At 38.4% G+C, this 243,793-nt stretch overlaps 2 protein-coding genes and 1 long non-coding RNA gene across 7 annotated transcripts; 1 reads left to right on the top strand and 2 right to left on the bottom strand.

Moving 5' to 3' along the window:
• Positions 1 to 333: 333 nt before the first annotated feature.
• On the bottom strand, positions 334 to 41,675 carry C5H4orf19 (chromosome 5 C4orf19 homolog). Of its 4 annotated transcripts, XM_032109124.1 has the most exons (6): positions 41,390 to 41,675; positions 24,492 to 24,559; positions 19,543 to 19,629; positions 16,682 to 16,818; positions 3,845 to 3,892; positions 334 to 2,764 (listed from the first exon to the last, which is right to left on the bottom strand). In XM_032109124.1, the coding sequence occupies exons 4-6, from the start codon at positions 16,771 to 16,773 to the stop codon at positions 1,822 to 1,824; spliced, it is 1,083 nt and encodes a 360-aa protein (XP_031965015.1). In that variant the 5' UTR covers positions 16,774 to 16,818; positions 19,543 to 19,629; positions 24,492 to 24,559; positions 41,390 to 41,675; the 3' UTR covers positions 334 to 1,821. The 4 variants fall into 4 exon arrangements, with proteins under 4 accessions (XP_031965015.1, XP_031965014.1, XP_031965016.1 ...); XM_032109123.1 differs by lacking the exon at positions 24,492 to 24,559; XM_032109125.1 differs by lacking the exon at positions 24,492 to 24,559 and having other exon boundaries at positions 16,682 to 16,736; positions 41,390 to 41,674.
• A 4,991-nt stretch (positions 41,676 to 46,666) lies between these two features.
• NWD2 (NACHT and WD repeat domain containing 2) lies at positions 46,667 to 100,875 on the bottom strand. 2 transcript variants are annotated; one of them, XM_032108901.1, is made up of 7 exons: positions 100,710 to 100,875; positions 79,727 to 79,815; positions 74,844 to 74,960; positions 56,508 to 56,708; positions 54,790 to 54,934; positions 53,893 to 54,482; positions 46,667 to 52,317 (listed from the first exon to the last, which is right to left on the bottom strand). In XM_032108901.1, exons 1-7 carry the CDS (start codon positions 100,858 to 100,860, stop codon positions 48,382 to 48,384), a joined length of 5,229 nt encoding a protein of 1,742 aa, XP_031964792.1. In that variant the 5' UTR covers positions 100,861 to 100,875; the 3' UTR covers positions 46,667 to 48,381. The 2 variants fall into 2 exon arrangements, with proteins under 2 accessions (XP_031964792.1, XP_031964793.1); XM_032108902.1 differs by lacking the exons at positions 79,727 to 79,815; positions 100,710 to 100,875 and having other exon boundaries at positions 74,858 to 74,939.
• Positions 100,876 to 101,767: 892 nt separating this feature from the next.
• On the top strand, positions 101,768 to 125,557 carry LOC116443954. Its single transcript, XR_004240127.1, has 4 exons — positions 101,768 to 111,681; positions 123,697 to 123,877; positions 124,529 to 124,646; positions 125,119 to 125,557. It is a non-coding gene; the product is annotated as an uncharacterized LOC116443954 (long non-coding RNA).
• Positions 125,558 to 243,793: the final 118,236 nt, after the last annotated feature.

Raw genomic sequence — 243,793 nt, 5'->3', positions numbered from 1 at the left:
CCGAGAGCACCAGGACAGCCCCAGCACAAGTATCTCCAGTGGGGCCATGGCCAGGCTGGCAGGGTCTGGCCCCCCTGGAGGTAAATGGGATCCGGGGCCCCAGGCAGGGCAGGGGGAGCCCTGGGGTGGTGGGCAGGGTCAGTCAGGACTGGTGACACTCTCAGCATAACTCGTTATCGGCACTGTGCTGACACTCTTTCACTGACTTTCAGTATTGTAGTAATCTTTGAAAGACAAATGAGTAGGTAAAACTTGTATGCACTTATGAAAAGGCTTAGAAGGACCTATTAAAATAGGAAAGTGGTAGAGAAATCAACAGTACTACAATACTTCAAAGTCATATAAAGCTTTTTTATTTTACAGATACAATGTTGTGACTCCTGCCTGTAGCTGAATATAGTTCTCTAGAAGCTGAGACTTTAGGTTGTTTTAATTGCTCCTAGGAGTATCATTATTGTTTTGAGAAATTGAAATCAGCATATACTGTAGGTAAATACATTTTTGGTGCTTCTCATGTGTCTAATGAGGGGTCTATCTTACTGAACTTCTTTAATGTAACTTTTATATTCAGAAAATGCATAAAGTACAAAAGCCAACAGATAATTTTTAATATGGTTAAAAAATTTATTAGGAGTTTATAACAAAAACTTGGAAACCACAAAATTTCAGTATAAAATGTCAAGCACTTTCAATTTTAACCATCCTTTTGCTGAATTGGCAGCACCAAATTGGTCTCTACCTCCTTTTTTTTCTTCCATTAGAAATGCAGTCCCTCCAGGAAAGCAACTATTTTCAGGTTTTATGCTTAATCCAACTTGGAAGCTCAATCCCTTTCCTGCTTTATATTTAGGGACTACAGCAGAGCCAGGGAGGGGTCTCCATTGACTCTTGCTGTTTTTGTATAAACAAAACACATCTTACTGGGGATATTTGAGACATAACTTGTTTGAAAACTGTATTGTTAAGACAAGTGACGTGTGCCTGGAAAATTAAGTGGAGTTCAGAGGTTTCAGGCTGTAGTTTTACAACAGTTTTAATCCATCCAGACTGGTAGGGGCTGAGTTTTGGTATCTCTCTGGCCTCTCTGATAGTGTGTGTGCAATTCTTATGTGAGCAACTTCAGCACATTAAACCAACAGAGAGTTATCCACTCTCTTGGGTTTGGCTGGGCTTCTGCTGTTTTAAGGAACTGAAACAGCGACACTTGGGGTATCAAACACAGTTGAGGCAAGGTGTGAGGGAAGAAATGATGTTATTCTAATGCCAGGTATATGTGCACAGATTCAGGCTTAATCCATAATGGAACCATTAGCCATGGTAAAGTTCAATCCAAGCTACCTTCCCTGTTTCATGCTTCAGTAGATCATAGAATTTTGGCTCATTTATGTATCTTTTTTTCTGCTAATGATGAAAATCTGTGCTTTCTAACTCCATGGCTTCAATAGACCTGTTTTAAGTAATGGAAGTTTTGTGAACCTGGAACATGCAATGTGCGCAGACCCTCATGAGGAAACAAAGGAAACACTTGGATGAGTCCAGATGAGATGGGTGTACAACTGAATACTCTGTGTGGAAGAAATGATGCTTTTCCCTCCTGTTTGGGCCCACAGAGAAGAGTATTACCATTAGCCAAGGGACCACTTCTGTACCTCAGGCAGTAGAAATTAAAAGGCTCTATAAAACAGCTGAAGGGACAGAGGTTTAGTCCCAACTCCTTTTATATATGCTGTTCGTAACAGCTCTCCACGTGTGCTGTGTATCTGTTCATATAGATCCAGAAATGACATCTGGATCTTACCCAGTGTATTAGAAAGAAACCATCTAGTACTCGTCATCATCTTCCAGGTCTTCTCCTGCTGTTGCTGCTTCCAGTGCAGCCAGAGCTGCTGCAACTTCTGCATCTTCCTCCTCAATTCCTCCATTGAAATCTTTATGGTTGGTGTGTGTGGGTGCCTGTGTGACTTTGGTAACAGCCACTGCAGTGATACCACCAGTAAGCATCTCGCTCGGACTTTCAGAGTCAGTTTTAAAAGGTTCAGTACTGCTCTCTTTCACAGACAAAGGTGGGGTTATACAAAGGCCCTGGTCCTGTATTGCTGAAGCACCATTGTTTTGGTCTGAATGTGCACAATTGACTGAAAAGCTATCTTTTTCAACATAGTTCCCAGTTTGATTGCCATTTAGGGGATAATCAATATCTGGCAGTCTTATGGCATTGTTTTCTGTCTCCAATATTGAGTTTCCTTTGAGAAAGATGCTGTCTTCTGCAGACTTGGAGTCTGGAATGCTGTTAGGCACATTGCTGGCTGCCTTAATATGACTGCCTGTCTCTAGGTCAATTTCTTGTCCAGACCTGTTTGATTTGGTGTAAAAGTCTCTGTTGCTGGCTGAAGAAGCCTCTGACTGGCTGGAGATTCCCTTTTCACTGGTTTCTTTTGCTGAGTTTGTGTTGGGGTTGAGCATGGAGTGCTCAGCACAGGAGTTGCCACCATTGACTGCAACATCAAACTTTGCAGCACACTTCACAAGGCCATCCTCTTGAGAATCGTTGCCTCTGTGATTCCAGAGAGTTTCTGTTGCACTGTTTACTGGATTTTTATTTTCTGTTTTGTTTACCTCATCCTTCTGGAGTTCATTTTTGGGTTCTTCATTTTCACTATTCTCTTTAAATTTGGATTTATTGCTGCCTTGTTCAGTATGTTTGTAGCTGTTTACTTCATGGATACATCCAGATGATTGTACTTCTTCTGGATCAAAAATATAGCTGAGTAAGGAAAATTTGTAAAGGAAATGTTACTTATGATGTTAGTCAATATAATTACAAAAAAAGATTAAGCTTCATTTTTAAGCTGAAGGTCTTGAGGAACGAGTGTTACTGAACTTTACCTTGGGTCCTGAGAATGAGTTAAACCGGATGGAAATGCTGAACTATGCTGTTGGCTGCTGTTTCCCAGGACTGATCATAACTAACCCCTGTAGTGAGAGTCACCAGGAGGATGTTGGAGAACTGTGTGCTGGTTGTTGCTTGTTTCCAGCCTTATGTTTTGTTTTCTCTGGGGATCTGATTAGCCAATGAGTAGTCATCGCATGGATTGTTAATTAATATCATTAATTAATATAATGTAGTTGCTAAAATATCTCCCATTTTTCCTGATGTTCTTCCTTCAAGTCTTTTGCTCTTTTCTCTTTTTTTTTCTTTTCCCTCCTGTTTGTTTTCTTTCTCTTGCTCTATTGTTTCCTAGACTTATCTCTTCCAGGGCTTCTTTCTTTTGTTTATCTTCCTTTTTTCTCTCACATTTTCTCCCCACTTCCTTACCTGTTCTACAGAAGTGGCCAAGGGAAGGAGTAACCCTCAAGTGAGGCTGAAATGTGATCTTTATAAAACTAGGCAGCCCTCCTCTCTAGGGAGACTTTTAATATGGGAATTCTTCCCCCAACTAACTACATTTAAAAGCTATGATGGAAGCAAGGAACTGTAGTTCATTTTCACTGCTTGGGAGAGAGGGAGGATCTGACAAAGTGTTCTTTGTTTCAGCGGCTCCGAGTTCTGCTGAATTGAGGGAAGCTCATGCTACCTGAATGAGAAAAAACTTTACTAAAGAAGAGTTTTCAATGCAACACAATTCCTTTTGTGAGGTAGGAGTTATAGAAATGGACCTTAATTACAGTAAATCGAAAGGACATTCATAGGAAATCACTATGCCTATGCTTAAAGATGCTGTAAACTTTGAGAAAACTCCAACCTTTGACAGTGTCTAATTAAAGCAACAGGTGTAGGGGAGCACAGACACATGGTTTAATACTTTTGTTTTATTCCGTCTAAGCAACTCTTGTTCTATTGTACCTTTGTATCATTTTGCAGCACCTGCACCCCATCTGGATTTTCTTTAATCTGAAAAGAGAGAAAGGGAAGGCAAGGGAGAGACAGTGAGTGAAAGCATTATGAAATTAATATATGAGTAATTACATTGAAAATGATGCTCATGTTTAGAAGGGTTTTGTTAGCTAAAAAGAAAGATATCTACACAGGAATGGATGGAGTACTGTTCAAGGTCTTTGTAGGTTGTTGTCTTGCATTGGCAATGGTCTTTAAATGGGGAAAAATCTGGGGAAGAATTTCACAATTCTTAGATAGTGGTGTTCTCCCAGAATAGTTTCGTAAGCAATTTTATGATTTGGAGAATTCTAAGTCAGTGTTTTGGGTGTGGGTTGTTGGTTTGTTGTTTGGTTAGGCATTTTTTTTCCATATTTTTTTCCACTTGGCACCTATTGGTGAAGTTCTGTACCATGGATTTGCCCAGCTGTTTTTTGAAACAGTGAACTGCTAGCATCTACCACATCCTTTATTCAGTACTTCCACAGACCAGCCTTGCCTGTGTGAAGAATCACCTGCTTTTGTTTGACTTGAGCCTGTTTTTACTAGTAGTATTTGGTGCCTTGTAGTTCTTGTATTAGAAGAGGTAGTGACCATCACGTCCAGTTGTCACTATAGCAGAGGTCCTGTACTGTCCCTTCAGTGCTCATCCATTTCAGTGTTGCCCATACTGCCATTGTTTCATGCCTATGAACTGTCCTTGTGGTATTGTCTGAGTCTTTTTGCATTTTAACATCCTATCCAAATAAAGTGTGGGAACTACAATTGCAGAGTTCTCAAGGTGTTTGAAACCTGAAAGAAGCAGGTTTATTCTTTCCTAATATCTTCTTGTTTCTATTCACTTGACCCTGTGACAGCTACTGAGCACTGAGGTGACATTTTTGTCGAGCTATCTCTTAGTGAGACACAAACAAGTTCCTGGGATGGGCATTTTATTATAAGCAGGATGTTGTACCTCCATTTCACGACAGTAAAATTCCAGAGTTTGACTAGAACTAGCAGACTGTGTTTTGCTACACCATTGCCTGACCCAGTGAGATGCTAAGAACTATCTATTATATGGTTCTTATACTGAAGTCTTTTATTATGAGAAGAAATGGTTTGCTAATTTGGACCCTTGAGAACTTTCCTGTTCTGAACCTAAACTGAAGTCCCAGATCTGAACATCCAAAATCCTTAAAACCCCCAATATTCTTTATGGGTGGTGGCTATCTTATTTCAAGTTAATAAGTCAGAGCAGGTTATTTAATATGTTCTGTCCATTGTTATTCAGGCCCTTTCTTTTTCTCTGAGATACTCTACAACCTTGCATACTTTTGTCAATGCCTAAGGACAGTGGCTCACTTCCCATAAAACAGAAATTGATGAAGCAAGGTTGGGGTATTTTCTGGAGTAATTTATTTACAAAACATCCAAGGAAAGTCGTATTGATTTATTCTTCTCAGGTATGATCTGAACTGCAAAGTGGCAATTACGGTAGTAGAAATGTAAATCAAAACATTTCCCCTCTAAAATCTGACTACAGCTGGTGTTAGCATGGAACTAAATACCTGATGTCAGACCTCTCATTCTTGGAGCCTCTAGGGGCCTACAGTCATTCAGCAGCTGGTTTTAGCCTAGGGTATAGCTGCTCATACCTATGCTCTGTGTCTTTGTGTACACATGAGCTGTTCTGGAGCAGAAATTACTATCAGGAGTAGCCAACTTGATGTAGTTCAGTGCTTGTTGGGATGGCTTTTCAGCCAGCTGCTTTGCTTCCTTTCTCTTGGTGCTGCTTCTCTCCCTGAAAATGCAGTCTCCCTTCCACGTCTCTGCTGATCTTGTACTGTGTGTTCTCACCCCATATACTATAGCAACATCATAGCAGGAATTCTGGTACAGGGCTTTTCATCTGAAAAGGATTGCCCACTGAAATGCCCACACAGCCTTTGGCTTGGCTTTAAAATTTATAGATTTGGTGAACCCAGTTCTAATTTGTATGTAGACCAGCTCTGACAATAGATGTTACTTCTATCTAAGAGTAGGCACTTCAAGTCAAGGTGCTTCTGCTTAGAGTTTTATCTGACAGATTTCCTACTCAGTGATTTTATTTACAAGTTTTGTGATTTTTCAAAAGCATAAAATATTGCTCATAGGTTTTAAGCATTGGAAAGTCCTAATTGCTGGCCTTTATTCTGTTGTAAAAACATTTATGATCATCATAGAAGGCAATTATAAATTGAAATTACTGTTGTTGTTTGCAAAGAAAACACTTTCCCTTTTTTGGGGGGTTGTTTTTTTTTTTTGTTTGGTTGGTTTTATTTTTTTTTGTTGTTTTTGTTTTGTTTTATTTTGTTTTTTTTATTTTGCCTTTTTTTTAATTTTTTTTTTAATTACAGCTGCTGTTGGAATTATCTCTGCAGCTACTGCATTGAGCTTTCCCACTGATGAGTTAAAACTGAATCTGTCCTCTGGCATGAATAAACTACTACATATGGAAAACAGTGTTATGCTGTGTTATCTTATGAATTATTTCACATCCCTGAAACAGGAATATAGTTTTACAATGTCACTGTCTGAACACTGGCTTTTTTTTTTCCTTGCCCTTTCCTTTCATTTATAATAATCTTTCAAGTCAGGCTGCAAAATAATTCTGGGGAACAAATTGCTTTTATAGCATGAAAAGGCATGCTTTAATCCTACTTATCTTGTTTTAGGTACCTAGCTCTAAAGACTTGTGTATTGTGTGATGTTCATAGTTGCATTAATGGATAAATAGTACTAAAAAGCTGCTGTCTGGAGCAGTTTGAATCAAGTAAGTTCTACAGACTTGAAACAAAAGAGCAATAGAAATTTCAAACAGTGGATGATAATATGTTAACTGATACTGAATTTAGAAACATTGCATCCTTATGAAGTGTTTACTCTGTCAGATATGCCATGCTGCTAAATTGATTCGGTAAGTTCAGATAAACATGACATGATGTGGAATGCTTTCTTTTAGAACACTTTGGGGGCTATTTTCCCCACGAGAAATGGCTACCTGTCCAAAGTAGCAGTAAAATCCTTGGCCTTAACATTCAGATTCTCAGAATTCAGATTAAACTGCCATAAATCCTAGATAGTATTCTTTCTCGACCGTGAAATTTCTGAAGGCCTGTAAATGTCTGTCACTAGTTATTATGCGGTTACTTAATCCTGACCACTAATGCATCAACTGGCATTAAACCTCTGCAAAATGTGAAATAGAGATTTTTTTAAAAGTTTTTTTAGGTGTGGACTGGGACACTTGGAGCATTTTCAGGAATGAAGTGGAGCTGTTGAGGTGAAAGGAATAAGGAAGCCTAGAACTAAATTTTTTTACTCTCCCTAATTTTGAACTTGAATTTTTCAGCTTTTAGTAGCTGCTGCATCTCCTAAAGTGTGTCTCTGTAGAGGAGCTTGTACTGGTTTCTACAAAATAATCAGATTCTTGCAACATGACAGTGTAGAATAGCCTCTGCATATTCAGTATCAGTGCTTGTTTCATTTAAAGTTATGACACTTTTCTTCAGTGAAAGAGATGGAAGAGGCCCAGCTTTGTTTGTTTGCTCCAGCCAACCCAGCAGACATCCATGTGACCATGTAAAAGATAGTCTAGATATAATACCCCTGCCATATATTAAGTGTTCACAGAGACACCAGGAAGACTTCATGTTATGAAAGACTGACTTTCTTCCTTTAAAGCAATATGATACAGAAGAGCAAGTTTAAAAAGAAAAAGTTGGAAAAAAACTGCACAATGGAAGGCGGTAGTAATTAGTCTTAGTTCGAGGAGAGCAGGACACAAATCCCATCAGTAAAACAAATGCTGAGAAAGGAGCGGTTGTTAAATACATTTATGGTGGTATCTGCTAAGAGAATGAGATGGGACTTTCCCTGAAAGTGTGAGACCCTGGTGAAGATAACAAGAATAATGTCTGACTCCAAACCCACAATCTTGTGTTTCAAGCCACAGCATGCTTTAAGAGAAGTCTGCTTTTCTTTGTTGGATTTGAGAAACACAAGGTTAAATTACATATTATTTAAATTACATAATAACATAGCTCTTATTGTATATTAAAACTGTGGCTGTGTTATGAGTAAACAAAAGATAAACAAGAGATAATGTCATGGAAAGGGAAGAAGAAATATTTTTGAGTCATAAAAATGGTTTGGCACCTTTCTCAATATTCTTGGAAGTTTACATGGAAACAGAAAAAGGTCAGTCTTATTTTTGTTCATGGTGTATTTTTTCTTCTGTCCTTATTTTTATTTTAAATTATTTTTAGACACCTCCAGGAGGAGAGGCAGAAAGCTGAAGGAGACCATATTAAAATAGTTTCTGTAGTAGATTTCAAACAGACAAACTCTGACAACTCTGATTTTGGATCATTAATTTTAATCCAGTTTTTTTTTTTTTTTTTTTTTTTTTGGTGGGGTTTTTTTTGTTTTGTTTTGGTTTGGTTTTTTTAAGTTTGTTTGGAGTTTTCATCCCACATACCCTGATGCTTCTGTTGTTTGGCTTTTCACTCTCCTCCATTCTTTCCCACTCTAGATTACCTTAGCAAGTAAGGAGCTTTTTCCTACAGGGGTATAATCTGGGCTGATGAGCCTGAATGATGTATCTCCCAGGGGCCTGAGGTACCTCTTTCTGATGACTTTTTCCAGTAGAGGCACCTTTCAGATCCTGCCAGTGTCTTCCCCATCAGTTTGCTGTGTTTTGCACTCCTTCATGAAACCTGTCCATTCTGAGGATACTCCCCTGAGCTACCAGTCTCTTTGCAATGGACAGAAATCCTTGTTCATCAAAATTAAGCCTGTCTGCCTCACTAGTAACACAAACACAATTTACTTTTTTGGTGTTTTTTTGCTAACAAGGTCTTACATAGATGCCAAATGCTAACCAGCTAGGAGACATATGCACAGAAGCAAGTGTGGGAAGAGAAAGTGCTTGCATAGAAAGATGTGCAGAGGAAATATGGAGAATGTGGGGTGGGAATAATCTTAGCTCTAGTACCTGAAAAGCTTCTCCTAACAGGAGGTGCAGTTTGCCTTCTGTGCTCAGTAGGTATTCACCCCTCTCAGAAGATTTCAGAGACTGTCCTCAGCATGTGCTAAGTCTGAGAAAGGGTCAGATGTGCCTAGGCTGGAGGAAAGGAGTGCAATGTCCATGCTCATTGCAGGGCGGGTGGACAAGACGGCCTTTGAACTCCCTTTGAATCCAAACCATTCTACGAGTCTATGTGTTACTGAGGCGTGGAGGCAGAGGAATAACTGATCTGGATGACAGATAATATAAAAGAAGCACAGGAAAACTGTAGGAGGGTGTTAGAGTTGAGAAGAACTATATTTAGAAATTTAGAAAACTAGTAAACATACAGTAGAAAAAATTACCAGCCCATGCTAGAGGGGGAGAGAGAATAACAGGGAAAATCTTGTAAAGGAAAAAAGACGAGGAACATAACTTAGCCACACACTGTGTAGGCCAATCACTACTGTTGCACGAATATTATCTGTAAGAACAGATGTAAAATACAGAGAACGCTTCAAATCCTGTGGGTTTTTTCCTGACCTTAGTCACTGTTTTGAGGCCAGAGGGCCTCAGAACAGGTATAGGCTTGGGGAGCAGGGGAACCCAAAACATTCTGGGCCCAGAATTATCTGAACAACGTGATCTACTTGAAGATGTCCATGCTCATTGCAGGGGGCATGGGCTAGGTGACCTTTAAGGATCTCTTCCAACCCAAACTATTCTATTATTCTATCATGATCTGTGGAGAGCACAGTCTGTGCTCAAAGCTTCACTGAGACCAATACTTAGAGCTGGACCGAAATCTAATTTTATTTTTCCTGACTGAATCTTAATCTGGAAATTTATTTTAAGTGTGCTTCAGGGAATAACTCAATTGACATATTTAATTTAAAACAAATGAACTACACTGAGGAAATACTGTAATATGATCCCTTATAGGAAGCAGATCCCACCTCATAGGCTATTTTAGTCTGTTTTTTGCTAGCTGAATTGACTTCAGTCTTTTTGTTCACACTTTCTTAAAATGCAGCACTGAGGTGTTGTTCGTGTGCTTCAGTTGTCTTGCAGACCAGCCCTGGTGAGATACCTGGCTGTGCCATCCTGCTGACAGAGTATGACCTGCAGATTGACTTTGAGTCACCCTGCAGTCCTTGCTATCTGTGCTGCTCTGCAAGAAAAGAAAACTGTGCAAGTGCTTTTTCTGCTGCAGTTTACTCTCCTGTTTTGAGGGAGACAGGCTCTATATTTGGGAATAAGGAGTGTCAGTGTCTGCCAGAAAGAGCCTTATGCTATCCTGCCAGCCCAAAGTTATTGCCAAGGTTATTGTTGCTTGTCCTATTTTTCTTTATTTCACAGAGCTGAGCAGCTGTACAGGTCTACCAGCCACTTTTATTTTCTACTGAGAATATTATTTGCCCACTGAACAGCTTGCATGCATTTCTAGTACAGCTAACTGTGAAGACAGGAGAAGTCGACACAGAGAGATTCATCAAAAACTCATGTAAAACTTCTTGAGCCACAGCCTGACTACAGTGGTGACTTACAGCTGTCAGTTTTGGATGTGTGACTCCATTGCCACTCTCTGCTTGTTTCTTTTCAAACGGAACCCCCTGTTTTTAACAGATAAATATGATCATTGCTTCAATGCAAATAATTCTTACCCTGTCATCAGTTGTTAAGACTGAGAATATATTTTTCTAAAGTGATTTGTTTCCTTTCTCCCTGGCCAGGCTGAATCAAGCCCATGGACTGTACATTGTTCAAGGTGGCCTGATTCTTTGCATTTTCATGACTAAAGTGTCAGACTTCTGGGTGATATTGCACATGGACACTGTGTACAGACAATGGCTATTTATTTCAGTGAGGGAAGAATTTGATGTGTTTTGTGTACTATTCAAGACATGAAAGTTGATGTTGGTTTTGTGTGTGGGATTTAGTGATATAATTTAGGCTTCTTCCCAGTAAAGCCATGAAACTGATTTAGACTTGTAGTTTTTTCAAGGGAGAAAAGTGGCTTTAATCAGTCCAGTTGTCAAAATCTGGAGGGTCTCATTGGTCAGAAGCATGTGTTGCTTGTTATCTGGAAACTTAAAGAACTCTCATAGTTATGGTCTCATAAATTTGGATGCTTTGTGTTCTGACATAGAGTAGTTTTTTCATTACCGAGGAAGTTGGTCTGATGTCACAAAATGGTTTTGCTTCATCACAGTAGTATATAGCAGGATAACTAAATCCTTAAATGACAAAGCTAAGTGAGCAGTCATAGCAAGGGGCAAAGCAAACCAAGTGAAACTTAAACAGAATTGTTTCTAATTAGCAGAACCCCACACTTTTCAGGAGATTAAAGAGCAAAGTGATTTAAAGATTCAGAGGGTTGGAAGACCTCCCCTCTGAAGACATGCTGTGAAAGCTGGAATTGGTCAGCCTGGAGAAGAGAAAGCTCTGGGGAGACCTTGTTGTGGTCTTCCAGTACTTAAAGGGGACTTAGAATGGAGGAGAGCAACTTTTTACACGGGTAGATAGTAATGGAAAAAGGCAGAATGGTTTTTACACTGAAACAGGAGAAATTTAGATGAGATGTTGGGAAGAAATTCTTTACCCAGAGAGTAGTGAGGCACTGGAACAGGTCGCCCAGACAAGATGTGGATGTCCCATTCCTCAAAGTATTCAAGGCCAGGTTGGATGGAGTCCTGCGCAACCTGATCTAGTGGCTGGCATCCCTGCCCTTGGCACAGGGATTGCAACCAGATGGTCTTTAAGGTCCCTTCCAAATCAAGCCTTTCTATGATTATATGAATATCAAATACCCAAATAACAAACACTATACTTGCCTGATGAACCATCAGTATGGCATCAGCTAATCCCCAAAGTATGGCCCACTCACCAAATAACCAGTGGGAGTATGGTGTCATGATTTTGACCTGTATTTGTGTTGTGTCATCTGAAAAGGTATGCATATATTAAGTGTTTATCCAGGAAATTTGCAATAGTAATAGTTGACAAAAATGTGCGGTTACTATGATCTTTGTTCCAGGATCACAACAGTAGCAGTCTACACTAATTGCCATGTACATGAAATAGTACTATAATATAATAAATTGTGTATTACATCTTTGAATTGTTCATAACAGCATCCAAGCTAGAGAGCAGCCTCCTAGCTGAGAGGCGTGTCTGCTGTGCAGGGGTCAGTTATGCCCTCTGATTGTGGGTGCGTGCTGTGACGTTTCTCAGCGTAGGGGAAGAGCATCCTGCCAGTGGGATGTCTGGCTACGAACTGACAAGAAGCTACTTTGGCAGTCAGGATTGTCAGAGTAATGGAAATATCTGCCTACATTTGTTTTCTCAAAATGCAGAAAAAGGTCAGATTTAATCTGCTCTGCTTATACTAGAAAAATACGTGCTAATTATCTTACATATGTGTAGTTGTACTGACAAGAAACTGTGCCAGTACAGTCGGCAATGGCAATACCTGCTAATTGTTGTGTGCCAGTGTAAATGCTTCAGCGGGGATGGGGAGTACCCGGATTGATGCAAATGCAACATTAGAAATTACTCCACTTCTTTACAGCTGCTTTCTTCCCATGCCTCCAGGCATCTAGCTGTGTTTTTATCAGATCCTGATGGGTTTTCTGCTCCCACATTGCCCCTTCACATTTCTGCTTTTTCATGCAGCTGTTTTGCACCAAACTGAGAGGCAGCAGTGGGCAGGTCTCAAGGCAGAGAAGTTTGGGTGTTGCCAGCAGTGCTTGAGCACACCTGCACTTGTTTGTGGGTGTGTTGGCAGAAGGGAAAGGTAATGAAAAGTAGATGCTATCGGTTTTACAAAAGGTGTTCTATTTTGATTTGTAACTGTTGGTCATTGCCTAAGCTGGTAATAATATGCATAGCTATGTTAAGTCCTGCTAGGCTCCTCCTCAAAATGTCCTTCTTTTCAAACCAGTAAGGTCAGCCAGATCTTCCACTTACTCCTGGTGGCTTCCTGACAGTATTAGTCAGCATATGAAGTGCCATGTTTTATTCTCATCATGGATTCCTATTTCTACCTTGACAGTTTCGAGGCTTGTTTGTTTGTGGTGGTGGTGTTGTTTTGGTTTTAGTTAGTTTTTTTTTTCTTTGTTTTGTTTTTAAGAAGTCATTCTTTCACTATTTCATTCACTGACTACTATCTCTGGTAGCTGTTGACTGTTTTTATAAACACTTGAGAGAGTAAGGCCAGCTCACACAGAAGGTGAACCTTTTTGTGAGCCATTATTGCTGCAGCAGAGTGTCCTAGAGGGGACGAGGGCTACAACTTGGAGGTGATCTGAACACATAATTTTTTTCCTGTTATGCTCTTTGCAATTGATTTTAATTATTTATCAGATACTTAAAAAGAAATGCATTCTCTCTGACTAGTTCCTCATCATTCACAGCACTAGGTCACAGAACATTTCCCTACCCCCATTATTTACCATACAAAATGATTGTTTTATTTTTAAAAAGTAAAAGAGTGGGGAAAAGGGTAAAACTCTCACAATCATTAGCCAGTTGGCATAAAGGAAAACCAAATATAGCTGGTAGCATAAAACCATTCATTTCCTTTTCAGCTCAGCTTGTTTTCTACATTTGGTCTTACCAAACTTACATCATTGTCTAGTGTTTAAATTACTGAAGTTTATGTTTCCTGTCTTTTAAAATTGTTAATCCCATAAAATATAATAGTTTATTTAATAGCAGGGCCTAAAACCCTGAGTCCTGTTTAGTCTCATCTTGTATAGAGGCAAACATAGAAATGTGCTCCTTCCCAAGGGATTCATGGTCTAAGTGTGTGACAAGGCAAAAATTGGGAGGCAGATGGTCATGTACATGTGAAAGAAGCAATCAGCAGAGAAACTATATTTGAGTCAGTAATTGTGTTAGGCTAGGCCTGAGTGGGAATCTGTGTCTGGCAACACAAGTGGAGCCTCAAACTAGTTATAGCCAATTTTTATGGAACAAGAGGGACTGTATCTGAAATGTCATTTCTCTTAAGAGGTTAAAGTGTCTCTGTGTGATCTTGTGCAACTGTGCACTTTGAAGGATGGATTCTTGGGTTCCAGCCCTTCATCTGAAAATCCTTGGTAGTATCCGATGTCTTTTAAAAACACTTAACATAGAAACAGCTCTAGAACTTGGTCTTGAGGTAGTGCTGCCATGAGTCTACAATTCAGAAGGTTCCCTTGCTTATGCTTTGCTCCTTTCCCAGTGGCAGGCTTGAGCAGACTGCTTCAAGGCTGAAGAATGCCATCAAGGACATGATTTTGATAGCTGTGACATGTGGCTTAGAGACTGAGGGTCAAACTGAACTGGGGACCCTAATTTATGATGGAATTCTCTAACTCTTTGAATACTGTGTAAAATAATCACTGCCTCCTCTGTGGTTTTGACTGGGAGTTGGTGTGGGTGCTGTCTTCTGGTCTAGAAGTCACTTTTTCTTAGACTTCCATTTACAGAATCAGCTGATGAGTGTAAGCTGGCTTAAATATAGAAGTATTTTCTAGATGTGGATTGTTTCTTAGCTGAATATAACTGTATATATATATAAAGGCTATTTGTTTTAGCTTCCTGGAATAATTCCATTTTATTGTATCAGTTTCACATGCTTTATTTATGAGTTTTACATGCTTTTTAACATGTTTTTGGATGCTGGGATCAATGAGAAATCCTACTTGGGACATTAGAAAAATGAAAAATGTCAGACAGTGAGCATGAAGGCTACAGCATACTGCTGTAGGATTTAGTGAGAAAAACTTGACAAGCCAGAATGCTTCCTAAGAATATTTTGAGTTCATTTATTCTATTCAGCCTGGAGAAGAGGAGACTGAGGAGAGACCTTATTGCAGTCTACAACTTCCTCATGAGGGGAAGAAGAGGGGCAGACACTGATCTTTCCTCTGTGGTGACCAGTGACAGAACCCGAGGAAATGGTCTGAAGTTGTGTCAGGAGAGGTTTAGGTTGGATATTAGGAAAAGGTTCTTCCCCCAGAGGGTGGCTGGGCACTGGAACAGGCTCCCCAGGGAAGTGGTCACAGCACCAAGCCTGACAGAATTCAAGAAGTGTTTGGACAGTGCTCTCAGGCACAGGGTGTGACTCCTGGGGATGGTTCTGTGCCGGGCCAGGAGTTGGACTCAATGATCCTTGTGGGCCCCTTCCAACTCAGCTTATTCTGTGATTCTGTGATTGTGCCATCTACATTGTCACACAGGGCCACTTGCTTGCAGCATAGCAGCACTCTGTACACTATGAAATCAAGCTCTTTGTTTGTCTGTCTGCTGGAAGCTGTTGCCCCTTGTATTTGCCTGTGAGTGCAAAAATAATTCATTGGCTTTCTGCAGAAATTTGGGGCTAAACATAGCAGAACCTTTAAAATATGCTGTTGAAAGACTTTGAATCTTTAGGTGATTTTGGTGAACAGAGGAAGATGGAAAAAGAGAGAGAGATGGAGATCTCATATATTTTAGATATTGTGAAATTCTTGTAAGTTAAAATAAGAAAACACAATTTAGGAAATCAGCAATTAATTCTAAGCAGCTTAACTCCTGTAATTCTGTCATTCTAACTTATTGAAAACTCGTGGATGCATGTCAGTTCTATGGAAAGGCTGAGTGCTTCTTTGATTGTTTGATTGTTTGTTTGTTTGTTTGTTTGTTTTTACCCTGTTGAGTCTTTGGAAGTGGGCATGAAGAGACACTGCAGGAGTTTAGCAGGCCTTTATCCTTTAAGTATGCCATACATTTTTACTTCAGGGAGCAATATTCTGAAAATAGACTGGGATGTCTATGGAGATTGCTTCAAATATAGGTATTGGAGTGTTTTGTGTATATGCCTTTGGGCAGGATTTAGGCCAGGCAGGATATGTGATCTCAGCTCTGGTATTCAACTGTAGCTTAGTGTGCTCAAAAATCATCTTGCCCTGAATATTTCAGATGCTTCTGATTTGTTTATATCATACGAAATATTGCTTGTGGCAGGTATTGTGGTGGTATTATTGTACTGCTCAGAACATCAGCCTCTCTTAATACCAAGAAAATTGGATAAAGCCATAAGCAGTTAGAATGAGTCAATGATTCTCTTTTGTAAATACAAAAGTAAAAAAACCCAACCCAGAAAAAACCATCCCCTTGCCCACCACATAAAAGAAACCAACACCAAAAAACCCCCAAAACAAAAACAACAAAAAACCCCCCAAAAATCCAACACATTGACCAAAGAGATTTCTTCAAATTGTCAGGATATTGTGCTTTTGTGTTTGACCATTTAATGGCATAACCTGCAGCTTTTTGTAAGGAAACTGTTAGAAGTCAGTGTGCTCTCCCTCTCAAACCAAATTAATCCTTATGTTTTCCAATTAGTTGTCTTTTTCCAAATCCCCCCTTTCCCCTGCTTGCCTTCCATTCTTCTTGTTCTTCCCATAGCAAATACCTGCATTTTCACATTTTCTCTTGCTATTTTTTGCCTGGGTTAACTGTCTTAGATTGATTCAATTTTGTATTCCTGTATTTCTTCTGTACAGTATCTTTTTCTAAACTTCAGAGTGGAAACTGGCAAGCTTTTGTTAGCTACATCAGGAATCATGTGTTGGGAAGAAGCACAGTTCTCTTCTGTCACCAGTGCTTGTAGCAGCTGAGTGTCGACACTAGAAAATATTGTGGAGTACTGTAGAGGGAGATGGTTTATGCTGTGGAATGCTGAAGTTACAACAGTGAATGGCCAGTAAGTTTTAAACCTACACAAGGAGAAAAAAAAGTAATCCTACCTTTCCGATTGTACTCCATCGACTTCTTGAAAGATTTGTTTTAAATGTCTTGGTCCTGCAATAGGAAAACGCTTTGCAAGTGGTTTCTTCATGTGCACACATAAGTAAGAAGGATACTCTGAGGCATCAACTGTCTACTGTAAACAATGGGGAAATAGAATAACCTCCTTTTGGTACCATTGTGAATTTTAAATTTAGACAGTGATCAAATAAATCACTTGAGTAGTATGCTCATCCCCTTGAGCTGAACTGGAATGCTAACCTGCTTAAAGTGAGCATAAGCTTTGCTACAGTGGATTAGGACTCATGTGAAGTGTTTAAACAACAACAGTAAAATTAGAAGACTCTCAAATATGCAGTATTATGGGATTATTTTTTCTTTGTATTTTCTTTTTCTTTTTTCCTTTTCTTTCTGGGAGCCAGGATATTTTAGTATCAGTTAAAACTTTACTGTGTGCTTGTCAGAACTTCACCTTTCAGATTGTCACAAACTTTGAAACTTAAGAAATGCCTGACATTGCAATAATACTCTAGATATTGGTAAAGCTGTTGTTCTTTCAGACGTGCTCTAACTAAATGGAAAGCTCAGCAAAATGTTTTTTAAGAAGACTTTCTAAAGAGACAAATTAATGAGATAGTTATAGAATTAGTGTATAACAATAATGCAATGCAGATGTTTTTTCTCCTTTAAAAATACAAATATTTTCAGTATTTCTTGTAGTGAGCAAAATGTGAGCCCATGTGAATTTGTGTGTGCATGCAATAATGCATTAATCACCAAGTCAAGCTCATTTCTGTGAAATGGGCAATGTATTTTGCTGTAGGTTTTAGAAATTGGGCCATGTCCTTTCTTTCATTTTCAGCATCTCTCTGCTTGAGTGATAACTTGAAAAATCTCGGTGTAGCTTACATTACAAACCACAAATCCACACAGAGTTTTGCTTGCACCATTCCTGAAACCTGCAAGGATTTTCTTGTAAGAGAGTGAAGTTTTTATTAGCCTTGAGATCCCTTTCAGCAGAGCACTCCTAGGGTCTAAGCCAGGGTAGTTCATTCCTGAATTCAACATCCATAGGGAATGGGGCTGGGGCGGGACAGTACAAGGCAACAAGGGCGGTACAAGCAACATGGTCATCGCTGCTGTTGCTGCTCTTTTTGCTGCACTCTCTTTGCATACATATTCTTTGCAGTTATAATTTTCAGAATTTATGGGTAAACTCTGACAAGTTCTTACAAAATTTCACTATTTAGCTTCCAGTTTAATGGTTGCTGTTTGCCTACAAATTCAAGAGAGCAGCACTGCATAGTGTCTGATCCATAGGTGATATTTAGAAGACTTTCTATTAAAAGCCTCCTGAAATATGATTGAAAACTAAATGCAAATTTAAGTGGCCTGGATATCTGGTGTGACTCATTGCTAAGGAGAACCTGGGATTCATTCAGCCTCAATTCATTTGCCCTTAGAGCAAGTCACTTAAGTTGTCTTGTATGTCACCATTTCATATCCTTCTAAGAGCTTAATGTTTGTGCTGCACTTAGAAGATTTATAGCCCTATTCAATCTTACTGTACTGTTGCAAAGGGTTAAGAATGGTTTTGTGCATCTGTTAAAGGTGTGATCAGTCCTTTATGTGAAGTGAATAATAAAGCTTATGAAGAATGAGTCATGGTGTGCTCCTGGTTTTATGCAACCTTTTACTGGGGTCATTTTATGCCCTTTTTTGCATTAATTCTATTTTTTAACAATATAGCTACTATTATTAATTACTAAGAAGATTCCTCCTTTTAATTTTTGTTCTGATCTCTAGTAATCTTACTTGCAGTGTAATTCTGTTTTGATGTCCTTATTTATTTTGTGTAAGCCATGGCCTAAACATTTGTGCGTACAGTGAAAGTAAAATGAAAAATAAAATCCATGGTCCAGTTATGAAAGGATGGAGATTTCATTTAACAAATTCAAAAGAGGTAACTTTTAAAACTAAACTTTCAAGTGCATTCTTAAATGCTGTACTTTCCCTTTGTCTGTTTAACAAATTCTGGAGTAGGAGGTTAGCTATAGGGTTTTCCTTTAATTTATTATTGGGTTGTGTTTGTTTATTTTGAATCCTCTGGGAAATTCCTATAATTCTGTAGAAATTTAAAATGAAAATGCCAAAAAGGAGAGTTGCTGGGAGTCACAGCTGTTGGTAAGTTGTCAGCTGACTCCTTATATCATGTCCAATGATAACTGGTTTTATTGTCAGCTTCTGTCTGATGTGTGTAATTGGCTTTTGACCCAAAAGTAGACTGTGCCTTTTCTTTCTTTGAGGAAAAGGGGAGCAAATAAATTAGTGAAACTCTTTGCCTATAATGTTAAAATGAGTGCTAAAAACTCAGTCTCAAGTGAGGTATATTTAACAGAAAAGTAAGTGTAGAAACTGGCCGATAGAAAATTTTCTCATTGTCAGATAGGATTAGGCATAAACCATTCTATATTTGTTCTTAAACTTGAGTTAAAAGTATCCTTTTTTTCACTGTATTTCAACCTTTTTCCTCTTCTGCTTGGTGGTGATAATTTGGAGCATGGCGATTAGTCCTACAAATTGCATACAGACATTTTAATTAAATACTCTTTTTACCATCATCTTTGCTTAGCAACATCCTTTTTGAGATATTCTGGGAAACGTAATACTTGTCTGGTGCGTAAAACAGTGTTCATAAATCAAAGTACGTTGCCATATCCTGCTTGCTTCTTGCTTAGGTTGTTTAATAGTTTTTGTATTACTCTCTGAGACAGAAACATGAAGCCTTATACATCTAGTCACTCCAGCTTACTGCACAACACAATTACCAGTGAGACTCAATCTTTGGAATATGGCTTACCATGGTGGTGTAGATTCTTGAAGTGAATAGTATCTACATGGTTGTCATGGATGCAAGCAGCAAGTAGTTTTCACATTCCAAAATAACCTGGAATTTAAACAAAATCATCAGGCTCTCAGAAGGTCATATTAGCATTTTCCATCTCATTTAGTTGCTGAAAACATGCTATCTTGAAGTCATAAAACCAAAATCAAAATGAAATACTCTAAACTTGCTTTGGCACAGACCATACATAAGCTTCAGAACTTTTTTGACACAGAGAAGTTATTTCCCTAGTTACTTTCTTGTGCTGCTCTTGAATGTCTTTCTAGGCTTTTGGTTTTAAAAGCTGCGTTTGTCCTCCACTGGAAGTGTGCATGGGGTGCTGTGTTCTCTGAGCAGGCTGGACAGTTGTCACTCTGATCCACCTATGGTCCTGCTCCATTAGGAGCTCCCACCCTGAAACTTTCAAATACCACACACAGCCTGTCTTTGTATAATGTGTGAAGTCGATGAGCACTTTTCGTAAGAAAAGTATCCCTCACCCTAAGGATCAAAGAGGAATAACATATTTTACTCAACAGAGGGTTTAACTCCTTCTTTCTGGAAATCATAGCTTGGTCTTCCATGCTGAGCTGAAGATCAGTTGGTTGTAGGCACTACTTGTTTTCCTTTGTTGGTAAAAAGTGTTAGAATTCTGTGCTGCCCCCAAGAGTTTCAGCAAATGTTTAGCTATCAATAGTGGTTTTAATTGCCCATTTAATTTAAATGCCCTGAGGTTTGCATTCCCCTCATAGTTTCCTTCTCTATCAGCCTTGGCCCTTGTGCTTTTGTGGTACCATTCAAATATTTTCTATGCTGCAAAGTCTGTTCAACAGCTTTTTTGGGGGTCGTTTTGATGAGTTCAATTCTTCATTGCAATTTAAGTTTCAGTGGAACAAAACTCTGATTTCCTTGCATTCTTTGTGATTGTGCCCATGTGTTTCACTATAATTGTTTACATATGGTTGTATTAATGTGCTCTCACTGCATTTTGATGGTAAAACTTTGATTAACCTTGCTAGGTGTGGATTCAAAGCCTTTAAGATTCTGTTCTAAGTTCAGGAAAGGGAGCAGTTTTGTGAAATCAGAGCTGAATTTGAAAATCCTGAATTGTTTCTGGGAATGCTTGGAGTGAAGAAATAATTTTCCGGCTGTCAAACTGCACACTTCTCTCTTAGACTCTATAGGAATGAGAAAAAAGAAATGTAGGTAACTGTAGTTGTCTTGGGTCTTGGTTTAGTGAGGGAATTGAGGAGGAAGAGAAATGAATAGTCAGTTTTCTGTACAAAAAGTACATAGGAATTATAGTCATGTTGAGCTTAGTTATTCTATCAAACTTTCTTGAATTTAAGAATTTTTTTGTATATCAGTATGTCAGCTCTTGAATTCTGTTATCACATTACTCCTTATAAATATCAAACTTGTCACCAACAACATGAAGAATGTAAGCAGGTAAGATGCTATGCAACAGGTAATATTTAATGAACATTGTTTAACAATTCTTTGAAATCTGACCAATCTCCCTGATTTGTGAAGCACCTCATCAGTAACTAAAAGGCACAAGTTGTTTCCTGAGTGTATTACCGCAGGCCTGGTTCCTACGGTATATCACCGTGTCCCGCAGCCATAGGGAGGAGGAGGAGGAGAAGATCCAGCAGGCAGGAATTGTGCAGCAAGATTGATTTATTTATTTATTTTACAAACCTTTTATGGACTTTTTTCTTCATAGTCTAATTGGACAAAGGACCAGCCACCCCTTGGGGGTGATTGGCCAAAATCCTAAAACATCCATTATCAAAATATTTTCTACTATACCATGAACAAGACTTTCCAAGGTTGCAGGTGGCTTGGTTGTTTACATTCCCTGCTACCTCTTCTGTGAGAGAGAAAAATCTCTCACGGACTTAGAAAATAACAAGAAGATCCTCACTAACAGCATTTTTGTACCTACACTGAGTGGTAAAGACAAGCTGACAAAAGGAGAGATTTTGATTCACAGCTGAAAATAGGCTGTTTGAAAGAGCTCTGTGGTCTTGCCAGTTGTAGAAGAGTTTTCTGGAGTTACTATCTTTCTATTAGCTAAGGATAGTGTTGTCTCATATGCCCATTCATGTCTAGATAGAGGTTCTTAGTCATAGTCATCTATTAGTGAGGCCACTTTGGGTCACTGGCAGAAAGACTTTTATGTTCTGTTTGCTCCACCACTTTTATAGACCATGCTGGATACTTTTTATTTCTTCCTGGTAACTAGTGATCATGAGCTGTTTTAGATGGTAGTATCCTTGCTCCTGGCAGGCTTTCTGCTGCCTGGCCTATGAATCACAACAAAATAAATTTGCCTTATGTTTTACAAAGTGTGGTACAGAATGATAAAATAATTGATTGAAAGAGAGATTCAGAGTTCTTCTGGCCCAGCCTTTCTCTCTGTCAATATAGGTCGATATAGATCTACAGCATAGTATGAAACATGTAACACCCAGGTTTAGCTCATTAATGCATGGAAAGCTTTGGTCTTTATTGGCCAGGTCTGCAGGAGCATATGGCTCTGCGGGGCAGGTAAAGCAATGTCAATATAATCTGTCTATGTTTATATAGTTCTTTAGCATTAAAAATCTCACAGGAGCCAAGGGTGAAAGTTCAGTACCCAAAATTTTCCACTTCCATCACAGTTTCCTGTTCCTAGCTTGTGTGTTAAATGTCTTCTGATTGCTTGCCTCCAGCTTTCAGCCCCAATTGCTAGCAATCTGTCTCCTGTTTAAAGAACCTAGAAGAAGAAATAAACACATTGGTGTATTGCTCTATGTTTATATTTGCATATATCATTATGTGCTTTGGCAATACAGAGATATTGATATTCCCTGTAGAAGGAAGTGTTTGTGGCAATTTCCCTAGGTCTGTTAATAGAGAAATTTTTTTTGTTGCTGTAGATTACACTGTTCTGCAGGTTCTCATTTTAGAGTTTTTGTTTATAGGACAAGTAAAATAATTACTGGATAAGAAATGTTTTAAGATTGGGACCTCTTACAGCTTTATCCTACAAGTTGCTTGGGCAGGCACAGGGATGTTGAGGTACACAATTTCAGTACACACTGTTCAGCCAGCACTGAGAAACCATGGCAGGCAGTTCTCTGCATGGAACAGGTCTTTTTCTTCCTTTGTAGAAATTCAGGATATGTAGCCTTTTGTATGATCACAATCTGAGAAATTAACCTATCCAGATGCTTCAAAATTAATTAAGGACAGGGAGTGAGCAAAACCAGCTCCTGGTTCCTGCAGCTGTCAGTGCCCATAAATCATCTGTGTTTTTGCTTTTGAAGCAGGACAAGAGCATGAATTTAATTAATGGGTTTGACTTGCTCTGGAAACACACGGTAGAGAAATCGCCCCACCCACACCTTTCACAAACGCTGTAAACATACAGATGTTATTGTGTATTCACTCATGAATGCTTTCCAGCATCATTGTGCTAGATACAGTTGAATGCCTTAGGCAGGTGGCAATCCAATGACTGCAACAAATCCTTGTTCTTTGGACACCCAGATCAGAGGAGTAGCAGGTTAGCTCCTGTTTTCTTGGTTCCAGCCAGCTTCTGCTTAACAAATGCATTAGTAATGACTGCTACAGAAAACTCTAGGGGAAAACAAAAAGAGTGGGTTTGTCTGTTTTCCATGATTGCAAATTTGATTATAATATGAAAAAAAACCCAAGTAGATTTGTTTTGCCACTCTGGTAAAAAAAGGGGAAAATCTAGTTTTTTTTAAAAAATTGTCTCTGCAATGGATCACCAGAAATGTCTCTGCATTGTTTGATTTTTTGTTGTATTTTTAGTTCTACCTTGTTAAGTGCAAAGAGACACAGAAACTGTCAAGCTGGATCAGACCCTAGTTCAGTGCTGTAGTCAGAAGAAATTGTGCAAACACCCCTGGTATTATGGGGAGGTGGAATTAGCTAAAATCCTAAGGCATCACTATGATGCTCATATCCTGACAAGATCCTGACAAGATCCATGATCATGTTTTTTAAAAATTCATGCCAAAAATATTCATGACAAATTTAAGCTAAAAAATGCTTCTTCTTTTCTACTTTTAAATATTTAAACACACTTATAGCTGTACTGGCCAGACGCTGTCACCAGTAATTCTGGGAAATATTCACAAAGAATGCCAGGGACTGAGCGACTGTTCTTTGTGTTTGTTATAAGAGGACATCTTTCCATCTAACTGTAGAATAAATATTTTGCCTTTCTCTTCTATGTATAGCATTGTCAATTGAAGACTTTGATAATTTAAAAAATTATTATTGCAGCTATATCTGACTGCATTTTATAACGTAAAAAAAAAATATCATCCTGATTTCATCGTATACAACTTTGTGTAAAGGCCATTTTGCACACTCTGGGGTCTTATGTAGGGGTGATTGGAAAAGTAAATCATCATCCCATCTGCATTACTGGATAAGACTATTTTCAGTATAGGGAATATAGAAGAATATGCATTTCTTCTACTCCTTTTTACCTGGGTTTGCAGCATGTATTAATATGAACTGAAATTTACTGCTCTTTAGCCATCATTGCTGCATGTTCTACTGTGTCTTCTTCATGGCACTGGGTCTTTCTTCAAAGGGAAGAAACTTGTTTAGTCCTTAAGCTTGGTAAAAGTTAGACGGTGAATCACTTGTATTTGAGTGTTAAACTTGGCTCTGTATTGTGTTATTACTTGATTGCTGAAGCATCTGACAAATTAAAGGCAAGGCCTTATCCACAATCGTACCCTGAGCTTATCTGTTCACAGAATCATGGAATATTCTGGGTTGAAAGGGATCCACAAGGTTCATTAAGTCCAACTTTTAAGTGAATGTCCCATACAGGGATTGAAACCAGAACCCTGGCAGCATTAGCACCATGCTCTGTCCAACTGAACCAATCTCACCTGTCTCGACATTGTGCCGGGAGCTTCATGGGGATGCGCTGGGGAAAGGCTTGTTTTCAGCCTTTGTGCTGTAGGGCAAAACACAGAGGATCAGTGCCTGACTGGAATGCTGTGGTGTCACCAAGCAGTAAGAGGGGACTTCCAGCTGGGCAGAGCCAAGGACGTGCTGTAAGCCTGACCTCATGTTTCCCTGATGCTCTCCTCTCTGTAGACCTGCTGTGAATCTTCTCTTGGCTTGCCCTTACTGGGGAGCTTGTGTTGTCACGTATTTACTGGTGGAAGGGGAGGTGTGTGTGCTGTAGACGTTTCTTTCCGCTACCTTTTTCATTGAAACTGTCTGATGTGGCATGTACTACCTGACCCAAATATATCCATATGATTAGCTAGTCTTGCCAGCTTTTATCTGGGTTGCAAGTATCTTGCTTAGGGCCTGTTTCTGAAACACTATTTCCAGGCACCCAGGCATCTCCCAGTCTCTGACTATTTTCAGGCAATGGTGACAAAGCAATGTCTAATTTAGCTACAAAAACTAGTAAGGTTTCTGAAGAGTATAATTCACTGTCATAAGCACTTTTGTTGGCAAAGAGCCATGGGGAGCCACCTCTAGAAATAGGGTCTCCCTCTCATGTTTTTGAGGATGTGGAAATGGATGACATGAAATCATGGGCTGTAATTTAGACAGTGAGAGGTTTGCAGATTGATTCTGTAAGTAGAAAAATCCCCTGAGGAAACATTATGTCTATAATCCTGTCAGTCAGAAGGTTAGAGTTAGTCAAAAACTAACGTACACAAATGGCTTAATAGTAAAGATTGTGCTAATAGAGGTAAGAAATTTAGCTGAAGTATTTTGCTGAAGGCTATGAAAATTGGATACCTTTGAAAAATACTATTTCTTTTCCAGAAGATATAGTAGAAAATTGTTCTGAGCTATAATTAGTTGAACATGATGCTTCTACTGCAACATTAGGAATATTTGTAATTAAGTAAATTTGTGGTTGAAAGAATCCCAATGTGCTTAGCATTCAGTTATATATTTGGATAACATATGTAGCCTTTAGGGCTCAGATTTCAGAGTGGGACTTGGTCATTATAGTTCATAATTGTGTGAATATTACACTGACACAATTAAAGAATGAGCCAGTGTGACACAGAGGTGCTTCAGATGATACTTTGAATCCTCAGTGCTAGGAAACACAGAATTGGGAGCAGTTTTTCCTCTTCACTTTTTTTATATGCATATATATAGATGTATATAATCCTACTCACTGTAGTTAGATTGTGGAAAGTCCTACACAACCAAATTTAGTCTTCAATAATGTACATTATTAAGCAGTGACTGCTGCTTCTTCCTTCTGCTTTTGGTAGGCTGCATCCTCCTTTTGAGAATATGTTTTTCTTGAGAGAGTGGAACCAGTTTTTGTCTTGCTTCAGAAGTATGGTCCTGATACCGTTTCACTGACAAGGAGTGGAACAAATGGATGGGCCCTTGTTCTGTAGTTGACATACATTTAGGTAGCTCGTCTTACATCAGTAATCAGTGTAATCAAGCCTTGCTAAAAATGACACATATGTTTGGTTTACTATTTGTTATGAAATACTTGCACCCACAGTGTGAACACTCCTGTCACATCTAGGGGATGGGCCTTGCAATCCAGGGGAAGTCGGCTGACAGCTTTCTGGGTTCTGCATTGGAGAAGCAGGAGCACTTAGTCCTGGAGAGCCAGGACTGGAGCAGGTGTCAGTGAGGTGAAGTGCTAATATGAGGCTTATCAATGCTTACAAGTTCCCCAACTTGTGTGTGGAAAGTGTAAAGCTGTACCCAAAGGCCAGAAAACCCCATTGCCATAGTAGTAGATAGCTCTACCCTTTTCTCCTTCTGCTTTCTGTGAATGCAGAGACCAGACTGTGGTGGGGCACCTCCTCTGGGGAGTTTTTTGTTAAAATTTAGTGTTCACATAAGGGCCTGAAAGGCACATAAAATCCTGCTGAAGCTGGCTTTTCCTCATCCATTTGAAAGTTCTAGCTGTAACATTGGCATTATTTTCAACCTCCAGACAAATAAAAGCTCAGGAGGAGGCATCAGCAGTGAGTCCTCTAAGCAAAGCAGGAGTAGCAAAGATGATTTTGAAAGTAATTTCAGCAAAGAAGGCAGTAATGAAGATTTTCAAAATCAAAACAGTTTCCTAATGTGGTCTCTAATGCCTTTTCAAAGTGGGTAGCAAAGGTGTTTTTCAGACAAGCTACTGCAATTCAATTAGACCTACCTAATTTTTATTTCTTTTTCTGCTACAGATTTCCACACTGATACAATTCTGCTTTCTTAAGATCATGCTATGGCTTGGATGGGATTTGGGTACAGCACTGTTAATTGACAGAGTTTAAATAACAGAAATGTTCCCTAAAGCTTGCCTTGTCTGTATGCTCATTTGAGCTAAAAAAACGTAAAAAGAACTTTTTTGATTTGGGCAGATGAACGTTTATAGAAGGAAAGTAAGCATTGTTGCAGCCCAGGGCCAATGCTGCTGAGTATGACTTATGCAATATATATATATGTAGTTTTTCAATTAGGTAGAGGCTATAGGCCCACTCTTCTATATTTATATCATTCTCTTTGTGCTGACTACTCACAGTGACACACTAAGTGGCACAAATTCTCACTAAACACCTATAAACTCAGTTGTGTGCTTCACATCCCACAGTTAGCAGAATTGGTTATGCATTTTAAGCAGCTTTATCTAGAAATAGAAATTCTTACTGGGCTTTCTTCAGCAGCTTCTATTTTCTTTATTTAACCTAATTAAATGCTGATTTAAAATGCATTGATGACACCAACATTTGAATAAGATTATGGAGTGATGGTTCTAGGTTCCAAGCCTTTGAAATAAATAAAAGTTCTTTTCAAAGCATGAAATGACTTTTTCTTGCAACCCATTCCTTCATTTAAAATCGCTAATCCTATAAGACTGACAATCCAAGCAATTATTTAAGCCTGAAGCATACTTTGGCCATAGAAATGGCACTGCTGTGAAACAAAAATAAACTAATAAATAATCCAGTTTTAAATCAGCACTTCATTCTTATGTACAGAATTGCTTCAGTTTAACTGTGCCAGTGCAACACCCTTTTTTTAGAGCTGTGTGTAGTACATATTGGTCTTTCCACGAGGTGCTTTGGCAATGGTTTTGCAGCTGAAGCAATGCTGCTGTGGCATTTAATACAGGCTGGATTGTCACATTTCGAGTGCCAAGAGACCCCTGTCGTGTGCTGGTGTAAGACTGCCTTCCTTGGTAGGCGTTGGTATTTACTTGCAAAATGCATATACAGGATTGAAACCAAAGGGATAGTTTTAAATGGTGAGAGACATTCTCCCTGTTTGCAGTCTTTTATCACTTCATGTATAAAGAAGGTCTGAAATTCAGGTATTTATTTCTCTGTTGTAGTTTTAATTTACTAAATGGTGTGATTTGTATGTATTCCAGGGATTTTAAGCAGACAACACAATGCAAAGGTTATTACTCAGTATTTCTTTTGATTTTACATTCACAAATGCTATATATCACACCTTGAATGAGCTTTATTGAAATTTTGAAGTTGCTGAGGATGGATAAGTCTAGCAAACACTTCCTTTTTCTGCAATGCACTCAGAGATGACTGATACCAGTTCTTCAGTCCCGTGATTTCATTCTTTAAATGGATGGTTCCTCAGCTTTGACAAAACCTATTATTTTAATGTTAAAATCAGTTAAAATCCTGGAGCTTTAATATGCATCCCAAAGCAAATAAGGATGCAGTGCTTTTCTTTTACAAATCACATTTAACTGAGGGCCTAAGTGATTTATGGGAACTAAGAATAAATATTACCTCCAATACGGACTTTTTTTTCCTCTTAGCTGTTTAAACTCTTTCTCAGGTTCTGCTTCCAGGGATGCTTGTGTGGACCAGGGACAGGAGCCTGTAAGAGCCTGTTCTGTCCCTTGCACTGCAGTGTTCTAGGTCTTTTGTTGTGGTGATTTACCATATACACTTCCCAGATTTTGACATCTAGAGGCATTCCTATTTATTGTATATATTTTTTCAAATGGCGTGTGTTAATAAGGATGACTGGGGAAAAGTAAATCTGATTTACGGAAGCCACAAAGATGTAGCTTTGTTCTGGTTGAGAAAACATAATTTTCTTGTGGTTTCTTTTAAAAATTCTTTTTGAAAAGACCATTTCCCCTTTATAGCATGATCCTTGTGATGGTCTTTAACTATTTGAGAGAGCCTTGAGGTTCTTGGCCCCTGGAAAAAATATCAGGGCTTAGTTTTTTTGCTCCTTCCCAGTTTGATATCCAACTGGGCTGCCTGTCCCAGTTTGGATCACAGTTCTGGAAAGATGAGATGGTGAAGTGACAGGAAAGTGGTTGAGTTACTAATGGAGACACAGACAGATGCTAGATTCTCTCAGATGCTGCCTTGTTCATGTCAGAAAGACATTGGAATTCATTTCAGCTGGGATGGACAGGCAAATCTGCATAAAAATTTAGTCAGTGCTCTCCTAACCCTTCTGCTATCTGATCATCTCATTGTGATGAGGTAAGGAAGGGGTCTGAAGGAATAAGATATTTTTGTCCTTTACAGGAAAGAAAGCCTTTTCACACTGTGCTATCTGGCATATTACCTCCTGAAATCCTTTAATTGTATCAAGCTGTATGTTTTTATTTCCTCTGTAGCAAAATGTTCTTGCAAAAGTGACTTATGAGTGACTTGCTGTGTAGTTTCCTGTCACAATTAAATTTCTGTGATGCTGAATTGCTGCCAAGAGTCAGGCCTTTTCTCACCTATTCTTTATGCTGTATGTATTCAACAGGAAAAAGTGAATTTGAATATTCACAATGAACAAAAGTGCTGAAAAAACCACCAGTCTGCTGTGGCTAGAGTTTAACCCGAGTTCATAAGGTGAGAGCCCGTTATCAGAGACACCCACAGAAACCATTGCATTGCCCTAAGACAGCTGGAGCTGAGGGTGTCTCTAAGGTGTCCCCTTGGCTCTGAGTGCAGCACTGAAGTGGCCCCTGACAACAGGGAGGAGTGGTTTTCCCCAGAGGTGAGACAGAGAGACAACTCTGCTGATTTCCTCCTTTCTTCCTGTAACAAAGGTTGTGTTTGTTAGTCAGTTCCTTATTCAGGTGGTGTTTAATAGCCAAAAAACCAACATGGGAGTTGGCAAAACAAGCCTGTGGCTTAATATGTAATGCCTGTACTTGTGACATCGTGTTAAAACACCAGCACTGCTAAAGCCTGAACTGGGAGAGGAGGGTGAAAACTCTTCACTATTGTTGCCTCTGGAAAGGACCACTCTGCATGTGGTACTGTACAAAAGGAACAAAGCTTGGCTAGTTCAAGCTATATTGAAAGATTTGTTGATTTTTTTTTTTTTTTTTCATTTATTACTTTTTTGGAGAACAGAAAGTTTTTCAAATGTGAAAGAAGCGTGGAAACTGGGGAAATGATGTCTCCGTAGGCAAAACCTAAGAAGAAGGAAACAGGTGGCAAACATCAATATGAGGGAAATTACCTGTGTGTTTTGGGTAGAGCAATGACTGGGGAGGACAGCTTTGTGATTAACAGGCCTGACTAACTCCCAGCAGTCTAGTTCCTGCTGGCACTGCCTGCCTGTGCTCTCTGTTGTAGTAGCGGGTGCACCGCGGGAGTGGTCCCTGAGACACAGCTCCGGTCCAGCTCCAGCTGCAGTCGAGAGCTACTCCATGGCAAAAAAATCCACAATTTCCTACCTACCTCGCTGGATATTAGTGTTTTTACACATAAGACTTTGCCTAGAAAAATCTGTTTAGTTGTATTAAGTCCTGTTACTGGGCTTGACAGCAGCAGGCTACTGGTAGATCCCTTCTGTCTGAGCCAGGCAGCTTGACAGCCACATTATCCAAAGCAGCTTAAAGTTCAGAAACCTGGTGTTTCCTTGACTTTGGAGAGTCCCTGCTGCTCTGGGTGAGCTCTGAGCCACCTCATGCCCAGTGCAGACACTGGAACCCACTGCTGCCAAAGCCACATGAGGCAGTGGTCACCACTGGTTGTATAATAATCTCCTGATAACACACATCAATTGGGACTTGAGGTACCTGCAATTATGTGCCTCCTAAACTCAAAGGGATTAAAACCCAGAGCATTTATTTCTCAGGGATAATGTATTCTTTAATAATAAGCAAGATGGGATTGGGTTGTGCCTCCTCATCCTCCCTAAAGTAAGGATGTGCCAGAAGTCTGGATCCAGTCTGGAACAGTCTAGGTAATCTATAAATGTTTAAATATGTTATGTGTTACTAGGTGTCTCTGTGACAGCCAAAGCAGTGAGGCCTTTATCACTTATGGTGCCTGTAGATGCTGCTGTAACAAAACAAGGAAATGCTGCAAATCCGAGACAGGGCACCTATAGCCTCCTTACATGAGGAAGTCCTGCAGGAAGGGAGGGGGGCAAAACCCTGAAGTGTAATGGGAGCTGGGTAATTGTACGCTGTGAGTAACAAACACCTCGGAGTCTTCCAGGTGTCTCACCTGGGTGCTTCAAAAAGGCCATTCATGGAAAGCTTTGCGGTAAGCAATTGCAATCTTGCTCCCATAAGCCTCCTGGAAAGCAAAAGTGCCTGGAAAAAGTAGTAGGGTAGAGCTCAGGCTCTGTTTCAGGCAAGCCTTTCTTACCAGGCCTTTCAAGTAGGTTTATTGACATGAAGGCTGAATCATATTTGTGTTGTGTTTTGCTGGACTAGAGATAGAGTATTTCTCAGAGAGAGAAAAGAGAATTGGCTCCATAAAGAGATTTTCTCAAATCAGGCATTTCTAGCCTTTATTTTCCACATAGGTGTGTTATTTTTCCCACGGGAGGAAAGTACCTAAAGATCTCTCTGTGTGGGAAGGTGGCATGGGAGGAGGGTGAAGCTAGTTCTGCAAACATGCTTATTTCAAATACCACCCTAGAGAGAAGCTGCAGATTTTTGGAGACTGGGTTCCATGTGGTAGGTAGGAGGGGGTTTCTGTGCTATTGATTAATTTCAAATTGTGTGGGATTTTCCTGGCATAAATGCATAGGGTCTTTGCCAATTTAAACTTAATTTTCCTTCTGTCAAAGGAGCTGCAAAAGCTGTGTGAAGAGGAAGTTTTGTGCATGAAGACTCCAGTATCTGCAGGCCTTGATGGAGTTAACCTTTCCATTTTGTTTGGGAGAAGCATGACTTTTCCCAGGCAGTAGTGTATTTAATCATGTAGTTTCTTTTGCAAGAAACTTTCTTTTCCAGAGCCTTACTCAGGAAACTCTGTATGGAGCACAAAAGGCTTTTTTTATAATATCTTTGAATATTATGCTGGGAATGCCATGGAGATGAGGAAAACCAAAACAACCTGAAAAAAGTACAAATCCTGCAGGGTAATAATAGACTTGTACAGGTTAGGAAACAGAAGGCCAAATCTAGGAAACAGGAGGCTCTTGATGGACTCAGTCCTTGGGTTAGAGAATCTGTGCCAGTATCTAGGTAAGCTGTTAGCACTGCACTGCACAGTGAGTTCTGTGGACAGAGCAATATTGCACGTTGTAGGAATGTGAGATAAACTAGAACTGTACAGGCCAGAAAAAAATCTGTTGTACTGAACAAAGAAATCTCAGTCTATGATTAACTTCATGTCAAAAGCAGAACATACAAATCTAGGCTCTTTCATGGCATGATACTGAACAATACAAGCCCTGTAGCACAGAGCATACCACTGCTGGCTTATTTGTCCTAAATGTACTTTAGAGAAATTCAGTCAGGTTTAGGTTATGCTAACAAATACTAATTTAATGCAACAGTTACAGCAGTGCAAACTACAAGTTTGCAATAAGCCATACTCCTGGGGCTCATCTCAAATACTGGTCCTATGAAACAACTTTTTTGCACATTTGCCTTTTTCTCATCAAACTAGAATGATATAGAGAACGGAAAATAATTTCAGAAAATAAGAAGAATCAGTGGTTTACAGACATCATAATTGTTTGACAAAGGCAATTTTAACATGTGTGGCAGCTTAACAGGCTAAAGAATCAATACATTTGGGGGAAAAATATGAAACTTTAGCTCCTTGAAGAGCAAAAAGAGGCCACAGGGAAAAGAGACAATGTTGGTTTCAGTATTTCAAAGAAAATTTAGGTGGATAGAGGAAAAAATGTTGTTTTTCTGTGGCTGGAAGACTGAGAACTCTTTCGGGAAGATTTCAAGGTTATAACTGGATTTTCAAATTGGAATGAAACAGAAAGAAAAGATACTGAAACCTGTTTATAAATAGCTTGAGTTTACAAGAGTTACAGCCTTGGTTTGTTACTGCTAGCCCAAAAGGAGTCCTACACAAAGGAGTAGGTATGACCCACAAAGCACGTGCTATTAATTCATTGTTCAGACAAAACCTGTATTGTCCTGGCAAGACTGAGATAGAAGATGATGAATTAACAACTTGGCCACCTTCCCAAATTCATAGCTATGCATAAGGCACAATGTTTGGGCTAAGGCATTCACAGAAGAATGCATTTTGAGAAGTTAAAAGTAAAACCTGGAGAACAATAGACTTGGTGCAGAAGAGTCATGTTTGAAAGAAAAATTTGATTTTGCTCATTTTAAAAAGCAAACCTCATTCAGTTGTTCTGTATGGAAATGGTGATAAAAATAATTTTATCACTTTCATCATTATTCCTTATCCTTGTTGCTTTTTAATTGGATCATAACATGAAATCCAAATAAGTAATATGGCTTCCATTGCAACACCTGGAGAAGATGCTTTCCTCATCAGAAGAATTTTACATGTTGTGGGAGCAAATTTGATTGATTCTGTCAGCAAAGTAGTGATATTATTAGTTATGTCAGGTAATGTTGGTCCAGAGTTCGCAGAAATGCCTGGCATGTTAGGTGCACCAATTGTTTATTATCAGGTATCTGAGTGAGTGGTAAGGCTGGGGTGTGCCTGGCTTGGGCCATTATTTCTGAGATGATCTTGCAGCCTGTAATCTAGAAGTGCTTAGACCTAGGAAGCTGTGGGGATGTTTGAGAAGGATCAAATATATGCACTAAAATTAGGAATCCTTCTAAAACAGTATAAGCCATATAACTCAGCTTCCTCATCAGATTTTATCTATGTCTTCTCTCAGATCAGACATAGCCTGAAAGTTATTAATACACCTGATGTTGGAGAGGATGAAAGTTTGGTAAGAAAGTTTCACAGGTATGTAGGCTTGGCAGAAAGATCTCTGAATGTAGAAACTGAAGATGAGATAGAAATGAAAGCAAGTTTTGATATAGAGTAAAAGATGTTTTGCTGAAACAGTGATCGATGAGTAACTGAGAAGGCAAAGGCTGGAGATGAGTTGGAGGGAGATTTTTATGATTAGGACAAAGGTATGTGACTACAAACAAAGACATGTTTTTCACCAAGTAAATAAGTCTCAAGAAGAGCATAAGTAAATAGAAAACATGTTTTTACCAAAAAGAGAGATATCGCAGGCAAACGAGAAATGTTGATGTAGCAAGAAGAGAGGTCTGAGAATTTTCCACTGTAAGCTTAAATTGTAACTTACTTACTCTTGTGATTGGATAATAATGACTATAATATGGTGATGGTAGTAGCTATGATAGGCTATAGGCAAATGTAAAGGTATTGTGTATGGTGCTTATTGGTTGTTATGTATTAAGATACTCTGCAAAGAAAAGTATAAAATGCTTTGTAACTTGAACAGAAAGGGGCTTCAGGTATGCCTACAGCTGTGGCTGGCAGCTGTAGGGCTGGCTCTGGATACCCACTCCCTGAAATGCTGTAACTTTGCCTATGCAATAAACAGCTTTCAAGAGAGCCGTCTGAAGTCCAGATGTCCTTCATGAAACTTTCTCCTATACCTGATGCATTTATTTTCCCTTCACCCCTTTTTTGGGGGAGTGGTGGTGGATTAGGGGGTGTCTTTTCCCCCAGTTTCACTGGTCAAGATGTTTCTCCTACACAATGCTGCTTTTCTGTAACAAGTGTGAGAAATATACCAGGATGCTTTTTTTAACCTCATTGTTCCTGAGCATTTCACATAAAGATTGGTCAGCAGAGAGCAGAAAAGCATAGTTACAGAAGACTGTGAAAATGGATAACAAACCTTTTAAAACAGAAAAATACTGAAAGCAATGAGAAATCACACTCAAAAATTTTCAAGCAATTACTCTGATACAATACTTTAATACTTCTATGTGATATGACTTTTTCTCTTACATGAGTTCTTTTTTGATTTGAGGGGTTTTCTTTGGTTTTAAATGCAGCACTTAGATTAAAGTGTAAAGCATAGAGATAATTTAATCTAGAGCTCTTTAGAGTGCAGGTGAACTTTTCCATTTGGTTATTTTAAACCAATTTCCTTCACAGATATTGAGTGATGATGGGTGGCTAAGGGAATGATTAGACACAACAATTTCATGAGAAAGAGCAAGCAGCTTTTCCGTTATAATTACAATAATTATTTCTCAGTACAAGGCAGATCCTAAGTATTGACCATCGCATCAAAAAGGTCCAAATGTTGCTAAAATGTGATAATGGTGAGATAGCAGTGTAATACAGCTGCCTTTCTGTAATATTATTGAATAGCTGATCTTGATTGCCTTTGCAACATTTTTTAGTCTTTCAGTAAAACAATACTTGAAAACTATAGGAAAGGATTCATTGCCTTAAAAGACTTAGTTTGTCTGGCATCAAGATAGCTTAGTAATTTTTTTCTTCTTTTAATCCTGTGCAAAAAATGGGTTATATTCACCAAAATTACCAATGAAGATTGCACTATCAGGTGTAATTTGCTGGACTGTGTTTTGCCTGTGGAGTTGTTCCTGATGTTATAATGCTGTATGCTAACAGCAGGCTGACATTTCCAGCAGAACTCCTTGTTCCAATGACTATAAATGGTGTGTCTCAGGTCACACATAAAACAAATACCTGCTGCTTGTGTTGGAACTTTATTTATTGGTCAATCTGACATATTGCCTTGTGACAAGAAAGTCACTGGGTTGGATTTTTAAAGGGTGTTAGTCTCTAGAGGCAGATTTGGCTCTTAGGGCATTTGGGAGATCGGATTCAAATTCTGCCTCCTACCCAGAGATGGGGGCTGATTTATCTCCTTGCTTCTCAAACCTGGCTTTCCCCCACAGGGAAAATCTGGGTAGCTCTGTGCTCTGGGATAAATAGGTTCTCTCTCACTCTCCAGGAGGAAAGTCCAGCCACAGTCCAGCTTTTCAGTGGTGCCACTGTAAAGCTTTATTGTGGAAGAATGGCAGGGAAATGAAAGAAAGCTGAGGCTGTAGTTTGATGGATACCAGGTGCTGGTACTGGCTGTGAAAGCAGCAAGCTGACCTTTCCCTAGCATCTAGCTTTTTGCCCTTGACTTTCCATTGTTTTCTTAAACTGTCTTTGAGGTTTTTTGATCATCTCTACCCTAGCAAATCCCTGTGTTTTTACTCTATATAAACATAAAGTGAATGGAAATGTTTTTATAGAAGGTAGTTAATCGGATAATTGAACTGAGCATTAGTTTTTAATGTATATTGGTAAATATGAACTAGCCTTTTAGCAATCTGTGTGCATTCATCCACAGCAATGGAAAATACTCCCAAGTGATTTTAACTTAAAAAGAGATGTTAAAGACAAAAATTGGACGTGGTACATGGTGGTAGCTCCTTGGGCCCCTGTTAGCCTTCCATTCAGGGCTGATGGCTGTAGTTTTTGTTTCATTTACATTGAAAGTGAAATCTTACGGTATTCTTGGTGTTTATCCCTTTATCCACATTTGCCCCTGAAATGGTGCCTGGCAGCTGAATCTGTATTATCTTTTCTGTGCAGACATAGCCTATTCATTACTAATGTTCAGTGGAGACATGCACGTACACTGAAAACAAAATTCAGGGCTGATACCAAGCTGTGCAACATCTGCTAAATTCACATGGGGAAAGGGAATATAAAAACAAATACACAAAGGGCACAGCTACTGAGATGGTAAATATTGTTTTTTCCATGCCACACCCAAACCAAAAATAGAGAGAGAGGAGGTCTTAACAAAGCTTGATTCAGGTTCCTGACAGCTGACAGTAACTGCTTGTTTTCCACTGAGCTGTAAGTGAACAAGACTGCCAGCTTACTTTGAAAGACTGAATTAGACTTGGGCTTCTTTTACTGTGAGTAGATCAGAAGTAGATGAGAAGAATAGCTCCATGGAAATGTGTAGTGTTAAAGTCATGTTAATGTGATTGCTATCAAGCTTGCTTGCCATAAGAGAGGAAGAGTGGATAACACATTTTTTGGAGGTAATAAACTTCCTGTACTGCATGTGGGACAGCATGGATTCACTGGCTGGGCAAGTGGAGCAGCTGGCAAGGGAGTCTGGATTTGCTATGGGCTGCAATCCCAGGACTGGGAGGTGCCCTGGCACAGTAGGCCTGGGTCCTGGTGGGGGGATTTCTGCACCAGCTTGGCTGTGGGAAGGAGCACACAGCCCAGAAGGGAGAGGAGGAAATTGCTGGGTGGCTGTGCCAGGGTGTAGGTGGTGCTTTCTGCATCCTAGGCTGTTGCACAAAGCTCAGGTGCTTAATAAAGGTGCTCAGGTAGATAAAACTGGGCACTCCCAAATCTACTGCTGATAAAAAAGGGTTTCAAAGCAGCTGTGGGTTGAAGGGGGAAGTGAGTGTTAAGAAATACAGTCCAGTCAACACATACAGTCATTGCAATAAATTCAGTGGGGAAAGTAGGTAGGTAGGGGAGGAACAGACCTGCAGTCTGCTGGGTCTTCAGGACTGTTGACATGTGGCTCCACATAGCTCATTTGGGTCACTCCCTGTCTCTCCTGCTTGAAAGCTGCTGTCAGATGCTCTGCATCAGAGTGTATCATCAGAGGACATCAATGCTAACCTGCTCTGAGCATGGCAGACTGGGCAGATGTGAAATAATCTGTTTTGTTATGGTCTGGAGAGCTTCTGTCCAGCACAGGCAAACCTGTGCTGCTGCCATGCTGTTTCTGCTGGCAGCACTGTGCTGGGTAGCACTGGCACCGCTTGCATCAGGTTATTTCTTTTCTCCTGTCCTCTGTTGGCAGGGTGAAGGTGTGATACTGTTTGCACTGGAACCAGTGAGAAGAGTTCCCAGGGTCAACTTCATACAGAAAGGGTTTTCAGTCACTGGGTGTGTGTTATTCTTGACATGGGGTACACTTGTGCTTGTTACTCAGCTCTTTCAGAAAAGCAGATTGCCTGCAATAGCAAGGCATTGGACCTCATTTACACAAAATCATGCAACTAGCTGCTCTTTAATAGAAATCTCAACTTCATTAAAAAGTTGGAAGTGATGCAAAGTTGAGCCGGGTCAAGCTGGTAACATTAAAAAGAGTAAGCCCCAAGGAGAAGGCTTACTCCTCCTTGCTATCCTAAATGAAATAGTAACTTGTGTGAATTAAAAATAGAATATTCAATCAGGAATATTTTTCTAACCACAAAGCATCTGTGCCTTTGTAGCAAACATCTGTGACAAAAGTGAAAAAAAAGGGAGTTAAACAAACTTGTATAAAAATGGCAGACAGAAAAAAAAGTCACACTGAAAAAACCCAACTTTGACCTTTTTTCCCCCTGATTCCTGCTGTAAGTGATTAAATGTTTGGTTTCTAAGCAATGTTTTTGGTTCTTAATAAAATTTTAAAGTTCCTCCATATGTCTAAGTGAAAGTGACCCAGAGGAGAGCTCACAGGAAAATTACTGCCTTTTTCTTTCCCTTTTCCAACAATCCCTTTTGACCTTTCTACTGTAACTCATTTATTTTATCCATTTTGATATCAAACTTTCAGTAAGTAAAACTACATTGTGTTTTGTACCTATTCTCCTTAGCAATACATCCTGCTTGCCAGCACTCTTCTGTAGCTCAGCAAAAATCAACGATTTTCATGTATCATTGCTTGGGCATGAAGTTTTGACATTGGTTCTCCAGCATGATCAGGTGCTAAATGAGGTGGTCCTGGTTAAGGAGCAGTGGGATTTGGCCACCTGCTCTGGTTAGCCATGCCCCACCCCCCCCGATTTTTGCGTGGAAGGCATGGGAATACTCTGCTCACAGGTGACCATATATAATCCTCAGAAAGACAGGGTCCGAAGGAGAAATTATAAGTTCCAAACAAATGTTTATTGCCTGAGTACATTTCATCACGTTTCAGTGTGTTGAGTGTTTCCCCCCACGCCCCACCCTGTCCTTTGTAGAAACAGTATCAGCGAAAGCCGTAGACAATGCTGAGGCTATGTTAAACTGGATACAGTGCAAACACAGCAAAAGACCATCCCTTCCCGAAAGGTGTGAAGAAAGACTTTCCTTAGCTTTCATTCAGTAGTCAGATATCAAATACTTTCAGCAAGTTTGTTTCCTTGAGCTCAGGTGCCAACAACAGTGTGGTTAGGGAAGGGCCTCAACACTCACAAATATTTGCCTTGCACAGTGAACCACTTTTAACCGGGCTTTCCAAAGAAGGAAGTCATGATTCCCTTCGCTTGAAGATTTGCTCTATCTTCGCACCTACCTAGAGCTGTGCAAAAATCATCGGGTTGATTTTAAATATTAGCCTTAAATGTGGTACAAATTCCCTGAGATCTGCAAACTGGAAGATCCGGATTAGATTTTGATCAATGCTTGTCTTAACTTTGAGATAATGAGAAAATTTTTCTAAACTTCTGATAGTGTTTTGATTTTTATATTTACTTGGCTTTCCCCGAAAGTCTAGAGAAAAATTCTCCCTTAGGCTTCCAATTATCACATTTTCCAAGAACCTCTCTCTTCTTTTGGTTATGAGCAGGAAGTATTTGATTTGTGTGTCTTCCCTGTGAAACAACACTACATTTGATTCTATAATGATTTGACAAAGCAAGAAAATAGATTGGTTTGTCTCATCAGAAAAAAATAAAGGTAATAATTAGAGCAGTACAAATTCCTGCACTAAGGGTAAAATTGTCAGCATAAAACACATCTGAACTACTAGAGTGCTAGATAGTAAGTGCCTCATTTGTATTCCTTACTCTAGGAAAGGAGTTAAGGCTCCCTGTCATTCAATGGCCACTCTGTCTTTTCGGTCACAGAGTAACTTCAGTGTGCATTGTACCTTCCACCCTACAAAGACATTTTGTGTAATTAATCAACTAATTTAACTACTGAGCTACTGAGAGCTGGTTTACCATGACACATGCAACTTGTATAAACATTTCTTAGAAGAGACTGGCCGCAGCAGGCTGCTTTTGGTGTTTTGGGTGCAATGTGCCTCTCAGTGAAAGCCTGTAGTTGGCTGTGTATTTGGGAGCTGGGGTGTTCTTCTCACTCCCCTGACATATAAATGTAGCTTAGCAAATAAGCCCCTTATCTACAAGAGTTTCTAAATAGATTTTTGTAAATAATATAGGCTCAGGTGTCAGTTACAGTAAATTTGGAGCAGCTCTTTTAAAGCGTAGTGGTTTATTGCTATGCTCCCACTGGCACAGTTGTGAGTGACTCTCTCAGGACGTTGGTACAATGAGTTTGATAAAGAGATACTTCATGGCTCAGGCTGATCTAGGCTGTGCTCGGGTCTTGGCCCTCCTCAACATGAGACCTACTATGTTTCAAGATGGGCACCCTGGAAGTTAATGACAATTTTTTGAAGTGCCACTGGTAAACTTCTTTGGACCCAAATTTATTTTAAATACTGGTAATGACAACCTCCCTTTTTTTTCCCAAAGAAAGTTGAGAGCTTATCTGAAGCAAGTTCCTTCAGGTATTATTGTTCCCCACTTCTTTTAGTATCTCCTAGCAGTATGTGGAAAGAAGAAAAAGAGATGTGTTTTATAGAATGAACTGTGGAAAAATTGCATTGCTGACCATCAACACCCAGCCATTGTAGGAGAAAACAATGAACACCCCTTGCTGCTTTTGTGCAGTGGGAATCCTAAGGATGTGGCAATCCTATGATGCACTAGAAACCTTTTAGTAAATTTAGATTCTGTAACCCTATTGTATGCAGTCTTTAACTAAATTCCCATAAAGGCATTAAAGTACTGACTATTTAGAACACCATCTGAAAACAATTACAGTTTAAAGAAAATTGTGATGAGAAAAAGATCTTTGTAATAAAAATGCAAACGCTGTAGCCTGGAAAACTCCTTCAGTGCAAGTAAAAAAAAATTAGCTCCTGTAATATTGCCAGCAATTGTCAGTGAAACTCTATCACTCCATGTGAAAATTGATATGCTTTAATGCAATTTAAATTCTCAATTTAGAACAAAATGACTTTTAAATTACTTTCCTCTTACTCCCTATTTTGTAATTTTTTCTCCTTTTATGGAGCATTGTAGTACTCCCCACCTGTCTTTCATTTGCTTTTTTAAGATTTTATTTTTAAATGTACCAAATTCTAGGAGGGGAATTTAGAAATCATGTAAGTTCAGTGAGGAAGACAAATCCTTTAAAATACACTTGGATTAGTGTGACTGAAACAATGTGCAGTTCATGGTATAAGGAAGTTAAAAGAGTTCTAAATCCCTTCATTTCAGATATCAAAGACATATTAACTCCTCCTTCACGCCACACACTCCAACTCAACCGTTTCAATAACTAAGAGATCTTTAAAAATATTTGCTTTTTAAATAGATTTGGCTTAAAAATTGTCTTCAAATTTCCACTGAATCAGCTGTATTTCTGAGTGTAAAAACAATCCTAACTCTACAACAGGTGGAACAAGAGAGATCAGATATTTTCAGGATAATGTTCTTACACTATTTTGGAAAGTACAAAAGAAAGAGAGTACAAAATATGCCCTATAAACAGTTTCTCTAGAAAGCACAATGTTACAAGTTTAAAAGAACTTTTCCTACCTGTAGCTTTTGTGTGGATCAGGAAGTGTAGATTTCCTGATTACAATCTTCCATGGCTTAGCTTGGCTTCTGCATTTGAATGTTAAATATGTAAGAATGCCTTGTTTAGCTTGGGAGTTCGCATGACCTCTTAATGAGACACTGTAGTTAGTGTCATTGGGTATTAAGGTATCATGTGACTGTAGATGAAAATAAAATCCTTTAAAGTTTGTATTTAATACTTCCTAGAATCTGTAACCCTTTACCTGCAAGCAGGATAAAAACCTGATAGAACTCACCGTTTTCTGGTCAGGGTTAAAAAAACGAGAAGTGGAAGAACACGTGCCAAATAATTCCTTTCCTCCAGGACGGTCACAACAACCAAAACAAAGTCTGAGCCTGTCAGTGTATTCATGCTGCCATTTGCATATTCTTAAAATTAAATCTCCCCATATCACAAACAGTGCTGGAGGGATTTGGCAGAAAGTTCCTCTGTTACTTGTTGCCTGGCAATGACGTTTATTCCCCACTGTTTTGTGTGATTGTCTATAGAGAAATTCAGCTCTAAGGTGTATTTGCAGGCGTCATGTCACATTTACCTGTGAAAGCTGCCTAGTTTCCTGGAGTCATTTTGATTTGAGTGTGGCGTTTCCTGAAGTGATATGAAAGATGTTCTGTTGCCACAACCAGTTAAGAGAGTTTTCCCTGTGCAGGAGGAGAGATTTAACTTAGGCAAACACCTGGGTCATGTGTGATCTTTAACATATGTCAATGTACCTGGAAACTGTAAAACAAGCTCCTGGAAAGAACTGGCACTAAGATTGCATCATCTAAGTGCCTGTGTCACAGCTGGGGGGTGCAAAGCAGGGCTAACAAAACTTTCTCGAGAGATAAATCTCTTCTCGATAGATAAATCTTGATAGATAAATCTCGATAACTAAATCTCTGTGTTGTGTTCTGGGGTGTTTTTTTTGTGGTGGGTTTTTTTTGTTTTGGTTTTTTTTTTTTTTTTTTTTTTTGGCGTTAAGCCTCATGGAAGCACTTTTATGAGGTTTGGCTGCTGTACTGAGTGAGTGTGCTGTTCTCACTCTAAGTAATACCACATTTACAGTTGCCCCCCTGCATTGCAGGGATTGCATCCTTGCCTTCCCTGTGGAAGGAGGGTGCTGGCTTTTTGCTTACCTTCCTCATGCAAACTATCCTTCTAAAATCACCATGGGCTAGGTTTGCCCTGCTGTACTTCTCCTCGCATCCTCTGCAGTGAGCTGAAGCTGAGACTGTCAAACTCATGTCAGCAGTGGCCTGGGGCAGGCAGGTCCCGTGCCCGGGAGCAGGGACTCAGATGCGCCACCTGGCCCCAGCCTCCTGCTACAGGAGCCCGCACACACGGGGTGAAACGTCCTGTGCCAGCAAAGAAATTAATAAAAGCTGCTTTGGATATTCTTATTTTAAGCAGAGAACTATGTCATAACGTAAAGACCAAGTATCATTTGCAGGCCATGAGCTAGCATGCTGCAAAGCTCTGCAACTGTTCTTTGGCACATTTTAAATATTTTTCTCCTGCAAACGATTAGTGTTAGCTGAAAATGGATTTGAAGAGCCAGGAAGTTTCTTAGTACAAAACAGTCACTAAACTCTCCAAAGGCTCTCTGGTCGGTAAGTAAAGAATTGCCAGTCTAACATATCCCCAGGTTGCTAGAGAAGGTGAGGGAGGCGGCAGATGCAGGCAATTTAGGGCTACCTCTGCAGCATGGATCTGCTGCTGTGTGCACAGCATGTGCTTGGACCGGCTCATGGCCCTGCCCAGCCGGAGCTCACCCCATGGCCAACTCTGCGGTATTTTGCCTGTGGTATCTTGCCATTGTACTCGTGGCTGCTGGGATAATGAGGTGGGCTAACAGGCCAAGAAATGTCCCGGTTGAAAAGCTGCATTTTAAGCCAGGAGGTCACTCAAAGCAAACACAGTGCCTTCCTCCCTCCCCTAATGCTTGGCATCATTTTCAGACCCCTTCCATGGCCACCGTATTCTTTCTTGTTCCACAGACTGTTCATTTTTGAAATTTCTCGCATCAACACTCGGTACTTCTGTCGTAGGAGAGAAGTTCTGCCCCAGCCCCTGCAATCCCAGCCATGCTGTGCTTCTGAAACCTATCATTTTCTGTATGTGCAAACTGCTAGGATCTTTCTGGGTTGATTGCTTAACAGGTTTTCACAGACGTGGACTGCAGGAAATGATCACTTGTCTCACCAACCCATAGTGCTTATTCAAAAACACGGGTGTGACACTTCTTCAAAGGAAAAGTAGTTGAGACATTCAGCCTGCAGAAATCCTCTTTTTCCTCTGATTTCATTCTTGTACCTTAGTCGACTGTTTTGGCTGAGGTTTTCTGGAGAATGTTCCTGCTGAGCTAGAAGGCTGCCTTGAAAAATTGCAGCCTAAAAGGCTAACATTATGACTTCATATGCTATTGTCAATGTGATATTACAGTGGGAAGTGCTGGGCAATTTACTAGCAAGCAATTGGATAATGTAGACAAATGGCAGCAAACAATCCAGTTGCTTTGGAGATGTTGTTTTCATCTGTGCTACAGCATATCTGGATTTTTGCTTCATCTCTCACCTTGCAGTTCTGTGTATTTCACTTTAAACATGCTGACAAGATCTATTTCAGTCTAGAAGCTTTCTCACATGCACTGAAATGCATGTGGAATCAGAGATGTAGTAGGAGAGCTGGCAGATGATTTTATTTATACAGTATTGTGTGGTGAAAGCTCTAACAGTGGGAACATGTGAACATGCCTTAAATCCATTTTTGTGTATTCCCTGCTGAGGCTGGAGAGGAGCCCAGTGAGCTACCAAAAGAGCACGTGCTGCACATGGAGACTGTACCATGGCTGGGAACAGACCAGGGGCTTTGCTGAGTTGGAATGGGAGCATCACTCACTCTGGTAAGCAGGAACAGCATGGATCTGGGATGATAGGACAGCAGAGGCAGGGAGAAGAGCTAGAGGCAGATTTTAACTGTCACTTGGGGAAACGAGTGATTTTAAGAGCATGTTATACTGGACTGGAAATATTCCCTCACACTCTTCTGCTTATTGGCCTCTGTTTTCAAGTGTATTGAGCACTGTATAGCTTGTCCTTGATAGTGAAAGACCCTTTTTCACAGAAGGGTGATGGTGCAAACTGCCCCTTCTGGAGAAACACACAATAAAATGCCTCATCCTGCCTTGGGATGGATCATGATGACTATTCCTGCAGCCTTTGACCTTCCTGTTGAATTGAGATTATGAATTAGACCCACACCGAGAGCATCAGTTCATGTGGTAAAAGTCAGGAGACTACCTCCAAAATGCCAGGAATGGTGTTCTGTAACCAGGCTGGAAAGGTAAACCACAGGAAAAAATGTAGCTCACTGGCCTCCCTGCAGCCATGTGGTGATCTAAGAAGAGATATTGAGTAATGTCCATAACAGGCTACAAGAACTTGAAGTAGGTTATATTTGTAGCATAAATACTTTCTAATGATTCTTAGTAACAAACCCTTGTTAATGAAACCTATCCAGAGGCCCTAGTCCACATTTGGATGATTACATGATCAATTTTATGATTATATTAAAAAATGCCTTAGAAAGTATTTGGCTTTAAAATTAGAATAAATAAAAATAGATTTCAGAAGTCTGTCCTTTTGCAGTCTTAATATTTATATTAAACCAGGTATTTTTAAATCTTTAATCAACAAAATGAAATTATGCACATTGCTGTTAACAGCTTTATGGAAGTGCCCCAGAGGACCCATCTTACGACGTATCATACAGACACACATAGTTTTTGACAAAGAGCAACTCTCAGGATTTTATGCTGAAACAGTCTCCTCTGCACACAAACACCATTTTAGCAATCAATATTTGCTTTAAATTCTCTTTGCAAGATGGCTAAAACTTCTGTTTCCACAGGTAGAGGGCTTGAGTGTGCATCAGGGAGAAATCAGGGCTGGGGAGCCACTGAAACACAGACTTCTGAATGCAAACTTTTCCAGGCTACATGTTAACCCACATTTTGATGTTATCTGATAATAACGTGAAAAAAAGTTGAATGGCCACAGGCTGTTTGAAATGAAGTCACGGGCTGTGCATTCCCCAGCTGTGGTGCAAAGGAAATGACTGATAAAAATATTTTTTCTAGCTGACCTCTGGCTTACCTTTGTCTGCCAAAGAATTTCCGGCTAATTCCCTGTTAAAGCTTTCTTGCAGCTATAGCCTATTCCTAGAATCTTCTGTGTCAGAAAATACAGACCCCATCTGAGCTTGTTTATAGATGCAAGTTATCTAAAGAATAAATGAAAGCTTTGTTCTCCAGATGCAAATAGTGCCTCTTAACAAAAAGTGAATGGCTCTACTCCTATGTAGTGGTAGAACAGCACTTGGTATTTGGAGGGCTCATTACTGGAGAAACTACTCTGTCTCAGTACTGCTGGATACACGTACTTGGGGACAGCTTTGTGAAAGGCTATGGAACACTCACTCTTGCAGTAGCAAGTAGCAGCAGCCTGAAGCCATTCAGAAGCCTGTGTCTGCTGCATAGGCTCAGTGTGAGGAGTCTCACCCCTGAGAAATTGATTCAGAAAGCTGACAAGCTGAATGAGGTAGGTTAGGCACAAGGTGTGATTCGGGGGTGTACTGTGCAAGGCTAAGAGCTGGACTTGATGATCCCTGGGGGTCCCTTCCAATTCAGCATATTTTGTGGTTCTGTGATTACATTATAATCCATTACTACCCAAAATCAGCCACTCTCCTGGAAGACAGAAAATGTATTTTACCCTTTCAAGATAATGAAAGAACTAACTTTCCAGTATTACACAGGTTGTGGACAGGAAGTTCAAGGTCAAAATGTGCAAGTCAAGCATTGTGTTTGAAAGAAGGTGGAAGCTGCCTACCTTTGGGGCAGGATCCTGGGAACTTTGGTGCCCACAGCCTCTTCCCATAGCTTTACAGGTCTGAATGGGAGTGGACTTTCAGGTCCCTTTTTTTGGTGCTTTTTACTGGGTTGGTCACACAAGCCCTCATGTCTGTTGGTTTGCATACTGGCAGTATGCAATCCAGTCATAAATATCATTTAAGAATGGTGTAGGTTTTTTTTGAATGTTTGATTTAGTTAACCGCAGTGGGAAAAATACTGGAATTTTTCCTTATCAATACTGTCCTTAAAAATTATTTATATTCAGGCCAAAGGAAGCTGCAAAGGGCTTGTGTCCCTCTGCCAGAGCAGAATTTCCATGGAATTAAGGAACACACACAGGTCGGCTTCCATAGTTTATTAGTACAAACAATGCATACACAAGACTGTATATTTGTTTGAAGACTGCAGTAGATTTCTAATTTAACAACTCTGTAACAAAATTTAACTAAATTTGACATTTATGAAAATATAAATCTCTGATTGGGTAGGTTTTCCCAACAATACAAAGTTTACATAAAAACATTCAATATGATCTATTAGTTGCAAACAAGTTAGGAAAAAATCATTCAAGTCACTTAATATACTATATTGGCTTGCACATTGAACATTCACACACTACATTAAGTTCTAGCTTAGCATTCATTTCTTGGAAATCTGTGACATGGAATTCTGACTTTAAAAATAAGATTATTCTGTCTAAATAATTTGAAAATATTTCCATGGGTGTGCCATCTTTAAGATATGTAAGTAGGGGAAAAATTTTTTTATCCTTTCAGATGTTGTCCAGTATAGATCTTTTCTTAGGAAAATGTAATTTTTTTTAAACAGCATTTGTCATTATTTCACAATTTCTGCCTTGAAACTGGTAAAACTGTACAAAAGGCTCAGAACAGTTTCTAAAGCAGAAAGTGAAGCTTGTGAAAGTAAGAAAAACCCATTACAAAGTGGACTAGGAAAGGACCTCTGGACAGCCTTTACATTTAGTAGAATATCTGAGCAGATATACAAACAGTCCCAGAGTGCTTGGTCATTTGATCTGAATTTATCATGGGGAAGAACAGAAAAAATACTAAGGCAAATGTTATAAGGACTAATACACGGCGTGTCTGAAAACTACTAAGATTATTTTGGACACATAGGAGATACTTTAGACTTTCTTACAACAAAATGGATAGTAACCTTTTAACATAAAGAAATTAATGTTTTTAAGTGTTTATCAGTGACACCTCTTCTCTTTGAAAAATTTTCATTACAACCTGTACTAATACACACTATGGAGACAAAAAATTTCCCCAAACCAAAAATAAAACCCCAATCCCTATACTTCCTTTAGAACTTAGGACTTTTATAATTTTTATCACAATACAGAAACCTGAAATCCCTGCATGCAATTTAAAAAAAAAAAAAAAAAGCTGTCATTCTGTTCACTAGGGTGAACAAATACTTGTCGCCTCACATGTTGACATGTTAGCAGCTGACTGGCACCTACTCCTTTCAACCCAAAGATTAATCCCAATTAAAAAGAAAAATAAAAGTAGGTATTTTTAAAATGATGATGGAATGTATCAAGTGTTCCAGGTTGGCAGGTGACATCTTGTCATTGCACCATCAAGCAGAAAACACATTTTTGCAAGTGGGTATAAAATTGACTGTTAGCTATAGACCCATTTAGGTGACTTGGAGTGTAAAATAGTGGTCTGACTTCTCACCAATCACTTAGAGCCTTAGTTCTAGTTGAAACAGTCTGTCAGCCACAGATACAATCACCTAACTTCTGTAATAGCATAACAATTTTGATAGTATTGCTAGAAATTTTTAATCAAGGCCCTGGTGAAATTCTGGACTAAACCTTGTATTCCGAAATTAAAAAAAACCCTGCAGCCCATTTGCTTTATGTTTGCTTCCATGTTTACAGAAATGTAAGACAGGAAAAAACAGCTGGTCTGCCCTCTGCTGTTTCTATCTGTCTTCCAGGAAATGCACTGGTTTTCACAAGAAGTCAGAAAACATACCTAAGCAAGTGTACTATTCAGATAAGCTCATCCAGATGGTTATTCAGTTGTCAGAGGCAAAACTGTGTCCTCTGCAATCTATGGCTGAGCACACTTTCTCATAGCAGTAGTTGTGTTTTTTGGTTGGTGTTGCTTCACTCACCTCAGCCTCTGTAACTGTAATGGGGCTATCCCTTGCAAATACTTCCGTTGATTCCCTCCAAATGCAGTCTGCAGTCACCTTGAAACTGTAATTGTGACACTTTGGCCTAATCACTTGTGTTGCGTTGTTGAAAATCTGACGGCTGTTTGAAGTAGCAATTTTGATTTTCAGTGCAGCATCAACTCGATCCACTACAGTGTAAGTACCTATACTTCCATCATCAAATCCAATAATAATGTTTAAATGTCTCTGTGAGAGTGCAAGGAAAGTGGGAGTTTTATAAAGAGAACAGGCACCGATGTTTTTGCCATCTGCTAGTCTCATTACAATTAAACTAGAGACTGCACCATTGTCATCATCTTCTTCCCCACGACAACAAATGTACACCAGATAGCGGCCATCACGAGACAGCCTCTGCCGCCAGATGACACCTGGAGCGTGAACCACACGAAGTTTCCCGCTGTATAAATCAAGCACATTGATGTTCTCATCACCACGGGTGATAATTCCTAGCTTCCCATTTGGAGATATTTCAAAGTCTTCCAATTTTTTTAAGAAATTGGTAGGCAATTGTACTTGTCTGCAGATGACTTCCTCTGTTAGGCTCCAGATGTTCACGGTTTCAGTAGATGTTATAAATACTATAATATCTGGGCAGTCTGGTATCAACTTAATATCCACAATGCTTGCACCATCATCACAGCTAAACTTCTTTGTTATACTGCCTGTCCAGAGACTCACTGCCAACACTTTGTTCTTTGCCATTCCGACTACAAATGTGTTTGCAGTTGTTATAAATGCATTCTGTAAGGCAACTAAAATATTGCAAACCCTATGTCCTGTAGCCAGTCGCCAAACTCTGGATGCATTTTGCTCACAGAGAGAGACTACAAACTGATCATTATGAGTAATCATTAGCTCCGAGATTTTTTGTCCATTAATGCGAAAGATATTTTCACCGCTAACCGTGTGCCATACATACTGGCTGCATTTATCATCTGATGTAACCATTATCTCTCCAGAAGAGGTCAGCACACAGTTTTCAACAATACCTTCATGCTTGAACACAGCTTCAATAAATCCAGTGCTGAAGTTCCACTTATGGACAGAATCTGATCCATCCAATGTGTATATTAATTCACCTCTGGCTGGCAACACCAGTCTTTGGATAGGTTTGCCAGATTTGTCAATATTGGACATAGCAGTTATGATGTCTATATCCCAGATAGAAAGGACACCACTGGTGGATAAGGATAGCAGCATGTTATGATGATTTGATTTAATTAGCCTGACTATAGTTCCTGAGATTTCCTGTAAGCTTGCCATACACTGTCCGGTATCTCTTCTCCAAACAAAAATGGCTGAGGTATTTTCTATGGAAGCGATTATACAGTTGCCATTTTTGGACAACACGGCAGATATAAAGCGCTCATTGTGTTTAGCTCTAAACTTTTCAGCCACCTTCCACACACGAGTGTCAAGAAGTTCAATGCTGAGAGCCTTACAAATTAAAATTGCACTTTGGTCTTCAGAAAGCTCTATGCTGACAACTTCACTGTCTTCTCTTCTGCAGTCAAAGTCATCTGTAAGCTGGGGTTTTGCTATTTCCTCTGTATTCCAAACAGAGAGGCTACCCTCACTGTCCACCATCACCATCTCTTGGGCCGTGTCCAAAATGAGAAGGAATTTCACAAATCCACTTGAAAATTCAGAGGTCACGGTGGTCAGCTTCTCTCCGCTGCCCAAGTGGAAAACGGTCGCGGTATTCAAATACTGCCCGCAGAATGCATAAACTCCATCTGGAGAACACTGCACACACGTCACTTCATACCAGCAGTGGAAGTGATAGAGAGGCCAACCGTAAAGCAGATCTATTACAGTAACATCTTTACTGGCCTCCAGCCAAGCAAGTGCATGGTTGACTGATAATGTAAATCCATTTATGAAACTGGAGCCCCCTGCAATTGCACAATGTTTTGACCCCTTGATTTCCACCTCAGACAGAAGACAGGAATTTATGTTATCATATATCAAAAGAGTGTTGTTTGTTGTAGCCACTACGAGATACTTTTCATCACTACTAAGCTTCATCCCTAAGATAACAGACGGAGATGTTGTAATTTGCCTTAGTAACTGGCGGGTTTCTACATCCCAAGTGCTAATGGAGCCATTTTCTAAAGCAGCAATAATTGTGCTGGGATTAAATGTAGGCAAAATCTCAGTGACATGCATGCAGCTGGATGACAGTGGCAGGCGCTCGGGGCTGTAAGTCACATCCATGGAGGAATGCAAAGGGACGATAGAGCAGTACTTGGGTCCATCCTTGTCACATTCTAAGAGGAGATGTCTGAGTTTGGGCAATGAACTTACTACTGGGAGTAGTCTCTGCTGCAATTCAGCGGAGAGTGAACCTGGGTATTTTACTACTTTGAACTTTATACTGCGGAGGGTGCTGGCCAGAAATTTCAGCTCCTTTTCTTGAGAGTAAGTGTAAGCCAGTTCTATGTCAGAAAGTGCTTTATCAAACTGCCCTATTCTAATCATGGTGTATAGCCAGCTGAAGTTCATGATGACTCCGTACAGAAGATCATCAGTTCTTCCACATCTTGTTAAGTGATGAATAAGCTCTGTCATTTTTCTGTGATTAATAAAAAAGATATCAGGTTCCAATGGGTTACACTGAAAGACCCATGGCTGATCTGGTGCCTGCCTGTCAAAAGCAGCCTGATCCATGCAGTGCTTTTCATCCTCATTCAGACCTCTACTGCCATGGTCAGGACAACCACTCAGATATCGGTCATTGCTGTAAAAAGGTTTTCTTCGTCCACCTGACCAAACACCAAGGAAATACTCTGCCATGACTGTGTGCATTTCACGCAGGTCTTCTTCATTGTGCAGGTACAATTTCTGGGCAATTAAATGCAAGTGCCTATTTGCCCAAAGAAGCAGCGTTACATTTTTCACCTGTCGTTCTATTAAATACCCCTGTAAGCCCTCCTTAAGTCTTGCAATGTATATATATGGAATTCTCAATGGGTTACTCTCTCTGACTCTCTCATTCAGTTCATACATAACACTGTTATCAAGGGCTAAAATATCCTCCAGTTCCATTTCACTCAGGCCAGATTTGGACATAGTGATGTAGCCAAGTGCTCTTGACAATAGTCTTGGTCCACACTTGTTTTCCAGTGACCAAAACAACTGCTCTATGCTTTCATGGACAGTGACGCAGAGGGAGGAATCATCCACATCCTTATGAGATCTCCAGTTCCTGACCTCTCTGAAGGTTAAGTTCACAAACATAGGCAGTGTGCACTTGGAGAATGCCTCATTGACATAGATTTGTTGCCCTGATGTTACTTTCCTTTTAACTCGCAGCAGCTGATGTTTCAGTACTTGACTACACATCTTTCTGTCCCTTGCAGTCAATTCAATATAGTTGCTTTCTTCATGAATAAGGCACCTCAGTTTTTGCAGGATCCCATGCTTGTTTGGCAGTGTTGACAAAATTATCCGTACTGAACGTGGAAGGTGAATGGGAAGCCACCAGAGCTTCCTACCATCATCACTATCCGTTAGCTGTTCTAAAGCATCAAATATTATCACCAGTGGCCTGTGAAATGAAGACTCATTCAAGAGATTTATGAACAAGTCTCGAAGGTCATGAATCTTTTTCGGGTAACTTTGTACGAGGCAACGATAGTTGACTGCTAGCTGTTCACAAATGCTTTGAAGTATATTCTTCAGATCTGTACTTGTTTCAGTAGATCCCAAAAATCTTATAACTACCACAGGGTCAGAATCTGGTCCCATCTCTTCTTGCAACCAGGAATAGGCCTAGAATACAGAGCATAATTCAGTTTATATCTCAGTGAAGCACAGTAACAGAATTTATAAATAGTGATAGTCTATATATAAATAAACATTTTAAAATATTAATGGTTGAATAGAAATTCTTTCACTAGCAGAGTTCAAGGTGGGTGCACTGAATGAAATTCTTATCATATATCATCTTTGTTAGCACAGGTAATAGCTCAAAACACTACGACTGAGCTCCACAAAAATGGTGGACACCAAAGGGGACATGACTAGAAAGTACCCCATAAATCCCAGGGTACTCTTCGCAAAATCTGAGTCTCAGTTCTGAAAGTAAGTAGGTAGAGTCTCTTATAAATAAACTTCCTTAGACACTACACAACGTCATCCTTGGTCAGGCATACCAGCCTACCACCTAAACCTGTTTAGCATTGATTCTGAATGAGTATAAAGGCATGTCTCTAGAGGACATGGATCAGAGTACATGATCTTACAACAGAATAAGGTTGCCCTTAATTAGCTGGTTACCTTAATCCCTGGCCCATAGAACTACACTTTGCTTTGGTGTGCCTATGACTTTTACTCGAAAACACTGCCACAAAAATGAAAAAGTATCTATCTCTTGAAGTTTTTTCGGTTAGAGCACTTCAAGCCAGTGAGGAATGTGACTTCTTTAAATCTTCGCAGTCTGTGCAGGCTAACACACTTGGTTCTACATATCTTCACCTCACTTTATGTTATTAGTATTTTAAAAGAAAAACAGAACTAGACTCTCTAGGCTGACTTATGTACTCAGATATGAAACGAGATCTCGAGTTGCAAATCCCAATTTCATATACAGTTAATGTGACTCCACAGGAAGTAGGTACAGGGGTTTTAAACAGTATTGTTCCCTTCTCCATTTCCTTCTGGCTGCTATGGCTGTTTCCCAGCTCACTATGCTAAATTCTCGGACCACCCTGCTGGGAACCCAATGTTGTGACCCCCAGCTGAAGAATTAGGTCTGGTGGTGCCAGCTTGGTCCTTTCCTGCATCTTGTCCTGCCTTGCACAAAGTGTTTCATTCATTTCCCCCTAGTACTCAGCTCAATGACTTAAACAGCATAGACCAGATAAATAAGTATGGGCATTTTTGCAGCTTATTACGGATAGATTTGTAGCCAGTGTATTAGAATAATTCTGGAATAATTTCTGATGACAACATGAGATGGCATGACTTGGAAAGACATACTGCATTTGTGTTTGACTAAAACCAGTATAAGATGTTTAGATGGTTGTGGATTCATAGGGCCTCAGAGGCACAAGAAGGAAAAAGATAATTCTAAAATACACATAGTTAATTCAAAATATATTGATTCCTATTAGACTTCTAAGAGCTTTGATAAACTATATTTGTTTTGGCTAAGCACATGATACAGACATGTTACTATTGAAAGGTATTTTCCTGCATATGTGTACAATAATATGCCAAATATACATTATTTTTATTTTATATATCGAGGGCTGATAGATCTGTTGAGAAAAGAATTAAACTAAGTTGGCCTTTACATGCAGTAATGCTCTCAACATAACCTTCATATGTAAGGTGTTTATTTACCTTCTTTGCTGCTTCAGCTAATAAAAGAGTCTTTCCTGTGCATGGTCCTCCATATATGATAAGAGGATTAATGTGTCCTATTTTTCTAGGTAAAACATACTTGTGAACTATGTTTAATGCCTCACATCTATACTCATAAAAAGTGGAGTACGTTTTACACAGTGATGAGTGTTGAAGAACTTCATCGTACAGCATGTCTGTCTCTGTGTCAAAATTCTGCTGCACTGTAGCTTGGATTATATCAATCATGTCTTCATAGAACTGTTTACCAAGTCCTTCAATGTAATGGCTCTCCACTTCTTGGGAGTAACCCAGTTTCATGTCACAGTGAGTGACAGATGTGTACACTCTCAGATTGGACGATGCAACAATGGTAGGAATGAATTCATCCCTGAGCTTGATCAGTTTCTCATGGGCTTCAGGATCTCGTAGAAACTTCCCAGCTTTATGTACCACGTCCATGTATTTTCCCATCTCTGGAATTTTAACGAAACGCTCAATGTTGGCAATTTTCCGAATGTAGCAAACACACTTCTTTAGGAAAGCTGGTGTTTGCTTACCCAAGGCAAAATCAAGTTCATCTTCAATAGCTGGAGATGAAAAGAGAATAGAGAGCCTCTGTTAACTTTTCTTTATAAACAGTTCAAGAACATGCCCTACCCGCAACAGGCAGACTCCTGATTGCATCTCTGTAAAAATTAGAAAAAACCAAAGAAACAGAGAATTTGCTGGGTGCTTTTGTATGGGTTTTAGTCTCAAGCAAGCACAACAAACCTTTCCCCCCCCCCCCCTTTAATTATATGAGAAATGCCAACAGAAATATATTTTCATGTTTGTGGAAAGGTTGACAGAAAACACAATAAATTAATACATAGAAATAGTTAGTGTGAACTTTACCAGAGGAAAGATATCTCTTTGCTTGGCTGTGTTTCATTTTTCCTTTCTCATACAGCAATTTCACAGCAGTCTTAAAAATCTTCTTAATCTCTTCTGATATATCTTGCCATTTGTTCTCATTCATAGAATTTGAAGAAGATTCCATCTTTTAAAAATATCCATAGTTAAAAAGTAGGTGTGATGCATACATATACAACTTCAGAAAAGTAGAAGTCTAATATGCAACGCCAAAAATATGGTAACAGAGAAGCACATATACTAACAAAAATAAATAGAAGTAAAATGTTTTATACTGCAGATGATCATAATGTATTCCATTTTAGAATTTTAAGAGTTAGCTCCTTGGAATATTTTCTAAATCCCTCGTGTAGGCACCTAATGCAGTATTTTTCAAGAATAAGGCAAATAACACCTTTGTGGAAAGAGGGTTCTGAGAACCAAGACTGAAATAATGATAATAAAGCCACAGTAATACTGCTAAAATTACCACTCCTTTAATGAGATGTAATAATGATAATAATCTAAACTTGGATCTCAAAACTGAAAATGAGGATCCTGGTACCTGTAATTAAGTGCCTTATATTAGCTACCATATTTTAAAAATAAAGGATTATATGTGACATTACATTCATTCATTCATTGCTATAGTAACACTAACCTTACTGTTATCAGAGAGGAACTGTAATATAAATTCACTAATCCTTTCAGATGGTATCTTGCAAATGCCACACTGGTGCTTTCATTGAAGCAGCTAGGTTTTATTTACTGCTGCTGAAATGTTTCACGGGTCTCCAGTTTTCTTGGAGGGTGGAACCTCTAGGATAAATTCCCTAGCAACTCTTACTTGTCAGGGCTGTGTATCTTTTATTACTTTCTATAAGTTTACGACAAGTAACTCTATGTTACGTATTTAAGTTATGTTATATCTATGTTACATCTTTAAGTTACAGCTTTAAGTTATGAACATCTTTTTACTTAGTCCTGTGTTACCAGTAGCCTCAGGAAAAGTACAAAGATTTAATAACAAAACCCCCCAATTATACAGTATGCACTCAAAAGGAAGTGAAAACTCTTTCAAGGACTTCATTTTTTGTACACTAAAATATGTCCTTGGGTTTATACTGGATGTACAGGAGGGTAGAACTAAGCCCTGAGAAATACATACACTTTTTATTGTCATCAATGAAAGACAAATGCCTGCTGTAAAAATGATAATTAACAGTGTTCAAAAATCTTACGTTAGATTACAGTTAGTAAGTTAAAAGCATGACATCTGACTCAGGACAGTGATAAGCACTTGTTTGACTGTTAGAGTTTTCTTCTATGGGGATAGAAGGGAAAATGTGCATTTCCTCTGCGAGTACTATTCATTGAAATCTAGCAAATGCACAATACCAAGCCGAAGAGCCTGAGTTCTCCATGTTACAACATCAGGGAAGGGAAATCTGTACAACTGTCCCACTAGCCCTAACAGGTTGCAGATGATCCAAGTCCACTTGCTCTAGCTGTTATCAGAGGGCACATCAATGCAGGAGTTGTGTTCCTTAGTGTTTTGCAGCTGCTCCCTTCACCATGTATAGGAAAGGAGCACCACAGCAGCAGCTGTTCAGGTGTGGACTGGGCTGTAGAAGTTAATTCTTAGACAGCAGCAAGTGCCTGGCCTTGCTGCCACTGTAACTGATAGAGAAAAATTTTGTGAGCAGGTGACTGTGACTTACCGTATTCTGGTTCTTCAGCATCTCAGATTTTGGTCTGAGGTAATATGCTGGTGGAACTGCGTTCTCATCCCTGCAATACCACTCTTCTAAAATCCTGGTCTCTAGCTTGGCCTCTATAGCAGCATCCAGGATCATTTCAAATTCTGCTGACTCAACTTCCCCTGGTATTCGGATGTTCCCATACTTCTCTCCCAACAGGCCCTATGTATTTGGAGGAAAGTAGGGATTAAATTTTTCTTTTACATTATGCAAAAAGCATCCTCAGGATCTGAATTTCATAAAACTAAGTCTGGTAGCAGTGTAATGACTTTGAAATTACTAGGAAGGGAAACAGGTAATGTGTGACAGGAATTATTGGTAAGGGTACCGTACTGAGCTGTATTTTACCATGATGACTTAGAAAATTTGAAGTAGATATATTATCTTTCACAGTACTAACTGGTAGTAAAAATACAAAGGCATTCAAAAGAAGTAATTGAAAAATACCCTACATACCTAGCACGGTATTGACTCATGTGTTATTGAACTCCATTAGTCACAGGTTAAGATTATCCTCACATGCAAAAGGAAATTGAAATGGTGGCTTGTACCAGCAACACCAAGGATCAGTGTTGCAGAACCACAAATCGCTTTGCTGTCTTCTATTCCTTTGCTGTATTTGCCCCAGTAGCTGTCCACTGAATGAACAGTGGAGCAAGGAAGCAGCAAATACTGAGTAGAAATGGATCAAACCCCACTTTAGTACCTCTGCATGAAGGTAAAGGTTTGTGGAAGTCAGTTCTTAAACCGTGGCACATGAGACGTTTCACTTCCAAAATCAAGGATTAAAACACTGGTTGTGATGCTCTAAATATACTCTTAAAAAAAAAAAATTCTGTAGTTTACTGTCTGTAAACATTTTATAAAAATATGATTGTAATGCCCTACAATTTCATAGACAACAGTGTTATAGAAAATTACTGCAATCTTTTGACAAATTTTTTCAAATTTGTGATCATCAGATCAATTCTGCATTAAATACTTGGTCCACAGAAGTCACTGAGAATTCTTACTTAATTTAAAATGAAATTTAAAAAAATTCTTTCCTCGTTTTAAATGTATTCAGCAAAGATCTTGAGTTAATGAGGAGTACTTAATGTGGAGAGGAACCAACAGTGTCAGAATCTTGACTTGAATCAGAAAGATCTCCTAGTAAAGTAATGCCAATGCAAATATAGCAGTGCCCTAAAAATGTAAATGACCATGTTTGTAAATAACATCTAAATATTCATTATTTTTAAACCACTTGTCATAATGTGAAGTCGTTTTAAACTATTCCAGCAGAAGAACACCCTGAAAATCAGTAATTGATGATGATGAAGCCTGCTTCACTGATTATAAAAGCACAAAGCAGCAGAACACTTTGTGGAACCCAGCTATGCTGGCACATGGTACTCCAGTGGCTCACCATGCCAGATGCTGCAGCCCCAGAGCAGAGACATCAGAGCAGCGCACGAACACTTCCTAATCCTTTCAGGGAAAACCAGTCAGCTCAGACCCCGCCTGACATTGTGTAAATTAACCTGGCTGATTTTTGCCTGGAGCAGACTAGGCAGAACTCACATGACCACGCTGGCTCTGATGGCAAGTAGCTGGCATCCTCCACAGAGGGGCACTGACAAAGAGCTGGTGAACAGGCAAAGTCGATGTCTGTCCACTGCTTAGGAGAAGCAAAGGAATGTAGGAATTGTGATAGTTCATATGGCCCAGGTTCCAGTTTCTGACAAGTCACACCATCTGGGTCCTTCAAGAAGCTTCTCCAGTAGAGAGGCTTTAGGGGAAAATTGAGTTTGCCTGGCTGCCCATTCAGACCCCACCACAGCTTCATTCAGGGTACACATCAAGGAGTCAGGAGAATGGAATGAATGTGTTCAGTAACTAGAATTATATAATAACAAATTTCATGAAATAAAATGATACAGTATTTCTATAATCTAAATTTATTTTTGATTCGTGATCATTCCAGCTAGTAGCTCCCCTCAGAAAGGGCTGCATTGCTTCACACGATGAGATAGCTGGGGAAAATTTCGAAGCTTTTGCTGTTCTGATCTATTCATAGAGCCCTATAATTTTGGAATTCTGAAGCTGCGGAGGTTAAACAAAATATAGTATTACTTTCCTTCTTCACTCAAGTGAGGTTAATAATTTATATCATGCTGAATTGGAAAGCCTCTTCACATTCAGGTTGCTGTAGAAATCTCATAAATTTCTCTCAGAGGAGCTTTTACTTTGTATAGAAATTATTACTTAGAATTCATTAGACTGCACTTTTTCTGAATGTAAGCCCAGTGGGTTCAATAGACAGTTGCCTGAGTAAAGATCAGTAGCTGGGCCCTTCATTAACAATACTAAAATGTCAACATAATTATGTCTGATTTTAATGTACTGCATTTAATCAACTAAGTTTGTTTTGGAATTATTCTGTGTACTTTTCTGCTTCTCTGGTACAGTTTATACTGTTCTCTCTCCACCATACTATAGTTAAATAATGACTGGGTTTTCCTCTAAAATGAAAAGACAAGACGTTTTTTATACCTCTCATGTGTCATTGCAAAAGATGTTATGCAAATAATCTTGTATTAGGGATTATCCTCCTGACTACTTAAGCAAAACACAATAAGAAAGAACTTTGACATCATCCAGCAAATAAATACAGTGCTGAGCAGGTGTATCATTTAGAGCAGGGCAATGCCAGGCACTGCACTGCAGCTGTGTTCCTGTTAGAGCCCTAACAGGAGTTGCCTGAGGTTCCGGTATTAACACCTGACTCTGTGTAGTCATTTGAAGAATAGGCTGGTAGAAAATTTTATGAGGTAGAAAACTCTTCATGGAGTTGCGCCTGTGCTTTCTGGTAACTTCAGACTAGCCTCAACCTACAGACCAGTTTTACTGGAGGTATTGAAACAAAACTCTTCATTTTTCTGGGGAGTGCAAAAGTGACTAACACTGGTTTTCTGAAGGCCTGTGGTATCACACCCCAGGCTGGGAGCAGGAGGCATGCTGAGTAAGCGCAGCTGTTTTCTACTGAGAAACTAATGCTCAAATGCTGGGTTACGCCACATAAACACACCCTGTTCCTGAGGAACAGTTCTTCACCCAAACTCACCTTCTTCTAGATGCCCTGCATGTTTTCCATTAGCAGTGGCACTAGTAAATAAAAAGAAAGACTAAGGAGTATAAACAGACTCTATGTATTTGCTGGAATTTTAATACACTATTTGTTTCTGAGGCTGCATGACAGCCTTAGGATGGGTGCATTTGCCGGCACAGGCTGTGAAAATGACATCTTCCTGTCTTGCAGGTAAGGCTTGGAAGTACCTCCTTCCCTTTGATGTCATTCTGGTTAAATTCATATCTATCTGTGTAAGTGTAGCCTATCAGGGCACCACAAAACCACTCAAACCTTAGAGGCCTAAATGAGAAGCTGTGAACTGCACTTTTCCTTCAGGAGCTTCAGTGTCTGAACTGTGTCAGAGGCTTGCAGCAGCCTCTTCAAATATCTGCCCCATCTTCATTTCTTTCTACATTCAAGTAAATGCAGATCTCTTCTTAGAAAAATGAAGCAACAGGATTGAAAGTAAATAAAATTTCTCACAATATTTGTTGTTTCATACTTAGTCTGCAAATAAGAATTATCATTATTTCAGATCCTTTTCAAATATATTATAGTCACTCTACAGTAAGAACCTAAAACTTCAATTTGTGATAACAGCATTGTAGCATTTTGATGATTTTTATAGGAAATTATTTTTAAAGGGAACAGTAATGTTTACACTGTGTTCAATATCAAGAGACACTTTTATATGCAGACTCGTGAAGCAAAATCTCCCACCTAATGAGTCATTCTCCTTTAATAGTAAAACAACAAATTAAAGATTCATTAGATTGAAGGTGATTGAACTGTATAAAACTACCAGGATGACAAACATATAAAACCCTCAGCAACCTCAGCAGTAGCCTTGTTAGCTTTCACAGAATCACAGAATGGGTTGGGTTGTATTAGGGAGGTTGTATTAGGTTGTTGGGTCGGGAGGGACGGAGATCATCTACTTCCAAGTCCCCAGCCATGGGGAGGGACACCTTCCAACAGACAAGGCTGCTCTGAGCTCCATCCATTGTGGTCTTGAACACTTCCAGGGATGTTTTGTTGAGCCTGGGGCTAAGAAATCATTATTAAATTAAGGTTAAAAAACTACTGTAGAGAACAAGATGGGAAGTATTTTTCATTCTAATATTCGTGGTGTGGAAAGATATTACAACTATAGGCGCAGACACAATAATGACCAAAAGGAGGACACAAAGTAGATTTAGATTTGATTTTGAGATGAGGGATTCACATGGCATGTCATATGATTAGTTCAGACATCATCACTAAAATATTCATGAATTCTAATGCCATACATTATATTAAACCAGAACAAGCTGAAATTTAAGATATATTTAATTCCATCTAAGACATTTGGTGGTAATTTTAATAAAAAACAGCTATCAAATAACAGCAAATTATATTAATTACTGATTGGTTTAATTAATTTTTTTTAAAGAAATTATATCTGAATGAAGACATTTGAGAAGTCAGATTTGTAATGTTTTATGAAGCAATTTCAGGTACTTGTCAACTTAAGAGCAACAATTTTTTTGCCATTTTGCCAACAGAAGAAAGATCTGAACCAATGATCTTTTGCTGGGCTACTTGGAATCAGTCCTATTTCTTAGTCCTTGTGAAGACATGCGACACTGAAGTGCATACATATGTCCTCTCTGTCTCTTCACAGAGCAGTCCTGGATTGCCAGCTTTTTGAAGAACAAGCATTCAAGAAATCATCTTTGAAGGAATTAAATCTAACCATAAAATATAACCATAAAAAATATTAATTTTTTAACTTAATATACTTCCTTGTGTACAGGACTAAGCACCCCTTAAACAATTTGGTTTTGCAAGATCCATGAGGAATTAGGAAGTATTATTGTCCCCATGTGACACAGGAATTAAATGCAGGGAATTAAGCCTGGGCAGGGACTCAGAGCTGGGACAGGTATGCAATGGTTAAGTCATAACCATGTAGCAGAAGCTGTTTTTCCTAATTCTCAGCTCTGTCCTTCTTACAGAAACTGCTCACTACTGAAGGAGGAAAGCCGTGACCCCTTGTGATGAGGTCCTGAGTGACTCAGATTTCAGCCTGCTAAATTAATATAAGCTTAAACTAAGATCACTTATTCAAAGTAGAACAGCTCCATTAGGAGAATGAGTATCTCACATTATTGAAGATGTGCTGAATGCTTCACACTGTGGGCTGAAAATTGGAGGGATTTAAGTGCTTTTAAAACACCGTGGGGTATTAAGTTCATCTGTTGTCAGGGGTTGGGAAAGGCTGATCTCTCTTATGTCCCAGAGGTGTCCTTCTACCATGCCCAGGAGAGCTGTGGATTGCAGTCTGGTATCATGCCATGCCTCAGCAGGAGGCCTCACATAGAAATCTGGTGAGGAGCAGGCTGTAGCTTGTGGGCTACCATCTAGAGCAAAGCACGTAATAAGGAAGCACATCCATGGAGCAAAGGCCCTGTTTCACAACCTGCCCTGAAATGCAAGAAGGACAAGTGTGTGGACACCACGTATAAACCCCTCTCACCAGGGTTCAGGGCATGAAAGAAGGGGTAACAGTTGCACATCAAAGGCCCTGCTACTGCAGTTCCTTTCTGTGCAAGCAGTCTCATAGCATTGTGTAAGTAACTGAGTATTTATTTACTGCAGCAGAAACAAGAATGTTATCTTTCCACAGTTTGCATGACTGACAAGGGCTACAAAGTCCTCTGGACTGTCTCCTGTGGTCACTTACTATTCATTGCCTTTTGTTCATCCTGTAGTTAGAGACCTAACTCCCTGCTTCCTCAACCTGTGCTTCTAGGCTTCCTTCCTTTTGTAGTAAAATCTTTCTTATCAAATAAAACCTTTTTTACCTCTTTAAAGCCATTCATTTCAGTCAAATAGCCATTTTTTCTCAGACAAATAAGATTTTTTCTCTACTGATTCCTGGGATGTTCATACATGTGTTAGCTGATAAAACCTATGTTACTAAGTTGTGGACCAGACTTCTATAGACAAAAGTGACACATAAAGAAAAAAAGTAAGTGAAAGATTGACATTTATATTTAGCACCAGATTTCATCTAAATATTTTCTAAAAAGAATACTTAGTGTAAGATCAGATTCCAGCACCCATCAATTTCTTTCAATTGCTTTATTTGTATGTATGGAGACAGAATTACTTCAGCGTAACTACAAGAAATTCTCCATTGTTTTCAATCTTACTTTTTACATGCATACTGGCTACATTCATTAAATATGAAAGATGTTGTCTTTCATATTGAATTTGGAGGTGGTAAGACAGCGCATTTGCACGTGCAAACCTGCCTAGGAAGCCATTCAAGTTAAGGAAGGCACACAGAATTGTTAACATATAGGTGTGTTTACCCTCCTTGTCTGCAGAAATGTGGGCTTAATGGATATTACCAAGTATACAGTAAACCACACCTTGAAAATCTGAATCAAATGGTCAGGATACCAATTTTTCAGGGCCTTCTATTTAACATCCCATTCTAAGAAATTTAGTACAACTATAGCTCTTTTTGGTTTCTTGCAAGTATATTGTAACTGTGTTCTAACAGTATCCTGTAGAAATCACTTACGTGATACAAGATGTGCAGGTGCAGCCAGAGATATTTTGGGGGGGAAAAAAAAAAAGAAAATTCAAATAACAGGATTAGCTGGGTCCCTGCCTCTCAGGCCTTGAAACCAAGAATTTACTCCCAAAAAACAAACAGGAAAGAATGTCCTATTTTATTATTTTTTTATATCTTCAGGGAAAAATAGCCAACCCATTTCAAATTCAAAGCAAAAATGCTAATGGATAAACAACAGTGACCCATCGGAACCAAAACCAGAAAAGTATGTTTACTACAATTTACCTCAATGGAATATACATGTTAATTGCTTGTTAGGGCAAACTCCAAGCTATTGTACTGAAAACTGAAACCAAGATGAAGAAAGCTGTGATACTATGTTTAATCTAAGCCAAGTTTTAGGAAGCTGGAGTTCCAGAGTAGCTGGTGCCCAGATGTCCTGAAAATAATTGCCTCTACTCCTTTTTATTGTACTTCTAGCTGCAATGAGGTACAGTGTAAGGACCTCATGATAAAAATACAGGGAGAAGGTTCTCCAAATAAATAAATAAATACATTTGATTGCTTTTCTTGCTTATCAAAGGAGAAAAGTTATGTTGCATTGGTATTAAGTCTCCCAAAAATACTACCATTAGAAATCAAAAATATGAAAAAAGGACAAAAATGTCATAATCTGATTTCTGGGATGTACAGGTCAAAGTGTCTTTTAACAGCATTTTTCTTCTTCTGCCAAGAGTTGTAAGGCAGTGCAGCTGATCAGACAGAACATTAGAGCTGCTGCAGATGTCTTAAATCTTCTTTCCACTTTTACTACATCTCAGTATGGGAACTTCTAACTTCCTGATACTTTTGTCACTGACTCAGACTGCCTATCCATAAAATGAGGCTAATGATAGCTTGCAAAATAAGCATTTTATTTTGAGTATTTCTATTTTGATATGCAAAGGATGTGTATTTATGTATCAGCAGCGATGGAACTGTTATTTTACACTGTTTGTCCTGTTTAGTTTTAAAGGGAAAAATGATACCATAGAACAGTATCAAAAATTTTTCATTTGCTTTTTCTCCATAGGTTGAAGCCTGTGAGTAAAAAGAATTAGTTTTAGAACTTCAGCTAACTGTCGAAAACATAAGAAATACGATTTTTAATTGAAGTTGCTGAAGCAAATAGGAAACTGAAGGCATAATAAAGACATTTCTGTATTGAGAATTGTTTTTCCACCTGCCCAGATATATATTTATGTTCCTTGGCTTGAGAAATATTGCAGTGTGGTGTTTCACAGAACCATGCCCTAATTTCTCTCTTCCCTTTTTCCCTGGAGGAACTGTAGAAGTACCTTGAGGGGGCTATATGAATTTCAGAAACTTGAGACAGGTCTTGATCACAGTTCCATGAAAAACAAAAAGGGCTGTTGAACTACCTACAGTAAGAAAACTGACTGTAACTGGGACTGGAATAATAAGGTGCAAGTGCTGAAGTGTTTTGTTGTGAGTACAGTTCCTGACATAAAAGGTGTAGAAAAGAAGAAAATGATGGTGGAGTTTCTTGACGCTTGACCTGTCCTTTCAGAAAATTAAAGAGAGCAGCCAAATCTGGCTGTAAATGAGCCCATTCCCTCAACTCTGAACTTCACCCACAGTGCAGTATTTTTAAATCTCAAAGCTCTTCCCTAGTGGTAAGGAGATATGAAACAAGGATGAGTAATTTCTCAGGACATAGCGTGTAGGAGCTAACAGTCTATCATACAGAGTGAATGTGCTTCCTCAGAAGAAATTCATGACCTACTTCCCTTATACACTTTGCTTCATCAGAACTCTCCTTTCTCCTGGCTGAGAAAGTATCAGTGATCTTCCTCCACACTCTCCCTGTCTTCTACATGATCATGCAGCACCAATTTAGTTAATTTTGTTGCCTTTTCTTTCATTGCTTATCACTGCTGGGACTTTGATCATAGATAAGCATAGATGCAGGTGAGAAAATGAGTCAAAAAGAATATAACTAGGGAAGAAGTCAGCGAATAAAGATAGCATAGAGGAAGGACTGAAGGAGATTTTGACTACCTCTGCCTAAAGATCTGAGGTGCTCACTCACTCTGATTCTCCTCTAAACAAATGTGTTATTCTCACGTTGCTCTATTTTTGAAATTGCATGGGAGATTTCTTGACAGGCATGTACATTTTTCCCTCCACATAAAGCTAAGGACCTTGCAGGTAATTCCTACTGCAGTCCAGATTTCTGTCAACTCTCTGACAGGTCCTGTAACACTTGACAAGAGTGGAACTGGGTAAAAAAAACAAACCAAAAGGGTTAGGTTTAACAAAAGACAGTAGCACACAGCCCAGACTGAAGTCAGTAACCTTGTCTGTGGAAATGACTACCCTTCCTACAGAGAATGGGAAATGTACTTTTCTTGGAAATAGCAAGGAGATCAATATTGTCCTTTAGAGGAAGGCATGGTGGTGTAATCTCCCCTGCTTTGTAAAATAATCACAACACTCATCCAAACCAGGAAGAATTGTGAAAGGGCTTGAAACACTGTCTTGCATGTCACAGGTGAAGTGTGGCTGATGGGGAAAAGCTTCTCCTACTATTGCTGTTAAATGTGCCTTCCTGAGCAGGAACACAGGTATCGTGGACTCAGAAAGGAAGAAAATAGTCTGAGCCTGTCAATGTAGTCAGCTGGGAGGACAGGGAACTGGCTTCTGGACACCAAACCCTGTTAAAAGGCGGCACTCCTCTGCATTCTTACTGCCCTCTTTGTATGCAAGAAGGGGCCGTATCTTTATTTTCTGTGACATATGCTCCTTCTTGTATTTATCAGAAAGGCAGCTAAGTTTCTAAACTCCCATTTTGGGAAGGTATTAATGTGTTAAACTATGATGCAAAGAGCTTAGATGGAGGTAAATTTGAACAAGGCAAAAAGGGCTGAATAAGACACTTAAGGGATTGACAGAGGCATCTAGTCTGTAGTAAACTCTAAAGTTACATCAGCTGAGAAGGGGTTTCTAGGACTGCAAAACCTATCCAAATCCCACTATACGCACATACACACACTCCTTATTGGAAAAAGACTGATATATTTATGATTTTTTGTAACACAGTTAAGCTGTGTGTTCTCAGTAACATACACAGCCACTATGAAGGTATTAGAAAGTGTTAATTAATGAGTACTATAAGAGGCAGAGACAGCTGATAGTATAACGGAATTTTTAACACCCCTCCTGATTTCAGGAATATCGAAACTAGTTGCAACATGACATGACATTTCACTGCAAATTATTTTTAAATTTTTTTCCCCTTCTTATTAGAACTAAACAGATTGGTAATCACTGAGTCCACAAATGAAAACCTAATTTTGTAATTAAATGCCAAGAAAATTATTTCACAACTTTCATAGAGTAATGCAGTCATTGAGAGCCTGATATGACCCATGACTGTGTAGTGTGGAGTGAAGCACCTAAAACATCGTTAATAAACACATTTTAAGTATAACATAAATGGAGGCCCTCAGAAAAATTTTTAGTATAAGTGACATTAGTTCTAGCAGATCATGATGCACCCATAATTTAGACTTTAGCACAGTATGCAAAACAAGTACCAGAGGATAACATCAGTTCTGCTTTGCAAGTACATGTAGAATGGCCTATATTATTTATTTTGACTAGTTTCTTGATTCTGATAACTTTTATTTATGATTTTTGTATCTTTATGTGCTAATTGTTACAAATAATTCTTTTTTTCCAAGCCAGCTGGCATTGGCTTTTGTTATTTGGGACAATTGGTGGCTGGTACTCTCTGAACAGGTACTTTATCAGTCTAGTCCTTCAAATATGAAATGAAACTATTAGAAAACTCCTTGCACAAGAAAAGTATAATTTTCCTTTGCCAGCAATACTACCAGTATGATGGCCCAGTGAACTTCACTGATGTAGAATTGTTAGTCCCTTTTTAATGTTCCTGGGTGATTTGCATGCATTCCCTGCTTTTAATGTGCTTGGAGGGAGAGAAGCCTTTTTACTGTTCATTAAATTATAAATTCAGAGGAGGACAGAAAGGACAGCAGCACAGCTGCAGGATGAAAAGTACTATTTCCTATGAAAAGAAACTAATGATCTAAACAGTTAAGGAGAGAATGTAAAAATGCAAAAGGTATCTTCAAAGAAGCTGAACTGAAGGAAAAAACTTAGGCAAGCACCAAACCCTTTAGGCACTTGACAAAGGTTATGGAATATCAAACCCAGCACCACTTAAAGTGTTCAGAGTGTCAAAAATCTTTACAGCCAATTCACATCACCAAATATCACAATGAGATTGCTATTCCAAATCATTTAAATTGTATTAAATATAAATCCATCTTTTCATAAAGTTATCTTTACAACTGCCATATTTCAAAACCTGTTCTTCTTCAAAACTACCCAATATTAGTTTTCCATTTATAATACAGATGAAAAAATCAACTTTAAGAATTTTCTTAGCTTTCCCTTGCCATACTTCTTCAAGGATGGGATAAAATGAAATAGTGCCTTTCTACTGGGATATCTTCATAACTTTTCTAACGCTAATGTTTACATAATAGGTTATTTGACTTACAATTAACGGTAAGCATACAAACACTGAATATTAAGTACTGCCTGCAGGTAATAGGTCAAATCATTAGCCAAAAGTTTAAAAATTCTGCAGCAGATTCCTGTAGGAACTCAGAGTGCCTGTTTTGAAGGGTTTTTACCCCCCCGAACAACACTATTTTGACCTTCATCCATGGAAAAAATTGCCAACTATCAGACAAGAACTAGAAAATACAATGGTGATAGACTACTATGTAAGATTGTCACAGCGTGAAAAATTCAGAGGTTTTGGGCTTCTCTTTGTAGTAAATAGATAAGAGCAAAAAACATCAAAATGGAGGATTGTTGTTGCTCTCTAAACCTTCTTCTTCTAGTACTCTATATTCTACAGTAAAAGTAATTTGGGATGACTGGACAAAAAATTCCACAGTTCCTGGCTGCGTTACTGAATAATTGGTAGAAAAGTGAAAATAATATATGTTTTCAGTAACCATTGTTTAAATTATCTTTAAAAGGCTGTGTAAATCTTGATAATTTGGCTTTCTCCTGCATTCTCTGCTCTGTGCTATGTCTGGGTCACGCTAGTGACTCTGTTTCTCTGATAAGACTTAATAAACAACTATCTAGCAGCAGCAAAGGCTGAAAGTCTCCATTTGTCTCTTGAACTAACTCCTGGCAAGGACTTTAAAAACTCTCTCCCATCAGGAGAGGTCTGATTTACGCCACGGGCTGTGGCAGATTCCTATGAAAATGAAAAAAATATAGCAAATATATAAATATATATATATATGTGTGTGTGTGTGTGTGTGTGTGTGTGTGCCAGTTTCCTGAATGAAAACACTGTTTTGCCTGTGCCATGCCATTGTATGACTACGAGGTAGAGTATATGGTCTGCCAAAGCACGTGGCCAGGTGATGAACTGTTTTTCCAGCCATGAGTAGCACTAAAGTATTTAGAATGTACTAAAGCATTTTAAAACGGTTTCAAGCATTAAAGTAATTTCTATACTATGCAAAAGAGCTAACAAGAAAAGAACACGTAATTTACTCATAAAATAATTGCAGTCTCCCTAGTTCTCTAAGCCAATATTCTGTGCTTCATTTTTTCAAGGTGGAATGAAATAAAAAGTTACTCTGTGAGGTTTTCCAGTTACGAAAGAAAGAAGCTTACTACATTGCATATTAACAGGACACTAACTCCAACATAGGACCTTGCACTGAAAGGAAATATTTTAAGAGGAAAAGAGGCAATACCTTATGGGTGCATAACAGAATCACTATGAAGAACACTGATACTTTCTCTTATTTTAGTTCTGCAAATTAGCACCTTTTATTGAAGAAAGAGGGATCCTGTGAAATTATACATGCTGATTATTCAAAAAAACCCCCAACCAACCAACCAACCAACCCCTCCCCCCCAAACAAAAACAAAAAACCCCAAAACAACAAAAACCAAAAAGAAAACAAAAGACCCAGCTACTGCTACCTGGATTTAACAATAATCAGACTGAAAAGTGAACTAGCTATTTTTTGAGTAGGTGCTTCTTTCTGGGTCTGTTTTTGGAGAACCAAAGCATCTCTGAAGTGGATGTCTGTATTTGAAAAAAGGGAAGGTATATATGCTAGGTGCAAGCAGCAGTATTAGTATCTCTATTTGAACTTACCACCTGCCTGCTAAATATTTGAAAGTATGCTGCCTCTTTACACAGAAGTAGCATTGCAAGGTTTAGAATCCCCTCCATCCCACTCATTTCTACAGAATAGCTGATGCTGGATTTTTGATCTACAGTTTCATTTGTAGGACAGATCATTACATCTAACTGATTATAGTACTCAGAAGATGGTTTGGTAATGGTCTTGAGGGTCATGAGAAAATAAATTGCATAAATCTCATGCAGCCTACTTCTTCCTCTACACACTACACAGCATGATGCAAATATGACTTCATGTTAACCTTATTCTCGCTAATATGGTCATTCATATTAAATATAATACTTAACCTTTCTGGAACACAGCACCAAAAATTGTATTTCTGTCAAGAAAAAGAAGTACAGTGACTTAGCCAAAAATATGTGCAGTCTTCTGACTGAAAATGCAAGTTATTTTTAGACTACATAAAAACCCATGCAATTTCTATGTTACATGGAAAAGCTGTCTGATGAATCTTGTACCTGTTTTCAATGGGCAAAGTTTAAAAAATGGGTAAGTATTTTAGATTTAGAGAATCAGAGATGATTCACAGGAAAATACATTCCCATCCCTAAAGCAGATGAAGGAATTTACTTACAATAGCTTAATCATGTAATATCCCCCCATGATTGATTTCACTTCCTGTGTATTCTGCTGTTCAGAGCGAAACTATATGGGAAGGGATAGACATCCTTTGCCTCTTAGTCTGGAGGCCGTGAAAGAAGACCAAAGCTTGCTGGGGGGAAAGTTGCATATTATGTCTTTAAAATTGATCACTTTGTCTGTTTTGAAGGGTTTCAAAATATACAAAGATCTATTTTGATATTTACAGAAGAATCTTTCTTGTTGGCCAAATCCATCTAAAACAGAATTAATGTCTGCAGACATATACTTTACTCCAGATCAATGCCACAAAGTCCTGTGGAGCCATTCCTGATATGACCCCAAAGCCACTTATATTAGAGGGAGTTCTTATTTGGATGGGTTTTAAATCAGATGCAGAGTGAGAAGAAAATTAATAATTTGATATTTCTTTCTTGGAATATACTTTACTGGAAGAGGTGGACTGTTGTGCCATGTCTGGCTCCAGGTATTTCTCTTCATTCACTTTAAAACTATAAATAGAGATGTATCCTTGAGGAAAATTAAATACTGAAATGCCCAAGCACAGATAACTTCTGTTGAATTCCCTAAAAGCACTGGGTACTTAGCATTCCCCCTGAACTGGATGTTTTAGTATAGACACATTTGACTGACTTTTGCCTCCCTAATTTAAAGTGTGTGGTGATTTTCCTATGAAAGCAAAAGAAAGCTATAACTCAGGCATTCCATAACCTGGGTATTTAGTTTTCACATTAAGACTAAACCTTAAAGTAACACCAGAACTGAAACTGGAGTTGAGGAGATCCAGCAGAGCAGGAATAATATAATTTGGAATTTTCTCTGAGCTGGAATGCACTCAACATTAATTATCAACCATTTGTACTATTCAGAGACAGTGCAGCAATATACTTCATGGAACGATTAAAGCATGCATTATACTGAGGAATACAGATAGAAGATACGAACACTAGAAACATTCCACTCCATAATTTATCATATTTCCTCTTCAATTTCAGTGTGATTTAAGGACATGCCAAATGTTGTAAATTGCTAATATTCTTTTAAAATCCTACTGGAATTCCAAATTTATAATGCTAGGTTCTTTAGGTCTATGAAAGTTGAAAGAATTTTATGCTTCCCTAGGGACTGTCCAGGATGGGATGCATCCGTTGCTCCTGAATTCAGGCCTGTCAGTTGCTACCTCCTGTCCTTGCCCTGGACTGGAAGTGGGGAAAAGAGCTTTTCCACATCCCCAGTAGGTCTGTGGAGAGAGGAGCGTCAGAAATACTCTGTGGGGTACCTCAGCAGACCAGTGAAAACACAAGGGATGACGATGTAAGGTTATATTTGTTTAGAGGTGGCAACTCTTGAGGACATGGTGAGACCCAATTCAAAATGTTTGTGTTTCTCATATTTCTAAGTGGCCACCTTCACAGGGTCAGCCCTGTTCTCCATCAGCAAACAAGGAGGGTAACTGTGAATATACCCACAGCACACTTAGCCGGCCAGGCTCATAGTTCAGCGCCTTAGAAAGCCCCGAGCTGCCTAGAGAGACTGCATGGGCGATCTAGCACTTCAGTAGCTCCAAAAGCGGCAAGTGGTAGCTGCAAAGCTAATACCAAGAGCAGAAGCAAAGAGGTAGAAATACAGCCCTCGCTCTATGCTTTAATCGTGCCAGCAGATTTCTCTCGGTCCGAGACAGAGACACACAGAAGCTGCTCGCAGAAGGGGGCAGCAGAGCCAAAGAGGGCGGGTGCACTCCGTGCTCTTTCTTTATTCGGGGGAAGGGAAAGGGGAGGACTGGCGGCGGACCCGGGGTGTCCGGCCAGTCAGACACTGCTCCAGAGTCCGAGTTCCTTTCGGTTTTACCCGCGCTTGGAACAAAGGGGATTCAGAGCACGTGGCAGGTCCCGGGGCGGGGGAAGGGCAGCTCCTTCGAGCAGGCAGCAACAGGTAACTGGTTATGGATACCATTAACAGGTACAAATTAAGAACAAGCTGCCAGTAATTTGAGAGGGCTAATGTAAATTACAATTGCTGTTCAGAGGAGGTAGAGAATGCTTTTACTGTTCGTTGGTTCAGAGGTTTTCAATGATAGGTGGAGATAACCTCTAAGGTTTGTACAATCCCAAGCATTAATTGAGTGAACCTTTACAGGTAACAGACTCACATTTAATTTCCATTTCTCTTTTTCATTTTATGATCTTTCAGGACACAGTCATGTAAGGACAGCAGTTCAGGCAGAGACTGTGTGATGGTATGCAGGTGAAAGAGCACCTATGTGTTATAACTTGCAGGATGTATGTAAATGTAAAGGTTCCAGTGATACACTGAATGCATTTTTTCTTTGGCATTGCTGTGCAATATAGAGTTTAGCAGTTCACAATTATAAATATACTGGATTTCAATCTTCCCAAGTAGATTTCAAAGACAAGATTTCTGCATAAAATTTGTATGAAAAGTATTTTCCCCTCATATATAAGTCTTCATAAATTATTCTGTAGATCAAAAATAGCATGGTACGTATTTACCTACAGTAAAAGCTTTGAGTATTTAAATGACTTAAATGATAGTATAATAGGCACTGATTTTATACAGCAGAAAAAAACACAAACAAAAACCCCAACCTGACCAAAACCCAAACAACTTCCCTCTCCCTTAACTGAATCAAGTATTAATAGAGGTCAGGCAGCAGATAAGAGAAGAACTGCACATTCCCAAAGTCAGTGTTTACAGGAAATTAGTTCCGCATTTTTTTCAGAACTGTCTCCTCCTTGTGCTTATGAATATGTGCTAATTTGGATTTTGCTGTTTCATTTTTGGAGAAAAGCTTGGGACTTCCAGCTAGTTCACTGCACTAATTTAAGGACCGAATTTCATTTTCTCTCCATCCAATATCACAATGCAGGCACAAAGTGCCATAAAGAAACACTTTTAAAAATCAATCCATATCAAGTAGCTACTTCTGAATAGTTCCATTTAATCCCAGATCTGTGTCTTAATTCAAAAAGTGGTAATTGATAAATACAAAAGAAACCCCAACCCACCAGCTGAAAAGAAGTGGCACATTTTACAGAACTTTCTCAAGAAATGGCAAGTTGCCCAAAGCCTGCAGTGCCAAAGTCAATTTTTCATTATGTTACTATAAATTAAAACTAATTATGCTTGTTGGAGTAGAATCATCTTCAATTTTTGTTGTAAATGAAATAAGCCCCATCTCACTATGGTACAGCAGAGCAAAGAACAAATGTGCATAAACAGATTTCTGTGGTTTTGCCAGTCTAGTCATTGGGAGAGCTACTACTTTGGCCCATCCTTGGAAAACCTGAAATAAATATTGAAATCATTGGCTCACTGCAACCTCTTCACTAACTGTTTTGTTCTGTTTAAAAATTCTGATTTGGCTTGATTTCCTTAGTAACAGTATCAGGCAGGCAGTTCTTAAAAGCTTCAAGATTCTGAGCTGCTAAAATATGCAGCAATAGTACGTGACAAGGTTTCTTTCACTGTCAGAGATTTTACAACATCGATGTCTAAGGACACTGGGTGTTGCTACATGAAAGACTCCATGCCTTTCTATTCCAGCTCTAGTTTTTTCATCAAAGGGAAGATAGAAAGTAGAAAAATAAACCCACAAAACTAAATATAGTCACACAAGATGAAAGCTACCCAAACTCTCTAGAGATCTGGGCCAGCGTGTGCTTGTGAAAAACAGTGTCGTGACAGCATCAAACCCAGCCCAGACTCTGTACTCCAAACGCTGGGTTCTTATGGTCAAGTCTCTGTTCTCCAGGGCTCTGAAGCTAAGTAACAAAGGGAGGCAAACAGGTGAATGAATAAGAGCCAGAGGGATGGTTGTAAGGGTGTGACAGAAGTACAGAATGACACATACTACAGGTTGCTCTTTGTCTAATCTTTGGCATGGAGAGATGTTATCTCCAGCTTCCACAGCAGCCAGCGTTTTGCATCCCTTCCATCCCACCGGATTCTGTGGTTTCAGTTCACTAACTATTTACCATTCTTCCCTTAAGAAAATAATCAAGGACTTATAGTTTTTTCTCTGTCTTATTATGACAAGTCTAAGAATTAGACTTGACTTAGTTAGCTATGTTTAGGTACCAAGGAGAAAAACTTTGTACTTTTTATAAATCATTTTCTTGGCAAATATAGAAAAGAAAATTTGGGATAGTGAAGGCATGGTCTTAAGACTGTTTTGCATTGAAGCCTAGCAAGTGACCATGGAGAGAACAATCAGTTGTATATATCATAGACTCAGAGCCTCCTCAGGTTGTCACTCAACTCCAGTCTTTTCATTCTCTAATACCTGGCATCCTAAATTGTCCTGGGTTTATGACACGAAACAGCAAATGCTGGTCAAACCAGAGAGTTCTTCTTTGCTGCCGTTTTTTTTTTAAGTCTTTCTAGGACAGCTGAAAATGCATGTGTGAGAAGTGCCAAGAATTAATTAACTGTGGCCTCCTTAAACAAGTTGTCAATAATTCTGTTGTGATAGTAGTACAATCATACCCATCTTGTTACGAGGACTGATCATAAAAGATCCTTCTTTCCTCTCCACTAATACTGAGTAATCACTGTTAGTCTACAGAGCCGCATAGGGAAATATTTGCATAGCAAATGCACAGCAATGAACATAAAATATGTTAGAAAGAAGAAACCACGCATTTGTTACTGAATCATGCACGTTAGGATAGATAACATTATATTTTTCTTATAAAGTAAAACATTATTTTTATACCCACAACAAAACATGGACCTGCAGAACTTTTCAAGCAATCTTCTAGCAGCTTCATACGAGTCTTTTGCAGCTCAGGACTGTCCCATTCATCTGCTTCAACTCCCCAGTATAAGTCTATGACCTGGAAAACAGCATGCAACATAGTTACCATATGCCCTTTCTACCAATCAAATTAAAAATTAGCTTTGCCAACATCCTGTGCACTAAGCTTTGCTTTTCAGTGTGGTAGAAAGCAATGAGGTCTACATCCAGTCCTTACACAGACTGGCAGGGTTTCCTCATATAAATGAGAATTCCAGCCTCTTACTTTCCCTCCCAGACAGTCCCTCCTGGGACAATCTCTCATTTCATAGTCATAGGGAGATTAGCATGACAAGCTCTTGATTTGATGTAGTCTTTTATTTGCTACTAAATTGCTTATAGGAATAGGTAAGAATAATGACAAAAGTATTGAAAAAATCCTGTTTCCATGAAAATTAATGGGAATCTCACTATGGATCACAGTCAAGACCATGGTTTGACACCCTGTGTGACTAGTATCCACAGGATATAAACTCATCCTGTGCACACGGCTCAAAAGAAAGAATAGGAATGGTTCTCCATTATCATACTTCCTTTGTTAGCTGCTCTTTGTACTGTGGAAGCAGAGATTGTACAGATATGCAGTGGCAGAGAGCTTGCTGTCCAGCCTTTCATATGTAGCTACAGACTCAGTTTTGTGACCCTAATTAGTTGCAAACAAACTCCTGGAAGAAATCATTCATGTTAAACCTATACAAAAAATTAAATGATTAAGTGTGATTTCACCATACATTTTAACTAAAAGGCCCAATTCTTACTGTGGGAAATCGAATTTAAAAAGATAGAGATCATATGCCTGAATTACTTTTGGAACAAAACTCATGGTACAAGCTACTACTCTCACCTTTAAGTTACTACTGATTCTTAACATCTTGTACGTAACTTTAACAAAAAGAAGTTCAAATGGACAGTTAAAAAACCAATCAAAACTGTATTATTACATGAATATATTACCAAATTGTTTATTGTAATGTTGTTTGTACTGTGGAAGCACTCTGCAAGAAACAGAATCATAAAATTAGCTGTTGTCTAAACAGATTATAAAATGAGCCTGAAGACTTAATATAAGAATTAATAATGAGTTGATGTAAAACTAAATTTCAGCAGTTTAGAGCTGGTTAATCTTCTTGGAAAATTTCTCATACCAATACCAAGGTTTAAGACCAAATCCTAGAGCTATTTATGCCTATGTGCAATTTCACTACCAACAGTCTCATTGATTATTTCTGCCTTAAAAGTTTGGGACTCAAACAAAGCAAAATTTTGCTGAAACCTGCATTTTCTGCTGTTCAAAACTGCGTTTCAAATAATCTCTCTATCTCCCTCACTTGCACTGACTTCTTTGCTGTCCTTTCTCTTTTAGTCTCAGGAAAATATTTGTTCCCTTCTTCCTCTCTCTGTTATTTATTAATACAACTTTTTTATTGAACTTCACATTGTATTCATCTGTCTGATTACCTGCATGATGTATGACAAAGCTTAAATATTCTCATTATAAAATCCTTCAAATACAGATCTTAGCATACAGTAAGAAATATTTCAATTACTTGTTGAATGAATTTATTGTGCTGCTCAGGTTCTTCAGAAACATGAAAGCAATTTTTATTTTAATTAACTGTTCAGAAATCACATTAATTCTATAAATGTGAAGAGGAAACCCCCTGGAATACCAGATAATTGTAGGGGCTCAGTGGCTGTTTGTTATTTTATGGGGTAACAGTTTTAGCGCATAGTATCTTAACATGTTATAATTTTGTACTGCAAGAGTAAATATTTTACCCATCAAACCTCTGAAGACACCAAGAATTTCAAAATGTCTCATCAGTTGCTCATTATGCTAACTAAAATAAATAGGATTTACAAAATTAAGAAATGGAACAAGGAGACAACTATATCTGATTTTGAAGCATGTTTTTACTTATACTTGGAAAAATGTGTGACAAACACCCACTCAAACTTCTAGTAAAACTTCCAAGGTCGTATGACAACTAGTGCCCTCTGCAAGAGCTCCTTACACGCAGTGGGCTGTCACTGGTCTAGTTCAGTTCCACACTAGTCACATAAAAAGAGACTTTTCATTCATAATTCAGTGTTTCCTTTTGCTTACTTTAGCTTTTGTCCTACCAATCTTACAGTTTCACAGATTTTTCTTAGGAGATAGAATTATTTTAATCACTTCCAAGAGCTTAAGAAAAGAACTAAAAATTTCATTCATGCAAAATTCCACTTTCTTTTTAGCATATATATCCTGTTGAAAATTATTTTAAATGGTTCATTGTTCTGAAGAAGAAAAGTGTATGCTGCTAATTAATTATGTTTAGTTATCTTCCAAAATTTTCAATTACAACTACTTTCTTTAACCTCTCCATCCTCCCCGGTAAAAGTACTGTATTTCAGGTCAAAACCACCCTATGCTCTGAAAGTCTTTTCCCCAGCTTACCTGCTTTCAGTCTTTGTCAATACATGTCTTTTTCTGAAATATTTTCTGATACAATGAAAAAGATGTCCATCAAGCAAACACATTCATAGTGTGATTGAATATAGTCAGTTCTGCTTCCCCTCATATGGTGATTATGTTCAGTAACAGCTCCCACCAAACTGATGACACCTGACAGATCTCATGCTTTGCAACAACTGAAACAATTTTGAGTGCAGCCAGGTGACTCAGTGAAAGTTGGAGTAATGCATGTACTCAAATGCATTTCATTTGGGTCATGATTTATTAGGTAGAGGGTGTCCTGCATAGTGCATTTGCAGTAGTCACATGCAAAGTAGTTCTTGTTTGGTCAGTAGAAGATTACATATCAGGATGAAAAGTTATGTGTTCTGCTCTGTACACAGAAATATAAATTTATCCCTGTATCTGAAAAGTACACAATACTTTATTCACACCACTGCACTAAAAACTGTAGTCTTGATTTTGCCTACTAACCTAAGAAATTTAGTGTATGGAATAGAAAAAAAAATGTTTTGCTAAAGTCTACCTCAGAGTGTCTTTCAAAAGACTACTTTTCCTTGGTTATTTTTGTACATTTTCCTACTTTGCTTCCACAGAAATGGGATAGCTTTCTAGCAGTTTTCTGAACTGTGTCAGTAGAGCTGTCTCTCAGACCTCATATCACTTGAAGATGCTCCTGGTGTTGAAACTATATAATAAAATAATTTGCTTCCATGGATATCAACTAGAGTAAACTTAATTACTCCTTCCCTGGAGATGCATTACAATCTGTTTGAAAAAAGAAATGTTTCCTCTCACAAAGAATTCAGTGGATTATGATCTACTTGGAAGAGACACTTCCCTCACCAAGATGACTCCTCAAAGATTACAGAAATAAGGGGTTGATATTTTCCATGAATATCACATGGTAGTAATACAAGAAAAATATTATTTAAATATCTTTTGCTATTCCTTTCATGTATCACTGCAGCTGGGACTTCCCAACCAGCTGATGAGCTAGGACCTTCAGATGAAATTCTTTCATAGCCATAATCAAAAATCACTGGAATTTACCACCATGCAGATTCAGCAACTCCACTGTGACTCAGGGAATTAAAACCAAATATCCTAATTTAAGAACTTGTTATTTTGATTAAAAACCAGCTGCATGTGCATCAAGAATAATACACTGGGAGGAACAGGATGTTGCCTAAAAGGCATTAGCTATTTCCAACTAAGCTACATTCTGGAGAGATGAGTTTTTGGGGTCAATAAGTATGTGAGGAAAGCTTGTGGATGCAGAGCCAGAATTTTTGGAAAACTGAACAACATTTTTACAACATCACAAGCTGTATTTGTTTCTCTTAGCAGAGAAACGGTCTCTTCCAGGCCTGCTGACATATAAGGGACCGTGAATTAGGATACACCTGACTTAAAGTACCAGTGACTTTAACAGTGATGCCAAACACATGTTTTAAATCAAATACAACTGTCTTTATTACTAATTGGCTCTTGCCAAAGATGTGCATGGGTCTATGTCTCTCATAAGACAAAGGAAAACATGAACTTACTGAAGCAATAGGAATGCTACAGTTGACATCAAAGGAAGCAAATTCCATAGCGTAGAATCACAATAAATATGTTCCATGTTCAATTCATTTTGGTAATCAGTTTTGGTATTCACCTGGTTAAATTACTTTCCACATTACAGTGGAACCTAAGTATGGTTTCAAGAAGCACAACACAGTATATTAGATGTAACATTATTTCTTCTTATATACTTTGAATATCTAAAATAGAGGTGGTGTTTTTTCATCCATTCAGAATCTACCTCAAATCTGCTTGTAAAATAATTTAAGTACATCAAAGGCTAAGAGATCTAGGCCTGTTTAGCCTGGAGAAGACACAAATGAGAAGGGATTTTATCCAAGCATACAAATAACCTAAAGGTGCGTGTCAGGAGGAAGGAGCCAGGTTCTTCTTGGTGGTGCCAAGCAATAGGACAAGAGGCAATGGGCAGAAACTGATGCACAGCAAGTTACGCCTAAATATGAGGAACTTCTTTACTGTGAGGGTGACAGTGCACTGGAAAAAATTGGCCAGAGAGGGTGTGGAGTCCTCTCTGGAGATATTCAAAACCCATTTGGATGCAATCCTGTGCAACCTGCTCCAGGTGAACCTGCTTTAGCAGGGAATGGACTAGATGACCTCCAGTGGTTCCTTCCAACCTCAACAATTCTGCATGTGATTCTGTGAAACAAAGTTTTTGTAATTTTCTGTTTTACCAATGATATTTAAAAATGTTATCTGTTCTAAATAGAGTTAATTTCAAGATAAAGTAATGCAAGATTCAACACAATGAAACCTACCTGAAATTCCAAGCCATAGTTTTCTCTGCAGAATTCTCTCAGCTTAGGATACACATGTTCTCTTAGGGCCCTCCTTTCTGCTATTGTATCTGCATTGTGGAAAAAGATGCTATTAACAATATTTATATAAACCCTTCTTTTAGTCAGGGATACAGATTTTTCACTAAAAATGAGCCCTTAACACACACAGAGCACTAATGAAAATCAAGTGCTGGGATCTAGTCCCCAAATTGTATGTTGTACAAACACATGGAAGTGTTTGCACGTGTAACAATACATGTAAAATCATGTAAATGTGTTGGTATGTGGCAAAATTGTGCTTCATATGCATCTTAATTTTGCAGCACATTACAATTCAGTGGAGCTGAATTCATTTTGTAATTCACCAGTCAGAATTTCTTTATTGATTTGACTTCTATTTAGTTTCCAAAAAGCTGAATTTTACAAATAAGAAACACCATGGAACAAAGAGATATACCAAAGGTGAAAGAGATCTCAATACTTAGAAATAAATCAACAACATGAACTAATAACATTGTCTCAAATGCTATCACTTTCTTCACCATCTTTAACCTAATAGTATCCTAAAAGTATTATTTATCATTAATAGCATTATTTATCTTTTGCCCAGGTGGTTCCTCCTATAATACTAAATGCTCAGCGCTGATATCATGTTATTCTTACCATGCAAAATGACATGTTTTGATAATGAAGTAGAACATGGCAATGAAACCAAAATTATTATTAAGTTCAGTATGTCCAAGTTAATCTGAACACATTCATATAAAACATACCACTTGCACATATGGTCAAATATGCAGTAAATTCGGTTAGTAGTGAAATCTTTTGTAGATACTAAATTCTATTTCACAAGACTATGATATGTGATGGATTTTGCTATATTGTAACTGAGTTGAAACCACACAGAGGTAGCACTGTTGCTAAGTTATTTTCAAAAATAGAACATAACTGTTGTAAACCACTAGCTCTCAGTGCCATATGATGAAAAATGAAGTGTTAACTCATGAATGGTGGAGAACATCTACTGCAGGGCACACATTATTTGTGTAACTGCACTGAAACAAAACAATAGATTGCAACTGATCTGACGTTTCCCATATTGTTGCAAATAAGAGAAATATATGCAAATCCAACAATGCTTTAGAGCCACAATCAGAGCCACAGCTGATTTATCTGAGTCAGACGTCTGTTCATAGAATCATAGTCACAGATTTATAATGTTTTTATTTAAAAAATTCTAGGAAAGTGTGAAATCTGTAATTTAACTTATTACACCAAACTAATAATATCCTTCTTACTATTTAAGTATATATTTGGAATATTACACAAAAGTGTAGTATAATTACCACTTATTTTCATGAACAGAAAGCAATCCAGAAACATCCAGAGAATTATTTCTCATGAAATAAAAAAGGTAAAAGGTAAAAAAAGTAAGAAAGTCCACACCAAAAGGCTTAAAAGTACAGTCAGGTTTAATCCAATTTATCTGAATTACCACAATTTTTCCTTCACAAACTTTTGATGTGGAAAAAACTCAGAGACATAGTAGCTTTCAGCAAACATCCTCTCTAAGTCCAATAATGTAATAGTATGTATTTATGCTTTAATGTTTTAAAACATACTAACTATGCTTACGTGTTCTGTCAATGGTCCAAGAAGTATTAAAGTCCTTGCTTCATCACAAGCTTTCCCATTTGACTGTCCATGCACCACGCAAGATGAGACCTTAAATCTAAAGTGCAGAGCTTTTATATATCCAATTTGAACACTGACAATAAGAGACCCTGCTCTGGGCACATTTGGAGGAGTGTAGCCTCACTTTCTCTCGCGCAGTTATTACGCTCCTCTCCCCGACACTAAAGAGGCTGCACCAGGACTGCTATGCCCAGCTCTGGAAACCCCAAATCAGGAGGAGAGGGAGGAAACTGGAGAAGCTACTGAGATAGAGGCCAAAAGCACGTGGCCTACACAGAGAGATAGAGGGACCTGGGCATGTTTAGTCCAGCAAAGAGTGTAAGAGGGACCCAACTGCAGCCTACAATTACTTCTAAGGCATTTACAAAGATGATGGAGACAAGCTCTTTGTGCCAGAGAGTACAACAAAGACAACGATAACATACTACAGCTTGGAAGTTCAGGTTGGACACCAGAAGAAGCTCTGCTGTCCTTGGAGCACTTCAAGACTCAACTAGACAAGTTCATGGTCGACCAAGTTTCTGCTGACAGCACTTCAGGAGGGAGGTTAGCCCAAGTGACCTGACCTGAGTACCCCTTGCAACCTGCAGTAATCCTGTCTCTCAGGAGAACTTGCAGGTTTGACTTAGTTATCCAGGCTGCTTGTACACTACCTGGGAGGACAATTGCTCCTGTCTGGGCTAGTGGGAGCAAAGCTGTAGAGTAAAATAGCTGGTGCCAAGGACCCAATGCCCATGCCGTATGTTTTTCAGGGCATTTTACTTTAGATTGAGCTCAACCCTCACAAACATTTGGAATGCATTTGGTGAGCACCTGGAGTTATCTTCCAGTTTTTCATCGAAAAGGAATCCAATTCATGCACACCAAGACCCCACTATGATGTGAGTCAAAGTGTATTAGATAGTGATGATTGAGAGATTTACTTCACTTGCAGATCTCGATGAATATAGACACATCCTACAATTATTTAGGAATTGAGTGAAAAAACCAGCACTCTCAGCTCAGAGCTGCCTGTGTCAGTAAATAAAAGGGATGGATGAGTTTCTCCCTCCTCAGGATCCACAATCATTAATTTCCTCTCATGCTTTAGTGTCTAAGTCATCCTTTTCTTGCAGAATGTAGCACACAGCTAACAAGGCTAATTAGTCAGAGGGTGCCATGGTGCCAACACAGCAATATTTTGGCTCCAAAGCAATGGTGTTGCTGTACCTTGTGATAAAAGCTAACTGTGTAGTTTGCTTTATTTGAAATGCTTCATTTTTTAACTTCACAGTAACTGAGACCCTTAGATCAGTCAGTCATAGAAGACTATATATTCTATTTTCTTTGCCTTAATACAGGTTAATTTTGGCATGGAAGTTTATGAAAATGCAGAGCATCATATCTTCATGATCAAGTAGAATAAGTTCTGTTGAAAACCAACTTACTGCTCAATTACTGAGATAAAACAAAATGATACTTGCCTTTTTAAATGAAAATCAATCATGACTACAGCTTGGTTATTAAGGAAGCAACAATACACAGTTATTGTTTGCAGTTAATTAAGCGTGACAGCAGAGAGAACACTCTTACTAGGGATCTAAAGAAGTCTAAGTTGCAGGAACAACAACAAAAAAAGGAAGTATTGGAAAAAAGCAGAATTTAAAAGTAAACATGATTAAATGACAAATGGGAAATATTTTGTCTGAGGTTTACAACAGATAAAACAGTTCTGCTACTTCGTGTTTATGCCCACAGGATTTGTACCGCAGAACCCCGCTGGCTCTAGTTTTAGAACATGGTGCTGTTCCCTGCAGCGTAACATGTGTAGTCTTGTTCAGAAAATGAAACAACACACTGCAGGAGTAGTTCTACGTTTGTAATATCTTAAAAATGAAATAGATAAAACATTTCTTCAACTAGAACTGTGGTCTGGATAAGACACTCAGCATACCTATTCTGTATTTTTATTCCTACCTCCATATCTAATGGAATGTGTTTATCTAATTGGAATTTGAGTCTGGTGCTTATATTAATTAATTCAAAGAATTCCTGTAAATGAAATAAGTTTTGAAAATTTAAGGAAACAGAAGTGTATATAGTTAAGATGAGCTATGGTAATTAGTATGGATGGCAGATAAGCTGGTTTAATTAAATATAATCTAACTTGATTTAAAGTGACAGCAAATCTGTGAAGCTGGCAGCTCCTAACAACAAAAATGTCACACAGGCAAATTCCGCCTTCCAGGCTGCTGCTGCAGATGAACGGATTAACTAAATTACATTCTTTTAGCAGACAAAATGAGACAGTAGTTGTGAGATGAGCTTTCTACACCTCTTGATGTTAATTCTGAAACTCAGAAATACAAATAATAGTTCACAATAAACTGTGGGAATGAAACTAAATCTCATAAAACATAAAAGAAAACTTAAAAAAAACCCCCCAACCCTAAACTTTTCTCCACTATTTAAATGAACCCAAACCCCAAGTCTTGCACAAGACAGTGACTTGCTGAGTGCACATCTCCCATACAAGAGCCATCTCTTGCAGATGGCTGCCTCCTAAGCCATTCCACAACCACACTGCCCTGCCCACCCCTGCACTTGGAACTGACTAAGAATGTGCAGCCTCCTTCTCCTCATGCTCCCCAGGGTAATCCTGAGGACTGAACTGAATTAGTCACATATCCATCTACATCCTTTCTCCTGTCCAATAAACACAACTGTTTGTGTGCAGTGTGATTTCTGAAGGCTTGTAGCTCAGTCAAACCACTGCCAGTTTTCATTAGAATATGCCAAGGTGCTGCTTCTTAGTGTGAACTACTCCCATGCCAAAGTCTGACCTTCAAACACAAGCTGTTCTGCTATTAAAGTCACTTATTTTAATAGAGCAAGTACATTTTTCATTGTTGTGTTAGTAAACAGATGATGCGGATTTACAAAGATTTGCCAAACATTAATCTCTGGGATAAATCTAAGTCACGGAACACAGCCCTGTTGAAGAAAATTTCAAAATGTCGATGCAAGTGAACAGGAAGAGTTAACATATAAGCCTGATGGAAATTGCCCACTCCCAAGCAGCAGTTATTCAGTCCTAAGACCAAACAGTTTATCTCCTTGCTGGTGGTGTACTGGTCTGAGTACAGTGATGTGAACGGCTGTTTTCATTTATGTGGGCAGCAGTCACACAACGACTCTACTCAGTCAAGGCTCAATGCAGCTGAACAAGGAGATTGCTCAGCCCCATTCGCCTATCCTGTGTTGCAAAGGAGGTGCCAATGTGGGGACAGTGAGCCCTCAACCACTATCAAAGGAGCAGCACATTCAAGTTGACAATCTGTTAATGGAAAAGTAACCTGTGAGTAACCATATCCATGCATGATGCAAGCTAAGGCCCTCAAGCAGAGGAAAATCCTAAGCATGGAGTGTGTTTGCCCTACCACTTTTTGACTGACAGAGGAACGTTGCAATACCCAGCTTGAGAGAGCCAGCAGGAAAATTGCTGACTGACATAACAAGTTGCGGCAGGCAGCTGAACCTGGAAGAACCTACGCAGAAAAAGAAGAAAAAAAAAAAAGGAAAAGCTGCTCTTGCAGCTGTTTAAGGCACCACAGAAATGACTGTCATATGGGGTCACAGAGCTGTCTACAGGTTTCATCTCCAGGCAGTCACCCAAGAAAGAGCAGCTCCTTGTATGTGTGGAAGATACAATTTCTTTATCATCCCCTGCACTCTTGGTGTTCTTGTGCTTTGCAGTGGTCAGGAGAGACACTTGCTGGAAGTCTTCACCTCACGGCTTTCAGCCCACCTCTCTGCTGCCATAGTCCCCTGCACATTTCACACCGTTACATGTATTAACACATGATGTTGGACTCTCTTGTGCAACTGTGGAAGCCCTGGATGAGCAGTGAACTTCTGATCTAGTCCTGAATGCATGTTCACTAAGATATCCAGCTGTTTGCTTTCTCTTAAGTTTTTAAGTGCTTAGATTTGATAGAAGGGTAGGACAGATTGTTGCCACAGGATTTTTTAATGCATTGCAATACTAAAAAAAAAGTGGGTATTTTATAACCATTGTCTAGTAGCTGCAGTGAGAATTTCAGCACTTTAATTATCTAAGGTTAAAAATTACTCAGCAGCAGTGCCAAGTAAGAAGTGGCTGTCAAGCCTCTTAATGCTAGTATGTTCTTGACCCATTTGACTGTTCAACTGAATTATTCCTTTTAAACTACGCTTTTTACTGATAAGGCACAACAGCATTGTGTATTACCCATGCTACTAGAAACTTCGAATACCAGAAGGTAACATGTTCCTAAATATTATGGAAAACTTGTCTCTGAAAATAATACCATAATAATAAGTAATTTGCATTTCTATAGTGCCTTTCATCTCAGAATCAGAGCATTTTGCAAGCAATAATTGAGCTTGAATCACATAGCAGGTAAGAGAGGTAGAAAAAAACCTTGAGTTCCCTAGTACCCTTGCCATCCTAGAAAATGAACTCCATGGACACTTGTCATTTTTTTTCCCTTGGAGTTTCTGTGGGGAGAGATCATTAGAATAGGCATCCAAAGCTTCCCAAGATTAGGTAGACTGGGAATGGGAACAGGCTGCTCTGGGTCAATTCCCAGTGTCCCTTCCCCAAACAAAAATGCCAACCTTCAGATCTCTACTGGCTCTCTGGAAGGCAAATGAGAAATTGGACAGACTGAAGACCATTCATTAATTCAACTAAACCCCACAACTAACTAACCATCCAAAAAAATTCTGATTAGCAAAACACTGCAACATTACTGTGATGTAACACAGCTGCATGTCCTCACTCCATCTGGTGGTTGAAGCTCTCTCACGAGACGTGCACAAAGTCTACGTGACTCAACCTTCTCAGTTTTTAAAAAAACATAACTACAAGATTGGACAAAGCATTTCAGCCCAAAGGAAAGTCTGCTTGTCATGAAAGTCAGAATAAATATTGAAAAATAACATTAAGATGGTAAGTAATTCTGAAATGTGTCTCTCAAAAGTGGGAAGAAATGACAGGATGTGACTACAAATTTGTGATCTACACCAGAACACTTAAACAAACAAATGACCTAACTAGGCAGGATTCATAATGTAGGGTATAATAATAAGCCTAAAACTTATAGTTGCAGCAATTACCTCTTCTTTTTTAGCCCCAAATCAAACAATACCTGATTTTAAAAGAGGCATAGTTTTCTCTGAAATGTTCCATGCTGTCAGTTCAGTAAGATGTCAAATGTAAAAAACCACATAAACAGTAAGTAAACATATGCAACATGTATTTTTTAAAATTATGTTTTAAAAATTATAATGGCCAGACTTCTCAGTGTCATTTTATAGAATGCCCTGCATCTTGACTGCTAATATGCTTAACCAGTGCCACCTATTGGCTTAACAGTAACATCCAAATAATTAAAACCAAAAAGAGTTGACTAATAAAATCAGAGGAGTCAAGAACCATGTTAAAATACAGAATTTAGGGGAAACATCAATATTAAACTGATATAACAGATGGGAAAAGTGGTTCCTATATACAAACGTCAAGATTCAAATTTTCATTATTCACATGATTGTCTTCCCAATTTGAAACAAATATTGGTTTCTGACAGTTCTACTCTGTATGCAGCATGCTTACATGAAACAAATTTTGGAATCAGATCCAAACATTGGTGAAGTTAATGGAAAGATCTGCTAATCTCAGCAGATTTTAAATGAAGTTCTATCATTTGGCACATATTGAAAACCCGTATCTTTTGATACCTTACTGACTTCCACAGTCTGCATGAAATCTCTCAATCCATAAATAAATCAACCAGTAAATAAACAGTACATACTCTTTTGTCAGTCTAGTGGTGATGGTACGGATGAGGACTCTGAAGGAGAATTTTATCTCATATCGTGTCCTAATTAACTAACCTCACATTACCCCTTGGGAACACAGCACCCTTATATGTAGATGTTCTTAAACAAAACAAGAAAAGCTAGGTTGACCTGGAATCCTTTCCCAAGCCTGCAAATGCTCCTAGACTGCTCCTTGGGTGCATAGGTGTCCTTGTGTCCCTTGACTGTGATTTGTGGCAAACACGGAAACGCAGACGTGTCTGCATGCAAATGCCAACAAACAGCAGGAGCTTCAGCGACACCACAGGTTGAAGGCAGAATCTCTACGGGGGAGAGCCTTTTGCACTCTGCAAACTGCACAAGTGGAGGAATTCAAAAATGTCTAATTCTTTCATTTAATAAAGCAAGCAAGTTAGGAAAAGCTCCAGAAAACATGACAATTTGCAAACCATTATTGTCATACAATTAAATGATGTGACAGGAGAAACTGAAGACACAGCACATTTAGAAACACCTAAATTAAGTCTAAAAATTATCTCTGCAGAACACCAAAGGTTATTAAAATAAGCACTGGAAAACAACAAGGCCTGTTAGGGACAAGAATTTGCTACTATAATCAAAATTAATGTGAAAGAAAAACTTCTTGTGAAATCTAAAGGAGGAGTTCTGAATGAGTTGTGGAAATATGAGTAACAGAGAACAGAAGTAAGGGCCAGTGCAGTAACAAAGTTATGGGCAAAAATCCCACTGATTCATTGAGAAGTGTCAACTCACACTTCAAAAAATTATGGAATTTTCCAGAAGGCCCAAAAAAGACTTACAACACTGGAAAATGCTTTTAACCATTAAGTTGTGTGTACTGCAGTAGCTTTGCTACTTCTTTTTCTCACATCACTAAACCAAAGAGAAAACCATCAGGGTGTGTTACTAAGGCACTTAAGGTAATGAGGCTGTGGCAGTCAATAAAGCAAAAGCATGTCACATTCTTCCTCATAACTGCAGGTCCATGTTCTTGAAGAGAATGAAGTAGTATCTTGTAGGCTTTGAGAAAGCATAAAGCAGATCAGAGCCCTAAAAAACCACAAGAAAGCCAGTCTCATAAAAGCACACGCTTATTTCATGGTACAGTCTAGTACAGGACCATTAAATACACCTCATTCTGAAGAAATTCCAGTAAACACTCTTATGTGACTTTGCATCTGGCGGTACTGCAAAACAATTGAAGAGCTCTGCAAGCACTGTTGGCTCCGGAGTGAAGTTGCTCTTCCCTCATCTAAATTTTCTGCTTTAGGGGCACAGGTCACAGAGTTCCAATCCAGCTTGCATTCTTCGTTAAGTTTGGTGCAATACAGCCACAGTTTGGGTCTACAAAACTGGTGAACTCGGCTGGGTCGACTGGAAAAGCATGACTGATAAATGCAGCCTACTGTATGGGCTTCAAGTGAAAGATGCGAAGACTTTTATGCCAGAAGATGAAAAAGTCTCGAACCTGACACTTTTGGGTGTGCAGAAGCACCCACACAAGAATAAGAGTTGCTGGTTGCTGCCAGTGCAGTAAGCTTGCATGAATACATAGTAGGAGTTTTCTTTGCAACAGATTTTTTTTCTCGATGCTAAATGGAGAGGTTTAAATAACATCACTGATCAGTCAGAATAGCTCATGGCTGCTGTAGAAACTGTTACCAAAGATGAAGAAATGAAATGACAACCCCAGCAAAGGAGAGCAGCTGCAAGAGGGCATTAAGTCCAGAACAATGGGACTCCATGAGGGAGGGATGCCAGAAACTCAACTACAGCTTGCCTGAAGAAGAGAATCTCAACTGACTTCTTTAAAGGACTACTTCACATACTGACAGACAATTTCAGCCTTGGTATTAACACCCACTTACAGGACCTGTGGTACAGGAGTTTTTAAAAGTGAGAATTCCAGGTAGGGTCTACACTGCAACTCATTGAACATGGCCAAATAATTTACAAAGTTGGCTCGTTTTGATGGATTATGTAATGTCTGAGAGGCAAACAGTGATTGACATGTAAAGGAAGAGTGATTTATCAGATCTTGTTCTCCTTACCCTCCCAATTCTAATGATTCATCTAAGCATTATTTTTAGTGAAGATTATATAATCCAGTTGAAAAGGCCATTTTTAATAAATTCTATAATGTACCTGTTTTTATTGGTCAAATATTTTTCTGATGCCTTGATTTTCCTAGCTATTGCTTTCTTGCTCTAGGTTTTACTAATTTCTTCTGCTTGCTAACCACATTATGTAAAGGTAACAGTAAATCTGCATTTTAACAATCTTGAGGAGTTAGCAACTGAAAAAGCTCAACACATGTTCTAGTCACTTCATTTGAGACGCAGATGTATTTGAAACAAGTAAGTTTAATTTCTCACAAATACCTTATACAAGTATGATACAGAAAATAGTATTTAAAGAAAACTTCCAGAACAGGCCTACCAACTTAATTAATTGGTGACTGAACTACAGAATATTTCTCAGATTAGCAATTTCAAATTACTTTATCCATCCTCCCCAACTCTTCACTCTTATTTTCCCGATAATATACCCAATGAGTTATAATTACCTTTAAAGGAGGATAAAGACCTTTTATGATGCTATGCTCTCAATGGCAGCGTAGAATCTAGCTGAAAGGGTGGACTTAACTTTATTTCCATTTCTTGCACTGCCAAACACTATCAGTCTTTCTCAGTGCCTACAAAGGTATTTGTCCCTTGGCCACAGAATAGAGAAAGAATAATCTTTTATCTGCCACACCTACACACGGTTAAAGACAACTGAATCCGGAACTGGAGATTTTGTTTGAAACTATTTTGAATTTACATAATGACTGTGAGGAGCTGACTGTGGCATTAAGATTGGAACAATATACCAGCAATGGAATTGCTTAATAGAATTATATAATATTATACATGGTTGATTATAGAAAGTGTAAAAAAGAACATTTTTAATTAAAACAGGCAGGGTATAAAGAGATTATTTGCATTTAAATCTCTGTTTTCTAAAAAAAGAGAGGAATAAATGATGAACTGTGTCTTCTACATGTCTTCTGTTCTCTTTTGAAAAGCATTAACTCATTGACTGACATTAAACAAATCAGACCAACAAATCACCATGTAAATAAGAGAAATCCTGTAAATGAGTCTCCTCCTCCCATTCATAAGTAAACCATCAAAGCAAAAGCTGTAACATGAGCCATAACATTAGAGACATTTCAAAAATGCCTGATTTCTGGAAAAGCTTCACCTGAAACAAGCAGACCACTGCAGGACACATGCATCCATGGTAAAATCATCCTTATGGGACTTTATTTATTTATATTATCTGTCTTTTGTACAGATGCTCAGATCGAGTTCCTGACATGGTAAAAGGATGAGGAGGCAGAAACTGGATTTGAGAAATTTGTGAATAATTACATACAGCAGTTACTGAAAGCTACTGAAACTCATTCTAAACAAGGAAATTTTCAAGAAACTTTTTACTTTTGGTCGTTTTATTGACTAACGAGCTTATTTTGTGTCTGTATGTTGCTTGTAAGCATGACCATAGTGCTATGGAAGACATACCACAGCAGTGTGCTGTACAGTCTGCTTTCCCTTGTATTTTCTTAACTGGTTTGGAGACTGCTCATGAAGAGTGAGATAATCTATCTGGAATGGCACAGGTATGTTTGCTCCTGCTTCAGGCAGGAGGACACATCTGAAGGCCTCAAGAAGTCCCTTGCAGCCTGTAGTCTGTGATTTGCACAACAAAAAATGACAAATGAAATAGCTGTCTAAGGTCCCTTGGACCTCTGTTACACGCACACATACCTGCTTTAGATGCATGTCATGGAACTCAATGGCATTAACTTTGCTCACCACAGATGGCTTAATTTTTTATAATCCTATGTTGGAAATGACTTGCATTTCAAAGAAAATCATGATCCAAATTTTGCTAGTGTTTCGATATACCAAATTAGGGATCACACAAACAGAAATGCTTCAGTAACTTGTTTCAAGAGCACTGCGTAATTCTTCATCACTTTAAAATGTAATAGAATACATATATAGGTAAAACAAGACCATTCTCAAATAATAATATGATTCTGTAATTTTCCTAGTATCTTCTAGCAACCACTCCTAAAAAGATCAATACTTACTGCTCACTGATATCTGAACTATCAAAAATATTATAGGGTGAAAAATAGAAATTTTCTTCAGAACTTACTACTTTGTCTTGCCAGAACAGTACAGGCTATGAATGTAGCCCCCAGGACTATTATCAAGGAAGAAAATATTTTTCTTTTGATCTCCTTTTCTAGAATTTGTGTGGCCTTTATTAAACAGCAGTAGGTATGGAAAAATAAAAATATTAACTCCTTAGTTACAAGAAAATCACTTATAAAGTGGTCATACATTATTTATGATAATTATGACAGTAAAGCAAGATCCTCTAGATGTGTCGTGTTGGCATAGTTAGGGATGGAAAATTCTTGATAATAAAATAATTCTTAGATTAGAGTCCTGCATAACACACTGGACTCCTTTGGATCAGATCTCATATCTTAGGCTCCTTAGATTGTTGAACCCTGTCATTTCCTTATTTATTTCCTAGTATGGCTCCATTTTAATACCTCTACAGGAACAAGGACATTCAGATACCTAGGTCTTCACAATTAACCTCTTTCTATACACAAATAGACAAAAATGGATCATTACAATGATGGTTTTGGATAAAGTTACTCTTTTAGGGAGATCTGCTTTTAGGTATCCTTTCTCCACAGATATTCTCACTTCTGTTTTTTGAGATCTCTTCTTTGGCTGAATATGCATGGTCTTGTTCATAAAAAATTCCCAATAAAATTAGCAGGACTAGGCATTTTACTGGGCAATAATCTATCTCAAGATTTGGAAAGATTGTTACAAGCACCAAGACTATTGACTAATTAGTAAAGCAACTAGACAAATTCATGGAAGCAAAGGGCCTCACAGGTTATTAAGCACAAAGACATAACCTTCATCATTTTGTCCCTGTTGTGATTCGTTATTCTTTCATCATACATCTGAAATTGCCAGGGTCAGAGAGGAGTATTGGGCTCCTTTGGTCTAACTTACTAAGCCTGATCTTACTGCATTTGCTTCTCGTTTATCTTGTATGTAACAGCTGATTTGCATAACTCTGTAAGTATGGATAACTCACCTAAAGGTATTTAACACACATGGTTACTCACTAGTTCTCAATCATTTAAAAGTAATCTTAATCTAATATTTTTAACCTAACTTAAACTCTGAAACTAAAGCTGTCCAGATAGGGCTCTAAGTCATTAATTCTCTTTTCATCTTAATGTTTTGCAGAGCATTACTAGTTAGAGACTAAATAAGAATTTCACAAATAACATTGCTATGTATCATACATATACTATAATAATCTCAACACCTGTTTCAGTCTGGAGATTTATAAAGCCTAGATGAGACTGTAAAGGTACTCAATTGCTAATAGGGTGAAATGGGCTCTATTAATAAATTTTTTCAAGGGTTTAATCATACCACAGATGAGTGTTACTATACTGAAGACTGCAGCTCTTCCACCCCAGGAAATGCTAACAGCAGGCTGAACAAGAGTATCTGACAGGCTCTGACAGTTTGAAATTTGACCTGCTTAGCTATTTGATCAATCCCAAGGATTGATACGTACAACAGCATGACTCTGGATTAAGATCAGCGTGGAAGTCCTGCCATTTGCTAGTCTTCCCAGTTTCTGGCAGGAAGTGTATTTTGAATACTCTGATAAATCTAGTCTCTAAAGGTGACTTTTTCCTCTAGATCCAGATTCTGCACAAGAATGACTGTAGCTGCTCTGTCCAGCACAGTGCCCTGTCTCCAACAGTGGGCAATAACAGGTGGTGATAGAGGAAGTTTAAGACAAGGCCAAAGACAGAGGGAGCCATTTAATTATGATGGTGAAGAGGTGGCTTACAAGACCTGCATTTGGTACGTGTCCTCCTTGCCCAGCACAGCAGCATGCACATGGTACTCTGCACTGACTCGGGCCTTCTTACTACTTACTTTGCTACACTGCTTGCTTTCAGCTACCTGTGATTTAGCTCTACTCCCCTTTTGACTATAGATTTTGTAAGTAAAAACTTCTCTCTGATACAAACCCTATATTAATAAGAGTAGTGTCAAGCCAGTGGAGTTATTTTGGAGGAGCACTGACACAATCACGATTAAATTGTGTTCTCTATCTATTATTATCCTTCTTCAATTAAAATTCCAGTAAAGGGATAAAGCAGTTGTCTTGAACAGCACTGCCTATAATAAAACCTGTCAGATTTCTTTGTATTCCATACACATGATGATTTATGATATTATATTTATATCTACCACCCTCAATATATTAAAACCTTAAATTACTGTAGGTAGATATTAGTAACATATTATTACTGCAGCCTGAAAGGATATCTCATCACCAAATACTCTTTCAGATGCTAAATTCAAAGGAATTTCAAAGACTTGTTTTAGATGAAAATAATTACCACTTGGGCACTGCCCTCATATCTTGAATTAGAAGTTTAGTAACTCCTTGAAGTTTTGCTTATGTGATATACATTTTAAAAGTTTCCAAACAAAACTCAAAGTCTAATGTAGTATTTTCTCTTGTGTGTTCACAAACCTGAGGACACATGCCCACACAGTCATGTAGGTAAGTTTCTTAAGAGGAATTATTTTTCTGCATAAGCTTAGAGATAGGATGCCAAGTTATGTAGTTATGTACCTCTTGTACTACACTGCTCTTATGTGATTACACAAATCCCACCACAGAATACACGTGGCCTCCTTGAAACACAGCCTTGGAAATCCTCTTCAGCTTGCTGCACAGCAGACTGCTGCTCAGCTGAGAGGTCTTCCCACTGCCCTTGAGCAGGCAGAAAACAAACACCCCTCTCTTGATGAGGGAAGGCACTGGGATGCTGCCTGCTTGGTAATGCCTCTCATTTCAAAGGTCTCACACCTTGCTGAGGGAGCAATTCACAATAAGGACCCAATTCAATACCCCTGCTGTCCGTCATCTAGTATATTATTTGAGATATTAATATCGCATGGAATTTGCACACTTGTTTCATTGTCCCTCACTGTACATAGAAACCGTGTGAAGGGTCCAGAAGTTCCTCTTCATCACTGAAAGAAAGCCACTGCCCCCAAGAACGAGGCACAGCCTAGCATGCAAATACATCTGAAGAAATAAAGCAATATTTGCCAAGTTAGAAAGAAAAAAAAAAAAGAAATTGTAAGTTCTGCTGTGTTTTAATATTATTTCTTCAACACTTTGAAAAGCAGTCATAGAACCCAATCTGCAGGTGCATATAACTCTGTTTACAAGTTTACTTGTGGATAAAATCTAAACTCCTCTGTAAAGCTTTTACTTTTACAATAGCATGCAACAAAATCCAGGCAGTTCTTCATCATTGCTAGAAATACAACCTTGAGTGATACCCTTTGAACATATTCAGGTCTCATAGGAGACTGAGCACTACCAGCAAGTTTGAATACAGTCTATGACAGTGTGGCTTGAGTGTCACACATCCACTTATACCACTCTACAGGGTTTATAATATTTTATATAATTTATGTATATGTGTGCATATGTGTCTACAGACACCTATAGATACAGAAAAAATACAAAAAATTTTAATATTTTAAATATTATAAAAGAATGGATATGTGGTCAAAAATTTTAAGTAGATAGTGTAAATACCTAATCCATTTGAAGCTGGTAACTCCAGGTGTTGCTTAGCAGGAAGGCGACTGACTTTCAGATAATTTTGCATATTTCTACACATCAAGAAGAAACCACAAACCCAACAAATTACATTGCTTGCTCTTTTACTAAAAAAACCCCACCCAATACCTCTTGATCATAGTATTGTTGTCAAATGCACGTCCTACCTTTTGTGGAAAATTAAACAAAAGTTCTCGATGTTGCCATTTGTGTATTTGGTACGTTTAGAGCAAATCCGTAGCCCAGTCCACAGGCTGCATAAGCAGATAACCCACACGAAGAACAGGAGGCCACAAAGAGCAGTTCTTTTCATACAGACTATCAGATTATTATAGTTTTTGGAGTTTATCTGCGTGACAGAATAACAGGCTTGAGGATCTCCTTAGCAAAAAATCATCTTGTACTGGTTCTGCTTGAGATCTGCTAGGATACTCTACCTTGCAGAAAAAATTAAAGCCTACATAAGACTTGGTCATACAGTCTCAAGGAGAGTCAGATCTTGCTTTTTGCTCAACCACAAAAACAATGGAGCTGTTCCATAGCACAAGAGAAAAAAGAGAAAATTACACATAGAAGAAGTACTGAAAATGGCAGGTTTCTTTCCAACTTAATAAATGCTTGGTATCTAACCTCTGGACTTCCTGAAATAAGACACATTTCAAATCAAGGTTCACACCAAACCTGGGTACATGAATGATTTTTCTCCCCCAAACGCTGAGATACTTAATCTCTAAAACTACTGAACTCCCCTTTTTTTTTTTCCCCAAGTGGTACCTTGGTTTTTGACTCTTAAACACTACAGTGATGTGCGTCACACAAGACCATAAATAGGTACAAAATTAGGTAACCAGAACTAACACTTAGCACAAAAAAAGTCCTGGAGTTATTTGTCTCCACATCTCCGCAACACCTCCTTTGCAATTTCATGCACTCGAACATCTGTGGTTTTCTTTAGCTAAGGAATAAATTCCACTCAGATTATATAAAATTGTCTTTATAAAAAGATCTTCATGTAACGTATCCAAGCAGGGACACCATATGGTATTTTGTGACTGGTCAGAACGGACCATCATTAAGCATTCTTCTGGCTTTTGAATAACTTTCCACTTCAACAATTATATTTTCCTTAAGGAAAACAATATTTCAGGTAAAAATAATTAACAGACCTGGAACATGCTAAGAATGCAAGATTATGCCTTTCTCTTATCACATATGGCAATAACTTCGTAATTAAAGCAATCATAATTCTTCATGTGTTTTGAGTTACCTACCATCATGTTCCAAACTACAAAATCACATGACTTTATTTTCTTTCACTTGTTCACCCACATGGATAAAAACACATGTAATTCCTGCAAAGAAGCCTACAACAATAGGTCCAAATGAAAACATTGCTAAGACCTGCTTCTGCAGTCATTATTTAATCTTTCTCTAGTCAGCAAAACTAACTGCTGGTCAGAATTTTGCTTTATGTATCACAAGAAAATATGTAAATTTGGCAATTGAACACTTGTACTTTACTAGAATTGAGTGTTTTTCAAATTAATACAATATTCTGGATGATGCATGTCAATGGAAATAAACTAAGGTGAAAAACTGAATAATAAATCAAGAAAACTCGAAGTCATTCAATAGCATAAGACGAGGCAATCTCACTCCGGCAATTCATGGGGAAGCCAGTGAAGTTCCAGCTTTACAGGTTAGTTTTATACTGTGCTTGTGCAATGGAATCATTAAAGTGGTGGTAATATCAGTAGTATCGTCTAATAGAATAAGATCTTCTTTTCTTTTATATTTCTACATGTATACACAGGACTTCATAGTTAAGATTGTTAATCATGTCAAAACTAGTAGTTGGTTTAATAGTTTTAAAAAATGGGTACTGGAGGCACAGAAACCATGAGGAGTTAAACAGGGCTGTTAAAGCTTGTTCATGATCTCATCAAAGTTGTTTCTGTTTGTGTAACAGAAGGGTATTAATAGGCTAAAAATGGCTAAAAACTATTAACTGTCAAAATCCAGTAACAGCAATCCAGTGTTGGAACTTAGGAAGCATGCAAGGGTGTTGCACAGAGGAGAGTGTAGTATGTAGCTGAAATGGTGGCTGGGAAAGGTATAATCCATACCATGTGAAGCGCTAGGTGCAATCCTGTTTACACTTTGAGATAAGGCTGGCTAACACCACCTGTGTCAGGACACACACAGATTCTATATAAAGGTATTATCATCCTGTCTGCAGTGGAACCACCTGTGTGTAGGATTTGGCTTTATACACATCCCTCGTCAGTGCATTCATCTGTTTCTACTAGTTACTAAGGCATCTTCACAACTAAAACTCCAAGAGCTCAGAGTAAAAAATTATCCATGTCTTAGCTAATCAAAGAAATTACAAGACTTTAAGTCAAACTAGCAAAGGGCTGATTTCCCCACTTTGAGAAGAACCAACAGGATTTAAAATGTTCAGAGTTTTGACTGCTTGTTCCAATTCACTGGATTTCATTTTCAGGACAAATTCCTAACTCCAGTTCAGGCACCAGTTTCAACCAGAGCTCGTAATATTTCCTTACATCACCACATAACTTCTTGAAACAGCAAACTTTGAAACTCAAATAATCTATTTGAAGTAGTGACAAGAATCACTGGAATGTTCTGAACCTATATAGGGCTGATACCACAGTTCCATGTAATGGAACCATATGGGAGTTTACACCTGTTGTTTTTCACATGAACTGCATGTAAATGGCAGGCATCTACATAGGCACTACTGAGTAGCAGAGAAAGTAGACTTGCTGTTACAGTTCACAGATCTCTATATGGAACAGTTATTACAATCAGGCAAATGACTTACTTTTCTTATCACTTTGAAATATGAAAATATCCCGAGAAAACCAAAAACCAATAAAAATCTTCAACCTCTCTTAGCCAAAATGCCTATTTAAATGCATATTTGAAATATTGCTGATGGCTTATATCTACTGAAATATGAAAATAGATTTATTTGTATTCAAATAATAAAGCAACTTCCATGTTTCTAAAGATCCAGTCATTTTCAGTGATATGAAGATGGATTAATTGGTATCAACAACTTGAGCAAGACAATACTGCTAACTACTAGGAGAAAATACAGTTTCATTTATCCACAAAATTTCCTCTAGAAAACAAGACTGCAAAATGAAGCAATCTCCTATTACCCATGCTTACTGTCTCCACTTGTTCTTTTTAGGGGCTTCTGGTTAAGAAAATTTTCAAATAACCAGTTTCCTAGTTGCATAATAAAAACATAATGTATTTCAGTCATACTAAAGTATGTTTGTAAAGAACAGACCAAAAACTGATTACCAGAGTTCTCCCCTACACACTTACTAAATATAATTCAAGAAAACTTCTTTTAGGTTTGTACACTTTCAGCGGTAGATAAATTTTTCTTGTGACTGCTAGCAGGATTAATCCCTATGCTTCTCTGACACCACAGTTCAAGTCTACCTCTGTGAGTTTAGGGGCTCACTGCCCTTTTCAGGAATGCTCTGCATCGAGAATGGGTACAAACTGTAGTGATATGCTGAAAATTAACAAGAGAGGCCTTAGTCATGTAAATATACATTGTAGTCAGGAGCTTGAATTGTGCCAAAAGGTTTACTTAGTAGGAATACTTCAACATTTTCATCCAGAATTTTTGCACTGTGAATTTTTTCAAGTGTTTTACCAACAACAGTTCTATTTCAAAGTACTTTATTAGATGACATCTAAACCCCATTATAGGCTAATTTCTTGTTTATCCACATACAGCTTTTTTAAAGTCACATTCAGTCAGTAATACTTCAACAACTATCAAGTTGTTGAAGTGCTATCACCAATAAATAGTAATGGTTGTTTCTTGTCATTGAGAGTCCTTAAATGTTCATAAACAAAACCTGTAACCACTCCAAAATTTTGGTCCCCCACTATCATTTTTAAAAGCAGGAGCAATGTCACAGATAAAATATTTGACATGAAGAGTGTTAATCATTGTGACCATGTGTAAAGAAAGATAATGTAAACAATCCTAAAATGTTTGCACTGTTTTCTTTCAGTGTTGGGGTTTTTTTTTAAAGCTGATCTTTTCAAATCAAAATTCCAGGGTGAAATCCTGCAAATGGATATAAATGGCTTTAAATCACAACTTTTAGAATAAGTTTAAGGTTTTCTATTTTAGCAAATATCTAGCTAACCTACCCAGCTACCCTAAATGCCATTCACATCAAATGCAGAGGCATCAGTAGCTTCCCAGTCAAGGCAATGCTGGCAGAAATCCATTTCTAATGAGTAACGTATCTTCTAAAAATCCACAGTAATTTTCTTTCAGAGCCAAACAGACTTTTTTTTTTCAATTATCACTATTTTTATATCTCCTTGCTTAGACTGCAGCAATAAACTGCAAACATCTTCATGCCCTCCTTAAAGAATGTCATCTTTTTAAACAAACAGGGATGTTGAATATGAGAGCTGAGAGTTTCCTTGCGTCGAAAGCAAGTAAGAAGTGCTGGAGGTGTGGGAATTCTTCAAAGCAGCACTATGCCCAGTTTTTTTCACTTGTGAGCACTATTTCTCATACTCCCATAAGTATTTGTGCCAAGACAATTTTCAATTCAAAGTTCAAACTATTTTGTCGTTTCAGGCGTGATTTTCAGATCTCTGATGTTTGCATAAAAGGTGACAGTATTGTTGAATTACAAGTGTTGGGGGGGGAAGGTGGTGGGTGGTGGTGTGAAAGTTAATTGTGAATACAGCGGGCTCATTTTTTACAGACAAGAAACGTCATAAGTGTGAATGCTTAATTTATTATTTCCGTGCTTCAAGTGGGAATATGCTTCAGCAACTCCTATCTTACAAGTGGGAATGACACCTCCTGAATGTATGCAAATTCCTCGAATCAAAGGGTAATTTTAAAAATAGGCTTTAAACAGCAGGATGCCTAATTAATTCAGATACCCCGACTTTATGACCCCGACTTTATTAAGCTAAAACTGCAGGTTTCAAGGCATACTTCCTTGGAAGCGGAGTATAGCCAGGATCAAAGGATCACCTTAGCTGCAGCCTCTGCGGGCTAACACCTGCTTTCATTGTGCTATGAAATCAATCGGAAACTCTTATTAACCAGACCCCCCAGGAGAGCTCTTCAAAACATCTCCCCCTAAAAAGCCTCCCCTTCGCTGGAAGGCAGCCCGTTCTCGTGTCCCCAGCCCCCGTGGGCCCTGCAGCTCCGACAGCGCAGAAATGAGAGGATGCCCCGCGCCCCGGTGCCTTTCAGGCGAGTCATTTACGGACATAAAACTTAAGGAGCGGAGTACACCAGTGCCTCCAGGCCCCTCTCGGAGGTCGTACACCCGCACCCGGTAAAGCCCGGCCCACACCCCCGCGGCCGCCGCGACCCACACCGCCCGCCCGCCCCTGGCCCGGCCCGGCCGTGCGCCCCACACCGTGCCAGGCGACGGGATGGAGGGGCCCTGGCGGCCCGAGGCGGAGAGGGGCAGGAGCCGGTCTCGGCCACGCCGCGGCCCCTGAGTGGGGGTGCCCGGGAGCAGCGGCGGCGGCCGGGGCCGGGGAGCAGCGCGGGCGCTGCGGGCGGCAGGGGGAGCTGCGGGGCGGGCGCGGCAGCCGCGGTTACCTTCGGGGTTGGCGCTGATGAAGACGCGGACGCTCCTGCCGCTCGGCACCAGGTGGGACGGCAGCGCAGAGAGGTTGCCGGAGAACGCCGCCCGCCGCAGCGCCGCGTCCCGCGGGCAGGGCAGCCTGCCGCCCGCCCCGGCCGGCCACATCCCGCCGCGCCGCAGGGCGAGCCGCCGGCTCACAGCAGCCCCCGGAGCGCCGCGGCGGCGCCAGCGGCTCTCGCCACCGGCTGAAGGGCAGCGGCCATACGGACCCTCGGGCTGCCCTGGGCCGCCGCCTGCCTCCGCGGCGGCGATGCGGCTGGGGCTGTGGCCGCCGCCCGGCGTCGGAGCGCGGGGGCAGCGAGGAGACGAGGCGCCGACCGCCCCCCGCGCCGCTCCCTTGCGGCGGCCGGCGGCGAGGAGGGCGCGGGCAGAAAAGTTTGCGGCGGAGCGGTGCCGGGCGCGGCGGAGGCTGCGACGGGACGGCGGCCCCGCGGCGGCAGCCGGACCCCCAGCGCCGCCCGGCCGGCCACGGCCGCCGCGGAGAGCGGAGAGCGGCGGGAGGCTGCGCGCCGGGAGCGCGGTCTGGCCGGCGAGTCCCTCCTGTTCCTCCTCCGCCAGCGAGGGTCTGCGGTGTCCAAAGCGGGGACGCCTCCGGTGAGGCTGACGGCGCCTTCGCTCCTTCGAGTGTGTCACAGCCCCGGGATCGGATTTTTATAGGAAAACTGCTGCCAGCTCATCCTTTGGGCTCGGAAGAGTTCAGAGTCCTTCTTGTGTTCCGTAATCTCCTGCACAGGAGTCCCACCTGCTCAGATACAAAAGAGAGATGCTCTTGCTTCTTTTTTCTTTCCTTTGTTTTTAATCAGTTATTTATTTATCGGAATAAATGAAAAGCTGCGGTTTTGAAGAATGAAAGAGACAGGAAGCAGCGAGACGCGCCGCCGGCGGGATGCGGTCCCTTTGCAGCAGTCAGCGGCGGGGCATCCCGTTGGGCAGCGCCGATGAAATATTCAGGAGGGCGGCGGGGTCGGGCCGCGGCTCCGCGGAGCGCGGGGGTGGGCGGGGGCGGCGGCGCGGAGCGGAGCGGTGCAGCGGCCCCAGCCCCAGCGGGCGGCGGGCCCTGGGCGAGCCGCGGAGTTTAGAAACCTCCCCGGGAGGGGCGGGCAGGCAGGGACATGGCAGCACGGCGGAGAGGAGGGGCTGGGGGAGCAGGGGAGGGGTGGGCACACGGCCGCAGACAGCTTGATGGGTCTGTTGGCCGTGGGAATCCCTTCTTGGTAGGAGGATGGCGACTTCGGCAGAGGGATCTGCAGGTGTTTGTCCCTGCTTGAAAGGCTGGAGACAAAAGTCTTTAACGCGGGTGGTATTTATATATTTTATGTGCTGTAACTGATACAAAGCTGATTTGTGTATTTCCACGTATATAATACAGTATGTCCAATGTATGCGAAACAATCTTGCTGTGTTTTTCAACACAGTATTTAAGAACTGTACTCGTTTGCGTTACCCCCTGCGCTGCCGTGGTCCCAGCCGGACGAGTTGCCCGCTGTGGCAGCAGTAGGGGAGTCTGAGCTGACTTTCGCGGAGGCAATGCTACTAAAGTAGGAGAAAGCAAACTGCTCGGCTCCGTTTTAGAAACAAAGGTGACAGCCAGATGGGTTCCTTGAGTACTGATGAGCAGATTTGTTAAAAAAAAAAAACCCTCCTGATTCCTTAAAGAAATATGGCATATGCAGAATTGCATCCTGTATTTGCATGTGAGTATAAGGGAGTAAATTTGCTGCTGTTTGCTTGCTGTTGCTTTGTTAGTTCTGCGCCCCATAAATTTTGAGCTGATTTCAAACAAATGAAACAGAGGGTTAAAGCTTGAGATATTAATTCTCAAAGAAAGAACATTCCTCTAAGTTCTGTGAACATAGCTGGGTGGGGGAGAATGTACTTATGTGCAAAAAGGAAAAACATGCATCATATATTTCAACCATTAATATTGGAATATCAGCATTGGGCAGAAGGGTTGTGGGACTGTTGGGAACTGAGTGTCCAGGAACTGGAAAAATCCCACTTTTAATCCAAATGTGTATTCCTATAGGATTCAGCAGTGTCCAGTAAGGAGCTGATCTCACTTGAAGCCTGTCATGGTAGACACGTATATTTATCTTCTCTTTGGATTCTCTGATGCTCTGTTTAAGACTAGCCTGAAGCTTTGGTATAATTCGGTTAAAAAATCTGACAGTCATGAGATGCAATTCCCTAGGAAATGAGGCTTCATATATGTCATTGCCTACAAAACTGTTGGTCTTATCTGCACTTCCCTTTGCCTTTGTGTAGCCAATATGCTTAGGCGTGCCTTTTTCTGGCTGGTGTCATGAACAGGTAATTTCTGTAATACAGAGATGAAAAGCAGCTCCTTGAGACTGCAGACAGTTAATGAGTGCATGAAGGAAATGATTTATAGTGTGGGCTGAGTTACGTCTTACGTACTTTGCTGAGACTAACTCTCAGCTGGGCTATCTCCTTTGCTTCTCTTGCATAAACTACTAGGCAGTTCGTAAGTAGGAATTTGCTTGTGGAAGCAGCTCCTGGTAAGGATGCAGAGACTATCATTTCATATTGCTGCTGCCTTAGTGTTACCATTTTCTCAGACAGCTTCTTTGGAAGATTGATCATTGATCTCCCCCTTCCCCATGCCAGTCATAATGCAGTGGTTTTTTAAGACTCTTTTTGGCAGTCATCTTTACTAAGTTGAAAACTTGAGTTCGCATAATTTTGGAATTTTTTCTTTGACAGTGTTGACAACATCATCAGCTTTTAACTGAATATATTGTTTCATGAACCCAGGCTGAATGAAATGGGACCAGGCGTATCACTTCCAGCTGTTCACCCTGTCTGTTTGTTGCCTGGCTGATACCGTGCTGGTGGCAGGCATAGCTGCGTTGCATATGAAGCAGGTAGTCCGTGCAGCTTGCAGGCTGCCTCTGTGCAGCTCAGAACCTGTGCTGATCTATATTACTATTTTGATCTGTACACTGGATTGCCTTTATGCATGACTCAGCTTCCTGTCACGGTAGCTGCCACCTCTGTGAAAGCTGAAATGGACAGATGCCTCAGAGTGGTAATCTCTTCTGCTGTCCGGCTTCAATCTGTTTGTGTTTGGGGCTCAATGTCCTAGGCCTTAGCACCTGTGAATATAAAATGCTGGGAATGAGGCTGAAATGGAGAGGATAAAGAAATGACTACAGAGAAACTAATTTATTGCTTTACCTGAGACTTTATCAGTATAAAAGCACTTGGGTGAACTCAGCTGGGAGATTAGTTGGTAACTTTTCTTAAATTAAAAATATTTTGTTAATTTAACGAATTAAAACAATATGAAAAAATGTTAAGTAAACAAAAATAAAAATCATGACTAGGATTCTTCTGTGTTCATTCTAAGCATACATCAAAATTACCCTGTTTCACATTGAATAACATGCTTTTAAAATTGTTCATTTAGAAGTGATATGTTAGAATCAGTGTCTGTATTTGAGTCCCACACTAGTTATGTGGAAGCCGCCTGGGTGGTAGATGGCAGAGCATTGCCTGAAGGCATGATCCCCAAACTTTCACCCTGACTTTATTGTACTTGGCAGCTGATCTATGGTGTCTGTCAATAAAGCTAATGCAGGAAGTATCCTTTTGTCAGACAGGAGTAAAACCAGATCTATAATTCTGCAAGTGACTTCATATAAACATGGCTTGATCCTGAAAATCAAGGAGTCTGCATAGTAACAGGGAATCTTTGCACATACTCACTTCTTATATATTTTTCCCCCTTTCAACCTAATGTTACTTGGTTATCATTCTGTCTTTATTTGCTCCAAGTTTAAATGAAGGAACAGAATGCATTCCTTAGTAAAACACATGAGTAAAGTCAAGTTATTCCTGATGGCCTGATCCTGCTGTAATTCAAACAGAGTACTGCTTTATTTCTTGAGTAGTTCCACAGGAAGTGGTACTGAAGGTAGGAAGAACAGTTCAGTAGTCCTGATTCAAATCCATCGTGATCCGTAAAAAATGCACCAAGTTGTTTGGCTTAAACCCAGCATGATAAGGGTTTGCAAATTAAAACCGGCTTTCTGAGACATGTCATCCTGAGTCAAGTTGTTTAAAAATGAGCATTACAGATCAGTTCTAATATGTTAAAGAGCTTGGGAAGTAACCTGGGTGATATGCTACAGGCAGTTAACTATGAGAAACACTTATTCTGTCTGCAGGCTAAATTTAAGTTCTTGTTCATATGTGTTTTAATATTTCAATATATAGTGGGGTGTGCAAAAACACTTGGTAGTAGTTCAATATCAGTCTCACTGCTATCAGAGGAGACAGGCTCAGTACTTCTGTTGAAGGCATACCTGTAGCTGGCACTTTGTAAAACATATACCAAATAAGTGACAGGGTCACAACAGTTGAGGGGTTTTATTTATATCTTTCAAGTGAAGCGTTTTGCCATGCACTAAAAAACAGGCACTGCAGTATATAGCTGAAATACCCATCAGTCCTCCTCAGATGTTTAGAGCCTGGTTCTGCTAGGGGCTGTGTGTTCAGCCTTGCTATTGTCTTCATTCCAAACCAGTAACTATTTGCAGGAGTTGGGAAGGCAAAGTTTTAAGATCAGGTCAAAAATCAAGGCTTAAGGGTCAGCAAATTGACCAGAATCTTGCTGTTCGTGTAGAAGTTAAAAGACTCCTGTGTAGAGTTACATCATCTGATGAAATACTAACTCAAAGCTGAGTGTTACTTTGCTGCTCCCCAGCAAGCTGGCCCAGTTTTACAAGCAGGCGACGAAGGCAGTTGCCTAGAGCGACAGACAAAAGGAGGCAATAAAATCACATTCTAAGCAAGAACGAGACCCTGTGACTCGGTGCCTGTTTTTGCCGGTTTAATGAGGACTCAGTGCATTCCCCAGGCACCATTCTCCTCAAGGTGCTGATGTGCTGAGACTGAGCAAGCTCCTTACTACAGGAGCCATGGCCATGGTTTGAACATCCCATCTATTTGTGCTCATCTCTACTTCAACTTGCTGCTGCTTAAACTGAGTGGAGAAACTTTATATGCTCCTCTTCTGCTCCTTTTTCTTGACAGTGCTGTATTACTTTTGCCAAAATGCTTGGATTGGCAGGAGAGCAGGGACAGATGTGCTGAGACTAGAGAGCTCACAAATTCATGCTTCACTAAAAAAACCCCTGTTATTATTAGCCTTGCAAATTAGGGATGACAGGCTGCTGAGACTTACTGAGTTTATATTTATGTCAAGAAACTCATTGCAAGAAGTAAGACATATCTTAGTAAATCTTACATGGGTACTGGATTGCTATAAGGATCTTTTACAGCCATCTCAGGGCTCAGTTAACACTGTTAGTAAATTTCCTATTCTTCTTTTCTTTCTTTGCCTCTGTCTTTTGGTTCTTTTACTCAGAGTTCAGATTGAAATGCAGGAGACGTGGAGTTTTTCTTCAGACTCAGATGTTTATTATTTCTTATCTATAGTGCAGCTGCACAGGATGTCCCTCTAAGTTAACATGGTGAAAATGGCCCCAGAGTTCTACCTTCTTAAAGCCCAAACTACCCAATTATGGAATGTCAACTAATTTATTTTTACTTATAATCCAATAACTAATCATTCATGTTCCACACTGCAGGTTTTTCGTACCAGTACCAGATCACCCAGGCTTGTGAAGAAGAAGGAAGAAGAAAGAACTAACCTACACCCAAAATCCTCTATCCTGTTACATGTATATCCCAGAAACCTAAATTTTCTACATCTCTACATATTCCACCCAGTGATATAACAAACTTCTTTTTTAATTACACAGCAACAATCTCAGTGCTATCACATAATTTGGGAAGTTTTTCCCAAGGCCTCAGGTCAAATGCAGTGCGCTTTTGAGGATCACTGCCTGTCAGCACTGAAAGACTGAAATTCTCTGAACCCAGGGTTCCAACACACTGCTTGATGTAGGCTTCCATTTTCCACCCAGTTTTGAGTGCTAAAAATGTTTCCTGCCTTTGCTCCACTGCATGTGCTCTGACACTTCTAGACTTTTGGGAAGGATCTCTTCTGTGCTCTGAATAGGTTGCTGTATTAGGCTTTGCTAATAGATAGACTTGGTGGAGACTTCAGTATCACTGACAATATGGTTAACAAGCTGTAACAGAGTACCTTTCTGGAATGACAGTCATTTTGCCCTACTGCTTTTTAGAGGAGCTGCTTGGAGCAGCAGAGTTTTGTGAGCTGACTGCAGGGACTGAGGTGACGCTGTGTTGGTTTGCTCTAGGTTCAGAGTTGGTTTGTCATGTTGTCCAAAGGCATGCACTGAAAGCATTGGTAGGTCAGCCTTCACCACACATCAAGGTCTGTAATAGAAAGAAAGGAAATGCATATGGATTACAAAAAGGAGACAATTTTGTCTCCTCAGAAGTAATATGAATTTGGAAAACTACTACGTTTCTTTAGACTTTGTAACTTCAGTCAATCCCTGTGTCATCAAAAGGAGATTTATGGGAGGGAGATTATCCCACATTGGCCCACTGGAATGTTCTTACTCTTTGTAACACTTACATTACTACGTTCAAAAGGGGGTGCTAAACTTGGGTCTCATAAAACAAGGACAAGTTTGAGTTTCTGTATTTTTAATCCAGGAATACATTTTTCTTGTGGGTGAGCCTGTAATAAAATTCTGCTAACTTCTCCATATTCTTTGCACAATTTCATAATGATTTTTTTTTCATTTTCCCTTTTGATATTTTACTTTTGAATATACAGTAATGGGATATGTGTTAGGTTTTCAAATCACTTTCACAAATGCTAAGGAGAGGACTCCAGCCTAGAATGTGATTTCCAAATATGGAGGGATAAGAACAATCCTGTCTTTTAGGAGCTGTCAAGCAATGTGATTATGCACCTATGCAATATACAGATTATTTTGTATTTCAAGGAAAAGAGAGAGGTTAATACCTGATTGGGTTTGTACCATTGTAAGCACAGCTGTACTTCATTTCCACCTCCAAGTTCCAGTTATTTTATTCTAAATCCTGCACCACTGGGAATCTGCCTTGACCCCTGGAATGACAATCGACTGGAAATTGAAGAGGTCTGCACCCTGGTTTTTTTTTGTTGTTTGTTTGTTTGTTTAGGTTTTTTGGTGTGGCTGTTTTTTGTTTTTTATTTTTTTAATGTCCTTTAGAAATTTTCTGTTTTCTTTGAAACTGAGCAAGGCAAACATAGCCTTTTCTGTAATGTTGTAAGTGGCTACACCGCATCTATAATTTTATCTCATCTGATTCTTGATTAAAAGGTTCTTCAGACCTAAAATAACATGATTAAATTTCTTTTTTGTGTGTGTGTGTGTGTGTCAGTTTCTACTGGAAGATTAAAAGAAGCCCTTTTATTTCATGCAGAATTAGAGTTCTCTTGCACATGTATGTAGGTGTACACTCCCCAAGCACAGGTGCATACACACATGTACATACTCAAAAGACACACAAGGACGTATAGATAAATAAAATCACATGGAGTATGCAGCAATAAGATTTCCATGTTAGTCATTCAAATTTGCCCATATGCCTTTAAATTTTACCCTGTTGCACATAAGCATTATGGCAACCTATAATTAACTGACCCAGTATTCTATTTTACAATCCCTTCTCATAACTCAGTGCAGAAAAGAGGGGCGTTCATTTAATGAACAGTTTTCAGCTCTTTGTCAGGGTGTGTTTGGAGGCAGGCTTGCAGGTCACCATCAATACCCTGTTAGAAGCAGGTTTTTTACTTTTGAAGTCTCCCATATAATTTCCTAAGTTAGTATATAAGCACTTCCAAAAGCTGAGTAACAGCCAAGCCAGAAGAAGTTTCATGTTTCATTATTGAAGCAAACTTGTTCCACTAAAGCACAGGAAAACTAACACCTAAAATATCAATTAATTTTGGATGCCCTCTCTGAGATAGCAAGGACTGCATTTTTTCAGAGTAGCTGGTATTAGATACTGAGTACAAGACATGATTTTTATCAGCTTTGGTTGTAACTGAGAGTGTTCAGTGTTTTTGTATATCAACTTTAGGACTTCTAAGTCAGGTTGTCAGAAAATGAAGAACCTAGAATTAATGACCACCCCTGAAAATTTAAATTACTTAATTAGCATCATAGGAAATCTGGGGCGGAAGCCAGGACAAAATGTCATTCCCTCCCCCTCTGCAATGTTCACTTTCTTAGCTGTGAAAGTGGTTCTTTCCTGTAATTCCTTGCCTCATTCCTAACCTCAGCTAAAAATAAATTTGCAATCTGCTTTATTTTATGGTCCTGCATCATCCTTAAAGGTAGTTACAATAAAATAGGAAAAATATGCTCTCAAGTGCTTTTAACTTACTCATCCCACCCTCTGAGTCTTCTCACATACCTTAGTCTGCTTCCCCAGACTTCATCCTACTCTACTCTCCATTTCTTTATCCCATTCTGCTTGTCTTAACCAGTTCTTTCGTATGTTTCCCAGATTCCTGTCCAATGTGTCTGTCTCTTTCCATTGCCCAACACCTGCTTTTCCCCTCTTCCAGCTACAGGTCCTAATCTCCAATTTCACTCTTTTCATGCAATTGGAGTGTCTGTCTGTTGTTACTCCCTCTCCCTCCCCTGCCTTGTCCTCATTTTTTGGCCAGCCACTCACTTTTAGCTCATCTTTCCCTGTGCTTTCTAGGGTTCACGACTTCCCTTAGCTGTTTTGAGCTTCTCTTCTCCCCAGTTGCCCATTTTACATATTCCTCCCTTTCCCCAAGGGCAGTGGGGAGGCCCCTGCTGCTCTCTGACAGGCACTTCTCCTAGGACAGTGAAAAGGAGCTTTAGTGTTCTGGAATATATACTGGTAGTGGTGACAAGCGTGGTAAAGTCCCATATGATGAGAACATTTGAGATGGACCTAAAGGCTTCTGGGTCTAGAAGTTGTTTATGGTGGCAAAGAAAATGCTCATATTCCCTCTGAGGAAATGCAATCCAAATACAAACCAGAAAGTAAAGGAAGAGGAGGGACAGAAGGCTGAGATGTTTCTCTGCGAGTCTGTCCAAGTTTCTGTGTCACTGCTTTTGCATAGATTGTTGTGGGAAGGAATCTTGGAATCATCTGAAACAGAAATTAGGGAGAGGCTGAGCCTAGGGAGTATGTACATGTCTGCAGCTGAGTTAAGAGAGGCCCATCTGCTGTGCAGGGTTTCATGAGTGTTTTCTTCTTCTCCTCAGTGAACTATACCTACTGCACAAGTGGCAAGTGAATTTTAGATGCATGTCAAAATATTCATGTTGCAAGGTTGCTGCTGAATAAAATTTAACAATCTGATTTTACATTTGTGTCTGTGTGTATATATTTACTTATTTGTGCACATTACATGGAAAATAAAATCACTGCGTTCTGATGTGTTTGTGCTAATAGAAAATGATGCCATTTATACTCCATTGTTAATGTGATTTTATGTGATTTATTGACATGGAAGTTTATTTTGGACATATGAAGACCTGGGAGAGTAGGATTATAATAACAACAATAATTTGTCTTTTTAATGCTAAGAATGAAATAAAGAAAAAAAAGAAAAAAACTTGCTAAGCTTTGTTTAACCTTCAGGGGTTCTGGAAAAGCAGCTGTCACTTTTTAAAATCTTGTTTAGTATATGCCATCATTTTTCATCTAGATCCCGTGTTGATACTGCAGCTGTGCTGGAGGAAAAGGAAGCTTCCACCTCTCCGAGTCCAGAACAATGTACTCAATCTTGGAGACAAGCACTGAGAACAAAAGGGAGTGTGCTTGCATGGATCTGATTATTCTGGCACAGAAGTGGTGGCAGTGGATTTCTGTGTCTAGTCTACTGTTGCTAATAGTGATTTCTGTAAGCTGATGGAGCACAGAGTACCTTATTACCAAATGCCTTCAAAGACATGTTTTGCAATCATTGCCATGTCACAGTTGTACAGTGCTGTGCTCTGAAGTGTTGTGAAGGCCCTTAGGCAGCCTTAATGTAAAAACATTTGCTGAAGAGCCATGAAGACAACTATCATCATCCAAGGGTGAATTTTAATTCAAAATAATCTTTATCCACAAATAAAATCTGTAATTTGGTTCATTGCTTCAGTAAAATGATTTTTTTTTTTACAGAAGCAAGAATAGTTTAGTCTGTTCTTGGCAGTTAATCATATTTGCTGAGCTATTTAAATAATTCAGTAACTCCCTCTCATGAGTTAAATGCATTGCTTATTGTAGGGAATGACATCATTACTGTCCTTTCGTCAATGTAGGTGCGTATAAACCAGCAGATGCAAAAATAGAATAATAGAATCATCAAGGTTGGAAGCGACCTTTAAGATCATCAAGTCCAACCATCCACCCAGCACTGCCCCTGTAACCCCTAAACCACATCACCCAGTGTCAGATCCAGATGCGTCTTGAACACCTCCAGGGATGTGACTCTGCCACATCCATGGGCAACCTATTCCAATACCTGACTACCCTAACAGTGAAAAATTTTTTCTAGTATCTAATCTGAATCTCTCATCTCAGTTTAAGGTAATTTCCTTTAGTCCTCTCACTGTCGGAACGGCAGAAGAGACCAGCCCCCACCTCCCTACAACCCCCTTTCAAGTACTTGTAGAGAGCAATGAGGTCCACCCTGAGCCTCCTCCAGGCTGAACAAACCCAGCTCCCTCAGCTGTTCCTCATAAGACAAAACATGTCCTATGAGGAACAGCAAAAATGTTTCAGGGCTCCCAGTTCTGTAGTCATTGAAGGTTGCTGTCAGGGTGAGATCATGTACCAGCCCCTTTTCTGCATTGCTTTTCTTCAGAAGAAAATCTGCCTGTTTGGGCTGGATGGGAGCAGCAGCAGGCACCAGGCAGAGACAAGTGCCCTGACACTCACTGTCTGCTTCACTCCAGCACCAACCTCTGACTCAATCTTTGCCAAATTCTCTGTGAGCAGGTAAGTGTGCTGAGCATGCCATTTGATATTTCCTATCAGTTGAGCTGTCTGATGGGTGCGATCACTCCTTTTTTAGTCTTCCTGTGTAAGAGAGTTGGCAGATGCTCTTCCAAGAGACACGGTTTTCTCTTGTTTGTCTGGATGCCAACTGAAACCAGTTGGACAGCTTTAAATCCTTTATAAAAACAACTATGTAAAAGCTTTGCTTTAAGGTGTCCAACTACCCACAAAAAAATCTAAAAATAATAAATTCCCTCTTCTTCAGAATTAGAGCTTGTTCTCCCAGTAGGAGTGTGTGAACTTGCTTTATTGGCTTTTTTTTGTAGCCGTCTTCTATTGACAGAAGTGAGGCCTGAAGATGTGAAGGGACAGTTCAGGCATATCTGGGGAACACAACCCCAAATTCTTGAGTCTCAGTTGAGGTGGCTGGTTTTACTCCTTTTCTGTTAAAAAAAAAAGGAATCAAAGCAATTGAAAGCATTTTATCATCCCCCCCCGACCTCCCCTCCCCCCCCCCCAATTCATTTGTTCAAGAAAGCATATAAAAATGTGAAAGATGAGGAGAATTGTCTTCCTTTGAGGACGTGAGTACTCACACCTGGTGATTTCAGTAGGAGACAGAGCACAGCTAGAACCAGGGTGAAGCACATACAGTTAAACAAATTACTAAATCTGAGTCAGGAAGACGATTCTCTCCAGGCCACACAGGGCATTGAGTGCATTTGCCCCACAAATTCTCATGCCTACAGTATTTATGTGTCTTTGTAGTGCATACTGCACTATGCAGGCTTCAGTTTGCTACTGCATGCTGAAAAATGTGTAATGGTGTTTTATAATAAGCAGCCAAGTAAAATGGATTTCCTTTAGGTTTTCTTTGCCCCAAATATATGTTATGTATTCTCTTCAACTTACTGACAGAATTGTCTACTGAATGAGGCATGGTCAAGGTGTCAGGATTTAACTCCCAGACCTGTCAACATTTGCAATGACTAAACAAGTTAATTAGGATTACCTCATCTGAGAAATTTAAGGATATAATTCCAGGTGATCATGATGCATCTTTGGCTGTTGCTGAATCCTTAGTTCCATAATTGCTAATTTAGGTCATTCAGCCTTATGGTTTCTGAGAGCCTCCTTCCTCAGAAAATAATTCTTTGCAAGGATATGCAGAAGCTAGGGAGTCAAAGCTGCAGCTGATGACTGAATGGGCTTAACAGTAAGTTTATATGCATCATTTCCTCATTAGTAAGCTGTGAGGGAGCTGAGACAAGCTGTAGTATCTCCTCACCTTGCAGGAATGATGGAAGTATTAGAAATCATGAGAAAAACATCAGCACAAGACCTTCCAGGTTGCGCTGGCTGTCCACTACAAATTTCAGTAGTTGTGATCCTTCAAATGAAAGAACTTCATTTAAAAAATTGAAATAATCTAATTTACCAAATCAGGATTTGGCCAGGACAATGGACTTGAGTTTATTAGTCTTGAGAGGACTACTTTTGGTACTGTCGTAACACAACTGCATAAGACATCATTTAACTCTTCACCTGGAAAATAGCATTTCAACCTACATTCTGTGTTAAATTCAACTTGTGGCATTGAATCACTGAGAGCAGATAGGTGTTACAAGTTACCATGGCACCTCCTTGGTGGTTTCCACTTCATGGTTCCCTTGAGCAGCAGTATCTTTTGAATTTTTCACAACACTGCATCCTGGAATGGTGTGTTTGTATTGTGTTCCTTTTTCAATTTTTGTTTTCAGGTATAAAACAAAAACTGAATTTTTGAGATTGAATGTTTTTCTTTGAAGACAGAAACTTGAGGTGTGAAACATTAGCAGCTCATAGCAGGTGCTGGGGCTATTTGCATTGCTGGGTCTGTCCACCACTGCAGCACTGCTTGGCAAGTAATGTGGCTGCAGTTTGGCAGTATTTTGGGACGTCAGCAGCACAGAGGTTTCTTGACATGGGTGTGACCTGTATTTAGGAATGAATTAAAGTTTCATTCTTCATATTAAAGGTGTTATAGAGGTTGCTTGCTGTTCTCCAAGGGAGATGGGCAGCTGAGCTGTTCAGAAGATAAAAACACACTGCTGGATAATCTGTGGAGCAAATAACTGTCTGTGCCTTTAGAGTGCAGCAATATCATGATTGTTCAGAGAAAACAGCACTGAAAATGTCTGACAATAGTTAATTCTCACAAACTTTAATCTCATAAATTTATTACTCACAGACAATTATGTATTACAGGGAAATGTATAAAGCTGTTTACTTTTGTACTCCTAAGGGCTTTTGGGACATTTTGAAACAGTATAGAAATAGATGGCACCTTATAGCTGTTACATTTCAGAGTCTTGCTGTGTTTTTGGGACACACTAAGAGCATCAATGACAATATTTTTTTTTGGCCATATAGATTCAGCTCCCTTCAGTCCTCACATCTGCCTCTCCAACTGGGGCTGACTTCCATCTCTGTCAGGATGTGCTGCAACTCAAGGAGGATTTTCATTATGTACACTCAAATGGCCATTTCTTCAACAGACGTTATTTTCTCTGAAATTCTGTTTTCTTGGACCCTGCAGGAAAGCATTGGAGTGAGAGATACAATGAATTATTTATTGGAGTGACGGGGTCAGATATGTGGCAATAGTGTATTTCAAAACAGTACAAAACAGTGTGCAGTGAATAGCAGCAGTTTGATGTGATTTTCTGCTTATAGTGGCTTTTCAGTCTCTAAGAACTGAAATTGAGAGTATATATTGAAGTGGATGTTGGAGTATTTTCCATGGCATGTGCTTTATGTGTTCTTAAAGCTCAAGGCTTGGGGAATGCTCTTGTTCTGTCTGCAGTGTCTGGCTTGGTACAGGCAGGCATTCAGCTCTGCCTGTGGCTTCCAGAGCAGCCCACAACTGAGGAAAAGGAAGAACTGCAGGAAAACAAGTTGTGGGAAATCCAAGCATTCAGGAAAAGAGTGTCTGGACCTGGAACATTCTTGTGGACTCCTCAGTGAGAAGGACACTTGGGAGGACATGCAGGGGAGGATCCTGTCTGTGGTCTACCGGGGAAGGATAGCACAGGAGGTGTTATAATCCAATTACTGCGATTATTAGATTATTAGATTATTGCCTGAATTAAGGTGCAAAGAAGACCATATGCCAATGTCAATAGTAAGGATTTTATTTAACAGTTAATATGAAGAAGAGAGAGGTAGAAAGAATTAGGGAAAAGAGAGAGTAGGGGAGAGAGAGTGACAGAAAGACAGATTAAGTAGAAAGATAATCGCCACATCTGCAGATCCAGTAGTGTCCTACTGGTCCTCTTCTGGTCTTCTCAGTGGTGAGGATCCCACAAAACAGAGTTCAATGAGCTAGGATATGTTCAGGTGCAGGTGGGTACGCCCAAGCCCCTTCCATGGGAGGAGTTTTACATTTTCTTTTCCAACACTGGATCTGTTGCAACATTTGTGGATTGTGTGCAGTCCTCTGGTGGAAGGCCTCAGAAATTCATCTGAGGGGCACTTCAGGGGTCTTTGATGGGTTATGACCATTCTGAGACTTGACAGATGCCTCTCATTTGAATGTGATCTTCCCTTGGGGTGGTGGGGAGTTTCACAACCAAGCTAGTTTATGTAAGAGAACACAATTGGCGTCATAAAAAGCACCATCTGCAGGGTCTGCTTCTTATCTGGCCCAAAACTCAGCTTGTAGTCTCTGTTGGTGGATGTTCACACCCTCTATCTTATGCAGACCAGAGGTTTTGCCTTCACACCCCCAAAAAATCTCCTGCTCCTTCTCAGTTCGTGGGGAAGAGTGTGGAAACCCAGACTCAGCAAAAGAGTCTGTGGGTTATAGCCTCCTCCAGCCTTGTTTACATCTTTTTAGACCTGAGATAATTGGTCTACAGTACCACCTTTATTTTATCTCAAGTTCCTGTCAGGTGGCTTAACTTCCCCAAATCCAGGAGGCATACTGGATACATACACCCCGGGGAGGATGGGCTTTGGTGGTACAGATGAGCAGTTGCTTCTTTGCACGCTTTGCTACAGTGGACAAAGTCCTCTGGTGATCTTAACAGTGTTTAAGAATTATGACTTTTGAGTCCTGTTACAGGAGGCCAAAGAGTGCACACTGTTGGGAGGGTTCCTGGGAAATAGTGAAGGAGGTCAGGTTGTCTGTCCATGGGAAGAGACAGCTTTCCATTGATTTAATAGGCTAAGTCTTCAGTGCTACATAGAGAACATACTCCTATTCTCCTGATATTTGTCTGGAGCTGGTGGCAGAGGATGACTTGTAAGCTTTATCAGAGGCTACTGGGCCTTGATATGACAGGAAAAAGGGAGTCCTGGAATATGTATTTACTTGGATCAGCCAATTTGCTCATTTGTCTAGAGTGTTAGTTATTCCCTGTGGGAAAAAAAAACCAAACCAAAAAACCAAAACCATATTTGAAGACACTGTAAATCCAGGTAGCACACAGCTGTCATTTATTTTTCACGAGAAAAAAAGAAAGGGTTATATTTGTTCTTCAGCAGTCTTTTCACTTTCCTTCTTTTAAAGCACAATGACAGTTAATGATTAATAGACAGTGCTGCCAGCAGGAAGCCAGCATAAGTGTGGAGGAAGTCTAAATAATTGAAGTGAAAAGGTGACAGAGGCAGCCATTAGTTCTTCTGGATAAGAAATTCTTCATTGCCTGTCTATTTGCCCAAATGAAAGGGAAAATCTAGCATTTGAGCAGCACAGTCTTTAGACTTCATTATGCACTTCTCTTGGGAACAAAAGAAACAACCAGGATTAGTCTTTTTAAATTAATAGAAATTGGTGCAAAATCCCCTCATTTTTAATTGTGTCACAACACGTTACTGGGCTTGCAACATAACCAGCTTGTCAGAAGTAACTGGGCAGCATTCCAGAAACAAATACCCTACAGCAGAATGAATGTTATAACACTGGACACTTGCCTTCACAGAGTGGCTCCCCTCTGAGACATCCTGGTGGTCACAGGGGACCCTGTGTACTTGCACAGGAGGCTGGTAAATTTTAGGACTGAGCAAAACAAGGTGGCAAATGTTGAGCAGAAAGCTAGCTTCAGTAGTTTCACCAAACCCAAAATTTTCCAAAACAAACAAAAAATAAAATAAATACAAACTAATAATTAAAGAAAATAAAAAGAGCAAGCTTTTGTTTGTTTTCTGAATTGTGCCTTCTGGAACTCTGTGTCATGGGCTTATATGGACTCTGTGTCATGGAGAATATTATTGCATGTTCTTACAGGAAGAATGAGGATCCTTTCCAGCATTTTTTGAACAAACTGCGGATTACTGTCTCATCTGACACTTTGCATAGTTTCCTTTAATTTCTAGTCATAATTTAATAAGGGTCGTATCACAGGCTATCCTATCTTCTATAGAAAAAGTTTTCTAGAGGAACTGTTAAATGTGCTTGTTTAACTTGTGATGTAAAATGAGAGGGTGGAAGCAGCAGTTACATCCAGCTCTAGATAGCATCACATCTTGGACAGAGCTCTCCAGGCCTGTGAGGTGATTGCAGCAGCAGCAGTGATGCCCTGTGCCATGAAAGGGAGGTGTGCTGCCTTTCCCTTTGGTGTGACAGCTGAGTTTTCTGTCACCTGTGGTGTTCTGGGAAAAAGCTGTGGTAGCAGGTATGAGAGAACCATTCAGCAAAGTAAATTTGAGGTCCTGGATTGTGGCAGGTTTTCTTGAAGAGTTTGTCTGCTACTATCCTCCCTCTTCATGAGGTCTTGATGCCTCTACTCAGCCCTGGTGAGCCCTCATGTAGAGTGCTGTATCCAGTTCTGGGCTCCTCAGTACAAGAGGGATATGGATCTCCTGAAGTGAGTCCAGGAGATAGTGAAGGGCTATGAAGATGATTAAGGAACTGGGGCATCTCTCTTGTGAGGAAAGGCTGAGGCAGCTGGGTGTGCTCAGCCTTGAGACGAGATGACTGAGATGGGACCTCATGAATGTGTATAAGGATCTGAAGAGAGGGTGTCAAGAGGATGGAGCCTGGCTCAGAGGTGCCAAGCAATAGGACAAGAGGCAATGGGCAGAAACTGATGCACAGGAAGTTCCACCTGAATATAAGGAAGATCTTCTTTAAAGTTCAGGTGACTGAGCACTGGCACAGGTTGCCCAGAGAGGTTGTGCAATGTTGTTGTGGAGTCTCCTTCTCTGGAGACATTCAAAACCCATCTTCACACAATCCTGAGTAACATACTCTAGGATGACCCTGTTTGAGCATGGAGGTTGGACCAGATGACTTCCAGTGACCCCCTTCAACCTTACCTGTTCTGTGATTCTGTGATTCTGTGATTCTGTGATCTGGAATTAATTTTTAACATTTTTTGTCCAGGATCTCCTGAAAGTTTAAAAAAAAAATATAAAAATACAAGGAGATCTGCCAAGCATAAGCTTGCACTTAGTATTCTGGAGAAGAGGCTATTTTCATTGCACAGCTTTTTTCTGTACTGGAATTTGGGTATTTACACATGTTCACTAAGTGCTTGTCAAATGGAAAGTCTGTGATTTTGTATAACATTAATGGCTCTTCACAGCTAAAGTTGTATGTCTGCTTGAAGTAAAAAACATAAAGGAGGCTAGTAGAGGTTACTGCCCTTTTAAAGGAGTTTTAAATGAAGGGGAATCACAAATGTATGTTTGATTCTTTTTGCAGAGGAGTTTTTTTGCAGAGGAGTTAATAGTATGAACAAAGGCTGAAGAGAGAAACTGGAGTTAAAGGACTTTGAGAACATAAGATAGTACCAATTCCTTGTATGTCCAATGAGAAGGCAAGATGCAAAAAGAGAGAAAAAGTAGAAGTAAAGTAGCAAGCAAAGTCAAGCCAGAGAAAGTTATGGAGGAGGGAAGAGGCTGAGGCAGGAGAAAGATGGTTGAATGCACAGGAGTAGGAAGAGCTCCACAGTCCAGACTCAGAAACATTTAGCTTATTACAGACAACCCTTATGCTATGTCATGAATGAAAGTCAATGATATATTCTGTTGCTTATTTAAATGTGAAAGATCTATAATAGTATTTCCTGGAGGTATTTTGCCTTCAGAAACTCAGGATGTAGCAGCCACCTTCTCACAGTGACAGTCAGTGTAGGAAACTGCAGAGAGGCCATGTCCTGATCCCACCACTATTTCCCATCTGGTAAGGTTGAGATAATTTTCCTTTCCCTGCTTAAAAGTGTTGCAGCAAAAGGCAGTTGCAGGAAGATACCAGAGCAGTTCCCAAGGGAAGGGTCTTAGAGAGGGGTTATAGAAGGATGTGAGGAAAAAAAGCACTTTGAAGGATGAAAGACAGAGAGGAGCCCGAGGACCTAACCTGGGAACATCCAGGTATTAAAGAGGGGGCACATCTAGTATTGATGGACAGTGAATTGAAGACTTCTGTTGAATTGAGTTTTCTGAAGCAAATCTCACGTGTTTACTGTGATCTTCTAGAGGAGGTGGAATATAACTATTTCTTTTGAGCAACATATTTTTATGCACATAATTTGTGTATTTAAACTATTACAGCAGTTCTAATGCTATTCCTAACAGAGCTAAATTACAGAAGAGAGGCTTCATTTTTATTCATCAAATAACACATGGTAAGTTTTCAGGGAGACTGGGGGAAAAGTAAAAATCATAAGTGATCTGTTTTGGTTGCTACTGCTGTTATGTTTCTTTTCTAATCCTGAGGTTTTTTCCTACCATTTTAATATCTTTGAATTTGTTACATTATTTCTAAATATAGAACAGATGAAAACTGCAGGAACTATCTGTAAGATTGCTTACATATTATACTTTTTGAGGATAGTTTTCATTAAAACCCCACTGTATTTACAAAAAAACTCAGAAGCTGATTTATTAAGTTTCCTGGGCACTCTGCAATTCTCAATAGATATTTTCCTGAGCTCCTCTGACTTCTGTAAGTCTCTCCTCATTTTGCACAGGAAATACTGATATATCAACCAGCTTGCTTAAGCTGATGAGAAAGTCTGTGTTAGAGGTAGGTACTACCAGATTTCAAATCCCAAACTAGTATTTTAAATGCACATTTTAAACAGGTCATTGCTCAGATGGATCATCATAGTAATTTCAATTTGACTACCTCACATGAATCTGATTAAAGTGATATTTTCAGCGCATCAGTATACTTAACTCATTCTATTATCTTGTGCTTTTTTGAGGTAGAAAAGGTGCTGCAGGTGCCTTCTACTTCCATTTTTTCAGTTGGCTTGCAAAGAGTTTAATCAGGTTTTATTCACTGAAGAGTATCTCCATCTAAAGAGTTCTCTTACTTACAGAAAGGTCAACGAAATCATAAGGGAACCATCAATGCTTCCATTCCACATCCATGCTGTAAAGTTTAAAGATGCTCCTATTCTATCTGCTAGCAAGAACTCCCTCTACATTTCTCAGAAGCAAAGGAGAGTCTTTTTCTCTGTTTAGTGGAAAATATCTGTCTTTCAAGCTCTCAGCTCTAGAATTAGACTAAGTGGGCCTAAGTGTAGGCTTTTCAAGATCCACTGCTCAGGTACCTGTACAGGCATTAATACAGTGTTAGTAAGCAAGGTCACTGATGAAGGCTGGGTCCTTACCCTCTGTAACAATATGATGATGGAATTTTTTTTTCAGATAAGAACTGGACTGGAACCATTTTATTTTCAAAAGTTACCAAGTAAATTGTTTTAAAACATTATTATTTTTTTTCAAAATTAAAAATGCTTGCTACACTTTGGAGATACTCTATGAACATCTAACCCTTGTCTAATTCATGTTGGCTGGTAATGGCCTTGTCTAATTCTTGTTGGCCAGGTGCTGAATTCACTGAGTGGTGGTCTAAAATTCCAGGGTTTGTCTTGGATAGAGGTAGGGGTTTTAGATTGCCAGATCTGCTGCAGAGCCAGAGTATTGGGTTATTTATCAAAAGATCCACCCTGAAAATGTGGACCTTGAAAGAGCTGTGCTTCTGTCTTTGGGAAGGTCCTGGCGACAGGCACACCATTGAGGGATTTTGATTCCATTATAGGCTCCACAACCTAGAACACCCAGGCCTAGAACACTCAAGAATTTGGCATAAGATTGTCAAGTCCAAGACATTTTTAATAAAGGTTTGTGTTCCACACATTGACATTTTCGGACAAGTATTCATCAGAACATTTCCACTGAATTTAATTCCTAAGTAACAGAAGCCATAAAATTTCCCCAAGCAGTCCTCAACAATAGGATGTATTTGGGTCAAACTACAGCATGCATCTCCAGTGCTAAATTAATATCCTCTTTGCTATTGTTAGTCCAGGCAGCTCATAGCTAGTCAAAGCACAAGATAAGCTGATATTAAAAATTGCTGAGCAGTGGCTAAGATGAACAGAGAAGTGTTGGTATGTCATGTAATTATCTTGATATGTGAGGAGGCTCTGTTATTGCTTATTCAACTTACATATTTTATATAGGGAAAGCCACTGTACTATGACTTTGGGCTCATTTACATGCCTTTGTCTAGTCAGAATTAAATGCAAATTTCATGAGAAAAGTAATCTTGAAATGTCCAACAAAAAGGATTCAGATTGTCGAGATAGAATAGAGCTTATGAACAAGGATGATTCTCTATTGATTTAATTATAAATGGTGTGGGCAATAATTTAAACATGTTTCCTTAAAGAACCTAAAATCAGATTTAAAAAATATTCTTACAGTAGATACCTGTAGGTTTTCTTAGGATTTAAGCTTAAGTTCCATATTGTATTATCACCACCATATGGATTATCTTCCACTCACCCACCTAGACACCACAAACTGTTGGTGACAACGTCTGGAGCTCCTGCTCTGATTCCATGCTAGATTATTTTAAAATAGAGATAGCAACGTTTCAGACTTACTGTCCATGGATTTGACTCTTCTGTGGGAGCACAGTCTGACATAATAGTACAGCTACTTTACTGCATTGCTGGAGGGATAAGATTTTTAACACCTGTTCAGATATGAATGATACATTTGCTTCTCATATCTCTACACTGAAAACTCATTTTGCTCTGAAGATAAAGGCAGTTCCATCTGTCAAATCACCAAACACCCCCATTTCCACCCAGGAACCTGCTGACCCCTCAGAAGCAACCCATTCCTCCCAAACTCAAATTGTCTGGTTCCAGATGAAACAGGTCCATGCACTGGAGCAAAAAAACTACATGCATGCCCTGGCTACAACATTTTCAAATTTCCCCTAATATGTCAATCTGTTTAGAACAGAGTAGTTGTAGCTCTCCTGTGGGAGGAAAAAGTATTCAAGCTTTTTACAAGAAGAATGTCAGCCTTATTAAGAGGTTACAGAACAGAACAGAAAAGGTTTATTTCGTACCCAGAGAGCAAGTCACAAATATGAAGGAGGCCAAATGCCAGGTGAAAAACAACCTGGCTTGATCTCAAGTTAGTTTTTATACTCCGTGTCATATTTTTCATTGTGTGCTTGGAAGACTCCAAATCTAGTATGTGGTAACACTGCATGCTCTGGTAGGTACATATGAATTGGGGTTGGGATACAGGTAATGCACAGAGACCAGCAGTGGGGAAGGGCATATAATCCCAATGCTAAGGAAAATGTGTTTCTTGAACATACACTGGAGTATGTTCTGTGTGTAGCAGGCCAGAACAAGTCATCCATACATTATGTAAAAATTCCTGCTAGGGAGATATTCAGTCTTTAGAAGTAATTGATACTTAGAAGTCCAGAAAGCAGAATTTAAGAGGCTACAAGAATGTTTCATTCTCTTAGGAATGTATTTGCTGTTATAAAATCAAATCCTTCATGCTGACACTCAAGTTTCTTTCATGATTTTTCTACTCTAAAAAAAATTTTGGCTGAGGGTTTTGTTTAGAAGTCAGAAAGCTCTGCAGAAGACAGGAAAAAAAAGGCATTGGCAAACTAGCTACTGTAAGATAAATCATACTGTACAGATCTTCTGTAAAAAATTGGCTCCAGAACTTAATGTGCTCCTTAAATTAGGTCTGTAGTAGAAAGTAAAATTATTTGCACTATGAACAAATTAATTAATTTCCTGTTCTCTGGGATTTGCCTGTTGTGGGAGTAATTCTTCAGTGTCAGTTTAGCCACAATATTTATATGTGTCTGTACACCTCTTCTGAGAGAGAGCTGGTAATCCATCCTGTTAAAGGTTTAAATACTTCTTTGATACTAAAATATTTTTCTTTATTCCATAAATATCTGGTGCCACTGAAGTAGGATATACTGCCTAATGTGACAGAGCTATAAACTTGGAGCCAATGGGTGATGTCAAAGTGAGCCTTTGCAAAGCAATTAATGTGATAAAATTTTTAGAAACACATTCTATAGGCTTATAAAAAGATCTGTCAGCATTGCAGATACCTGGCAAGAGTTTTCAATTCCTACAGTTGGCTTTAACAGTTATAATGGGTAATTTTTAAAATGTTTCAGGAACTTTTAGCAGTGCTGATGCCAGCAGAGTAGTGAATATGGTACTGCGTAGAACAAGCACTTCTCTGAGAATTTATCCACCCAGCATTTATGTCTTGACCCCAAACCCCAGCTGCACTGGCCTCTGCAGGGACTGAGCCTTTTAGATTTACCTGAAATGGAATTATAGATTAACTAGGAACTTAGTCTCTGCTTAACCATGACTCTTCTGAAGAGGAAGAAGGGGACCTTCTTTTGAGAGGGTCTCATTAAGTTCAGTGGATGTTGGTTCAAAGTCTGTGCCTCATCTCTTCCCTTCATGCCCTCATCCTAACACCTAAACCCCAGGCTAAGTATGGCAGATGGGCAAAATGGCCTCTCTGATTTTTCTTGCAATGAGTTTTGTATAGTCAGGAGAACATATATCTCAGACTTGTTAAAATAAAACACAGCATGTCAGTAAAAGTAGCATCATTCTGGTAACTGTATTCACATACTAATAAATGCACCGTGCACTTGCTTCATACTAAAATAGAAGGATCATTTTAATTTGGTCTTCTCATTTACTTTTCTCTTCTTAGTATTGGCCAGAGGAGTAAATATGTTCTTTCTTCATCAAGCAGAAATTCAACAGAAGGAAACTTAAATGGTGTTTGAACGCTCTGTATTTACCTTGTACGATTTTACATGAAGAAAAATATGTGGATTATATCACTGTCAGATTGCTGTCCTGTGTAAGACTTGAGGACAAGTTGGATCAAGGTAATATTTGTAAAATACAAAACAAATGTTATTTCAAACGCATGCTGATATTTATTGAGATCTTGCAGAGTAATCATTGGATTTAATTCAGTATACAGGTCTGTGATAAAAACAACAGCAACAGCAGCAACTCTTGCACTGCTGCTCTTGCTGCTTTGGGGATTTTAGCAATATTACAGAACAATTGCCACAGAAGAGAAAAAGCTTGGAGTACTCAAATTGTGACATTGCACCAGAAGAAAATAAAAAGAAATTGGCAACTTTTTATAAATCAATCTTACATTTCTGTTGGAGGGGAAAAAAGGGTCTTCACATGGTTCAGTATTTATTTGATGTGCTATGTATTTAAAGGGGCATTTAAATACTATTCATGATATATAATTTGTTTAGAATATAAGACGCCACCCCAACTGGTGTTACTCTTTGACAGTCTAGGTGTATTTCTGAATTGAAACTCTTAAAACTCACTATTTTTTTTAATTTTGTGATTTTGGCTTCTGTAGAAGACTCGGTATAATTTAAGTTTTTTCTTTTATTTTTTATGTCACACCAATGTACCTTAAAACATACACTGGTATGACATAAAGGATCTATTAATGACTTTTGGATGAATGAATTTTAACTCAATAACTATGGTGTGTCATTTTCCAGCTGATAAGCCAAAATTTGTGCTATTTAGTTCACCAAGAGGTGGCAGCCTTCACTCAAGTCCCTCCAGACTTGTCTGCTACAGGTTGACGAGATGTGTACCCGGCTTGGACAATGGTTGGTGAGTATCTGGAGATGGATCCTCAGACTCTCTCAATGCTATCGGTATTCTGTATTATTGATTTGATAATAACTGGGAAAAGAAAAAATGTGTGTCAGCTAATGTTTGTTTGTTAGTTATAGTTCTTTCTGTGCAGCTTGTATGGAAAAGCTAACATGAAGAATTTTAGGTAGGATTTTTGTGGGTTAGTTTTCTAAAAGTCAGATATCCAGTTTAAACAATCATTTGGGCTCTCTTCATTCATGATGAGAGAAAATCTCTACTGACTCTATATTGCATCCTGAGAGGCTTTAGGAGATATGAATTGAATAGCTGGTTAAACATGCCCATCTCTCCCTGCAGACTGTGGAGGAAACTGAGGTAACTAGTTTAGAGTAGGTCTGAAATTGAAGAACGAAAGTGAGATGTCCTGAATATTTGTGTCTTTAAATTCTATCTGAAGGCAAGCATTAATTTTCATATTTCTTCTAAGGTCTTGCGGGCATGTATGTGAATGAAAGAAACATAAACAAAATATTCCTGCTGGTCTTCATTGCTTCCTACTTATATTAAAAAGAGATGGTGAGAAAAAGCACATCCCAATTTTTCTGGACATTTTGCACCTTTGAGAAGACAATGTTTTGATTATTTTGTGAAGATTCTATGAAATTTATAGCTAAATAAAGTTTCTAAAACATTATTAAGGCCAAAGAGTATCTGGGATGGGACTATATATCGTGAGATTTTGATTCCTTATATTTTGTGTTGTGCAACATGCAACAGCTTTGATTTTAGATTTTCTGACCTATGAGGATGACTACTGATAGAAACCAGATTGAGATATGATGCTCTGTTTGTGATTTAATCTCCCATATGCCTTTTGAAAGCAGATAAGTAATTTCCATCATCATTTGCATTAATAAAATTCTGGAAAAACATGTTGGAGAGTGATTTCTCTCATGGTCGTAACTGTTCTTGACATTTGCAGAATTCCTTTGGTAGCTGAAACAGAAACATCACAGATGAAGCCATGGAAGAGCAGAAGAGTTGGCACAGATAATCCAGATGCAGTGACTATAAGAATAATGCAGCTATGTGGGTATGCTGCCAGCGTCTCATTAGATCACAACACTCTTCCCCTGTTTCTGTGACCCCCACTGACACTGTGCTATCACAAATTACTGGCTTTCATGTCATTCTGGAGGTCCTTGGAAAAGATTTAAAACACAGTAGTTGCCAGTTTTTAAAGTGCTCCCCCATTCCCCAGTTTTAATACTAGCAGTTTTGAGGAAAGTAGTTTATTTTATCTGTGATGATTATGCTCCTTGTAGTTTTCTTATTTCTAGGAATAAGATCTTAGTTTGCACTAAGAAACTCTGAAGGATATTTATAATGGTCTTAGTATTATTTGTGCACTTCAGAGGCTTCACATTCTGACTGGAGACAACATATGCATGTCTTAGGCTATTCAAATAAATGAATGTCTGGGCTGGAATAATCTGTGTAGGGACGAGAAGGAGAGGAAGGTTAAAAGCTAAATGAGATAATCCAAAAGATTTACAATCAGCTGTGAAAGCTGTTTCCCTGCACTAAAGCTAATCAAGACAATGAATTTTCATGTTTGTCTTGTACTGCAGAGGAAATTGAATCAGATGTCTCCTGGGGATTCTGTTATTATTTGGTATTCACACACTGGCACCCACACTTCTTCAGCTGCTGGCAGTAAGAGAACTTTGATGCACACACAGTAGCTAGGCTTCTTGCAAGAAAGTGAAGAAACAACATTTCCCAACAATCCCAAACATACGTTATCTAATGCAGAGAGATCCAGCACTTAGATAATGAATGTGTTCATTCCCACCTGTTGGGTGGTCCAGATTTGTCAGCTGTATAGGACAGATTTGGGGTTTAGGATCCCTCGTGAGCTGTGTTTTGTTCTCACTGCTAGGAGTGGGGGAATGGCTGTTGCCTGACACAGGGAGGTGGTTTGCACCGCTGGGCTGTGGATGGGGTGATGCTTGGGACTGGTGGCAAGAGGTGAAGGATTTGCACCTGCAGCAGCAGCCACACTGGTCCCTTGTGGCAAAGTATAGCTGGGGCAGAAACAGGAGGAGACACTGTTCAAGCATTATGCTTTTTTAATTAATTATTTTTTTTTTAACATAAGCATGCTATTCTATTGCTGTTTCAGCTTTTATTTTTTTTTTTTAGTTTTGAGAGGGGCACAAAATAAAAAGTGACCCTTTTAGTACCTTGGGTAAAGAGAGAAACTACAAAGTAATAATTCAGCTGAAGCCATAATATACATGCCCAGCTAAAGTTAAAGCTGGCTCAGGTCATCTGTTTTAGAAGATTAGTTTCAGTTGGGATTAACTCTCCTTGGTGCTAGCACATCATGTTTTGGTAGTTAAGACTTATTCAGTCAGTTCCTTTCTGGTATCTCAAGGTTCATAAACTATAAGACAGTCTTTGGCTTTTCAGAATCTGCAAAAGGCTTAAATCAGTAAAAGAAGATTATTCAGCAATTCCTGGCACATCAAAATGTCACAGAATAACTGTCCTGTTTTTATTGGGTCCAGAAGATATAATGAAGACTTTTTTTCTACAAAAAGAATGTTAGTATTTGATTTAAGAAAATATGTTCCAGTTTGCACAGAACTACAGTTTTCATAGATAATTGGAGAAAAGCTAAAAATACCCCCCTCCGAGCTGCTACTTCATAAACGATAGTTACTCAAAACAAGCATTAGCATTTTTTAGAAAGCAATGCCATTAACTTTCTCTAAGTGAAAATGGAGTTTGGGCAGGGTTTCATTAGAAGGAGATAAGTTATTGACATTCCAGCTCTTTCTAAGCTATGAAAGCCAATTAAAGTGTCTATAGACTCATGGCATATAACAGCAAATAGAATCAGCCCTCCCTGCTGCCCCACAGAGCAGGTGTTCCCCATCCAGCTCTAATGGGGAAGTGGGCAGGCCTGGTGACACCTGCACCTATGTCTTGGGATGACATAAGGAAACCTAGACCACTACTTACGTGTTTTCCTGGGGTTTGCTTTGTGCTCTTTGCCTCTCTTGCAGTAGGAAAGGTAATGGGAGGATTGGTTTGCTGATACTGGTGGTTTTTTTTTGTTTGTTTGGTTGGGGTTTTTTTTGTTTGTTTTGAATGAGAAATTCTGTAAGTATGCTATAAGTTTCTGTCTCCTTTTCCCTGGAAATTGAAGGAGAAAAGGGTAAGTAGAAGTTTGCTTTTCCAGGAGCTAAGGAAGAAAAAGAGACAGGCAAAAGTTCCTAGGAAGTGGGCCTGGGTTTCTTTTTGAGGAAAGATCTTGGAAGGAGCATTAGAAAAAGAAAAGAATAGAGGAATTTTGAAGGTGTGGGCATGTTTGTGTTGTTGTAGTATATTCGGATTTTTAGTTCTGAACATAGGAGAGATACCCTGTGAATGTTTCTGGCTAATTCATGACTCCATTAGGAGGAGTTGGAGAGAAGTGTAATTAAGTGTACAGCTATGTCAGAAAAGAAGCCTTAGCTTATTGGTGATAAAGGAGGTGTGATCCACTGGCTTGTGATGAGGAGTTTTCCATGGAAATAAAAGAGGAAGGAGGAGAAAGGAAACTTATAGAAAGCTTTCTGTGTCAAGTTTTTATGATTTTTTTCCACTTGGGATGAGCTCACTCCATAAAGCCCTCCTATAGGCATACACAGGCTGTCTTAAAAAGGAAATATGCAAGGGCTGAGGAAGTGCCTTTATGTGTTGCAAGCTTCATAAAGTGATTGCTATTGATAAGGAATTGTTGAACTCCATAACTGACACCTTTGTTAGGTGATTGTGCTTAGAGGTTATTGCTCTGCTTCAGAAAAGAGTCTATGCAAATATGTGGGCAGGGCTTCTTTACTTACAGCAGCTAGAGCACTGATAGTGTAGTCAAATTTGAGCAGGCTTTCCTGTGGAGATGCTTTTTGCTAATGTGCAAAATACTTTTCTTTAATGTTTGAAAATATCTTCTCCTTCTCTATATGCACACCTCACACAGACTGGCTTGCTGCTAGCATAGTGAGGTGAACTTGGATGTTCCTATCTTTCCTGCAAGAGGGGTTTGTGTGTAACTGAATTTGGCTCTGCAGGATGTTTGCACTGCCTTTGCATGTGGCAGGAGAGAAAGATCCTTTGTCAGGAGAAGGTGAGGGGAGAGGGAGGCTTGCTTGGTTTTTAAGTTGGTTGGTAACGACTGAGTCGTGCTGATGGGCTGGTTATCCCAACCTGATTGTAGAAATAAAAATGCTGTGTCCTTCTCTCTGACTGTTCTCTCAATTCAGCATGTTGTACATTGTGTTGAAGTCTAGCTTTCCCCTGAGGCAGCCATGATACACCCCTTCCCAGTCTGAGTTCTTGTTCTGCTTCGTTAGCCATACAGGTGAGTGAAGCTTATGTCTGGGCTCTGGGTGAGTGAGCAGAGCTAGTGGTTTAAGTTTTGCAGCACCTTCTTGAAGACTGGCCTCTGTTTTTGTGGAAGGTGCTTCCCCATGAGGTAACTGTGAGCTTGGATGAAAGAGTTGCACAAAATCTGTGCAGTGAAAACTCTAAACCATGCCTTGGAAGGGAAACTGGTGACTTAACAACACCTGAAAATTGTCTGTGCAAGTATAATGGAAACACTAACATGCGTAGTAGCAGTTATGAATTTTGGGAGTTGCAAGCAGAACTTCCAGCTCCAGTAAACTGACTCGTAGTTGCTTATGTTTCCTATGAATGTTTAGTCCTCTCCCATGCCTCTTTTGTAGTTGCAGAACAGCTCTGTGTGGCCTACAGGTGTTGGAGTGGGTGAATAGCTGTCTTTTTCAGGTGTGGGACATGTGCTCTTGCACATTGTAAAGGGATGTTTAATGCTGTGATGTGCATTGAAATTAGCCAGGTGCTGATGCAAAACAGTGCTGTCTCCAAAAGTTCTGGATGTACTTGAGCTGAAAAAACCAATCTCCCATTGGGAGGGGAAGAGATGCCATTGCTTAGATGTCACCCTATCTGTAAGGGTTAGATTATGCTAAAGCTGCCTCACGTTAAATTGTATTTGGCTAATTACCCATAAAACGAATATTTATCTCACCCTTTGTGCATCTCTTGCCCAGGAGCTGCAAAGCATTGAAATGCTTCTTATGGTATAAGCAGTACTAATGTTGTTTTTAAAATAAGGCGTGAACCACAGTCAATACATTAGGAAATATAGTTATTATTACATTTATTTTCTTATATTAAGGTATTGAATTGTGATGTGTAGCGATATTGATAATAAGGAACTTTATCTGTGAATTTTCAGGGAAACTGTATACTTATTGGGAGGTAATTAATGCAAAAAGTAGTAGTATGTAATGAGGTCCTCCAATCCCAATTTTTTTTTTTTTTCATTAAAATGTTGCTTGTATGATTTTTAAACTTCAAAACAAAGTAGACAATGTTAGTTCTATCTTGAGATACCTGCCATAGAAGTGTTTTTTGTTTCTGGGGCTTTTTTTTTGGGGGGGTGGGGGGGGGGATAGGAAAATATATGTTACTACCTTATTAAGATTTGTTCATTTTTGCAACAGGTGAAGTGAGAATTCTTTAACTTGTAGCTTGTTATAGCTACACCTGTGACTTAGTGTGCTTCCAAGATATGCAAGTCATTAGAAACACTGCCTGGTCTAGATCCCTTATCAAACAGGGTCCATGCAAGGGGAAAATGTTAGACTAAACTTTTGTTTGGGGAAGGATTTGGTCACTTCATGCATGCTTGCTGTATTTTTACACCTTTTCTCATCTTTAATGCAAAATCTTTCAAGGAAATCAATGACTCTAGTGAAATTTTAATGCAGTTAGTAACTCCAATAAAATGTTTGAGGATTCAGCTATAATCAGGCAGGACCCCAAGGTCTAAATTGAAAGCTGCAATAATCTGAAACATGAAATAAGAATGAGCTTCGTATAGTCAATTTGTGTAGGTTTTCCTAAACTGCCAGAGTAAAACTATCTCCTATACCTTCAGATCTCATTTTAAGAAATGTCTTATTTAGTAACTTTAGATGGTAATTATGGATCTTACCTGTGATGCCAGTTGATGCAGTAGTCACATTAGACTTGAACAAACAGGATATGTCATCTTTAGAGGATGCTTGAGGAAGTCTCCTGGGAGAAAAAATCACGAGTAGGTATCATTTTGATCTCTCCCATGGGAGTGCTCTAATGACCATTGACTGGTATTCACTAGGAGTACAAAAATCACTGGCTTTTCTGAAACAACAAAAAAATCAAGTTACTTGAAGTAATGCTGTGTATGTTATATTTGAGGCAGTATTCATTAGGCTGACCACTTTGATAGAGTGGTTTTTGCAACATTCTAAAACTGAAACTGCTTCTAAATTTTGATGCAAAAATGTATGATGTGGAGAAATCCCTTAAATCACAAGAACTGAACCACTGAGCGGGCATTGTGCTGGTCATGCAGTGATAAATTTTTACTAACTTCTAAGTTTTCTCCAAATGCCTAGACCAATTGTATTTCAAAGCATTCTTGGGTCCTTCTAGTGAAGAAAAGTGAAATAGGTCACAGTGACATTGACCTTTGAATAAAACTCAAACTTGATTTGAAGAGGAGCCTTAAGGCTTCTTTCCAGCTGTCAGACTTGACCTTTCATCATAGTCTGTTCTGTTTTGACCACAGATTTTCACATATCTACATATTCATGTCAAACTGATGCTCCTGATGTCAGTTACTGAGCCGGGTATTCAAAGCAGAATAGCAAACAATTTTTGGTAGCCAGCAAGCATTCTGCACAAGATGCAATCACCTAATACAGAGTAAAATCTCATTTCAGCCTAAAGCCTGTTGGGTATCAGACAAATGATAAGTAATGTGCATGTTGGGATAAGTAGTTTTAAAAATAGCTTCAGGAGTAGAATAAGCAGATTTTACTTTTGTTCTTGCAATAGGAATGAACTATGAAAGTTTGTTTTATTTCTGTCTCTGTAAAGGCTGCTTTTACAGGGCCAGATGGCAGCCCATGAATTGTGGTATAGCTAGAGAGAAAATAGGCCCTCATCACAAGCAGCTAGTCATGAAAATTTAAGGGCTGTATTAGTCTTTATATAAATGTACATATAAATCTCGAGTAAGTGTTGATGGGTATAATTGTGCTGGCTCCAATACGCTACCTTGTTTGCTAAAGAGCGAATTAGCTAAGGGTGAAGCTGCTCCTTCAAAAAGAAATGATTTTGTGTGAGCTGGAGTAAAGTAGGTGTGCTCACAATTTTAGCAATTAAAATTTTGACTTCGTACATTTTGTGTTGTGCCAAGTTCAGTGAAATTTCCTGATTTTTCAAGTTTGGCATGTGTTCTTAGAATTCTAGCTGGTAAGACAGAGTTTCTATTTGCCTAAGTGGATTTTTATTGCAAATGTGAGCACTGAGATTTAACTTAAGAGTGAAATGAATATGTTACATACAGTGGACTTAAACAGCAATACTCTGTAGTTAATATTCAATTTTTACTTAGATATTTTAATGGCAAACAATTGAAAGAAGTTTGCAAGGACTAATGTGCATTTCAGGTGGTCTTCAACCTTGTGTGTTCTTTTGTTCTTCTGTGTGAACTCTGTACTTTATTTCTTCAGATTTCACTAATGCATCCAAATGTAAACACTTTTGCTCTTACTGTGGCTTAGTATGCCATGTCCTGTCCAGCAAATCCAGAGCTTGTAATAAAAAGATCTGTTTTCCTGTCACTGGTAAGAGAAAATGGAATTGTGAATTCTTTATACAGACCTACTGGGGAGTGCTCTTTCCTGATGGTTCTAACTGGTTTGCCTTCCAACTTAATTAAATGTTCTTTCTATGTTGTTCTAAGGGGGTAGTCCATGGAAATCCTCTGAGAACTGGAACTACCAAAGCCTAAGCCTCAAATTGCCAGCCTAGTGTCTGAGGGAGGAGAGTGAGCAGATAATTAGATTTTTTTTTACCTTTTTTCTGACTTCCCTGAACCCTAAGGGACCTCAGTTTTCTGAGACAGGTGGTCTTTGTCAAATTGAAATTGGCTTGGGTTCTAAAGCTTACCTTTTCTTATCTTCTAAGGCCTCGTAATGGGTATTGAGAGTAAAATTTTAAGCATATTGGCTTAGTTTGTCTTCCTTTCCGGAGAAGTGCTGATTTTAGTCAAGGATGCATTAAGAATGAAACAACCAGCTTCATGCTACACATGATAGTCCCTTAACTCACCCTCTAGGGAGGGTGAAATCTGAGTCTTAAAGCCATGAACCAAATGCTGCCTATCTCAGTGCCTGACACTGCTGCCTGAACAGTGTGCAGGTGGGTTATTTTCTTTAATGTTCTGAAGACATTAGAAAATTAAAAAAGGATATTCCTGTCTGTAGGGAAACTTGTAAGATTAAATGAGACTTCTTTTGAGCTGAAGGGTTACTGTATTTGATTTGCTTTTAGGATTAAGACCGAAGATGAGTACCAAAGCATGTATGGTTTGTCATTTATGAACTGGCATCTCTGTGGAAATGAATTGGAAAGAACAACAGACAGAACAGCTCTCATGTGCACAGTACTGCCAGGGCCTCCAAGTAGATGTGAGATCTGTGTAGGTAGGATTTGAGCGGTTTTAGAGCCTTATAACTTTATTTAGTTAATTCAAATTGGAGCTGAAGTAGTCGTCCTCCCTGACCTTGCATGGATTACATTGTGAATACCTGTATTTATGGTCCGGGCTGGCACTGCAATGGGATTGCACTTTTCAGGTGCTTGGTGGTGGGAGGCCAGTAACACCCCAGTTTTTTCACTAGCCAGCTTGAACTAACCGGGTTTGGAAGCCATATTGAGCTCTGTTTCTGATAGCTAGTTCAAAGCTACCTACCATACTGACTGCAGATTATTAATTTGGTGTATGCCCTGTATTGTTTTGTCTACATCTGCCTGGAAAATGATGTGTGGCTTGTGTGCAGATCAAATGTGAGGTTAATATAGTGACCTACTGAGCTGAGGAGGAGGAAGGAAATGAAAAGAAGTGAGAAACTAGTGCTCTGTATACTTTGGAATGTAGCACATTTGGACAGGGACACTCTATATTTAACAGGATATCAATCAAGAGGTCACTCATGCAGAATTGTGGATAAAACTGTTCATGAACAAGGTGTAAGGAAGAGAGCTATAGATGTAGTCATATAAAAAAATGTTGTGACTGTGGAAATAAATGCAGATTCTGTGAAAAAGAACATGCTTGAGATCAAAATGGTCATGTGCTTATTTAACTGATTCTATGAAAATCAATCCAATTTATTGGACAAGAAAGCACATAAAACTGGGAATTTTAACTCTGGAGATCAGGAGAAATAAAAGGTCTTAAGATCTATCGCATAATTCATGATTTCACTCATTTTTGTTCAAGAGTTAAGAAGCTAGAAAGATTATTGCATACACCACTGCACTGGCTTTCTAAGAAGAAAGAAGTTCTGTATAAAGACAATGTAGTGGAAGATTTAAATGCAACTGTAGAAAAGGAGCGTTATATTAATCCTTTTTTGTTGCAAGTAAACACTTGTATAAACTGAAATGCTTATTAAAAAAAGTGCTAATTAGCTTTTCAATTCCTCTTCATGAAAAGCAATCACTTATCACTTCTAGTACATTATAATTAAACTGGTGAGAAGTACTTATACTCTTATTTACAGTGAAGTGCGTATTTTTGACTTGTATTTGTCCAGTTGGAAACTGCTGCATCACTATAGTCCAACATAGTCAGTTTTAATTTTTTAAAATCAGTAAAACACAATACCTGGGTGAAAATATGCATAACTTAAGAGCAAATAATTATAAAAGAAAATGATCAGAGAACTAATTAATATCACAATTAAATTTGTAGTTTGCCTATAATTATAGGAACCAGTTGGCAGGCTAGTTCTTGTCCCTGTCAACGTACAACTAAAGTTATAGTAAAACTTCCATATTAATCTTTTGTCTTGCAATAAAAAACCAACTTTGTAGACATTAAATAAGAGGTGTGGGGGGAAAAAATACAGTGTCTCTTCTACTTCCACTTTTTTTTTGTTATAGTAGCATTTGAATATCATGCAAGTTTAATCTTTATGTTGTGTGAGGCAGCACTTACATTCTACATTTGAAATGGCTTCCAAGTGACTAAACCTCTTCCTGATATTTTCTGTGGTTTTTGAAGGGATGTAGGAATTAACATTTTAAAATAGGGAATGAAGGCATTTCTGGACTAATTACTAGGTTCTGAATCAAACCTCAGGAAAGGCATTTAAAGAGATTTGGGATTGCCTTCCCTACTTTTTTTTTTTTTTTTTATTGTAACAAAAATTCTCTTCCCTATGGACCTGTGAAGAGCTGTATTTACACTATACATATTCATGCTCATTTTCTCTTAAACCGTATGAAGGAATTATTTTCTTACAGGACTTGTTGTCAACTTTAACCTGAAAGATATTCTTCACAGATTATATCTATGGATTTGAACATTTTCAAAACTGAATTGAAAGGAGAGCTGGCTGAAGGTTTAATGTGACAAAGGAAGAACTACAGCTCTGTAGTATTGCTGAATAAGGAATGTATGACTAGAGCTCATGAGCCTGGTCCTTCATTTATTTTCACCTGGTAGTCTTTAAATTAGAAGTTAAAGTGGGTATTTGCCACAGTTGCCTTGATTTGGTAAGTTTGCAGCCTGTCTTCGCAGGTGGTAGTGGTTACAAGTGTTCATGTAAAGTGATTTATGCAGCATGTAAGTAAATATAAACAAAGCATTATGACAATTATGGCATTTTTCTACTCAAAATTGAATGACATCTTCCCCACAACTACTGCCAAGTCCCTCTTAACAGCTAGCAACTTTCTTTGCTGTAGGTTGCCTGCTCTGGTGAATTTATTTAGTTCTGTATCTGTACAATTCCTAACATGGCTGTGTCCTGAATCGTGTTGAAGACTGATGAAATTAAGTAGCAATGAGTAGCTGCTTTAGAATGAGGAATTAGTTCTCTTTGCCTGTGCTGTACCCATGACTATGTGCAATATTTTTCCAAGAACTTATTTATGACTTGGTTGTAATGAGCTCATGACCTAATTTTAGACATGATCAGCTTTTGTAATGTTATATCCTTAGTGTAACTGCAGCTGCTATTATTTGTGTAAATAACATTTTTTCTGAAGAAGCTTCCTTCTTGCTGGATATACTATATATACACTATATTCTTGGGAGGATGTGGTCTTCATGAGAGCTAGAAGACCATACCAAGTGTGTGTCTGAAGAAAAGCAACAGAATTCTCGAAGGTTCTCCCAGATTGCCCAACTGCATTTGTGTCAAGTAAATTAAATAGTAAAAAAAAAAATCCAGTTAATTCAATAACAGCAGACTTGGAGGCTTTTATTTTTTTTTAAATGGTTGGACTATTCAGCAGGTCAATAGAAGTGTGCTGTTACAGCCCTGGAGCAAATGACAGTGGAAGAAGGATCCAGTAAGAAAAGCATAGTGTGCTGGTTTTGACTGAGGCAGAGTTAATTTTCTTCTCAGTGACAAGTATGGCACTGTGTTTTGGATTTGTGCTGGAAGCAGTGTCAATAACACTGGGATGAGGGTAGTTTTTGTCACTGCTGAGCAGTGCGAGGCATCTTCTGTTTCTCTCCCCACCTCACCAGTGAAAAGGCTGGGGGTGCATGAGATGTTGGGATGGAACACTGCTGAGCCCAACTAACTGAAGGGATATTCCATGCCAGATGGTGATGTGCTCAGCCATAAAGTGGGGAGGAGGAGGACAAGGGGATGTTTGGAGTGATGGTGTACGTCTTTCCAAGTCCCTGTTATGTGTGAGGGAGCCATGCTTTTGTGGAGATGGCTGAACACCTGCCTGCCCTTGGGAAGGGGTGAACGAATTACTAGATTTGATTTGCTTTTACATGTGGCTTTTATGTTACCTGTTAAATTGTCTTTATCTAAACCCAGGATTTTTTTCTCAATTTTACCCTTTCAATTTTCTCTTCCATCCCACTCTGTGGGGCTTGGTTGTCAGCTGGTGTTAAGCCATGGCACCTAGTCAGGGAAATGATCAAATCTTGGTCATTTTATGTTCTATTTAGTATCTCAAAAGGGGATTTTTAAAATTTTATTTAAGTGTAATGTGTGTCTGCAAGCAAACCAAGTTTGCAGAAAATGTAAAGAGCAAAGTTCCCATTTGAATGCAGGTTTTATGCCTTCTTGTGATTAATAACAAGTGGTGATGTGTTAGAAATTCCTTATTAGAATCAGGTGACAAGAACAGCACCCTGCTTTTCAGAAATATGTGAGCAAGTGTTAAATGTTTATTACCTAATGGTATTGTGGCTGAGATATCTCCATAAGTAGTTGCAAATATTACTTGACATGGAGGCAGAAAAAAGGAGAAACCTTAGCTGTGTGGAAGTCAAGTAAGACTCAAATGGATGAAAGGATTTTTAGAAGAAATAAAAATAGAATTATCTAAAACCAGTAGGCTTGCCTCTTCCTATTAGGTTTTTAATGTAGAAAATGCATCATTGCTCCACTTGAGTCATAATGTGAAATGCTTTTAGGTTCAGCTTTTAGTATAGTGAAGGAGTATTACTGTAAGACATAATTTAAACAGGAGGAAACTTGCTTGGTGCAGTTGTCTTTCAGATGTACGCGTTAAAGTCTTTGTAAATGTATGAATAAGGAAGGGTAGTGGTGATGTGACATAGTCTGCCCTTTCTCCTGACTTGCTGTCTTGTATCTGCCCTTTCGCTTTTCAAATTTTTGTTTAAAAGAAAGAAAAAGACAAGAGCAGCAGAAAATAAAAGTCCACGAAAGATTTTGTATCCAAAGTGCTTTTATCTTTGGTGAGTAGTTTTCTCCGTGGAATGGCTGGAACCGGAGACAGAGGTGGAATGTGTGTGCCACAGCAGAGAAGTCTTAGAGTGTGTCCCTAGTTTTTTTGATCTTGAGAGTTGCCCTTTTCTAAAGGTGTGAAAATCCCTGGAGGTTATTTCACCATGCATTATAGCAAAGAAGTGAAATAGGTGAGAGGCTACCTGTGAACCAGCAGCTGCTGGCCAGCTGCCTCTCCTTCTTGGTGTGCAGGTGCTCAGGTGAGGTGTGCATAGGGGATGGTAACTGCAGCTCCTGCAGTGTCTTCCTTCTATTTGTCTCCCTTTCCCATGGTGTCAGTAAAATTAGAGCTCCTCCAGAGGAGTGGGGATTATTGCTGTAAGACTGGGAGCAAAGACAGGAAATCCTTTTGACCATGCTCAACTGGGGGGAGGGCAGGCCTAAAGTTTATTCTTTGGATCTGTAGCTATCTTGTCTTGCTCCTGAACTAATTTTTTTGTTTTGTAGGTTCATAAGCTTTTTTTCATCTGTACTGAATGAATTTTGAAGGGATCTTTATGCTTTGATAGTGTAACTTCTTGACTGGCTATGTTTAAATAGGATAAAAATGTTGAAACTAAGTGGAAAAAAAAAAAATCCAAGTATTTAGCAGTTCCGGAATAAAAGCATATAAATGGTTTAAAGCCCTTACACCTGTCCTATCCTGAAGGTAAAAAACGCTATGGAAATGTTAAAGATGTAACATCAGCTTGATGGAAATGTGAATGGAGGCATCAATGGAGTGTTTTAAAATATTTGTAATGTGTCATTGCAATAGACTTGCTGTGAGGTGACAGAGATAGTTGCAGTCATGCTGATATCAAAAGACTTCTGAGGCACAGATGGAAGACCAGATTTGACTTATCAGAGGCATGTTTATCTGAAAATATAATTGGTATCTGAGCCTTGAAAGTGTGACAGGATTAGAAATCTAGGCTGCATATTGAATCTCAGGTAAAACCCCACCAAAAACATCTTGTTGGTCTTTCAGTTGGTTTTGTCTGGGTGTGTATCACACAGGATCGCATTTTAACACAATTTCATTGTGTACTGTAACCATAATATACTGCTTTGAGGACTACATTTTTCTGCACAGGTATTTCAAAGGGGTTAATGCAAATATGGAAATGTAATAAAATCTGTTAATTTAGAAACTTAACTGACAATTTATTACTGTCTTGATAATGAGAAAGTGAAGTGTGTGTCCTTTCATAAATCCTTTCCCAGCCTGGGAAGGAACTAGGTCATAAAGTTTTATTAGAAAAGATGCTTTATTTATGGCTGTGGGATGAAGTTTAGTATTTTCCTTTCATGGGATACTATGTAGTACTGAAACACCTGCTATGGGTGTTCTACTTCTTATTAATTTTGAATTAGAAAATTGTCTTGGAAGAAATATGGAGAAGTTTATATTAAAAAACTGAGATTTAACTGAGAAATAACTTAATCCATGATTTCAAGTTCAGTTAAACCAGCAGCCTGTTTGATTTGCATATTCCTTGCTCTCTTTAGAGTTTTATCCTTAGGGTCCATTGGGGGAAAAAGCCCCTGATAAATATAGGTTGGATGAGTGACCTTTTTCCTTTTGTTAATTCCTTTCTTAATTTGTGACTGCAATCAAAGAGTAGGCTTAGTCAAAGCAATTTTTTTAAAGCAAATACCAAGTGAGGTGCTAGCAGTGACTGTATTGGAAAGCAAGGAGGCATCTCTGCAAAGCAGATTGTCTAATGAGAGTGAGTGAGTGTTTACTGCATGGGAAGAGGTGACATTTGGTTGCATGAAAGCACTCTAGGGTTCCTAATGACATTTGCTACTTTCTCAATAATTTAGAATCAGGCTGTGAGTAATGGTGCTGTATCTATCTACCCCATTTAGACTACTAAACAACAAATTGCCTGAAGTTGAGGGAAATCCTTAATGTTCACCAAAAGCCGTTCAAATGTAAGCATCTATAGGTCTTCAGTGTGAGTATCTGGACTGATAGGCTAAGCTTCAAAATCCTTTCAATTGCAATGATGACAAAAACTTTTATATAGTTGCTAGGTAGCTATTTCCTTACGGCCTAGTCTGTAGTCCTTGCCTTTCACTGTGTTAGTGGATTTTTATTTGGAGGCAGGGTTATTTTTATTGAATTTATAAAGTTCTAAATGCTCCAGGTCTGGTTTCCCTGATATTATTGCAATTCTTGGCAAAAAAGAGACTTGGTCAAAGAGAGAAAGTGTAACAATTGAGGTGTAATTAATTTCGAATGCTGGAATTCATTCCAGCCTTGTGTAAATCTGCATTATTTGAATGCTGACATGCTAATTCATCTTTCCAGGATTGCAGGCTGCAACTTCAAAGTTCTAGTTTTATTCGTGTCACTTAGCTATCTTAAACTGATGAAAACTAGAAGGCCTAAAGGAAAAAGTTCAGGTAAGAGTGTCACTCTGGTCTCTCTGAGCTTGTTACAGACCTGTGTAATTTTGGCTTCACATCAGCAGGCTCACTTATAAGAGGAAGTAGGTACACAAGTGATACTCATTCCCCAAGTCTTTTACATTCATGTCATTCTTCATACTATTAGCAAGGTATTCCTGAAAATTTTCGTTGCCCCTGGCAGCAGGGATAATACAGCCTTTAGAACACTTGCAAAACAACTGTAGTGTTTCCCTGCCTATTTCTTCTAGAGCACGGACATTCTTCATGTTCCCCTTGGCAAGTAAGGTTTTTCTCTGTTGGATCTACTCTGTAGCAGTAAAAGCTGATTTCTGAAAGAAAGGGGTGAGTGGATTTCTTTTATGTAATTAACACAGAATTGTTGACTTCTGTTTTATTTATTGCTGCCTTTATGAATGATGGTATCAACAGAAAGATTGAATCCTGTTTTTAGTAGAAGCAAGTCTTAAATGTAGGCCAAGTAAAGGTTAACTTAGAGATTAAAAAACATTGCATTATTTGAGATGTGCTGGTATTTTTTTTACAATCATTGGGACTCAGGATCTCTTCATATCTAGGAGCTGAGTGCATATGCATTTAGTTATCAGTTTCTCTTTAAAATGTTTGCTACAGAATATGCTGATTGTGGAGACTAGGGGGATCAAAGCTAAGGTTTGAGTGGAATTCATGACCTTTTTCTCAAAGAGGATACAGAATTTTTGAAGATTGTTTGTTGGAAAGCCTCTTTCAATTGTTTTGCCAGTCAAAGTGGCATTTGAAAGTTAGCTGCCCATATAAAAGTGCCAGAGTGGCTTTTCCAGGCAACATTGCACGCTTCACTAATTTTCCCTTAAGAGATCTATGTTACGTCCAGTGCCCTTGAGGCTCACACTATAAATAACGCAGTGAACAGGGTCTTGGAGCTTGATGATTATTGCTAGGAGAAAACAGTTGGTTGCAATATTAAAAGATAATGGCTTGTGTGATCTTGAGAAGCTTGGAAACTAATGTGGGGTAGTGGAATCTTGTGCTGGAAAAGTGTACCCCATCAGAAATTAAAAACTAGAGTGTATCCTACTGGAATGTTTCATGGATAAGGTCCGTCATAAAGTTGCTGTGTCAAATTCTTTATTGTGCATTTGTGGGATTGTGGAAGACTTGTTAAAAAGGACCTGGGTAGGTCATCTAGTCTGAGCTCATGCTCAGGGTAGCATTGTGGTCAATGTTAGGTTAGCTCAGTCTAGCCAAATCTTGAGAGCCTTCAGGACTGGAAATTCCATGACAATCATAATTAACCTGTTCCAGTGCTACATTAATGTTTAGAGGCCATGTCTAATGTTCAGACTGAACCTTCAGAAGCCGATGACTGATTCAAGTGATTTATGGGTGTGGCATCCAGTGAACAGTTTGCTCACAAAATATGTTAATAGAATCATAGAATGATTTGAGTTGGAAGGGACCTTAAAGATCATCTAGTTCCAACACCCTTGCCATGGGCAAGGACCCCTTCTACTAGTCAGGGTTGCTCAGGGCCTCATCCAGCTTGGCCTTGAATGCTTCTAAGGATGGGGAATCCCGAACTCTCTGGGCAATAAAGAAGTTGTTTGGTTTATTTTTCTTAGCCAGACTTGTAAAGATGTATGCTAGAATTGAAAGATTATTCCAAATACTTGTTTCAGAAGCTAACACCAAGTGTGAATGTAGAGTTATGAAATAGCTTCTTGCCCCAGATAGAAAATGTTTTCTCTATAGCAAATATTATGATTTTTGGAAAGTAAATATTACTTTTGCTATTCTTTGAATGTAGAATAGAGAAAAAGTGAGATTTTCCTGTCACATGAAGCTCATATCATGCAGACATTGCTAAATTTCTTAATTTTTGAAACGTGTATTATTAATCTCCATTTAATGGTTTTGAGTCAATTTGCAGAAGGTAACTGTTAGGGAAGATGTCACAGAAAGAAGCTTGCTCAAAGCTTGTAAGGAAGCGTAATATAGTATGGCTTTCAGCCATGATGATGATGAACATGCTGTTTGTGTAAAGTATCATAATTATTGTACATTCGATTATACTTTTAGAATACCAAATATGTTTTAATATATTCCTTGTGTTCTTACCACTTATGGAACACTATATATGGTATCTTAAAGCTCCTGGAGTATGGCCATTGTTCTGCTTTTGAATGGTTCATCTCCAAAGGCCTTATGGTGTTTCTACTTTTATGACTAGGAACAATCTTTAGTTGTTACCCTACAACTTCGTATTTGCTACATCATGCATAATTATAAAAAACTCCATGATAAGTATTATGATTTTTTGTGACAACAGAGACTATAGCCATGCTTAGTCCTTGCAGCTTTCCTAAAAAGAAGTATTTTCCAGTCTAAACCTGATGCAAGATCCTTGGGTTGGTTTATCAGAAGAAACACAGTGGATGAAGCTGCTGTTCTGTCTTTCTACAAATACCTGTAATGTGTTATCTCTTTTCCAGTTGCTGACATTTAGGCTGCATCTACATAACATGAGGCACTGTCCCTGTTGAGCTTTGAATGAGTGTGCTTAGATGATCAAACTGTTAGAGATGCCTCACAGCACGTAGTCTTTGGGATAAATAGTCCTGTTGAAAAGCAGAAGGTATTATTCAGAGGAGCACTGCACTAATTTTGGTTTCTTGCTCTGCAGATATGCCCATAACTCTTCTTTCTTCTAAATAACATGTAAAATATATATTTTCTTTCCTTATCAATCATGAAGCTACGTATTTTTCTAAAAATTCCCCTGGATGTTTCAAAGAGACTCTGTTCCCACAAAAGAATGCTTAAGTAGCAGTTCAGCTTAGCCCAGGAGACCATCAAATTTAAAAGCTGCTTTGCTGTTAGTTTTAAATAAGAAAAAAAATGGTGTATTTTATTTTCCTGCTGTGAATAAGGCATTCTTGGGTGTTGGTGTGGTTTGGGGATTTTTTTGGTGTTTGCTTGGTTGTTTTTTTTTTTTTTTCTTTTTTTTGGGGGTTTTTTGGTGGTTGGTTGTTTGTCTTGTGTGTCTGTGTTTGAGCAGGATATTGCTCTGTTCTGATAAAGTGATAAAGGCAGTGTGAGTGTGTGGGCCAGGGATGTTCTTTGTATTGATAAGTAAATATTTTCTGGCTTTATTTTGCACAAGTGATGGATTATTTGATATTATGACATGCAATAGTAAATGGGTAAGTATTTACTTGTACTAACTATAGTAAATGGATCAGTTTTATGTGCAAATAGGGCTGCTGAAGGTAATTTCTCTCTACCATCCCCAGATATATATCCATTTAAAATACTTATTTTTGATAAAAAAATGCTAGTGAAATTATAAAAAGTAATGTTTAATACTTTCAAGGTGATATGTTATTGTTAGTAGTGTTTTGGAAATAGTGTTGATAGCAATATGAGAATTAAAATAGACCTTTCTGGTGGGTACAAAGAAAATTTTTAATACGATTTAATTTTTAAAAGCAAATGCATTTCTATAACCAAAGCTCTGCTGGCTTTACTTGAACTGGATCATATTAACATAGGTGTCCTATATTTGTGTAAAACTTCTTAATGCAGTGTTAAGACTGAAAATGAACTTTGGATAATCTAGTGTTAAGATGAAGGATACATCTACTCCTCACATTATGCTTCTTCATAACTTAATTCACAAACAATAAAATGCTCTTATAATTATAAACAATTCAGTGTTTTTTTCAAACCTAAGTTGACTTTTATTTAATGGCAGTCACAAAATGAATAGCAAGTTCAAGGAAAAGAACTTTCAACTGGAGTGTTGTGCAGGAAAATGTGAACTCTAAAAGAAATTTCTCTTATTAGTAATGAAGTAGACTCCACTGTAAAGCCTTTCATGCATCATATGAGCACAGATATTTTGATTTATTTGATATTATTGGTAACCAAAAAGCAAAGTTAAGCTTTGTTTTGCTTGTAAAACCTTTTGTGTATGTTCATTCAAGGCTTGTCTTTGCTCTGTGAGTCTTGGACTTTGATAGTCAGACATACTTCTAACATCAAAAAATGTTCCTGTCTGAAGCCGGGCAGCTGTTGTTGAACCCATGTGAGCCTGTGGCTACTGGACAGGTTTTGTCCAACAGGAAGCTGGAGGAACATAACATACTGTGGATAGCTGTAAAAATTTCTCTTGTCTTTACAATCCAAATTGACATGTCTTCACAGCTTAATATTTTTTAGCCAGCAGACTACTGCTTCTCAAAATGCAAGCCAATATTTTGAGTGGGTGCACAGTAACGTGTTTAGAGTAAGGCCACTGTACCCTGAGCACGTTGCTGCAGAGTTCTACATAGATAGCTGCATCCAAATAATTCTGATTTGGTTTTAAGTCCAAAGTTTAAAGATCTCTTTAATTTGTTAGGTATGTATTGAAGCACAATCTTCAGCAATGGGGGTAGAATTAATTCATTGCTTCATGTGCTTGCTTGACAGAAAATTGTGATCTAATGAAACTGTTACATTGATTTAGAGCATTTGATTCTTGCGACAGTCTTTCACTTAAATAGCTGTAAAAAACAGATCCATGTGTGTTTGCAACATTTTCCTCAGTAAAAGAGACCCACTTTTCTTCCCCTTAGGATGTGATTGTAGGCTTGCTTGCATAGATGATGATTTTTAAAATCTATTTGAAACCAGACAAAGACTTATTAGATTGGTTGGTTTAGGACTTTGCCTTGTGGAAGTAAGGAATTGAGGGAACAGTTCAAAGACTTGAGCCTGAATGGAGACTGAAAGTAATATTTCCTTTTTATGGTCTAACAATTACTATGTAATCAAATTTGGAGGTGCTCAAAATAACCCCCCTAAGGTTAGGTTCTGTATCATCAGGATTATACTTACATAATAATTATTTCATAAGAAAAACACATTCACCTCAAAATGAGAAATGAGTTAATGTACTACTGAAGCTTCCTGAAAAGGATGCCTGACTTAGTTACAATAAATTTAATTTATATTTGAACATTTAATCCATCTAAATATTTTCTGATAATGTTCCAGAAGTTAGCAAGTAATAGAAAATGGATTTATTTGTTCATTTTTGCAATAAAGAGAAGAAATGTAAGTTTGTAACTTTTGCTGATTACCACCATTACTGTGATAACTTTCACATCTGGCCAAAATAATTCTCTTCTGGAAATGCAGAATCACAAGACTTTAGTTGGGTGGAATAAAGAGCATGTCTCAAAGGACCTGCAGTTGTGAGACCTCCCAGAGGGAAAGGAAGTGTGGTCTGTTGATGGGGTGTGTCTCTGCTCATCCAGCTCCGCAGGAGAGCAGGACCATCGTGCTCAGAAAAAGAATGTGAAAACAGAGATGTCAGGTGAAAGGATTAAAATGTTGCATTTGCCTTGTACTCTTAGCTTCAGGTCACTCTTGTTACCTCATGCTTATACTGGTATCGTCTGCACACTGACCTTCAATCTGGCTTTATCTTAGAGCCAAATGGCTGCCTTAGCAATATTGCACAGCGAAAGAAACTCCATTCCTATGGCAGTATGAAAAACTGGCAGTTGCAGTCCAAAAAAAAAGATTAGAAGGTACTTGGAAGTAAAAGTGTGTGGAGTAATTCAGTAATAGCATTTGTTTTTCTCCTACTCTCTTAAATTAATTTGCCTTCCAAAATTTTCCTCACAGAATGTTGAGAAAACATTCCTGTAACCTTTTATAAATGTGTTAACTTTTGAGACTCATCATCCAACATTGGGAAATACTGAAATACTTTGTTTAAAAGAAAAAAATAACCCCACACAATAACAAACCTGTTAAGTATTCTTGAGTATTCGATTAACTGGAAGAAATCCAGGTGACTTCTTGGAGTTACCTGTTGCTAACAGCAATTATAATTTTGTGTTTTACTGTGCCAATTGAGTTTTCAGTCTCAGCATGGGTGGAAGCTAACGATAAAATTTTTTCTTCTGTTTGTTTTCAAGGATTAGAAAATACAGATTAAACTGCTTTATGCTGTGGAACCCCTCATGACCTCATAATTGTGTCCCTATTTTAGTAAAATATACAAACAGTCTTGTGGAAAAAGCAATAAATATGTTGCTGAGAAAGGCACAGAAAAAACACAGGGTGCCAAGTTTGAATGCTCCAATGCTAATTAAGACAGTCATGCAGATCTGGAAACGGCTAAAGATAAGATTGTGCCTTTCCATCACTGCCATTAAACAAAGGCTATTTTTGGGCATTGTAATCAAGTCATCAAATCTATGTATCTCGAAGAGGACTGAAATTTGTGCTCTGAAAGTAGAAATACTTAAGAATTATGGTTCTTTTGAAGATGCAGCTCTCTACTTTGTCAGGAGGATATTTCTAGTCTTTGGAGAACATTCTGATTCCAAATATTCACATAACTCTTCTAGTTTAAATTTTGTATTTTCCTAGAAGAGGAGGTGACAAAGATGATTAAGGGACTGAAGCATCTCTCTTGTGAGGAAAGGCTGAGAGAGCTGGGCCTGTTCAGCCTCAAGAAGAAACAGCTGAGAGGGGACCTCATCAATGTCTGTCAGTATCTGAAGGGAGGGTGCCAAGAGGAAGCAGTCAGGCTCTTGTGGTGCCCAGCAATAGGACAAAAGGCAATGGGCAGGAACTGATGCACAGGAGGTTCCACCTGAATATGAGGAGGAATTTCTTTACTGTTCAAGTGACCGAGCACTGGAACAGATTGCCCAGAGCAGGTGTGGATTCTGCCTCATCAGAGATATTTGAGAACCACCTGAACACAGTCCTGTGCCTTGTGCTCTGGGATGACCCTGCTTGAGCAGGGAGGTTGGACCAGATGACCCACTGTGGTCCCTTCCAACCTGACCCATCCTGTGGCTCTGTGAAGAGGAAAGGGTAAACAAAGCAAGAATCAGAACTCCTATCTTAAACAAGTGTGGGGGTTTTTGGTGTTTTTTTTCCACTTTTGTCTAACTCTCTGGAGAACACCTTAGAGGTGTATCTTATAGAAGGATCTGTGCAGAGAACTAAACAGGGATGATTTTTAGTACCTTCTAAGGGGATAGATTATTGGTTAAGGACCACTATAGCACAGATGGCTTGATTCAATTGTATCAGGGAGCAAAAGTGAGCATTCTTAAAATATTTGCTTCTTTTAACATGACTTAGCAATGACATCTGTTCAAAGGCTCTTTTGAAAAAGGCAGGTCAATGAATCACTGTGAAATTCCAAATTTAAATTTGCTATTTTGGTTTGTTATGATTGGCTCATGCTGCTTTTCTGGGCATACATGGGGTATTCTCTTCTGTGTGAGAAGTGATTAGTATTCTGAACTACAACAACAGCATCTCATTAAAATCATTAGATATCTTTGAATCTACTGGCAATGCCTTAACAACTTCTGTCTTGGCAGTTGTGACTCAATTTTTGTTATACTGTAGAAAGTTTTGTGCTGGGAAGTTTTTGTTCATTGTTCAACTGAAGAGAACTGAAGTATTATATGATTGCAGGAAAAGTGCTGTATGAAGTCTGAGACTGAGCCAATGACATATTTTCAGCATCTCTATCTCCCTGAGCTGTTGTCTGATGTGTAGTGGCAGGTTGGGATGCATAGAGTACCAGCTGTTGAATTTCTGGAGTGAAGGTGCTTACCCACTGCTTTCAGCTGCGTGCTTGAGGACCAGTTTCTAATAACACTGCTTCTAGGGATCATACTTACGTAGCTCTGTTCAACTACTGAGAAAACTCCAATGTAACTAATTTTTTTGCAGCCAAAATTATTTGTTGTATAAACCACCTCACCATTTGCATAACAGCTTCACCATTAGGTATCAGGAAATGACTGTGTAGGTGTTATGTAGTTTGGATCTTATATTTTTAGAGGGGATCATCGCTGCAAAGTACTGAGGAATTGTCAGCATCTACATTGTGGAAAGCAAGCATGAGTAAAAATAATCACCACCTGCAAGGCCCTTTTAACTTGCTATTTAAAAGCCATAGGTTACTTATTTCAACATCAACAAGAATATGATGAAAGACTAAATGAAAGCTAACTTGTAAAAAAAGCAAGTCCTGTAGTCTGATTTCAGTGTGATAATGTCTCATATGTACTGTTCTTTGAAGGATTATGAAAAAGGTGCTGTAAATTTTCAGGAAAGTCTAACTCAAAAATTAGAATTTGAGAAGCTGTGGCCTGTTCTTTGCTTGGATTGCAGCTGTTTGATTTCTTAATGGACCAAAATGGTCCTTCAACTTACCTGTCAGTTACAGAATCATAGAATAATTTAGTTTGAAAAGGAGCTGTGGAGGTTGCTTTGAACCTTGTTTAAACAAAAGGACGCTGGAGATGCTCAAAACTCACCTGGACAATCTGAGGTTTGTCCAGGTGAATTTTGATTGTTTCCAGGAATAGAGTTTCCACAATCTCTGTGGGCAACCTATCCCAATACTTGACTACTGCCATGGCGAAATTTCTGTACCTAAAAAGAATTTCCGTTTTTGTAACTTGCTTGTTTCTGTGCACTTTGCTGAGGAGTCTGGGTCCATCTTCTCTGTATGTTCCCATAAGGTGACTGCTGTCTAATTTCATGTCAAAAATAAATAAATAAACCAGCAAAAGGCAGCTTACAGAAAAAACCACAAAAATCCACATAACATAAGATGGACCTAAGATAACAGCATCTTAGCTTTTGGAATGGCCCTACTCGTGCATGAGCAACTCATCTGCTACTTAAGGCATGTATTGGTTCTACTGCTACCTTCACTCGTGTAGGGCCAAAAAAACTTAAAAAGTCTGGTAATCACTAACTTAACCTGGATATAAATAAATAAATGATAATGCTTACAGAAGACAGAACAGTCTATAGTCTTATTGTACAGAAGGATGTGCAAATATTTTTTCCTTTTTGATAAGGGCCCCAGCATACTGAATTTTAGAATGTATTTAACTGTTTTTCACCAGCAGTGAGGTTTATCTACTATATGCTGTAGGACTGTGGTGTTGTATTGGAAGTGGAGATCAAAGTAGGGATTTTATCATCTCTAAACACTTTGAAAATGGACTGTAATGTTCAAAACAGGAAAATATATCCTTGTAGATGTCTTTGAAAGTACAAGGTTCTGTTACTTCTCAGACCCTGTAAGAGATGTAAAGAAGGAAATCTAGGCTGTTTGAACTATTACGAAGCCGTAAGTGTAATGAACGTGTACTGTGTTTCACTCTTTCCATTTGCACTTTGAGTAATCTCATTTCGCAGAACAGATACTGTATGTCAAGCCAAATTTTATCGTATCTTACCGCCCTCAGGACTTCTGTGACTTCAGCTACTGTAATCTTTCTGCTCCTTATTCTTGTTATGTTATGAATCAATCATGTTCCTCCTATATTTGTTATAGACTGAATAGTCTGAGGGGGTTATGCTCAGCAATGTACACTATCCCTCTTAATTTTCTTAAATCAAACTTGCTTTGAGAATTATTTTGCTTACAATTAGATGCTTTTTCTTTCATATTTGTTTGATTTAGTCTCATTTATCAAAATGTAGTCATAGTTTCATAACCAATATAAAGAACAGTATGACTTGCTTTGTTGTATAAAGCATTTTTCTTGACTTTTATGACAGATTCCTCTGGCTGTTCTCGTAATTGAAACTTTTTTTCACAGTTGCTCTGTAAACTGTAAGCAAAAATTTTGCTGAGAGCTGAGACATAGTTTCTGCTGAAAAAACCTGCATCTTTAAATTACATCATATTTAAAATACAAGTAAGTACATGAACCTATTCTAGGCTCTTTTGAATGAGTCTGCTGTTAGTATCAGCACCGGAACTTGTAACAGTAAAATATGAACCTCTTGGATTGATGCCTTTTCCTGGTCTTAAAATCAAGAGTCATACACGGTTAGAAGGGGAAAAGGGATTTTACCTTGGTATTTATTTTAAGGATCCTTAGGTGCACACGTCCAGGTCGTATGAATCGAAATGCACCCTGCCAAATATATCCCAAAAGATCTGGTATAATATTATAGGTTTTATTAATTAGCATATCTAGCAAAGATTCCCTAATGAAAGGCTCAAGTGAGCCCCTCTCCCCAAGGAGCCTTCCCCTGGATGGTTCTATCTTAGTTTACAGAATGTGTTCTGGAGAGGACCTTGGGGTCTGGGGCACACTGAGCCCTAGCTACGAAGCTTCTAAAATGTTTAGTCTCCTAGCTTGAAAAACAAGTCCAAGAATGTAGGGAAAAAGCACTAAGAATACAGAAGTTGTAAAAAGGTATAACAGGGGTATAAAAGAAAAGGCAAAAAATCTTCATGGCATCAGATTAGTAGTCCTTGGACCTTGCTATGTGTTAGCACATGCCTGGATTCTGGTTCCCATGTGCTTGAGACTTTGTAATGACATTGGCAAGAAACAAAAAATAAGATTTAGTATCAAGTTTTTATAATGGGTCTTTTGTGTTCCTAAAAAAGTGCCTTTTGTGTCCAAATATGCACCTTGTAGATAGAGCACAAAAATAATGTGAGGGATGGGAGGGATTACTGCAAAGGAAAGAAAGAAAAATAGTTTCTTCTGAACCTGAAATTTTCCAATAGAGGTGCCAGAGACTTGAAAGGCAAAAAGGAAGACTAACTTACAGGAGTGGAACAGCAAAACATAAAATATTAATTATTGGAAGCTTCATAGCTATGACCATGAATAAATGGTAATTAATAAGGATACTGGGAAGCATCTAATGTGAAGGTCAGGCTGACTTATGCTATAATCAATATATAAGTAATTATATTGCTCTTTCTAATTTCTGTAGAAATGGCTGAACTGTGGAAAATAAAGGCTTTTAAAAATTTGTTGGAATATGCCATATTGTTGAAAGTAAAAAGTACCATGAAAAAGAGTAAGAGATCAGATACAGGATACAGAACAGGAGATGGACAAAGACACAGATGCACTCCTCAGCATTGAAAACCTAATGCAAAACAGGTGTAGAAACACATTAATTGAGGAAATCAGTGCTATCTTCTGGGCATACATGGGGTATTCTCTTCTGTGTGAGAAGTGATTAGTATTCTGAACTACAACAACAGCATCTCATTAAAATCATTAGATATCTTTGAATCTACTGGCAATGCCTTAACAACTTCTGTCTTGGCAGTTGTGACTCAATTTTTGTTATACTGTAGAAAGTTTTGTGCTGGGAAGTTTTTGTTCATTGTTCAACTGAAGAGAACTGAAGTATTATATGATTGCAGGAAAAGTGCTGTATGAAGTCTGAGACTGAGACTTTATACTATCATGCTGGAGACACTGTTACCCATGAAGTCAGGAGATGGTCTGCCAGGTCTCTGTTTCTGCAGTTCATCATTTTTCTCCTGCATAAGATATGAACCTCCTGTGGCTTTACAACAACTAGGAAGCAAGTCTTGCACACACTCTACAGAACTCCTGCAACATGAAGTGCTAGCAGGGGAGATAGTAGTGACATAGTAGCTGACAACAGAAGCTCCGTGGTAAAAAAAGCTGTATCATTAGTGCTCTGCACACCTTTGCAAAGTGATGCACAAAGGAAGAGGGAAGCTATACTGGTAATGCTGAGGCCAAGTGCTCTTACTGAAATGGTAAAAGGCCAATATAAAGCTTTATGAAGTCCTGGTTATCACTCTACACATAACAAAGCTAAAGAGAAGATGCTTTTTCCTTTTGAATTTAAAGCCAATATATTGCTCTAACAGATCAAAGATGTTTGAGTTTACACTGTAGGGATAATCCTTCTGATAGAAGAGATCTGCTGTGACATCAGGCAGCATTTGTTTGTGTGATGTGAGCTGTGGCAGTAGCTGTCTGACACCTCCTTGGGTTTTTTGTGTTTTCTCATGTTCCAGTGGTTACAGGATGTGACTGTAGGCATGTGATGCAGTTTTTCCTGTCTCTGTTGCCAGGAGCAATGTTGTACAATGCCTTTGGACAAACATGTAATCTGTAACATCAGCAGTGTTGCCATGGCATGTCAGTGCTGTCCTCCTGTCTGCATTGCTAACAGCCTAAAGCATTGTAGAGAAGAAAAACCCAAAATATGATTAGTGTTATTAATAAATTGCAATATTTCAAGTGTTAGCTTCTTTTGAGGGCTGGTCAATTGTTATGAATGAACTTGTCTCAAGATCAAGTTTCCTGTGCTGGAGAGCTGTTCATTAACAGTCCATGGATATGATCTTAGCTGCCCACAGCAGAACCAGGGCTACTCAGTCCCCCTCCTGCGTGTGGCGCAGGCACCATGCAGTAGTCTCTTAGCCCCTATAAAGGATCACAAATCCTAGCTCTGCCCTAAAAGACACTGGTGCTCCATGTTCTACCTGGTTAATTCTACTTTCTCTGTCCAAACCTGCCATGCTGCATAAAGCTATAAGCTCCAAGGAATAACAATGGAAAAAGGGCTGTAGCTCTGCCTTTCTTGGTCTCTTCCCAAAAGGCACTGAAGTGAAAGTACCTGAAGAGCTGTCAAGCCTCTCTTGTTTAAGTTGTCTGGCTTTCAACACAGTAACAGATTTGTTCTAATGTTGTAAGTTCAAAATTACAATGTTTTTTCATTTAACAATACTGCATGCTGGGAGGAGGAGGGAAATCAGGTCTCCACACCTGCTGCTTTCATGTCTTGTTAGGAGACAGTCACTTCATGGAAAACTTCATGCTGAGTACTTAAAATAAACAGCAACCTGCTGCTTGCATTTCTTTTAAAAAATGTCAAGCATAATAAATGCCTGTTCACTGTAAATTAATGTGAGAAGGAATGTGCATATCTTTAAGTGAATTGTTGCTCTTTTATTTCTTTAGTTGTGGAGTGGTACTGTCTCTCCCTGCAGATAATTTATCTACTAGAAAATCTCATAAGGATTATTCCCGTGATTTTGAGAGGCGTCTCAGACCTCCTCAGGAACAGGGTCAACAGGTAAATGAATAATTCTAATGGTTTTACTGGCATTTCTTTCTTGCAAACATCTGGTAGCTTCATGACACTGCTGAGGGGATTATGAGGTTGTGTGCTGGTTTCAGCTGGGATAGAGTTAATTTTCTTCACAGTGGCTAGTACGTGGATATGTTTTGGATTTGTGCTGAGTGCAGGGTTGATTATAAAGAGATTTTTGTTATTGCTGAGTAGGACTTATACAGAGCCAAGACCTTTTCTGCTTTTTATAATGACATACTACAAGTTGGGGAGGTATGGGAGGTTGGGGGCAGACACAGCCAGGACAGGTGATGTGAATTGATGAAAGGGATATTCCAGACCATAAGGGATTGTGCTCCGTGTATAAAGTGGGGAGAAGAACAAGCAATGGGGGGATGTTTGGTGTGATGGCATTGGCCTTCCCAAGTCAGTGTTACATGTGACTGGGCCCTGCTGTTCTGAGGATGGCTGAACACCTGCTTGCCCATGGGAAACAGTGGATTAATTTCTTGTTTTGCTTTGCTTGCGTGTGTGGGTTTTCCTTTCCCTATTAAACTTAGTTTGTTTCAGTCCATGAGTATTTTACCTTTTACCCTTTGGATTCTCTCTCTGGTCCTGCAGGTGGAGGAGTGAGTGAGCAGCTTTGTGGGGCTTGGTGGCCATTGGGGTTAAACCGTGACAGGTGGGCAGCTTATGCATGGCAGATACTCATTTTGATGATGAAAGAACAACCAGGAAAATATGTTTTGCATATCCCCATAAGAAATAGTATGTCTTAATCAAATGTTTGGATGTACCTAAGTTGTAGAATAAGCTGTGTTGGAGAGGATGCACAGGGATAATCGAGTCCAGCTCCTGGCCCTGCAGAGAACCATCCGCAAGGGTCGCATCATGTGCCTGAGAGCACTGTCCAAATGCTTCTGGAACTCTGTCAGGCCTGGTGCTGTGACCACTTCCCTGGGGAGTCTGTTCTAGTGTCCAACCACCCTTTCAGTGAAAAACCTTCTTCCAATATCCAACCTAAACCTCCCCTGACACAACTTTTCTCAGATTCTGTCAGTGGTTACCAGGGAGAAATGGAATATATAGCTATAAATTAAGACAATTGCCATCTTATATAAGTTTTGATTTAGAATATCTCTGTTACTTCTAAGTTTCTCTGTGAAAACAAGATTAGATATGTGTATTGAATCCATGTGTTCTTGATGAAGACACCTGAGAAAGTGCAGTCCAATGGCTGCAGAAAACTTATGCAGAAAAGAAATGCTTTCTTTTGTATTGACTCTGCTCACAGATAGCATCAACTTAGCTGCTGATTTGAGATACCAATGATTTCTGAGTATAAGCAATTTTTAGGTGCATTGTGAGACTGTTCAAATTACAGTCTTACAAGTGAAGGAAAACATTCAGAAACTCTTTCTGTAAGGAAATGTGATGTGCAATGCTGTTGACCTTCAGTCATGTAATTACAGTTGGTGTCATAGCAAAATTTTTATGATACGTGAGAACTGCTTTAAATAAGGTCTCAGCAGCCCTTCTGAGCCAAAAGCTAGGAGTAGTAAAGCAAAAGCATTTATTTTTAGTCAAGACACTTAGTCAGGAAGAGAAATATAGACAGAAAACTTTTCTGAATCAGTATATGACTAAAGAGGTAATGCAATCCTCTCTTTGGAACACACTCTCTTTGGTTTGTATTACATTTCAATTTGCTGTCCATCCAGGAAGGAGGAGGAGCACACTCTCATGGGGCCTTCTGTACCTCTCTAGAGAACTTGTGGGAGGACTGAGGTAATTCACACTAATTATTCCTCCTAAGATTAAGCATTAAAGTGGCTTCCAAGTACTAAGAAGTTCATAGAGAATTCATAGCTTTGCAAAAACAATGGACTTAATTACAGGATTTTAATTGTATTATATTAATAGGATTATTTCAAAATTGGTTCTAAGTTGTCAGTTGAGTAACACTTCAGGAAAGTCTGCTGCAGTGGCAGCAGGCACTGAATTTGCTGCAGCAAGGAAATCTATTCTGAATTGCTATACAGGTTTGCTCTTGGTGTTGGGTGTGGGAGTAGCTGTGGGCATTTACAATGCAAATGAGAAAGGACATCTTTCACTTTAGTCTTAGTAGACATAAGCAGCTTTCATACTGGAAGACTGAAAAAAACCATGATAGTCTATACATTGTAGTCCAAGACTGTATCTTTTCACTGGTCAGCTGATTACTGATGTATTTTTTTTTTTTCAGTAAAATTAAACATACAGTTATTTAATCTAAAGCCGCTGCCTAACCTTTATTGAAGGAACACTTGCTTGTTTCTGTTAATCTTTCTGGAACATTTTTTGGTCTGATTTTTAAAAAGAATCTGCAGCTGGGAATGTAATTTGATTTGTCTCTTGTTTTATTTCTCATTGACTATGTAATAGTTGTTTGGCTCTTCAAAAAAAGTTTAATAACTATAAAATGCAAAAAAAGGAGGGAAAAATATAGACATGATGGGCTTGAAATGCACGTCATATCTCTGTAATCTCAACAAAAGTGGGAAATCGTCTCTGGTTTTGAAAACTTCAGTACCAATTATGGAAGTGAGTTTTATAACAATGTAGCTAAATCACAAATCAGTTTTGAGACAGGATAAAAGCAGCACTTCAGAAGTACGTCTTCTAAAGTGATTTATGTACTGGCAAAGTAGTGACTGCACAGAAAAGGTGAGAACTGCATCATTTGTAGAGGACATGAGGATGGAGCAGAGATTTTGTGAGAAGCTGGCTACAAGGAGAAGCTCTGGCAGAATGGAAAGAAGAGCCTATTTGTATCTAAATTTTCCCTTTAGATCTTCAGGATACTTTCAGGTCAACATTGGGGTTGAAGAACTGTGACTTTTATTAGGACTCACCAAAAATAGATCTCAGGAGGATTTTGAATGAGAGTGCATGTGTGGGGAAGGGGGATGGCATATTGGAGTGTGAAGGCTTTTTTTCTTCTTTTTTTTAGCAGAGTGGGTAGCATGGAGGGAGTGTGAAAAAGTAGCAGGAGAAGGAGACGAATAGGCGTTTCTGACTAAGTTGTTGTGACAGGAGGCAAGGTCCAAGGGATAATTTGGGATGGTAAACCTTTAAGACCAGACCTGATCCGATATGGTAATGTGAAAGAAAGTACTGCAGAGGTTTGAAGGAAAGAACTGATTTGAATAAAGAGAGAGATTGAACAGATGTTTATTAGAGTTTCCAGAAAGCAGTGCTGTGAGTACTGAGATGAAGTTTTAATGTTTTGAGTGTGGGTGAATGCTAATGGGACAAAGAAAACTTAGCTATCCTTTATGCTGATAAAAGTTTAGTGAATGAGATGTGAACGAAAGTTTGAGGCTTTGTTGTGCTGCAAAATTAAATAATGTTGACAATAAAGGGTTTGTCAAAAGGAATGGAAGAATGCAGAATGGGATGATGTGAGAACAAAAAGAGGTATATTGTCCATCCTAAGCTTTGGCTTGCTGCTGCTCATCCAGGGCTTGTTAGCTGACAAAGGAGAGACTAGATAAACTAATAGGTGCAAAGGCATTAAAACCTAAGGAGTAAAGCAGAGATGGGAGACTGTCAAATAAGAGCACAATAGGTGAGAAGCAGCAGACTTGCAAGTTCTTAGGACAGAGACAGCAAAAATTGAATTTCAAATATTTTGCTGCCCAGCAGCCATTGTAACCTACCTATTTTCACATCAGAGTCCAGGCTATTCTTTCCTTGCTTTATATGTGGTATTGTGAATCCTTAACTCTCATGTATGGGAGAGATGAATGTGTCTTGTATTGTATTAAGAGAAATACTTTGCTTGAAATGCAATTTGATTAAACTAATTAAAGCAAAGCTGTTAAAACCCTGAAGACCTGAAAAAATGTATTTTGAATTATAAAAATCTGTAGGTAAATTCAGGCCTCATGGGCTCATATTTCTCTATGGTAATGGAAAATTCTCCTCCAGCTTAATTTTTGCTAGGTCAGTACTTTCTTTCCATGGAGTGATATCTAGACCTTTCGATCCACTGGAGTTGCACAGGGGTCCTATTTAGAATTCTGGTTCTTCCTGTGTCATCTGCACCAGAACTGCAGAGTCTTGGCTTCTTGTGCTACTTGTGACCAGGCACAGGGGGATGTGTACATGCTGGCAGTGGCCCTACTTTGGACCTGCTGGTATTTCAGTGCGTGTTCTTTTTAAGGGGATCAGCTCAAACTAGAGGCAAGAAGATGAGTTCTGTTGATATCTGGACCTTGCCTTTCCGCACTTGAAGGATCCTATCTATCAAGAGAGGGATTTGCATCAGAATTTGTATCACGAATGTCAACCAAGTGATTTGCCTCTGTCTCAAACTTTCAAGCAGCTCAGAAGTACATTTAAAGCCTTGAATAGAGGATGATATAACGGAGGTATTTAACACAGCTCTGTATCAATGATTACATAGCACTTTCTTGAAGCAGAGCTGGCTCTTCCTTGCCCAGAAGATTTGGCTTCAATATAAATAAAAAACTGAAAATTTGCTGGAAGAAAAATCATGTGTGAAGATGGAAGAACCCGAGCACATTCCAATTAAGGCAATTATGAATTTAGATAATATTGTAGTTTCCTTTTTTTCATATACCTAGTTATGTCTGTTTCACAATTCATGTTTTACATACCCTTTTTCCACTCAGTTTTGTTGTTAAAGATCTACAAAGTTAAAAACAGACTACCTTTTTCAACTGCTTTCCTCTTCTGCCTGTATGTTTGTCATTACGTTTCTTGACATAAAGGTGATGCAATTTTAAATGTGGTTTAAATGGAAAGGGACTGAATGCAATCAAATAAACATATCTATCTCCATTTTCTGCAGAAACAACAAACCTACCAAAGGCTTTTAGCAAGCTTCAAGCAGTGCCTGTTATAAGATTATGTACCATAATATTCCATTAAAAACCATTTAAGAATAGTGTTAGTAAACCATTAAATCTTATCAGACAGTTTCATTTTGACTTTTGTGTATATGGGCTTTTAAAGTGGACTTAGAGACTGACAAAACGTTTGCAAGGCAGTGTGAAGATCTGGTGCTGCCCTGATAATCCTGAGCCATAGTGACACTTTTGCAGTTGATGATAAGGGCCAGGTAAGGCCTGCAACTGTGTCCTGTGTAAATGACGGCTGTAACAATTCCCATGGCTGTTCATTGTTGGACATTGCTTGGAGAGCAGCAATGAACCTATGCCTTCTGCTTCATACTCCTGTGAAATAAATGAAAATTTGACATCCTTGGAAACAGCTCTGTACATGTAATTCACTCATATATACCCTTTCTCATTTGTAGGAATTACTGGGGGGAAAGAGAAATCTAAAACATCTGTTCTACCTGGGTCTGGTTACAACATGCTTTGTCAAATGGCATCTAAGAGAGTGCCGTGGTACAGACACATCAGCTTTTGAATTTGGTAGAGATCACTTGCATGCTGCAGAAAAGCCACTCAACAGATGGTAAGTGAAAACAACTTCTGTCCCTAACAAGGTGGGATGACTTTAAATCACTGAGCCAAATCTAACAAAAAATGTTTATCAGTTATCCAGTCTGACTTAATATTTCATAATATTTCATAACAGTAATTTGCATTTTTGGGCAGAATTTGTGCATCTTAATTTTTTTGTACTTTCTTTTTGTGCTTGTTCCTATGGTTTTGGTTAGTTGTTTAGAAGACTTAAAATACAGGGTATTTTTATATTTGTTTTGTTTTGTTTGCTTATTTTACCAACAATGGAAATGGATAAGTCTTCATGGGGATTTGAATTACCCATGTAAATGTCTGACAACAGACAGGAGGGGGGCTGTTCTTCCATCTGCTTGATGGATGTCCTTCCTCTTATGCTTGATTTTAATTTGGGGTTTATTTTGAATGATTACGATTACCACAGTCAATAGTTCATTTCTATTGGAGTGAAAGCTTCTCTGGACTCAGGCCTAGAGGAAAGCTAAAGCGCAGGGGTTGAATGAAAACTTTTGGACAGGCAGAGATACATGCAGTCACACCAAAGTGAAATAGAAATATAGATTTTTAACTTTTAGTAGAAATATATGCTAAGTGCCTTAAACATTAAAAAGCTGCAGCAGAGAACTTAAAGCACAGCTCTTACTGCAGCAGTGTTGCCATTTCACAGAATTTCTTTACTTTAGACAAAATATAGATAGAACTATACTGTTCACATTTTTTAGATAGAGTGTTCACATAAACAAGAAGAGCTGATAGAAACTGTACACACAAATCTGTGTAGTACCTGTGTAACACTTGTGTAAGACTTACGACTGTTAGAATTAGACCAGGATAGGTTAAGAAAAGGAAAACTAGAATCGTGTGTTAATCTTATTGGTCTATTAACAAATATAATCCACACTTCTGTAAGAAAAAAATATAGAAGAAACTAGAAGAAGCAGCTCTTTTTCTGCCTGCCATTGCTGCTTGGCTTTATCATGTAATCCCCTTGAACTCTGCCTTCAATAAAGCTATGAGACTATGAAATAAAGAACTCAGCAGAGCAGCAGCCTCCTCTGCTCTCTTACCCTGGTCCGAGAAGGAAGGGTATCCCATCAAAAGCCCAACACATTTATATAACCTCTGCTGTCAGTTTTAGTGGGTTAGTGTTTTTCATTTGCACATAAGTACTTGAATGAAATGTAAAGGTTTGGAAACTCAGGTTTAGGTCTCCTACTCTTCTAGAAATCCACTGTAATTTTGTTATGAAAAGGCAATGAGAAATCTTAGAAGAGTATTAAGCCAATTGTGGGAGACCACATCTGGGCGCTTTAGGACAGCTGGGAACAGGAGATGTGAATTTTTGTTAGAGATCCTGTGTACTTTTCTTTTTGAGACTTGACCTTATATAGCCCTTGTACAAAAATATGTGTTAAAAGCCAGAAGTTGTCAGTCAATTCTACTCAAAGATCTTTGAAAAACTGAAACATGTATTTTTAGAATAAGGAGTCCCAACTTTTTCCTTGTGTGGACAATACTTCCAAATAGTACTTAAATTTCCCTACACCTATGTAGGTTTTTTTTTCTGAAATATTGAATCATGAATATCTGGGACGAAAATCAAGTACCTGGCAGTGGTAGGTGTTTAATTTATCTACATTTCTTAAAAATGACATCCTGGTATGAAGAAAAAAACTTGGAAATGGAGAAATTTTCCTTGTCTGGAACACCAGCTCCCTCAGGCACAGCAGAACAGCTGTTGTGAGACTCTGCTGGAGGTGCTGAGTGGGCTATGGTGCCATATGGCATTTAAGTAAAACCTTATAAAATGAAGGCCTTGTTGCCTTTGTAAAATTATGGCTCAGGCCTGTTACTTTGGCTAGAGAAGGACTGTGAGAAAAGTCTGTGAGAAGAAAAAGAATTAGTTTTTACCCATGAGAATGTAGTATCAACAGAAGCAAGAAAGTTAAACAATAGAAGGAGAAAACAGCAACATATCCACACCTGTTATTTTCCTGAATGCTTGAATGCTTGTGCCATAGGTAGCCAATGACTATATGTTTTACTTAATAGTCGCCAGTAGGTATATTGTAGTAGTTTAGCAGCCAATGAATCTGTAACACAAATGACAACATACAAAAAGTGTATAAAAGAGGCTGCTTTGTTTCATAAATGGCTTTTTGGCCCTTGAAAGAGGCACTGTCCATGTGTGTCGTGACTGCCCCAACAGCGACAGTGCCATGCAATAACCTATAAGAAGGGGAACATGTTGTGAATAAAAATAAACATAAATGTCAATGATGATGAATTAAGGTTTGTTTACAGACCACATGGGAATGTTTATATATATTTTAATACATATATATAAAAAACACTTGCGTTTGGAGAGGCATGTAGAATGCAGAAGGGAACATGAAGAACAGTCAAGAATTGTACAAAGATCTTTACGTTATTAATAAGGAAATATGATTGAGAAATATAAAGTGTTTAGATTATCCAGTTGAAGGAAGAAGTCATAGAACCATAAGATGATTTTATTGGAAGGGATCTTTAAAGATCCTCTAGTTCAACACCCTTGCAATAAGCATGGAAACCTTCCACTAGACCAGACTGCTCTAAGTCACATCCAACTTGACCGTGACAGCTTCCATGAATGGGGCATGCACAGTTTCACTGGGCAACCACCATCTTCATAAAAATTTTCTTCTTTGTATCTCCTCTCTTTCAGCTTAAAATTGGTGCCCTTGTTTTATCACTACAGACCCAAGTAAAGAGTCTTGTTACATCGTTATTACATTCCCTCTAATTATTCAAGCCCTGTAATAACATCTCCCTGGTGTCTTCTCCAGGATGAACAACCCCCACTCTCTCAAATCTCTTTTCATAAGAGAGGCATTCCAGCCCTCTGACCATTTCTGTGACCCTCTTCTGGACCTGCTCTACCAGGTCCATGTCCTTCTTGTGGTTCTCGAAGCTGGGTGCAGTATTCCATGTGAACTCTGATGAGAGCAGAGAAGAGGGGGAAGAATCACCTCCCTCAAACTTTGGCCATGCTTGTTTTTATGCAGCCCAGGACATAATTGAATTTCTGAGCTATGAGTGTGGGTTGCTGGCTCATGTCCAATTTCTCATCCACTGGTATCCCCAAACCTTCTCCAGGGGGCCGCTTCCACGTTATTTATCACCCAGTCTGTACTTATGCAGGGCTTTGTCTCAGTCCAAGTGCAGGACCTTACACTTGGCCTTGAACTTCATGAATTTCATACCGGTCCACTTCTCAAGTCTGTCAAGGTACCTCTGGATATCATCTCTTCACTCAAATGTATTAATTGCATCTTTCAGCTTGGTGTCATCCAGAAACTTGCTGAGGATGTACTCAATACCCCAATGTGACTAATGAAGACAGTCAATAGTATTGGTCCTGATACAGACCCCTGAGGAACACTGCTTGTTACTGTTTTCTATTTGGACATTGGGCCAATGACCTCAATTCTTTGGGTGTGACCATCCAGTCAAATCCTTATACTCCATCAAATCGTCCATCCGTCAAACCCCTATACCTTTCATTCAGAGACGAGGATAATTCATGGGACGCTATCAAAGGCTTTATAGAAGTTAAGGTAGATGACATGGTATCAGTTCTTACTTTTTCCAGCAACGCAGTCACTCCAGTAGTTGGAGTGAATTTCTCTGTTACTAACCATCAGCTCATTAGTTGGAAATAATAATAATATAGAAGTGAGGACTGTAGACATTAACATAATATGAGCAAGACCAAAAACCAGTCTAAATTTTAGCAGGCTATCTTTGATACAAATAACACTAAGAGTATAAAGTTTGTAAATTGATATTTCAAAGAGAAATTATGCTTTGTGAAGTTTTATGGTGGCTTCTCTTCGTTATTCAATAACTAGCAAAAGTGATCAGCCCTGCAGATTCCCTGTCTTATAAGCACAGATCTTAAGAGAGCAACTTCAAATCCCAAATATATTGATCATATTTTCAACTGTTGGAAACTGACATGGCTCTACCTTCAGTGAAATGATGTTCAATTAGAACAGTAAAAAAATTTACCCTTTATTCTGGAGTAATATTTAGCACATCTGCTTCATTGCACTTTTGGGACAAAGGTCTTTATTTACAGTTACAGGCTGTAACCAAGAGTGTGAATGAAATAATAATGCTTTATTTATACTTAGCTACTTATCCTAGTAATTTTGTTTGAAATAACTCATCTATGGAGACACAGAAAGTAGTGCAAAAAAGTAGTATTGAATGAAATAAGTGAAACATGAGATGTTTTGGCAGCAGATCAAACCAGTTTTCAGATGTGGTGAGCAATGATTGCTTTAGTGTGTTTCTCTGTGTACTACAGCTTCTTTTAAGTTTTAGTGAGTAATAAATACAGATATAGTACTTGCTGAAACATTTTTAATTCATACGATTTTTTTTTTTTTTTTTTTTTTTTTTTTTGTTAAAATGCTTTTTGTATAGATAGGAAAGGCTGGTTGTGCAAACTGGTAAAAGTGACTTAAAGTTATAGGTAAGTCTGCCTGGGATTATACCTTAGTCTTAATAGTTTCCAAGCTCTCATCTCATCATATATGTTTGTTCCATTTATTGAAAGAGAGAAGGTTTTCATAAGATTAACCTTTTTTTTTTTTTTCTTGCTGAAATGGTAGCCTATTCTATCTCTTTGGACTCTGTTTAAGAAAGGTATTTTATTTAGAGACACTAACAGGTGTTCTTAAAGTATGGTTCTATTTCTACTGAGCTTCTCAATGATGTTTGCTTTGTCTACAACTGCAATGAGAAATCGCTGAAAACAAAATGGAAAACAACCTAAAGTGGTAAATATAAACTTGTTATTCTGAATACATGTTAAATATTCTCTGATACATGGTGTAAATCTTGATCTCTGCTGTAGAGACTTTATCTACAGGGGAAGAGATAGATGAGAAAAAAAAGATGTTACACAAAAATGGGAGAGTCTGTTCTAAAAGTAAACGGATGTCTGGATCTTTTTATCCAGGTTTCTAGGATGTTGTGCTGATATTAATCTGAATATTGGATTTTTGAATTAAAACCAGCCATTCTCTAGCCTGATGTGTAGATGTCACTGTTTTAGCAAGGCAGGTATATTAGTCATTCACTACATACATTTGATCTGGATAAACCCAAGGTTTTAAAGGATGAAAAATCAGTGGAAAAAAAGTGAAAATGTATCAGCTATCCTGACAGTGTGAGTTTCAGTAACAGAACTTTTAAACCCCCCAAAAATATGGAAAAATGAGCAGGATTTGGAGCTGGGCTGAAAAATATCTTGTCATGGATTAGGCAAAGTAAACTTAGGGCAGATCTAGATGCTGGGGTGGGTTTATCTAAGAACAGATGAGCTGAGAGCTTTTGCCCTGTTTGACTAGCTCTCACATGAGCTTTCTTACTCATACACGGTGCTGCATTCTCTAGGTCTTGCCTTCCATTCCTGGCAAAGAGATTGCTGCTGGTCCAGGGAGGTTGGGCAGAAGGTTGTGGTTGCTGCTGTGGGGACGCTCACAGCTACACAGTTGCAGTCCCTGGTATTAAAGACCAAGGTCCCTGTGTACCACTGGCATTTGTCTTCATGCCTCCTTCATCTCCAGGTTTTTCCCCAGCATGGAACAGCTTCTTTGTGTCTCCTAGATCTCCTCTGGTTTTCTAGGCAATCTGTTTTTAATTTCCATTTTGCCTCTTCGGAGAACCTCAGGCCCCTGGTTGTTCTTGTCTAGACAGTCTATGTGCAGAAGCACAATCTGTGATGAGCTTTCTAATCTGGGGTTACGTCTCATCTCTTTGTTTGTGAATTGGTGAATTCAGGATGTGCTGCTTTTATGTAGATGTTCTCAAAATATGCAATCAGCCCATACTGGTTGCAAGTAGCAAATAGGCTTGAAAGTTTAGAAATTGTGTTTTGGATGTTCACTCCCTCCTTACACATCACCATCACCACCACCACCCCCTCTCCCCAGTTACTACCCTTGTGTTTGCATTCACAGCTTAAGCTACATATTTCCTATCATTGTGGAAAATTGAGTCTTTTGATGGACTGTGAGTTCAAAACTGCCTGTTTGGTTTTGTCTTGAGACCAGGGCTGAAATGGAGAACAGTGCGCAATTACCTTATTTTGAATATGCAAATATCCACTGCTCTTTAGTCAAGGGAACAAGACTTGTGACAGGCCATCACTCATTCATGTAATTATCTTTCTAAACTATAGGTACAGAACCTTGTTTTAGAGCTGGTTTCAGTAGCATTAAGTTTACTGTGGTTTCTCAAATGCTCAAAATTGTTTTCTAAATTAAGCCATTTTTGCATCTCCTTGAAAGTAAAAACATAGATTTCAGATAAATATGCAATAAATTGCAAGTGAGGTGAGCTTGTTAATTTTTAGCAGAATGGGTTGTCTTGTTAGGCATCAACTAGGCATCAGCTATAGTGCAGGTCAATGTAAAAGTCTGGCTGAAGTTTAAGGGACTTCAAGCAGAGCTGGTTACATTTTTGCTTTGAAGCCAGATTTACTGGTACAAAGTACTATAAAATTTTTTTCTTAAAATATCTGGTTTTTCTTTCAGACATCTTGAGGTTGATATTCAACAGCTGTGAATTTCCAGGTAATTAGCATAACTCTCTCAGCAGGAAAGTTGTCCTTCCTGACAAAGATGTCACCGTCAGTGATATTTTCTCTTTGACTCACATCTGCTGCAACTGCTGTGTTTTTATTCTGACAGGTCAAACAGGTGGATATCAAACAAAAGCTCTATCTCCCAAGGTGGTATCAGATGTGATTCTAGGAGCAAGTAAAATTGCTAGCATTTCCTCGCTTGTTTAATTTCTTTTTCTGGGTATTGTGTGCAGAACCCAGAGGGCCACATTCTCCAGACATAGCATCTTTATGAATCTTATGGCTTCAGAAGTATTTTTTCATTACACATGCAATTTATTCAAGGCCCATGAAAGAGTCAGGAAAATACATACTCCTTTCCTTTGTGAATAAACAGTATAATTTGAAATATTGACCACTTGTACAGAAAGCACAGAATTTCCTGCTATCCTGTTATGGATTCAGAGTTGGCAGTCTGGATTCTGATTGACATTCCCCATGTGAATTGATCTGGGAAGATGGTGATCAAATTTCCATTACTTCCTTGCAGAGATCTCCCATTAATTCTAATTCTACCTCATGAGGGTAGGTTTGGTGATGAGCACCTAAAGGAATACACTCGATCTGTTAGACTGTTAGGAGATGATAATTTTAATTAAGGCCAGTGAAGAAGGGATCTAAATGTCAAAGGTCCGCATCCTCCAGAAGCTATTTCTGCCTCAGATTGTTTGAGAAAGGAGCACTAATAAATGCTGTAAAATTATTGTTAGTACTCTGTCTGAAGGTGGAAGAAAAAACCAGGAGTTTATAAGAACCTTGAGGTAAAATTAGGATGCTAAATTGGTAGGTGGTAGCAGTAGACCACATTAGGGAAGTTTAAAAATTCCACATGACTGAAATAATTTCCATTTCACTTTCATTACTTTTGGCAAAGTCTATTTCAAGAATTGATTTTTTTTTTTTTGTTTCATTTAAAATTATTCTAAATGTCTATGTAAGGCTTTCAATTGCAATTGTGACCACTTGAGTAATTAGAAAATTAGAAACAGAAGGAAAGCTTTGTGATCAAACTAAGACATTCTAAGTGCTTCTTGAAGACAGAATAGCTTCTTAGGTATATATACAATTAGGAAGGTTTTTTAAAGCTTAAGGAAAAATAGTATTTGTAGTAATGACAGTAGTTATTTAGAGTATTCTACTCAGTTCTGCAGTTGTTTTTTGAGGATGCAACTACATACTTCTTTCCTCTGCCAAAGAAAAGAAAATCACCAAAACCCACAGCAAACCCCAAACCTCACAGTAAAAATGTATTGTATATACTCTGAAGGCAAGATTGAAAGCAAATAATTTTGGATATTTTTCTCCTAAAAATAAGACTGCTGTTCCCTAGAATATACAGTAGTTAAAAGTGTAGCTGTTGATCATGCTTCACTCTTTTTAATGCCAGCATCTGGCTGCCTAATTCAGTATCTAAATGAGAAGTAAGCCTTAACTTTAACCTTCTAATCTTAATATATTGGGTCATTAGTCCCTCTGGATCTCTACACTGGATAACTTTTGTCCTTTTTGAGTGTATTTCTTTGAAAACTTTCTTTTTACTGTCTTCATGTCTGTTGGAATAATATTGCCTGGTGTAACGCCTTGTGGCTGGAGATGTGTGAGGGTCCTCTGTTTTCAAGCTGTCATGTCTGTTGGCTGATCGGGTCTTCCCTGTTTCCTGCCCCGAATCCAAGCAAAATCAGTCTATATGAAGCAAAAAGTGTTAGTCTTTCTTACATTGTAAGAATGCTACAGAATCAGTGTCAAGGAATGAAGGAGGTTGGAAGGGACCTCTGGAAATTATCCAGTGCTCCTTCTCAAGCAGAGTCATCCAGAGCCTGTTGCTCAGGATGATGTTCAGATAGTTTTGAATATCTCCAGGGATGCAGAGTCCACAACCTCCCTGGGTAGCCTGTGCCAGTGCTCAGTCCTCCTCACAATGAGAAAGTGGTTCTTGATATTCAATTTGTTTCAGTTTGTGCCCATTGACTCTGGTCCTGTCACAGGGCACCACTGAAATCCTGGCTCTGTCCTCTACACACTCCCTCTTCAGAGATATGTATACACCAATAAGAGGATCTCTCAGCCTTTTCTCATATGAAAAATGCTCCAGTTGCTTCATCATTTTGATGGTCCTTCACAAGAGTCTCTCCAGTGTGTCCCTATCTCTTCTCTACTGGGGAACACAAAACTGGACACAGCGCTTCAAGAGTGGTTGCTGCTGAGCAGAGGGAAAGGGTCACAGGGTGACCTCCCTTGACTTGCTCCTGCTAATGCAGCCCAGGACAATGTTAGCCTTTCCTGCCACAAGGACACATTGCTGGCTTGTTTTCCACTTGGTTAGTCTTCCTTTACTTGTATGCTATGTTTTGTGTCACTCTTTTCCCTGTGTATTGGTTGGGGAAATAGATTATTTTCAGCAGTTTTTTCAGCCTTACTGGCATGGTAGTTCTCACTGGCAGGTCTTGGACAGCCAGTATTTTCCTTCAGGAGAATACCAAGGTGCAAAATCCCTCTTAATCCAGTTCTTTCAGGTTTGAGAATAGTAACATATTGCTTTGATTCAAAACAAGAATGTTCCCTTGTAAATAAGACTTGTGTAAGACAAATCAGTATATTTGTTTGTCTTTACACTTGTGTTTTTTTGTAGGAAACTTTTTGATTTCCTTGTTTTTTTTTTTTTTTTTTATTTGTAGGGTTGGTTTGTTTGTTTGTTTGTTGTTGTGGTATTTTTTTGTTGTTGTTGCTGGTTTTTTCCCTCTGGAAGTTTCAGATCCTTCTGGTTCTCTTTCTTCACTTTGTGTATAATTGTATCAATCAACTCAGATTACTGGACAAATACTTTTAAAATCTGTATTTATTGTCCTTCAAGGAGAACTGTTATAGAGCCTACGGCTATTTCCAGGATATCATTAATAGGAGTAGAGGTTATTTATTGCCATTAATGCTAACTGTAGGTAGGCAAACTGCACAAAATCTGCAATTTTGCAAACCTTCCCTTGGGAGGTTGGTAGAAAATATGAAAATCAATTCCCTTTTGCTGTATTTTTAAAAATCAAAATTTTAAATTCGTCCTTGTTTTCCAGCTCAGAGAAAAGCTTTTTGTTGTGGATATATACAAGTAGACACTGTATCTACCTCATTCACTATACCTTTATTGGGTGCTTAATATGAACTCTTCTGTCTGTGCTTCAAAATTGCTGTGGGTTTAATTCCTCTAGTGTAAAGAAATTCTTAAACAATTACAAATTCACAGTTTAACTTTTACTTGTATGTCTAACTCAGGGAGAATGGGTGAAACATGCTGGACACAGGAACTCGTGCAGCTGTGGGCAAAATATCTGGCTGTCCATAAATGGGAACATCTGACACCTCTCACTCATAACAATGGACAGTAAAAACAGCCAGTTCTACAATTAAATGTTAGAGATTTTTCTTATTCCTTTCACTTTCCATACACTGTGCTGAAGATGTTGGAATTCATTCAGTTCACTGTTTTGTCCAAGTCTGGATTTTCAGATGACTGATCACATTATTAATTTACTCATCTTTGTCTTTAGAGAAGAGCTGAATGGGAAGGACTGAGGATTCCATATTTCTGAATTTTTAAGGGTGGTTCTGATTTATATTTAATTAAACTTTCAAGATACTTGCAGGTACAAATGTGATCTACCTATCAACATGACAAAAAGCAGCACTGCTGCGCTTTCAAAGTTACTGTTCTGTGACTTAACTGGAAGATAAGGAATTTTGAATCATATTCAACTATAACAGGATTTTGATTCTACTTCTAATTGCAGAATGGTTGAGGTTGGAAGGAACCCCTGGAGGTTATCTGATCCAACTGCCTGCTCAAGCAGGGCTACATAGATCCAGTTGCCCCGGACTATATTCAGATGGCTTTTGAATATCTCCAGAGAGGGAGACTCCACCTCCTTGGGCAACCTGTGCCAGTGCTCAGTCACTCTTACAGTGAAAAAGGACTTCTTGATGTTCATTTGGAGCCTTCTCTGTTTCAGATGATGTCCTTTGCCTCTTGTTCTGTTACTTGAGCACTGCAGAAAAGAGCCTCACTCCATCCCCTTTCACCCTCTCTTCCTATAGATCTATACACAAATAAAATAAAACATGAACCTTCTCTAGACTAAATAGTGCAGGTCTCTCAGACTTTCCTCATGATCCCATCCCTTCAACCTTTTCTTGGCTCCTTACAGGAATTGATTCAGTATGACCATGTGTCTCTTGCACTGAGGAACTTGGAACTGAACTCAGCCCAGGTTTGGGCTTACTAGCAGTGGCAACACTCTCCTGACACAGCCCAGGGCACTGTTAGCCTTTTTTGCAGCAAGGGCACTTTGCTGGCATATGTTCAACTTGGTGTCCAGCAGGACCCTCAGGTCCTTTTCTGCTGAGCTGCTTTCCAGCTGGTCAGTTGTCAGTACTGGGCAACTGGGGTTGTTCTCCCCAGGTGCAAGACTTGGCACTTCTTTTTGTGAACTTCAGGAGGTTCCTCTCAGCCTATTTTTCCAGCAGCCTATTTTTCCAGCAGCCTATTTTTCCAGCTTGTTGAGGTCCCTCTGAATTGCTGCACAAACCACTTATGCAGTGCAGCAAACTATCTATTCTGCCCAGTTTTGTTTAATCAGTCAGAGTCACCGTCTGGTGGGCTTCCATTCTATTCAGTGTGTGAACTTCTGAGCCTCTTAAATGAAGGACCTGTCCTGCTTATATCAGTTGGAAGACACAACCTTTAATAAAACACGTATTTTACTTTCTTGTACTAATATTAAAGTTAACATTTGCTTTATTTTTTTCCTGTAGACTGAAGAGCTGTGATTATGAGGAAAAACAATGTTATGAAAAGATTTTATCAAATGAACCTCATTGACAGATGTTGATTTAACATAAGGCATTTATAGTTCTGAATGCTGTTATGAAGATGTCTGTTTTCAAAGAGGGGAGAAAAAAATATAAAAGATGAAAACCTGTAGAGGTGTCACTTATGAAACTGAAAAAGAATCGCGATTTGCTTGTCAGCAGTAGTAAATAATGTAAGTTACCAAATAAGTAGTCAGGTTTGACAGTCACTTCTGTTACTGTTCTCATATTATGACTTCCCAAATTTGGAAAGAAATGTAGTCTTCAGTGATTTTAAAGCACGTAGTGTTGTTCCCTGATAAAAGAAATGTATTTATTGGCAGCTGTGGATATCAGGAACTGCTGCTCCACAATAATGAAAGTTTCCTTTAGTCTTCACTATATTCACACTCTGAAAAGCCTGTTCTTCCACACAGGAAGCAGATGCACGTTTTTGCACTTTCCTCTCCACAAAAAAATATCAAGACATCTTCAGGCAGAAGGTCAGAAGACTTAGCCATCTACGTCTCCCAGTGAATCAAGAAAAGATTTGGAAAGAAATGTTGTGGATGAACATAACTTGAGACAAAACTGATGATCTTTTAATGCACACACAAGAGAAGAAAAACATAGCACATTTGCTCTAAAATACTATTAGTAATGTCTTCCAGTCTACTTGAAAATCCTTCCAGAAAGAAAAGCCTAATGTTATGTTTATGAAATCATTGTCCCTAAAATGAACATATCACCTTTGTCTTGTAAGATTCAACTTTTGATCCCAGGGCTGAGAGTGATAGAGAGGGAAGAAAACCATGACACTTGTTGCAGATTTCCCTTGAAGTGTGTTGGCTGTTGTGATGATGTTCAGAACATGGTATTCGGATTTTTAGTTGCTCTCGACTTTTCTTGTCTGCAAAAGAAAAAATGTACAGAAAACAATGGTACTGTAGAAAAAAACCCCTAAAATATTAAATTCAAGAGTCTTAATACATAATTCTGTAAGAATAATAATATTTTTAATTTATGATGATTTGTAGGATAAACAGAATCTTAATAGGGCCAGACATGCTATACATTGCTGAACAACTCTTGGGTTTAAAGCTACCAATACTTCAAAAATTAGTAATAGGAGTAGTACTCCCGATCTAAAAATAGTTAATAAAGATACCCTGCGATTCATTGTGTAATGAAGATTTCAGTTACTGCAAAAAATACCTTTGGGTTATGTATACTTTTAACTAATTTTTCTTGTTCTGATCCTTGAAATAGCACACACCTAGAACGCCTAACCTGTATGGAAAGCAAAGCTGAGTTTTTTTTTTCAAGATCAGAGCAAAACAACCTAAATACGAAAGTTTCTTTGGGTATCAGGACTCTATTGCGATATTGTCAGGCAGCCTAACACAGGGGCATGCCAAGGATGTAATGTCTATATTAAGAACATGGATACGTATCTAACATAAATGTGTGCCGCTCCTTGCTCTGCAGCCCTCCCCACTGCTTCATGGCCTGGTTTCTACAAGGAGGTGTCAGATATATGGAAGGGGTCACAGTGCACCAAAATATATCCCACTTTACACAGAGAGTTTGAAACTCTCTATGGAATGACTGCCCTGTGGACAGACCTAGAGCCCAAGTGACCTTCAGAGGCCATTGAACTTTAATGCAGTGCCCTTGAAATCCTTTCACTGCGATTTTCTGACAACTTGCATTGAGCCTCTGGTATTTGTGCACCAGAAAGGTGCCTGAAAGCAAAATTTTTGTTTTATATGCTTGCTCTGCTTCTGTGTAAGCACAGAGTGTGTGTGGGTATATGTGTGTGCATATATATACTGCCAAGACCTGGTGTTTCAAAATGCATTTGTCTGAATTCCAAGCATTTAAGGAAAATAACGTAGATATGAGACGCGAAAAAATGTTCTGCTGAGTAGAGAAATGCAAAAGCAGTAAGCTCCTAATTCTTAAATAACATGACTGCCTGTACTCAAAAGAAAACAATTAATAGTAGCTCTGCTGAAGTCAGGCAATGTCAGATTATAGTGATGTGAGATCAGCGGGCACGAGGATTCTGCTATTAATCCTAAGTGGAACTTCTGTTTCCAACAGAATATAAAAAATTACAAAATTTCTTAAATATTACTTATTACTGTGATGTGAGTAAGTGCTTTCATGGTGGAATAAGGTGATGTGTCCTGGTTGTTTTTTGAAACACCTTCACAAGAGGCTGGGTTGCTTGGTTCACAGACCTCTAACTGACTTGGTCTGCAGTCTGTAATACTCTATCTTTTGCTTTTTGGAGACTCAAGTTTGACCATATTTTGTTCTAATGTAAGTTCCAAGCTCTGCCTTTAGTGGAGATCGTTGCTGGCAGTATGGAGTAATGTTACTTTTAGGCTATGGAAGTTTCAGCAGGAGTATTTAACTGTTTTGCTTAGTAGAAATCTAATGGGTATCCATGGGTTCAAAATGGTAGTGTTCTTGAAAAAAAATATATCACACATTTCACTATAAGATGTCTTCTCGAGATAAGATACATGCAAAGTTTTTTGGTTTAACCAGCTTAAGTAAATGGGGTGCAATTGCTCACTTAGGTCCATGGACCCATCAAAACATCGGGAAGAGATAAATTCTTCCACTTACATTTGTGAAGAGGTAATTTTTCTATGAGTTGAGATATTTCACAAAACTTGATTGCTAATATACAGAGATTTGTATTCCCTTTTTTTTCCTGGTCATTTACCCTATGGCAATATCCTGGTTATGATTTGAATTGATATCAGGAATTTTCTGCTATTAAATATTTGAAATTTTGCATTTTAACTTGGTCACACAGATGGTTCTCAGTATTTTTGGGTAAACACACTTGCAGAACCAGCACTAACACTTCCAGAAGTGCTAATCTGTCCATGCCCTGAACTCTAGAAAGAAGTCTGGGAGCCAAAGGAAAGTTTGTTAAAACAGTGATCCTCAGTTAAAAAGCACTCCTTTTCATGATCATCACATTGGTGATGAGGACACAGCTTCCAGTATGCAAACTGAATCCAGTCAAGTGAAAGTGAGGGGAGCATGGGCACGAGAGCCCACACAGGTGCACACCTTTCCGCTGTAGTATCAGCATTGCCCTCCTGTGGTGAATGTTCAAATGCTTCCAGTGAATTATAACGGTATGGTGGCCATAACCTGCTTTTTTCAGGTTGAAAATTAACTTGCAAATGATGCTTGTTGAGTCATTGTGCAAGTGAGATGTTATAATGTAGATGAACGTTTTCAAGCCTTGAAATGGCTTCTAGCTGCAATGAACTAGAAGAATAGAGTTGTTCTCTCAGGACTAGAGATTTCTGGTTGCTTTTCTCTTGTGCACAATAGCAATGCCTTACATGTACGTGCAGATTTGTGCAACACTCACATATAAAATAACAAATGCAAGGCCTCAAGTTTGGAGTTCTCAGTCACTGGAAAAAAGGTTTACTTCATGAAAGAAAAGTGAGTTAAAACAGTCTTATAAGATAACAAAGTTTCTACGTGATATATACTTGAATTGCAAAAGTGACCTAGTAATAGATATTTTTTGAATTATTGGTGCTGGTTTTGGCTGGATTAGAATTAATTTTCCTCACAGTGGCTGGTATGGGGCTGTTTTGGATTTGTACGATTCACCAGGTTGATAACACAGAGATATTTTTGTTATTGCTGAGCAGGGCTTATACAGAGCCAAAGCCTTTTCTGCTTTTGTGCTGACACACTGACAAGGATTTTGGGGGTGCATGGGGGACAGGGAGAAGACAAAGCCAGGACAGGCGACACAAATTGACCAAAGGGATATTCCAGACCATGTGACATCATGATCAGTACATAAAGTGGAGAGAAGGGGAGGGAAGGGGAAAGACATTTGGAGTGATGGCATTGGTCTTCCCAAGTCATAGTTACCTGTGATGGAGCCCTGCTGTCCTGGAGATTGCTGAACACCTGCCTGCCCATGAGAAGCAATTAATTAATTCCTTGTTTTGCTTTGCTTGTATGTGCTGCTTTTGCTTTCTCTGTTAAACTGTCTTTATCTTAATGCACAAATTTTCCTGCTTTTACCCTTTGTATTCTCTCCATGTTCCTAATGGTAGGGGACTGAGTGAGTGGCTTTGTGGGGCGTGGTGGCTGGCTGGAGTTAAACCATGACATACTGTTTTCAAATTTTTTTTTGCTTAAATGTTATAGCTTATGACAGAGAGCTTTCAAGGATCTCTATTTCAAAGTTGCTTAGACTCTGCATCCTGGGGGGATGCGGATGGAAAATGAATGAGTTCTGTATCTCCAGCATGGAATAAAACGTTTAGAATATTAAATTTTACTTTTTGTCCCCAGAGTTTTATGAGATGTGAGCAGGTGGGACTTTGATTTCAAGTGTAAGCCCAATGATAAAAGATTGGAAATCCACCATTAAAAAATTATAACCAGTAGGTTATAAATTTTTACCACTTCCAATTGTTAATTAACCTTTAAAAGCTGGCCATGTAGAGAAAGCCTGGGGTTTTGTTTCTGTGGGAACACTTTTTAGTAGTAATGAGCACCTGAGGATTCTTTTCTCTCCCAGAGTGAACATGACATTTCAATTCTTGCAGATTTGTGTGTGATGCCAGCACCTTTCAGTTTTTTAAACATAGCAAGAAAGTTTGCTATTTTCTATATAGATGAAGAAAGGGCAGTGATTTTCTTCTGCTTAGGCTGGATCTGATTCTACTCTCACATTCAAGAATTAGTCTCTTGAATAGCACTCATTTTAGAAGTGTTGCTGGGAACCTTTTGCTGACATTTTGCCATCAGCAGGAACAAAAATGAAAGCCTGTAATGATGATTTCACCTTTACTTACATTTATCTAACAGAATATGATTGAATTTTTGTAGCCATTTAAAATTACTCTTTTCTTTCAAACAACTTGAATTGCACCAAAATAGACATTAAAAATAATGGCAGAAGAACACTATTTTTGGATCTTGAATGAAATTGCTTGAGATGGTGCAGAAAGGTTATGGGACTAGTCCAGTTGCGTATCTAGCATGAGCTGGGTCCTGCAAATGTTTTGCATGAACTTGGATTTTCTTAAAAAAATGTTGTCAGATGGTGGAAAACACAGTGAATAAAATGCCTGAAAATGGTTTTGAAATACATTTTCATGTAAAGCGTGCGTCATTTAAGAAACATTTATATGTTTTTCGTGTGCTTCTGAGAACACTGTTTAACAGAAAAGTGTAAGGAAAAGGTTGCAAGTGAGAGAGACAAAATTCTGTATCATGAAGTTATTTGTGTTTGGCATTTCTTCATTATGATTAAATTAGACATTTTTTTTTCCCATGGAAAACCACAATATAGTATAGCTACTGCGTTAAGAATTAGAAGCTGTCTGTAGGTAAGCTGAATATCTTCTTAATGTGTATGGTTACTTTGTGATGTCTTTCCTTCTCTTTACTTTAGACTGAGAGAGTTTTCTGATATTTCCACAGCGGCATGAATTTAATAAAAATTATCACTCGATATATAAGAATTGGAACAATTTTTCTGGCTTTTTTATTAGCTTTAACCAATACTGTATTGTTGCTCTTTGGTATTAAAAATTTATTAGTTCTACCTATCTCAGCATGAGATGAGATGGAAATATTGGCCTGTCCACTTGTTTTCACTTCCTTTATATTAAAAAACTATATTAGTTTTGGTTTGCTGTATTTGTATTGACAGATGCAGATGGACAAATACATTGTGGTACAGAGAAGGGTTCAGGTCTACCTGTCTGGGACACCTGACCTTTTCACAGATGTGTGAGCAACATGAGGAAAAGGCCTCCCCAAGCAAACAGTAATCTGCCCATATATGGCCAGCAGTATATATCCCACATAGGAGAAATGAATGACATTTATAATATCCAACTTGTGAAAAATTCTCATCTTCCATTGTTTGGTTTTCACACCAATGCACACCAAGAGTCTGAAACTTCTGGATTTTTACAGAGTGGAAATTCTGGCAGTTTGAGTAGAAAAAAATGAAAATGTTTTGACTTACCTCTTGGAAGGTAAGGAAACAGGAACTGAGGTGACTCCCTCACAGGGAGAATCTTAAGAGATGTGATGCCACTAGAAAGGTAGCACAGCAAAAGTTAGGAGTAATGTGTGGTGAAAACCAGACTGAATAGACAGAATGCATTTTAGGAAAAAATGAAAGGCTCTGCTAGTTCAGCTGACCAAAGGTTGCCTCAGCCTTAATGAGGTGCTTCAGAGGAAGGACAAGAAAAAAAATTTAGAAGAGTATTGCATGAGTGTGGAAGGGAATCACGTCCTTACATGCTATTGGTAAAGGACAAAAAAACTTTATCCTCTAAATGCAATCTTAAGTAGCCAAATGTGGTGGTTTATTAGAGGAGGAGGAAGACAGTAAAGGAAAAAGAGCTTTCCTTTCTTTCTTCTGCCTATGCAATTTCCTATCAAGCTTTGCTTAGCAAATCGGTCTCCATTAACTGTATGAAGTAGCTCACAGGATAGAACTTCTGATCTCATGAACAAACAATCACTTTTTATAGCCTTCATAACAGAAAAAACCCCTGACATCCTTAGTTTCTGACTTAGAAAGAATAAAATTAGTACCTGAGAAATAAGGAAGAAAAAAGAATAAAAATATTTTCTAATTTTATTATCAATTTTTCATGCAAATACTCTAAAATGTTCAATATTCTGTTTAATTTTTTTTCTAGGTACTTGCAAGAGTGTGCTTCAAAATAAGACAGTGAAGGGCTTATGTTTTATTTAGTAGATACAAATACTGTATTAAGCTTCTAATTCACAAACAGAATACTGTGGTTTATGTTTGTATAAATCATAAGAAATTTGATCCAGAAAAAAATCAGAATATGAAATGGAAAGTATAATTCAGAACCTCAAGGAATGTATATCCAGAATTTACATCTTTTCTGTGGTCTGTTGAATCCTAGTGGCTTAGGTATTGGAAAACTTTTCAAGTAGGGTGAGAACTTTAAAGTAGTAAAAGCCTTGCTTTATTGTCATTAGCTGTGAAACATATTTTCATTTTATTGGAGACATATTGTCCTTCTGTAGTTTGGGTCCGAGTTTTGCTGTTCTAGTGCTGTTTCTCCTCCCTGTGCCAGTCTTTCTTTCAAAATGCTGAAGCCTAGCTGGAGCCAAAATAATTGAATTATGGTAGTAGATTCTGAGTAGCAGCCAAAATATTCTCGGCAGTCAGAGGATTTTGATGCACTTGGCTTCTTCACTGTTTAAAAACACCTACTCTTTCTCAGCTTTTAAATTAACAGTAACGAAATCTGAACATGAAGGAGGCCGAGAGTTTGGAGAAGCTTCTTCTGGAGTCTAAATAAGTATCTCTAATCCTGGAAACCTTCTCATTTCTGATAACTTTTTGTAAGAAAGACTGTTGAAAAGAGGGAAACCTTGTGGTAAATCACTGAGGAATATCCCTCAAACAGATTTAGTCTGAAGTAAAAAGCAAACAAAACATATGGTAATGATGCTGGAGGGTGTAAAGCTCTCTTCTCACTTGACTTCTGTAAATACTACCCAATGAAAGAATAGGAGGATGTGACTACAAGATGTGCCTTAGGTAGCTGCCATAGGCACAGACAACTGGCAGGACATTGTAACAGCCCAGTCAAGCTCTGCAAATGTCATTACTAGTGCCACCAGAGCTGAGCTAATGACAGGGCTATGGATATTGGCACAGCAGCCCAGACAAAATTAGTATGTCAAGAATTTCTGCCTTCTGCTCTAATGATCCTGTAATAGCACTCACTTACTTTTAGATTGGTCATCATAAGGCTTTTTCACAGAACATTTTATCAAGCAAGTAAACAGAAAGAGGAAGTATGAATAGTTAAACCCTTGGGCTCTTTCTTACTTTTCTAAGGTTTCCTTCTTATGTAGATACTGTACTTTGAAAGCTTTACTTTTCACTGGATGTATACAATGACTTAGGTCTGAAGATACTTGTTGAAGGCCCTTTTAGTTACAAAGGCACCTTTTTGTGGACATCTCCTTCAGTGATATATGTGTCTGTGCAGCAGCTTATTTAGGATGCTGGTAGGAATGACTTTTTGCATTTGGAAAATTGGATCACAGGATACAGAGGATTTTTTGAACTTTTTGTAAAACAAGGTGTGTGTCTTGCCTCTGGTCTTGTGCTGTTTGCATACTGAATCACTTCCTTCAGATTTCCAAGGAAATTTCTATTTCTAAGTACAAGGCTATTTTCTCAGGTTAAAAAATGCAGAAGATAATAAACTTAATCTGGCAAACTTTTTGGACAGATCTTAAGAGAAAGATGCCATAAAAGAAACACACCAGATGCGGAACAGAGATTTTTCTTCAGAAACCCTTGAAGACCTGTAGAGCTATGAGGAGCATCATAATTTGTAGATTCTCTGATGTTGGTTTTATGAGGTACTGGTTGATAAATGACAGGGGGCCAGTAAAAACACTCATCTGTTTCCTATCTGTATGTCTGTGCATCCATCCATGACTTGCAGAGTATGCATTTTCTCTGCTTAATGTGCTTCTGTGTCAGACTCTATTTTATACTGTATTTCAGATCCTGCTTAGGAAAGAAGCTGTTGGCTGAAGTTGCCTTGTATGCGTTACAGGAAAAGGTGATGGTGATGAAGTGATTTGGTTTTTCCCTCATGGTTTTTTCCCCTCATTATATTAATATATCACCTCTAATCGTGGCTGTTCATAGTAGCAGAGCGTGCTTGCAAAACAGTAGGGAGAATTGTGTGGTCCCACTGTGGTTGCAGGGCTATACATGACAGGTGTTGAAAATGGTACCTTACTGGCTCACTACCAGGCCATTATCTTTCCTTGTCTCTAACTTAGCACAGCTTTGGGTTATAGGTTTTCTATTACTGAACTGTACCTTTCATTTGAAGGTGGGAAATCGGTAAAAAACCAGAAATTCTGCAAGTCTGTAACTGTTTCCAGATTGTCTCAGGGTACGTTTTCTGCATTCTGTCTCAGAACTGATTAGCTAGCTGTGATTTTTTTAAACATTTTTCTCTTCTAAACTTTGGTGCTTCTATTTTCCCTGGCAGGATTCCCAGGGAATCTTCCTATCTATAGAACAAGATGAAAAGACTGACCTCCAAAGCTGAGCAAGATAGTTGTATTTGATCCAGCTTGGTGTGTTCTATTCACATCATCTGTGAAACTATTTGTCTTTTTATCCTTTTTTGCCTGAGTTGGCATATAATTCTGGAAAGAGCAGAGGTGAATGACCTGAAGTTTAGCTCCAGGATGTCTAGTGCCTGTTTTGATGTGTGTATAAAGCTGTGTGAGTTATGATGGAAGAAAACAATCTCCTGCCACCATCTCCTTTTCTCTGCTGCTTCATGCAGAATAGGAACTACAGTGGGAGGGATTTTTTCTAGAAACAAAAAGAAAAATGAAAAGGAGGAGTTAATTCTCTTATGAATGAGAAGGAAAAAAATCTCACTTTTCCCCTCATGGTGAGAAAGAGGTACTGTTTTCTTCCAAGGACGCCTCGTGTCTGTCAACTAGTATTTTGTCATGATGGTACAAGGTTTTCTGGTTTTGAGCTTCTTCTCAATGGTCTTGTTTGATTTTAATTATGGTGCTTTCATTATTTTTAGGTTTAGCTCTTTACATGTAGCATGGTCTTCATTATAAAGTAGTTCTGTGAAAAACAGACTTTATTTGCCAAAAATCTTTTTCTGTAGCTCAAGGATTCTTTCATTGGTACAGTATGAATTTTAAAATAGTTAGATGATATTATCTTTGTTTCTTAAACCTTCATCCTGGATGTGCACTTGCTTCATGCTAACCTTTGTTTTCATTCAGATGGAAAACAGAACTGTGTCTAAACCAGTTTTAGCTAAATACCATTTTTCTTCTTTTAAACACCATTTTCCTTCTTTTAATTAGAGACTGCAGGCTTCTGAGTTTGACTTTTATTTTACTGCCAGCTCTAAGAACATAAACAGTCTTGGGCTCCATGATGAATGTGTTACTGTAAGTCTGTAGGGGAGGACAGGGGAAAACCCCCAAACCAAAACAGTCCCTTGCAAGCTGTGCACTCTTGAGCTGGGTAGGTACAACATGTCAAATATCAACATGGCTGCCTAAAAGTTAGTAAAATTAGGCTGATTATTTCCTGTTTCATGAATAATTTCACTGTGAACATTCCTTGTTTGTATTTTAGTCCAGAACAGACAATGAGTGCATGTACAAAGCCCAAGTATAAATGAGCTACAGGTACATAATCTCCTCTGGGGTTTGACATTATTTAACAAATTAGCAGGAAGCAGTTCTAGTGAAACTTAATTTTTCATCTTAGAGTTACAATTAACACTGCTCATGTTCTGTCTTAGGAATATAGAAATGTCTTCCATCAAAATGTTCGGCTGAATTATCTATACTGTAATACTCAGCTAGAGCTTCTTGAAATTACATACTCCATTTGTAACTTTCCTTCTAGTACTGCAGACTTGAGGTTTCAGTGGCAGGACCTCTTCCTCTCTCATACAGAAGCACTGTTGACTGGGGCTTCTGAGCATAAATTGCAGCCCTGCTTGGGCAGTGATGGGGACTGCTCTTAGTCAGCCCTGTGGGAATTCAGCAAGCAGTAAGTCCCTCATGCTACACAAAGAAGCACTAAAAATTCCTGAAGAGATCCAACGGCTGCTGAAAGAACTGAATTTTAGTTGCTCTGTAATACTTCAAGCCCATTTTTGGAATAAATTTCCGCAGAGCTTGGGATTCCTTTCTGTTACATCAAAGAGGTTCAGCTCAAGCCAACAGAATTGTAACAGTGCTGCTAAATGAACGAGAAAGAACTGAGCTTTGTGCTCATAAATCCATGTTCTGGATTTTAAGGGCTATGTTTGAGTTGTGTAGATCGAAGCATTTCTACTGTAAACATAGCCCTTTTGGAAGATGATGATACTGTTTTAATCAACTTAATAGGAGAAATATTCTGACATGCAGTTTGAAAGTAATTGAAGATGATTAACCTCTTGTTAGGCTGATTATCCTAAAAGCTATAAAATGGGTTTGGATATTGAATAGTTGTGATTGGCTTGCAATAGTTTCAGTGACATTAATTTGATATAACTACCAATTTTCATTCTTTACAATTTATTAGTCTAATCAGATTAGTGTAGCAAGGCAAAGGTAATACAAAAAAAGTTTTGCTTCCTGAATATTTGTATGATTTTGAACACTTGTGTCAGGGAATCTACTGTGTCTAAATAAGATGGAAGTCTCCCCTGAACATATCCTAGGATATACAAACTCCAGATAAATTTTGTTCTTTAATGCTTAATAAAATAATTGTCAAGAAAGATTACAGAAGGGCAGAAGACAAAAGTGATAGAAGTCAAAGAACCTAAAAATCAAGATGATTCACAGTTTTCACTCTTCTCTTTTAAATAAACAAGCAAGATGACTGTGCTCAGGTTTTCTCTCTGAAGATTCACCTTACATTTCTGTTTTGTGTGAATGACTTATAAGACTTTTCAATAATAACATCTTTCATGCCCACTTCAATTGAAATGGAAAAGATATGTTCTGTGTTACATTAGGAAAGGAAGAGAACAATTACAACTGATTAGAGTAAGGCTTAAGGGATTCTGGAGATTCAATTAGCCAATGATCCTGTGGTCGTCTGGCTTTAGGAGTAGGCCCCCTCCATCAAGGAGAGTACCAGTACATCTCCTCATGATAAAGAAATGTGAAGCAAGTGCCAAAAGAGCCATCTGTATTGTATTTTATTCAAGGTGCATAAAACTGAGGATGGTGAAATTACAGCCACATAGCCAAAGACATTGAAGACATAGACATGGTGATTGGTTTTCCTCAGAACATCCAAACAATTGATGTTCATTAAATGAGCCCTGAATAAAAGAGATTGTTGTATTCTTAACCACTTGATTTTTACAGTGGCTGTCAAGCACTCATAATACAGATGTTCTCAACTATTATACAGCGCTGAAAGTTCAAAATATCTCTGTCTAAGTGAGACACTAGCATGCAATACATTCAGTTGCCTGGTGGAGTTATTGTATGTTTAAAACAAATCTCTGAAAGACTTCTGTTTTGAAGTTTCATTGTTTCTAATTTTTGTTTAAGTATCCATGGAAGTATTATGGGGGAAGCTCTGAGAATTTTTACCCTTTTAATCATGGTGAAGATAAAAATACACTGAGAGGTATATTTTATTTGTATTCATATGACCTGTTTCAGTATTACAGCCTCTTTATTAGCCAAGTCCATTAAATGCTCTTTTCCCAATGGCAATAAGCAGACTTTCCAATAAACCTGTGTAACCTAGTTTACCTCATAGCTCAGAGTGTGATGCTGAGATCTCATGAGGAGAGATGTGCCACTTCCTCGCTATTTTGGGAAGCAGTAACTGGAGCATTTACCAGTTTGTAATACAAACATGCTAACATTTATGCTCCTCTTTAAAATTGTTCACTTATCCACATTAACAGTGTGGGTGGCCTACTTAAATGGGCGTTTGCCTTTGGTTCTCTGGTCTTAAATCATCTTCTTCCATCCTAACGCTTTGCTCTTTTTATCTGTTATGCTTGCATTTAATTTTCTCTCTTAGGAAATGCGTTTATATTGCATAGTCTGTTGTATATCTCTTATTGTGTGGGGATTCAAATGAAGAACAGAGAAGGACTGTGTCAGTGAAAAGCCAGCATTAATAGGTCCCAAAGGATTAGTAGGATTTATGACTACTTCCATTAGCACTAGAATAAGTACAAAATGAGAATACTGTGACTTATCTAGGATGATTCATTGTTTGACTATAGTCTAAAACTATTTTTTCTGAAGATAAGTAAAAATTTTCTCAACCTTCACGTAGTACCTTCGCACCTTCGAGGGTGATCAGATGTATGGCACTGAGTATGGAACAAAAGCATGGACAGTTTTGAGAGCTATTCTCAAAACATGCTGGTATGTTATACTTCACAGTATAGGTCATTACAAATAGGACCCCAAAAGAGGCTTACTTGTCCAACTTTCTGGAGTGGCAAAATTATTTCAGTTCATTGATAGATCATTCACAGACAAGTGTTATACATCTAACAAATGAACTGGTAAGACTGTGAAATTGAGTACAAAAGGGACAATTGATAAAGTACATAAGGATGTTAGTCCTTTAGTAGTCTGATGTGAAGTTACTTTCCCTTGAGGCTTTTCTGTGTGTTCAGATTTGGGCACATCATATGTTGACCTAGTCAGAATACTGCATAGTCTTGCTAATAGCAACTGTTTGCCATTTGAACATAATGTGTGGGTCAGAGCCAAGGACACAGAACCAGAATGTAACCAATGATCAGTCATTCAAACTACTAAAATGTACTTCTCTTACTTAATCATGTTATTTTACTAATTATTCTGAATATGGTTTTTTTAGCCCCACAACATTGGTGCAAATCAACACTGTCAGGAGAGCTGGATTCTAGGTATGGGATCGGTTTTTCCATCACCAGTTTCTAAAACTTTATAAAGCTTTGTTTGGAATTTATCCAAGCAAATTTAAGCTGCCTAGAAGCTGGCTGTCCTGTGTAGCTAGCTGAGTGACAAACAGTTCCCCAGGAGCCAAGGGGATGAATCAACGGGGATGAATCTATACTTGTCTATTGATTGCTCAGCCTCAATGCTAGACTCCAGGCATCTCACTGTTAGGTGATTAGACCTGGGTAAGGAGGTTGTTACCATAATTAATTACTTTCATTTGTTTCTTAAGAACATTACTTTAGTTGCTCTGGAGAAATAGTTCTCAGAAACTGAGTTGCTGGTGGCAATTTCTTGCAGCTAGTTAAGAAATAACATTGCTTATGCACTCTGTCCTTTTAGTTTCTGTTGCTGAAAGACAGAGCTTGTCTATTATCTCTCCAGAGATGCTGAAAGAGAGGACAGAAAAATTACTAGAGGTAAAATATGATGGATTTTTAAAACACATTTTGCAGTCTAAAGCCTGTGTGCATTTTGGACAATCACATCAGTTGAAGGTATCACTCTGCTGTTTTTCTCTGACCTCACACTTTGAATGTCTCCATCTCGCCCTTCATGTGGGAGCAGAGTATAGTTCTTTTCTTCAGTCTGTGCATCACCTCTTTTCCTCAGGGAATAAAAAAATATGGTTGGGCTGAAATTTTTGAGGCAGGGGAAAAAATTATGTTAAAATATGGCTATTGAATAGGAAATTTTGATATAAGCTTGTTCTTTTCAACTTGAAAGCTCCATCCTTTTTATTTTTTTCAGCTGTGAGAAAATATTGGCAGGTAAACAAGCGTTTGCTCATTTTAGCACGGAGACACAGACAAAGAGTTACAAGCTAACATTCAGCCAAACCAGATATATATCTATTTAAAGATATGGCATAAAGATAATGAGTTGCAGTGGTCTTGTAATTGTAGTTCATAACATGGTTTCTGTTTTCCTCCAGAGCAATCACTTTTGCATCACACAGCAGTCACCAGATAATCTCTTCACTGACACTCATATCCAAGAGATTCTTACTGTACTGCTGAGTTGTGATAACAGCCTCCTTGGGAATATTTGTTGGGTTACTTCTGTTCTTGTTTTTTCTTTCAAACACATGGCCAGAAAATACTGAATGTTCCCATATCAGACTGGTATCTTCATAGTTGTGAGGTCCCTTCAAAAAACTGATACAGAGTGGTAGGGTTATTAGTCTTCCAAGCAGAAACATCTTCAGGGGGATGCAAATTAAATAGATGTAAGACACAAACAATGAGTCAAGGAGAGGAATTGATAAGTAAGTGGAATACCACTTGAGTATACTTTGGCAAGGGTGGGGGGGAAGATCAGAAGTGAAGAGATGATCTAGTTATGCTCAAATACATCAGGACTAAGACAAAAATGCAACATGTTACACCCTGTAGCCAGACTTTTAAATAGGTTGGATGCCCTCCAGTAATTTAAATGAATCTTTAGCATGACTCATGACCTGGCTGAGCTTTGCCAGTTTCACTGCAGGGAATTCCTTCTATGTGAAGGTGACACTTTGTGGCCTGCATATTTTTTAATGTTGTGTGTCTCTGTGCCAAGTAATCATTTTAATAGACCATTAGTGTTTTAATATCAATTGTTATGTTTCATGTAAGACTATAGCAATCAGAAAAATGATTATGGGATAAAATGACAAAGTACAGAATTTGTAAAGTTTCTCTTTTGTTATTGTTAAATCCTAGTGCAGTATTCAAGGGAAAGAGTGAAATGTGAGCTTCTACTGTTTAGAATAAAATTTCCCAATTACAGTTATTCCAGTTATTGCTACTATTCATTCCTTTTGTGTGCTTTTTTTCTGGGGCTGAATTAACTTATAGGAATTTTGAAAAAAGGATTATAACTCCATTTTTATTCCGCTATGAATTATATATCAATCTAGAATCCCATCTCTTGTAACGCTGCAAAAACAAATAGATGGCTGGTTTTGGGCCAACTGTCAGAAAAACTTTGAATCACTCTATTCAGTTTGAAATGGTTCATCTTTCAAAAAACAACTAAAAAAATAAAATTGTCTAAATAAGAAAAAATCCAAAGCAAACACACCCCCCAATAAAACCAAAACGAAACTTATATTGTTCCCTGAATTTGCTGCTTCTTTTTTAATATTCCTGATTTATTCTACTTATCAGGCTGAATTATGTTTTGTCTGGTGATACAATGCACAGCCAGAAACAAACTTCTCAATCTCAAATATTGCTTGGCTTGCAAAGTGTGGGCACAGTTACAATGGCCTTATCTTCTGGTCAGGAAGAGTGCAGGTCTATCTGAAATGGGCATCAAACCCTGAAGCAGGCTTAAGTTCAAGAAGTTAAATACTATAGTTTTAATTTATTTATATATATAGTTTGAGACTTGTGTGGTTCCCTCACTTTCTGGTATTGCTAAAACAGAAACACTATTGGTTGATATGCATGCCAGGTCAGAAATCCTGTGACCTAAGCCAGTGGGGAAGACCAGCTAAAATCCCCCATATATACTACATAATATGCCCTTTTCCTTAGTTAATAAGTTTTTCAAATAGGAACATCAACATTTTATTAGTGGGGGCTACCATACTTCCATTTAGTTTCGACAATGGGTGATTTCCCAAACAGCACAAAGATATATCCAGAGTGAGTTAACCTGTGTTTCTGAAACCACATCTTTTGTAGACAGACTTAAGTTTAGAGCCGGCCAGATTCAGACAGGTCATCTTGAAGCATCCATTACTTTTGGCAAGGAATATTATAACTCTGTTACCACAATGTTTTGATTGAGCCAATCAACACTCTTGAGAGTGAGTTTATTCAGTCAAGCAAAATATCACTGACATGTGGTTACACAATTTCTATCCTGGAAGTGGTTGCCAATGACAACAGGGTTTGCAGCCAGGATGTGTGCCGTATCTGCAAAATACTTTAAAGGAAATTCAAGAATTAAAAATGGGGGCCTTTTTGGTCTGTGGTTACCTGAGTTGATTCCGTTCCATAGGTCAGCATGCTTGGCTGTCAGGTTTTCATTCTGTTCATTCAAGTAGCTTTGACTTGCTAGATGTTACATCACATTATGTTCTCTGTAGATTTATGCTTTGTCATTATTCAGAAATTGATGCTAGCACTGAATTTTGTGAGCTTCCTAACTTTAATTCTTAAAAAAACCCCACATTTAAAAAAAAAATTTGCCATTTTTCTACATAAAAAAATAATTATTTCTACTTTAGAAATAGAAGTAGATATAGAAGTAGAATAGAAATTTAGAAGCGGTTTAGAGCTTCTAGAAATAAGTAGGGCCCCTCATATATATAAGTTTGTATCTGCTGTTGTGGTTACCTGGACTTCTCTTTTGTTACAGTGGGATTTAAAGAAAGAATTGGTTTGACATGCATACACCACACTTAACTCTATGACGTGCTAAGGTATTTTCATGAGTCACAGTAATATCCAACAGGTGGAAAGGACAAGTCATAGGGAAATAAAATACTGAGACTAAATTTCTGACTAGTAAGTCCATAATTAAAGTCCCACTGTCTTCCTTTGGGATAATAATTTTAACATGCTGTTAAAAATATATTCTAGTTACTCATAAAAATATTTATGGCATTTTCATCTATATTTTCAATCAGGCTTTATACTAAGCATCTGTTTCTGAGACAAGCTGCTCAGAAGTTGTTTAATAGTGCTAAAGAAGAAAATAAAAATTCCTTTTCAGGTGGAAAATTATATGAAAAACAACTTAAAACCCTGTTTTCTCAGGCTATGATATAAAAAGCAGTTTTTCTACATACTTCAGTTTTCACATAACACAGTGTCTGTTCGTTTCTGCTATAATGACTGACACAGTTAGATAACACAAACAAGATCCAAGACAGACCACCTGGAAGTGTCCTTCACTATAAAAAACAAAACTGTGTGGGCCCCTAAACAGGAGGAGAGGAAACATCATATCATAGACACTTGCATACCCCAGTGGAGACCAAGTTTTCAGCCTTAGAGAGTGGGGGAAACAAAGTTAACTGATTTAACTCCATATTTAGGAAGTGACATATACAATCTTCTCTTGAAAAAAAATTATGTCCAACAGCTTAAGAAATACAGTAATGTATTTAGTTGTCTCAGTATGGATTTGTGTACCCAGTTTTTAGGGCCCAAGTTTGTAATTACTGGCCTTTGGGCTGTGGGAAATGCACTTCTTGACTGCTTGAGGGAAGCTGTTCTCAGCATTCTGTTCAAGTTGTCTCTATTTTTCTTCTCAGTTTGCTGTAATATTTTTCTTAATTTTTGAACTGTTCTGTATAAATGCCTTCTATAAAACAGATGGCTGCACTTCAGTGGCGGATGAAGTGCTGCCTTATATATCTAATTTGTAACCTTAAATGAACAGAAGCTATATTTTAAATTGCTGATTTTCATGAAAGCAGTCCAAATCAGTTCACTAACAAACTTTACATAATCATGCCACGGCTTGAACTAAAATGGAAAGTCCTTAGTTTTGGAAAAAAACTTAAATAATTTACCATTTATATAGCCATCTGTTGTATCAATGGTTGGATCTATTTGTATGCTCTCTCTTCCAAACTTTTAGTCTGATTTTTAGTCCCTGTGCTTCCACCTTCAGAAAAAAAATCCAACAGCTTTTCCCATTGTTGTGTGAAAAATCACATTACACAAATTGTTTAACAGCACAACGCCTGCAGAGAAGTTACCTAAGAATTTCCTACTTTCTGAGAGTTGTTGTTCAAAGTAGTCGTGGCTCATATAATGATGAAAAATCATAGGAGAGAAAATAGTTCATATTCCTTCACCTAGGTCTCTATTTTTGGTATGTCAAGTAAGTTTAGTTTAGAGCAGCTTCTGGGTAGGGTGAAATAAATTGCAGCAGTGTGAGACTGCGGGTTGATTATAGAGCACCTGCAGCTTTAGGAGTCCTTACTCAATGAAATTATATAAAACTCTGATCTAGTATAGCCATATGCTGCTGTTTCAAACACCTCCAAAAATGCTAAGAAATTCACTTTACACTGGTGATTTTTTTCTGGATGGGGATTTGCTGAGTACACTGCTATAAGCACAGATGATACAGAAAGTTGAGGTGGTTATAAGAGTGTTGTACAGTCCTGATGATTAGAAACGCAATGTATTTTTGTCTGATGTCGGTCCAGTTTATGCTACAACGGGGCACAAATCTGGTGTTTAAGACCGCAGAATTGCAGCTTGAACACTTAGTTGGCAACTTTTTCTATTCAAAATCTTAGAAGTTTTCTGAAACTGTTAACTACTTGACTGCAGGTCATAATGCAAATGAGAAACAAACATGGTAAATTATTATTAATTCTTTTGTTCTGACAGAAAAATAATGACTACTGGGATTAACAGAAGTGTTATGCATGCTCATTTCTGCGGAGAACCAACTCTTTGTTCAGCAAGCTGAGATTTTTTTGTAACTTTCTTATGTTCATAATCAAACATCTTATAATTGACATTGCAGTTTATATGTGTATGTGCACACACTGTGCTATATTTGTGTAAATACACACAGATATGTGTGTATGTATATTGCTCCTATGTTATCTTTTCCTTCTCATGAAAAAGATATTTTTTAAATATACTGATTACTGGTTAAAAAAATACTAATTAAGAAGGGATAGAAATTATTAAAGATAATTTATAAAAGTAAGGAAAAATGAATATGTCTTCAGAATGGCAGATCCTGGATCATGTGGTTAAGTAAACAAGGAATTGAATTCAAGTTATGGATTTACAGAAGTTGATGGCAAGAAATGGATCTTAAGAACTCCTCAGATCTCCTCCTGATGAATTTGAACTTAGAATCAGCTGGAGCTAGGTGAAATTTGTTTTAAAGGCTCATTCATTACCTCTGGCCTTTCTTGCTTGCTTGCTTTCTTATCCCATCCTTAAACTTAAGGGATAATGCATTTGTCTTGGTTTGAGGAAGAGAAAGGCGTTTGCCTTTTTGTACACAAAAGTCACCAGTATTTAAAATAAGGGTTTAGTCATAGTGGATACTAATTAAAGATTTTGGAGTGTACTGCAACTTCTGTAGATCTTAAGATTCTGCAGACTACTGCTTTCTTGCTGTAAAGACTTAAGAATGGCCTCAGAAAGTCTATTTGGGTGCAAAATAGAAAAGGATAAACACAATTACTATCATATTAACCCCCACACCCCCCAAAATAAACCAAAATCTAAAAAATCAAACAGCCCCTCACACACAGAGACAAAATTTGGACATGCTTACGTCTTTCCTATTGTTTCTTCCATTGAATATGCACTTAATATGACAGAGCAATGAAATTTTCAACAGCCCCAGGGAAAAATTGTAACCACATAATAGCTATATGTGGAAAACAGAGAAGCAAATGCCTGTGGTGGCCTGATAAGTCACTGGATTTATATGGTTAAAAAAAAAGAGATATACCATATTGCTTCATTTATCCTTGAGGAAAGGATATTTCTTTTATTTTAGTTGCAGACAAAGGTTATGAAAATATGGCTACCACATAACACTTGTCACTTTATTGATTTCCTAAGTCTTTGTACTCTGAATAAAACAGTGACACTTTATAAATAATAACTTGGGTCAGGTTTAGCATGGCTTCCAATAGTGTACCCTATTACCCTGAGATTTCTCAAATTTCTGCACAGTAGAGTTGTCAGAGAGGTTAAGCTGAAATTTTGGGAAGTGAAGGTCTGTCTTAAATGTTTTGTATCTTTTCATAATAAAGCAGGGAGTAAAAATGAAAGAATTATCTTGTTTTGTCATGGATTATTGGACGTGTTTGTCATATTTTCATCTAGTATGACCTCCCTATGAAGGATTTCAAAAGCTGATTTACCAACATGTAAATGAAATTCCTTTTTAGTTACAGTATCTAATGCTCATAAGGCATTTCTAAATGATACAGTTTGGTATGTCACACAATTGACTTCTTGAAGAATTTTGCCAGGAAATAGCTAAGATGGTCTCCTGAACTGTCATCATGCCTTGCATGTTGGACTATTTCAATTTTCTTCTTATCTAATTACTACTCTGTTAGAACATTCTTTTTGGTAGAGGACCAATATTCACTATTAATTGCCTATGCTAATGTAAATAATAAAAGAAGATGCAGCTGATAGGCAGACCTTTTAAAAGTCAAGAATTAATGAAAATTAAGGTTAAGAAAAATGGTTCTGCTTAGAAAAATACTAGCTTTTTACTTTTATGTGAGCTTATTAGAATGATGGAAAATTCTCACTATTTATATAGGGATAATTATTTTGCAAAATGAAAATTGACTTCTTGAACAGTTCTAATAGTCTATAAATGCTATTTTGGTGGGCTTCTAAGAAAGTGTATTGGTAAAGGAAAACTATTTGTAGCCTCATATGGTCCTTAAGTAGATGAAAGGTTCAGTGAAACATTAGAGAAGAAAGTAAACTGTTTTCAAATCATTATGGAAAACACAGAAAGGAATTGTTCAGAAAATTGAGGTTCTGTTGTTTGTACAATGAATGAAGCAAGGAATTTAGATACACACATGGGGATGTGTAGCCCTTGAAATCATAACAAAACATGATATTAAATCTTAAGCTCTGAGAGATATTGTAAAGAATAATTAGACCAGACTTGAAGAGTATTTGGGTTATTCTAGGAGGTACAAAATATATGCAGTGCAGTCTTCCTGTGGAAATCGCATCAATTCAGATGCATCACAGAGGGAATAATTCTCTTGAAAGTCTGTTTTTTCTGCCTGTCATATTGTAGCTGTATCACAATGCAGAAACTTAGACTGGTAGTATGTACTAAGGTAACATTGAAATTTCGCAGAAACCAGAGAATTTTATGGTTTTTTGTTCACAACAGATGATTACATCTATGTGGAGGAAAGAGTGAAGGAAGGAGGAATTCCAGTGTCCTTGGGGGCTGAGGAGGATAAAGAGGTGGAAGCAGGTGTATGTAGTAGGTCAAGCCTGCACAGGCAAAATGTTTTACACCTGTTTTTTTGTGTGTGTGTGGTTTTTTTTTTTTAATATGGAGCACGTATTTCTCTATCTTTGCAAACACGCATGGTATGTGTTTTCTTCAAAAGCTGGTTGAGCCATCTGGCCTACAGGGAGGCAGAAATGTTTCATAATAAAAATATAATGCACTATTTATATAAATAATTCATGACTAAGTGACAGATTTCTTAGTTTTACCAAAATGCTTCAGGTTATTATTGAAATACAAGACCTGTAGACTTGTGCTCCTATCAAGCCCAACAGCTTCAGAAATCTATTTGGCAATCAAGGTATCCTTACTTTTTAGTGTACAGCCAGCAAAATAGAAAGATAGTAGTTAAACATAAGTTTTATATTTTTGAGAGTGTATGCTGTATTTTTTAAGAAGTAAATAATATTCAACCTAGACACTATTTTATAGGCACTATGGGAAATATAGACACTATGGGAAATATTTGAAACTTCTGTTTTTACTAACTTAAAACTAATTTTTCTAATGGTATTTTCTAAGGATTGTCTCTCCTTTGCAAATTTCTGTCTAAGGTTGTCTCCATTCTATGTGTAATTATTATTCTCAATATCTGAAATAGGAAAGCTGCCATTCATTCCTAGATATAGACTGAAAACCATGTTTGAAATTGAAATTGTCTTTGTCGGTATTTTTTTTGGCCCCTCAAATGCCTTATGGTAAATTTGCTATTTTTATTGAATTACTAATATAGACTATGCTACTTTATGAAGACTTTGAATGCCTGATGATTTTTTGGATATAATTCATGGTGCCTTTCTTTCCTTTTTCTTGTAGAAACAGTAAAATAAATGCTATTTCCAAACATCAGGTGCTGTTTTCTGAGTTCAGAAACAAACAAGCAAAAAAGGGGAAAATTCCTCTTGCTCTGATTATTTTGTAGTCTTACTGTAGCAGAGATGGAACTTAGACTTTACAACTTTTTTTCCACCACACTAGATATGATTATTGCTTTAGTATTTAATTTTTTCAGTATTGGAAAATGTGTGTATAACTGTGTGAAAAAGATTGCACTGAATTTTTCTTTTGGATATCACGCATTTATCGTTACTTTTTAAGAATCATTCTTTTCGAATGAGTTTTGCTTATTGCATAGCAGTGCCAAAGCCAGCAGCAGCTAAGTCTCAAAAAATGTATTTCATCTTTATAGCTCTGATTTTCTCATGCAACAGTAGAAAAGTCTGAAAGGATGTAAAACTGCACCAGGGAAAAGAATGGGCCTTGCATTGATTATCATGATTTGATAATCAAGGAACTGGTTGTCTGAAGTCAAGTGGCACATGATCTGTGATAGGGCAATTTCAATTATTCATGCTATTGTAGGAGGCACATTACCATGTCTACTGCTGCTGCTTGTACAGTGACAATTCTCTGCTTCTGACTTTGTTTCTTAGAAGTAACTTTGAAGATGAAAGTCAATTTGTAGCATACAAAACTGAAATAGTGTGTAACCAGGGGGGTTATGCTCATGCAAAAAAAACCCACCAAAAAATCTTTGAGATACCTTTGAGGACTTTGAAATTACAGCTCATCACACCAGGGTGTTTCAGAAACCCATGCACAGCAAGCCACTGGACTGGATAACTTACTCAGATTGTGCTGTAGTCCAGTACTTAAAACAGAGCACGGTGATGTGTGGGTGGGTGTCTCAACTCTTGTGTCCTCAAGACCACAGCTTCTGCAAGCTCGGCAGACCATCAGAGAAGTCTGTCTTTCTAGTTACTCCACACTCTATCCCCAGCAGCCAAGCTGCTGATCCTGAAAAAACTTAGAAGCAGGTGTAAACTGACAGGTACAAATTAGATGAGACCTTTTAAATCTATAAGAGTAAAGACCTCTGAACTTGGCAGCGTATCTTAGGGAACCTAGCAGCCTGATCAATTCAGGTCAAGGTGCAGCTACCCACCTCTCAGCAGCCTTATCCTCTTCTCCTGTTCACCGTTTCTGTTAAAACACTGTATGACAAGAAGGAAGCCAAAACATATTTTGAGAGGTCTCCCAGTCCACGTAAGCAAGGGACATAAATGAAAATCATGATATGGATAAATATTTTGTCAAGTTTTTCCTATCCATCTGTTCTCATATAATAATGTTATAGCTGATGTGTTGCATTTGAATGATTCTCGAAATCGAAGCAGTTGTCACTTCTTGGTGTGATTTTCCTTTCCTGTTTCATTAAATCTAATTTCTTGCTCTTACCCTGTCTTTAACAGCCCAGCCTCTTAACTTTCTAGTGAATATTCCTTCAGGCCTCCTTGCTTCTTCCCTTTGCTTTTCTTCTCCTGCTGGGACATGTTTTATTTCTGGCTTTTGTGAGAGTCTCTGTGGTCTGTGACAAGAGTTTAAAATAACAAATTTGATTAAATTAAAAATATGTGTTTTCAGCTCTTTGGAAAACAGATTGTCTTTTGTCAACAGCTATAATCCCTGTTTGGATCTTCTAACTGCTACAGACTAACAAATAATAATAGTAAACATTACACAAAATAATAGTAAACATTACACAATAGATGAGACATGAGATTTTATGATAAATTTTCTTGGGTTAGTTTTAAAGGTAAGGATTTTAGTTGTCTGGAAAATTTTTTGAGAAAACATTGGTGTATTAAGGCATCTAATTTTAGTAAAAATTGAATGTATCTTAGTTTTTCAGGTAAATCAATACACCAGATAGTAACCCAAACTTTCCTTAAAGATCTAGACAAAAGAGTTACCTCAGTTCCATACAATGACAAGGATGGAGGGAAAGAAAAATGTCATGTATTACTACCTTAAACAAAAAAGCCTATAAAAATGCTTAGCAACTAGAAGTTCCTTTGGAAGAATGGAAATATTGTAATTCAGTTGAAAAATAGTATTTTATAATCAAGAAGGTCAGATAAATTTAGATGCCTGTAAGCCTGATTAGACTATAACCTTGCAGCCAGATCTTTTGGTATTTTTTTGAAATTTGAAGGAAATTATTTAAGGAATTTATGAAGAGGCCCATCTCAATAAATAGTTTGCTACTACAGGCTTGCTATTTATGATTTTTAATTTTTAGTGAAGATCAGTAAGAGAGAGATTTCAGGAAGTAAATACCTAGAGAGAAAATATCAGACATCCCAGTAATCTTCTAGTTGGAGTGGAAAATATTTATTTAAAAAAAGAGAGAAAGAAACAGGAAAAAAAAAAAAAAGCCTGGTGATTTGCACATGAGATTAGGAATAACCACAATATATCAGGAATATAATTTGGCCTTTGTTTTACAAAGTACAAAATACGAACTTATTTTTAAAAATGTTAGGCAGTGGTAAAAAGAAATAAATCCCAGATTCAAATTATGCAAATCCCATGAACAGTAATCACTGAAAACTACACTTCTATGTATATGTTCTGCTTTACTTGGAACAGCTCCTCTCTCTGCTCAGTTTATGAAGGGGGTTTATAATTTTAAGACTTTTTAAGGGCTGATCTTTCAGAGAATATTATGGGGAAAAAAGAGGTATCCATACATATCAGTCATCTATTTTTCTCATTTTGTTAGTATGATCATGTTCTTCTGTTTTGATCTGTTTCGTCATTATGATGAGTTGGAAGTATTGTTGTTAGAAATGTTTGATTTCAGAGCAGCTGAAATTAATAATGAGCATATAGAAGCAGCAATTCTGTAGAGATTTCTGGGAAAGTGAAGCTTTTCTGGATATTAATAGAAGGGAAGTGCTTTAGCACTTCACAGTAGCTGGTAATTACCTTTTCAAGAGTTGTGATTTTCTCTGTTTGAATCCTAGCTTTCCTTTGGCATAAGGCCTCTTGGCCATCACAGTAGTTCCTATTCTCATACACAAATGTTTAATTGACTTAAATTTGGAGAAGCATTTGGAACAATTTTCTACAAATTGCACAAACATCTGGAAGGGTTTTAATAGGTAGAGCTGGTTCATGAACTTGGTTGTCTTTCTACACTTATGTGTTGTGGACTGCTAGCCAATATAGGCTCTTGGAAATGGCCATTTTTGGCACATTGATGTCCACTGAAGGAAGGTTTTAAATCAATGGAAGAAGGGAGTGAAGAGCGTGCTCTTCATTTAATCTGATTTCTTGCTCTTATCCTCTCTTTAACAGTGAAGTGAAATGAATTCATATGTAAATTAAGTTTCAAAATCATTGTTCAGCCTAAGGGAGAGTAACAGTAGACTGGATGACCTCCAGATCCTTTTAATCTTTTGATTTTCTTTCATTTGATGGTATTACAAATCAATAAAAAAAGTGTCATAGTCTTTAGAAGTGATTTGGTGGCCAGTGAGAAGAAGAAACTTTTACCCTAATAAAGATTCAGGTAGCTGGGGAAGTCCACATACCTGGAACCCCACATATCTGCTAAATCCAAACTATTTTTAAAAATTTTTTGGAGCAGTGTTTCATAATTTTTCTTTCAAGCTGACCAGTAAATCCTTTTGTCTTAACCTTTGGAAAGAATTTATATCATCAATCCCATCTATTGTAGAACAGAAAAAATAGTGTCAAAATATAATCACAAAAAAGAACAAGAATTTGGCAGTTTATCAGTTCAAGATAGATATGAAGTGATATGTTAACATGTGAGCTGGCACATTAACATTGTGACTGTAAATCTACTTCTCCCAGATTAATTCCTGTGATTAACATATTATTCACAGAAAAGCAGGACTTTTTTCTTCCAGAAAGAGAAAAACTCTAAATTTTTTTCCCAGAAGCTAGTCTTTTGATCATATAAAAAAAGATGGCAGAAAATTGTTATGCCTTTTACAATTTCATAACAAAAGTTTTTCACTGTCAGGTGTTAACAAAAGCAACAATGTGTTGGAAATTGGTATATTTTATGGAAGCAACAGTGTAATTTTATCATAAATGGATAATGCATAAAATGCTTTTGATATCTCATCTAAAACAGCCATGCATATAATTTAGACAAATTTCATCTCTCTGTTTTGGAAAAATGAGGAGTTGATTTGCATTTTTTAGCAAATATGCTCTCTAGTAATTCAAATTCCTTTCAAGCTCTTGCATGGTAAATGCTGAACTGCTACCTATCTCTTACTTCTGCAGAAATGAGTGTGTTTTCATTGTTTATCACATTATTCTAGTGTTGAATAGTATTTATGGTGACAAATTTGTTTCCTAGTTTTGGAGTTGTCAGACACTTTTTCCCTTGATTCATCAAAATAAGCATAATTTGGTTTCAATTCAGCAATAAAACAATAGTATGAAGACTATTCTTACTCAAATAACCTTGTAAGTTTTCTCAGGTTTCAAGTATCTCACTCTTTTCCATTCTGTTTGCTAGTTTAGAAATGTACTCCTCTCTGGGTTTGGTTAATTTGCGACTACTTTGAGGGTTTTTTTGGCTACAGTTCTCATGTCTCTTGGGTCACTACAGATGGCAAGTTAGGGAAATAGTTCTTAAGCAAGATGTGTTTCTGATGAAATCTGTAACAATATTTGAAACATGTGAATATCTGCTTCATTAAGTTAACTGGTCAAGGACTAGAGTATAAAGGGAATAACCAGGCAATACAGACATAATTGTCCAACAAATAGGTGATAAAAGAGAAAATAACAAGCACTGAAGCTTTTCAGCTACTAACTGATAAGCCATTAAATTAACTATTCAGATATGAGTGTTCTATAAGGCTGAATTCGGCAAGATGAATCTCAGCTTCTTGTCAAAGATCAGTACTGAAAACACTCAATATATCCGAGCAACTTACCAAGAAAAGTTTAAAGAGTATAGATTAGGGTTAAATGGAGGGGAACAGTCAATATATCCAAGCAACTCACTAGGAAAAGTCTAGAGAATAAAGACCAGGACCAAAACAAATGCCGGGGCAAAAGAGAAGCACAAAACAATGACACAGTTCAATGACACCATCAAATATGTGCCCACTGATGCCTCCCCAAGGATCATGTTTTACATGGTGGTGATGTGGTTAAACTGGGTGAACAGGGCCTTGTGGTAACATGGACGATTTGAAGAAAATAATACTCTTAGAAGGGTATTAAAATGCCCTAGGATATATTACCATGTCCTGCAGCCGTAGGGAGGAGGAAAGATCCAGCAGGCAGGAATTGTGCAGCAAGATTGATTTATTTAATTCTTTTACAAACTCTTTTATAGACTTTTTTCTTCATAGTCTAATTGGACAAGGATCAGCCACCCCTTGGGGGTGACTGGCTAGAATCCTAAAACATCCATTGTCAAAATATTTTCTACTGTACCATAAACAAAACTTTTTCAAGGTTGCAGGTGTTTCATTGTTTACAGAATTCTGCTAGGTCTTCTGTGAGAGAGAAAGGTCTCTCATGGACTTAGAAAATAGCAGGAAAATTCTTGCTAGCAGCATTTTTGTATCCACAGAAGGGTGCATTTTTTTTTCACCTCTCAATCACAGCTGTAAATGGTGGGGCAAGGAAATGTTTGTCTGTGTGGGTGCAGGTCCATCATTTACTGCGAGGTTTGAGTGACCATCGGCACAGGCTGCCCGGGGACTTTGCGGAGCTTCCCTCCTTGCAGATATTCTCGATATGTCTGGATATGGTCCTGGATAGCTGGCTGTAGGTGGCCCTGCTTGGGCAAGGGATTTGAACGCAATGACTTTCAATGGTCTCTTCCAAACTCAGCCATTCACTGATAATTCACTGTGCCGAAGCTGCAATTGCCAGTAACTCTGGTAAACAGCATTCTCTCTAGCTTGAGAACAGAGTCCAAAGCATTGATGTGCGAATAGTGATCAGAAAATGCCATGTTTGATCTTAACCAAACTCTGTACTGTCTTCAACTTCAGTTATCCAGGCACATTTCAAATGTCTTGCTTATTCTTCATTCTTAGGGAAAAAAATAAGACTTTTATTTAAATGTATGTTATGTTGTTGTTTGCTTATGTTTATACATGCTGTGATATTTACTGTGCTTAAAGGTAAGCCCAAAGATATGTGCCTTTTCTTTTGCCATGGAAAATAGCAAGATTTTGAAGTGAACAGCTTTGCTCTGAAGAAAGTGGCTGTGGTTTCCCATTTTTTTTTTCATTCTCTCGAAGGCCTCTTTTCCTTCTTTCCACTTGTAGGGACAATTTGGTTCCTTCAGAAATGAGGTTTATGCTGACAGTTATTAGAGGGGTTACTTTTGACCCCAACATGTTGCTTTCATTTTAGTTTACATGCTCCTTTGAATTCAGTCTAATTAAAAAGGAGTAATTAATCTGCATCAAAAATAAGTACTAGAATTTCAATATCAATACATAAAATATTTGCATTCTAGTTTTGGTTGTTTTTGAAATATTAATTTGCTGTCTTTTTAGTTTATAATGTGTTATATGGTATTTCCAGATACTTTAAGGAGCAATATTTTATATTAGTATTAAGAATGTACAGAAAAGAAAGAATTGTTTATAAATTTTTATTTTCATGTTTTTTTCCACATGTGTCAAATTAAACTCCACTATTTCCAAAAGACCTTTTCTTAGAGCGGTAATGTTCAAGTAGCTAATAAACAAAAATTCCTCTTTAATCACTCATAAATTAAAAAGCCATTTGTATGTGATTTTCTTCACCTTTGAACATCAATACATGAATATGAAATATAAGAGCTCTTCTGAATTTTATAAAAATCAGGTAGCTCATATCCACATACAACCCCACCTATACTTTGACAATGTTCAATTTAGGAAATTTAAAAAAATGTGAAATTCCACATGTTTTGTTGTATTAAAATAGTGCTTATACAAATTTGCTCATGAATATTACCATTGTAAGATTAAAAACATAAATGTTTTTATTCTCTCTCAAAATACATATCTGGTAGTCTTACCACGAAAACTTAAACAAGGTTGGTTCTTCACACCAGTTGAATGTTCAAAACACTGTCAAGGCTTGTTCCCAGAGCTGCCAACAATGAAATCATAAACACCATAATAGTGCTTGTTTTTTGCAGTCTGTGGATCTAGGCTAGTTACTGACTGGAATACAAAAGAACAAGGAATATCTTAGTGTTGTCCATCTGAGAGCGGCCGTCATGTGTCCTCCTGTCCTGCAGGATGAAAACAAGGCAGACAGTGGCTATATTAAGATGAGGGAAAGCCAGAGGCAAAATAATGCATCTTGTTGAGAACTAGGATGTTATTTCCACCTTAGTGCTGTGTTGGCATGGTTACCTAGCTCCTAGGTCAGAGCTAACTCAGGCTTGGTGGACTCAAGGACTGAACAGAAAGGGTATAAGTCTTTCTACAAATCTCTCTGTCGGATGTGTCCTGTATCTTCAACTGTCACTGAGGCTTAAGGGTTGCAATCTTGACAATATTCAACAGAGAGCTGCTGGAGATATAGTTTGTTTTTCTTGATCTCAGTCCTAAACAGTCTCAGTTGTATGTTTTATTGAAATAATTAATCTGTGGCTTGCTGGGACTTGTGCTGTATCTCCTTCCTTACTGTAAAATTAAAGAAAGAAAAAAAAATTGGGGGAATGCTATAAGAAGAGACTTAGGAAGAAACAAATTGGGAATCCAAGTATCATGGATGAGAATTTGCTGAAATTCTAATTTATATTTTAAGCAAGCATTTAAAAACCAAAACCAACTCTTTTCATTGTTGTTCACTTACCTGTATCAACCAGTTCTCCTGTTTCTTACTGTTACCAGTTGGGAATAGCAGGTATTATTTTCTGTTTGGAGGGCAGTGGTCTCCTAGCTTGCTTGATTTTTCTAAACAGTGTGATGTAGGAGGGTATATCCTATTTTACCCTAGGAACCTGAAAATATATAGGGGCAGATCAATTCAGAAATAGTGCACAAGTTCTCAGGGACTCGTGCACAGGCTCTGAGTTTATGGCTTGGATAGCTTTCACAGAACCTTTAACTTTCACAGAATATTCTGGGGTGGAAGGGACCCACAAGGATCGTAGTAGAAGCCAATTCAGAAAGAGGTTTTCCTACTTTTCAGGGAGATTTTGCTTTCTATCTGTACCTTTCAATGTGACTTAGTGTGGTGCATTAGTCTGTTTATCTGTCTACCCCTGCAACAGAGCATTAGACATGTGTAGTGTGACTGGACAATGAATCCAGCTGATCTGGAATGGCGTTGGATCCATTGTGACTCCACAGGGCACACAGGTGCTCAGTCAGCAAGATCTGTGGATGCGCTGGAGTCATAGCATGTGAGTAACAGATTTTGCTCAGGAATATGAGTCTTGATTGCGTCAGGTTTCCAGAGATAAGTATGGAAAATTAAGCCTGTACTCAGGATGGGGTTAGTTCTGCTCCAAGATTTTGTTGGAGAAGTTGAGGGTTGATAAAGATGCTAAAGAAAGTTTTGCGCCTCATCCTTACTGAAAAGAGAGATAAACAGTATTTTTAATTTTTCTTCAATACTGCAAAGTTTCTGGTCAGAAGTCCTGAATTAGCTTTAACTCAAATTGAAGTGTCAATGGCTCTACTGAACTCGTTATAGAACACATTTTAACTCTCTGTCAAACCACCTGCATTGTTCTGCATTGAAGGCAGACAGATACTGATTCGCACATGCAGTAATTCCTCTGAGATGCACAGTACCTACGGAGTGCTGAATGTTGCTATGGTCTCTCTTATTTTCTTTAATTAAAACATGACGCTGGCTGAGCAAATCTTTAAAAATGTGTTCTGTTCTCTTGCATTTCTTCCTTGTGATGGATTGGCTATGGGATTCTTTGTCTTATAGTTGATAGTTTCTGAGAAATCATTGACATGTATGGCAGCAAGACGGGCAGTAGTTCCTTTCTTGTTTCTTTTCTGTCTCTTTTGTCAATAGGTCCCAAATCAAATGCTGTCTTTAAGGTAGGCTAAGCCATGCCTGTTTTCACTGGCTGTTATTTGTGGCTATTGTAAGGAAAGCAACATGACACTGAGCTTCCTTTGTAAGTATTTTGCAGTAGTTTGCAATTGCTCCTTGCTAAGAGATTCCTCCTATAGGAAACCATGTTATCTTCCTGACATTTAAGGACTTGCTCAATCATTTATTTCTTTAAACATTTCTTTAACCCTTTTTTCAGTGAACTTAGTGGGAAAATTAGAAATCAATACTCTAATTTTATTTAAACCTCTTTAAACTTCTTATCCTAACTAATGCAGTTAGCAAGTTCCACTTAGCAGGGTTAACACAGGTAGCTGAGGTCAGAGTACAGTACAGGAAATACTGAACAAGTTATCACTGTTCATATGAAACAAATGTAGGATCATAGAATGGCTTGGGTTGAAAGTTCACCTAGTTTCAACCAAAAGATGCAAACTAAAATCCAGTAATTGATCCCATTATGGAGATGATTCTCTTGATATGCTAGACCTTTTTTTGTGTAAATGTTGATGAAATGTAAATTAAATTATTACCTTAATTTCCTTGCAGTATATACTTGTAATATAGTCTTATTGTAACTTAAATTATATAAATGTAAGACAAACATGCTTAGATCAGAACATGTAGAAGTAAAATGAAGTATCCTTTGCCGAAGCACATTTACAAGTTCACTTTCCTTGTTGTTTTCTCTTTCAGTTTATAATTGTTTTATTCACAGTTTCTAAAAGGACAGTCTATACATAATTGTGACATTTTGCTCCCTAAGCTCCAGACAAAAGCTCTTTTCCAAATACATTTTAAGTGTAGAATGAGGCTCTTGAGTCTCAGTTCTGCAAAAGCTTGTGTGTATTTAAGTTCTTGAACTGATCACATTAAAATACTTGAATGAATAAAGTTAATTCTGTAGGCATACCTAAAGAGGTGGTACTGTAATCTGCAATCTCATTAGTCTATGTGGAAATTTACAGAACAGTGGAATAACAGACATGTAATTATGATCTATAATTATTACAAAATTACATGTAGCTGTACCATTCTACCTCAGCTGCTACCCTATAACCTGAGATTTTTATAGGAGAGTAGAAGGCCTCTCCCACTGGCACTCACTAATATTCCTACAAAAGCAGTTCATAGGGCAAAAGAGAAATTATTCCTACTGATTAACAAATAGATTAGAAGGTCTAATTATCTTCCAAGTGTATCAGAGAACAATAAAATGAAATAATTAGGGTCAAGGGATGGCCTGCTTCTGAGCAGCCATAATTTACAAAATGTTGGCATGCAGAGTTCTGAGGAAGACTTGTTATGATAATTTTGTCACTGTATACAGTACTTGCTCTTTCCATCTATTCTGGATGATGATACAAGAAACAGATACCTTATAGCTGAATTTGGTGTAATTAAAATTCTTTTGTCTTAGCACATTATCTTTCGGTCTTCATGGTATAGAATGGTGATCATGTCTAGTTACAGTGTTATGCATCATAGCTCTTCGCAGAACACAAATCTTTTCATTCAGTGAATTAACTTTTTTCTAAATGCCAGCTTTTGATGAGCAACCCAGGTTGGCAATTGCTATCTGTTCAAACTCTCACATCAATCAAGTCCCAAGCAGTCATTTTAATCAAAAGTAGAATACATTGCCCAAATGAGCCAAAGCTATTTCTAGAAGTAAAAGTAGCAACACTAAGCACTTAGTGTACAATAAATTACTTTATGTTACTTGATGGATAATGATTACAGACTTGGAGCAGTATGTTAACTGCAGCTTCTAGAACTGTGGATTTTTCCTACAGTTCTTCTATAATATATGCAGCAGTGTGAGAAACATAAGAATTAAGATTCAAGAAACATCCATTCAATTTCCCTCACAGTTTTACATCTGGTTTTATGTTTTAAGATTTATTCCTTTACCATTAGTTTTCCAATTTCACTTTTTGTCTTGTTAGAGTCACCTGCATTTTGTGGCATCAGAAAGATTTTGGTGTACTTGACTGCCCACCAGGCTGAGATACATGCCAACTTCCTGGTCTTTGTGAGCTCTGATAGCTGATAGTGGTGGGATACAGACCTGCACAAGTCACAGTAATGGGTTTTGACAGGTTCTGTGAATTGTTAGTTTTTCTTAAGTTTTATTCTTGTCACTATCGCCTAAGGCACTGTGAGCAGAATGACAAAACAGGCAGTGCAGCTCCGTTAAATGAGCTACCTGTGCTGTTCATACAAGAGAACAATCAGCCTTCTCTTATTCCCCAAGGACATTAAATTAAGGTTGGCAATGCATGAATAACTGCTGCTGAGGCCTGATGCATAGGCTTAGTCTGCAGTCCCCCTAATTGCATCTATACCTGTAAGCTTACAGAATAACCTGCTTGCGTCTGCTGAAGATGTAGCCAGATCAATTTGGAAGCAGGCAGGTACAAAAACAATGTTTAGTGTACCTAAATCTATTTTGTAGAACATGAATACACAACCCACAACCAAGGTAAGCAGAGCAGTTGATATGCTGAAGGGAAGGGTTGACATCCAAAGGGAATTTTACAGGCTGGAGAAGTAGGCTCATGTGAAAAACTCATGAAGTTCAACAAGGCTGAGCACAAGGTCCCACACCTGGGTCAGTGCAATCCAATATAAGTGCAGATGAGTGATGAATGAATTGAGCAGCCCTAGGGAGGAGGGCTTGGGAAATACCAGTGGTTCAAAAGCTGGACATGGGCTGGCAATGTGGGCCTACAACCCAGAGAGCCAACTGCACCCTGGCTGCATCAAGATAAGTGTGACCAGAAGGTTGAGGGAAGTGATTCTGGCCTTCTGCTCTTGTGAGACCCCAGCAGGAGAGCTGTGTCCAGCTTTTGGCTCACAAGTACAAAAAAGACATGGACCTGTTTGAGTGGGTTCAGGGGAAGACCACAAAAATGATCAGAGTGCTGGAACACCTCTCCTGTGGACAAAGGCTGAGAGAGCTGGAGTTTGTTTAGCCTGAGGAAGGTATCTTATTGCATCCATTCTGTCATTAAAGTGGGCTTGCAAGAAAGACGGAGCAAGACTTTACCAGGGCCTGTAATGACAGGGACAAGGGCAACAGCTGTAAACTAAATAGTAACCTCACTGAATTAGACCCTCTGCTTTCATGTAACAAGAAATCATTTGTTCTAATGAGCTTGTGGAGATAATACACCCCAGCAAGAGCAGTGGCATCTGTGGTTGTTCTGTCAGGCCTCCACACAGGAGGTGGCAGAGCTGCTGGAGGTAACTGTGTAGAAATCAGTGTAGAACCACATGCAGTCAACCTGAATTCCCTGATCTGATACCTGGGTTAATAAGCCATGACTAGCTGTAACTCATTAGCTGTGAGTTAGGAAGCTTAATTAACATAATTAGACTGCATTCAGAAATGAGCTTTGAATCTTGCACCATAGTGCATTCTGCGAACTCCTCATTATCTTGTTTATGGCTGTGTCGGTCTCAGTTTCTACTTGGGCTTTTTGGTGTTTGTTTTCCCTTTATGTTTCCTAAGATACTAAATTCCATTAATGGATAAATCTAGATATAGATATTGTGAACTTTCCACCCCTACTGTGTTTGGTAAAGAAACACAGAAAGAAATTAAATCAATCTATGGCTGTGTGACTCAAACTAGGTAACTTCCCCCTTAACTATTCGCTCATTGTAGTGCAAAAGCGGAAGACCAAGTAATAGCACTAGCAGCAATGTGTTAGATTCAGAGATATTCAACTTTATCTTGAGTCAACTCCGTGTGTGTGAACCCCATGATGGAACATGATCGTTGTCAGCCATGATGGCTTCTCTGACCTGTAGTGAGTGAGGGTAACAGTATTTCAGACAAATGACACAAGCAGCCATCCTCCCAGTCCTGATTGAAACGCATTGCTTCATGTTGCCAGTGGCATCTTTGTCTTCCTGGTAGACCAAAAGCGGAAGAGAGTATTCACCATGCTGTTTTGTGAAGGAACAGTTTCGTTTGATTAGTTTAGGTGTTGGCTCCTAGACACATTGTGTTTTCGTTTAATATAGATGGAAACAAGTGTATATGAAGTGTTTTTGGTTGTTTAAAAGCAATAGAAAAAAACCCAACAATATATTTTAAAAAATTAGATGAAAAGGAAGATCTCTTAAAAGACTTATGGGCAGATGTAAGGCCTGTGATGGTGGGGAAGTTATACAGTTGCAGTCAGTTTTGGTTTGGAGTTTTCTGCGTGTTTTCCCTGCCTCTAGCAAGAGGCAGGTAGAGTCTGTCTCTGAGAAATTGGCTTATAGTAAATGTGATAGTACAGTTCAGCAAATTTTACAGAAATGGGAATGCGGGGGATGTCAAGAGATGTTATGGTCACTTATGGCATATTTAAATAAGCTTTCTGAACAAAATCCACCTTTACCTGTGGAAGATACTTTTTTTTGTGGGACTGAGCAGTTGAGTTGGGCAGTCTTAGAGTTGTGTAAGAACCTGCATCTTAGATACTGCCCAATAAATGTTATAATAGCACAGTAAGCAGGTTCTGTCTTAGTGATTATGAGTGATGGGCATTGTCACTGTTGCCATGAATGACTTGTTGAATCATAGACTCATAGAATCATTAGGGTTGGAAAAGACCTTCAAGATCACTGAGTCCAACCTTGGGAAGTGATCATACTTCCCAAGAGCTCACTTAGCTTTGTAAAGGTGCCAATGTAACAGTTGCAAATGCAATTGATCATCTAATATTGATGTTTTCTGTTTATTTAATTTAAAATTATATACCAAGGAACCTCAAAGACTTAAATAACAGACCTGTCACAATTACAGTTGTAGTGCCTGTTTTAACAGGCAAACTGTAGGAGATTTGTAGCTATTTTTGCCAACTTCATCAATCTTTGACCTCCTTCAAGCATGTAGTGTTACATGTTTTCATGCCACTGAAATTGACAAAGATGCTCTGTGCAGTGGACAATCTGCTTACTTACCTGCTGCCCCTGTAGAAAGCTTTTCCTTTGCTTTGTTTACACTGGCACTCTAGCACCAGGCAGTGGCGAATTAGAAATAAAAATAAAATCAATGAAATAAACTGTGTGTAAATAAAAGGTAGTAAACTCACTTGATTGACTTTTGAATCACAGGAGTGAAATTTCATAGACTTTATGCTGCCTGGATATAACCTTATTTTGTTATTATGTTTGCTTATTTTTAGCCTAGCTGCACTGATTATATATTGGCAGAAGCATTCACTACCTCTTGTGTGAAGTGTAATATCACCTTGTACCCAGGATTTACAATCTGACTCTGTACTCAGATAAGTATAGAGGAAGTAATAATGTCTTGTGTAACTTGCATGCTGAAGAGTTCTGGAGGCTTGTGTTATTAATCAGCCTTTTCCTTGTCCTTGGCTTTCAATGAAGAATATTTTTAGCTGCACACACACAGAATGACTCCTTGGAGCCACAGTTCTAGAAAAGTACTATTAAAGTTTAAAGGACTTTTCCTGCTCACAGAATTGTAGAGTGCGTTAGTTTTATTTTGCACTTATATTCATACACCAGTGGAAGACCTGCAAGTTCTCTGTTTTTTTCTCTTTGCTGATTGTGATAAAACCCTGGGGTTGCCTAATATGGGAATATTTAATGAATAATTGTCATCCTCCCCCTTTATTTTCATATATGTTGAAAAGTCACTGCATCTCATTTTCTTCTGTGGAAATTAGTACAAGAGCAGTATTGACTTATTTTATTTAGAACTGTTAGATCATGCTTCCTTAAAAATATTCTAGCTTCATTAAAAAAACAAAACAAAACAAACAAAACCCCCAACAACTTAAGTTACTTCTGTATCTTTTATTTTCCTAAAATATCTTTGAATAATTATTTAATAGCACTTCCTCAAAAATTACTAGTGCTCAGGAAAAAATTGCTTCTGTAAATCAGAGTGAACTGTAACATTTACGAATAATATGATAATCTGCTTTCCCCTCTGTTATCACAACTTTATTTGAGAAATTAGAAATACCTGCAGCCTCTCAATTTGATGTCACAGAGTTTTAATGCCTTTCATCTGATTACTAATTTTTATTTTCAGAATTTTGGTCCTTGGATACAGTTTAATTTCCTTTGACACTTAGGATCATAGATTCTAAATTGTATATTCTAACTTGTATTCTTTCATTAAATAAATGTAGAAAAAAAATGATGGTCAGACAGAACCCATTCACTTCAAAAAAACATTTGGAGACTCTGCAGTCCTGTGTGGAAGATCCCCCTTCAGCTTTCCAATATCCTAATTTTAAAGGTGACCTTCACAGAGATTTAACCAGGGATTTAGTGAAAGAAAAACACATACTTGCAAGGAAGCTAGAAAACTGACTGAAAAGTGCAGCATGGCCCATCATCTGTAAGAAATATCCTTCTCTGCTTGTCGGAATTTTGCTCTGAGCACTTCTGTGAGAGTCTGATGAGACTTGACACATCTAATTCTGTTAGGAGCCTAGAATTTTAGCCTTTATTTTTGGGTTGTAAAATATTTTTGGTGTTCAAGAAAATATTTATGAAATCTAGCAACTAATTTGAAAAATTATACTTATATGAGCTGCTACAGAACTCTATTAATTTAAACCAGCTAAAAGTCAGGACTTAAAAAGATCCCACATATTTATTGTACAGTTGATTGTTTTCCTGACTTTCATATGTCAAGTGAAGCATAAGTACTGTAGCATAAGAAATATGCTGATAAAAAGATACCACAACAGTTCTAATACATCAGAAAAGTGACAGAAAAAGAATAATGGTGTTACCTGAAGGATAATGCTGTAGAAAAGTAGCAACCAATAGATGCAGAGGTAATAAGGGCAGCAATTTAATTACACATTTTACAGGAAGGGAGCTTTAGTTCTAAATATGAGCTGCTGGCATTTAATTGTTTCAACTTCTAAATGACAGAAAACAATGCAAATCCAATTCGAGGCACATTTTGTGGACTCCCTTGTGTCACATATTGTGTAATAAACTTTAAATGGACTAAAAGCATCAAAGGCATAAAATGTCAGTTGAAGTCAGGATTCAGGAGTTTAAGTCTTTTTCAATATTACCAATGGAAGAATTGTCAATAACCTTTATACAGCTGAAGTTTCAGTGCAATTTCCAATATAAAGATTATAAGACGCAAGGATCTTCCAGGTGGTGGGGCTTTTTTTTTTTTTAAGTTAGTTTTCTCTTTTTTAGTTAAAGGTATTTCTTCCCCCAATGTGAAATTTTCTGTGTGCAATTCCTTATGTGGGTACTCAGGATTGCCAGATGCTTTACAGCTGAGTCCTAATTTTAAAATATATTTTGTTAACTGCAAGGGTTTTAAAAACAGTGCTCACTCTCTTTCCCAAATCATTCATGATTGTTAAGGATGAGATCCTGGAGGTACTTTGCTTAATAAAACAATCATGAGACAGTCAAAAGGCTGTAAGATGTTAAAGAATAGTTGGAAGGAAATAGAATGCAAAGGGGAGTGTAGCACAAGACACTGGACCTATCCGTCTTTCTCACATCTGAAGTGGAACAAAGAAACTGAATAGAGAAAGCAGGTTTCCTTTCATTGCTCTTTAGTGAATCTTCCATCTGTAAGATGAAAGAATGTGAATAAGAAAGACTTTCCTCAGCACCCCCAAAAAGCTGAGAAAAGTCTGATCATTCATAGTGGAGGTTCCCACTGATAACATTTCTAAAATTCTTAGACTTTTTTTCCTAAGGCAATTTCAAGTTACCCCTCTGGTGATTTCTCACTATGAAGTGGCTCACACCCAGTTCTACTGGCATTTGTATGGTGTATATGTTCTAATATCTGGTAAACATAAGAGTATGTTGGTGCAACAATTTTGTCTGTGCACACTAGTCCCAAGGTATGTAGTATTTTGATCATTAGCAATATCAACTTTGTGCACTCATTACATGACGGACACTGAGGTGCTGAAGTGTGTCCAGAGCAGAGAACAAAGCTGGTGAAGGATCTGGAGCACAAATCCTATGAGGAGCAGCCAAGGGAGCTGGGGTTGTTTAGCCTGGAGAAAAGGAGGCTCAGGGGAGGTCTTGTTCTCTGCAACTGCCTGAAAGGAGATTGTAGTGAGGTGGGAGTCAGTCTCTTCTCCCAGGTAATTAGCAATAGGAATAGGCTTCATGTTGCACCTGGGGAGGTTTAAATTGAACATTATGAAACTTCTTCACTGAAAGGGCTGACAAGCACTGGAATAGACTGCCCAGGGAAGAGGTTGAGTCACCAAACTTGGAGGTATTTAAAAGATGTGCAGATGTGGTGCTTAAGGCTGTGGAACTTAAGAGTACCACTTAGTGGTGGACTTGGCAGTGTTAGGTTTATGGTTGGACTTGGTTAATCTTAAAGGTTTTTTCCAACCCAAATGATTTTATAATTCTGTGTGTCAATTTATTTTTACTCACTATCATTTGCTCTGTTATTTTCCTCTTCCTCTGTTACTTTAAAAATAGAAGTAATGTACAGTGAAAACACTGTTTTGTCATTTAATGAGACTAAATTTTAAAATGAGAATCATTTAAGCAGTGAAATAGGTTTCTCAGACAGGAGAGTTTCAGCCCTGAATGAGAAAGTATCTACCAACTGTGTGTAGGCACAAAGGACCTGTAGACAAGGCCTGATTTTGCCTTGAAGTTAGCCCTACTTCAAGTAGGAAGTCGAACTGCTTGACTCCCCTGAGCTGTCCTCTAACATAACCTTTGTTTACGGGGATATGATGTGCAACATATTCTGCTCCTGCTTTACAAATGTCATTCACCATCCAGCAGGAGCTGGTTTTGCTGAATCCGTCAGAAAAGTAAAATAGATTAAATATTCTGACTTATAAACCTCATGGAGATAATACTGTAATTTTAACAATTAATACAATGAGAATAATTTTGGGCCGTAGCTGCCAGTTTCTTCATGTCAGTTCTTTATTCTGTTTCAAAACCTAAAAGTTTTCCTGTCATAGAGTATGAGTGGATATTCATTAAAAAACTACATAAAGCATTAGAGAAGGTGAAAGATTCTAAAGACATGCCGTATACCCATATCGCCTTTCGTGTGCTTTCACTAAAGCAACAAAAGGAGAGACGACCTGTATGGGAATCTCAGTATTTTCTCCTACATTCCCAATGTTTTTGTAGTCCACTTCTCTTCCACTTTAATAGTCCCTAGGGGCTATCATTAATGAAAGATGATTCAGGACAATTCTTGTTTGTCCAAGTCTTGATAAAGAATCAAACTGATTCGCAGTAGCCCATGAAGTAGTAACATGAGCACTGTCTCTGTTTCAGTATTTAGCTGGTGCACAGGCCACAGGATGATGCTTCTGCAAATGGAGGATCCTTGGTGAACTGCAAGATGAAGCACTATGTGAGAAGACTGCTTGTAAATGAAAAATCTGAAAAGTTATTCTCTTCTGAACTAGTTTAAAGGAACACAGCTATGGATTAAAGGGAAAAACCCCCAATATTTTGGCCAGTATATGGTTTCCTTTGAGATAGTGTGCAAAAACAAGGACAGTAAATTCAGTCTTCCTATCGTCTGTCTTTTTGTGTTGCCTTGAATCTATTGCTTCTTTAAACAAAACTGTGCAAAGTCCAGCCCACAATGAGTTCTAAATGTACTCCTAGAAGGCCAAGGGTTTATCCCAAGTCTGACTATGACCCTACAGAGAATGCCACAGAAGAACCATTGCAGTAGACTTGATAGCTCATCAATAAGCTGCTATCTGGCCTAAATAAAGCCTAAACATGCCTACAAATTGGTAATAGAGACTCAGTTCAGCTTGACTCATGGGTCTGAGGGACTCATATGCCCTCATCTTCCAGCATAATATATTATGGTAGTTTTGCCTCTGGTGTAAATCAGAGCAGGATCAGCTTCCTAAAGTGTTCTATTTTTTATTTTCATATTCCTTTTAGTAAAAATTTTTAGAAACTTTTTGTCAGAAACAGCTAGAGCTTTTGTACAGGCGTATTGTGGATAGGTGGTTACTGGCAACTGGGTCATAGCTGATCTTTTCTTTTTCCCCCTATAAAGAATTGTGTAGCAGAGTTGAAATAGCAATAAATAGAAAAAATGATTTATTTTCATTGTAGATAAAACTCTCACCATCAAATAGGAACTTTGATGTATTTGTATAAGAAAAGTTAGAAAAGAATGTTTGAATCATTCATCATGAAGCTTTCTAAAGCTAAAAGGTCAAAAGTTTCTCACATCTGTCAGAAAACAGTCTCCAAAGCCAGAGGACTGCCGGAAACATGCTCAGTCCAACTTGATTTTGACCACTGGGAAGTGCTGAAAATGAAGAAAATAAAGTAAAAGAAAACAGCCTTTAAAATTAAACGGGAAAATTAAACGGGAAAAGTTATTTTCAGTTGGACATTTCTTTAGAAAGAGTTGTTAAATTGTGACTTCCCCAAAATGCATATACAGCCCTGAAAATTATGAATCCTAGTGAATCTTAAAAGCAGATAGAAGTAAAATGTTTCTGCAGCCTTCATGTTGCCTTTTTTGTGTGCTTCATGAGACGAGAAAGCGATATTAATAAACAAAGGAGTCAAAGGGCTCTTGGGTGACTCATAGAGACAATTCAATGTGTCTTTCTGTATTACAACTTGAAATATGAGAGAAAGTGAAGGAAAGTTTTACATAATAAGAAAGACAATCTAAGCTTGCTAGAGTATCTGGGGAAATTATAGCATCTGGAAACAGAAGATCTTTAAGTGATACTGCTGAATCCAGGACTATTCTTGTGAATTACTACAACTTTGTTAAGTTCTTATCTTCCTGCATGAAGAACCTTGTTGCAGAAAGCACTAGCAATCTCAAATCAAAGTATTACTTACTTTGTTTTCTGTTAAAGAAATGAGTTTTGATCAGTCTGCTTGGAATTCCATGGTTTCTCTCTTATGTAGTAAACGTAAGTCTTTCTGAAGTCTTGCTCAAGTATCCTAAGTAATACCAAAATATGACCTGTACTTACAAATGTTTCTACTTTTATGATTTTATTTTCCAAATATATCAAATAAGCAATGTTTCTTTTTTGAAGTGATTGTATAAATATTATGATATATACGTATGTAAGTATATGCATACACTACATTCACCTCAGAATATTTCCTCTTCTTTTTCCACATTATTCCTAACATTAGATTAGCACATTACTGTATTTTGGCTTATATTTCTTTTCCTGATTGGTCTATTTCTACTTTTGAAACCTATTTCTAGTCTTATTTTGGATTCCTTCTCATTTGTTCATGTTTTTCTTATTTCACTCTCAACTTCTGCATTTCTTTTTCATTTTTCCTACAATGATAAATACTGATATGGGCAAGGGATTCAGTTCCGCCCTCTTAGGTCACCTTACACACCCTCCAGGGATTTGTCATGCTGTCTCTATCTTCGAAATCCATTTAAAAATCTTTCATGAGTGGTGATCTTGAGTTAATGTGCAAACTTTCATTTCCAGGAGGATTGTTGCTTATCACTTTATGCATACACTATATGTGTGTAAAAATATAGCTATGTATTATTTTAGTCCGCTTTGCCATTTCGTTAGGCTTTCTATTCTCATGCTTCATTTTTTTTTCTCCATCACTCTCTTCCCCTCACCCCCATCCCTTGTTAGCTAATATCTGTCTAGTTTCTCTTTGAATTTCTTCCTCACACATAATAACTTATGTTCCTGGAAAACACATCTGTTGCAAATTCCCTTGCTGATTTTTCTGTTTCTGCTACTTATTCTGGTAATGGCAAACCATGACATTACCTACATCAGCCCCTGCCTTCTCTGAGCCATACCTTTAGGATTCCTAATTATGTAGCACAGAGTGATGACCTTTACTTTGGCTGCAAAAATTCTATGTAAATAAGCAGCCTTTCACCCGATCTGCAAATGGCAGGATTAGACCTAAATCCTGTATCAGCCTGCACTTGAATGTTTGGGGACCCCTGACTTGCTCCTATGCTGGGCCCTGGAAACTGAATGAGATATAAGGCAGGATATTTTCTCTAGGTTTCTGGGACAAATGGCTAATTCAAAAGAGCTTAGTAAAAACCCCTAACAGAACCCAGTATTTATTCACTCAGAGGTGTTACATCCCACAGAAAAAATGCTTAGTCTATTCACCGGAGACCCTTTCATTCTCTCAAGTGTTGGGTGTGTCTTGGTCTCCCAAATGTCTTCCTCTGTGCCTTAGCCTGTGCTTTGTGGGAAGTACTTTTAAGACTGAATCACCATATTCTCAGAAAATGTTTAGCTGTCTAAATGTTTTTTTTCAATCCAAAGCTCTAAGATTTAGAATGTCATCCATAGGCTTTCTGAGTAGCAATAATCACTATTTCAGCCATCATCACCTTTACTCAATTTCTTATCTTTGGCTACTGTTGTGTTTCCTCATATCCTTTTTCGATAGCCTAAGGCAGGCTCAGATACGAGTCCTACAAATGTTCTTGACTGTATAGGGAAGAGATTTACATGCCTGGATCTTGGCAGCAGTGCCTCTCGGTAAATGTGATGATTTGGCTTGAATATGCTTCTCATAGAAAGAGCAGAGCCTCTCAGAATGCTCTGAATAGAAACAGAGTTACAGAATAATTAGGAAATAGCTATTATGCCTCAAATTGTGTGTGTATCTGGTAAGGAAGAATTACAGAGAGCAGGGAGTGCTCTGATTTATTTGTTGTGCATATTCTTGCATATCCAAAGTGTTTTCAGATATTCCAGGTGATGCTGAATTCTGGATAGCAAGAGATAACTGCTCAGTGTATTTCTCCTACTGCTAAAGCTATTTTTTTCTACCATCTGGAGCTTAACCTTATGAAACAAATAAAACTTTATTATGTTCTTAAGGCTTTTTTTTTTTTTTTTTTGACTTAAACTTAACCCAATAATGTGTTCTTCCTTGAAGGGGATAAGGATATTCAATGTCATGTTTTTGTGCTGGTGTAGAAATTGTGGAGGAAAAAAATAAATACTTTGAAACTGACTTTTTAAAATTAATTAAAATTCTGCAGAATTTTCAATGTAAGTGTTACTGAGATAAACCAAGAAACAATTTCTGTCAGTGGGAAGAATTCTGCCCTTAAAACCTTAAAAACTCTCAAGTCTGCAGTAAAAGTAACATTTATACTGTGTCTAAATTAATTTTTAGGAATAAGATCACTGCAAATGGATCCTTATACCTAAATCCATTTCTCTGTTTTCAAAAACTGGGCCTCATTTGGTATTCTCATGTATGAGTACCAATTTTTATTTTATTTTCTTCTCTGAGTTTTTAGAAAAAATTATCCCAGTGGGATGCATTTAGTCAGATTGCCATACCTGTAGCATATTTACCTTTACTTCTCTCTTGAATTTTGCAGACTGAAAGCAAATATTTGCTCTTCAGATCCTTAGCAGATATTGTTACCATTTTGAATCCCACAGCCAGGACAGATGTACGGGGTTAAATGAAGCAGGCACTGAAAGGTCACACCTGATAGCTGACATACCTACAGATTACTGTGTAGCAAAACACTTTTCTTTGAAACATTTTTTAATAAATGCAAGTGAACACTTCAACAATTTGATATATACAGAATATTTAGAGATTGTCGGGGCTAGAATACAATGACTGTGCTATCTGTAAGTGTAATGATTCATAAAGAACTTCAGAGAAAATAGTAATGCACTTTTTGACAATAATAGCAAACAAAAATTGCAATCTCTAGTAACAAGAGTTTAATAAAAATAAAGAGACTGTCAAAATATACACACTTGCTACTCTAAAACTATGGGTTTTACAGAAAGATAGACACAAATTACACATAACAAAAATATTTATTCTATTAACAACAAAAAAATTGCTCATTACCTGACTTATAGAGAGTTCAGACTCCCCAAATTAGTTCATGATTTGTCTAATACCATTGCATACTAACTAGCAGATGTCGCTAGCTTCCAATTTATTATTCTTCTCGCATAGGTTCTCTCTAAACAATATAATTAAAAGAACAAAGATTTGGTCTTGCAGATGGGTCAAAATAGCATGAAGAAAAGTGATATTCTTGTACTAATTTTTCTGAATAGCTGAAGTTTGCTTACGGTCATTTCTGTCACATAACAAAAGCTTCTGAGTCCGTGCTGCTTAATTCTTAAGATTCTGTTAAATATTTCAGGGCTCTTTGTCATATGCCAGAAATGAAACCAATCTCACACAGCAATGCTGGGAATGATAAATCCATATCTACTAGTGTTTTTATCTTAAGACATTATCTGAAAATTTTGATAGCATGATTTAGTTGCAGAGATTTCTAAATAGCTGTTGATACATCGATAGACAATATAGAAGAATCAATCAGGAATCTAAAAAAAAACCCTGTATTGGTTTGGCACAGCCTGATTTTAGGTAGCAGGGGGGACACAAAGATGGCTTCTGTGAGGAAGGTGCTGGAAGTTTCCACCATGTCCAGCAGAGCCAAACCCTGATGGCTCTGAAGATGGACATGCTGCTGTCCAAAACTGGGCCAGTGAGAGAGGTTGTTAATGCCTCTGTGATGACATATTTAAGAAGAAAATCAAAACAAAGTGACAAGATTTTGGAAGTCTAGTCAGAGAAGAGGAGGCGGTGAGAACATGTGAGGGAAAACAACATGGCAACACCAAGGTCAGTGAAGAAGGAGGGGCAGGAGGTGCTCCAGGCCCTGGAGCTGAGGTGCCTCTGCAGGCTGTGGTGCAGACCATGGTGAAGCAGGTTGTCCCCCTGCAGCCTGTGGGGATCCACAGGGGATGCAGAGATCCACCCACAGCCCATGGGGGAGGTGCTCACACCAGAGCAGGTGGATGCCTGGAGGAGGCTGTGATCCAGTGGAAGATCCAGTGGAGAGAGAGGGCCCTTGCTTCCAGGCTGGAGCAGCCTGTCCTTGGAGGACTGCACCCCATGGAAAGAGAAAGCCATGGGGCAGCAGTTTTGGGAGGGCTGTGTGCTCGTGGGAGGGGCTCACATTGCAGCAGGTGTGGCGTGGCTGCTGCTCCTGAGAGTGGACCCACGCAACGGAAGTTCAGGAGAACTGTCTCCCGTGGGAGGGACCCCACGGCCTCACACGGGAAGGACTCCTCTCCTGGAGCAGTGGAAGAAAATCTCGGTGATGGACGGACCAAACCCCCATGCCCTGTCTCCCTGTGCTGTCGGTGGGAAGCAGGGAGGGGTTGGGGAGGGAAGGTGTTCTAAGGGCTGATTTTACTTCTCATTATCCTCCTCTGATTCTGTTAGTAATAAATTCACTTCATAACTTAAGCTGAGCCTGTTTCGCCCTTGAAGTGTTTCTCCTGGTCCTTATCTCACTCATACATTAATTTTAAATTTTTTGTTAATTTTTTTTTCCGTTTTCCTCCTCTGCCCTGTTGTGGCAGGTGAGGGTGAATGAACGGCTCCTGTGGGTACCTGGTGTTGGGCCAGTGTCAAACCACAACAACCCCAAACACAAAACCAAGCAAAAAAAAGGAAAACTGAGGATTTCCTTTTAGAATTTTGCTGAAACTTTAATGACTACTGTCCCTAAGCAAACAAACATTTATCCCACTACAGAAGATTTGTATTAAACATATGAAATAGTGAAAGAGAGGTTGGTCTTGTAAATTTTGTTTAGAATCTCTGATCTTCTAAGACTGCAAAGCAGAAGTGTGCAGCAAGTTGTCTGATACAAATTCAGTGAGAGGTGATTCAACAAAGGGAGTCCAAAATTACCACCAAGCTGGAACAGATCAGTGCAGTCAGCACCCAGTTAGTGTCTATGCAGTCACTGCGCTGGTGTCACCAGGGCTTTTTCAAGACTAAAAAGTGGAGCCAGAAGCTCTTGTAAAGGCAGAAGTATATCTTCCTCTCTGCATCCCTCTCTCCTTTCTTCCAAAACAGAGTGGATAACTTTTGAGTGTGAAAAGTGTCTTTTTACACACAATACAGTAGTGGCTGTAGCAGTTCCTTGGCCAGAGGGAATTTCTAGTCCTTCATTCCTGGCCATCTTTCTAAAGGCCAGACCTGTATTTTACACTGGACAGCACAGGGCACATGTTATGGAGACAGACCTCAACCCAGTGAGAGGAGGCAGGGTTCCCTATCTTTTCCATCCAGCTGGTCTCCATTTCAGGTTATGTGAGATGCAAGTGCAGAGTGCCTGCTCTGGCTGGAGAAAAGCATCAGCCTCCCATGGACAGCCCTGCAGATGGTTACTGGAGCACTGGGCAGTGAAGAGATGGGACTGAACCCTCTCACTCTGGAGGGCAGGGAAGGCTCCAGTCCAACAGCAGTAAATTTGGGACAGAATGAAGGGGATTTGCCATTGTCATCCTTCTTTTACAAGAAAGTGGTCCCCAGCACATCAGCTTGCATGGTGCAGAGATCTGCTGGAGCAAGAGATGGTGGAAAGCCCAGCCATGCAGGTGTGGGGTGCTGGTGGGCAGTGGAGTGACAAGCCTGCAGTTACTCAAACTGTGGGACATTGGGGTTGGTCCATAACAGCAACTCTCTGTACCTGTTGGATCTAATCAGGAATTAGATTTCTTTATGGCAGTAACTGATTGAGGGGTAGGAACAGGGATAAAGTTCAGGATGATGCTTCTGGCCTTCAGCACTTTTTCCTGCCCCTCACAGGTGTAGATTTTATCTAGTACTTCATCATGGACTGTGTTGGACATGGGACAAAATGGCTCTTCCCTCAGTAGCTTTTACTTCTCTAGGGTAAAAGCTACCTGAGGGCCTAGTTTCTTTCTGCTTTAAAATAATATAATTGGCTACTATGTGAGAGTTATTTATGTATTCCAGTGTATCCTATTCTAGTTACTGATACATCGTACTGCTGCTTTCTTTTACCAATATGTTTATTAAAGCAGGGTACTTCAGAAGTGTGAAACAGTGCTTGAGATCTTTTGGGTTCAACTACTACTGTCAAATCTGTATTTCAGAAATGACGTTTTAAAATTTCTGGCGATAGCTGTTTTTCTGACTAAGTAATATAGTGTTTTACTGAGACTTTAAAAAATAAGTTGAGTGGGGTGGATGCACTGAGGCAAGAGGCAAAAAAGTTTTAATCCACCTGGAGGTGGCTTTCCAGGAGGTCTCTCTTGAACCTCTTGCACGTGATTCTGTCCTATGGAGTCTGAGAGATTTCAGGAGAGTCTGTGAAAGAAAAATCTGTGATGAACTGATCAAAAGTTTAAAATTAAACCACCAATCCATTCAAAGAATCCTTCAACTTTAATTTAAGAAAAGATAAAGCTCAGGTTATTTGTATGACACATACTTTATATTAGTGTCTCAGTTTGCTCTGTCTCATATTGGACTATATAAGGAATTGAACATGCTTGTTCTTATCCATGTCTTCTACCATGTGGATTTTCCACAAAATCAAGTCTTCTGACTCCAGTTTCTAAATAATGTCTTTTATTATAAATTATTATTCTTCCACAGTTTTTATTATCAAAATAGTAGCACTAGTTACTCTTCAACTGGAATTTTGCCAAGAAAAGCAAATTCATTTACAATTTCATCATTTGGCAATCCACATATGACTTACGATTTACAGGATGTTTGCTGTTGTGGCTATTTTGCATAATCTGCAGCTCTTTGCCAATAGCAGAAAATATTATGTAATAAAAGTAAACTAAGAAAAACAGAGTTGATAGTTTAGATATTTAGAACTAGAAAGTAGTCCAGATTGTGACATGAGTCTAAACAGCCTGACTGCTCTGGAGCAATTACAGAATTAAAAGACACAAAACGTCTACTTCACCATCAATAAACAAAGCAAATTAAATAGTCCTTCTGTCCTCAGACAAAGGAATTTAAGCTTACAGCTCTAGCTTTACATCGTGTTGTGCTTCCTTCTAAAGTGTAAAGAGGGGAGTGTGTTTAAGAATATATGAAGGAGGTAGAGCCAGTCCAGTACCACTTAGGCAAACGTGCCTAGCTGGAGTGTAACATGAGCGTAGGGTAACTGCAACGTAATGTAACTAGCAGGGTAAAAAGTGGTTCAGCCCCCGACTCATGAGTTGTGAAGCTGCATCTAAAGTACAGTTTTGGATTCCCAGTGTAAAGAAGATGTTAATGCAGTGGAGCAAATCTAACAGATGGCACTAAAATGAATGGAGTGTATAATGTGCAGCAGAGATGGGTTTGTTCAGTCATAAGAAAGCTAAACAGGGATCTTACTGCTGTTATCAGCCGTCTAATGGGTAGCTATAGAGAAGATGAAGCTGGACCCTTTTTGTGCACTCTAAATAGAAATAAGAGGACACAAGGTACAACAACAGAAATCCCAATTAATCAAATATATGTTTTACCATGAGGGTGATCAAATGTAGGAACATGTTTCCCAGAGAGTCATGTATTTCCCAGAGAGGCTATAGCTGCTTTGACAAGATAATATTTGCAAATGTTTCTGAATAGTGCTAAACAGATGTTGCCTGAAATGAGTGGGGAAAAATCATCACAAGTGCTGAACCCTTCCCTGAAGGGATTTGCACCTTTCAGATGTAGGGTTTTTTCTGTATATACTCATAGAATCATAGAATATCCTGAGTTGGAAAGGACCAACAAGAATCACCAAGTCCAACTCCTGGCCCTGCACAGGACAGCCTTAAGAATCAGATCATATGCTTGAGAGCATTGTCCAGATGATGCTTGTACTTTGGCAGGTTTGGTGCTGTGACTGCTTCCCTGGGGAGACTGTTCCACTGTCCCACCAACCTTTATCCTAATATTCAGCCTAAAGCTTTCCTGATGCAGATTCATGCCATTCCTTTGTAGATACAAAAATGCTGCTAGCAAGGATTTTCTTGCTATTTTCTAAGTCCGTGAGAGACCTTTCTCTCTCACAGAAGAGATAGCAGAGTTATGTAAACAATGAAACACCTGCAACCTTGAAAAGTCTTGTTTATGGTACAGTAGAAAATATTTTGACAATGGATGTTTTAGGATTTTAGCCAATCACCCTCAAGGGGTGGCTGATCCTTGTCCAATTAGACTATGAAGAAAAAATTCTATAAAAGAGTTTGTAAAAGAATTAAATAAATAAATCTTGCTGCACAATTCCTGCCTGCTGGATCTTCTCTCCACCTCCTCCCTATGGCTGTGGGACATGGTGATATACCCTAGGGCCTAGGCCTACAGTAATATTCCTTTGGGTCCTGTCACTGGTCACCAGGGAGAAGAGATCAATGCCTGCCCCTCTGCTTCCCCTTGTGAGGAGGCTGTAGACTGCAATGAGGTGTCCCGTCCTTCTCCATATTGAACAAATCAAGCAACCTTCTTATGCTGTGACACCCAAAACTGCACACAGTCATGTGAGGCTGCTCCAGTGGAGAGCAGAGCGGGAAAATCCCCTCTCTTGCCCAGCTGGCGATGCTGTGCCTGATGCCCCCCAGGACACGCTTGGCCCTCCTGGCTCCCAGGGCACTGCTGACTCATGTTCAACTTTCCATTGACCAGAACCTCCAAGGTCTCTTACTGCAGAGCAGTTTTCCAGCTTCCCACTCCCCAGTCTGTATGTTCAGCATGGCTACCTTATTCCAGGTGTAGAATCAAGCATTTGCCCTTATCAAACTTCATATGATTGGTAATTGCCCAACCCTCTGATTTGTCAGGATCTTTCTGAAGGACCTCTCTGCTTTTGAGGGAGCCAACAGCTCCTCCCAAATATCTGTCATAGGTAAACTTACTTAGTATACTTTTTGGTCAATCATACAAGTAATTTATGAAGACATTGAAGAATACTGGCCCTAAATTGGAGGCTGGTGAAACCCCACTAGTGATCAGTCACCAGCCTAATGCAACCTAACCCCCATTCACTATAACCCTTTGTGCCTGACCCGTGAGCTGGTTGCTCACCCACTGCATGCTGTATTTATCCAGCTGTGTGCTAGACATTTTGTCCAGAAGAATAATGTAAGATACAGTATCAAAAGCTTTACTGAAATCTAAACAGGTTGCTGGCTTCCTTCGATCAACTTGTTGGGAAAGGAAATTAGGTTGATTATGCTGGACTTTGCTCTTGTGAAGTTGTGCTGGCTGTGACCAGTGACTGCATTGTTCTTCAGGTATTTTTCAATAAATCCTAGAATAATCTGCTCCTGTAATCTGTAATTTTACCAGGCCTTGAAGTGAGACTGACAGGCTTGTAGTTTCCAGGAACATTCTTCTTGATCTTCTTGTAAATTGGGACAATGTGTGGCAGCTTCCAGTTGATGGGGACCTCTTTGGATTCCCAAGACCATTCAAAAATCTTGGAGGTCTCATGATGATGGCAGCCAGCTACTCAAACATTTATGTAGTCATATAATCTCAGTGAGACAACCAGCAATTCTGATGATGCAAGTGATTTCCCTGGCATATGAGTCATGCTAGTTTTAGCAGTGCAGATTTTTTTTCCAGGAAAATCAGGGCTACCTTAGAAGTTAAGGTTATAAATGATTGCACTGATTATTGATTAAATGGGGAACTGCGTAATTGCTTCACCTCAGAACATGATTAATTTGATGTTAGTGGTTGAATACTGCTACAGGAGCATAAAAAAGATGGATTTAATATATGAGTTATCTCTTCTGGGTTGATTAATGCTGGTAATTTTTTTGTGGCACTGAAGCTATACACACACGTAATTGTAAATAAAATAACTTATTTTAATCCATCATACATACATATATTTATAAGGAAGTCTTTAAAATTAAAATATAAAAAGGAATCATACAAGAGGTGGAAGAGGAGATATATGGACTCGGAGGAACATGCAGACCTGGTCCAAGCATGCGTGGGGACAGCGTTAGGAAAGCCAAAGGCATATGGAGTTGAATCTGGCAAGGGACAGGAAGGGCAGCAAGAATGGCTACAGGTTTATCAGCAGCTGAACAAATACCAGGGAATGTGAGCCTGCTGCTGAATGTATCTGAGGGCATGGTGACAAAGGATATGGACAGGGTTGAGGGACTCAACATCTTCTTTGCTTTTGGGAGTCCCGCATCCCTGAGATTGGTGGGGAAGTCTGGAGTAAGACAGACTTCCTCAGTGGAAGGGGACCAGGTTAGAGAATATCTAAACACATTGAGCGTATTTAAGTCTGAGTGACTCACTAGTGCAGAGGGAGCTGGTCAACATCACTGAGAGGCTGTGCTTGTTTAGGTGTAAGAGGTTGCAGTAACTGCGAGAGGTTTTTGAGGGTGGGAAGACAGCAGATGTCATCCTTCTATGACGAGACGACTGGATTGGTGGATGGAGTGTAGTATCGTTTTTTGACCTTAGCAAGGCTTTCCAATATATTACATCCTCATAGACAAGCCAAAGAACTATGAACTAGATATACAGACATTTAGGTAGATTGAAAAGTGGCTAAACTTCAGGGTTTAAGGGGTTGTGATCAGTGGCAGGAAGTTGAAGACTAGCCACTTGTGGTACTCAAGGATGATACGGGGCCCTATACTGTTTAATATCTTAGTTAATTTTTTGGATGGTGGGTCAGAGTGTACCCTCCACAAGTTTGGAAGTGATACAAAACTGGGAGGGGTGGTTGACAGACCAGATGGATGTACAGTCATTCGGATAGATTGCAGTAGGTTGCAACAGGTTGGAAAAATGGGCCAATAGGAATGTCCTGATGTTCAACTGTCTTGGGGTGACTTTATGATGTGTATCCCATATCGCTGCCTATGCTCAGAAGTTAACTTTTGTGCCTTTCTATGCCTCTAAACTGAGCCTGAGAGCGGGAAGGAAAAAACTGAGCAAAACTTTTTCAAAGCAGTTTGCAGCTTGTTCAAGGTCACACACAGATAGCAATTTGTTTCCCAGCTGCGGCAGGGGAGGGAGGAAGCTCCTGGCTTGCTGCGCCCAGGACAGTTTTTTATTGGCCAGTGGTTCAGCTGCTTTTTCTCCAGAGACAGACTGAGAGTTGAATTTTTCCTTCCCTGGAATTTCGGATTTTCTCCCTTTTCTACTGGACTGCTTGATTGCTTTAACATCAGAGCACATCGGGAGGACTTTCCACTGGGCACAGAGGGCCTGGCCCAGGGCCAAGCCCCAGCTCCAAGAAGACCAAAGGGAGGACTCTAACATTTTCCCAGGTTTTTTCTCCACAGCGAAACATTTTATTATTTAGCCTTATTATCCTTTTCCCGTGTGTTTGTTAAATAAATAGCTTTTATCTCTTTCCCTTTCCTTTGAGGAAAATTTATTTTCCCCAAACCTGGTGGGGGAGGGGTGGTTACCTGCCTTCTCTCAGAGGATATATTTCTAAATTTGGCCAAACCGGAACATCAACAAAAGGAGACACCAAGTCCTGCACCAGGGGAGGAATAACCCCAGGCAGCCATGTTGGGGACCAATTGGATGGAAAGCACCTTTGCAGAAAAGGACCTGGGAATCCTGGTCAATAAACAACGTGAATTAGCAATGTGTTCCTGGACTGTAATAGGAGGCCATTGTAATAAGAAGAGCATTGCCAGCAGGTTGAGGGAGATTATCCTTCCTTTCTGTAGTAATGACCAAAGAGAAGAAAAGAGTGCCATGAAAAACGAATATTGCCTAAAGGCCTGGTTGCACGCTTAAGAGGCAACTTTTACAGTGCAGACTTTTATAAATTTTACATGAAATGCTAATAATAGATCTTGTTTTGTTTCAGGAGGATCTGGGTTTAGGTAATTTAGAGATTTTAGGCCTCTGGCTACTTAAGTCCAGACCCTGGAGTGAAGGTGCTGTGCTCAGACTCCTAAGATAATGCTTTAGGCTGTACAGTAAAGTGATCCTAAAAGTCAGCACTCTGAGTGAGAGGCCCACTAGATTTGGATAAAGGGGAAATACAGAAGAACAGGATGTCACTGACATTTCATCACTTTACCTTAGGTCCCTTCTTGCAGCCCTGAATTAAGTCTGTGGAAAAACTGCAGTATGGCATCCATTGAGTTCAGCTTTCAGGAGTTAATTAGAAGCTCCTGCTGTCTGGAAATGCTCACAGTACTTGCTTTTTATACAATAGCCCTAGGGCTAGAGCACCTTCCTCAGATTTGAGAAATTTTGTTTTAGCCAGCTCAGCTTATCTTATGTCATAAAAGTATTGGATAAATTGAAATACAAATATGAACAAGTTTTAAAGGCAAATTAAAAAAATCAGATTCTGTAAATTTTTGTCCTTGTTTTTATCATTCTTGAAGTGATTTGGAGGTTTCCTATGGAATGAACAATAAGTCACACATTACTCCTCACTCTTGTTCTTATCTTAAATGTGAATCACCTTTCAAAAAAAGTCTCATTTCATGATGGACTGGCAACTATTATGTCTCTAATTATTATACCTATTAATATGGGACAACTCACTTGACACTGTATGCGTGCTCATGTATCCTTACAGGCCTTAGGCATCTTGTAACACATATGAAATACATGATTAAACTCTGCTCTTTTAGTTATAAGTTAGCAATTACATAACTCTGTTGCATGATAATAATGATAATGATAATAATAATAGTAATAATAATAATGCCCCTATCAAATAAAGGGACTGAACTATCATGGATAAAACACATGGATTAATAATTTTTTTCTGCATTTACTTTGACTATAATAAATCTCTTTACAGTCAACAAGTCTGAATTGATTTTTTTTTTTTTTTTGTGTTATAAAGGATATGGATAATTATGTATGAGTTTTCTCAGGTCTCAACTGGAATTAAACGACTGGCCAAAAAGTTAGCTGGAAGTAAGATGACTGTATTTATTCTTGTTTACTGTGTGTTCTGTGCTTACTTTAATATTTGATAGAAATATTTAGAAAATGCCTCTCCTGTTTATACCTGGTTCTTAAGAATGGCAGAAATAATTCTTAATCAGGTGCTTTGCTTGCCATGTGACTCTGTTGATTCTTACCTGATTCTTGTTGCCTATCAGCTTCAGGAATGCTGTAAGTTTCCCCACTGTATTTCAGTCTTCAAGGGAATAACTAAAGCGTAAACTTCACGAATCACATATATTTAGCCTGATTTTGTACAAACGTGTTCAGAATATTGTATTTGCACAGAGTATTTACAAGCTTCAGCAACAGTTACAGCAAATAGCCCAGTGTGGCAGTGCAAGTGGCTCCAGCCACTCTGTCTCCTGAGGAGAACTCAGGCAACCAGCTGTGGCGGTCAGCAACCCACATTTAGCACGTAACTTGCAGTCATGGTGAGAACCCATGATTCATTCCCTTGTTCTTCCTTTTGCACGTTTTCTCCCCATTGGTTAATGTTTGCCCCTCCCTGTTTCATGTATAACATTATGTATATTCATTTCCCTGCTTTAATATGTATCAGTTCTAGAAAGTTCTTTGTTCCTCGACGCCCCCATTGGATCCTTCCTGAAGTCCCTCCTATGTGTTGTTCCCATTGGTTCCCTTGCTGTCAACCCCGCCTGCTTGCCCCTATCCCATTGGCTGTCATTCCTCTCCCCGCCTATTCCATACCCCCTATAAGACCCCTGCACCCTCCCACCAATTGGTCTCTTCGTCTCTGCCATTTCATGGGGATGAACCTGTGTGGAACACATATGGAGAGCCCTCTCTCTTTCTTCTTTGCATTCGCCTGCGTGCCTGCTTAACAGTGACAGGAAGATACAGCCCCTTTTGGGTGAGGAGCTCTACCCCTTTTTCATTGTGTGTTGAGCACTGAGTGCTGCCTTCCAGAGGGGTTTCAGCGTTGACCTCCGGGCTTCTTTGTGTTAGCACGCAAGGGGAAAACCCCTCTTCTGCCAGCTTCCGGTAGCTGCAAAACACCTCCAGCCTAGTGCTTTGGGAATTAGTCAAGTTCAGGAATTTCTTTAGCTGAAGATCACACAATTCACAGTAATGATTTCTTATACAAACTTCTGAAAACTTTTCTTTTGGTTCTTCTTTTATCTGTGGATGCTGATACTGGGAATCCCCAGGCGACTTTGCGCAGTCTACCAGTATTGGCTACAATAAGCCGACATGCAGTAACACCTCAGAAGTATGTAAGGAAGTACACCTTAGAGTATGTAATACAACACAGAATTGTCATTCTGCTGCTGAGGTTATTTTTGTATACAGTCTAAAATAACTTAAAGTTCTAGATACCTTTAATAAGCTTTCAGTGTATAAAAGTACAAAGAGATAGCTTCTATATCTTTAGTCCATGCGTTCAGGTCATTACAGCAGAATAACTCCTAGTAGCTTAAATTGTCTTGCTGTTATCCCAGAATATTATTTATGAGAATGAAGCAAAATGGTGAGATTGCCTAATAAAAGGAAAATAGCACATGCTATCATGTTCTCAGCTGGAAACTGTTTCAGGAACTGAAAGTTACCTGTGCAAAGTTAGGCACAATATTATTTTGGAATCTAAGATTCAGGTCTTTTTGGGCAGCATCAGTCTAGAAACGGTAAAGTTACAGGAGCATAACTGCACTTCTAGCATTTTTTTTCCACTGTATTTTTTTTTTCAGATGTCTCTCTGTCATGAAGATTTTTATTTTAGAAATGTAAATCATGCAAATGGTAACTTCAAAGGTCAGCTTTAATCCATAGTGAGTAGGACTTTCTAGAATGTATTTAAAGATTCCTGATAAAAATATTTGTCTTTTGTGATTTGTGACAATGTGATCCTACTATAAACAAACCATTAAACGAAATGGGTTTCAAAATCTAAAGATAAAGCATTATTTGAAGTGTGACACAGTTCCCAAATTGCAGCTGGGGCTTTGCCATCGTCATTAGAAAAAAAAATGCTATAGGATTCAGAACATGCAATTTAGAGTCAAATATTGTTGTTTGTCGTTATAGAACATGGATATTGAAACAGAGATTACTCAAGAGATTATAGTGATTGAAGTGTATGCCTTTTCATACCCTGCAAGTGCTGGAGCAATCTATTGAATATGACACCAGTTTATGTCCAATGCAAAGTTGGTCTCACATATTTACATTTTTTAGTGGTCATGTAAATGCATGGTGATTTTGAATACTCATCGTTGTGGATTTTTTTGGGTCTTAGCTAAAACAATGAGATCTTCCAACCGAACTAATCCAGTCAGTTACATTTGTTACAAATAGTAAAAATGTGGAGAGAAAAAAACCCCCACCAATATGCAAAATTCCTCAGACTGTGCATTAACCACAATTTACTATTTAGGGACACAGCAGAATAATGTTTTTTTTTTTTCAACCATTGTGTGTCGGTGAAGTCTTCTGCAGCAGGAAGAACTGCTGCATGCACTTCCTGAGCCATTAAAGCCCTGTTGTGATGACATCAAATAGAGCAGAACAGAGCACAGCCAATGTACCAGGCAAAGGAGATGTCTGTGCTCCAGGGTGGTGCAGAAGATGAGGATTTTCTCTTTACCAAAAAGCTCAGGGTAATTAGGGTGCTAGTCTAAAGGGCTGGAAGAGAGGCTTTGGATATTTAAAACCTGAGCTTGAATTTTTGTGATAATCAGGGTAACTGCTGTGTTTTGTGCTGAACACGCTCTGCCCAGCATGACTAAATGCTCTCCTTGTCCAGCTGAACCTCTCAAAAGATGCAGGCTGGGCAGCTGCTGACTATGAATGGTATCTTTTAGTCCTCAGTCTGAGGTGGAAACTGCATTATCAGCTTTCCTGTCTGACAGCAGTTGTGCTCTTGCTCTGGAGTATCATTCAGCTGCCAAAAATCATGGTAACAAGCTTGGCAGCAGTTTGAGGACTTGCTTTTTGGTTTAAGGTCAGGAATCTTTTCTAGGCCTTGGTGTAGGTGTCATCTTATTTGTGTGCTTCCAATACTGCAGTCAAGGACAGTTAGAATAACTGTGATGTAAGGCAATTCAAAACTACAGTGTTGGTGAAATTAATTTTTTTTTTAAAGTACCACTCTGCTGTAGTTATTGCACTGGGGGAAGCACTGAAGAAGTTTACTCTGTTACCTACCAAGCAGAAGTTCTGAAGTCAGAATAAAGTCCTCTGTCTTTGTTTTCTTGACTTCAGAATTGTAATATTACACCTTGGAAAGTTAAATATTTCCTGCTCTGGTGGGTTGAACCCAGCCAGCAGCTAAGTTCCCACCAAGTCACCTGCTTTCTGTTCCCTCTCCACACCGCCCTCCCCCTTCCCTTGTGGAAGGGCACAAGCAAGAAATACACATGAATCAAGATGAAGGCAGTTTAATACAAGAAGGAAACCACCCAACGACTAACTCATGCAGACGTGATCCCTCTCCACCTCCCACCAGCAGACCAGTTTATCACCAGTTACATGAGGAAATAAAAGCCCTTCAGGCGATACTGTCACTGTGCTCCTGGGTCCTGACAGAGCTGAGCACCAAACTCCTTGGTGCTTACAAGATGGTGGAGATTCTGGACTTTGCCACCAGCAAAACAGTAAGAACTGTCAGGAATTTCATATTGAAACATAAAATGCCTGTGGGGATAGAATGTTTCAGGGTTAGGAAGTAACTGAGATAGTGTAGAACTGAGTTCTGGTTTCAAGAGAGAATTTGGCTCTGAAATGTTTCTCCAGATCTGTCCCTGAGTCCCTAGCCCCATTATGTACTACGTCTATCTATGAAAAATGCAACTATTTAATGAATAGCTGTTGAGAATCCTAAATTATTCACTGAAGAATTTCAGAGCCTTATTAATTCTCGGGTTAAAATCCATTCCTGATCAGTCATGTTATTAACTGTCTATTGTGGAATACTGATATGGTGCAAAAGATTACTTTTTAAATTACTGCTTTTTAACCTATGAATATAGTTAACATCTGAGGACTTCTTCACTTTCGGTGAGAATGACAAAGCCTGTCCATGAAATGATTGGTATTTTGAGCCAAACTCTGCAGAATTAATGCTTTCAGTTTAATGAGTGTTTTAGTTATTGTAGTGTGATTCAAGCTGAAACAGCATGCTATTTTACTCCTGGAAGCTTTTCTCTTTCCCCTTTTCCTATGAAAATGCTGATGACCAGAGCTTGCATTTTTGGCCATTTCCCACCCAAGCTCTGATATTGCAGCAAAATGTTCCATGTTTCTAATGAAGTCAGCAGAGTAGCAGTTAGACTCCTCTGAACTACAAAAAAAAGTTTTAAGCCTATGTAAGTAGTCATCTGCTTCTTAATGACACTCAGCTCTCTTCAAGCTCAAATCCAATATAATATATTTGCTTATTTTATCTCAATTAAAAAATAAAAAAGGTATAGAAACTAAAGCTGTTCATTCTTCATAAGGATATTAAGCTTGATTCTTATTTAAGAATGCTGTAAGCATATGTGAGTAAAGGTTGTGCTATATACAAAAGAGTTCTGAATTTTAGATTTTGGCACTTGAATAATAAGGATGAGTGAATAAAAGTGTTTTTCTGGTTTGTGTTTTTTTTTTTTTTTTTTTTAAATTGAAATCTTGATTTCAATCTGAGCTTGTCCACAGGTCATTCCTACATGCCCATTCATGAACTGAAAACTGACAGTCTGACCAGGTGAATGTGAACATTACTGTTTCAAGAATAAACCAGTTCACAATTCTACATCTTCTTAGCTAAATTTCAACATATAAAATCAAAAATAAATTGAACTTATTAGCTGCCCATGAGTCTCTAGTTTGGAAACTCTGGTGGCTGGTGTGTGATGCAGAATATCAGTAGACCCAGTGGAAAGGACAATCAGAAACCTCTGAGACCTTGCCTTGGAGAATGCAACAGAAAATTGACCCACAATGGCAGAAAAGAAGTATATCTAGTTCAATGAAAACATTTTTTCTGATGAAGCTTTTGTTTAATTTTTTTAAAACTTAAATCTAACGTGTATATACTTAATAATGACCTTAGAGAATTGTACAACAGTTCTTGAAACACAACATCCACCCACCCTGTCCCCAAATAAAAGAAGAAAATATAGATAAATGCTAAAAGGTATTTGGGATGTTTGTATTTCCTGCACGATTACATAGTAAAAAATTCATTTCAATGAGCTTCACTAAAATACATAGGAGACAAGGTGTATCTATGTTTGCCTATATTGTGTATTGACCCCAGCCAGCAAGTAGGTGCCCATAGTACCATTTGCTCCTCCCTACCCTACCTTTCCAAGGAGATGTTGGACAGGACAGGAATGGCAAAAGGGAGAAAACCTGTGGGTTGGGATAAAGACAGTTTAAGCAAGTGAAGGTAAGGGTGGAAAAACCTTAAACCTCAAGTAATGCAAAGGCAGCCACTCCCTGCCTCCCATAAATGAAGCAATGCCCTGCCTGCCTTGGGGCAATGACCAACTTGGAATTGCTCCTTCTTTCTTCCTCTACCCAAATTTTTATTATTGAGCATGATGTTTCATGGTACAGAATATCCTTTTGGTCAAATCAGATTAGCTGTCCTGTCTGTGTCCCCTTCCAACTTCATGCCTATCTCAGCCTACTTGCTTATGAAAATTTTCACACATGTAAATCTGATACTCTGGAGATGTTATTACATTTATTTTTCTCTCTTTCTTAAGCTAAATGCAATTTATTTAAAATATACTGGATTTTTGTCTCAAATATGAGAGCAGAGATGTGGTAATATGCTCTGAAAGGGTAGATTGAACTCTGCTTGCACTAGGGTATCTCTGCAATTTAATATTTTATCTTGGTCAGTTGTATGTCTTTTTTCTGCTCCCAGAAAACATGTTTTGACCTTTTATATCTATCAACAATTTTGTTTATAGCTTTTTGAGTGATGGGTTCTGAATGATTTTTTTTTGTTTTGTGTCTCTTTCTTGAAGCCTCAACAAAAATATCCAATCTAAGATTTTTATTCTCTTCTATTTAAAGAAAAATATTCTTGTTATTTTTTAAAATGCATATTGTAAGTCTATTTATGCATATTGCTACATTATGCATACACAACTTTAATGATAATTCTATTTTATCAACATTGATATCTAATTTCCATTTACCATATAAATACTCAGATAGCAAAGCACCATACTAGATCTCAATACCCTGAGTCCATGGACTGAGCAAACTCAGAGGTGGTCATGGGTGTTCATGGTGCAGATCTTCAACAATTCTAAGTACAGAAGGGAAGAGAAATTAATCCAAATACTCAATGTATTATATCCATTATAAGATAACTTCCATTGGTTAGGACACTGGAGATATAGTTACTATCCCTAAAATTCCTTACTAGCTCTTACACTGGATTTTTAAATTGTGGATGCTGCTTATCTGTGTGTGTTTTGATGGCTAGTAGAAGATGACCTGGTTTCTTGGGATGATCTGGCTGTACTCTGGTAGTGACTCCAGTTGTGTGCAGTGTGTGTTGAGAAGGGCACTGGGAGGTGAATTCTCTTCAGTAGTGTGATGTTTTGTGACTAACTATTCCCAGCATATTATGCCAGCCTGGTTTAGTTTTTAGGGTACAGTGCTTCATATGCTGTCTTGTTATAAACAAGACACTGGCCTTTATTAGGGAACTACGGAATAAAAATCTAAATCTGCATTAGCTATTCTATTTATGGACTGAAAATAAGAAGCATTTTGATGGTTTTGAGGTATGATGGAGACCTGTGAGTATGCAAAGGGCACAGCTAAATTCATTTTATATAGAAGACAAAGCTATCGACTGGATGCTGCTCTGTTACTTTGCTATGGAGCCGCATCAGGTCTGAACTGCCTCTCCTTCTGCTCTGGAGTATTATTAATAGCCAGGGCTCTCTGCAGTAGATGATGAAATTTCTTTCCTTTTTCTTGGGGAAAGAACTCTGAACACACTAACAGAAAGAACCAAACAGCTGAAATAACAATCACCAAATGCTGATCCTAATGAAAAATGAAGTTGCAGTTTAAGCCCTCTCACTGCTTGCATATTTGACTTTCTGCAGGGTACAAAATACCATTGACTGCTGAATTCACAACACTTTGCAGAGGAGTTAGTCTCTTAAATGGTTTGATTGCTTGCTGAAGGCCTCAGTTGGTGCTGATACGTTGTTGTTGTTTTCTGAAGATGGAACAGTTCTCTTGGCACTATCAGGGCTCTCAGTAATTCTTATACCTGAACCAGCACTGCTGCTGTCTCTCTTCCTCTGAGCCACCATTGTCAGGTTCTGCACTTTTTCCTGGGACTCTGAGGAATTACCTGCTTTAGGTAAGAGTTATCCAGGCAGGTTTAGTAAACCTTGTTACTAGCTGAAAGCAAAACAGCTTTGTCATCCTGATTTGCTCCTGATTACAGCTACTAACTGGGGCAATCTTCGCCTCGCGGTACCAGAAAGTGCAGGACCCTGAAGAACAAATCTGTGCAAGATCCTATAAGGAATTTAAAATTCTCAGTTCAGTTTGAATGTGAATTTTATACACTTGCAAATTTTAGTATGACAATTATTTCATTTTCTGCCATTACATTATTTTTTCTTTTAATTTTGTTTTATTTTGCAGCTTATCCACTAATACTTGAACTGTATCGTCAGTTACATCTTAGTCTGTTCTTTATGCGTTTAGCTATTTGACTTTCCACTTTTTATATTAGAGACTATATATAGGACATGCAATTTCAGTGGTTTCTTTCTGGCTAGAAAGAATTGTAGATTGGCATGTTATTACTAGTAATGGAATGTTATTACCATTCAGGCAATTTGGTGACATGAAATTCACAAATAGCTTTGGGAGATGCTCTGTAGGCATGCTGGTAGTCCACTAAATGTACCTTGTTCTGGTAAAATGATTGTTTAAATAATTTTGAAAGAATGTTTTAGCAGTAATGGAACAAAATAAATGATACTGTACAACAAAGCCGCAGAGATCACCAGCCTAAACCGGTACAGAATCAAACCAATGAACTATACCCACTCTGCATGGCACATGAAATTGTCTTGCATAGACAAATCTCTCCTATACTTGTTACTTACCTTTACTGGCTGACTAGATGCTAGGGAGATGGCTATTACATGTGACCAGATTTTTCTGCCTAGAAACTGTAAGATTGTGATTGAGAGATGTCAGCCAGTAAAATCCGCATTGGTCTGTCAAGTTCAACTGACCAATCACTGTGGGCTTCTTTCTGATTAGCCTCAGTGCTGTGCTTTAGCAATTATCTGTTTCAGTCATCTACAGGGATTCTTCCCTACCTTTCATTAATTCGGAGGGCCATCCATGACTTTTGATGATGTGTAATCCCCAGGACACTTCTCTGTGTATTTTATGTATTTTATGATAGAGGGAAAATGCTGAGATCTAAGCATAGATCTGTGGAAGGGAATGGGCATGGTCATTGGCTGCACCCTCCATTCTCTCTCTCACTTGGGAAATGTGCAGTTGCATTCCTATTCTGCAACACACATCTCCTGAGGCTGGGTGTGATCCTGCTGCAGCACACTGGAGTGTGCCTTTTGGTCACCCTTCCACACACTGGCAGTGATAAAGATCACTCTACTTCCTTTCTGCTACCATTTTCCTCGTGAGATTGGTAACCCTGCTTCACTATTCCAGTAATGTGCATTACTATGTAGTTTTTTCATACTTCCTTCTACACCAAATAATTTGTAACTTTTACGGTCTGTTTTGCTAGTGAAGGAAGAAAGGGGGGCCATGAAACAGGGCAGGAGTATTGATTCACTTAGCAGTAAAAATATACAAGATTGAGCATCAGGTACAGCTCTACTCCCTCTATGCCCTCGGACAAAAAAAAAGGAAAAAGCAGCTAACATATTGTCTTTATTGTAATGATCTCTAAGTGCAGTGTAAAAACGAGGTGAGGATTTAATCTGCATTGTGAATAAATCCTTTGAATTTGTATCTTAGCCTGAATTGTAATGACTCCATTCTGCAGTATTCCACTGCTTCTATGTAACATTTCATTAGGTTTTTTAAAAGAAACTGAGAGACCAAGACCATATTAGATTTCAGAAATTGAATTTGGATGAACCAGATTTTGGAAAGCTGTGTATTTAATATAATTTTCAGACTGCCTGTTTGACTGTGAGCCAATGACATTGTGCTCTGTGGACAGTAAACAGAAAGCTGAACAGGACTCTGTAGCCAAATCATTTGATTCACCTTCACAGTCTAAGAAAAGACATATGCAAATGGTTAAGATCAAGCAACTAAGCAGACAAGCTTTTGAAAATAAGAGGAGAAAATTTATCAAACTTTTTTGGTTTAATTACAAAGATGAGTCAAGTAAGATTCATTATAATGTCTTTGAAAAAGCTACTAAATCTTAGAATAATGGAATGGTTTGGGTTGGAAGGGACCTTAAAGCTTATCTTGTTTCAACCCCGCTGCCATGGGCAGGGACATCTCCCACTAGACCAGGTTGCCCAGAGACCCATCCAACCTGGACTGAAACAGTTCCGGGATTCGGGTATCAACAACTTCTCTGGGCAACCTGTTCCAGTGTAAAATGATGCACTACTTTCCTGCTAGGCCTAAGTTTTAGGACTTCCTCTTTAGTCTGCTTTAAAAATAATGTAAGATGTCATAGAAAAGAGTATGGAGAGTTAGGAGGAGAAATATTTCTACAGAATTATATGGTACATAACACATTCAGAGAGCTAGGTCCATGGCACATAGGTGTTACTTCAGTTCAGAGAAGGAAAACCAAAATGGAACAGTTCTTTACTGTCAGTTCATGAATAGACTTTCTTAGGAATTTTGAATGCAAACTCCGTGAGTGTGTAGCTAGAGATGGTTTACTGCTGTGCACTCATTTATCTCATCTTCCTTGCACTCTTTTGTCCTTGCCTAATTTTCTCTTTTTTCCTTTCCGAGTTCACTAGTGCTCTCTCTGTAACCCTTACTCTTTAATGCCTACAACTCATAATCCTTTACCATCTCACCCTTTACAGACAGACTCCTCTTGTGTGCAGCCTGAAGGGGGGGGGCTGTGTGCGCATCACGAAAGGAGCTACGGAAGGTCTATCCTTTTCCTGATATCCAGTGGTGGAGTTCAGCACTTGACATCAGTAGAGAGAGACCATTGGCGAGGGCCTCCACTGAGCCAAGGCAGGCTATTGACAAGGGCATCTTAGGTTCCCACAAGCCGGGGCTGGAAAACTCCTAAGATGGAATGGTCACATACTAGCATCTGCAGAGGAGCTGGAACATACACTGCAGGAATAAAATTGGAGGTCTTTTAATTTTAAAAAAATGTGTTCTGTGCACATATGAGTGTAAATCTTCTTATAGATTGCGTGTAAGTTTCTGGTGTCTTAAAAGGAGGGATATAAGCACAAATATTTCTCCATTCTCTACTTGAAAAATGTCTGACATTTTCCCCTTTTAGAAGTCTGAAATCTTCATAGTAAAGAAGACAGAAGCTTAGTTCATAAGAGCCTAATTTTAACAGTTTCTGAATGTAAGAGGGCTTGTAATGTTACATTGTTTTTCAACTCTTTTTTATGATAGTCAACAGGATGGGAGAAAGAGGCCTAATAAAGCTATGGATACAGACTCAAGAAGAAGAGCTCAAAGTGCAATGTTTCCCTCTGGAAAGTAAAAAGTTGCCAGAGGCATAGGAAACTGCCAACCCAATCTTAGAGTAGAAGCAGTCAGGCACTGTGGTGCAAGCACTCTACCTGATGGACAACATACAAACTGAATATTTTTTCTGCTACTCTACACTGTTATTATGTCTTGCTGTCTCCTTTATCTGGCATATTATCTGCTGAATATCTCTGAAGATTTTTAATGCTTGCTTTCATTTATCTTTCTTGTTGTTTTTCTCCTCTCTGCACTTCCTGCCCTCCCCCCTTGCCTCTCACCCTCTTCCAGGATGTATCAAATTTGGCACTGTACCAGTTAGTCTGCTCAAAGGAGAACGACTATTTCTGAAAACTCATTTGCTGCGAGGGGTGGAGTCTGCCAAAGTCCCTATTCAGTTTAAGGGACAAATAGTTGGCTTTCTGCCTGTCCTAAATGCATATTCAAGCAATTGTCCTAAACAAAGCCAGGATAATGAGAAATTTCATAATGAGCTGAAAGCTGCATATTTCCTCTTTTTATTATGCCCTAAATAGTCTAATGATCCCAAGTTATAATTTAGTTAGCAATATGAAGTTTAAGTGAGATGATTATGAGGATAGTGTTTGATGTAAGAGACTTTTTACAACCCTTTAAAAATAAAAGAGGGAAATCATTCTCTTTCTCCTTAAGCATGCTGTTTGCCTCAGTACGTGAATGAATTAGTGACAAATAAATAATCATCAAGTTTTCCTTGAATGGAATTCTCTAAATGTCTCCAGGCGTCATCATGAATTGCACTGTCACAACCCTAAGTTACCCGCTCTGAATAATAGAAGCAGGCAAACAAAATGCTATCACTGCATATAAGACAAAACCCCCCCCAAAAAACCCTTACTGATAATGATTACAAGTGACAGTTACTTTCATGCAATCCATAAGGTGAGGTTTGAACATGCAGTAGTGCCACATCTCATTATACATTACATGATACATGATACATTATATCATTGTGGCAAGGGAGAGGAAAACAAACAAAAAATAACATTCATATAACATTGAGGAACACTCAGTTAAATAGAAACATTTAACTTCAGGAATCTGTTGTGTCAGAAAACACAATTATTAAATGTCTGATGTAAATCAGATGGATATGAAAATCTCACTTGAGTTAAAAAATAGCACATACTTTTATCTTCCATAGCTTAAGAACCATCAGAAGAAATATTAGGTTAAGAAAGTCTAAACTATATAGTGCTTCAAATAACCAAAGAGAAGAAATCACTTCCCCAGAAAAATGAATGAATTACGTCTGTTCTGCAGTCTGAAACCCAGAATCTAACAGGCAAAGTCGAAATTCAAATGTCTTTCAATGAAAATTTTTAGAAAATACTTTTTTTGTCTTTTGATAACAGTGAAGTCTCCAGTAAAGATTAAGCATGCTCAAAGCTAGTTCTGAAATCAGTTTTCTTCCCGTGTATTCTAGCCAGTACATGGGTTTGGTTTTGCTTAATTTCCCTTTGACCTCTAAACTCTCTGTCTGGAAGATCTCCAGTCTGATTTCAAGAGAAGCATTCCACCTGTTGGTCTTACCTGATATGCTGCATTTGTGAATTCAGTCATTCTTCTGCCAGATTTCAGCCTGGACCTTGTGTTTGTATTATTTAGGAAAAGGTCTTTCATCCTTTAGATGATCAAGCTGAAGATCAATCTTTTTGATGATGTGAAAATATATTATTTGTCTTCTCAAGGAAACAAGAAAATGATGGATAGGTAAATGGTGTTAAAGACCAAAGGGAGGGAGAGACGTATCTCTTGCTTATGTCTCCTTGTGAAGGCTGAGCACTGCTGGTTATAGGGAGAATATGGAAATCCAAGGTTTTGCATAATGCCCTTTGACAGGAGACAAGGATTATTGCTTCTGTGCATTCATACCAAATACATTTTTAGGACAGAAGTAAAAGTACGTCTTAGTAGAATGAATTGTGCTATATTAATGTATTTTTTGTTCCATGCATCAGTTAAAAATACACTTTAATCTGCTATAGACAGCCTAGGGAATTTTGAAATGTACCCATGCAATGACATTTCTCATCATTTTGGATATTCCAAGACCCAACTTTTATCCAAAGTGTTTACCTGAAGAGGAAGAAGGCAGGCTTTGAGGTCCACCTTATTTCTAAAAATATTTTTGGTATCACCTCAGGCAATCATCAGCAAGAATTTAGCATCTTAGTTTAACATCTTATTGATTTACTTGCCTGGTTAGGCTGTATACAAAAAGTATACATTTGCAAATATTTCAATTACTCATCTCCTAGTGTGTGGCAATATTTGTCTGAGGTTTTCTGTTTATCCTTCAGCACCATAAGGGAGACATGCACTAGAACTTGTCTTATGATTCTTGGAGTTCTTTTGTTTTGTGAGGAAGTGTCTATTTGAAATGAATCGGTGCAAAAGAAAATTATTACTACTTTGAAAAAAATATTCATGATCCACATGCACTTGTCAAATGCCAGAGAATATGTTAAAACCTTGATGTTAATAAAAATTTGGTCTACTTCATAACTCTCTATAGTAGATAAAATTGATAATTCTCCACATACAGAAAGTGTTGCAGTTAGGCTTTAGGGTTTCTCTGATTGTTCACCATCCATGGAAAATAAAGTGATAGAAATATTTTTGGAATATTTTTATCTATTTTTGAATTTATTGCATGGAACTGAATGAATACATATGACACCTTTAACATGTTTAAAAATTCCTCTGCTGACGTGGACATGAAGCATGCTAAGGCATTTTTTTTCCCCCTAATTAAATCTGAATAACTTCAATGCATTTTAAAATGGTGGGGATGAATATTCTACATATCACAAAGAATAGATTTTCATTGAAATGCAATGTATGTTAATATCATCAAATAGTTACAGGAGGTACTCAATAAAACCGGGCCACATCCGCTTCAGAGCTTGAGCTTCATACTGAAGTTCAACACACAATTATTCTTTCTGGTATTTAATATACTATATGTTTGCATATCAAGTGCATATGTATATTTTTCCTTGGAAAATATGAGCCAATATGCAATAAGATGGAAAACTATGCAATAACTTTGCATGCATTATGTAGGAAATGCTGAAATTTTGTGGAATCCCACAATAACAGTTGTGTGTTTTTTTCAAAGACAATGTAATTATGCAAAAATGAAAGATAAATTTCATTAAATATGAGTGGAGATACTTCCCTTTACAGTTCCTCATTAGCTGTGTCACCTCGTGTGCATGGTGTGAACAAACGACTGTGACCAAGAACTATCAACATGAGCTGTCACAGTATGATTTGGAATAAATTAAGGACCAATTCTCTTTAAGTTAGAATTTTCTTAATGCTCAAATCAGGATTGCAAGTTGTGTAAAATAATTACATCCAATGTATGTCATTCAGAAGTGATACAGTTTTTCCACTGAAACTGTTTTTTCCATCTTCAGTGAGATGATAGTGTTTTAAAGATAGATAGGTGAAAGAACTTTGTTGTCATTTATTTGTTTCAACAGGATTTTTGACTCTAAAGTTCGGCTATAAACCACAAATGTTTTAACTAGAAATGTCGATTTTGTTCCCACACAACCTTTTCACTTTTTTCTTCCATAAGAGGAGATTGCAAAATTTTATTGAGAAAAGCATAGTTCATGGGGTAATTGCAATTTTTGAAGCTAGAGTTAGTAAGGCAGTTTTGCATTTTTTGTAATTTTGTATTTTTAATTTGTGAACTTCTGATTTTCAGTGGAAAAGTTTGGGTTCGAGTTTTCAATGCACCTTCAAAATTTAAAATTTTAAGTTTCATTGAAAAATATATTTGACTTGAATGTAACTTTTAAAAACTTTTACCATGTATAGGCTAATGTTTACATGTTCCTGTAGAGTATATTCTGTACTGTTATGCAAGGTTTTAAAATGTTTTTCTGACCAATTCTTGCATTCAATTCTAGCAGTATATTTTGAAATAATAGATTTTGACAGATGAAGGCTAAGGTAATTCAAGCCTTTCTCAGTTGATGGCAATGTAATATTTCTATTTAAGCATGTGCTTAATTTCTGTCTGGGAAAATGAATACTTACTTTCAATGTAAAAGTAGGATTTATTAACATCAAAATTGAACCAATTAATGGTCTAAGTATACCCTTTAAGGGTCTGAACATAAAATTTATATTTATTTATAATGTCATTTTATTTTTCTGCAAACGATTGTTTTGTTTTTAAATAGATTAGCTATCCCAAGCTGTTTCCTGAATCATCCTGCCAATCATTCCAGGATTCAAATTATATGTAAAAACCTGTCATTTCTATCCAGTACCTGAAAACCTAGCCTGTGGGATGGATTCACCAGTCATTGAATGGGTTTATCTCTTCTTTCTGGGAGAATTCTTTATACCAAAGTTTCTTAACATTCAAAGTCTATTTGTTGAATATTCATGGCAATTGAATGCAAAGTGGATGACAACATCATTGTGATTTTTTTGCAAGTTACAAGAAGGGGAATGTGTCAGGGAAATCCTGTAGTTACAGTTGATTTTGGATCTACCATTGCAATATTCTTGGCATGACTATCTTGTACTGTAAGGAACCACTTCTTGCCATCTTGAGTCAGCTGTATATCACTCATCTCTTTTTCCTTTCGTTGTCAGAAATAAGGTACATGAGCCCAGTTAACCTGACTGGCATATTTTTCTTTTGGGAGAAATGTCCATGGAGCAGAGTAAGTACTTACCTCTCCCATCTACTCTTGAAGAGGAGTCTTTCTTTGCGCTAGCAGGGAGCTGGAGTTGGGAAATCCAAGACATTCTTGCCTGCACCTTCCTCCCCGCATTCCACCTGCACCTTGTTGCATGTGGCCAACAGAAGTCTCTACTGCGTCCTACCATTTAGGGATGCAAAAGGATAGCGAAGTAACTCCTAACAAAGGACGGAAAAATAGTATCTGACTACCTCGTCTTTTTTGCAAGGGAAAGGTCCTTACCGGTCCTTTAGTGTTCAGCCCCAAATCACACAGTGAATTGTTAATCATATTTTTAAATTGTTTTACAGAAATTTTACAAAGGTTTTCCTCACTGAAGTCTTGGTGCGGCTAACTCTGGCTAGCTAAATGGTATACACCATGACATATGTGTGTTCTGCACAGGTTTTAAGTTAAACTAATACAATTTCAATATTTAAACCATTATATTCCAAAGATGAAAAGAGGAAAAATACTTGGAATAAGTTTATTTTGTTCCATATATGAACATATGAGATGTTGTGAAGCTTGGGGGGAGAGTTCTGTTGGCCTGGCATTTTTGTATTTTAAATATTAAATATTTAAATATTACTAAAAGTAATGGAAAATAAAAATGAATTAGCATGAAGAAAATGTGTGTTGTCATTAAACAGATTAGAAATAAAGCCAATAAATATACACTGAAAACTTGCAAAGTTTTGCTATCAAACTTTGCTCAAGCCAACACATAATAGAAAAAATTTATATTTCTTGAATCCACATCCAAATTTAAATTTCAAATTAGAAGATTTACAGTTTTTCTACTATATAGTTTGTTTGGGTTTTTAAAAAAAAATACTTAAAGCACATGCCTTTCTGTCATATTAGCAGTCTTTAGAGGATTACCATCATGAATAAAACTTTGATTAGTTATTTCTAATTCCAAAATTTCTTTAAAATTCTTCCTATATGGAAAAATTAATGAACCAATTTGCAAGTAAAATTTGACTGTAGTACTTTATCGTGATACTTCAATATTTCTAAATCAATGAGTTTTTTTAACTGTTGACTGCAAATGGGTTCATGGCTTAATCCTGCTTTCAGATAGAAAAGATAGCTAAATGAAAGTTAGAGAATCCTAAATAATATTTTAGTGAATGCTGCAGAAATAGGAAGGCTGAAGGTCTTTCCTAAGGATAGCAGGCACACACATAGAGCAGCGTGCAGTCTTTGGAAAGATAAAGACTGAAACAAAAATGTAAGAGGAATCATTCTGTAGAAACTAGTCTGAAGTACTTCTACAGTAAGAAGAATTTGTTGATAGGTGCCAAAGTTACTGGAAGTGCCAGTTAGTTACTGGAAAATCCTGATATTTATAAATTCAGATATATACACCTATTTCAAGTGAAATATGTAAGCATTGCTTATTAGGACTCTTCTTGTTTTCTCATAAAATAATTTATCTGAAACATTGTTAGAGGGTCATAACTCACAAACTAATAACATTTGGGTGTAGGATAACTCATGAACAAAACTGTTAAAACCTGAAAACATAGTACAGTTTAAAGAGGTCTTGTGCCTAACAGACCAACAGTTTCTTGAGTAAGGAAGAAAATCAGCCACTGTATTATGCGAAATGAATGCGACTAAAGAAATACTCTTCATTAGATCAGTCTTGGGATAATACCTTCCTCAGAAATGAATAACCTCCTAGCTTTCTGTGCTAGGAGGTTTGGAAGTGCATTTCTGCCTTCACCTTTTTAGTTATAACAGTCATTCTTTTTGTGTTTGTCTTGTCAGAGAGGTGGTTAAAGAAATTGTGAAATGCCAGGTAAGTTTTATGTAGTCTTGTTCAACAGTACATAAGGTAGACCTTTAATATCAGTTCTACAGATAACTTAAGTGCTGATAGATGCATTTTCAAATGCTGAGAGCATCAAGAATGTCTTGGTACTTCAGGAAATCAGCACTGCTATCAGAAAAATGTTGAAAACTGAAATTCTGTATGACAGGTAATGGAAGCTTTTGTGTTATGAATAATGCAGAAACTGTATTTCTGTAAAGCACATGGGCACATGCCTGCGTTAGAAATGCAGGTCTTATTGCTGAAATAAAACTACTTCTTCAGATTAAAAGTCTGGACTAAGAAACTTAATTTTGTGAGGATTCTTTGGTTGGTTGGGTTGTTTTTTTAAAAAAAAGAAGAAAATGATCTTTTTAGCCCTTTTTGCAAGCATGTTCTACACTTGAGAGCATTACTATATCACACTAGGAACTGCTAATATCTTATGTAACGAAGAAGTTCAATTTTCTCTTGAATTATAGATTCCTGTTTTTAAATGATGAAGTGCACACGAATGGAGTGTGAACAAAGTATTTTAGAAAACCTGAAGTAATCACACAGTCATGAAAATGTTCTCAGTTTTTCAAACAGCTGTATATTCAACTGGCAGAAGCTATGCTTTGGTTTTGAAATTTACTTGTGTTCCATCACTTAGGTTCCTAATCTTCCTTCTTATCTGACTCTCTTTCTCCCTGTTCTGGAATAAGATAATATTAAAGAGCCATAGAATGCTTGAGGGTTGGAAGGGACCTCTGGAGGTCATTTTGTCCAACCCTCCCCTGCTCAGGTGGGGTCACCTAGAGCTGGTAGTCCAGGCCCAAGTTCAGATGGTGTTACGGATTGAGTGGAAGCTTCAGGCAAGCCCTGCTTTAGCCTCAGATTTTTGGCAGCATCTTAAATTTAGGTGGCCTGCACCTAAATTTGTTTTGTGCCACAAGTTCTAAGGACGGCAGATGAGGTCTGTTGTAAAATGAGTTATTTATTGAATAGACAGCAGATAATAGAAAAAAGGCCTCAAACAGAGTTACTTACTACACAGTATAAACCAAAAAGAACTACTAGTAGATTACATAAAACAGTGCATGATATCAATGTATCTACATTAAAGCTAGCAAAAAATATTACAGATTGGGAGTCAATGGAACTTGCCACCAAAATGACGATAGTGAACACAAAGTCCTTTCAGTCCACCTCTAAAGGAATAACCACAAAGTAGGCGTCCCAGCTTTGGGAAGAAAGCCCTACACTTTTCCAAGGAATGTGCAGAAGATTTCAGCTTTTTGAAAGTTTGGTGTAGTTTGTGTCTGTCAATCAGAAATTCCAGCTTATCTTTCCAGATCTCACTTCCACAGCAAGATGTTTATTGTCAGCTGGGAGTGGTGCTCCCATGGCACCAAATTAACTCCCTACCAGCCAAGCTATGCTGATTGAGTTATTTTATCAGTTAGTGAGCAACAGATAAGCTCTTGTGAGGGGCGAGATGCC

This window comes from Corvus moneduloides, chromosome 5 (assembly GCF_009650955.1).
Source record: "Corvus moneduloides isolate bCorMon1 chromosome 5, bCorMon1.pri, whole genome shotgun sequence".
Classification (NCBI taxonomy): domain Eukaryota; kingdom Metazoa; phylum Chordata; class Aves; order Passeriformes; family Corvidae; genus Corvus; species Corvus moneduloides.
This window is presented reverse-complemented; position numbering and strand designations above follow the sequence as displayed.

Excerpts from the sequence above, each read along its gene's own strand:
- NWD2 (XM_032108901.1), bottom strand. The coding sequence starts at position 100,860 with ATGTGGCCGGCCGGGGCGGGCGGCAGGCTGCCCTGCCCGCGGGACGCG. Across the intron at positions 74,961-79,726 it reads ACTATGGCTTGGAATTTCAG|GTCATAGACTTATACTGGGG; the intron begins GTAGGTTTCATT and ends GCTGTTTTCCAG. Across the intron at positions 54,935-56,507 it reads TGCTGAAGAACCAGAATACG|ATGGAATCTTCTTCAAATTC; the intron begins GTAAGTCACAGT and ends TATTTTTAAAAG.
- C5H4orf19 (XM_032109124.1), bottom strand. The coding sequence starts at position 16,773 with ATGAAGAAACCACTTGCAAAGCGTTTTCCTATTGCAGGACCAAGACAT. Across the intron at positions 3,893-16,681 it reads GATGGAGTACAATCGGAAAG|ATTAAAGAAAATCCAGATGG; the intron begins GTAGGATTACTT and ends CTCTCTTTTCAG. Across the intron at positions 2,765-3,844 it reads TGCTGCAAAATGATACAAAG|CTATATTTTTGATCCAGAAG; the intron begins GTACAATAGAAC and ends TTCCTTACTCAG.